The following is a 243,793-nucleotide window of genomic DNA, read 5'->3' as shown; positions in this document are numbered from 1 at the left end:
CTTCTGAGTCAGATGATAGATCATTGGTCCATATAGGTCTGTAGACCTGGTCTGTAGACCACTGGTTGGCAGTGGTTCTCCAGGGTTTCAGACAGAGGCCTTTCTCCATCCTATCCTCTCTCTCCCAACTGCCAATGCAGCTGGTCTGAAACACCCGTGCTAGAAACTTTAATGTACAAAATGCATCAAACATCTTGTCCTTTCTAGAGACAATGTCATCTAAGTTCAAAGGATGAGCAGCCCTGTAACAATAACATCTTATTTCACTACATGTTTGAGTTGATGAAATTACAGTCATTTTTTTCAACTTATCTAACTATCCAAGCTTCAAAAGCCCCTGAAAATTAACTCATTATATATTCAGTAACATATACTGTACACATTTTATAAAGATATGCAATGGAAGGTAAAATCCTCTTTAAGTATGTTTTGCAGGACAGCTTTCTTCTGGTTTGGTTTGTTTCTTTAAGATTCTGGATACAAGTTAAAACAAAAAGTTATACAAATTATTCATGTTAACGAAGGACCATATAATTAATTCTGATTTAGAGATGAATGAACTTCAAACAGATTTAAATTTCATCAAGAATCTAACTGCATTTCCTTTTAACTGAACCCTGTTTAAAAATGCAATTGTAGCCAGCCTTCTTCACTATGTTTTCAAGATCTTGTTCACAGAATGCAACATGTGCTAACACTGAGATGTGATGTGACCTTGTTTTGTGTTCCCCAGGATGAAACTTATTTCCTCTTACTACATGATAGAGTTATTTGCGACCAATTAAGGGGTTCCCAATGAACTGTGGACTCAGTGTAAGGTCTTGGGCAAATCACAGTCACTCATTGCTTTGGGGGCGAGCCACAGCTCAGGTGGTAGAGCAAGTAGTTTTGTCTAGTACTTGTCTTTCCATACCCATTTGCACTATAAGTGTGACCCCAAGTTTGCTGTCTCCAGGCTCATTATCATGAGATGTGATAATATTCATAATGTGATAATATCATGAGATATTTATGAGGCTAGCTAGAGTCCCTGGACAACTCTACCTCCTTTGAGGCCTCTATTGCTCCCTGGGTTGTCAGAGCAATGGGAGTAGCAAGACCACAGTCTGAGCAGGAAGGGGATGGAACCACATATGCTCACAAGGTCCAGGAGGGTTTAAAACCCCAACCATTTCCAGTGATGAGGCAGAAGGAGAAGGCTATAAGGTTGAAAGTTCTGGCTAGGCTTGGGAGAAGCCTGAGGTTCAAGATTGCTGCCTTGCATGAGGAGGCAAGGCAGGAGGCAAGCATGATGAGACAGTAGTGTAGCTAGAGGTGTGGCAAAACAGTAAGTACTGCAGGTGCTGCAACACACCGTGTAAGTGGCCCCTCCCACCAGCCATCAGAGCCATTCCAGGCAGTGACTGCAATGTGCAGGAACTCACCAAACCAAACAGCTTCTCTTATGCATTGCCATCACTGCCCAAAATGGCTCCAAGGGCGAGTAAGAGGGGCTGCTTACATGGCATGTTGCGGCGCTGCAGTACTCATCCTTCCCCCAGCTTGCTACTGTGAGGAGAAATTGGATGCTGCTCAACCGCTTCACTCTTCCTTTGTGCTGAGGCACTAGGGATAGGGTTCTGGGCCGGCAGTGCCCAAGAAGCTGAGGCATTCCTCCTGGGCATCCCCCTTACCTTCTCAATCAAAGGAAAGGACTTTGCTTACCCAGCAGGAGCTCTCTTGGCAAGCGAGGATCCGGTGACCCAGGGATGAGTGGTTGGCGGCTTGAGTAGAGAAACTCCACTCTTTCCCCATCTTGCAAATTAGGCAGTGGGATGAAACCCTATGAATTTATATACAGAAGATTCCAGGTTAATCCCCAGCATCTCCTTGGTGCCATGATTCCTGCCTGGAACAATAGCTCACGGTCTGGCCCTGAGGAGGGGAAAACAGCTGGGTCAGAAGAACCCAGCACTGACCTCAATCCTATACCTTGGCACCAGACTAGAGCCTGGGTCTGCCAGCCAGGAAACCTCAGAGCGGAAGACCTAGTGGCAGAATCCCCAGAAGTAGAGGCCCGTGAGCCAGCTCCCACTCAACCAGAACGCAAGCTGTTCTGGCTACGTCTTATGGAATTATTCAGGAAACCCATTGTCTTTTCTTTTTCAGATAAAGTGGAGTAACTGCCATTGTACACACTTTTGCAGTTTTTAGTGCCTTGGAGTGCTTCAACCTCATCCACTAAGCCAGGGATCAAGCAGCTGCATGCCACAACCAGGACATAGACCTCCCTACTTCTGTCCAGTCATGCTGCAAACATCTGCCTGTAGCATTGTGCACCAAGAGTACCTGTCCCTCAGCTTGGCGGACAGTAATATGGAGTTGTCATGAACAAGGATGCTTAGAACTTGAACCACTGAATCCTGCCACTAGGGACAGTCACTCGTTCTCATCCTCTTCAGTTGGATAGATCGTCTGAGATTTGTATGATGTCTACCGATGCCCCACTAATGAAGTTGATGAGTTGATGAGTTATTTAAGTGTCTCTTATCAATGCAAATGTCAAGAAACTGACAACGGAATGATTTGTCTTTGTCTTTATGTCTGCTTGGCAATATGGTGGCAAGACTGACATGCGCTTCCTCTTTAAAGGGAAGGAATTGTAGCAGCCATAAGCTCTGAGTTGTAAGTGTCATAAGACGGGTTACATTATTCTTCTTTACCTTTGATGTCACTCGTCAGAAGAAGAATGGTTGCAGTACGAATGAATTTGTCGTATATGTAACTCGCACATTTTGTCTTCCCTATATAGGACTAAAATCGAAGCATAATAAAAATGGGCTTGTCCTTGTTTAGTGATTGCTTGCATGTCCTGTATCCCTCAATCATATTGCACTATAAAAACTTCTGTAACGCACTCTCTGAATGCATGATCCATTGCTTGGGGTTTTTCTTTTTTTTTAAAGCTGTTTCATATTATTTGATTAATGGCTCAAAACTGAATACAAAGATAAAGGGGACTTTGAAATTCATACCTTGGAGTATTAAAATGTACTTTGGACTAGATGTAAATGTCAAGGAGAAAAAAGATCTAATGAACTCTTTATTGGCAAAATACAGCACTGCAGCTGCACTGAATTTAAAACATTTTCTCTTTTTTTTCTCCTTTTCCTTCTTTTGCAGAGCATATTATTTCAGCTTAAAAATAACCATTGGGAAGTTTGCTTCCTATATGCACCCTGATTTAGTATTTATAATGACTTGTTTTAAGGCTTTTGCAAGTCATTTTGGCAAGTTAGAAGTTTCAGGAACTGGGCATTTTGTTGACATTTAGAGGATGCTACCAGGCTTAGAAAATTGTCCAGAAGCGATGATGTGTAGCCGCAGAAGTATTTTCCTTTCAGGAAAATTATAGCACATAAGTTTTCATTTTCCCCTGATGTCTTTTCTGCCATATTAATGGTTTTAGGATTTAAATCCTTTACTGTTATTGTGACTTCCAAGCTTTAAAAAAACTGCAATTGAAGGAAGCACTTCATCTGTCATTATTCAAATATGAAGCAATTATGATGAAATAAAGATATAATTCTATGGAGAAATGCCCCAATCAATTTTCACTTATATTTAACAGGAAACATAAAATGATACATAGAAGACTACATTTAGGTAATAAAAACTAGGAGCATAAAAAAGTGGGAATTACTGATCTATATCTTATTCATTTCAGATTTGTAGGAGCCCTATAAATATATTTACTAAATACTGACAAAAGTTTACCTCGTAGGCAAAAATTCTTTAGGCTTAAATTCACTTGCATTACTGAAAAGTAAAAGAAATCCAAGGACTGCACCTATAATTGATAGCTGTTCTATTAGTATTTTCTGTGAAATTTTTTATTTAAATATTTCACCTTTAAATATTTCAAGATCTGACTACTCTTATGATGGCTACTTCTCAGATACTATGATTTTCCTATCTGCAGTTAATTACTGTGTAGGAAAATGCCTGTATACTGTGAAGTGTGCTTCTTGACCCTGCCACTTTTCTCTGGGGCGACCTGATTGATAGACCAATGCAGGAACAACACTTCACACATTATGGCATAGGCTGTATCCAAAGCAGTACATGAGGAAGAAAGATAGCAGTTCATACTTTTCTGTGCCTGATGCCGCAAGCACAAACAAAAGATATTGTGCGAAAATGAATTTAAAATACTACACCCACCTGTGACATTTTGGAAAACATTTTGTACTATGCACTGCACAATAATGGTTGGTAACCTTCAGTCTCGAAAGACTATGGTATAAGCCTACAGCACCTGGTATTCCCAGGCGGTCTCCCATCTAAGTACTAACCAGGCCTGACCCTGCTTAGCTTACAAGATCAGACAAGATCAGGCATGTGCAGGGTAACAGTTGCTGTCACTGCACAATATGCTGTGCATTTTACTGGCCGCAACTGCTGACAAAGTGCCGTAAAGCATTTTCTGGCAGTGCACTGAGTAGCGCACTGCCAGGATGCCAGCAGGAAGGTCAGGGTATATGTTTTTTTTTTACTTTCTTGCTGCCCTCCAGATCAGGAAAGCCTGCGAGAGATGCAGGAGGGGTGGGAGAGGGCGAAATGGGGGGCAAAATTGGGTGGGGAGGAGCGTGACATGGAGAGCTGTACCCAGTGGTGATGGCACACGTTGGATCCTATCCCCTCCAGCAGCAGCTTTCCAACCTCCTTTCCCTCTTCGAACTTGGGCATATGTAGGGTAAGAGGAAAGGATAGGATTGAGCTGTTAGTCATTATTAACTTTTGCTGAATACTGGTTCATTCCATGCCTACATTATTCACATTGTTTTTCTTCTGTAAGCCCTTCAGATACTATCTTTCACTTTTTTCAGAATAGTGGGCACTACTAAATCCAATGCAGTTTTTTTAATGCAGACATTACAGTGTGTTTCATGTGGCCAGAGCTAACTACCATGATGCACCACTTAACAAAAAAAAGCAGTGCTCTTTTTATTCCATTGATGGTAACAAACAGCTCTAAAAGTTAAACTTTAAAGCATTTATTTTCTGTGCTATAGCTCTTCCAGTACTTCTAGACTCACTAAATAATATGTAAAATGCTGACACCTAATGTTAACTCTGAGTATTATCCATGCAATGTATTTTCTACAATTTTCAGGGATGCCGTTTTATACTGTGATTGGCAGAAAATATCGAAGTATTTATATCTTCTTTATATCAAGCTTTACATCAAAGTACCTTATACTCTATAGCAAAGTAACACAGGTATGTATGGGATTCCTGGAATCTCCAGTTCAAGAAACTCAGAGAGTAGAACTGGGAACAATCTTCACCTTAAATGACTGAAAGCTACTGCTAGTCAGAAGAGATAGTACTGGACTATGCAGTCCATTGGCCTGACTCCACAGCAGCATGCTATCAAGATATCACATGGGAAAATGATAAAACAGTCACATGGGAAAATGATAAAGCAGTCCTCTCTCATCCTTCTTCGATCTTAAAAAAAAACAGGCTTCCCACTGATATAGGGTTTGGTAGAGAAGCACCACTCCACTCTGATCAAGGAAGCCATTTTGTACCAACAAGCTAGGCCAGGCCAGTCACTGATTCCTAAAGGTTTCTGGATCCAGCTTTGTTTGCATGTAGAAAACTTGTTGATCTTGCAGTATAGAGGCTGCCTTCATCTCTCCCCCCCCCACCACCACCACCTTTATCTTGCCTTAATCTTAATTGTACAGGAAAACCAGATCTGACAATACCACCTTCTCACCCTTCCAGGGGAAATTATTCATGTTTTGCCATAATGGTTTTGGAACATTTTCAATATATCACTGACTGATAGCCCAATCCTACCCCACAACCACTTCACAGCTTGCAGTTACACCAACGAAGTACACATTGCATCCTATGGAGAGGATGATCGGATGGCCAGCAAGATCTAAGGAAAGCAGTTAGGTCTGCTCCCAATAGGTCACCTAATTACCTGTGGGTCTCCTCAGACCCACCCAGCTATTTTGCTGGTGTCAGTCCAACGATAGGAAGGGAGTTGGAAAAATCAGAGATAAGATCCAGCATGCATTTTTATCACTGAGATCCAACCCCTCCAGTTCGTTCCCCATCCCCCGCCAACCCCCTTCACCACCTGTGACCTGCCCTCTCTGCTGCCATACTTGCAGTCTGAATGGGCTGTACATTTCTCCGGGTGGCACCCTCACACTCAGTAGCAGCAGGCCATTTGCAGTGGTGCTGCACTATTTATGACAACAGAACAAAAATTCTGCCGTTGTAACTCCACAGCAGGGTTGGACCATAAATGCTGTAACAAAAAAATATTGATTTTGAAAATTCCAGTTCTATAGTCACTTTTTGTTTTCTATTTAAACATCATTCTTCAATGCAGTGATTATCTCTTGATTTATCCACAAAAAAGCACAATATAGGCTTCTTTGTATGTCTGGAATATTTTATAGGTTAGACCAGGGGTGTCCAAACTTTTTGGCAGGAGGGCCACATTGTCTCTCTGACACTGTGTTGGAGACTGGGGGGGGGGGAAGAAGTAATTTACATTTAAAATTTGAATAAATTTACATAAGTTTACATGAATATATTAAAGATGAACTTATATGAATGAATGAAGGTCTTGCAATAGCTCAAGGCCTATAAAAGGCCTTGCACAAAGCAAGGCTGGCCTTTCCTTTGCTGCCGCTACTGCATCACAGATGTAAAACAACAAGCAGTGGAGGGAGCCCTCATCCCACAGCTCACACAAGAAGTCAAACAGTTGCCCTCATGCTGAGAGCAGTTGCGTTGGGCCAGAGGGCCAGAGTCTCACTGGAGACTGGGGGCTCCCCGAGGGCCACATTGAGAGGCCTTGAGGGCCACAAGTGGCCCGAGGGCCGGGGTTTGGGCACCCCTGGTTTAGACTACAGAATTGTCACATTTTAGGCATATGCTTTAAAAACTTTATAAAGAATGACATAACAGCTTATTGTAAAAATTGTATCAAGTGAGGGTATTTCAGAATACTACCTACAGAATACTAATAAGAGAGCACATATTTCCTAGGGCTTCTTCAATGATTATCTATTCAACCATTATCTCGCCTGAATATCTAGAGGCAACAGGAAATGGTCTTCACACACAAATCATTTTTCTGCTGTTGACCCATGCTCTTTAAGAAGCCACTAGAGAAAGCAATTTGAGAGGGAAAGGAAATACAATTCAAGAGGAATTGAGTGAATAAGGTAATGATACAGGTAAAGTCTCTCTAGTGTTAAGAGACAGTTAATGCATTCCCCTTAAAACCTCTTATATGGAAAACATAGTTTAAAGGCCCAGTCCTATCCAACTTTCCAGCACTGATGCAGCCATGCCAACAGGATGTGTGCTTCATCCTGCAGGGTGGGGGGATCATGGAGGCCTCCTCAAGGTAAGGGAATGCTTGGACCTGCATTACGGCTGCATCGGTGTTAGAAAGTTTGATGAGATTAAGCCTCAAGCCTGCTTTCTCCTTCCTTCCACTCACATAGGATAATGGCCAAATATCAAATTCCCGCTGTTGAAACTGTGCTCATCAATGACTGTTTTGAGATAGTATAAGTGAGCAGAACAATTCATAACATTTATAAGAAATGATATACAGTAGTTTTAAAACCAATGAAAAATTTGACATGTTTGAAACTTCAAACATTTATTTATTCATTTATAACATTTCTACCCCAGTTTTCCACCCTTACTGGGGCTTACAACAGATACTAACACTTAAAACAGTTTTAGAACAGCTTTTTTGTGAATCCTTACATTAGGTTTATAAATGTAAGAGCTGTCAATTTACAAATTAGGAGTAAGTAAAGGTACACCTTTATAAGTACCGCTTTACAATTTATTACATTGAGATTACAGTGCAGAATAGGGTATACCTATCACATTTCATATGGTGTCTAATAATTCCTCCCTCCCCCTTTTTGGCCTTATTGTTGCAACGATATATGACAAAGAAACCTTGAAGTGTGCAACTGTTCTTCCTTTCTTGCTGATATAAGAAGCTAAACAAAAAAAAAAAGTACCTAAATGAAGTACGTACCTAGAATGCTAAAAACGGACCCAAAATACATGAAGCATGTTAACAACTGAAGTCCAAATGAGTGGAAATATACGGCTTAAGAACAAGCGTATCTATTGTAAATAATCATCCAAGCAAAATTCATCTTTGGGAATAAATTGGAAGAGTATAGCTCAGTCTAGTAGAGGAAAGAAAAAAAAAACATTCTCAAAAGCATTGATGCATCTTAGTCAGAAATAGATTAAAAGATACAGCTGTACTGTCAATAAGATTGGGAAAATGCCGTAGTGTTTGCTCTTCACTGTGCAGATGTAATTGCAGATTCCAGAATCTCAATAAATCTGTGCACGTCACAGAAAGAATTGTAGAGAGGAACGGGGGCAACACGAAGAGCATTGGGTTCTCGCATGTCACACTACAAAACAGCAAACAAACAGCCAGTAAATTAATATAGCATCACATTTATTTGTCAAAGTGAAGGCACAGCAAAGTTTACTTAAAGACAGTGTTCTTATAATAATGCAGGGCAAATGCAATGCCTCCCTCAATTTCTAGTCATTATACTATGAGGGAAGGAGCAATAAAAACAAAATTTAATACAGCTTGAAGTATTTTGGTCTTCTTGCTCAAACTTGTGCATATTATATTTTATAAGAGGCTTTGACAATTTAACATACTGTACATTTGTCCGTATTTTTGGACAGAGTTCTATCCATTGGTACTTTAAAGGGTAACAACATCACCACTGAATCACCAGACTTGTCTTTTTTAAGCTTCTACCCTCTACTTCTTGCCTTTAGAATGTTAACTATCTTCTTGACAGGGGGGTGGGGCAGAGGCAACTGAGTGCTTTTCTGAGCTCTTGAAAGGTCTTGGAAAAGCATGCTATTTCCTCCCAAAAAACTGTGGGTCTGAGGAGATCCAAGGATCTGTGATCAGGTGAGATTCGTTCCTACAGATGGTGTACGGTTTCAGAGAGGAAGGGTCCAGCCAGGGGCTGTTTTTTTCTCCAAGGGAACCCAGCCATCAATGTCGGTGTTGGTGAGGATTCATGCTGAAACTAAGCTGAAGGCCCCAAGCAGGGAAGGACACTGGAAGAACTAAGTGAGTGTTGTTCTGCTGTGTGTGTCTGGCATCGATTGATTAATTGATTGCCTGATTAAACTTTTGTCCGAGGGAAGAAGAAGGAGGGGCAGGTTTTCCCCCATCTTGGAAGATGGGGGAGACTTTCTCTGCTCATTTGCTTGCTTGTGTGAGAACAAGCTTTGGAGGAGACCTGCCGAGCTTGTTATGGAAATATGAGAGCATAACTCTTAACTTTACAAATCTAAAACTCGTTGGATTACAAGTTAAATCGTTTTGGAATATAAACTTTGCTTTGAAATGCTCAGTTTCGTTTTCCTGTGGAGATCTTGGAGTGCCTGTGAAGAGGGCTGGAGATCTGCATTTCTTTGTTTTGCAAAAGTGGTTTCATTGTTTTGAATTCCTCAGACTATCTCCTGGTATGGAATGCTGTTGATATAGCAACAAATGTAAGCAATAGGATCAAGATAACAGAATAAGAAGAATAGCACATCGGGGACATCTGTTCTTAAGTTCTTATTATCTAGTGGATTTAAAAAGACATTGCAAGGATAAGAACAGAACTTGACAAGTGAAGTAAGGAGGACAATACATTGAGGACATCTAGTGGCATTAAAAATATTGCAAGGCAAAGGTTTATTTGACTTAAAATTTCCCTGTGTTGGTTTTTATGGGTGAACAGTTGATTTTAAGATGATGTGATGTGATGTAACCCCTGGGGGCTGGGGGATAAGAATAGGCCCTCAGTTTGGCTGTACTTGTCCTAAGAGGCTACTAAACAGCCACCGGGTAGGTGGGACTCGTTAGACTGGGAAGGCAGCTCATCTGAGAGAAGAAAACTCTGATCCCAAACCTCCACTGCCTTGTGGCTACATCCAGTTATGGAAAAGGCTTCAGGTGTCAATCTCGAGGCAAAATCCAGAGCCGGAGTCCCTGAGGCAGTTCATGGCTGAACACAGTCACGTTCTGGCAACTCTTGCAATGCCGCTGGAACCAACTGTATTGGCTTCTGCCTATCCATTGGACCATTTCAGCAACGTGGAGAGGGGGGATTTGCTGCATAGGTAACAGCCTATCCTCCATATCTACTTTACCCAGGCTTCGCGCACTGGAGAGGACACTCTGTTCCAGAACCACTATTCAGAGCGAGGTACCATAGTCTTCCAAGACTGAAGGATGCCAACAGTCAGAATGATGTGATGTATGGGTAACTGATAGTGATATATGTGATAATAGATATTTTAGTTTTACAGGAAAAAGACATAAGAAGGAAGAAAAAGGATGACAGGAAAAGGAGCGAAAGTTAGGGGCTCTCCCGCCCTGGAGTCAAGGTTGGGAAAACTAACACAAGAGGAATCGAAAGGGAAAGATTGGAAGCAGACAATACAAGACAATATAGAAAAATTAGTGGTGATGGGACAGCAGCACACAAATCAATTTCTGCAGGTTCAAGTTAGTCTGGTTGTTTTAACTACACAACTAAAAGATCTTAGTGTGCAACTGAAAGCCGTTAAAGATCAAGCAGATGAGAATACACAAAAGATTAGAAAATGAGAATAAAAGACAACAAAAGATGAATCTAGAATATTGGAGATAGAACAAAACCAGTATGATGGAGAGGCAACTTTAATGGAAATTCAGATGGAGAGTGCAGCTTGAGTGGTGAGAATACAAAATGTACCAGAACAGAAAGGGGAAGATACATGACGTCTGATTGGTGATTTAATATCAGAGTGGATTGACACGCCAGCAGAGGAGATATTTATGGATCTGGATTCAGCGAGAAGAGTGAGCACTTTTTATCTAAGAACACATGAATTACCAAGAGAAATCCATGTGAAATTCATCAGAACTTTTTACAGAGATAAAATATTGAAGATCTCACAGGAAAAGGAATGGATGGTGGAGGGTAGCAAAGTGAAAATTCTGAGACATATCCCATGGAGAGTGAGAAAGAAGAGAAAAGAATATGAAGAGCTAGCAGAATTTTTTAAGAGGAAAGCAAATACCGTATAAATGGCTTCTTCTGGAAGGTATGTTTTTTCAATTCCAGTCACAGAGATATAATATAAACTCAACAATGAAAGCAGAAAATTTTTTGAGTACAGTGATGAAAGGTGAGACGAGAAATGAAGAAAATGAGGAAGGGGAACTGAGAAGAAAAGAACTAGAAAGTGTAGAAATGGAGCTGGAAGAAAAGAAATCAGATGATTCAGAGACAACTGAGGAATCAGAAAAGGAAGAAACTAGAGGGGCAAGGAGGCATTCACCAATAGCGACAAGAAGACAAAAAGAGAAGGTGAATAGTAAAAAGAAACATGATGGTTAAGGGAGGATGGAGTATTTACTCTGTCAACATAAATGGCTTAAATTCACCTCAAAAATGAAAGAAAGTCTTCCTTCAATTGCAAAAGTTATTTGCTTAATATTACCTTAGACATTATAGATAAAGAAATTGATGTGTATTTAGTTATTATGATACTAACTGCTGCAAGGATTTCATATGCTAGATACTGGAAAGATATTAAAATTCCAACGATGAATTAATAGAGAAAATAATGAATGTGGAGGAAATGGATAGGCTTACAGGATTTTGGATCAACAGCATAAACCGACACAGATAGAGCAATGGAGACCATGTTATGCTTGGTTAAAAATGAAGTTGCAGATGTATGAGATAGGGCATTTAGATGAATATATTGTATACATGATATATTATACAGGATATGATATGATAGATAAATGATATTAAGAGGCTAAACTAGAAGAGGAACACGATTAGAAGATATGTATTGATTGATTAGATATATTGATATATGATTGCCTGCACCCTCCAATGTTGTGTTTTTATGTTTTTGTGTGTGGTATGTGTTGTATTGAGTTTGTGTTTGTTATGTGTTTGTTTATATTTGTTGTTTGTTTTTATTTTGGAAAATAATAATAATAAAAAGAACGTTAACCATCTTCTTCATTTCCTCCATGCACCCAAATTGGCCATTGCATGGTGAGGATTTCCATAGTCATACTATCGGCTCCAGCTCAGGAGAGTCAGACACTGACAGATGCAGGAACAGAGGAGGAGAAGGACAGGAGGCTTGCAATGGCTTCCATAAGCTGACTTTTATAGCCATCTAAACACAGTGGCTAAAGGGACCATCACCTGGACCTCCCAACCGTCCTTGCCCCCTTCAATTTAAGCATGGCTGATTTGCATAGAAGATAGTAGTCACTTTTCAGCATAAGTTTTCCTAATGTTGTTTTTTCATGAATGAGTTCTGAAAAGGGAAAGGAAATAAGGAAAAGGCAGACCTGGCTTTGTTGCGAACACCTATATGTGTAAAGTAAATGGCACTAGTGGCCCCAGAAGGCCTGTTCTAGAATTCTGGGCCTTGGGGATTTTGAGAGTTCTTATGAGGAAAAAGGTGGGTGGGAATATAATGAAAAATGTAAAAATGTGCCAGCTATAAAGTAGGGCAGGTCGCAGTAGTTTTCCCTGTTTCTGTGCATTACAACTACCATGGAAGCTTCTTTCCTGGATTTAAAAGGACGTTCAGGGACAGGATTTTTCACTGGGCTGCAGAGCACTGGGAAAGGCTCAAAAGAGCCCTCCACCTCACACACCATACTCTGTCTCCCTTGCAGCTTTAATGTTTAAAACCAAACAAAAACTAATACATAGGGTCAATGTGTAGGTTGGCCCTCAGAGAGATAATTGTTTTTGAGCATCAAGCTCTACTTTTGGTTATCATAACAAGTAGCCAGTGCAAGAAATAATAGTTTTGATTTCAAGGCAAAAAGGATTCAGTCACAGCGAATAGCTTTTGATGAACCAAAAGCATTACAACTGCCTCATTTCTGTTTTCTCTTCAGTAATAACAACAATTGGCTATTAACATAAACTAGAAACCTGCAGCCAAAGAATTGACTCATTAGTTCAAAGGTTTGAAATTCAGACTCTGTCACTGCTTGCTGTAACTGATTGCTCTCTCAGGGCTACCTGGTCACAATGCTGCAGTGACAGTTAAAACCACCACAGCTCAAGCACAGAGGAGGAAATGGTACACTGCAGGTCTTAGGCATCCAGGTTCACCACCATTAACACAAAAATGGTTGGCAACCTTCAGTCTCAAAAGACTATGGTATAAGCCTACAGCACCCGGTATTCCCAAGCAGTCTCTCATCCAAGTACTAACCAGGCCTGACCCTGCTTAGCCTCTGAGTTCAGACAAGATTGGGCATGTGCAGGGTAACAGTTGCTGCCTCATTAAGACAAAATTGAGGGAAGATCATTGTCAGTTATGCCAGTGGTGCTCCCAGAGGGGGAGCAAAGCACTAGTTTTTGCAGTGAGCCTCAACATGCCCTGTAAGTTGCCCTTCCCCCTAGCCGTGAGAGTCATTCCTAGCAGTGAGAGCAATGCAGAAGCATCTCCTCTATGTTGCCCTCGCCTCCAGGAATGGCTTCAATGGCAAGGGGCAACTTACAGGGCACATATGGGGCAGCTTACAGGGTGCGTTGAGGCACCCTGCAAAACTTAGAAAAAACTTAAGACAAAACATAATTCTAGATTGTTGGGGTGATGGACATCAGAACAGTCAGGGGCCATGTGGGCACTCAGAAGCATGTGGGTCCTCAGGCAGAGCTTGACTGGGCTAAGCCCAGATGCTGCCCATGCCAGAAGGAGAGAGGCACAGCAAGATAATGTATAGGAAATTCTAGAGCCTATAGTGTGAGAGAACAGAAAGACTTGACTCGGTAGATAATGTGGTCTCTCAAATACTATACGTTTTAGAGGTCCGTAATACCTTTACACAGCCAGAGGAGCTAATGGTGTGGTAGCTGACTAGCAACAGGAGAGAGATGCACTATATAATGATCAGGAACAAAAAAAGCAGTTGGAGAGGCTAGGAGGACCATTTTACAATTTTGTACTGAGGCCAAGCAATTATGATTGGACATTGGCAAGCACAACAAGCAGCACTACCTGCCAGGTTTTTTTTTACATTACTCTCACTTTCCCCACTACATAACACAGACCACCATAAATGCTGCTGGCTTCATTGGTGTGCTCTCTACTTAGGCCGTTCTTGCCTAACTTCATTATTTCCTATTGCCTAAAATGTCATCCCACAGAGAAAAATGTCTATGCTGCAACTATCCAGAGACCCCAAGATTATCTTCTTAAGTGTCACTCAAACTAACCGGTGACTTAAAAGTATCAATGTTTTACATCAGAGTCCCAAGCTGGTTATCCCTCTATCTGTTTCCTGATAATTAAAGGGGGAAAATTAAAGAGAGATGTTTGCCCCTTCTAAAAAGGATCAGTTTCTGCTGGAACACGTTTTCTCACTTCTGGTGACCTGCTTGAGGTTGCTGGAGATATTTCCTAGTCAGGACTTTTGTTTTACTGACTGACTTTCCTATCCACACTTTCCTGAGAGTAAGCCCCCTTGACTCTAATGGGACTTACTTCTGAGTAGACATGCATAGGATTGGGCTGTTAAACATGGGCAGGAGGTCTGGTCTAGAGGGTAGAGCCTCTGTTAGCCTGAAGATAACATCAGAAGGTTGCCAGTTTGAGGACACCGGCAGCTCCCTGGACGGCTGAGAATTGCGAGAACTTGAAGCAGCTGACAAGCCAAGCTGAGTGATTCCACCTGCTCTTGGTGTGAGCAAGAAGCGTCTTGGCTGCCCTCCATGTGAGAAATGGAGCTGCTTGTCAGCCTGCGTGGGAGAACTGGAGGCCAGAAGTGAGACCAAACCAGGAAGATCCAGTCTGAAATATTGTTGGTTCCTGAAAGAGAGAACCTCTGTGATTGTAAAAATCCCCTTGAGGGATTTAGAAATGCCTGCCTATGTAAACCGCCTTGAATAAAGTCAGAGGAGTATATACCACCAGAAATATATAATACCTAGTTGTTGTTGTTACAACTACTACTACTACTACTTAGAGCAGACATATTGCAGTGCTTCTGCCATTTGCAGGACTCAGGGCTAAAAAGTAACAGTCATTCTTTGACTGTAGTGAGGCATGGAGGAGGAGAAGAACCTAAAGGAAAGTAAACATGTCCCTTTAAACTCAGGTCAAGACCTTGGAAATGCTTGGCCAGGACCACGGGTACATGTCATATACTCCTCAAACATGGCGGTACTTGCTTATAATGCAAGTTCTTTCTCCAGGTTTTATTTTATGTAGCTAGCACTCTTTATAAATAATTCAGATCCTGCACTTTTTAGGACAGAGAAAAGGGGTGTGTGGTGTGTTTCTGGGAAAGGCACTGGTGTGCTACTGACATTATACTTCAACATTTCTCCCCCCCCATCTTATTGGTCCTGCCTCTCCTTGGGCTAATTTTCTTCGCACCCCCCCTCATTCCTGATTTGAACACACTGTGTTTTCTTCCTCTACCTGCTTCCCCCTCCATAGAATGGTAGGATCTTTACAGCCCAATCCTGAGCTGCCCGGGGCGTGGGGCTGCGGTGGTGCCGAAAATGGCTGCCACTGCATCCTGCATGCTTCAAGCAGCCGCGGGCGGCACTTCGGGAGAAGGGGACTTTCGTCGACTTTTGCAGGAGTAGCCCTGCAATGGGGCTACTTGATTCACTGCCAACAAAAAGGTCAGTAGTGAATGAAGTGCCTCCATGTTGGGTGGTGAGCCCAACACGGAGAGTTAGGATCCAGTGGAGTGTTGCTGCACCGGTCCTGCCTCCCTCCGTCCCTGCTGCCTCCTCCCTGCCTCCCTTCATGTCCCCGCTTACCTCTCTGCTGCTTGGCGGTTTGTGCAACCACCGAGCAGCAGAGGTTGGGTGCCTGCCTGGCGGTTGCCCAGCACTGGACAGCGCTGGGCTACCAATGGCGCCCACCTGGCATTAGGGTCTGCAAATGTGCCCTATGGCATGTTTGTGACAGTGCGCGCCGGTGGTGAGCTGGTGCACCTAGCCCAGGATTGCGCTTTTACTCATTCTGCCTCCAGTCAATTTCACATGCAATATAGGCACTCACTGAACAGTGAAACCCGCAGGTTTTGTTCAATATTGCAATCTTAAAGCTCTGTCTGAATTGTTGCGCATTATTCAGTGAAACTTGCAGGTTGTATTTGATATTTTAATCTTAAAGCTATGTCTGGTTGATTCAATTATTTTATTCCCATTGATTTTATTGTTAAATCAATCCCTCAGTAAATCTTTTATGGTTTGTTACTCTTTTCGGTAACACCATTTAACTTCTTAAGGGCCAACTCTGTGAGTGCATTGCAACCATGGGGAAAAAGAACATAAAACATACATGTTTGGGGGCACATATAATGCAATACATGTGTAGTACAACATGTGTAGTAACAGTATGAAAACTTTGCTTACTTACAGCAACTCCTCTTTTTTCCAGTTCTTTAAACACAGTTTTAATTGGAATGGAGAAAAGCAATGTGAGCTGGCATCCTCTTTCCTCAATGTGAGAAGGTGTGATTATTTTTATAAAGGGTTTCTCAGGGTCATTGCTATCTTCACTGTAGTAATGCCTTATCAGGTATTCCAAGTAACCAGTAAGAAGAATGGATTTCCTTCGGAGAAGCTGCATTGTCGTTTGACTAAAGACCTAAATTTAAAATTAAAAAAAAACACAACTATATTTTGTTGCACTACAACAAAATCTAAAACAACAATTGTTGCACTACAAAACAAAACCTTGAACAAGACAGAACATTTCCTGTCCTGTAAATTATATACTGCATGAATGTATAATGCACATACATATGTATCATATATATAATAATGCAGAAATCCACTTGTGATTATTGTGAAATTAGTGGTACCATGTTGGTACAGAAAATTAGGCCAGGAAATTTAAGGAGTTAAAATATGGACCAAATCACACCTTAGGTTAAATGCAATGTTTTTTGCATTGTCCTGCTCTGCTTTTAGGATAGCAATGGTGATGCTAGGGAGATGCTCTTTACACTCTCACATAATACCAGAACCAGGGGACATCCACTAAAATTGAGTGTTGGGCGGGTTAGGACAGACAAAAGAAAATATTTCTTTACTCAGCGCGTGGTCGGTCTGTGGAACTCCTTGCCACAGGATGTGGTGCTGGCGTCTAGCCTAGACGCCTTTAAAAGGGGATTGGACGAGTTTCTGGAGGAAAAATCCATTATGGGGTACAAGCCATGATGTGTATGCGCAACCTCCTGATTTTAGGAATGGGTTAAGTCAGAATGCCAGATGTAGGGGAGAGCACCAGGATGAGGTCTCTTGTTATCTGGTGTGCTCCCTGGGGCATTTGGTGGGCCGCTGTGAGATACAGGAAGCTGGACTAGATGGGCCTATGGCCTGATCCAGTGGGGCTGTTCTTATGTTCTTATATAATGGTGGGGGGAGGGGCAGAGCAAGACTGTGGTATGGGGAAAGAGGCGTTTAACCCTTTTCCAGGGCAAAAAGCAGCTTTGGAGTAATGATTTTAATTGAGATTACAGTGGAAGAGAGTTGAACCCTCTCTCCTCCACATAGTGGTGCCAATCCTGAACCAGTCTTCCACACCTGCTCTTTAAAAAAGAAAAAAAAAAGGACAGGCAAACTTTGTGTTTATGGTAATAATTAGTTTTTGCCCTATGTGTTCCTTGCAAAGGGCATTGGCTGATCATGGCTAACTGATGGTAAGTCTTAAGACTTACAACCCAATTCTATCCACACTTTCTTGGCAGTAAGCCCCATTGACTTTAATGGGACTAACTTCTGAGTAGACATGCATAGGATTGGGCTGTGAGTCAAGTATTTTGCTTATCTTAATTCTGCGATCAATTTTGCTTCTCTCTTCTAGTGCTCTGGTATACTCAGGTGCACAGACATACTTGCCGTACAATAAACCTGTAAAGTAGGTCTGCATTATTATAGTACTGGTGACATCTGAATCGGGGTCTACCAATATGCTTTATTAAATTCCAATCCTTGCTTGATCACAGGATCACAGACGAGTGTTTCTTCCAAAGTTGTTACGACATTTGACATGGAGCTGGGTAGAGTGAGTGGGAGCCACTCAGAAGTACTCCACTATTTCGGTGGGTCTTATTCCCAGGTAAGCGTGCATAGAATTGCAGCCTTAGGTTCCAAGGGAGACCAGACTCTTCTGAGACTCAGTCACTGGTGTCCCTGGAGGAGGGACAAACCCGTAAGTTTCTTCAGGTGCCAAGATGCCTCTGTAAAGCGCCCCCTCAGCTTCTGATCCTCCACTTTGCTTTTGCAGCTGTGACTGGCTTGGAAACCGAGGGGGAGAGGGCCCCTGACATGGGCATCCCAGCACCTAAAGAAATTTAGCATCCCCCCTCCCCCCGGAATGCCAGTGGTCTCAGTAAAGGACTCATGATAGTACAGGTTTTGCTGCACAGAGTCAAAAGGTCTCATAGTGCCCTCTTTATTGGGGATACTGGTATTGATAATAAGAATCTTACAGATTTAGTGGTATTGGAACTTGGGTATTTGGAGAAAAATATTGTTTGCCTCGGTGCAGAAAGCAACCAGAAGTCAGGTACTGTTGCAGGAACCTACTTTCTATTGCAGAAACTGGAAGATATTTTAAATCCTTCTCTGTTGGAGCAGCTTGAAAGTTTACTTGAAACTTTGCTTGAAAGTTTACAGAATTGCTATATATAGTCAGGAAAATGTCCCCATAGCAAACATTTTTCCCCCCATAAAAGACAAAGGATAGTCCTTGCTGTGTATTAACACTTATATTTGCGTTTTCTTTGGACACAGTACCCTCTATTGAATGTATCCCAGTGCAAGATGGCATACAATTTTCTACCCCATCTCTTGCCAGCTACGAATCCTATTTTACTGTATGACGGCAATTAGCACAAGGGAATCCTGACTGCCAAAAGAGTAATGCAAACACCACAGAATCCACAGAAACTGATGAGCTCTCATTGCCTTTGACCCCCTGCAGTGGGCTAAATGACAGGTCCCCCTCCCTCTTTTGAAGAGCACCATCTGAGTCAGAGCAGAATAGCATTTAGCTCATCTCTAAGGTCACATAAAGTTTACTAAAATATAAGAGATGTTTAAGGACAAACAAAATTAGTTGCCAAACAGAAGGAAAAACATTGCTGTGCCCCTTTGTGGTTGCTCAGTGTAGAACTGAATATGAAGGAAAGTGCAAAAAGTTACTATCAATTCTTTGACATTATTTTCTAGAATGAGGTAAAATTAGACAATGTTTTCATGTTTCCAGAATATTTTCAGAATGTTGCCAGCTGAGGCTTCTGAAAAATCAAGCTGAAAAGATGTTGGACAAGATCCGGAAATGCACATTTTTCATTCAAAAATGCAGGCCTTTTATTAACTTCTCCCAGAAATCAGCATGTAAGTGGCAATGTGAGTCACCATCATTACATAAAGCTGCTCCAAAGGCTGGAAATAGTTTCCTACCAGCAAACCAACTGCAGATTTCAGTAACATATGTTGGATGTTCTGTGCATAGCAATTACAATTTATACAATTGTTGGCATTAACTTCCTTCTGAGAAAAGAGGTGTCTTCTACTCACCTGTGACTTAATAGGCACTGACATATGGGAAAGAAATTGGAGTAAGAATGGTTCCCTGCATGAAGCAAACAGCGTTCTAACAAAAATACAAGTACAGGCAGTCCTCAGGATCTGCGGGTTCAGTACCAGCAGATTTGAACATCTGTGGGTTCCGAACCCGCAGTGTGGACCACCTGTATCCAACCAGAGTTGTGGTCTGTTTAGGTCCAGAAGGCCTTCTGAGGGCCAAAAAGCACGACTTCTGGTTTTAGGCTGAAAACCAGAAGTTGCGCTTTTCAGCCATCAGAAGGCCCTCCAGTACAGCTCCTGTCGGGTTTGGAGGGCTCAGGGCACCCAAAATCTGTGGATTTGAACATCTGTGGATTTTGGTATCTGCGGAGGGGGGGGGGGTTCCCAGGAATGGAACCGGATACCAAGGGCCACCCTGTACTGTTCTCTTTATTTCCCGATATTTTAGTGAAATGTGGGGATTCTACTTAGGATTTAACTTTGTGATCCTTTCTTTGATGTGAAACTTCCAGGATTCACTGTGGTAAGTAACCTGAATTTCTTATCTGGGAATTTCTGTTCTGGGGATACAAAGGGGGCATACCTAACCCTTTGGAATGCCCCTCCTACCACCAGGAGGCAGAGCCAGCAAATTGCGAAGTTTCCTCACATAATGGGCATCCCACCTCCAGACCAATCCTGCCTTTGCTGGAAAACAGTTGCCAGTTTGTTGAGCAGCGTGGCTCACCAGTACTACCTCTATTTTGTCCCTCTGTCTCCTTTAACCCTTGCAACCCCACACATGTATCATGACGGTTACACTGTGAGGTCAACATGTAAAGCTAAAATCACACGTCAAAACTTCCTTAAATCCAAGAAATAAGTATTGCCTCAATAAGAACTGAAATTACAGTACAAGAGACACGCAGGAACTGAGATAACTGAGAGAAAAACAGCTTCAATCTCCCATTTCAGGCTAGTAAGAGAAAGTGGAATGGCAGGCAGAATTGTCTGCGCATTAAACTATTGTTTTTCTCTGTTTTTTTCTCTTTTTTTGCCAAAACACAAAGCAAGTTATTACTTACTTGTGCAAGTCATGTGCATGGATAGATGCAGGCTGACTGTAAATAGGTGCACCTGCTTTTATAACTCCAAACAATTTCAGGTTAAAAACTTACATAATATAAAAAAGGAAGCAAAGGCACTGAAAAGACATATGGATGGATGTCTCTGTACCATCAAGTTGCTTCTGTGCTGTCTTGGCCTTCCTCTCACGAGGGAACCAAGTGCCAAGCTCACGAAGTGAAAGTAGCACACCTCAGGCCTGCAGATGTTGGCCCTTGCTTCCCTACAGAAGGAGGAAGAGGTGGCAGCTGTAGCGACTAGGCAGCTGAGCAAACAGGAAGGGGGTAAGCATGACATATCAGTGATCAGTTCGCTGGTGTGATATTAGGGTTGACTGTGCACTCACAACACTGAGAGCATCTTGTTCATTTTATACCTGTTTCCAACCATAATTTTATATTTACTGCAATACAAAAGGCATACTGATTAACAAGAGTGGCTTGATTTGTTTGCACTCTGTCTGTCATGAGAAAGCAACGACTTACCTCTAAGCTAGCATGAAGAGCACACACCAATAAAATGGAAGGATTTGATAATCGAAAGCCACTGACACCAGGACTCAGCTGCAATTCTGGAAAAGTAGCGCGTCCCATTAGATTCCCAGTTGTTTTTTTTCCTGACAATTTATTTCTCACTGACTTTGTGATGAGCAAAGTACTGCTTTTGATTCTTTGAGACGCCTGGATAGCACTTATCATATAAGTCATGCTTTACTTATTAAAGGCTAGTTTTTCATTCAGTGAACAGATCAGAGTTTGTACTTTGCAGGTTTTTTTGCTATGAGGTTCATGAAATATATGTAAAAGGCATTTCATAGCAGTTATATGAATCAGGTCCACTGCTTATCTAATTTCTTTTGCTCACTATTCTTCTCCCCTTACACACAAACACAATACCCTCCAAATCATGCTAGGTCATCACATACGTAGTAGCTAGAGGGTGGGCAAAACAGTAAGTACTGCAGGCACCACAGCATGCTGTGTAAGCAGCCCCTTCCACTCACCATCAGAACCATTCTGGGCAGCAATAGCAATGCACAGGTGAACCAGATGGCGTCTCCTGAGTGTTGCTATTGCTGCCCGGAATGGCTCAGACTGTGAGTGGGAGCGGCCTGCGCCTGCAGTATTGCTGCGCCTGCAGTATTTACCGTTTTGCCTCCCCCAGCTACGCTACTGTCACATAGTGCCATTATTAGGAAGCTCTAGGAGAAAAAGAGGTCTCTACTGGAAGAAAATGCTACATGGTGACAGGAGCAGCAAGAAACCAAAATTTTCTGGTCTTCCTCCTGTATTTTGATGCATTTATTTCAAAATATGCAGAAAACGTCAAATTTCTTCAGAGTGGGGGTCCAGGAAGAGATAGTTTAAAATCTTCCAGGCAAATTGTAAATTATATATTTATATTTTATATGTTTACGAAGTTCACAGACACAAAGAATTCACATGATAAATTGGATGCTCTTGTGGATTATATTACTGAACCAGCCTTAATGGAAATGATGGCACACTGTGCTGTTGAAAACAGCTCTGAATTGTCTACTACTCAGTACTACATATTTGTGTAGTAATATATGCAGGTTTAATGTTGATTATGCATGATCATATGCCTGATCCATTTATATATGGATATAAAATTTCAAAAGAAAAGACTAATTTGACATTTCCTACAACATGTTAATTCCTGGACTACTCTCTGATTGTAGCACAGCCTGGGGATGGGCAGCCCAATCCTGAGCTGTGCAGTGCGCAGGGCTGCCATGGCACCAAAGTGACTGCGGCAGCATCCTGACCATGATGCTCAGCTGCCGTAAGGTAAGGAAAGTAGCCCTGCAATGGGGCTACTCGACTCTGCACTGGTTATTTAGCTGGAGTAAAGACACCTCGTGTCAGGCCAAAAGGTCAGACACAAGGCTATGAATCTAGCAGAGCTGAGCTCCACTGGTCCCACTCCCTCCTGCTCTGCTCCCTCCCCCGCCACACGTTCTCCTGCCCTCCCTTGTCCCAGAATGCCTCTGCCCATGTCCCTACCCGCCTCTCCGCCATAAGGGCTGAGAGCTCTGGGCAGTGGTTGCCCATCCTTCTGCCTGGTGCTGACTCAGCGTGGGCACGTGCTGAGCCAGCGCCTGCACTGGCCAGGCAGTACGTGTCACAGGCATGCCTTACAGCATGTTTGTGACACTGAGCGCTGGCGCAGAGCCGGCACGCACAGGTCGGGATTGGGCCCTAATTGTTTTCAACTATTACATTTATATTTGCCTTATATCTGAAAGCAGCTCAGATCAAAACAAAAACCAACTCAATATATAATTATAGTTAAAAACCAATGTCAACAACTTCAGTAAAAGACATTCAGAAGACCAGGATCACTCTATGAAGGCCTTCTTCATGACTGGATAGTCTGGGCTGGAGGGAGCAGTGATATGGTAAGCTTTTGGTAATCATTTGTGACTCTTAGTGCTGGGATATAAATTACTGTTTGATGAAGAAACTGTTTTTCAGAAGTGTTATTATCTTCATGCAGTAATCACCCCATGAGTGCAAATAAAACATAAAATATAACCGTAAGTAAAAAAGAATGGGCAAAAAGTACATACTGTTTTCCATGAGAAACCTGGTTTTGAATTCATGACCCCACCATCCGATTAACCTAAACATTGAAAAATTAATTGCACAATTAAAATATTCGAATTCAGTCATTAACACACTTTGATAATATGTACATGAAGCAGCCAAATCAGTGGTGTCAATGGTATTCCTTTCCATATGAACACCTTTCTGTCTGGTACATTCATTTGGGAAACAACATCAACAGCTTCATCTGTATAATTTCTTCATGCAAACATTACCAGAGTGATTGCATGGCAAGACAAACCTAGTGGTTGCTCCTAAGTGTCAAGCTTCCCCTAGAGCAGGCGTTCTCAAATCAGTGATATGCCAGGCAGTGATGGGTGGTTCACGTGGCAACTGCCAGTGAGACTGCAACGGGAGCTTCCAGCAGCAGTAGGAGGCCCAGCTTGGCGGGCAGAGCTCCAAAGCAAGGTTTTCACACTTTAGAAAATGCCCACCCACCCCGAGCCTCTTACCGCCGTCATCGCCATTTACTTCCAGTGGTACTTCTGAGGAGAGCATCAGAGCAAATGGTGCTCTAAACCCAACCCTACAGTGCTCTAAACCCAAAGCATGTGGAGAACATGGATTGGAATACAGCAGGTAAGTCTAGGAAGGGAGGACACATGTGCTAGTGACCCAAGATCCTCAGCAGGAAATGCATGTGTGCTCCCTAACAACAAGGCTGTAGCTGAAAAGGGCTCGAATGGGGAAGGGGAAAAAACCCCAACCACTGAGCACCTTTTGGCCATCTTTTGGATTCTCAGCAGGGGATGAATGTGTTCTTCCCATCTGCATCTTGCCAGGGACTTTGACAGCCAAGGAGCCAGGTCTGCCAGCAATCTCACTCCCTGACTGATCAAGGCTGGTTTGCATTTCCAGGTGGCATCTCTCTGGTTGCATTAAACCTTTGACAGCCACACTGGGCCCCCTACTAAAAATAAAGGGAATAGAAAACAAATGGGAATAATGAAACCATATGAAATTAATCATGAAACATATGTGAGTTGAAAGAATGCAAAACTCTAAACATAGGAAATTTTTAACAAAAATGAAACAGCTACAAGATTTTGTTCTTGTGTACACAGTAGCACTGATATTCCTCCATGTCCTCCCCCATGGATCACTGCAGTGACATGGGCCTTTTCACAATCCCAGTGTTACACATGAACCAATTGTGATGTTGTCCTGCAACAACAGTCACTGTACTTTATATTGAGCATGTAACTTATGTATGAATTTGGGTGCAATCCAGCCCTTCACTTGGGCACATTTGCGTCTCTTCAGGAGGAAGCCAGGCTGGTGCTCAGAGGAGCGCCAGCCTGCAGAGGCTGACACAAGCCTCTGCGCTGGCTTCCTCGGCGAGTCTTGCATTGACCCGGCTGGGCCAACGCAAGGCTCTGGGGTGGGAGGGAGGAATTCCTGGGCAGGGGGGAGTACAGGCAGTGGGTGGGTGGGTGGGGAGCATGAGGCAGGGCTGGGATTTGGCAGTTTGCTGGATCCCAACCCCCCTTTTCTCAGGGAGGACCTCTGTCTCCTCGGACTTGTGCCACCTGAGAAGGTGGCGCAATTCTGAGGAGACCCATTGGGCCAAAGGCACCTTACCCAAGGGTAAAGGAAAACGTTTCCCCTTGCCTCTGGTGGAGCTGCCTTGGGCCCCTATCCTGCACTGTATACAGCGCAAGCCCCTTGGTTTGCCTGTTCCAGCACAGGATAGGATTGCATCCTTTGTCTGTTAGCCAGTCATTAAAAGACTATTAGAACTGCACCAAATAGTTTGATTTTTTTTAAACCAGTAACTATATTTTCTAGGAATAGGTTCTTTGCAGTCTTTTGTAATCTACAATACAGTGCCATTATACAGAATAGAGCTGAAAAACACTGCTTAGTGTTGTTGTTGCTACTAAGATGGCTATTAAAACCAGTTGCAACATTGCTGCATTTGGTTCTGATGTTAACAGTACACTGTCAAAATAAAAATACAGACCACAGTAAAATCAATACCTGAAAGATTTGGATGCTGGTGATTTGAATCATATACAAAAACATATGCAACTAGTTTACAGTTTCAAATTATACTATATTTTAACATTAAAAAAAAATCTTACTACCTATTACTATTATTACAACATTCCAGTGAAGTCAATGTTGCAAGCCTCATACATATTTTAGTAGGCCTGGCACAGAACAATCCCCCCACCCACAAAAAAAGAGAAAGCTACTATCATGCCACACACAACAATGTTCTGAAGTTAGAACCAGAGGAAGAGAACATCTTAAGCAACAACATGTCTCAGAATATTAACATGAATTAGCCAGTCCATACAACAAAAAAGACATTGAGGGCCCAATCATAGAGGCAACTCTTGTGGATGGAACTAGTGGAAACCCCCCTCTGACAGCGCTGCAGAACCAGTGTTGATGTGCACAATGCAAATGACTGGTGACTATGCTCACCTGGTATCAGAGTGTCTAACCACTTCCAGAGAAAGTACCGCAGATACTCACCTATAAGGCAAAAGATTTCTTCCCAGAAAAGCAGCCTGAATCATTGCCCTGCCTTATCTCCGGGGCAGGTAAGCAGTGGGGGGGGGGGAGACGAGTGAGCCAGCCAATCACTATTGTGGGTGGGAGCGAGCGAGCGAGGGAGCAAGTGATCTGCTGAGAGGAAGCTGTGCAGGCTGGGGTGCTGCTGAGCATTCACAGCTGCCAGTTGGTGTGGTGCAGGTGTGCTACGTGTGCTCCTTCAGGCTGTTGCCCAGCTGCAGAAGCTCCAAACACAAGGCAGGGCAGGGCAATTGCCACAGCAGCCCCCCTCGCTCAGCACCAGCACCCACGGAAGCATCTCTGGAGCGGCACCCAAGACAGAGCAAGAGACAATGAACTGTGTGTGGGAGGGGGCATCTGAGCAAGGGAGAAGCAGTCATTTGAAACGGCTGAGTCCATCTCCTCTTTCCTTCTTGTTCCCCCTTCCTACTGTATTTAAACTTCAAGCACTCCATTGGAAAACCCAACTTGCTAACCCCCTTCCCATCTCCTCACAGATGAAATTGGACAGATGGGGAAGGGGGAGAGTGATCTTTTTAAAGAGAGAGAGAGGCAGCCTGCAGAAGGCTGTACCTTTGTTTCTCAAGCCATTGAAAGGGTTAAGTCCATCTCCTCTTTCCTTCTTGTTTTTGCCCCTCCCCCTTATTGAATCCAAACTTAAACTCTCTGTTGCAAAGCTGAGGCTTGCTAGCCCCTCTCCCCATAATCATTCACCACTGACGAAGTTGTACTGGGGAGGGGGGGAGGAAGAGTTAACTTTTATAAAAGGAAAAGTTTGTGTGTGTGAGAGAGAGCACTTAAAACAGTTAAGGCTACAATCCTAGCCTCACTTTCATGGGAGTAAGGCCCATTGACTATTAAGGGACTTGCTTCTGAGTGGGCATGCCTAGGATTTTGCTCCCAGTCTATTCCCTCCTCTTGCTTTCCTCTCCACCTCCCCCCTTACTGTATAGTCACACTTCAGTCTCTCCTTTGCAAAACTTTTTGCAAACCTCCTTGCTAACCTCATTTCCCCCTATCCTCACCAATGAAGTTGGACTGGAGGGGAAAAGTCCCTCCATTTGAGTATGGGGGGGGAGGACACATCTGTGTGTGAGAGAGAAGCAATCTCCCTGTGTGTGTGTCCTTTTCACTGGAAGAGTCCTGGAGACCTTGCAAAGATGCAAAACACAGGAAAAGCAGAGAGTAGAACTTAAAGTAGAATTATTCTGCAGCAACAGGTATTTTAGCCAGAGAACTTAGCTGCATGCTGGCAGGAGCTAGGAAGCATTTGCAACAGCTGCTTATGTAGTGAGCTTTTAGGAGAGCATGCTTGCTTCTGCAGTATCCCCCTGCCAGGACCTCCACACGAGGCCCGGAGGCGCCACTGCCCTTCTTCCACAGAGGGTCTACTTCCAAGTAAATCAGGTGCAACTATGTGCAGCTGCACTTGCTCAGTCACTCCTTGTTGCTTATCTCTCTACTGTGAACTGAATTGCACACTCCCAGTTGTGTGTTCTACGTAGCGCTTTTGGCTTAAGGCACTAGGCACTTTAAAGGAGGATTTCATTAATGGTTCTACTGGTATGCTGTTTCCAGTGTACTTAGAGCCCAATCCTAGGCTTGTCTACTCAGAAGTAAGTCCCATTAAAGTCAATGAGGCTTACTCCCAGGAAAGTGTGGATGGGATTGTGGCCTTACTCTGATAGTGTTTACAAATGGTTGTTGAGAGAAAAATTAAAAAAAATTAGTGAATAAAAATGTATCTTATGATCTATGAGATAGATCATAGTTTTTAATAAATTAGAGACTAGTTATACATAGTCTTTTAGACTAGACTATACATAGTATAGCAAAAACAGTATTAAAAATAGTGTATGTATGTATGTATACATATTATGTATGTATAGATGCATACATACTATGTATATATACTGTGTTTTTAATAAATTAGTGACTGTACAGTTCTTAGGTAACAATTACTGGGAGGTTATTTTTCAGGATCTGGCCTTGGGTAAAATCAGACAAAATTATAGACACCTCCCTAAGTTAAACCCCCGACTTATCCGAGGGTCATAGCAAATTCCATGATTTTGGGCTCAAAACCTGCCCTCGTCTTATCTGTGAGATCGACTTATGGGTGAGTGTCTGCGGTATATTGGTGGCGGGGCTGGGCAATGGGGGGAGAGTAACAAGCCATTTGAGAGGGAGCAATTGGGGGGCATGTTGGGATGGAAGTGTGGATCTGGCAACAATCTTGCTTGCAGGATCCTATCCTCCATTTTTCAGTCTGCCCTGCCCCCTGGCTCTCTTTGGACTTATATCAGGTACATAAATGGGCATAGGTTGAATGAGACCTGTAGGCCATCATGGGCCCTATGTAAGGGAAAATATCCTTACCTCTTGTAGGCCTCCTGATCACACCCCCTATCATAGCACACAATTTATATCTCTGTGTTGTTACTGCATGCTTCAGCATGGTGGGGGATAGGATTGGGCTGTTAGGCTACAATCTGATGCACACTTTCCTGACAGTAAGCCCCATTGCAAACAATGGACTTATTATTAGGCAAGCATAAGTTTGTGCTCTTAGCCTGAACGATAATCATGTGAGGGGGACACTTAAGTTCCAGACTTCCTCAATTTTTCCCCTTCTAGTGGTTCCCCACACAATGGAAAAGCAACTGAATAAATGCCTTTTGTGGACTCCATCGTACCACTCCATGATAAGCTTGGTACTGATGAGCAGCCTCCTGTGAGCTTCAGAATCCTCTCCCAGTCAATCTGAAAAATGCATACACATGATAGCAAGTAACATTTCTCTTTTACTCCAACTGAAAACATGAAAGGGAAATACAAATCACAGACCATAGGAAATACAAATTGGGAGGGTGTGAGTCAGGAAGAGTGTGAAGATGGAAGATGAGAGCAATAGCTGAGAGAAAATTGAAATCTTAGGACCCAATTTTGCAGGGTATGTGCCAATGGGGTATGCACTGCTTCCTGTGTTGGGGAGGCAGTCACAGAGGCCTCCTCAAAGTATGGGAACATTTGTTCCCTTACCTTGGGCCTGCGTTGCGGCTGCACCTGTGCAGGAAAGTTGGATAGGATTGGGCCCTTAGATGACTATCAAAGCCAATACTCTATTCAAATAATGTTGACTGGACAACAAAGATAAGTGTTCAAGAGAAAATTTCCAACAAAAGTGAAAAACAGATGAAGAACCAACTAACTGGCTGACATGCTACCATGTCACCAAGTTAGGCATTTTATGGAGTTTTGACACACCAAGCCCAAAAGGTTCACCGTAACTGATCTAGAATCATTCTTGTGGACACAGGACATGGAAAACAGAAACAAAACATAATTAGTATACACAAAGAGAAATGAAAATTGCTCCAAACAATTCAGAATGTAGGTTCAGATTGTGTTCGTGTTATCCTTCACACACACACACACACACACACACACACACACACAGACCCATATCCACTGTCTTATCACCACAGTATACTGCTTTACGGAGTTCAAGCATAGCTCAGAAAGTTGTGGTTGCACTTAATTTTCAGTTGTTCTTAGTTGTACGTTTGAGTTTATTCTATCTAAAGCCTAATGGTTTCCATAAATATATACGACCTAGGAAGGGGCTACAAAATTATAACTCGCAAAGAGTATTGATTTTGGAAGGGGTGAAGGGAAAGATAAAATTAGACCTGGTACTTTTCTGCCAAATATCAGCCTGTTATGATTCAAAATAGCTGAGGTGTTAAGACCTAACTATAACGGTTTATAAATACATCTTATAAAAATAAGAGGCACTAAAACTGCATAATAAGATTCTGTTGTAAAGTTTATTGGAAAGCAAATATCCTGCATGAGAAATAAGCATTTGTAATGTGTTAGCTATTCTAGAATATTTTTGGTTTTAAGATACCAAGAACATCCTCAATATCTGTGGGTTCATTTTCAAGTTTCACAATTATGGCAAAAATCTAGGGATGAGCAAGGCCAGATAAGTTCCATGGAAAAATAGGTACCCCTGAATTTGGGAATTAGAGTCTTATAAAATTCCCAGCTCACTAGCTGGATGGGGCACTTGACTACATCTCCATTATAAAAGGTGCACTTTGCATTCAGAGACACAGCCCTATGATCTCCAGTTACGAGGAACTCAGATAAGCACAACTGAGAAGATTCCGTGTCCAAGACTTTGAAGATTTTGGAGTAAAGAAAACCAGTGGGGAACCACTGAGTCTCTGTTACATGATGCAAGTCAGGGGCAGAACTGGGACTCAGGAGTGGTTGGTCCCCTGTGGAAGATGAAACTTCTGCGATCGCGTGATCCTGTCTGTGGAAATGAGTACTACAATCCATAGAACACTGGACTGGGAGTGCTGGGAGAACTGCTTAGCATCAGCATAGTTGATGCATCATGTGCTTTCAGATCATGGCCTGACCTGTTTTACCCCATAGTCTGTGTCTACGTCAAATACATATGCATGCACTTGCTTGTAAAATGTATGTACCTAAACTCACCAAACTGTAGAAGACTCCCTCTTTCTGGCAAACTTGTTCAAAAGTCAATATAATTAATATGTACTGGTGCCTACAAATTTCTGCATGCCCTTCATGAGGCCTGTTGATATCAGTTTGCAGGAAAAGTGCCTTCATTTAAAAAAGGGAGTGGGGTGGGGTAGTAGATCAAGAGAACTGATGGGACACTAATGTACATTCCTCCTTCCCAAACTGCCAAGGAACTCCAATATTTTTTAGTAGTTGTATAGAAGAGAGTACCACTACAGTTGTATATGGCACTCTCCTGAAAGTCTGCACTATTTTTGTGTTCTTTCTTTGAAGCTAGCAGACAGATTGCTATCGAGTGAGGAAGTGCTGTAGCCACTGTTCTCCATGAGCTGTGTGGCCTCACAGCTTCAAGCTGACCTCCAGCAAGCATGATGCTTGGCAACCCAAAATTTCAGCTATGATGCATGATGTCATCATAAATTGTCCGGAGATGGTGTTGCACAGTAGTTGAAATGCTGCACAGCAATAGAAGGATCTGAGCACTGGTGCAGACTCCTTACTTAGAACTTATTGTAGATCACATACTTTGCAGGCAGATGGTCCTGCGTTCAATCTATGTCATCTCCAGGTAGGGCTTAAATGGCAGGGACTTTGGGCAAAAGTAACTAGGTCATCTTGGAATTCTCAATATTGAGGGAAAGGGCAGCTAAGAGTAGTCAGATGGGTACCTTGGATTTCAGGAAAGCTGATTTTAATAGGCTCAAGAGAAAATTAACAGCACAATCCTATGCATGGCTACTTGAAATTAAGTCCGAGTGTGTTCAATGGGGATAACTCCCAAGTAAATGTGTTTAGAATGGCAGCCTTATAGCCCAATCCGGTCATCAGGCTATGCTGCAAGAACTCACATTCATAAAGTGTAGCTCAATTTATGGTGTTGCAAAATGTGATGTTCTATTTTGCACTATGCAGCCACTGCTAGAAACAGTGAGTGGTGCCCACCACATAGCAGTGTCTTTCTTGGATCCCTTAGCATTAGTAAGTTAGTGGCAAGTGCGGAGGCATACAAAGGTCATCTGGCATCCAGGGCCCATAAATATTTGGCACCCCTCCATGACAAAATTATTTTCAGTAACAAGCGTGATATGAAATGAATAATAATAACAATGCCCAGAAAAGACGCGCAGACAGTGAATGTTTTCTTTTATCAAAGAATATGAATATTTTTTGAAATGAATATTAATTTTTTGAATATTTTATTTTATTTGTTTCACATTTATAGTGAACATTAGAGATCATAAACCAAAACAAACAGAGAAGGATGCCCATCAAGATAATATGCATTGGGCTTGTGACCTATCATTCATGCAAAAGCAGTTTTGTTGTACTGTAGAAGAAAGACAAAACATACGTACATTTATGGATAATGCATTTGGTTTTCTGGAATGCTTGCAATAAGCTATTTATTCCCAGTGGTAATCTCAGTGTAAATCACTTTTTGTTACAGCATACATCTTTTGTTACAGGATTCCCAGTATAATCCACTTTTTGTTACATAAGGCGGTTGTGTTTTCCTTTTCTGGTTTTTTTTGGCTATAATGTTTGACAGAAAAGAGATATTGCAGCGTCGTTTGTTTCATTGAATTCTGCATGAAATTATGCATCAATTGATATATAACATGATGGTATTATTTGAAAATACCAAGATTTTAAAAATTGGGAGGCAGCTTCTGTCACCTTCCTGCAGCTTGGAACCCAGGGCCCACGGTCCCCCCATCTCCCATTCATATGCCACTGGGAAGAGGCAGGCATGGGGGGAGGATGTTCTGGGAGAGGATGTCGGGAAAGGGATCCAGTGGATCCAGTGACAGTTGCTCACACCAGATCTTATCCTCTTTTTTTTGAAAATTTCATTTCCCCTTTTCCTTCCTCTGACATACACCACAAAAATGGATATCATAAATCTGAAGAGATTCATAGGCAGCCTGAGGTTTTATGCAGAGGTAAGTTAAAATGTGTTTTATTTACCTCCCATTTGCCTTCAGGTTGCCTCCCCAACACAGCATACAGTGTGCACCTTTTTGGCACAGGTGCATGCTATAGTGTGGTGGGGAATAGAATTGGGCCCTTAGCCATATGCCATGCCTAGAATACCTCAAGTGTTCAGGCAGTTCAAGAGGGATGACATGTTTTGAAAAGTGAGACACTGAAGGCACAACCACAAACAGTTCTCATGAGAAGAAAAGTTTGGAAATGTCTAATGAAAACAGTGTGACTGCAGAAAGGGCTGCCAGAAAAGTTGAGAAGCAAGAAGAACACATACAAGTTATAAAATGAGGAATAGTTAACAAAGGAGCAGTAATTAAGTATAGCCCAGACTTGCAGGGATAGTTTCAGGAAGGCTAAAGCACAGAATAACTGAGGCTTGCAGGGGATGCCAAAGACAACAAAAAGGGCTGTTCAGCTATATTCAAAACAAGAGGAAGAGCAAGGAAACAGTAGGCCGCTTCCATGGAGAAGAAAGTGAAGAAGTGATAACGGATAATGGAAAGCAGAGCTGACCTATTTGTATCTGTCATCTGTCTTCGGCTATAAGGAACAGGTGATCCAACCTAACAACAGTTACACTAATGAGGATGGGGGAAGAAGATGGTCATGGCTCAAGCCAGATGATAAAGAAACATATAGTTACTTTCAGTGCTTTTTTTGTAAATAAAAAGGTGCAGGAACTCACAACTTGTTAATCTTTTATTTATTTATTTATTTATAAACCATCTTTTGTTGGAGAAACAAAATATTTTTTATGTGCTTCCCCACTAAAGATGAACTTACTTCTGAGTAGACATGCATAGGATTTGGGCTGTCAATCTCCACATCCCCTTCCCCCTAGCTATTTTTTCTACACATGGGGAAAAATACTGTACAGGTGCACTTGTAGCGTGTAGTATGTAGTGTGGCACTACTTCCAGGAGAGGAAGCAGTGAATGGATTCCAGAAAATAGCTTACATGAGTTCCATGTAGTAAAATTACTCTAAGCAACTGTGGGAGTAAGAACAAAAAAGGAATTCTTACACGAGAGGGGTCCTTAGGTGCACATAGAAACAGCTACAAGCGATTAAATATGGTTTAATTCAGGTATCAGAATACTCTGTGTCTTTGGGAAGGCGCTTGGCATGCAATTGTATGTTCTCTGCTGCCCTGAGCAGCTGCTGTGCATTGCTGGAGAGGAGCTGCAGACGCTGGCTGGCAGAGGGCATGCTTGTGGGGGAAGGATGAGGAGGATCTCTGGCAAGGCTGGACAGCACATTGTACACACGTAGAATCCCTTTTCACCTGCCTTTAGCATATGAAAATGGGTGCAGATATATATATCTCTGCCAGGATTAAGAGCCCAATCCTAGGTATGTCTACTCTGAAGTAAGTCTCATTCTAGTCAATGGAGCTTACTCCCAGGAAAGTGCCTAGGATTGCAGCCTAAGAGCCCAATCCTATGCATGGCTACTCATAACTCCACTTTAGTGAATGGGGCTTACTGTGGATAGGATGGCAGCCTCAGGGCCCAATCCTGTGCCTGTCTACTCAGAAGTCAGTCCCATTAGAGGCAGTGGGGTTTCCTCCCAGGAAAGTGTGGAGAGGACTACAGCCACAGAGCCCTTCCTCTGCCTGTCTACTCAGGCTGCAAGGCTATAACACTTTTCCAGGAGTAAGCCCCATTGAACACAGTGGAACTTACTTCTGAGTAGACATGCTTGGGCTCTCAGGCTGCAAGGCTATGCACCCTTTCCTAGGAGCAAGCCCTATTGAGCACAATGAGACATACTTCTAAGTAGACACACCTAGGCTCATGCTGCAGATTGGCACGGGGCTCCACCAGCCAGTTTCCTTCCCCTCCTCCTCCGCCAAGCCAGTACCTGGGCATTCCGTGGGTGCCGCAGCCTGTCTCCCTGGCTGGCTGGCTGGCCGTCCTCCTCCTTGGCGTTGGCGCGTGTCCCCCACTCCCTCCACGCTTGGAAGCTGCGCTGGGAAGCAGAGCGCGGGGGGAGGGGAGGCAGGCTGGGCTCAGGCGAGAGCTTGGAGATGGGGGCAGGAGGGGGTCGTTGTGTGGTCAGGCAGGGGCCAGGCGCCCACCCACCTGCACCCCCCAGCACCCACCCAGCGAATGCCTCTATTTTGTTCCCCCCTCCTGGAATGCCTCCAAAGGGGAGGGGTCCCTGCAAAAAGGTGCTGGAACTCCGTCCCCCCCGCATTCCATTAGAAAAAAAGCCCTGGCTACTTTCAATGAATGTTATTTTAGATCAGTGGTCTCAAAACTGGAAACCGCTGTGTCCTGAAAAAGCCCTCCCCTTCCCGATTGGCGCTTACCATCCTGCCATGGACTGTGTTTCTTTCAAGCTGATCTGGACACAGGGATGCAGAACTGTAAGTGCCACTCACAAGGGGAAGGGCTTTTTCCAAACCCCGGATCTGACCCACAGGCCAGGGTTTGGAGAGCCCTGCTTTAGATGAACTGATCTTGGAGTATGAACTGGTATGAACTCCGGGAGAACTGTTGCCAAACAAGACAGACAACACTGAATTAGATGAACCAGACTCTGTATGGCAGCTTCATATGTTCAGATAATGTGTGCTGGTTGAGTGAACCCCTCCTCTCCCATGGCTACATCTTCCCATCCACACCTGAGGCCCATCTTCTACAGAAAATTTGTTGTTTATTACTAGGACCATTTTGGGGGTGCTGGGGGGATTCTCATAATTTTTGTTGGAGGTGTCCAAGTTTCAAGTGTACATTAAAACATTAAAAAGGGGCATTTCATCTCAGATTGTTCCAGTGTTAATACCAAAAGTGAGATAGATTTTAGCAATTAACCCAGTAAATCTTATACAACTTGTTGCATTACAATCATTCACTGAACACCCCCGAGTAACCAGCAGGAGTTATTAGCAACTGTGCAAAGAACTACAAACTAGCAACTGCAGTCTCTTGCAGTTAGTAGCTGGAGTATTTATACAGTTGCTTGCCCACTGAAAGGCAGAAGTGTCATATCATTAGGAATGATGAAACATATTTCAAAGGCCTTGTTTTACCTCCCCAGCATGTTCCCATTAAACAAATCAAGAGGTAGCGAGACAGAAGAGTTTTGAGGAAGAGAGACTCATGCCCAAAAGGATCCTCATTTGCCCCCACTGCTTTCAAGCACGCTTACACTTGGGAGCAATCCCTTCAGTAAGTATTTTTATTTAGCTCAGTTTTCCCTTCACATCTGCATGGTTAGAATGAAGCACTGGGCATTCACAACTTGACTTGTTTCGTTTGTAGTTGCATTAATGATGCAAAAGCGTGGGATATAATGATCTCTATGTATGTGCGGTATAGACATCAAAGGAGATCCAGTGAAAGAATATAAGAAGAAAAAAAAATTCCTTTGACCTTTGCTGTTGAATAGTAGATGAGCATGCTATTCATTTATAATTTATAACCTGAAGGATCATGGAGTTCATTTGCGTTCTTCGGAAAAAAAAAATTCCAACCACATTGAGTAGTGATTAAAAAACAAAGAAAGAACATTACAAAAACTAGACTTTGAATTAGTGTGGTTTGAGTTTTCCAATTCAGGACAAAGTTTCCTCACCCAGTTCTGACTAAGCGATTTGTGCATCCATTACACATTGTCAACAAGAACCAAAAACAAAAGATTAGCATAGTGAGTAGTTAAGTATAAAAGCTAGGGAACTCCTCTACGTACTGAGTTTTCAATAATACCCCTTTAGGAATTCATTTACATTTCCTTCCAGAATAATGAAAACTTCTGCTTCTCCATCTTGCCTTTTTCATGCTCAGATGTGAACATTCAAATTTTGATGTTCCTAAATTATGACCACCATTTATAAAGCATCAGGTTCACTCATCACATTTTACAGAGAAGGGCAGTCATCTTATGCACCACAGACATGCAGCCAGTGGAGGCTCTGCCTCCCCTGTCCTGTCAGCTTGGCGTCCCCTGTGGTTATGTATGTGTTCCACCCAGTTTCTGAATGGTTGCACCATCACTGGGGAGGCTGAGCTGCTGCTGTCACAAGCTCTAGTCTCTCCAAGAGACCCTCCAATACTGTCCAAGTCTCTCCGAAATTCTAGAGTTTGAGGCAGTGGCAGTTCAGCCTCCCCAGTGATGGCACAGGCTCTGGGGCTTCCAGGTAGTCCCCCAGAATACCTTGCGGTGTGATGTTACCTGGGAGTTCTGTGCACTGTGCCTCCCCAGCCTTGGATCTCACCACACGACACTGCTAAGCACACTTGCCTGGGAGTTAGCCATATTGAACATAATGAACTTACTTCCTAGGACACATACATGCGATTATGACACACGTGTCTGAAAAACTGACAAATAATGCTAGTTACTGAACAGAATAATAACAATAATAAACTTTATTTATATCCCGCCCTTCTCCCCAAAGGGACCCAGGGCGGCTTACAACATATTAAAAACAGATTAAAAACATAATTTAACCGCAAATAAAAACATATTAAAAACACATTAACAAATACCCATATGGGTTCAGTTGCCCTGTCCCAACATCTTGTCTCACTAGCTATGTCCAGTGAAGCCACAATATATTAATATGATCATGCCTAAAGCACAGATACCAAATTTTTCTTTTTCACAACACATATACACAAAAGCCTAACATGCTCTGGAAAAAATTAAGCACCCTTCATCCCTCACTGGATAAAATGTTGGGTTTGGAGATGGGTAACCGAGATCTCTTGCTCCTTTGCCAAGCAGCTCTTTTCCAGTTTCATCCTAAATTGCAAGGGCTCCTCTGAGGATAAAATGAGCTAGGAATTGTAATATACATTTGTTGAACCTGAAACACCACATATCATGATTGATTATAATGTTAACAGTATGTCCGCCTCTCACTGCTCCACTACTTTGTCAGGTGTTTAATGATAAGGAAGATCTGTACAGTCTGGAAAAATTTACTCTTTGGGTAAATATTCATTTCACCATGCTGTGGTTCAAGTTTTCCACTCACTGTGATTACTTTTCTTGCCCCTTTTCATCTTAGTACAAATGTCTAATTCTGAACTGTGCCTGATTCATGGACATCATGACATTGTGAGCAGATTATCCCCTTTGAATGCAGTAGAAATTTGCACTCCTATGAAAAGTTGTGAGTGTGCATATCTCCAAAGTGAAACTTTGTCAGAAGACCAAGAGAAAGAGGATTACAATAATATAGGCAAATAGTATGACTTTTTTCTTCTTCTGAACATTTTTTTTTTTTTTTTGCATTTTTAGTGGTTGGCAAAATAAGTCTCTTTTTTTCCCCATTTTGCACCTGTCATCTCTAAAAATGGCCAAGCTGCCTTTGAGCCCAGGAGCAAAATTTAAGGAGAAAAAAAAAAACCCCTCTAAAAGCATTGTTATAATCCAATGACTGGCAGAACTACTACGCTGCCTTGGTGGTGGCATAATAAAATGTCACAATTTGGAATAATCATTCTATTCCAGAAGTAACAAGATGTCCTTTCACATGTCAGGTTTTATTTGCATTTTAGGTGGAGATTTTAATTTCACAACTGCAGTAAATGAAGCAGGATACAGTCATTCTGTGTGAAGAGCAACGGCTGTTTGGCCAATCAAGTCCAAGGTGATTTACAGCTGATAGGGGTTGGAAGACAGAGGCTGCACATGTCCTCTTTAAAGATTGACTTTTTTCCTTGTTAGTCTTTAGATTCAGTTTCAACTGGGAATACACCAATCTCTGAACATGTCCCTCTATATTACCCCTCCAGGTCAAAACAAAAAGGAGATTGAGTTCACTTTTTTAACAAGATACAAGTTTTCTGTGGTCCAAGTATGTGAAAGAGAAATGGCCATTACGTTGGCAATCCAATCAGGGCTTGTTGAATTCATACAGAACTCCTTTGGAAGCCTCTAAGGCTTTTAAGATGAGGAAAGGTAATTTCATTCACAGACACCAGGCAGAGAAAAAATATGAGCAAACCGCAAAAAGAACCAGAGTCTAAATTAAATCCTATGAAAAGATCTTACCCAAACCAACCCCTCTAAGGCTAATGAAGTTGAATTAAAACTGTTAAATCAGCTTATGATCAACTATTCTTACAGAGTGCTCATATATCACTTCTATTAGCCAAATACCAGATGCGGGGGGGGGGGGGGCAGAGAAGGAATACAGCCAGAAATACTTCAGAACAACTACAAAGAGGAATTCAATTCCTGCTTTCTTTCAAAAAGTTAAAAATCAAACAGGGAGCCAATTCATTCATTTGGATTATTAGTAAAGTTCATAGTAATTATTCTAAAAGTATTGGAAAATACCCAATACCATAATGGTGAAAAATTATAATGCAATGCCCTCTTGCTTTTGGGTGGGCTGGGGGAACCACGGGAAAATATAATAAAACTTCTGAAGTGCTTCAAATGGATAAGAGTACAACATATGCTCTTAAACATCTTTCTGAGATGCGATGTCTTAACAGCAGACAGAACATTTAGATTGCTATGATCTCTTTTTTCAGTTCCTCAAATACATCCTTGATGAGAATGCATCTAGATAGCCCTGCACGGCGCATATATCAGAGTGAACAATACCAAAAGAGCCTTGCCTTTCTAAATATAGGAATCACAGGATCCTTCTGTTAGACATCTGCTTTAGATAGGCACAAGATCTTCTAGCGTTCACATTACAGAAAGTTTTTTTTTTTTAAAGTCTTGGAAAAAAATTGTCTGGATATCAGAATAGTCTGGATTTCGGATGTCCAGATAAGGGATAATCTACCTATACTTCCTGATGCAATGTGTCATATGTCATTTTAAAGTCTCTCTCTCAATAGTGTCCTGTGGAAAGATTCAAATTTTAATCAAATATTATTTTCTCATATTTTTGTCTAGATGAACTATGTCTGAGGTGAACTTTTCAAATACATCACAAGAGGAAATAAATGTAGAAGACTAGCCCAGAAAGAGATTGTTCTTGACAGTACAAGGTGATCTTGTACTATTTACTTTGAGGTATGGATTCAGGTGCATCTCAGGCTTACTAGCCATTCCATAAAAATCCCATTCCATAAAAATCCCATTCCATACTGCAGGCCTCTATGAATCTAGTGAGTTTCATACACTTTGGCAGCCCAATCGTATCCAGGATTTCCCAAGCTCTGCCACAAGAAGTAATGCTTCAACTCTGCAATGGACGCCATCGCACCCACTGGAGAAGGTAAGGCAGAGGTGGAAGCAGGTGGTGAGAAGGGATGGGAAAAACTGGGCATGGAGGAATAGGGTGGGGAGGCTGTGGGAGAGGGTAGATCTGGCAGTGATGGCGCATACCGCATCTTATCCCCTCTTTTAACAGCCTTCCTGCCCCTTTCATCTCCTCTGACTTATGCCAGCTAAAGTGCTAGAACAGGTCTGAGGATACCCATTGTGGAGCGAGAAGCTTACAGAGGGGTAGGGGAAAATAATTCCCCTTTCCACCCTGGAGCCTCCGGATCTGCCTCCCCCGCTGGATATAGCATGTGCCTTTTTGGTGCAGCTGCATTGTTGGGGGGGGGATGAATAGGATTGGGCTCTGAGCCAATCAGACATCTGCTGTTGATCACACTTGTGACTACATGGCAAACCATTCAGAAAACAGCAGCGCACAAAGGCTTAGGCTGTAGAAAGGGAAATGCTTGGCATTTCATGTGTGAGGTTAAGAATTATGTAGTAATTCCCGTCAGTGCCAGATATGCTACTGAATCTGATTATTCTTATCCAATTATCTTATTTATGAGTACTCTGCTAATTTTTCCTGACCAGACGGGTTGGGAGACTTCTAGGAATTTGGTCACCCTAGAAAAGCAGCATCTAAAGAAGGAGTCTGGGATGGGGGAGAGAAATTATATTATCAACTATTCAACTGTACAGCCACCTACGTTGTCTTGAGGACAAAGTACAGCTGGGCCCTCATATATGCAGATCCGATATCCGCTGTTTCAATTATCCAAAAATCTCCCCCCTCCACGTCCCATTAATGTTATTTATAGACTGAAAATATTCTTGCTTTACAGGTCACTATAAGCATGAAAGATTATAGCCAAGCGAAGGCTGCCTCCTGGCAGCCTGAAAGCTGGAAAAAACTTCTGCTTCCTGCTCACCTTGATCTAGTCTTTTCAAGCATTGCTATAAGCTTGTGTGCTTAAACCTGTAAAGCAACAACACTTTCAGTCCAGTAAGCATTTAAATAATGTTAATGGGTGTGGAGAAGGTGCAAGGGCCTTGAAGATAGGGTTCTTTGTATCTGTCATTTCCGTATCCATGTGGTGTCCCTTGAATGGGTCCCCCACAGATAAAGGGGCATGCCTGTACACATTACATTACGTACAAATGCATGTAAAGAAGCCCACTGGACAAATGCATATGTAGAATCTTGTATGAGGAAAGGTAGTTGTGAAAGGCATGCATACATACATAAGACCTTTACTGGCATAGAGATACACAACAACAAACAGACAAACAGAACAAACAAATAGAAAACAAAATAAAACAATCATAGTCATCCATTACCCCCTCCTCCCGTTCACCATAATGTTGCAGAAGATCCAGAATTCTGTCCCGCCAGTACCCCAGAAACAAAGTTAGCAACCTTGTTGAGAGAGTCAGTTTCCAATACGGAAAGAAGAGATTGTAACTTAATTGAATCCTCCCAACCCTGCATTTTATTCAGCAGTGGAGCCAGATAGTTCTTATGAAGGATGTCATGAAGTGGGCAGTAAAAAAATATGTGTTGTAATGTCTCCACACAGTTCCTGTCACAGGTACATCTTATTTTGAGTAGGCAATGCCACTAAACCTGCCCACTAGCAGAGCTGATGGAAGCATTACATCTCGCAAGGGAGAATGCTCTGCAAGCCTGCGGGCACTGTAGATGATACAAGAAAGAAGCCGGTTTCCCAAAACTGACTGGGATGTGCAGATAGAGAGGGGAGCAAATGGTGTTAGCTGTGCAGAATAGCTCTTGACGCTCAATATCAAGCAATCTTTCCTTGATAATCCTGTAAGCTTCGTTTAAACCAATCATACCCAGGCTTGCTGTGTCTAGTCCTATCGATTTGAGCTTGGTGAGTATATCTGCAACCTCCACAGGCAGTACTGGATCAGTCAGAAGATGGTACATTAGCCCATACAGGGCAGAACTGAAAAAGATTGCAAGCCAAAATTTTACTGATTTCAGACAAGCCAACGTTTTGAGTCGGATGAAACCCACTTCAAACATAACAGAGTATGGAACACATCTGGGGAAAACCCAAGATCCTCCGCAGGAAGGAGGCCTGTATGCTCTCAGTTGATCTATTCAAGGACTTGTGCCAGATTGGACAGCCATAAAGAACTTGTGAAAGTACCTTTACTTTGAATACCTTTAAAGCAGCCGGGACATATCTGTTACCTTGGCTGAAGAGAAACCAGGAGATTGCAAGGGATGAAATTTTTGATGCATTTAGGACTGCATTACGATGAGAAACCCATAAATGCTTGTAGTGGAAATTAATGCCTAAATATCTGAATGACTTTACCTGTTCCATTTTGTTGCCCATAAATGACCATTTAAATGGTTTCCAGTTGTTGGCAAACACTATGATTTTAGATTTAGAGTAGTTGATCTGCAGTTTGTTGGTTGCAAATTATAGATTTATTAAGTAGGTGTTTTAAGCCAATTCTTGTTCGAGAAATAAGAGCCACATCATCTGCATACAATAATAGCGGCATTTGGCAGGACCCACATATTGGGCAATGACCATCCACTGTCTTCAAGGCCGGGGCTAAATCATTCAGGAACAGGTTAAATAGCACGGGAGCCAAAATGTATCCCTGCTTAACCCCTTTGTTTATTGCAATGGGGTGTGTTAGGCTACTAATCCTGGTATAACTAACTTTACATGACGTGTTAGAGTATAAGATCTTAATTAACATCAATAGTCTTTTATCAATTCCCGTACTGGCTAATTTAGACCAAAGAAAATCTCTATCAATGTAATCAAACGCAGCCCTTAGATCAAGAAAAGCCACATAGATTTTGCCTTGGCTTTGTTAATCTGTTTATGAACTAGATGAGATAAAATTAAACAGATATCCATTGTTGATTTGCCCTGATTGCTGATTGCTGACAAAATCCTGATTGCTTAGGACCTAGGATACCCTTAAAGTTGATCCAGGTAGAAAGCTTATTACTTAGTTATTTCGCATAAATTTTGCCTATTACAGAGAGCAAGCTGATAGGCCGGTAATTCGCTGGGAGGTTAGGATCACCCTTTTAAAAAACTGGGATGATTGCTGCTTAGTTTAGGAACTAAGCCAGTTCTATTGATCATTGTGAAAAAGGGGGCAAGCAAGTGAGCCCACCACTCAGGATCACATTTTAAGAATTCAGGTGAAGTTTGATCTGGGCCTGCAGCGTTCCCTGATTTCAATGGATCTATTATCTGTATAATCTCCATGGGCATCACAGGGGGCCAGATAGGTAGATCAGAAAAAATGAAGTCGGGACAGGTAGCTGGGGATTTGCTCTTATCAAATAATAATTCTAGAAGAAGAGATTACGACTGGGTCATACATTTTGGAGCTAAGAGCCTGATACCACGGCCCAAAATTGCTTATTATATTTTTTGCTGCATCGCCTGCAACAACTTGTTCCACTGAGCATGGGTATACTTCTGTTTTTTATCTGACAGTAGGGCATTAAATTGTTTTGTATAGAAAAAAATATTTAACTGCCTCACATGGAGCACTGGACTTTCTGAAGGCCAGATAAGTTGCTCTGATCAGTGCCTTGAGGTCTCTGCATTCTTTATCAAACCAATCCTTTTTATTGGACACCATGTACAATACCCCACTTAGGGTTGGAACCCAGGGTCCTAAGGATGTGACAATCAGGCTTTCAAATGACTGGATTTGGGCAAAGGGATCAGGCTTCTTCAGAATGACTGATAATACATCAGTCAACGCTTCTTCGGTTGTGTTTCCCTCAATGACCACTCGTCTAGGGAGCTCAATAGCTACTGGTGTCATAGTCACATTCATTATAAGGGGAGAAATGGAAGAGAGACATTCTTGGAGGATTTTATCCTGTGGCACTGAAACAATCGGCACCTGACCCAGTAGTTTCTGGGCTCTCCTCACTCCTGATCATCTCAGTCAAATTTGCTGAAGTGTGGGTCTAGTCTATATCTTTAAATGAGGATTTCAAAACATGTGCTGGAGATTCATCCCCTATCACTGGAGCTTGCAATGATTGGAGGGCAATATGGGGTTGTTGCATCTTAGGCAGGACTTCCTGTCCATCATGAGTAAAATTATTCAACGGAAGAGTATTCTCAGAAGTCTCCATGAGTAACGATTATTTGTTTTCTTCCTGCCCCCTCATAGGGGCTTTGAATTCCTGCAGAGTCTCCTGGATTGAGCTTGTCATTTCCTCTAACTCTGTCAGGTGAAACTCCTTCAGGCTTTTATTTTTGTCTGTCTTTTGAATGCATTAAGAGTTATCCTGTTTAATAGGTGCCTTCTGGATAGTTCTTATATCATTCGCAACTTCAGGCTCAGATGTTGGCACCAAGTCTGACAGAGATGACCTTAAAGCCTGAATTGGACAGTGGGGAGGAGACAGTCTTTGAAAACAGGGGTTTAGTATCTAGATCCAGGAAGGCTCTTTTGGCTACAATAGAGAAATGATTCAACAGCCTGCCCATTCTCAGGAGCATTCAAGGGATATTACTGTTGAATTTTAGACATAGCTATTGTTTGTTTGGGGAACTCTCCAACTTTTCCAAAGAGACCAGATCAACAAAATGCAATTCAGTTCTTAAAAGATGACTCAGGGATATTCGGACTTGATATTTACTAGTCCAGCGTGCTCGATTCACCAGAATATTTGAAATAACCATGATTATCTGGTCAGGTTGTAAACACAACCTAGATTTACAGTCTAGCTGAGTTTTCTGGTTATCAGCAGGAGTCTTCCATGCTGTTATAGTTGAGTGAAGACAGCTGTTGGTATTTAGTGAGGTTAACTTTCATTGTTGGTTTACATTGCTGTCCTTGTAACTTCTCCATGTGGGAAACAATACTATGGAGTTCATGAAAAACAGCTGATAATGACTTGCCTATCAGTAGACGATAATCTCCCAAAAGGCCCAATAAATGCCTTGCAGTCAGAGATAAGTCCGAACCATGTGTCTGTATGTTCGGCTCCACTAGATCACCAATAGAAACTTGTGTGGCTCTGCTCTCACAAAAGGGCTCTTCCATCACACCAATGGACTTATCTCTATCCCATGCTACAGAGCTAGTTGATATAGCTTCTAATGGAGCAGGAGCTTTGGAGCTCCAGACAGTAAATCAACCCTTTGTGCCTTAGTCAGTTTTTTTCCTGCAATCCAAAGATTGCGATCCAAAAGGATATTCCTGTTGTGACTCACCATTTATCCAGTCCAGTAAATTGGATAAACAAAGCTGTCTCGACTTGCATTTCGCTGGAGGGCTTGGTCCAGAAAGTCCTGAAGGTATCCTTTGTCTTTTTTTGTCCTTCCTAGCCATCTTTCCACCCAAAGAACAAAAACAATCTTCCTTAATCCTCTTTAATCCAAAGTTTTAAAAATGAAACAAAAAAGCCACAAAGCTGCCAGAGAGACTCCTTGTCAGTAAATAATTGAAATTATGATAAACACAACAAAAGAACTCCCAAAGCTTCCAAAACTGGGAGATACAGAAGGAGACGACGGTGGGGAGCTCTTAACCAACCACCATCTTGGAGCCGAGACATTTGAAAGTCATTTTGAGTGCAAAAGGGCTGCCAAGGAAGGAGCAGAATGAGTTAAAGAGCCACTCCAGCGACCCCTTTATCCCTCAAAATGGCAGCTTCCAGAGGCTGCTTTTCCTCTCAGACCTTCATTGCTCACATTTGTGTGTAACATGTAGTTTGCCCCTCACTCTCTTAATGTTCTTTCTAGTATTAAAAATAAATGCCCTTGGCTGCTTGCCATTCACTTGCAAATCCAAGAACTGATTCCTCCAGGCCTATTGTGGGCCTAGATTGGCCTAATAAATCACATCTCCCAAGACAACGTCCCATTAAACCTAATTAGCCAAAGTCTTTATTCCTAAACTGCCTCTTCTCAGGGGAAGTTTTAACTTTTGGTTTTCAAATGAGCTAGAAGCACTTAACATGCTTTCCCCTCTTCATTTGGCAGGGAAAATAGCTTATTTTTGAGGGTAGTCAAGGGTACTTTAAGAAGTTGGTGTAAAATTTTGATCCAGTTCATGAACATTTTAATGTTATCTTGCTACAGCATATGAAAAATTAGTAGTGCCTCAACTGCAAGTTCACTGTCCTTTCTACAGAATTTTGATATAGCTGCCATGTGAACCAACAACATCTAAACAATATCTACATAGACAAGTAGATATCTGGTTATTTATTATCTGGTTAATTGACAGTTCTTAGAACGTAGATATCTCTTTATTTTTTCACCTGCCAAAATTCTCTCTTATATACAATAGTTAGAGATATAGGCACTGTTTCCTCTATTGTATCTGGTCACCCTGATTTTTCACTATGACCGGTAGTGCCAAATATGCCACCAGGGTACAAATACAGTTCAAGTACAGTCCCATGTGACTTGGTGTAGTTTTGCTTCCAACTCTGCTGAACCAGGAAGCAGGCAACAGCAACACAAGACTGCAGATTGGATCCTACGCTGTAGTCCAGGGGTCTCTAAACTTTTTGGCCAGAGGGCCTCATCAAATATCTGGTGTGGTGTGGAGGGCAGGAAAAAAATTTAAATATAAAATTTAAATAAGAGTTGGAACTTAGATGAGTGAATAAATGAATGAATGGCTCATTCATTCAATCTCTCTGGCCCTCAGAACACTCTTCAGACACAATCAGAGCACAGTTCTGGTCATGTTCAGTTGAGTGGGCCAGAGACTTTCAGGGGACAAGAGGTTGGCTGTGGGCCGGAAAGAGGCTTGGTGGGGGCCGCATCTGGCCCTTGGGCCAGGGTTTGGAGATCCCTGCTGTAGCCTATCGATTCCCAAACTTTTTAGTGCCATGAACCACCTTATCCTCCGCGGTGGGTTGCGGCGTGATGATCCCTGTAGTACCACAATGCCTTACTGGGAGTCCCTGGAGGCCACTTCTGGGTTGTGCTGGGCTGGCAACCCACTCCTTTGGATGCCACAGACCCCAAAAAGCCCTGCAGAAGCGACCAGAAGCAACTTCCACTTTGCAAAAACCGGAAACTGTAAGTTGTGTACGTAAACCGGAAGCTGCTTCAGGTGGCTTCTGCAGGGCATTCTGGAGCCCACGGAAGCCAATAGAGTGGGTCATGGGGCCCGGTGCAATCTAGAAGCAGCCTCCAGGGGCCCCCAATAAGGTACTGCAGTGCTATAGGGAACGTTACATGATGGTCCGGAGTACATGGGGTTGTGACCCACTGTACATTAGGTGGGTTGCAACCCACCAGTAGCTCATGACCCCCAGTCTGGGAAACAGTGCTATAGCCAATCACATAGGACCTCACAGTGTACTACAGGAATGCCACAGTCCTATATTGTGGGTGCTTCGCATGTCTACATGCATTCTAAGAGGACAAACACATGCTGATAAGTTGTTGAAGGAATTAAACAGTAAAAAAAAAAAGAATGCAATTCACCTCTTTGACAACCAAGAAGTCATTTAAAGTTAAAAGAAACCTTTTCCCCCCATAACTGCAGCCTGGCATGTATTCAACAGTCAGTCAGATCCCTTTTTCCTCCTTTTTATTTCTTTCCGTTTTCTATGCTTGATGCATCTCAACAAAAATATCACACAAACTTTATTTTTAAAATTCTACCTGCTGGTAAGCCTGGGCTAAGTTTAAGACTTCATAATAAATCCTTTCATTTTAAATACTAGGCTACATACTGTTTTCCTTTAATCCTCTACTGAAGCTTATCTATTATTCTCTTGGCTGCTTTACATACATTTATAACCCTTTCATCTTTTAAAATTATACTGTGGGGAAGGATTCAGCTTTGAAAAAGTTCCTCCCATCCCAGAGCTAAAAAATAAAAAGGTTCTATTATGTTTCCAAAACAGCAAACATGCTGCTTCTCAAGATATACCTTGCCAGATAAAACTGAAGGTCAACCTGAGAGAGTTTGTGTATCTGCCATATTCTCGATAAATTTATCACAGCATAGCATGCCCAAGGTGCATCCATTCTCAATTTCTAACAATGCAGGATTCAGAGAAGCAGTGATGCAATTGCTAGTCATTTGTTCTCAACAGTTATTCATATTTGTGAATTTCCATACCTCTTGCACTTCGAGCCACAGACTAGTTCATACATTGAAATGTCTTTGTCACTTGCTGTGGACTTTGTTTTGCCACAAGCATGACTCACAATTCAGTATACATGAGGAAAGCATATTCTCACAATCATTTCAACCTATGGTTGCTGCAAGGAAATGCCTTACTTCTGTGGACTCACCCAGCAAAACTGTATTTATTTCTACTCAGAAGTAAGTTCCACTGAGTTCAAAAGAACTTACTTCCAGATAATTATAGCAGTGGTTCTCAAACTGGTGGGTTGTGACCCTTTAAGGGGGGTGGAAGGCAGGGAAGCGATCCCCAGGATCGAGTCTCTAAAGGGGGTGCAAATGGGGGTTGCTTTCACTTACTTGGACTCAGCGAAAGTTGCTAGAGACTGCAGGAGATGCAAGGATCACTTCCTGTTTGCAAGAAGTGTTTGCAAAAGAAAAAAATCAACCACAAGAGTACAAATGTAGAACAAAGCTAGGATGATCCACAGGTTCCCTAATATAAAAAAGATCTAGCGTAGAAAGTGACAGAAGACCCCTTGCTCCCAGTTGTTTATTCCAACAGATCATCAGTTATCTAAAATCCATTCTAAACAATGATATGTCTCTTTCACGGGTTTTGGATGGTAGGCTTGTCCTCACAGACAGCCCTGTACTCTAAAAAGTCACTTTCAGTCTCTTGGAGAAAGAGGAGGGATGTAAATCTTTTAAAATAAAATGAAATAAATATCTGACAGCGGCAACAGACTAACACAGACACATGACCAAGGATTAGTCTCTGAAACAAACATCTCAGTCTAAACTAACACTTACAACAGGAAAACAAAAGTCCATATGCAGGCTCATGGCCATTTTGGAACTGCCACCACAAATGGTGGTGAAATCGGTGGAACGCTGATGCAATTGGCTATCTGTGGGAGAGCTGGTAAGCTGACATGGGGGTCAGATTAAAGAGGGAATGGGGTGGAGAGGAATTTTTGGGTGGGGACGGCGGTGCTAGAATGAGGGAGGGAGTGGATCACAGCAGCAGCAACTTCTGCCAGGGTCTTATCCCTGTTCCCATCCCCTTTCCCTTACTCTCCTTGGACTTAAGCCAGTAACAGCACAATCCTAACCCCCAGGTTGGGCCAGCAAAAGTCATTTGTGTCAACCCGGAGATGTCGCAAACATGCAGTAAGGCATGTTTGTGCCAACTTTAGAGTCGGGGGGGGGGGGGAGGCAGCACAAGGAAAAACATCAGACATGCCACCAGGGCCTCATTCATCCATACATCCTTGAATGTGATATATGCTATAATTTGCCAACAATGCTCCTATGTTGTTAGCCCAGGACAAACAAATGAGTCTCACCACTTGAGAACAAGTGGACAAAATTTGACATTAAAATGGCAATATTGACTCTGGTTGCAATCCTAACCACACTTTCCTGAGAGTAAGCCCCACTGAACAAAATAGGACTTACTTCTGAGTAGACCTGGTTAGGATTGTGCCCTCTGTTGCTTTAATGGTATAAATGTCACTATTTCAACTTTTATAACAGCGTATCAAAGTTGAACTTTGAATGGTATGGTGCATGCAAACAACCAGCTATAGCAGTGATTTTCAGCCTTTTGCATCTCATGGCACACTGACAAAGCACTAAAATTGTCAAGGCACACCAACAGGGTTTTGTTTTTTTTAATTAAACAATTGACAAGGTACATCCCCCACATCCTCCAATAGTCTTATTAATAAATGATCCTCCCCCAAACTCCATGACACACCTACAGACCATTCATGGCACATGGTTGAATACTGCTACACTATAGGCTGATGTGGTTAGAAGACAACAGGATCAATTGCCCATTGCCACTGTGCACTAAAACAGTTGTGCAGTTCAACCCACTTCTCGCAGTTTTCCATCAGTGCAGGAGGTACAAGCTCTATTTGTAGCATGTGGATCAGCACAGAGCAGCAAAAGATGCTCAGCTAAAAATCTGTTCTTTTGCACAGTCTCTGTGTTGGCTCACTTTCAATTTGCCACTCTCTGGTGGCTTCTGTCATTCTTGCTTCTGTATGTTACACTCTTCTGCTGCTGTCTGCTGCCAGGTATTTTGCAAGCCGCAAAATACTTGATCATTGTCCACCCCCTCATACCCTTTCATATTCATTTTTAGAAGCATTTATTCTGCAAAGCCAACTGTGTATTACTATCATAGATATGGCTTTGCAATGCTTCCTGCTACTAGTTAATGCACCCTTGACCCTTCTTTGCCATTCCTTTATCTCCCTTTGGTTTTGTCTCATTCAGCTTCCTTAAAGTGGATGGCACTTGATGCATGCTCATTTTTAGGGACGTTTTAGATATAGCATTATGTGAAAGGATAAAATATTCCCTATTCACTTTTCTCAAACTATGCACATTTATACATTTCCGCTCCATATTAATTTTCATGGTACTGAAATCATGCTCAGTAGTCTGCAGTTTCCAGACAGGTATAGCTTCCAGGTTTAGCCCTAGATCCATTTTAAAAGATTGGTGTTACATTAGCTATCATCCAATCTTTTAATAGAAGGGATGATGTTAGAGGCAGTTTACATTTTAAACTGCATGGTTCAGCAATTTTAAAATTGAGATCTTTCGGAATCAATCTATATCTAGCGACTTATTGCTGCTTAATCTATTTACTCTAAAACCATTTCTGTGAACTTTCAAAGTGTAGTAATTCTTCAAACTTGTTACTTGAAAGTGATATTTAAGGTTGAATATCTCACTGATATCTTCAGTGAAATATTCATACTAAGTATTCATTTAAGTTCTGGCAGGATTCCTGCCTTTAATATATTTTAAATCTTCTTATTGGTGTTTTCTTAAAATTCATATGGACTCATCCTGTGAGCCACTGAAAGGACATCGGTTTATGGGTTTGGTAAGTGCAACTGCTGCCATCTGGGTTACATAATTCTGTTGCACTTCATGGGACAATATCCCACTCTGAGCCTGTTCTGTGACAGTGATGCACAGCCTGGCACACTTTTGACCTAGGAGTGTGCTCTTTAGCACACAGTCAATGCATAATCACTAACAGAGCATATGTCCACATACAAGTTATCGAGGTGCCTGGATACCCACCATACATTATGCATGAGAGCTAGCTGCAGGACTGAAAGTTTGTCCATACCACAGCTGCTTTGTCCTCCATTGGATAGTATGAGGACTGTGTGTGAGTAGGTTAGAGAGTAATGTGTGAACCGAAGTACCCCTGAACCCACTGCATATGTTCTTTGATTCCAGGAGCTTCTTAAACAAACGTCATTTATTATATTTTTTTAATCTTGCTTTTCCGTCAAGGAGTTCAGGAAGCATAACTAGTTCTTCCTCCTTCCCATTCCAACTTTGTGAGTTAGATCAGACTGACATAGTGCAATTGATCCAAGGTCACTGTGAGTTTATTGCTGAGAGGATATCTGAATCCAAGTCTTTGCAGTCTGACACTCTTAGACTATAATCCTATACACACTATTTCTGGGAGTAAGCCTCATTGGATAAAATGGGACTTATTTCTGAGTAGACATGCATTTGAGTGCAAGGCACTCAACCCTCTTTTTTTAGCAGCAATACCTGTTTGCTTGCAGATATTATTGTGATTCTTATGGATCAAAAATAAAGGCAAAGGGAAATATATGTCCCAGAATCACAAAAGAGATTTGACATATAGGTGGTTGTTTTATGACCTGGGTTTCTGCAGAGATACGTGATACTTTCTGAACAAAAGCAAAACAAATTATAGTTGAGATTAAGATTGCATCTTAATAGATCTCAATAAGACTTATTAAGCATTAACTTCTTTTTACCCAGTGACAAGAGTAAGGAATCTTCAGTAGCACATATTCTATTGGCAATTTTTTTTTAAAGGAAAGCTAGAATTTACAGCATATGCTGTAATTTAATGAATTTCAGACAAATTACCCTCATATAAACATCAATAATAGAAAGAGAATTTGAAAGATGAGAATTAAAAAATCTATAATGGGCAGGGGCAAAGATTGCCATAATATTGGGCACAAGGTGAAAACAATTGATCAAATAATTTAAATGACAACAGGGAGATCAAGAGGATAGGAATTTAATTGCTCCTTTAGAGGAGGCTAAAAGGCCAGGAAATGGAATTATATGGCAGTTCATATACTGGAATGAACATGTTTGGCCACTGGGTGTCATCCTTGATTCAAATGACAATTAAAGACCTGGATACAGCATAAAGTCTGCAGCTTCAATAGCAGTTAAATTCTACTCTGTTTGATTGCATGGCATACAGCAAATTGTTCTGCATTTAAAGCAGCTATAAAATGGAATACTTTGACACAGACAAATTTGCTTTTGTCTCACTGCCTTATTTGGAGACCTGAAACAACCCGGTGACGTGGGGAGCAAAAAAGAAGGAAATGTGACCGTGCACACTAGTTGCAAAGAATGCGTGGATTGATCTTACAGTCTCTAATGAATGCTAAATAAGCACACAACTTAACTTTACGGATCTCACATTCTGAAGAGCAACCAATTTAAAATTGCATTTGCCTGGATTCATTTCCTGCTCTCCGAGCCTCTCCCTCTCTTCCCTCCTATTGTCTTCCCTGTGGTTGATTTTCCATTTGTAAGTCTCTGTGTGACAAGGACAGGTATAATAGTCATTGAGGTAACTGTGTAAATGCACCAAATCTGAAATCCTATAAATACTTGCCTGGGAGTAAGCCCCATTGAATGCAATGGGACTTACTTCTGAGTAAGTAAGAAATGCATAGGACTGCATTGTAAGTACACAAACATGAAACTACAACAATTGCTACAAAATGATTTCTAGTAGACATTGGTCAGGTTCCAGAGTGGTACAAGTGACTGTTTAGCTCATGGACAGGCACTTTAAGCTATGCCTTCAAGTATCAACCCCACACACTGCCCAAAAGCTCCCTTCAAAGGCTAGAGGGCCCTTTGCAGGAGGTAGTATCATAACCAAGGTTAGCTGTGCAGCCATGCAACACAGAACTCAGCAATCTGGAAGTATGGAGATGATGCATGATGTCATCGTTGGGTGGCCGGGGATGGCACTGCCATATAGTCACAACCCCATGTGCCAGAAGAAGACATCTGTGCACTGCCATAGTTGTGATTCCAAGCATTTATACTGTCAGTACAACAGAGAAAAAATAAGACTTTAGGGCTACTCTCTTGTCTGTTGTAGGATATAATTCTGCATATATGCTTAGAGACAAAATAACATACTACATATACTTACCTATAAGTCAAAAAATTCATGCCTTAAAATTGGCCCTGAAAACCTGGGCTGGCTTATACATGGGTCAATGCAGTAAATGAAGCAGGGGCTTCCAGGAAGCTTAGCAGCTGTCTGGTGAAGTACATGGTGGAACTGGGCTTAGAAGCAGGACACAGGGGTGGAGGAAAAAGGAGAATTTTTACTAGTAATTACAGTATTTAGAGGCAGCCACTTTAGCTTCTTCTCTAGACTGGAAGAGCAATGAAGGCACTTATGGGAATTGTAGTCTGTATGAGAGTTGCTACTATGGAAGTGCAGCACTTACACCCCACAAAACCTCCTCATAACTCCTGCAAGCACCTTCAACTCCCTTCCAGTTTGGAGAAAAGGGTAAAATGCCTCCTTTTTTCATTTTCGCTACTGCTTCAGAACAGTTCCTGGCAAGTCATTTTCAAAGAATTTCACACATCCCCTCAGTTTAGGGGTCTGTTTTTTAAAACACCAGGATGCAATTCTCATTTCCATCTGAAACAAAGTCCCAGGCTGCAATTCAGTGCGCTATTATTTAAGAATAACAGCCATGGAAAGCAGTGGGCCTACTTCTGAGTAAATTGGGTTGCAACTGTGTGCAGCTGCCCTTGCTCACAGTCATTCCTTGTTGCTTGTCTCTCTGTTGCAAATTGAGTTGCACACTCCCAGTTATGTGTTATAAGTTGTATGTTATATTTTGAGCCTCTGGCTTAACACACCAGGCACTTTAAATAGGGATTTGATCAATGGTTCTACTGATATGTTGTTTATAGGCACTTACTCTGGTAGTGTTTACAAAATGGCTGGGAAGACCAGAATTTAAAAAGTTCAAGAATAAAAATGTATCTTAGGATCTTTTATTAAATTTTTAATAAATTAGACCCTGTACAGTTCTTAGGTGACAATTACTTGTAGGTTATTTTTTCAGGATCTGGCCTCAAGTAAAATCAGACACAACTATAGTCAGACACCTCCATAAGTTTAACCCTTGACTTATCCAAGAGTCAGAAAAATGTCGTGATTTTTGGGCTAAAACCTGCTCTAGACTTATCTGTGAGATCATGTTATACGCAGGTATGTGTGAGTCCATGGAATGCATTCCTGCAGGCCAAAAGACATGAGATCGAAGATGGAAAATAAAGAAAAGCAGTTTTGGAGTTTAAAGAAGCATCAAACCTTGTCATTTATTTCAAGCAAATCAAAATCTGTGGGAATCAGCTTGTAAATTGCTGTTACGTCCTATAATGAGTTCTCAATTGCAAGTGGCCAAGACAATTCAAGCAATTAATCAGAATTATTGTGTCTAGACTGTTGTGAATAATATTATTAACTGTCTAGACAGCTTTGGCATTGCATCTAATGCAATACTGCTTGTGCCGTAATATCTATTTTCTCAGAAGCCTGATATAGTTCTCCTTACTCCAGCTAATATCAAAAGAACTACCAGCAATTTCTTCAAACATTACCACTGGTAAGAATGTTTACATGTGTTAAGCTATTATGAACACACACACACGGCTAGTATTTTTAAAGGATATGAGAACATTACTAGAATTCTTTTGAAAAAGTATCCCTTGTTTTTATGCTGCAAACATCCCATCAAATAGCACGCAATTTTCTTAGATTATAAAGGCTTTGATAGTACACATTTTTGTCTAATGCTTCCTAGCTTTATAAGGGATATAATTTTAATGAAAACATGCCACTATTAAAGAGCTATTAGCCAGAGAGCAGAAATGCTTTTTAATTTTTGTTCACAACCAAAGGCATTTAAAGATGCTGCTTAAAAGTTTAATTAGAAAAAGAAAAAAACCTTATTCTATTTATACTGAATTAACTATTCAGCATGAGTTTAGGTTACAAACATTTCTTTCAACATTACAAACACTACAAACCTTTGCTCATTTATTAGATTCCTTTATAGCAGAAAATCTCCCAAAACTATTCCCACAGAGTAGTTGAGCTACTCTATGTAGAGCTGAAATACCTTGGTCTTTCTGCATAACACTGTGGGTGCAATCCACAGCAGTTCTTGGGCTGGCACAAGTCCCTTGCACCGGGAACTGGGGTGTTCCAGGATGGAAGGAGGGCGGGTGGCAGGCAGGCCTGTGGGCAGTCCAGGGCTGAGTGTGGGGTGGGCCCAGGATCCAGCAGGCCCGATCATTACCCCACTTGTGGGTGACCCAGTGCAGCACCCGGCTGCCTGGATCTGTGCCTCCTCTTTAGCTGGCGCAGATCCAAGTAGCCCCATTGCAGCTGCTGCCACATTATGTGGGCTAAGGGGAATCAATTCCCCTTACCCCAAGATGAGCTGCAGTCGGTCCCAAACCTGAGCTGGATATGGGGCAGGCCAGTTGGCCTGCATGTTCCAGTGCAGGTTAGGATTGGACTGTACGTAACAAAATTTGAACCATTTCATGTTTATCTGACTACTTTGATTTCGTTATTAATTTTTGTGTGAGGTTTTCAAAAATGTCACTATTTTTGGCACAGTAACAATAGTTTAGCCACAATTATGCTATGCAGTTGTGTGATGCTTGTATTATAATGCATTAGGCAACAGGATAGATACAAACACAAAATGTAAGAAAACTAAAAAAGTTTTGATGACCCCAAAAAAAGCTAAGATTACAGTTTGAATTAGCACCTCAGGCAGCCCAGTCCTAAAGCACCTCCCCTGCGCCAGCTCTAAAGTGTTGCAAACGTGCTGTAACTCGAGATCTGACAGTACTGGCACAACGTATGCTGGCCTGCCAACACCAGCTCTGATTCCCATGTTGTCACCCTCTACCACCACCACCTGTGCCACCTGGTGCAACACTTACATTAGACAGCACCGGCTCCGATCCCTGCACAGGTAAGTGTTGCATCGGGCTGCGGGGGGAGGGGGTAGTAGATAGTGGTGGGAGGGTAGTGTGGAGGCAAGAAGGAGTGCATTCCTGGTTGTGGGGAGGGTGGATGGGGGCAGATCGGACCTGGGAGGGAGTGGGAACTGTGGTGGCTGCTCTTGCCATATCTTAACTCCTGCTCCTAGGCCTTGGAGCACTATACAGGCTTCTTGGATGTGCACTAGCTAAATAGGTAGTGCAGATCTGAGTAGCCCCATAGGGCAATCTGGGGCTTGACACAGGGTAAGGGGAAAGATATTCCCTTCTCCAGCTTGCTCCAACCTTGTGTTGGATTCAGTGCAGGCCATACAGCCTGGCTGTACCAAGGGTTAGGATTGTTCTGTGAATTATATACAAACCATTAAAAATTAAACATAAACAATATTTTGTGTTACACAGTGGCTTGTTGTTTTTGTTTTTGTGATAGAAATGCACATTTGCTTCTCATCTCACACAGTCCGCATGTCTTTCCTCAAAGTTGCTCCTCCGAGCAGGGTGTCGTATTTTCCTAGCAGTGACAAAGTCATGTTTTGCATATGTGCTAATAAGATGCTTTCCCCAGATAGTCCACTCAAGGCTATAATCATTTATGTGCAGAACACAACTGCGGAAATGTCATAGACATATATTGGATATTCCTTGTGAAACGATCTGTAAAGTGCAGCAACTCATATCCCTGCCCCTTTGCTTGCTACGAGCTTTTTATTTTGCTTTTACTTTTTCACTCACTAAGAATTCATTGGATAGAATGTGCTTCTCTGCTGAACACAAGCTGCAGCATGATATTGTTTTAAAGCAGCGAGCAGCAACATGGCTATTCCATCACAGCCCAATTTAACTAAATCTAAACTAAATCCCCACTCCATACCAACAGAGCATAAGCTGTATCCTTGGAGGGCCCTCCTGTTAGGTATAAACCTGGGTATGTCCTGTTTGCAGAGCAGGGTGCATACAAAGTAGAGCACAGCACACAGCAGAGTCTTTGAATAGCTGTTGTATTTTGAGTAGAGTTACACACAGAGTAGTCAAAGCAGTCCAGGTCATACGCATAGATCAGGGGTGCCCAAACCCCGGCCCTGGGGCCACTTGCGGCCCTCGAGGCCTCTCAATGCGGCCCTCAGGGAGCCCCCAGTCTCCAGTGAGCCTCTGGCCCTCCGGAAATTTGTTTGAGCCCACACTAGCTCGATGCAACTGCTCTCAGCGTGAGGGCGACTGGTTGACCTCTCGCGTGAGCAGTGAGATGAGGGCTTCCTCCACTGCTTGTTGTTTCACGTCTGTGATGCAGTAGCGGCAGCAAAAGAAAGGCCAGCCTTGCTTTGTGCAAGGCCTTTTATAGGCCTTGAGCTATTGCAAGACCTTCATTCATTCATATAAGTTCTTCTTTAATATATTTATTTATGTAAACTTAAGTAAATTTATTCAAATTTGAAATGTAAATTAATTATTTTTTCCCCCCGGCCCCCAACACAGTGTCAGAGAGACGATGTGGCCCTCCTGCCAAAAACTTTGGACACCCCTGGCTTAGATTATAGCAGTCCAGAGTTACCTTATCCTAGTCACTATCCACAAATCAGTCAGTCAGTCCAAAGTCATATACAACATACACATAAACAGTAATCTGTTGGTCAAAGTCTCCGGCAGCAGTTTTACAGTTTAACACCTACTGCCCTGGTGGAGTTGCAGACTGTGGCTTAAGTGGGCAGAGCAGCCAAGCTGGGCCTCCATATCTAATTAGGGTGTGGCAGGCACAGTGTTGTGTCATTCAGCTGACTCAGCTGCTTTCAACTTTCCTTGAACCAACTTATTTGCTATGCCTCTGGCTATGCCTGAGCAGAGAGCTCACACCTCCTGCATAAAAAAAAAAATGCTGTACTACAAGAGCTACAAGCCACTTCCCCCAAAGGAAAGCATGCCCTGGGGTTAACTCAGGAAGTAGGAGGCGACTGGTGACTCAATGACCTTCTAATTTCCTGGTTAGAAGGGATCCACTCAGAGCTAGCTAGCCTGAAAGGCCTACTAATTACAAAGGGATCTATAGGAATGCACCTGCTCTGGTCAGCCATCCTGGCAGAATAGTGACTAAAAACCTTAGATTTGATACTCTGGATTCCCACTTTAAGCCCTGCAGCACCTAACATGGATCATGCAGCAACTCCTAAAAGCAGAGATACACAGAAGGCCAGCATACACTACTAAATTCCTTGAGCCTCCATATTTTCTTTACATGTGAGTGAAAAGTACTCATCTGGAGGTGCAATATGCTCAGCAAATTATACTTTTACAGCCCAATCCTATGCATATTAGTCATAAGTCTTATTGATGGGGCTTACTTCCAGGTAAGTATGCATAGATCTGCACCTATACTGCCAAGTCCCAACAAAATCTCCTCTGCGGACCGTGCACTATATCTTCTGGGTGAGATGGTCCTGGAGAGCTCCTCTAGGTAAGAGAACTTTTGTTTCCTTACCTCAGGGTAAGCCTGCACTCCCCAATAGGTCTACTCAGATCTGTACTAGCTGTTTTGCTGGCGCAAGTCTGGGTGGACCCATGGAGGTGATTCAAGGCCAGGAAAGAGAATAGGATATCAGCAGAGCTCCCACTGCCAATAACTACCCTTGATACAGTCCCATCCCCACCCCAGTCCTGTCCTATTCTCCCCCCCTACCCTGTTCTGCCCACCAGTGTCGGGCCTATGGGGGGGGGGAAGCTCCAGGCACTGCACCCACCACTGCCACATCTGCCTGCCCGTCGAAGCCGTTCTGCAGATAGGCGAAGAGCTCCGGGCACTAAAGAAGCCTTCTGAGACTTCTGGCGCAAACTTAAAGCGTACTTCCGGTTACATTGGGAAACTGAAAGAACTCTTTAAGATCATGCCAGAAGCATCAGAAGGTTTTTCGAGAGCTTCGGAGCATTGTGCAAGGCTCCATGTGCCTAGGCAAGTATCCCTTGGGGAGGGGGATGGCATGATGCGGGGGTGCATGTTGCAACCTGCGCCCTGGGGTGGCATAGGGGCCAGGTTGGTTACTGCGGTCCACCCTCTGCCTTAACACTAATATTTTCTGGATTAGTTTTTGTTTTTAGGTATTTGCAGGATTGGAGTTTCTACTCTATAGAAAGTTCTGTAGAGTTTCACCCTTCAAAAGTCACACATTTTGCACATCCACACACACAAAAACGAGAAAAAAATGTCTTTCAACAAACTTTCAATTTGGTTTTCAATCTTATATAATAATGTAAAACATACTTACGCTGGCTTTATTTTCTGGGTATGTTTCTCATGAATGTAGGCACCAGCTAGACCTCCTGCTCCAGAATTTAGATACTGTAAGATAGATGCCAGGATTTAAACATCTTGATTTGGTCCCGTGCCTAAGATTACAGCTGTCTTTCTCTTTAGAATACCCAGACAGCCTTTGATTCAAATATGGAGTATGGGCCAGAAAGATGTTCCTTAAAAACAGCTTTATCCCACATTATTTAACTTCTTGTAATATTGGCCAAGAACCCATAAACAGTTTTCTTAAGTGGCTGCTCCAGATTAGTGGAACTGCCTTGCCTTAGAAATCTGCAGACACTTCAGCCTCTTTTGAAATACCTTTTAAATTAACTTTTTTCATTGACATGTTGTACCTAGGTGTACTGAAGTACTTCACTTTAGATAGTTAAGAAGCATACATACAAAAGTATCTATCTTAAAATGTATAGTAAATGTCCACACAGAACCTGTGAGTTTATATAAAATAATATAATAAATAGGTCTCTTCCATATTCTATCAGCTTTAGAAAAAATGGTTCTGTTGACTCTCTTTGGGCAGAATCCATTGCAATGTGGGTATTTTAAATATTTCAGAATGCCAAAGACATGCTCACCTTATAGGAACACCAGCAGGCAAAGTCTACTCCCCACTCATGTAAATCCAGTTCTACATTGCCAACAGCATGAGCAAGGTCAAATCCAACAATGCAACCCTTTTGGAGAAAGAAGTGGTTTTACATTTTTAAGCACAGAAATCAACATACATACAACTAAGGCCCAAATCCTAACCAACTTTCCAGCATTTGCATAGCGGTGACAATGGGACGTGTGCTGCATCCTGCAGTTGGCCTCCTACTCATGGAGGCCTCCTCAAAGTAAGGGAATGTTTGTTCGGAACTGCACTAACCTTATGTCAGTGCTGGAAAGTGGGTTAGGATTGAGTTCTAAATATATCACAGTCTGTCCCAACTTCTGTGCTCAAACACACGTGTCCCTTGTTATCATTAAACTGTTTTTAGTGCTTTTATTACTTATTAGTTTGCTTTTTTCAGCTAAGATAACTTTTATCTTGTCCTGTGTTTTAAATTTTGTATTTTAATATTTGTTGTTAGCTGCCTTGGGTGTCCCATTCTTATGGGGAAAAAGATAAATATTTTAAATAAAATAAATAAGCATTCCTGAAAGTTCTAGCATAATGCTACCTCAGAGGTTTACCTCTGATGTGCCTCGGAGGGAACATTATGTCAGAAATGATGGGAATGTTTATCTATTTATTATATAAAATTATATAAAAATGTTCAAAAAGGACTTACTCCCATGTGTGTATATACTCGAAGCCTGAAACATCAAAATTTAATTTGTACCCGGGCCCAGGGTCAGAAAGGGGGCCCAGGGGCCAAAGAAGCAGTCCAGAAATTACCTGGGATCCTTCATTTTCCAATTTCACCTAGGCTCACTGGCCATGTGGGTTGCTGGAGGTATTACTTTGGGCACATGGCGGTGACTACTGCCACAAGCCATTCACATCGGGCCCAGGAATGCATACATTCCTTATCAGTGTCACACCTGGAAGGAAACTGACCTGCCACAGTCACTGTTTGGCTTGTGGATTCACTTCCCATGAAGGAGTGTAGAGGAGTACAGGAGTGTACAGGAGCTCTGGGACACAGCTACGGGACTGGAGCTGCTGCAGAATTCAGTTTTGGTGTACACAGGACAATTTCTATTCCAGTGTGAGCCTAAATACAATGATACTCATCTCCCGCAATGATTTTCTACATTTGACAGATTTTAGAGAGAATTAGGGCCCAATCCTATCCAATTTTCCAGCACCCGCGCAGCTGCAATGCAGCCCCAAGGGAAGGGAACAAATGTTCCCCTACCTTAAGGAGGCCTCTGTGACTGACTCCCTACCACAAGATGCAGTGCATGCCCCATTGACACAGCTACACTGGCACTGGAAAATTGGATAGGATTGGGCCTTCAGTCAGTTGTAGAGGCATGTAATCTGTGGAGAGGGTGTATGGTGTGTGGAATATTCTTTACTGCAGGGGACTAGTCTTGAAGGGAAGTAGCAAAATTCCCACTGTATTGAAATTCAAAGTGAAGTTAGAACTTCCTGCTCAGGCTTTTTTTTTTTTTAAAGAAAGGTAGAATTCTTACAAAAGAGAAAAGAGTTATTATAAGTCTACTGCCTTTCTTAGGAAGGGCAGTACACTCACACCCCAAGGAGAAGAAATTTTGTTCAGAACTTTTTTGTTCAGAAATTTTTTTTTTAAACTGCTATCAAGAGAGCTCTTATGTTTCAGTGGTATGATGGGGGGGGGGGGTGACACACATTTATACTCCAGATAAGTACTTTCTTTATGAAGATTAACACCTGGAAAGTCACAGAATTAACCTAAAGTGGAGGAAGAGTTAATTCATTCATCACTGTTGAGGTCACAGACACTGCTTATAACTCCTTGCACAACCATGTTCCATATAACACTATTGCAACAGGTACATAAGCTAAAGGGAAAAACTGAATTCACCCCAGCCACAGACTCAGTTTGGTCAGTCAAAAGTTGTTCATGAGGACCAAAAAAATCTGTATTTCTCATTCAAAGAATCATAGAGTGGGAAAGGTCCTTATAGGTCATCTAGCCAACCCCAATTCATTCTGGATGTCTGTGGAAACAAATCCCTTACAGATGGAAGGCAATGACTCAAAACATTCTCACAAATTTCAAAGTATTAGTTCCTCCACAGTGCCTGACATGCATCTTGCTTGTAAAACTGGAAGAAGCTAAAAGTCACAAACTATGTTTTATACATAGCAATTGCCACTGGATGGCAGCATTTTTAAAGTAAAGAATAATACAAGAATTAGTATTATAAAGCTGCAGTATTTATGAAACTGAAGAGAAATGATAGTACATTTTGTGCACTGACTACAAATTGAAGAATATTTTACATATTTTTAAAAGGCTCTTTAAAGTAAGGTGGGAAGATGAACAGCGAGGGCATAAATTCCCAAATCTTTTATCTAACAATAATACAAAGGGTTTGAAACGATCGGCTTCTGTCTTTTGCTCCATCTAAATTATTAAGACAATACTTTGGTAAATTAAATCTCCTCTAAACTATCTCAGTCTCAGAAAGTAATTGCATTATAAGTGTGACATAAGAATTCTAACGAAACCACTAATGAGACTGTCAGCCTATAAAGTCCTTGCAAAGTGAAAGAATGAACTTGCAGGCCTCATCACATGCCAAATAGAACTGGAAATGATGATGAACAACTTTATTGGAGGTGGGCAAAAGCATTAAAGTCATGCATTGATAAACTACTGGACAGTTTCTAAGAAATCATCAAGGGCCTCCTGGTTGCTGGGATTCTTGCAAAGAATGCTGGGCTAAGTGGATCATGTTTTGTCACAGTAAGCACTTCTTATGTTCTTAAGAAACAGTGCACACTCAGGAGGATTACTTAATTGAGCTTATTTATGATCTAACTATCAGATCCTGTTCATGTATCCTTGCTTTGTAAATTTAAGTCATGTCAGTGGAAAAGTGTTGAGGCAGATACAGAAGAGTCCCAATTACCTGACACTGTGCTTTATCCAACATGGTAGCCATGCTCCTAATTCCCTTGCTTTGTTGGCAGGGAGCTGTGTGTAAATAAATGCCCTGTTAATTAGCATCAGCTGCCCACCCCTTAGCTCGCTTGATCCGTCCTGCCTTCCCCCTCCATCTTCACCTCCTTCTTGTGACAGATTAAAATGTTTCTGAGACAAGCCCATAGTGCTCCTGGTAAGAAAGAAGAGAGAACAGGAGAGAGGGGAAAGAGGAGGAGGCCTCCACCTGAAACTTTAGGTCCATTGCAGTTTGCAGGACACCCTCCTGGCTTGGGTTTCCCAGATTAGAGAAACACAGACAGAGAGCTGCTATTTTGCTGGAATCTTCTTCATCCATTTTTGCCTTGCATCCGCCACCCCAGCAAGGTGGTTGAAATTTTGTTCCCCTCCTCAGCCACCTGTTTCTGCATTATCCAACCTATTCAATAATCTGATCACCTATTGGGATGGATCGGTAGCATAGCTACAGGGGGGATGCAGCACCAAGTTTTGCGCCTCAGTGCATCATGCAAGCTGCCCCTCCCACCTCAGAGCCATTCTTGACAGTAAGAGCAAAGCAGAAGAGACGCCTCTACTTTGCTCTCGCCGCCAGCAATGGCTCTGACAGTGAGGGGGAGGGGCAGCTTTCACAGCATGTTGAGATGCGCTGCAAAACTTAGTGCGCTGCAAAACTTAGTAGCTACGCCACTGGGTTGGATAATCAGGACTCTGCCATAATGGCAAATATTGTCCTGTGGTTGAATACACCGAAGCCTCTTTCCAAGTTACAAGAGTGACTGAAAGAGTACAGAAAACATCATCACTTGTATTTCCTGTTTTAACCTTAGGACAAAAGGTTAAGATTTCAGAATCAAGTGTCAACCTACACATGTAAATGCACCATGATGACAAATAAAACTGCAGACAGAATTTCTATACCACCTTAAATTACTGAACAACACAACTGTTTTTACTCTGGCATCAGACTGCAGTGGGCCTTGAAGTCTGGACTGTTAAACTTGAACCGCCTGGGTTTTGAAACGCCAAAAACCAGACGGTTCAAGTTGAAAAGTTTTAGTGAACTTTTAGCTGGGCGGGTATTTGAATTTTAAGTCTTTACCAGTAGATCAATTTTTAGTTTGAAGTGAGGAGTCTATAACAATGTTCCTTAGAACTATAGCATTTCAGGTATTTTTAGTCCTTGGATAATGCCCTACACATGTGAGGGCAAAACATTAGAAGGAGAATCTAAACCTGCTGAATGTGGTCAAAAATCCCCCAAAAACTTTTCACTTCAGAACACAATTCTTGTTGATGGAGTAAGTCATCATATTCAGTTGTTAATCATTCAGCACAGAGTAATCAAGTGGGGAGAAAAACTTCTGAACATTCACATGTGAATCATCTCAGAGACAGATAATCAAAGGACTACTACTAACATTTAGAAAGCTAGAACAAAGCTCTTGAAATCTCAGTTCATTAGTCTTAGAAATAATGTAGAAGCGACTATTTTTGATTGTGTTTTTCTACCCTCTGTAGAATGAGTCTCATAAGATTTCTATAGTTCTTCATAAAGTTCTGGGGAACTTTATGCGGTGTGCTGAAACATGACTCAACATTTAAGTTACAGCTTGTACAAAGACAGACAGAATCTATCCTTAACCTTGGAATGAAATAGAAGTAATTGGAGAATGTCTTGAGAGTTAGTAACAATTGGCTTAATAATAGTTCATGGGTGATAATGTCATTTGAAGAGTGTCAGGTAAGAAAAAGAAATGACAGCATCAGTCATACACATGAAGCTGATATGCCCAGAAAAGAAAAATGTAAGATACTGAAAAGAGGTCCTATTGTGATTGAAGAGGAGATCAGAATCACTTTCAAAATGTTTTTAACAGACAGGAAAAACAGCACCATTCCTGCTCTACAGCTTGTAAAGTGAAAGTCAATTTGGAAAATAAATCCCCTAAAGGTTGGGTTCTTTGTTGTAGTTATAGGTAAAATAAATCCAGTGAGACTTAGCTTAGCTGGCCACATGGAGTGGAACAGGGGTTCTTTAGCTGCTGTTAGGTTAATTCCCCCATCTGGCAGTTAGCTGAAAAGTATTCCCAGGAATTGGAAAGAGAAAACAGCAAGGAGGAATTAGCAAAAATAAATTGTAGCAACAAGTGTTGGGCAGCCCAATGCACTGCTGGGCACTCACAATCTGAGTAGGTCTGAGGGGACACATTGGAGGCCAGGTAGCCTATGGGGAACTAAGCAGAAAAGATTTTTACTTACCTCTCCCAGACCATCTGGTGCCTCCCCACCCCAACAATCCCTTTAAGACAGCGGTTCCTAAACTGTGAGCTGTGGCTCACCAGGGAGCCACAGAATCCTTGGGAAAAAAAACACCACCCTGTACAATGTATAGGATTGTAGCCGTAATGGGAAGCCACAGTCAATGGCCCAGTAGGTCAAGAAAGCCACCAGTCAAAAAGATTGGGAACAACTGCTTTAAGACATTCACGCTGGTGCACAGATTCCTTTGATCGCCACACCAGAGCCCTGCAGCATTTCTAGATGCATGGCAATAACTTTTTACACTGTTGCCAGACTTCCAGGAAAGCTCCAAATTGTGTGGAGCTTAACTTCCCAGAGCTTTGAGCTGTGTGGCCATAGAGCCACACAACTTCAAGGAAACATTGCCCTCCATAAAATGCAGCACACACTCTATTGGGGGTTGCTGCATGCTATGGGCTGGAAGGGGATAGGACTGGGCCTTAAGTCTTGTAATAAGTCAGGGTTAAGTGATTTGTGACCCACCACACAAAAGATGAACTTCAGGTCATGTTCAGTGGCTCACCAAAGCTATGACAAGTCTCCTGTTTTTTTGCTGCCTGCCGGGGGGGGGGGGAATAAGAGGGGTATCAAGTATCTAGCATGTTTTTGGGATATATTTTGTCCTCACAGAAGATACACAGTTGTATATTTGAACATAAAAATCTAGGTCTATAGTGAACTCAGGACACATCTAGCTGACAAGATCTGGCCACATGTGTCATAATTCTGGTTATAAGATGGAAGTCTAAAGATGGAAAAAAAGTTGCTTGAGGTGATTTTTCAAGCTTAATTTAGTTCATTTAATATTTAATAGTGAAGCTGTCTGAAAGCAAAACAGTCTGACAATTTCAGCAGAGGAAAGGAAGATGGGAAATTGACCTCAAAAATGGAAAACAAAACAAGTAATTTAGGCCCTAATTCTATCCCCTTCCATCAACGCCAATGCAGCCATGCCAAAAGGGAACACACTGCATTGAATGGTGGTGGGGGGGGCAACCAGAGGGCAAAAAGGGGGTAAGCAATGGCTGCTGGCGGGGCACAAAACATACCACTGTATGGTCATTTATGATAACATAACTATGATCTGCTGTTGTAAAAGGCAGTACAAGCCTAGTTAAGATTGGGCTTTCATTGACTTTGTTTTTTGACATCTAGCGGCAGGATGTCTTGATGCCATGTGTCATGTCTTATAAATCTAGGGGCTCGCCCTTGGGCCGGCACAAGTCCTTTGCACTGGCCCGGGAGTGTCACAAATGTGCCATCAGGCATATTTGTGAGTTGGCTGGGCCAGCACAAGGACATGTGCTGGCCCACAGAGGCCTCCACACCCAGGAAAATGGGTGAGTTTGCACTGGCCTCCTTAGTCTGGCGTGGGGGCTTCGGGAGGGTGGAATGGGAATGTCCCAGGGTGGGGAAAGGGTGGGTGGCGGCCAGTCCGAAGGGCAGACCAGCTCCAGGAGGGGGACAGTACCAGGATCTAGCATTCGGGTTGGATCCTAACCTCCCTCCGAAGCAGCCCAGCCTTACACCGGATTGCTCGGATCTGCACCACCAATTTTGGTGGCACAGATCCAAGTAGCCCCATTGGGGCAGCTGCTACATGACATGGGGTATCATGGCCAAGTATGGAAGAACTTAGTTATACCCCGCTGCCACCAGCACAGGCTTTCCCAAATCACCCAAAAGGTACCCTGGGCAGAGCCCTTAGGTCTTTCCTAAGATTAACTTTTAATAAAACTTACGAAGATTGGGAGTTATCACCTTCAATAATTCTCAAACAAGAAAAAGATAGGGGGTCGTTAAGGAGGTGTGCACTCCTTAATGACCTTCTGGCCAGCAACAGGTTGCATATGCTACAGCTGCCACTGGTCAGGATGTTGCATGCCCCAAGCCTCCAAAGCTGAGGGGAGCTCCAAAGCTGAGGCTCAGAATGACAGAATCGCATGAGAGATGCAATTTCTGGTTTCCAGAGGAAATCAGAAGTTGTGTCTCTCATGTGATTCCAACATTCTGAGCCTTGCAGAGGCAACATGCGCACATGCTGCAAGGGGAGCAGAGCTTTCCCTTACTTCCCAGTAAACATGCATAGGATTGCCCTGCACGTGTCCTATAATCAACATACAGCCCACTCCTATTCAAGGTCTGTGCCAGCACAACACATGCTCTGAGAGTGGAGACTGCCACAAAAGTACCGTAAAGTGCTCTGTGGTGGTGCAGGGAACCAGCACATGTGTGGGAAGTCCAGAGCCTTCCTTTTGTGCTGGTGGAGTGACTGAGGCCCACTGAAGCAGGAGAACCTGGTGAAGGGGGGCAGAATTGGCATGAAAACTGGAGAGGGGGTTAAATGGGGTGGCGAGTGCACAGAATGGGGAGAAGATGGGGCAGAGGTGGACAGATCAAGTTTAGGAGGGAACAGGATTGATCAGCTTGCACAGATTCACATGGACTTGCCCCCAGCAGTATTGCTGGCGCAAGTCCTAATTGGCCTGTTGCAGCTTCTGAGGATTACCCCAGGGCAAGGGGAAAAATGTCCCCTTAGCCCAAGGAGACCTCCAGCAGCCAAAAATCCCCATATAGGATGCACTATCACCAGCACCGCTGCATCACCACCAGGTATTTAGTTAGGATAAGTCTATTAATTTAAGAGGAAAGCAATGGATCTAAAGGAATAGAATAGCCTAGATTTTCTCCATGTTTTTTCCCCAGTCTACATACCCAAAAGGTACTATAGAAATCTTAGTAACTTGACATTTCCAATTAGTTAATTATAATTTCCATTGGTTTTATGCATTTGTACTAATAGTTGTGTTTTAAACATCATGACTATCATTTAAATATGTTTCATTTGACCTGCAATGCTTATATGAAAATATATCTATCTTACCACTGTGAGGCATTTAATATTTTTGATTAGACAGAATTTGGTAAAAGAAAACCCACAAATGCACTACTTTACAAAAAGAATCAACAAATTAAGTGCTGCCTTTTTAATAAACCATGGCTCCAATCCCATTCTCACTTTCCTAGGAGTAAGTCCCCATTGAACACAATGGAACTTACTTCAGAGTAGACATGCAGGAATTTTGCTGCACATAACTTATGTATTTATTTATTCAATTTATATCCATTCTTCTAGAAGGGTACCCTAGGCAACTTACAAAAACATTAGAATATATTAACCACAAAATGCATAAATATATTAAGTACATATATAATACAATATCAAAATCCAACCAGCAGCAAGCAGCAACTATAAACCCCATTGGTCTTAAAATATTAAGTGACCAAGGGCACAATCCTAACCAGGTATACTTAGAAGTAAGTCCTATTTTGTTCAATGGGGCTTACTCTCAAGAAAGTGTGGTTAGGACTGCAGCCTAAGAAAAAGCCGTCAACACACATCTGTAACCTGCAGACATACCCCTAAAACCACCTGTTTTACATACATAGTAGCTGACTTACTGTTTAGCTTTGGTAAAGTGCCCAGAGTGAATCTCTTCACTCTGCTTATGATTTCTTAAAAAGCTACATTTGGCATATACAATAAAAGATATACCTCCCAAAATTCTGAAAACCCAATTGACAATTGTTCTGTCTAGTTCCGGAGCTTAAAAAGAATTGCTGAGATACTTTCATAGAGTCTTGTCTTTTTAGTAAATTCCCCAAGGCTGAGTAACTGAAAATGAGTTACCCATGGAGGTGATGTACTCCATAATCTGCCTGTCGCCTGTTAAATGGTTCAGCTGAATAGGAATACTGTCAGCACCAGCAGGAGCTCACCTGCCCTCCTGGCAGTAGGCAAAATACCACAATAGCAGATGTTATTGAATGGGGAACAGCCATTCACTGAGCGAATTGCTGATAAAATGCAGAAACGCTTCCTATCTCAACCCAAATGCATTGACTCGCTTGGTCATTTTTAATGTGCAGAAGTCAAAATGCAGAAAATGCCTTTTATCGCAAAACAGACTAAGTGCTGATTCATGTGGCCATTTTTAGTGAGTAAAAGTCAAAAATAAATACACAGTTCGCGTGGTAGATCTGGTTATGTTGAATTGGTCTTGCCTCAGTGCTTGTATGGATCCTTAAAAAGGAAAGTGAGTTAGAACAGTACAGTCTCAACATGTTAGCAAAATCGCAAGTCTAGTTTAGCACATCAAAATGAAAATGACATCATTTTACAAAAATTGGCTCCAATTATATCAGTTTAGAGCAGGGGTGCCCAAACCCCAGCCCTGGGGCCACAGGCGGCCCTCGAGGCCTCTCAATGCGGCCCTCAGGAAGCTCCCAGTCTCCAATGAGCCTCTGGCCCTCCAGAGATTTGTTGGAGCCCGCACTGGCCCGACGCGATGGCTCGCAGCGTGAGAGTGACTGTTAGACCTCTCACATGAGCTGTGGGATGAGGGCTCCCTCCACTTCTTGCTGTTTCACGTCTGTGATGCAGTAGCAGCAGTAAAGGAAAGGCCAGCCTTGCTTTGTGCAAGGCCTTTTATAGACCTTGAGCTATTGCAAGTTCGTCTTTAATATTTTCATTTATGTAAACTTATGTAAATTTATTCAAATTTAAAATGTAAATTAATTCTTTTTTCTCTGGCCCCCGACACAGAGAGCTGATGTGGCCCTCATGCCAAAAGCTTTAGACACCCCTGGTTTAGAGGATGTGGACTAAATTAGCCCTGACTTCTGTTCATTACCACAGTTGTTCTCCTTAGAGCATGTATGCAGTGCTATGACCCATAAAAGCCACCAGTCATCAACCATCTCATGAAAAGAAAGATGCATTTTTAGAATGGCAATTCACTGGTTGTTCCAAGGGATATATGGTGAGAATGCCTCAAGCCTCTGCCTTACTCCTTTGTGAACCTGTGATTTGAAACCCTAAAAATTTAGCATGTCTTCTAAGAGCTAGTTATGAAGAAGATGGCATGTCTCTATCAGAATCATAATGTAGACCCATGGGTTTTGCCACAAGAATGTTTTCAAAGTGCATAACATACAGAGGTGGCACTGGAGGTGATGCAAACCGATCTGTGGCCTGAAGCAAGCTGATCTGCTGACCCTCCTATTCTTCTGATCTGTGTTGCCAGCATGCGCCAGTGCTCATAATGTCTTTTCCCTCTATGTACCCCATGTTTGTTGGCACCCCGTTATAGATTATCACCAGTGCCTGCATTATTCATCTCCTCAACCTGCACTACAACCACCACCACCTCCCCTATGGCTTTTTGTGAAGTGCCTGGCCAGGATCCTGTTCCTCCCCACCCAGCCTTCTTCTTTAAATTGTAAGCAACTTTGGGAGCCTGCCCTGACTAAAAAGCAGGGCATAAATCTAAAACTAAATGAATGAATAAATGTATGAGGTTTTCTATGCATAAACGTGCACAAATCTAACATCTGAATCTTTCAGAAACAAATCTTTGAGACATCAGTGGGAGAACATTTTACAGCCCAGTCCTTAGGTCCTGTGGCACGTAGCTACGGCGGCATCAAAAATGGCAACGGCCGCATCCTGTGCACCAACGGCAGCCATGGGCGGCACCCCAGGAGAATGGGACTGTCATCCCCTTTCACCTGGTAAGGGAAGTAGCCCCGCAATGGGGCTACTCGATTCACCGCCTACCAAAAGGTCGGTGGTGAAGTAAGCATTTGTGTCGGGCGCTAAGCCCCACAAGTGCAGAACCCAGTGCAGCGGAGCTCCACCGGTCCCGCCTCCCTCCCTCCCTGCCTCCCGCCTCCCAATCACACCTCTTGCCCCCTGAGAACACCTCCTCCCTACCTGCCTCCAGCCCCTGCTTTCCTCTTCGTGGCTCGGCAATCCATGCAACCACCAAGCGGGGGAGGCCGGGTGCCCCCCCTGGCAGTAGCCCAGCGCCAGCCAGTGCTGGGCTAGCATGGGAGCTGGCCCGGTGTTAGGCCTAGCAAACATGACTAATAGCATGTTTGTGACTGCGCTGGCGGTACAACAGAGCATCGAGCCCAGGATTGGGCTCTTAATCTTCTAAGGGTACAGTCCTAACTGTTAGGCTGGTGCAAGTCCCATATGCCAGCCCAGGAGAGCTGTGCCTCCTCGGGAGTCAGCTGGACCAGTGCAGAGATGCATGCCAGCCCACAGAGGCTGCATCCAGCCTCCACGCCAACCTGGGGAGGGAAGGTTGTGTCAGCCAAGTTCTGCTGGCACAGAGGCCTGGGGAGGATGGAGAGGAGGCAGAAGGGAGGCGTTCTGGGGCAGTGAAGGGCAGGCAGAGGGCAATTCAGGGGGCAGGCAGGAAGGTGGGAAGCAGGAGGCGGGACTGGGACCTGGCAGTTATGTTGGATTCCAACCCCATTCCTTGAGCGGCGTGGAGCAGCTTGAAGCCACTCCATTCTCCTCTGACTTGTGACACCTCCTGAGGTGGCGCAAATCCAAGGAGACCCATTGGGGCTGTGTTGGCTTACCCGGGGGTAAGGGGAAGAGTTTTCCCTTGCCTTCGGCTGAGTCACTTCTAGTCCCAATCTTGTGCTGGATACAGTACAGGCCTCCTGGTCTGGCTGTTCCAGCGCAAGATAGGATTGCGCTGGACACAATCTGCTGCAGATCTTAAACATGGCAATTCTTGACCAAAAAAAAAAACTTAGGAGGAAGACTAGAGCATGAATCAATTAAATCAGAATTTATAATGAGGCTTGATACCATCACCTCAAGCCTGATTTGAGATGAAATATATATATTTGTTTATTTAATCACACTGCAGATCTAATTAGCTTAGCATTACTAGGAATCTTATCATTTATTATCACTAATTATTGCTATTGTAAGTTGTCACCATCTTAACCATGTATGTTTTTAAATACGTCACAAGATTAGGCCTTTGTGTGTGTGTGCATTTATGTATCTGTCTATTATGGACTTCATGGAGCTATGGCAGCTCATATTCATGAACTCTTATAGCCCATTCCTATCCAACTTTCCAGAGCTGATGCAGCCATGCTAATGGGCATGTGCTACATCTGGGGGGGGGAGGGGGCTGTCAGACAGGCCTCCTTAAGGTAAAGCAATATTTGTTCCCTTACCTTGGGGGTGCATTGGTGCTGGAAAGATGGATAGCATGGGGCTCATTTAATGTGTTAGTTGTTAAAGTGTCACAAGAATCTTTGATGTTAACAATGAGTGCTGCACAGAAAGTAAAGAAAGGCATTATTCTTGAATTTTTTTTTTAAATGTTCTGTTTTGTTGGACCTCCCCAGTAGATGAAAGCTTCTGGCACTTGAAATAGTTGGCCTTGAACTATAAAGCCTCTCCAGAGAATCAGAGGAGTGATTTTAGCAACAACACCTTGAATAGATCTTTGGACACTTGGGTATTTCTTGAAAGGGTCAGGACAAAGCAAGACTTAGGACAGGCATGATACATTCAACAGCACTTAAGAAGTGCAAATGCAGTCAATTTGGAGATCATTTTGTACAGTCTTGCTAGAGTTTAAGGGAGAAAATAGGGTCATATGGTACTGTTGGAGCTCATGTGTCAAATGAGTGAAGTTTCAGAACCTTTACTCTTCCTCAACTAATTAGGTAGTGCTGAATTATAGGGACCACGCTGTGCCATTCTTTGAGACCCCATGGCACTGGGATTTCTGCTCCATTCTTCTTTCTCTTTCAGAGTTCACATAAAGATATATGCAGAGAGTGATGAATATAAATCCCATGATTTATATTTTATTTTTTATGCTAGGCAAACTAACTGAGAATTGAGGACATGGACACTGATCCTCAGTCCTGTGATGTGGGAAAACTCCTCATGTAATAGGAGTCAATCAATAGGAAGCACAGTCGAGGAGGCAGCAGTTACAGGGCCCAATCCTATCCAATTTTCCAGTGCCGGTGCTGCTGCATCTTGTCATGGGGCAGCAGTCACAGAGGTCCCCTTAAGGTGTGGGAACATTTGTTCCCTTATCTTGGGGCTGCACTGTGGCTACATCGATGCTGGAAAATTGGATAGGATTGGGCCCACACTGTCCAGTAACAGTTCATGCCAATTACAGAACTGAATCCCCAATTTGGTTGCAGACCTGCTCTTTAGCATACTTCACATATGCGTTAATCCAATCTGGCTGCAAAGATTAATGGCTAAAGAAGGATGAAGTTCATCCTGTCAACAACTTTGCCATTTCACACTCTCAACAATGTGTGCTGAACTGTTGCTAATTTTCAACTGCTTGGAAAAAATATATATATCAATTTCCTTTGACTCATATTTGTATGCTAAAGTTTAACCAATGCAATGAACTCTTCCTGGTTCCTCCTAGAACCATGCTGGTTCTCTCCTCAGTTCACTTTCACAAAACTGATATTCAAGAAAATGATTTCATAGCCGAGGAAGAGGTTGTGGTGATGGAAAGAAGGTACTGTTTAAAAGACAGATCTAAGAACCACTGCAGCAATTCTACCTTCTCCTGGCCAGCTTTTGTTATTCTGGGGATGTCGAACAGCTGTCCCGTATAGTACTGCACGCCACTGAACAGTATTACAGCAACAGAATCTCCTTCCTTCTCAATTACAGCAAGGATATCTTCCGTTCTCAAGGTCTCCTCCCCCTGAAATAAAGTTAAGCACATATTTTATATCAACTCTAGTAGTAGCAAAGCTGTCATTTCTTGTTCCATGAGCTATTTTTTTTATGATGTGCCCTGCTGTCTGCAGTGAGCGATCTAAAGCAAATCCTTAATAGGGCTGTAATCTACAAAGTAAGAGCCCCGGAGTAACCTTTGAATGGTGAATAATCATTAGTAATACAGCTTCAGGGTGGTAGAATCTTTTTAAAGAGGTTGTTCATTTTGATCCTTTACATATTTTGCTTGCCTGAATACTTTCAAGTCTGCCTCAATTGGTCAGATTTAAAAAAATAATTAATTTCAATGCAAGGACCGTATACTGAGAAGGACTAACCTTGGATTGAGATAAGCTTCCACAGAAAACTATGGGACACTTAGTGCTGCTATTGCATACCAATTGAAAATTCAGATTTTTCATATTAAAATGGCTTTTGGCCCAATCCTATGGGGTCCTTGTGCTGCCGGAACTAGCTTTCCATCAGTGCATAGTCCCTTTGTGGCTGTTGCAAAGTGCAACAAAACACCATCTTATTATATACCGTTGGATGTGGAATTCTGAGCAGAACGCAATGCAAAACACCAGAGTGAAATATCTCCTTTCTATCAAAAGATATGGCCAAAAACTCGGAGAACAAAAAATGCATGGATCCCTATGGAAAGTGAGCCGTATCACATGTTTACCCGCGAGTAGGTGAACTTGACTTAGTCCATCGGAAAGGGCAGGCTGAGAGGAATCCAACAACACCAGAATGGTCCTGATCCAATGAATGCAGCCCCCCAAAACACCTGAGAATGAAGTCCCTCCCTTCAAGCAGATGAATGTATTAAGCCCTATGGAAAGTTAAACTAAGCCTCACGGTGATGTTTACTCGCGAGTAAGCAAACGTGCCTTGGCTGGTGTGGAAGTTCAGGTGAAGGAGAGTGCAAGGCTACCAGAATGGTCCTGATCCTATGCACCTGGAGCTAAACAAGTGTTCCAGAAGGCAGCCTCCCCCTCAAAAAAAGGATCAAAACAGAGGCTTCAGCTGATAATGTGAACCTTTTTGAGAGCCAGCCACCTTTGCAAAGCCAGGTAGATCCTGACAGTGATCTGGTTTAAACAGAAGTTCTTAAATTGAACTGGGCACTGGGTAGGGTTGAAAACCTTACTGGTTTTGGGGGGGGGGTGTTATTGCAGGCAGGCTACAGCTTGGTGCAACAGGGCTGGCTTCTGATTATTTAATTATTTGTTTTACTTTAATTATTTTTACTTATTTATTTTAATTTGCCTGATGATGTCACTTCCACCATGACATCATTTCTGGTGGGTCTTGGACAGACTGTCATTCTAAAGAGTGGGTCCCAGTGCTAAAAGTTTGAGAACTGCTGCAATAAGGTGTTAGTAAGTTGACACCTTTGTGGTGTGTGACCAAAATCACTAAAATCACAGTTTGGAGGAATAACACCAGCACGTTATATATCAATCAATGCATCATTTCATGCAGAATGTGTTCTATCTTTCATCTATCAAAAGGTACAGCCAAAAAACCAGTGGGAGCAGAGTGATGGTACATCACCACGCCCACCACCTGAGGTATTGCCCTGCCCACTGCATGGGGGGGGTGACGTGCTGGCATCCTGCACCGGGTGACACAAACCCTAGTGATGCCACTGGTGCCGTGCCAGTGCCAGTCAGCTCTTGGGCCTCGGCACTGATAGGAGGACAATGAGCAGCCACTGGGGTAAGTAACACCACTGGGTGGCAGTGTGGTTTTTCAGAGCAGGGGGAGGCATTCTGGGTGGGGGGAGGGCTTGGGGTGGTTGGGGGGAGGGTGGAACCAGTCCAGGACATGGTGGGACCGGTGGAGGCCGCTGGGTCCTATCCTCTGTGTCAGGTTTTTCAGCCCAACATGGAGTTTCTCCAGTTGGCAAAATAGTCACCTTCCTCAGAAGACCTCTGGTGGCCTCCATAGGGCTGCTGGATGCAGTGGTAGCCCTTTTGGCACCACTGCACCCAGCAGTGCTGTAGCAGTTAGGATTGGGCTATTAACACACAAAAAAAGGATATCAAAATGCCAAGCATTATAACCACTATTTCTGGAAGAAAAAAAAAAATCATGAACTATTCAGAATACTGGAGTCAAACTGAGAAACTTGCAGAAAAGTTAACAGTTTCAGCTGTTGGAAAACTGGTAGTTGCAGATAGTCTTATAAGACAAGTGGAGTCTATTGTTGCATTTTTTGTGGCTCTCAGCCACATGAAGATGTTCGTATGCAGCACTTACATTTAGAAAGTGTTGGCATCTCTGGCATATATATAACAACATAAAAAATGCCATGCTGGGCCAGTCTCAGCAATATTTTTATATGACATTTTGAATTTGTGACAGCCCAAGACTTGAAAGCTACCTCCCACATCCCTCTTCATACTTTTAAAATGAACTCCATATTCCACAGAAAGTCATTAATTTTTTTTTACTGTATTTGTATTTCAAAAACAATAGGATTCATCTAATCCAAAAGTGCAAAAACCCTGAAGTCATTAAATATAGAGATATTTCAACAAAGAAGAAAAAAATCAGTTTTGATCCTATAAAACCAGTATTCCTCTCCTCTATTCCTCTTAGCAAGGGATAAGGTAAAATACACTACCACCAAGGGATCAATTAAGCAGTGAAAACTCCAAATGAAATTAGACATGCCACTGTAAAGAGCTGGAAGAAGATTTGCTGATTTGAAAGTAACTTCTATTATCGTAACAATCTTTGAACATCAGGGCCTTTAGAGTAGCTTCCTCTTCTCTGAAAAATACTTTTTTTTTTTTTTTGAGAAGGTCAGTTCCACTTCTACTGAGAAGCAACAAAAGTTCTTCATGTCAAGGAAGGAAAGCAATGTAATATTTTATAATGATCTCAATTACATACTCTTGCAAGGAGACACTTGATGATTGCTGTGGTAATAAAGGAAGCAGTATGTTGTTCTTTATGAAACTTCTTTTAGAGAGAATTCTACAAGAAAGATCTATCATGATGCTTACAAATATAAACTCAGCAGAAGTGCACTATAAGGAACGCAGAGGCTGCATAAGAACTATCTTCATACAGTGTCATCTCCACAAGAGTGGTGTCACATGGCTCAATCCTAATGTATTATTTAAAGTTGTGTCCCACTGCCCTAAATCAGCTGCAAAAGATGTATGGAGGGCACTGCTACCACCCATTTTCAAGCTGCCACTGCCATAAAGGGCCAGCAACTTGCTCTGGTGAAGGCAAGCCAGCACAGGAAGCAGTCTGTGGGCAGGAGAGGGAGGAACAGGGCATATTGGCAGAAGAACTGGGGTGGGTAGGGCAAGGAAAGAGTTGCTCTGGTGGCAATTGTGCATACCAGATCTTACCCTTGCTTCCCAAACCACCCTGCACTTTTCCCCTCCATTGACATATGCCATCAAAATGGGTGGTGTATGTCCGAGAAGACCCATAGGCAGCCAAAGAGCTTACATGGAGGTAAGAAAAATGTTTTTTGCCCTCCATTTGCCCTCAGGTTCCCTCAACACATACATGCAGGCCAAACATTTTTGGCATGGGGGAATAGGATTGAACTCACAGAGTCAGTCAGATAGAACCCAGGTTGAGGGCCCTCTTTGCTGGGCCAACTCCATAAAGCCTTACTTTAGTTAGCAGTGGTACCACTAAATGTGCCATCTGGAGGCAGGTGGATAATACCATGGGGATCCAATGAAGAATTTTGCCCAAATGTGGCATCAGGACAGCCTCTGCATGTTTACAGAGTCCCACTCTGTTCAATGAAGCTTACAGCGCAATCCTAACTTGTGCTGGAAGGGGCAGACCAACTGGCCTGTGCTGTATCCAGCATGGGTTTGGGGTTGGCTGTGGCTCAGCCTGAGGCAAGGGGAAGTAATTCCCCTTATCCCGTGTAACGCCACAGCAGCCCCAATGGGACTACTCAGATCTGCGCCATCTATAGAGGTGGCGCAAATCTGAGCAGCCCAGGTCTGCCCCTGGTTGCCTGGGGATGGGGATAGGATACAGTATAACTGCCGGATCCTGACCCCACCCCACACTCCCTACCCGCCAAAACACTCCAAAACACTCCAATGGTCCACTCTCCTTCCCCCTCCCTGAATCGCCTCCTTCACACCTTCCCCACTCTCCCCCAGACCCGTGTGCTGGCCAAACTCAGTCAGTGCAGACCTACCTTTCTCCGTCAGTGCGGAAGCTTGATGCAGCCTCCGCGGACCAGGTCGTGTCCATGTGCTGGCCAGCTGACACTTGAGAAGGCGCAAATGTGCTTTATGGCACATTTGCAACCCTTCCAGGCTATCACAAAGGATTTGCGCCGGCCAAGTGTATCCTTTGGATTACGGTCTTAGGACCCAATCCTATCCAACTTTACTGCACCGGTACAAATGCAATGCAGCTCCAAGGTAAGGGAACAAATGTTCCCACACCTTGAGGAGTCCTCTGTGACTGCCTCCCCAACACAGGAAGCAGTGCCTACTCCATTGGCACAGTAGCACCAGCACTAGAAAATTGGATAGGATTGGGCCCTTAATCTCCAGTAAGTCTGCAGAGGACCGCAGTCTTAAGCTTTTTCAGTTGTTTTAGATATATAGCCATCCTATCCTAGATAACTCTGAAATTACATTTATAAAACATAGCTTCAAAAGTGTATTAAGATTTAAAGTGTATTAAGTGTATTCAGCCAGTTGGACTTCTTTTTTTTACAGCTCATTTGGGTTTTTTCTTTTATCCTAAAAATATTATCTTGCTTCTGATGCTTTTATTGTGTTAATTGCTGGGTTTGTTTTTTTGTTTTGCTAATTGTGGTTTTATTATTGTGTGATTGTTTAACTGATGTTGTGATTGACCTCAAGTCTCCTAGAGAGAAAAAGGCAGAGAATACGTTTTTTTCAAATGAATACATACATTTTAAACAAATAAATATTCGTGGGTAAGAAACATTGCTTATGTGCTCCTCCTGGTAGCATTATCTTGAGAGATGGCACTGATTCTGCCTTCCTCTTGCCTCTCTACCTACCCTTAGGCAGATGTATTTGGCTTATGCCTGTCAAGTTTATTATGAATGGGACACAGCACATGGAAAGCGTGGACTTAGAGCCCAATCCTGAGCTCTGCACCAGCTTACCGCCTGTGCCCACTGTGCAAGCCCTAACGCTGGGCGAGCACCCATGCTAGCCCAGCGCTGGCCAACACTGGGCTAGCGCAGGATGGGTGCCCAGCCTCCACCGCTCAGCGGTTGCATGGATTGCCCAGCAGCGGAGAGGAAAGCGGGGGCGTGGGGGGAGGTGGGGAGGAGGCGTTCCGGGGAGGGGGGAGGCGGGCGGAAGGTGGGGAGAGGGCGGGGAAGTGGGACCAGTGGAGCTTTGCTCCTCTATCTTGAGAGATGAACCTCTATGTTGGGCTAGCCGCCCAACATGAAGGCTTTTACCTTTGTGGCTTTTACCACAAAGGCTTTTATTGTTGTGGAGTTACTCCTTTTGCCCAGGTGAAGGGGGTGAAAGTCCCCTTCTACCAAGGTGCTGCCTAGAGCTGCCTTGGGTGCGCAGGATGCAGCAGCAGTCATTTTTGGTGCCACCACAGCCGTGTGCCCAGGCAGTTCAGGATAGGGCTCTTAAGCAGAGAGCCAGGTAGATTTAAACAGGTTTTCCCAAACCAAGGGATAAGGATACAGAAGGAATGATCTGGTTTTATAATAATATATGTGACTTAAAAGAGTACAGAACATACACCACCGTCTTCATTTAATCTAAACTATTTTCTCCAGCCTGTTGTTTCTTAGATTCAGTTCCAACTGCCATTTCTAAACAGTCAGCCCTTTTTCTAAATTCCAAAGGTTAGAACGGCAAATCAATAGACAAACGAGAGGCCAAATGATCTCTCCCAAGACAAGGCAGACGAACAGCCCAGTCCTGTGCTGGGCTTACAGTGACGGATCTTGCGATCTACCACTTTCAGTCCAGAACCAACACTGGGAAAGCCATGTTGCCGTTTTGCAAGATTCAGGGTTTTGCTAATATTAAAGATTCCAGTCCACAAAAAAAAGTCATTGCTCTACAGAGTTTTCTGTGGGTGATGCAGTCCAGGATTCTAGGCTCTTCTCCCCCGAGGGACGGGTGGAGGAAACGGAAATGAGGACATGCCCTGACTGCGACAGTTTCATGTAATGAAGAATAACTAAGACAGGCAGATTTGGGAGAACAAGAATACATATCTAGTTGCATTTATTTCTTTCCCACTCTTCTTAAAATTTACACTGGGTGATTTATAATAAGCTGCACTGTCGTACAAATGTCCATTCTTGAAAAAAACCAAAACGATATAAACTACTCTTTACAAACCTTTTGCGGTTCTATCATAAGCATGCTTGTCTCCACGTCGAGTTCGTGAAACTGGAGCTGAGACTCAACAGCATACTGTCAATAAAGACATTGAGTGTTTCAAGTGAGCAGATGGAAACAACAAAAGAAACATTTCTCTCAAAGTCTAACACGTAGCTACAATCACCAGGGGGTATGTGAATGATGAGGAAAGGATGGCTGCAGGGCAGGCAAAAGCTTTCCAGATCCTCCCATCTTTTCTCCATATTTACAAAGGCAAAAGTCACTGTTATACCTCACATGGCCCAACACTGTCTTCCTTCCCTTTCAGTGCTTATAGAGATAACCAGAGGTTGGATGCAGTGAGCTAATTCTCATGCCCTTCCCTGCCACTGTTTTGCATCCCAATCCAATCAGGGCTCATTACAACAGCAGAAAAGAGTTCTGCTTTTGTAACAGGGCATATGGCAGTGCACAAAGCACACTGCCAGCAGCCATTTTGAAGCTGCAGCTGGCAGCAACCCACTCCCACAGCCCGCAGCAGCTCACAGGCCCAACCAGTGTCCTGCTCTGGAGCAGGTAAGCTTGTGCAGGGGGACGGTTGTGTGCAGAAAGGGAGTGGAACTAGACATTTCAGGGGAGGAAAAGGGAATGGGGAGAGGTGCAAGACGGGGTGGATCTGGCAGCATATCCTCTCTTTCAAAAACCTTCCAACCTCTACCACAAAAATAGGTAGGTATGTCTGAGGAGATCCATAGGTGACCCCAGAAACAGAAGCAAGTAAAACATATTTTTATCTCTCCTTTGCTTTCAGGTCACCTCCCCACCATAGGATGCATCAAGTGTTCCAGCGACACAGCATGCTCTACAGCAGTCCCAAAACATGACCTGCTATTCAGCACAGCCAGCGGCTGTACTCCAGAAGCTTCTAGAAAAGCCCTGGCACTCGTAGGTTGGCACATGGGGTAGAAAAATTTTCTGGAAAAGTCTGAAAAGTACTCTGAAATTCATACAAACTGTTGAATGGTCTCTTCATACAACTTACACAACCATGGCCTGATCATGGCCTGATCATCTGACTGTTTTCCACCAATCAGAATCCTGCTGAGAGAAAGCCGGGGTGCCAACTGTACAAGAAAAACTCATGGTCTGCCCCACTGAGTAGACTGATTCATTTGTATGTAGCCCCCAGCCATGTGAGGTCGCCTCACAGAAAAAAGAAAAAAAAATACGGCTGTCATGTCGCTGCACATGAAGAGTAATTACTTAGTTTCAGTTCCTGTGCAAGTCCCTTCATTATGGATTGAGCAAGGGTTGAGCATGGATTGACAGAGTAATGGGAGCATGTGGGTGTGATTTGTATCACTCATCATTATCTGTCACACTGCCAGTGCATGCAGTATTTATGGGAGTCAGGATGGTGGAGTGGTTTGGGAGTTAGACCAGGAAGATACAGGTTCAAATCCCTGTTAACCACGAAGCTTCCAGCATGACCTTGGGGCAGTTACTATCTCTCAGACTCACCTTCCTCACAGGGTTGTTGTGAGGACAAAAGGAGGGGAGGAACTATGTGCTCCACCCTGAACTCCTTGGAGGAAGAGTGGTATGAAAAATGTGAAAAATAAATAAAATAAATTGCATTGTACATAACTTTCCATGCTGCCATGTGAGTTGCATCTGAGGTGATTTTAATAGTGCCTCAGTGATCAAATTTCTTATCAATTTCCAAGTGTTTTTGATAAAGCAGCAGTGAGTCACAAATCTGAAGATTAAGTTGCAGAAATCTGTGACGCGTGGACTATTGTCTCGTTTTATAGTGCAAAAATGATGCTTGAATTGTAATCTAAAGCACCATGGACAAGCATTTCCCTATCTGTCTGGGGATATAAAACTGTTAATGTTGTGAGCTTTGTATTGATTTGGTTTCATAACGTAAAACAGCAACAAGAATTAATAAAACATTTACAACCTGTTGTTGATTTAGGCCAACAGCTTGCTCAATGTCTTTAAAAGGACTAATAAATCAACGGGGTCATTCAAGTCTTCGTGCGTGAGGTTTTTATTTGAACAAAAAGAATAAAGACACAATCAGTAAGATGCACCAAGCTCAGAAGTGAGTGACTTTTTTTTAATTGTACTGTTTTTTGGATAGGATCAACATACACAGATCAGATTGCCAGTATACTTTTGAAGCACAAATCGTAAGGAGTCGTGTACAGCAATGCTTTCAGAAGGATAAATGGATATAATGAGTATATCATAGGGGCTAGAGACTATGCTTGGAACCAGGACAATCTTCCTCTGAACCTCACGTCTCCTATGAATTCATTAGGTGGCCTTTGGCAAGCTATTTCTGCTCAGCCTTAGCAGCCAAGCTATAATATGGGGATAAACCAATGTAGGTTTTAAGAACCACTAAACAACAAGAGCAACAAAACTATGCAGTCAGGCAGCCAGCAGCAGGGTGGGGGCTATCCAGTGTTTTGCATCGAGTACCACATGTATGATTATATGCCTCTGGGGCATAAGTCATGGGTGTGTCCTTGGTACAAGGAGCTCCAGGGACTCAGGGAACGCGTCCGCTTCCCTGAAGCCTTAGTGGCCGACCTGGAGTAGCAGAGGCAGGCAGAGAAGGACCATGGGAAGACTTCCGGGGACGATCAGGTTTCGTCCGACCCTCAGGCGTGCAGCTCCTCAGCTGCCCAGGCGGGAAGTCTCAGGGTTGGAGGACGTCATCCTGGAGGTGGGAAACAGTCCTCTGGGGGGACGCCTTCTTCAGGGAATGGGCCTGTAAACAAACGCACTCAGGATTCCTCCTTGGCGGGAGGGGGGGTCGGGGGCTTCTTGTAATGGGGGATTCGAATATCAGAAACACAGAGAGAGGGGTTTGCAACAAATATGAGGACCGCATGGCAACTTGCTTGCCTGGTGCGAAGGTTGCGGACATCACTTTTCGTCTAGACAAACTGGTAGATAGTGCTGGGGAGGAGGTAGCAGTTGTGGTGCATGTCGGCACCAACGACTTGGGGAAGTGTAGCCAGGAGGTCCTGGAGGCCAAATTTAGGCTATTACATAAGAAGCTGAAAGCCAGGACCCCAAAGGCAGCATTCTCGGAAGTGCTACCTGTTTCATTTGCAGGGCCAGCTAGGCAGAAGGAGATAAGGGGTCTCAATGCGTGGATCAGACAGTGGTGTAGGGAGGAGGGGTTTCGATTCGTTAGGCACTGGGGAATGTTTTGGGACAAGTGGGGCCTGTACAAGAGGGACGGGCTTCACTTGAACCAGAATGGAACCAGACTGCTGGCGCATAACATTAAAAAGGTGGCAGAGCAGCTTTTAAACTGATCCCTGGGGGAAAGCCGACAGGAGCCGAGGGGCATCCCGTTTGGGACTCCTCATCCCTATGGGACAAGGATGGGGAGGTTAGAGAACAACAAGGTAAAGAAAGAGTAGGAGAAAAAATTGGGAACGGAAGGAAGCATGATAGGATGTGATAGCCTGCTTGGCACAATGAGAGGATGCAGGGATAAAGGAGCTAATAAGCAGCCCATCCTGGGGCATTCCATATACAAATGTTTTTATGCAAATGCCTGAAGATGGGAGAACTGGAATGTTTGGTGACTAGAGAAAACTTTGATATAGTGGGCATAATGGAAACCTGGTGGAATGCGGATAATCAGTGGGATACCACAATCCCAGGCTATTAACTCTACAGGAGGGACAGGGAAGGGTGTGTTGGAGGTGGGGTGACCATTTATGTTAAAGAAGGGGTAGAATCCAGCAAAGTAGAAATTGAAGGCAGGTCTGACTCCACCATAGAATCTCTGTGGGTTAAATTACCAGGCCTGAGAAGCGATGTAATACTGGGGGCGTACAATCTACTCCAGACCAGGAACCTGAAGGGGACCTTGAAATGAGGAAACAGATCAGGGAGGTGACAAGGAGAGACAGGGTTGTAATCATGGAGGACTTCAATTATCCTCACATCGACTGGATCAATTTGTGTTCTGGTCACAAAAAAGAGACCAGATTTCTTGACATGCTAAATGACTGTGCCTTAGAGCAGCTATTCATGGAGCCCACCAGAGGACAGGTGACTCTGGATTTAATATTGTGCAGTACTCAGGACCTGGTTAGAGATGTCAATGTTACTGAGCCATTGAGGAATAGTGACCATGCTGCAATCTGTTCTGACATGCATGTCGGGGGAAGAATATGAGGCAAATCTGTCATTAAAACTCTTGACTTCCAATGAGCAGACTTCCCTCAAATGAGGAGGCTGGTTAGAAGGAGGTTGAAAGGGAAGGTAAAAAGAGTCCAATCTCTCCAGAATGCCTAACATCTATTCCAGGTAAGATGGTGGAATACCTCATCAAAGATAGAATCTTAAAACACATAGACAAACAAGCCTTGCTGAGGGAGAATCAGCATGGCTTCTGTAAGGGTTAGTCTTGCCTTACAAACCTTTTAGAATTATTTGAAAAGGTCTACAGGCATGTGGATGCAGGAGAACCCGTGGGCATTATATATCTGGACTTCCAGAAGGTGTTCGACATGGTCTCACCAAAGGTTACTGAGAAAACTCCACAGTCAGGGAATTAGAGGGCAGATCCTCTCATGGATTAGGAACTGGTTGAAGAACAGGAGACAGAGAGTGGGTGTGAATGGACAATTTTCACAATGGAGAGAGGTGAAAAGTGGTGTGCTCCAAGGATCTGTCCTGGGACCCGTGCTTTTAAACTCTATGCTTGGGATCATTAGAAAAGGTATTGAGAACAAAACAGCTAATATTATAATGCCGTTGTACAAATCAATGGTGAGGCCACACCTGGAGTATTGCGTCCAGTTCTGGTCACCACATCTCAAAAAGGATATAGTGGAAATGGAAAAGGTGCAAAGAAAAGCAACTAAGATGATTACGGGGCTGGGGTACCTTCCTTATGAGGAAAGGCTACGGCGTTTAGGCCTCTTCAGTCTAGAAAAAAGGCACCTGAGGAAGGACATGATTGAGACATACAAAATCATGCAGGGGATGGACAGACTGGATAGAGAGACACTCTTTTCCCTCTCAAATAACACCAGCACCAGGGGACATCCACTAAAACTGAATGTTGGGAGAGTTAGGACAGACAAAAGAAAACATTTCCTTACTCAGCGTGTGATTGGTCTGCGGAACTCCTTGCCACAGCATGTCTGGCCTAGATGCTTTTAAAAGGGGATTGGACAAATTTATGGAGGAAAAAGTCATCACAGGTTACAAGCCATGATGTGTATGTGCAACCTCCTGATTTTAGAAATGAGCAGAATGCCAGATGCAGGAGAGGGCACCAGGATGCAGGTCTCTTGTTATTTAGTGTGCTCCCTGGGGCATTTGGTGGGCCACTGTGAGATACAGGAAGCTCGACTAGATGGGCCTTTGGCCTGATCCAGTGGGGCTGTTCTTATGTTCTTATAATAATGAGAGGTACCAGCAAACTTCACAAAGCTTGGGCTCAGAGAAGAAATTCAAAGTTTGAAAAGGCCACTTGAAAAGGTGAGGCGAGCTCTTCGACCCTCCAAAACCTTCTTCCCACCACTTCTTGTTACCTATCAGAGTGCGGAGGGACAAACAGAAACAGCAACAGTGTGGGGAAGAGAAAAGGTTCTGTCCTACCTTTATTTCCATGGCAAGCTGAAGAGTAGCTCATCAAAGGAAACTACATTCGGAATTGGTAGACTGGAAGGGCTTTTATTTTCTCCCACCCTTGTTTCAGTGCACTGCTCTTACCACCACAAATACAGGGGATTTTGCAATGTCCCATGGGACTTGTAGTCTTTCTGGAGATGAGCCATTATAATCCATAAAAAGCTGTATATTTATATCTGCATCCGTCTATATATGTCCGTCTCACACTAAGTCAGAAAACTGGTCCACCATGTTCAGTACTGTCAATACTGACAGGCAGCAGTATCTTTGGCAAGGCATCTCCCAACACTACCTGGAGATTCCAGGGATTTAACTTTGAACCTTTTACATGCAAAACATATGCATGCACTAAGCTACAGTCTATTCTCATACTTCAGTTTTTTTGAACTTTTTGAAACACACCATAGATAAATACAAACATGATAAAATATTAATTCCTTACGTGGTCAGAGGGAAAAGCTTTGGCTTCAAGGAGAATTTTATAGCGATCTGAGGTAGGCTTAAAGAAAGATAGCTGCAAAAAAATAAAATAGTTTCAAGTATATATCTTAAATGAAATTTAATTAGTCCTGTGAACATACGTAACCTACACTTAGAAGTTTCAATTATATTTCTATCAACATATTTGATAAGAGGTAATACAAAAGTCCAGAGTCCTTCAAATGACAATCGCAGTAGGTAGTGTAATAAACACTGTTCTTTTTTTTTAGTATTCCAATGGCAAGAATAAAAACAAACTATGAATTTTTGTAGCAAAATAATTATGTACCATGTCACCCACAGGTGGCTGTTTCACTCAACATGTTTACATTCGTATCATTTCATGGTCCTTGTCTAAAGGTAGAAATATGTAAGGCACAGCAGGGAATCAAAATTCATCACTTTATTGAATTCAAATGGACAGTGATTTTGAAACAATACAGCACTCTATAGTTTCCTGTATATTGATGTAGTATACGTGAAACAGTAAGTAAGTAAGTAAGTAAGTAAATAAATAAATAAATAAATAAATAAGAGATTTAGGTCATGCTCCATTTACAGGGACTGAGAGCTTTTGTAATTCAGGCCCCAATCCTACCATCCTTTGTAGGACAGTGGGATAGTATCCCACTGTTGTAAAGAGGCTTCTGACAATGTGTGGAGCATGCTGCCAGCAGCCATTTTCAAGCTTCCACCACAAAGTAGTGGCAGAATTGGCGACCCTACTCTTGATGGCTTATTTATTCTCTGCTTCATATTTCATTAGATATGGGCTGAGGTGGCAAGGACCTATGTAGAAAGTGGCAAGAATGGTCTATTCAAGATGGCTACATAGGGAGAACTTTTCATTCTACATCTTCAAAGGTGGAGCTTATGCACCCTTCCCTTCTGGAAGTTGGAAGGAAATGGTTCCACTCTGTCTTTTAAGTAGGTGAACATGTGACTATTTGCACTATAATGTTTTGTGAGGCACTTCAGGGCAGCGCTCAAAACGTCATTTTGAAGATGCATGTAGCAACCTGAGAAGCGTGTAATAGTTGTACATGTGATTTTTCTAAAAAATGGCCGTTGACTTTACCTTTAGGTGACTGAAATGCAATATGCAGAAAGAAAGACCTACGTTGGTCTTAAAGTGTTGGTGAAAACAGTTGATTCACACCACTTTTCTACCTTATTTTTTCTATGCATAGAATGAGGTTATAGTTCAAGTGAGATGAGATAACCAAGTGCTTGCAGCAGTAACAACAACAAAAGAGAAATAGAATAATTTTCCCTTATTTTCCATACACACTTTTCATAGTATTTCATAAATTTTAAAAAAATAAGGATTCTGATTTGTGGATAATTAAGAGCCCAATGCGCTGGCACGCCACCAGCATGCACTGTCACAAATGTGCCATATGGTACATTTGCGGGCCCTAGCACCAGTGCTCTGCTGGTGCTAGCCCAGTGCTGGCTGGTGCTGAGTTAGCACCAGAGCTCCACTGCTTGGTGGTCGTGCAGACTGCTGAGCAGCGGAGAGGTAGGTGGAGGCTTGGGAGGATGTGGGGAGGAGGCATTCTGGGGAGTCAGAAGGCAGAGGGAGGGCGGGGAGAGGCAGGGAGGAGGCGTTCCAGGGAGTGGGGCAGGAGGGAGGCGGGACCATGGAGCTTTATTCCACCGAATCCAGAGCCTCTGTGTTGGGCTCATCACCCGACGCGGAGGCTCTTGATTCTACACTGACCTTTGGGTTGCTGTAGAATCGAGTAGCCCCATTGTGGGGCTATTTGCTTTACCCAGGGGAAGGGGGACGAAATTCGCCTTCTCCCAAGGAGCCTCCAGTGGCTGCCTGGAGCGCGTGGATATGGTGGCAGCCATTTTTGGCACTGTTGCAGCCCCGCGTGCCGGGCAGCTCAGGATTGGGCTGTAAATTATGAGCAATAAACCAAGACATCATTGCACACAGAGAGCAATAACGGAACTTTTATTATCTCTTATTAGGTTCTGATATTCTCATAGGTTCAGGGCTGACATTCAACACACGTACGTTCTTCATACAACACATAATGAACTTATGAAATTCAACACTGCAAAATGTGGAGATGGCCACTAGCTTAGATGGTTTTAAAAACTGATTAGACTGTCCTTTCATGGGAGGACAGGTCTATCAATCGATATGAGCCATGATGACTAAAACCTCGAAATGCCCAGTTTCATATGCCAGGGAACCATCAACAGGGGAATGCAACCCTTTTATGCCCTGCTTCTGAGCACTGAGAAGCATCAGGTTGCCTAACTAGTGAAAAGCAAATTCTGGATTGGACAATCGTCGGTTTGATTTAGCCAGGCAATTCTTCTTTACACTTACCAGTAGGAGATGTAGATTAACTGTCAAACCGTTCATTAAAGCTACTTCTTCTTTACGCGCCCCTGAAAAGCAATAATGCAGATGTTTATTTTTTTTTTCTTCTATCTTGTGCAAGGTCTGTTCCAGTGATGTGCAAAAGCACATTACTTTGGCTTTCAGTCAATGGCTCCCTAATGACTGGAAGGTAAATATATATTTGATGTGCCTCCAAGGATAATTTTTTTTAAGTTCTCTTGTCTGGCTCAGTGTACCATTCTAACAAGAAAATATTTATTTTTACAGGTCTGTTGTGGCAAATAGAGCAGATAATGAAGTAGCAACATATCCCTTCTAGAAATCTACCTGTTGATTTGTTATTATCATTAACATCTTGGTTAAATTCCAGAACATTGTACTTTTGCTATTAAATACGTACATTGCTCATTTAAAGACCTAAATTGTATTAGGGGCAATCGTCTATTTTTAATGTGGTCATTGTTCTGTCAGGTTAAAATGCATCCTTAATAAAAATAAAGCGACTTTGTCTAACAATTATTCAAACCTTCATTACAGTAGTTTGTAAGATAAAATGGTATGGAGCAGGGAACACTGCTAAACTATTGCATTCTGCCACGGATACTGAGTTTTGTGGTAAGTAATGAAATAAATGAAATTTAATGGGAATCACAAGCACAACTAATGGATTTTTCCAATACGTTTGCAACACCAGGTACTCGCAAACTCTTATTAGTCAATGAAGAGACAGAAAAGGATAACAAATGTAAATTAGGAGTAGAAGAATATAAAAGAAGACAAATAATTGGCATTGGATGAAAATAATCAAACTAACCAAACACCTGGGAGACTTGTGAGGATTTTAAGAAACTTCTAATATTGGTTTCACTTATTAAGTAATCTCTATTAAGAGTGCATTCAAAGAGAGAAAATAGAGAACACTAAAAAGCCAAAGTGAATTGAAAATTAATGCTAAGAGTGGGGGTGGAGAAATAAAGGGAAGAAGTATTTGCTGAAGTGGAGAAAAGGCAATTCATAACTTTAAGAGTCCAATTCAATTCATCCCCCCCCCCCCGTCGTTGCAGCAGCTCCAAAAAAGCTATCCTTGCAACCTGCCCAGGGTCACAGAGGACTTCCCTGGGTTAGGGTACATTCATTCATTCACTTACTTAGCTGGAGGTAAGTTTCTATGGCATGGGATATAATTGGACCCAGACCAGCAAAATTGCTGTCACAAGTCCCTGTTGACCCAGGATGGTAGATCAGGCCAGGGAACGGAGTTAGGATAGAGCAGCTGCTGCTTCCCCAAATCCACTCCCTTCCTGGACCTGATCCATCATCTGGCCATTACTGTCACCAGTCCATTGCACCTTCCCCCTGCTGCTGAATCTCTGATGCATTTGGTGGAAATGTCTGAAGGGGTTTATTGAGATTGGTGGTTCCATATGGAAAAATTTCCATGTGGTTCAGTCTCCCATTTGAATTCAGAATGTCTTTCCAATTGCATTTAAGCCTTAATACAGTGATTCCCAAACCTTTTCAACTGGCAGCTCCCTTGACCTACTGGACCATTATTTACAGCTCCCATTATGGCTACAATTCTATACATTGTGGAGGGCAGCAGGTTTTTCATGAGGATTCCACGGCTCCCCTGGCTGGCTTCAACAGCTCCCTGGGAAGCCATGACTCACAGTTTGGAAATCACTGTCTTAGTAGAGTTGTTTCATACAAGCATTCATTTAAGTGTGATATCACTTAATACCCTGAAAGCTGACAGTCAGTGTGGTATAGCTGTTAAGATTGTTGGTCTCTAATCCACACAGTTTATCTGCAAGTCAGTCCCCACCAGATGACGTATGATGGGCACAGTATCCCTCAGTTTAAGCTACTTCACATAGTTGTTGTAAGCCTGAAATAGGAGTGGGAAGAATCATGTATGCTACCTGAGATCCTTGAAGGAAGTGTAGGATATAAATAAATAATATCTAATATACTTGTCAGAGGTTGGAGTTGGGGGAGTAGCCTTAGTAATTCTGACAGCAATCTGTTGTTTATTTATTTATACAGGTATTTATATACCGCCTTTCTTTGGTCGTCAGATTTCTCCACAGCCTTTAATCCAAGGCGGTTTACATGGGCAGGCTGTTCTAAACCCCCGTAGGGATTTTTACAATTGAATAGTTCTAGTCTTTCATAGAACTCCTCCTTCCAGCTGGATTCCTTCCATGGTCTGGCTTCTCTCTGGCCCTTCGCCTCCCACGCTCCACTTGATGGCAACTCCTCTCTGCCACTGAGGGTCAGCTCATCAGTATATCAGCCTGGCGTCAGTTCTCGGGTACTTCCAGTTGTTTCGAACTGGCAGCCTCAGATCTTCAGGCATACAAGGTGGCAGCTCTACCAACTGAGCCAGACCTCCTGCCCCATTTTTCTTTGCCTCCATTTTTCTTTTAAATCACAGCAGAAGTGCACTACCACCCCACACAATCAGAAGATATAACTATCAAAGAACTGAGTAAAACAAAATTAAAAAAAAAAACACTGCAGAAGATTAATGAGGTAGAAGATTAATGAGTAATGAAGGCATTACTTTGGAGATAACTAGCCTTACTGAAGCTCTTTATTTGGCTAGGAAGATTGTTCCCAAGATAGATTGGTACAGCAGAGGGAACACCCGACCTCCAAAGTAGTAACAGAAGCAAAAAAAAACCCCACAGGTCCTACAATAGAGTGATCAGGGTGGGAGAGGAGTTGGAGTGTTTGTCACTAGTGATGTCACACATTTTAATATAGACCATTCACACTGCCACAGTTCACACTGTGCTCAAAATAGCATTGGACATGCTAACTGAGGAAGAATGTTTTCTCAGGCGCAAAATATTGCAGTATTGAGAAGATCTGTTATCTCTACACTTCGTTGAGGAACGATAGCTGGAACCCATCCAAGAAATGGGTAACACATGAACATTTCTGGTAAAAACATCACTCTAAGCAAAAAAACAAAAAAACAACACAAAGAAAGTCTTTTGTGACAAGCTCCGTTAACAGAAAATGACTTTGTCTGAAGCAAGGGAAGAGCTGATCACTATATATAGGTTTGTTGGAACAGAATTTTTTGGTTCAAGCTTGCGATAAAATGCATAGCTTTGTCATACCCTTATGGGAAAATTTGCAGTGGGAGAAATTAACTCTGCTTTTCATTGTGAGGGTTTGTAGTCTCAGCCTGTTTGCCTAATTACCAAAAGAAACCACAAGGGAGACATTAACTCTGTTCTTTGTTATTTTTAATTTTTAAACTAACAAGCACTGATTCAAATTGATAAAACTAAAAACTGAAGTTAAACTGTCTTTGTTTTGGAATGATGAGAGAGAAAAAGGCAAACCAGAAGTTATCTTTTTGCAATGTTGCTGAAATGGCGATTGACAATAAACTGAGGAATTGTGTATTCTTCCCACCCCCAAGGCATGCAACTTAAGGAACGGCAAGGACCAAGTGCTTGACAAAATTCTAGAAGCTTCTACAATCAGCTTTGTGCATGCACAAATCTTCATGGCATGTAACTGCACAGAGGTCACAAAGAAGAAATGCAATCTCTGTATCTACTTGTATTTATTTGGATTTTGACCATTTGTGGAGCATCAGGGCCCGATTCTATCCTTGGCTGGCCTGCACAATGCAGCACCAATGATGCAGGCTCTGCTGCATCCCATGCACAAGCTGTGGGACCAAACTGGCATGGAGAGGAAAATAAAGCAACTTTCTACTTACCTTCTCCACTGCTCTGATTTCCAATGAACCTACTCAGATTTACACCACCTATTTTGCTGGCATAAATCTGTTCGGCAAAGGGGGTTGTCGAGCCCTGATGGGAGCTTCCAAACTTACGGACACCACAGAGATCTGCCCCAGCCCACCTCTGGCCCAGCTCCATCGCCACCCTGTTTCACTTCTGCCGCTACCTTCTCTTCTCCAAAGGTTGGTCTGCTACTGGTGCAGGGCTTCTCAGCTTCTGCACCATTAACAGTGAGCCACCTACCACAGGAGCAGCTAATGCAATGGCATCCTGCATGATACAATTGCAGATTGTGAGATCTGCATCATATTTAGAGAATAGGATTGGGCCATCAGTATGGAAAGAAATGAACTTCTATGTATCTTGGATTTCCCCTCGATGTAGCAGAACTGTCCTTTTGTTTCTCACCGAACACATTTTCAGTCCAAACTAATCAGCTCAGGACACAGACTGTTATTAGAGGGAATGATGTCCTGCATGCAATACATGAAGGTATACTAGAAGTTCATATAATGCAATGTGTCAGCACGAGTGCTTCATTAGTTGCAAGGCCTTATTTCTAAAAGGCACAATCTCTGTTGTAAATGCTGACTGCGGACAAAATTTATCTGTAATGAAATTAGCGGTCTTGCAAAATACACTTTCGGTTCTGGCTCACTTTCTGGGATATGAAGTCCAGAATACTGAAGTTGGCCATGACTATAAAAACATGCATGTTATTTGTATCTGGACAAAAAACACTGATCCCTTTCTCTTTCCCAAAACCATGAGGCTATCCTTGAGCCTGGATCTCGCTAGCATACAGATTGTTCCTAAGATGGAACTTTCTTGAATGTGAAGTGCTTCTTCCATGGGGGAAAAAAATCCTTGCAGATACTGAGCTTGCAATGGAGGAGAAGTGGGGAGAAGGCTGGCTACCTGAACTCTGTTCCCTGGCATCTGGTTTTCAATGTTAATGGAGGGTTTTGATTTGCTTCTCACTAAAAAGTAGAATTCAGTAACGCAATCCCACCTGCAGTTTGAAATGGCAGAGTGTAGGAACAGTTTTATCACTTCATCTGCTGTTTGTGTCAACTAGGCCTAAACATCCTGCTGCTTCTTCCACTTCAAATCTTCTCCACAATCTGCCTTCTCTCTCTTCACCCACTGTTTGAAAAAAAAAACCTCGTCCCTTCCATCTGGACTACTGGCACTTCCTTCTTGCTGGCCTATGTTCTTGCTGTCAGTTATATCCAGACTAAAATTATCTTTCTTTCCAAGCATTCTGATCATGTTGCTCCAATCTTTATCTCATTACTGGCTCTCCACCACTTTCCACATCAACTGGTACAAACTGGTATTCTTTTCATGTATGGCTTTTTAGCTCCTTTCCCCAACCTCCTCCGTTTCATTCCTGACTTTTCTTATTTTGTCCACTCTTAATAAGCTCACAAGGCATTTGCTCTTTTTGTTGTGTTTTCCCATTCCATCCAAAATCAAGGAAATTATGCAATTCTGCCTGTGAGGGTATGAGAAGATTCTCAGTGCCTGCATGGAATTCATGAACCTAGTAGGTATCCTGTGCTTGAACATATTAGTGGGGTAGCTATGGGGGGAGGGGGCTCGCTAAGTACTACAGGCACTTCAATGTGCCATGTAAGTGGCCCCTCCCACACATTATCAGAGCCATTCCAGGCATCAATGGCATCGAGCAGAAGCATCTGCATGTTGCCGTCACTGTCCAGAATTGCTCCAACGGCAAGTGGGAGGGGCTGCTTACACGGCACATTGTAGTGCCTGCAGTATTTAGCACGCCACCCCACTGTAGCAATGCCACTGGAACATATGTCCAAATACTGCTCCTTGCATAACCTATATCCAGGGTATAATGGAACTAATTTTATTTCACTTACAGTTCAAAGCACTGAACAAAAATAAATGGTTAATCTAGAGTTCACCTTTAGATACATGCCAATATCCCATATTAAATATGACACCACATTTGTCATGTAAGTCTTGGTCCCTTGTAAATTATATATTTAGTAAAAGCTTTTCTTTATTGGATTTCTATGCCCACAAAACAAAACCTTATCTATGCCCCAGGAAAATCGTTATCCTTCATAGCTTGTGCTACATTTCGGAAATGATGCTTCTGTGATCCAATTAATCTATTACAATATTCAAAGACAAGTATCCAGTCGGCAAAATGAAGTTTTCTCTTTCTGTCTCATTACTCAGCACCACATCTCCTAGACAGCATAAAACCCCATACGTCCTTCTTGATAAATATTGTTTGTAATGGAAAAAAGCAGGTCTTGTGATGTTCTCACCACCACTTCCACTCTGATTTTGGGAAGGATTGTGATCCAGCAGGGAGGGGGTATAGCTCAGTGGAAGAGCATTTGCTTGCATGCAGGAAGTTCTAGGTTCAATCTCCAGAAAGGGCAAAGAAAAATTCCAGTCTGGAATACTGGAGAGCCACTGCCACTTACTATCAAACGATATTAAGCTAGATAGACCAACCATCTGCCTTAGTATAAGCTTCCTATGAATGTGTTACAGCCCAATCCTATCGAGGATTGGGCTGCCAGGTAGAGCACTTTATGACAAAAGAAGTGATTTCCACTGTCATAAGATGGGTGCTGATGGTGTACACAGAGCTTGTGACCATTCTGCTAGCCACAAGGGGCAGCAGTGCTGTAGCTCTGCCACCAGACTCCATCACACCTGCTGGACTTAGTAAGTCAGTGGTGGGAGGTGAGGGAGAGAACTTTGGGCAAAACTGGTTTGGGAGGGGGAAGGAACTGGGGCCGGAAGGGGGGGTCCAGTAGCAATGCCGCACAAGGGTTCCTATCCCCTGCTTCCTGCACCTTTGCCCTCCTTGGACACATGCCACCAAAAGTGATGGTGTATATCTGAGGAGATCCACAGGTGGTCCAGGATGTAACGGTATTTAAGTATAAATGGTTCATACCATTTATTTGCCCTCAGTATATTATTTGCCCTAAGTATAAATGGTTCATACCATTTATTTGCCTCTCATTTGCCCTCAGAATGTCCCCCACCGCAGCAGGTGCCTTTTTGCCACAGCTGCACCAGTTCAGTAGGTGGGGGATAGGATAGGGGCCATGGTCTATAATTGTTGACTGTCTGAGTCAGTGCAGCAGGAACCAAGCCCTTACAGTAAATGTGTGTACACAACGGTAAGAAATTACTACAGAAGCGGAATATTTTTCTCTCGCCTTTTTGTAAACACAGGTTTGAGTGTTTCAAATTACCTTTATAATTCAAAGGTACAATCCTATGCAGATTTTCCTGAGCATAAGCCCCTCCGACAACATTGGGTCTTATTTCTGAGTAGACAAGCATAGGATTGTGCTCAGAGTCATTGGAAATTGGTTCAGTATTCATTCTCTCTTCTGATGAGTTCTGCCAAATCACAATTGTATCAGAGGAGCAACACAGTTAATTTCATCCCATTAGAAGGTGATCTAAGGTTGTAAGGTATTAAAAAAATGCAGTACAGAAAAAAATGTTAAGCAAATAAAACAAACAACATTTCACCATTATGTTGCTTAACTCCGAAGTAAGATAAACAACAATGAGAGGTTTTGGGTCTCTGGTGACCTTGACTCTGCATTTCCCAATGTATTTACTGGTGGAACATTCATTTAACAAGAAAATGTGTGCTCATTTAATAAACAAGGTGTTATAGAGCCATAAATCTTTAAATGGCCAAAAGAAAAGCCATTTACTGCCTTTATTCTATTCCCAAATAAATTCCACGAGACGACACCGACTTTTTTGTTTTGCAGCACTGGCTCCAATGGTACCTCCCCCTGCTCCATAAAGTGTTCAGCATTACAAACAAAACCACGTAAAAATTTATTTTATTTTCTCACATCAAGCCTACTAAAGAAACGGAATGCCTCTCCTCCCTGTAAACTGTTCCACATGTTACTGGGGAGAAATTGCATATTCATTTTAAATACTACACTGAACAGAGAATATTTTAACAGTATTTTATCTTGCATTTGTCCTCTTTGCCTTTTCTCTTTTTACCTAAAGGCAAAAGTGGTAGTCATTACCCAATTGAGATTGTTGCCATAACGAGACCACAATCTGGAATTCTTAAAAATGTAATTTGTTCCCATTATGGAAAAAAAAAGCTCATTAACATGCTGCAAATCAACAAAGCAAAATTAACTACAATAAAATCCTGCAAAGGTTTGGGTGAAGAATGCCAAGATAAACTTCACAACATGGTTACACAGTCACTGAGGGGGAGAAATTACATGTGGGGAGGACAAAGGGTCACGATAGCACTAACATAACAGCAAATTTAATAGCCTCTAGTGTACAACACAACTATGAAATACTGCCCAAAGCACAGGGAACAATGTAAGGATCTTTATTCATAGTTTAACAGAGAGATGAAAACATGGCACCCCAATAAGGAGGATATAAAGTGCATGCAAAATGTGCCAGGTTCAAACCCAGTGAAAAAGTAACAGAAATGGGAAAAAATATCTCTCTGAATTTTTAGAGTGTCACTGCCAGTCAAAGCAGGTAACACCTGGCTAGGTGATCAAAGTGTGTTTCATAGCTTCTACTGTGCTGAGTATCTAAAACCTTTCTAAACTGGATATTAGGAGAGAAAGGAAGAATCTACAGACATTACTGTGTTCACCCCTCCTATGCAAGACCATTCCCATACACAATCTAAAACCCCACTCAGAAACGGCCCTATGAAGCAAGCTGTCGGGTGATGGATTGAGGTAGGAACAACTTTTGAAATGTGGCGTTCCCCCGGCTGCTCACTCATTAACCAACAAGCTCACTCACTTCTGCTACTACTGCTGGCAGCACCACAGAGAAAAGGTACCACTAAGCCCAACTCAGAGCTGCAGTGGCACTCTCTCCTGCACTCTCCGCCTCAATTTCCTTGTCCTCTTTACAAATTTGAATCCATTTGCCACTTGCTGGGCAAAACATGACTGTCCACTGACCCCACCACAGGTGAGCAGTCAGATAACGGAAAGAGGAAGTCATATGCAGAGGGTGGCATTTGTTGCTTGCTTCAGGCACTTACTTGTTTATTGACACCGCTTGCATTTACAGAATAAGGGCATGAAAAAAGCATTTGAATGCTGAATGGAAAATAGAAAGAGAGGAAAAAGTTTCCACTTTTTAAAAACAAAAAGTTTCTTTTGCTTGAGAAACAATGGTGCATTTGGTTGCGTATATGGGTCCCAGATCTAAAAATAACTAGATTTTTTTTTTCTGGCCAAAGGAAACAAGAAAAGTGTAAAACTGATTTATTGGCTGTCTAGCAGATTTTACATTAAATTTTCTCATGTTACATTCACAGCCAGTAATTGCTTTGTTTGTTGCTATGCTTCTATCTCTACTTTGCCTTCTTCTTGGTTAGCATTTCCATTTTCTGGGCACTGATTCTATATGAAGTGGCCAGTGGGACCAATATTCTTACTGAAGACTGTGCTAAAGACCAAGACTGTAGCAAGAGACTATGGCAGCTCTGACACTCTCGAATCAAGGATGGGCAAACCCTGGCCCACATGCCATTTGTAGCCCTCAGTTACCCCCAATTTGGTCTGCAGGAAGCCCCCAGTCTCCCATGAGATTCTGACTGTTGGAGCCCATACTGGCCCCCGATTGTGCTTGATGTTGGAGATGTGTGCTCAGGAGGTTTATGCTCAGGCTGGATGTGTGTACTCAGGAGTTATTTATATCCCCCCTTTACTTTTCTGGCTTGGTCTGTATATCTGGCAAAACCACATCCATAATTGTCCCAAGTGCATCAGTTCATGCTTCCATGTGTTTTCTGCTATTCCCTGGGCATTATTTTAACCCCCCACCCCAATTGCCTCTGAACAGCTTATGCCTCCATGTGTTTCTGGCTTGATCTGTTTGCTTTCATTGTGCAAGAGGTGTGTGGCAAACAGTTCATAGTTCTCATGTGGTTCTACATGCCTGCATTATAGTTCTCATTGTAAATAAGCTCAGTAAAATTCATTCATTCATATATGTACTGTCTCTAATATATTCATTTATGTAAATTTTTCAAATTTAAAATGTAAATTTATTCTTTTTTTCCCCTGGTCCCCAACACAGTGTCAGAGAGATGATGTGGCCCTCCTGCCAAAATGTTTGCCCACTCCTGATCTAGATGAATCATGGAGCAAATAATCCAGGAGAAGTGGAAAAGCCAAAGAAACTGCTTTGTGGAATTGCTTATGTAAGTGTTACAGTCATGTACTGAATACTACTTATGTCATGATCTTATCTGTGGAAGAGTAACACAACTGTTCACAACACCACTACCTACTTGATTCCTGTTCTATTCTTTAGAATTCATTGAATTATATCATCCCTAATTTTAATAAAATTTAGCACTATTAATTCTCCGAAATCAGAGGACTTTCCTGATACCAATTAAAAATCAGAATCCAACTGCAATTCTTTGAAAACATAAGGAATGATCACTGATTTATTAGTAGTAGTAGTAAACCTTTAATGGCATAAACACTGATTTATTATAACTTGAAAAGTCATTTGTAGGCATGCCAAGTTTCCTTTGGTTTCATGCATTCAGACCAAGTAGTTTATGGTGATCCCAGAACCCCACATTGCAATTAGTTTCGTGATATACATTTGGTCATACATTACTGTCTGTATTAAATCTTCTAACTTCAAAGCTTTAAAATCTTAAGTTACCTTATATACTTACCAAGAAAGCAGCCAGAGCACAAAAATAGCTGGCAGTTAAAATTTTGGAAGCTATGTGACATGATGTAAAAAGGCTACAACTGACCCCAAAAAAGTGTTTCCAACTTTTCTTACCTACAAGATCAGCCATAAGTTCCACAATGCACTCATCTCCTAAAGCCCAAGGACGTTTACCATAGAAATGACCATGAACACCTCTGAAAGACAGAATAAATGAAAATTCACAGATTTCCTTTGGTTTGGTTCTAACAATGAGAACACAGTCCTTATTGTAGAGCTGGCAGAACATGAGCAAAATAAAAGGAAATCATTACATCACATGAGTTCAAAACTAGCAAGCAATATATTCATCATTATCCAGTGCAAGCTGTACTGTAGAGGGACAAAACCCAGACCAAAGGCCTAGGATAGATTATAATGTTACTGTCATGCCTTATTCTGGAAACCAAAATAGCCTCAGTGTTCTAGAAACAAAAAACTGAACTCTATAGGGCAGAATGGGAAGCACGCATCCTGACACCATCGCAGATATGATTTCTTCCCGTTTTCCACTAATCTAACCATGCTGGTGAGGATGTGAGTGAAAGAGAAGACAACCAAGATTCCGACAACAAGCACTTTGGCTGTCCATTTTCTCTATAGGGTGTAATGGGAAATATTTATGTCAGAAAGTTTGTTTTCAATCACCCAATATTTCACTGAACTTTGGCTGCCTTCTGTCACACCTGTTAGAATGAAGTCATAGAATCCTGAACTAGCAGATTGATGGGACTGTCAGGATGCAGGTGAGAGATGTTTAAATGTTCCCCCCAACTTTAAAAAAATGAACTCTGCAAGGGAAAAAAAAAAAACCAAGTGTATCAGTAAGAAAAGAAAGAGTTTACTGATCTAGAACCTGTGTTAGTTTTTCTTGTCGTCGTCCCCTTTTTTTTTATTAAGGAGTATTCAAAAATGTGATCCTTCACCTGCAGTACAAATTGGTCAATTCAACTACTTCAGAATCTAATTCCCACAAGTGCAGGCCAGGATCAAGAAACAGAACCAAGGATGCAGATGAAAGAACTGACTTGATTCACTGATAGTCTCTATATTTCTTATAGGTACCAGAAATGTGTGTATAACTGCTTTTCTCTGTGTTCACACTGAAAAATTGCAATTCATCAATTCCAGATATGAGCCATTAGATGGTGACTATCTTTAGTTACTCCCAATTGACTAAAACTTTATTCTGCTAGAAGTGAAAGGTCCCCAGTACCTTTCCCATAGGTCTTAGCCTTCAACTTCTTAAAAATGGGCTAGATTTTGTGTGCTGACTTTTCTAAATATAAACTGCTCTTCTCTGACTGTACTATTTTGGTCTGATCTTATTTTGACATTTTCTGTTTCTTTAGATATCTCTGAAATAACAGTGATATTCACTGTGAGCTTCTGATGTTTTCTTAGCAAGTTGATCTAGTCTATGTTTACAATTTTGGCAAGGGTCTTTTTGAAACTATTTGTTCTGAATCTATGATATAAGCTAACATTGACCTATATGTGTGTTTATTCATGCACATGTGCTGAATATATTTAGGAATATTATATGTAGGTATTTAACTCAGGAAGCACTTAGGAAACATAATCATCACTGGTCATTAATGTACAGTCCAATCCTAACTAAAGGTTACCCACAAGGCACAGAGGCAATGGCACAGGCTCCACTGCATCCTGTGGGTGGCAAAAGACCATACAGGGGCACAGAAATAAGTAAACATTTATTTCATTCACTTGACTATGCTCCCACATGGGCCCCTATGGGTCTACTCGGAGGTGCACCAGCTTTGTCAGGGCCAAAATGGAGTAGAGGATATTGGCCAAGCCATCACCAATGGTACCTTCCTTCCATCTGCCCCACCTCAACTCCTGAGACTCCATTCCAAACCACACACACTCTCAGCCGGGTTCCACCCACCATAGTCCTCCTGCTAACTTACTGGCTTCGGTGGATGGGGTCCTCACCATTGGTAAATGCATGAGGCTGCCAGTGACTGCACTGGTGGTCTCCCTGCACTCACCTATGGAAGTGCCAGTTCATTGGTGGAACATCAGTTCTGCCAGCAAGCTGGCACTTAGACTGGAAGAATTTGCATTCTGCAGGTGGGCAGCCCAGTTAGGATTGGGCTACCTGTTCATTAACTATAACCATCACTGTCCATTTAACTTAGGAAACAATGTAACCATCACTGTTCATTTTGAATGTTTACACTGATTCTGTGGATGAAAATACGGGCGAAGACAGACATTCCAAGTGAGGTGTCTGCCCTGAACATACATTTGTCTAAACACACATTCTCTGCCCTAAAAACAAATGCCTTAGCATGCCATGAATGTTCTTCAAACCATTTTCACCACACTTTAGAAGGAACATGTGATCTCTTCCCCTAAAATTCCTTTATTGTCACCAAGACAAACACTTGCACAGAAAAATGAACCAATGAAAAAGCAAGGTGGGGGGAGATGAAATATTACTTCTCCTGGCCTCATTTGAATGGAGAACAGAGCTATTTAACTTTAACCTCCTCAATGAAGTCAGCCATTTCCTTGATCTAGTACGATAATCATACAAAAATGGACAGGATTGCAATTTTTTAAATGGCTGGCAAAACTGCAGAGCTGTGCTAAATGAACAACAGCAAGAGGAGTGCTAACCAAAGTTCAAATTTCCCCCTTCGCTCCCTCCTTCCATCACAGCAATCTAGAAAGCAGCTTGCCACTTTTATTAACTGCAACTCTCTTGTTTTAAAGAAAGAACAGGTAAGGGCAACTCTTTCACATTTAATGTCATTTGCGTTATGGGGCTGTGCCATCAGTTAACTAGCTTATGGATAATGAAACATGTCTAGAAAGTCAGCAGAAAACCTGCCTCTATTCATCTTTTTTAACCTTTACCTCTTGCAAATCAGTATGAAATTTGTCATTAAGAGCCATACTAAACAGCATTTTATTAGACTGAAGTTTGATATCACTCAATTTCATGCAATGCATAAATCACTTATTTATCCCAAACCATTCCTCCTCATTCAAGTAGCTGCATCCTCATTCAAGTAGCTGCATCATAACAGCTGCTATTGGTTGAAACACTACCAAATGCTTGCATTTGCATCACTTACTTGCTTTTCTATCACCCATGAAGTCTTGTTGGCAGTAATTGGGAGCCCATTGTAAAGTGAATAACTTATTGTATAGTGAACCCTGTTTTACTATGGGGAGTCCACTGTAAAGTGATTTGATTGTAAAGTGAACCCATTAACTGAGAGCCAAGTAAGATTCTCACTCATCTGAGCAAAGGTTCCTGCAGCTGTCCCTCTTACCCTACCTTACAGTTCATGTCTTTTAAAGAAGATTTTACTTTACTGGGAAAGCACTGAATATGCATTACTCTTGCCCGTGAACGGGATTTTACCAAAATGTGCTCCTACTCAGGCTTATCACAGTTAAATCTCCGGTTCAAACGCTGTTTCTTTTTTGCCAATTTTTTTTTTCCACATATAAATCAAGAGGCTGAGTCAGCGAGGATCTTAAGCCAAATTTCTTGACCCAGGTAACTCCTGCTGCGATTTTAGTGAAGCCTTCACTGGGGGGGAGTTCAAAGCAGATAGAGAAACCCCTATTCAGAGCTCCTCTATCGCCAAACTCACACCCCCCTCGGGTCTCAGGCGTCACCAGCCCTTCCCCTACCTGGGGGAGGGTGTCGGTGGGCTTTTAAATGCCCTCCAACCAAAGAAAGCAGAAGTTCCCGTTAGCCCCGTTCTCACCAGGGCTTGTTCAGAGCTCCGTGACTCAACCGGAAGTCCCCTACTCAGGCTTATCATCAAGATAAATTGTTCTTTTACAATCAAAGAAGTATAGTTAGTGATTTATGTCAATGAAAGCTACTCACGTTTTAGCCCACTTGTCAAGTTCTTCATTCAAGTAAGTTTTGATTTTTTTGGGCTGAAGACCAAGAGAATGACCAACAAAATAGATGCAGTTTTCATTCTCATTCACTAAACCTGGATTGGCTGAAAGAGAGAGAAACCCACAAAGGGTATTGAGAACAGGACTATGGTTTTCATCCTTATGTGCACAGATATTATTCATGGAAAATTACTAAATACAGGTAACATAAAATGTACCATGATACAGTTCTTTATTGAATATAGGCATCCTTCAGTCTTGGAAGACTATGGTGTCACGCTCTGAATGGTGGTTCTGGAACAGAGTGTCCTCCAGTGCGCGAAGCCTGGGTAAAGCAGGTATGGAGGATAGGCTGTTACCCATGCAGCAAATCCCCCCTCTCCACGTCGCTGAAATGGTCCAATGGAAAGGCAGAGGCCAATATGGTTGGTTCCAGCGGCATCGCAGGAGTTGCCAGAACGTGACTGTGTTCAGCCATGAACTGCCTCAGGGACTCCGGCTCCAGATTTTGCCTCGAGGTTGACTCCTGAAACCTTTTCCATAACTGGATGTAGCCACAAGGCAGTGGAGGTTTGGGATCAGAGTTTTCCTTCTCTCAGATGAGCTGCCTTCCCAGGCTGACGAGTCCCATCTACCCGGTGGCTGTTTAGTCTCCTCTTACGACAAGTACAGCCAAACTGAGGGCCTATTCTTATCCCCAGCCCCCAGGGGAACAAATCTTTATTGAACAAATCTGAAAATACACTAGTGCAGTGGTTCTCACCCTTTTTAGCCCGGGACCCACTTCTGAGAATGACAATCTGTCTGGGGCCCACTGGAAGTGATGTCAGCAACCTGGAAGTGATGTCATAGTCAGAAATGACATCATCAAACAGGAAGTGACATCACTGTGATGTCAGAGCCAGAAGTGATGTCATCAAGCAGTAAGTTCCTGCCTAGAAACTCAAACTGTAAATGACAAGAGACAGTATTCCAGCTCAGAAGCTTCTTCCAATTCTCCCTGCCCTCGCTACCATTGCTATCAAGCAAAAAATAAAACATCTGGAACAAAATATTTGTGTATTTATTTACTATTGTTTTTATTTCTGTCTTTATTTACAAAATCTCAAGCTACTTCTTGTATTGCGCTTGAAACTAACAAACATTGATGTGGCTATTGATACTGTGCACAGCATTAGCCAGAAACAAGTGTACCCTACTCATGCACCTCAATACAAGAAGTAGCTTGAGTTTTTGTAAATAAAGGCAATAAAAACAGTAGTATCCCCCTCATAAGGAAGATAAGCAGGGACGCTTCCCTTCATCTCCCTCAAGCCCAAGCACATCTACTCAGAATTGACCCCCCTTATTGGCAATGGGGGGTCTCCCATGTAAGAGTAGACAGAATTGCAGCCTAAGAGAGAAGTAAGAAGACAGGAAGGGTGCACATCAGAGAAGCAGCTGGGGGAGCAGCACTCTCCCTGGGTGCTCCCTCCCACATGCCAGGCTTGATCTCCCCCCTCCCCCCTGGCTGCTCTCTTGGCAGCCAGGCAACCAGGGATCCCCCCTCACCCCAGCAAAGATATAAAGAGAGGACGTGCTAGTCAGGGCAGGAAAGGATCGTGGCTTCCAGGCAATTTCAGAGAGGGAGAAAGTCGTGATGCAGAGGACGAGAACAGCAGTGGGGTGGTGGAGGCAGTGATGCTGCTTTCAAGGCAGGCTCACAAGAGGGGAGTTCACGCGGCTCTGCCTCTACTCATCCAAGCCCACCGCCTACACTCTCCAGCCCAGCCCAGCTGCAGGGGGAGGGAGCTGCTCTGTCCTGCAACCCCAAGGCAGCCCATCCCATCAAGGCAGCCAAGCTGACAAGCGTTGGTGAGCCTGGCTGGCTCATCCACGTCTCTCCCAGTGCTTCTTTGCCTGCAATCCAAGCCTCCACTCCATGATTGGCTCCCCTTAGGGAAGCCTCCAAGTACAGAGGGAGGTCCAGCTGGAAGGCAGCAGCATGCTTTTGGGGGAAAGCAGCACGCTGCTTTCTTTGCACATGTGCAAGCCACTCTTAGTTATGTCACAATGCTGGGAAGCTTAAAATGGCGACGCCCAGGCTTTGCTCACTTCCAAAATGGCGCTGCCTAGGTCTTTTGCCCTCTTTCAAGATGGCTGCCACCGGCTTCTCGCAACCCACCAGAAATTGGATCACGACCCACCAAGTGGGTCCCGACCCACAGTTTGAGAACCACTGCACTAGTGTTTGAAAGTACAGTAAAAGGACGTAGCTCGCTTTGTTATTTTTTAAGAGACAGAAGGAAGGAAGAAATGCAAATACATATGGCATCCAGTATATGTAAACTTGTGTGGAATTACAGTACAGGTGGGTCCTCAGTATCTGCACAGATTCCGTTTTTAGACCCTCCCACAGAGGCTGAATTTTGCGAATTTCCGCAATTGGTCCCTTAAGCCCTCTGAAGGTACTAGAGCTGCACTCTGGTCCCCTCCAGGGGGATTTGTGAAGCCTGCAGAGGCAGCATGCAGCCACCTGCTGCCTCTGTGAGCTTCAGAATGGCTGTTTCTGGCTGAAAAACACGACTTCCAGTTTCCCTCGGAAGTAGGGAAGAGGCAGCAGATGGACATGCACTGCCTCTGCAGGCTTCACAAAGCACTCCAGAGGTGACCAGAGGGCAGCTCCAGAGAGCTCAGGTAGGGCCAAGTCTGGCTCCACATGGGTCTGGGGAGGCCCATGTTGAGCCAGCTCAGTGGAGGCAAAATCCACCCCACCTGTAGTTTTCTTCTATTACTAATATTATTACCACTGCCACACTATTCACAAAAAGCTCACTAGATACTATACCTAACACAAAAGTCACAGAGTCCTAATAAAACCGTACATGCCCACAACATTTTCCAGGGACCTGATGCTTTCATTCATTACACCCAATCTCCCAAGCCACACAGTATTCTAAATTCTGTCAGCGGTGCCCTACTCATCTGCATAGCAGCACAATGGAGATCAGGCTTGGCACCATGTTGTGGGGGGAGTAGGGGTGTCTCACCAAAACCCCATCTTGCCCATGGTGAATGTGCATACCCTTTCCAATGATCAGACCTCTTCAAAAGCCACCCAAACAACCCCCTTTTTACTTTCTCCAGGTGACAGGGAAGGCAAAAAGAGCACAGTTGCTGGTTGACTCTCTGCCCAGAGCCACCAGATGAAGCCAGCCAAGCATTGGTGAGGAAGGCAGAAGGGGGCAGTTGTTGGGCACTACTGTCTCCATGCCTGGTGATACTGACACACTCATCATGGATCCCAAAGAAACAGAGGGAGAAGCATCCAGGGATAGCAGTTGCTTCTCCTGCCTTCCAGCAACTGGCTCTCTAGAGATCCCTGCAGAGATGAAGAGGTTTCCTAAGAAGTCCATTTGCAGATAGGAAGAAAGGGAGAAAAGAGCACTGCTGAAAGGTGCTGGTGCTCATCAGCAGCAACTCGTGCCACTGCTGGCTTGTACAATACCATGGAGCTTCAGAGGTGAGCTCCTAAGCTCTAGACTGGCCATGGGCACTCAGCCACTGCCAATATCCAATGCTACCCATGACAGGAATCTAATGCAGAAAGAAGGCTTGTTACACTAATGATAAATGACAGCCAAAGGTTCTCTCATGCAACATCTTTTTTTTTTTTTTAAGAGCTCTTTTATTACTGAGTGTAGTATTAAGGGGCAATTATATGAGATCATGAGGATCATCAGGAGATCTGTGATTGGATCACCCATGATTTCTTACAAAAAGAAATACAGCTGTGGGCATTCGATGATTTGATACCACAGTGCTGGATGATTGCCCCACTGGCAAACAGCACATTTGAAGGAAGTATAATTTCAAATAGCAAAACTGCAAAGAGAAAAGAATTAAAAAAAAAAAAACTTTTCCCAGTGCTATGGTTCTGATGTGAATTTGACCTACCTTGGTTACATTTGCTACTTTAAAAAACCATGGAAAAATCATCAATCTCCTGTAATCTCATTTAGTTGGGCCTTAAAAGTATCAAATTGGAGACATGGGCATGAAACTCCCATATAATCCCATGCACGTACAGTCAAAAATACACAAGACAAAAAGGGATGTTAAGGTCACAAGTTGCGAGGAAGCTCTGAGAGGGCAAGCGGCAGGCTGCATTGAACCCAGAGACCATCATGGTCCAGTGCACCAAGAATATATTTACAAAGAGGAATGAAGGTGGCACAACTCCACCCCCCCCCCCGGCCCCTAACTGAGGCCTCCTTGCCCCTGCTTGAGCACTTCTGCCATCCTCTCATTGCAAGTTCACTTTAGCATGTCTGCCAGGCAAAGAAAGGACAGAAGAACAGGTGCAACAATGTGCACCTGTAGCTGATGTGTCCCAGACCCTGTTGGGCCTCACTGGGTGTCAGGTAGACACCGTATTTAATAGATTTTCTAAACTATTACCTATGGATAATACCTATTCTCTTGTTCTTGAAAGAGAAGTAGGTGGCTATCAGTTTTAATGTCAATGGTTAACAGCACCAACTAAGCTATGAAAAAGAAGTGTGGTGCGGTGTACTACTGCAATCTAGTTCCGTCATCCAGGAATTTAATTAATACATTTTATATTATCTTTTTTTCTGGATAGAGTAAAAGATTAGCACTTAGACATACTGATAATTGGAAGGACCGGTAAGTTGATTAAAATTAAAGTTGTTCTTGAAAACGCTTCTGTTGCTATTATGAATGTTCAGCCACAGATACTTTACTTCTTGCAGATTATCTGTTGAAAGTACCTTCCTCTCAATGGAACAAAAAGCATGATATGATGGCCATCAACAAAGGACAGAAGTATTAGCCTTTTTCATTACCTGTCATTTTATATACTGCTATCTCCTACCTCAGGTCGTAAGGGATAAGAGATGGTGTTCCATTTATGGGCAAAGCACTTTTTTGCATGCATCAGCCATTGATAGCTTGTGGCACAATGTATACGGCTAGACGGCTTCAACAAATGTATTAAAATTTACATAAAACACTTATAACATTATATAAATAAGACATAATAATGAGTTTACATTTGGTTGAGGCAATTTCATTTGAGCGCTATAGGAAAACAGAGTAAGCAACTGCAAAGCTCTTCAGCCTTGATTGTTGCCATGCTACTTTGAACACAACCGCTAATGCATTTGCTGGAGTAAGAGACAACTAAAAGATAACTTCTTAATTAAAGCTTTAAAGGCTTTTTGAAAGTCTAAATCACAGCAGCTGTTTCAATCTAATCTATATGACCAGGGTTAGGCTTGCTTTTCATCAACAACCCTTTTTAAAATGAGCAATAACAGAGGTGTAAATATTATCAGCACTTCCAAATTGGTTCTGTTCACAGGCCTTTGTTATTCCAAAGGACAACAATCATTCAGATTAGAGGAAACAAGTCTTTTATTTAAGACTCAGAACAGTATATTTGGCTAGGACTCCTTAAATCCCCACCAAACATTAGAACAGGTAATGAGTTAAAAGCTAAAGCTTTCTCATCTGCCTAGGTTCTGGGCATAAAATGCAAGTGAGTACTGGGGCATAAACAAAATCTACTTAACATACATTGTTCCTTTGCTACCTTCTGGATTGCACTGCTGACAGCCCCACATTGGAAGAGACTCTTATTTCTTCACAAACTGCCATTTGTTGCCCTTTTCCTGTTCCGTTTCATTCTGAGTCAACTTGTATTTCTCCTGGTTGGTAGATTACATGACCACCACCAGTCACAGGTATTTCATTTTCATTAACCAACTTTTTGGTAGCAACTTTCAAAACTTCATGTATTGTGTGAATACATGTATTTATTTTACACGTTTATTGGTCACCTTTCTACTCAAAAGAGTCAAAAAGGCAGTTTGCAATTTCAGTGTACACAATTTAACAACTTCTATTTGCTTCTGCTTCTGCCCCATCTTATATTTCTGCTACAGAGGTAACTGAAGAGTGGTGCATGGGCTTTAATCATATGAACAGGAAATAGGATTGATAATTCATTTTTGTCTGACAGCGGAATAACATTTCAAATATATGTTAACTGAGGAAGCTCTAAAGCAAAATTAGTTAGATGACACCGAGAACCCAATTTTATCCTACCTCCCCCCCGCCATCACAGCAATGCCAAATTGGCAACACTGCATCCATGATGGAGGTAGGTGGGCCAAGAAGCTTCAGCAGAGATTGTAAAATCCCCTTACCCTGCATAAGCCTCCTGACCCGCAATAGATCTCCTCGGACTTGTGCTGGCAAGTTTGCCAGTGCAAGTCCAAGGACTGTGATAGATCTTCTCCCTCCTGTGGCCTCCCTTCCCTCCCCACCCAGTTCCTCCTCCTCCTCCATTTAGTCCTCCTGCCTCCCCCTCCTGCCTCCGCCGTCATCCTACCTCCTATTTCCTCCAGAGAATGGTGATTCCCTCGCTGGTGGGGGCAGGAAGGCAGAGGCCTCCCCGGCGGCACTCTCAACAGTGTGCTAACTCGCGCACCATCAGAGCATCTTTTGCGACAGGCACTGATTGCTTTACAGCAGTCAGCACTGTCGGAGGAAGCTTACTACCACTGGACAACAAGGAAGAGATTGGGCCATTAGACATATTACCAAGCATTTGGTAATCAAAGTATTTGGTAATCAAAAAAGTATTTGATTACCAGTGTTTCTATTTCTTTTTTGAATATTCTACATGTCAGTCTAAGAAGATCATATTTAGTTCCGACCCCAGTTTTATTCTCACAATAAATCTCTGTTACAGGTTAATGTGAAAGACTACTTTGGGGAAGTCACACCCTGTGCTTCATGGCCGACTGAGGGGAAGGGGTTTGATCTACCAGGTCCTTGTCCAACACTCTAACCACATCTTTCAATGAAATTCCAGCAAGCAATTGCCATTATTCATACCACAAAGGATAGTTGACTCATGTTCACACGGCTGAATCCCAGTTTACCATCACTGAAAAATTATCAGGTAATATCTACATGAAAAACTATCTCCACCCCACTAAGCAAATGGGTTTTTTTTGACAGGGATTACCCCTGATTAGCGAAAATGAAAAAAGGTGTTGCTGGAATTTGTACACTGGAATATTTGGATGGAAGAGCAGGATACTGGGAGAGGGATTTACTGGAGAAACATGTTCATAAATGAGAATTTGCTTCTCCTAGATCTGGGTGATTGAGATCATCCATATTTATTTATACAGAGAGAAGTCAGCCCCACTATTTAGACAATCAAATGTGTGAACAAGGAGGCATAAAGATGCTGGGCTTATTGAGCTTTTGGAAAATAGGAGATCTATTGTATAAGATATCTAAATGAATCTGACAAACCTTCAGGAAAAAAGGGGGTATAGAGTAAATCCCTTGGCAGTTTCTCTTGTTTATGTCATTTGTCTTGCAAGTTGTTACTGAAATGAATGTTCTGACAATGAAGTTATCATTATAAGCTTCTTTTCCCCACCCCACTTCTTTTAAATAGTACACCTGGTTTTGGGGATGTGTTCTCCCCTCTATGCCAAGACAATGCTATAAAGTGTTTATGTAAATATAAAAAGAATTTGGATTATCTCTTTCAGCTTCAGGAGTGAGACATCTAGGATCCAGTTGGTGCACAGATAAGTGTCAAGCAAGATCGCTCATGCTTGCATACACACCACGCAAATTATATTTACCCCTGCTGTTCTCTAGACCTGTAGCTGGCATTGGTGACAGCTTAGAAAAAAACCCAACAATAATCAGACTCTGATAGTTGGTAGCTCTTTTCTGAATCATTTCTTCCAACTTGTCAATAATTTTTCTCAACTGTGGCACCCAGAACACAGCAAAGAATTCCAGCAGAGTTGAGCTGATTGATGCTATTACTTCTGGAGTTTTGGAAATGGATGTTCCTGTTGATATTAGACCAGAAGACATTTGGCATTTTTCACCCATGAACTCATTGTTGGCTCATGCTGAGACTATGGAATGCTGGTTTATCTCTAGTTAGACTTCTCAGGTAGCACAGTGGGAAAAGACATGGTGGATATTAATGAGTTTCCAGTCGAAAGTAAGTTCAGAATTTAATAGGATTATACAGTTTTTAATAAACAATATGCCTCATATATTTACTTTAATTGCGATCAAAAGGAATTCATTGAAAAGGCTATTGTATGAGTGTACAAAGAAGCAATTAACTACCCAACTTGTTCCTCTGTCTGAGCCAAAATTTACCAAGGTGATTTTTAGTGCCAGATGCAAAGTAAATGTACTGAATTTTCAGGAAGATTTATTTTATTGCCTTTTCACATGAATTTTTACTTAAGGTATATCTGCTGTTCTGCAGAGCATCCGATTCCTGTAGTTCCCAAAGAAATTCAGCCCAAGCCACTCTTGTTCTCATCTACACAGTACATAAAGACAAGAGAATGCCATTTTTGCAGGCTCATACAATTCACATGTGATGTTGTCATGGTGTTATCGTATCCCACATTGTACGTCCTCTTTCAGAGTACCTTTCCTGAACATAGTTTAGGCGTGTAGCACTAAACTGAGCTCAGAGATGCTGCTTGGGCAGGAATGCCCTGTGATCCCTGTCTTAATACAATCTGTCAATTCATTCCTGCTGTGTATTTGTAGTTTTCAGTAAAACTCCTAGGAAGACTTTCTCCCCCCCCCCCCCCCAAGAAATCTGTAAGGAGCTGAATACTATAAAAAAAAATTAAAATTTTGTCAAAAGAATTTCTCATAGACATTTATCAAGTTTTGGATTCTGACTTATTTGAATTATTGGCTAAACAACCCCTTGTGGGCAAGAACAGCAGGCAGGAACATGTTTGAGTCAGACTATTCCATGTAAGCAAACAGCATGATGCCAACAGCACCAGAATAAAATCAATTTTGACTGGGCTGTACTGTAAGTTCAGACATGCTAATCTGAGACCTGTAACAGATTTGGACTGTAACCTTATACACATTTTCCATGGAGAAACATCCCAATAGCAAATATATATTAAAAAAATCCACTCCAGAGCAGAATGTTTCTTAAATGAAACATGTATCTGAATTGACACAAATCAGTATATCTAAGAAAAAAAAATTACTTTACACAGTACCACAGGTGATTCATTCACAGATTGCACTACTAGCCTATGTGGTCTACACTGGGTTTCAATCAATACTATGATATCTGGGTCAAACCTGCACTGTACTGGTGCTAGATTGTCTTATACCACTCTCTCTTTCCACAAGTGCAGCAAGTGCTCACTTACAGTTGTTGATACCTTTTTGGAAACAACAACTTTAAGCGAAACTACTTATGACAAAACCAATTTTACCATAAGGGGGCTCAATAATACCCTCTCAAATGGCAGGCTCGCTGAGCAGGCTTCTATTATGCCACACAGCACTGTCATGCTCCACAGCGCCTTGCAGAACATTCTGGGTTGCCACAAGACCCAAGGAAGTGGGTCGCGAGCCTGCTGCAACCCAGAAGTGGCTTCCAGTAACCCTAGAGTGTACAGCTGCGGAGGACACTGAGGTTAGAAGATTGGGAACTGCTGATCAACTTTAAAATGGAACAGTGTTGAATGAAACAACTGTTAAGTGAGGACTTGCTATATATTATTTTACCGTACAGTTCATCTGCATAAGATGCAGTCATAGCTGCCAGGAGGAGATGAAGAGCAATGCCAACAGGCCACACGCTATCACTTCATCAAAAACTAGATTTCCTGGATTCACAGAAGATAGCCATGTCAGAAGCCAATGATAGCAAACAGGATCATATAACTCCATAAAATCATGCTGTTATGATTGAATCAAAGGTACAGGGTGGCCCATATCCACTGATCATATATCCTCAGTTTCATTTATTCACAGATTGAGTCTCCAAGCCCCCCCACACATGCCTGCTCCAGAGGTGAGGGGAGCTCTGCTCCAGAATGGGGAGTTCCAGAATAGAATCCTCGTTAATACGGGGGCACACCTGTATGTTTGTGTAGTGCATGTAGTGCATTGTGTGTATGTAGTGCAAAGCAGGGCCTCCAAGAGGAATTCTATCAGGGGGTACAAAGTTTCTTTGGGACCCCTTCCCAAAGAGGGAGGGAGATGAAACAGAGTGGGGGAATGGGGGTGGGCACCACTTCTGCAGCAGCTGTAGCCTGCAGCTGTGTCCCTGAGCTCCCATCCACTACTTCATTGTAAGCAGATCTGCAAGCCACAGAACTCCTGGAACAGGCCAGCTTCCTCCCGGATGCAACACTGTTAAGGAATGCATGCATTCCTGGGCCTGGTGCATGTGGCTTCCAGCAGTAGTTGCTGCCATGTGCCACGTGTATCCCATGTGGACAGTGAGTCTGAGTGAGATTGGAAAATGTCAGATCCCAGGAAATTTTTGGGCCCCCTTCTTTGGCTCCTGGGCCCCCTTTCTGACCCTGGGCCCACATACAAATTACCCCCTTTACCCTCCTCTTCTAGGCCCTGCTGCAAAGAATGTTGTTATAATCTTCTTGCCAAAGACCTTCCAATACCTCTATAATCCATGTTAACAGATCAACAAATTAAAGACAGGGAATCATTAACTCATTTGCAAGAGCAATTGTATAATGAGGATGATTTTAAGAAAAGCACCTCTTGACTATATATAGAACTACACTTACCTATAAGAGCTGGTAAGATGGATACATAACAAGAATGTAACTAAGCTTTATATGTGGCCAACGATTCTCTTCCCTGAAATCATTCTCTCCCTGACACAAAACATATTTACCATTCTCAGTTTTTAACATATTGATTAGTTACAGGGCTTAAAAGTGTATTGCAAGGTCTTGGAGGTCTTCCATTATTACATATTCTGGTTTTTTGTTGTTTTTTTGTTTTTTGATTTGGGCTTCACTTAGCTGATAAATGACTGGTGACTTAGAGTGGTGTTTTGTTAAGTGCCACCAGTAAGCTAACAAAAAGCCATTAAAGATGTCCAATCAATCAAACTGCTTAATTAGATAATTTCTGGTAGACTAACTAAAAAAAATAAATCTTGCAGAAAGGATTAGTTTCTGTAAATGATGGTTCTATTTTAACCACATTAAAGATATTAGAATGATGCATGGAATTTTCAAAAACTCATGCTTCAAAATGAAGTTCGGATTGTGACATCTTTAAACACAGAGGCAATACCTTTGTATTTGGTAACATCAGCTTTGATAGAACTATTTGCTGTTGAGGCTACTTACAGCCTAATCCTATGTCCTGCCAGCCTAAAGCATGCAGCTTCCTGAACAGAGCACATGCTGCATACTAAGTTTGGGGGAGTTGGACCAGATGGCCCAGGAGAGGTATTTTACTTCCCTCCCAGTAGTCCACCTGGCCTCCAGTGGGTCTCTCTGGGCCTATGCCAGCTCTTTAGCTCTTTAGCTGGCATAGGTCTTAGGAGATTTATGACTCTTTATTTAGACTCTTTAGCTGGCATAGGTCGAAGGAGATTCCTGGGAGTGGGTCCAGGAAGGGAAGCTTAGGATCTCTGTGTGCGAGACTGCTGCTGAGACCACTTCCTTCCCCTGTAGACTGCATGTGAGACTGCTGCTGAGACCCTCCACTTCTTGCCCCTGGCCTGGCTGATCCCCACCCTAAATTGCCCACAATCCTCCCCAGAACTTCCCCTGCCACCAACCTATCTGCTCAAGCAAAGGCAGAGATGATTCTGTGGGCTGGTGGCACTGTATGCCCTGGCATACTTGGCCCACAAAACAATGGAGTGATTTTGGTGACATTATTCTGGGACCTACAGTGGCAGATTGCAAGATCTGCCAACGTAACACCAGGATAGAATTCAGCCATTATTGTATGATCCAAATCACTAGTAGCTTGGTGAATTTCTTTTTAACTGGAAAGGCTTCTACCTCTTACTGGAATCCTGACAAGTCACCAAAAAGTGGCCAACAAAAGAGTAGAGAGAATACAGAACAACAGTACAGAAAGGAAGGGAGGGTGAAGGCCAAATTTTCGTTAACCACCCTAGAAATATATGCGGTGAACAATGTGGTATAAATGTTTAAATATTCAATAAATAAATGAATGAAGGCAGTTCCACATATGGCACTGCCTCAGATTTATTTATTTACTTAATTTTTATCCTACCTTTCTCCCTGCAATGGGTCACCCAAGCAGATTACAAAAACATAATACATACAACAACATCACATTATTAAACTTACAAAAATATGTACAATTAGCAGCACAAATAAGCAGAGCAGGCGCAAGCCAAAACCATCCCCAGATCATCTCATCACAAGAACAGTTCATCGGTCTAACTAATTCTGTTCTATCTATATTGACTGGTAGGAGTTTTTGCTGTTCTCATTTGCTACTGGGGTTGCCAACTCTCCAGGACTGCCCTGGAGTCTCCACGAATCAGCACTGATTCCCAGGTGACTACTAAAAGCAATCCAAGAGATTTTAACAGGGTCTTCTTGACTTAATGGCATCATGCCACACTGGGGGAAAAAAATCTCCATAAATCCCTTGTGTCAGAGTCGGCAACCTTGCTTGCTACCTGACACTTTAAATGGAGATTGAACTTAGAATCGTCTATATGGAAAGCATGTGCTCTACCACTGTGCTATGGCCTTTACACATTACTAACACACAAGCTTGTAAACTAGGAGGCAAGTGACTCACAGCCCAATCCTGTGCTAACTGGCATGCGAGGCTGCCACAGCACCAACATGGTTACCGTGGCATCCAATGCACACTGGGCAGCCCACAGCGGCTCCTCATGGGAAGGGAACTTTAGTTCCCTTACCCAGGTAAGGGAAGTAGCCCCACCAGCCCCACTACTTGATTCTGCAGCAGCTCTGAGCTCCGCTGGTCTCGCAGCCCTCCTACCCTACTCTCTCCCCTGCCACACCCTTCTCCACCTCCCCCTGCCCTGCAACGCCTCCCCCCACACTCCCACCCCCCATTCCACTGCCTGGCAGTTTGGGTGAGCCACCAGACGGCAGAACACGGGCCCAGCACTGGAGCTGGCCCACTGCAGGCTCACGCTAGGCTAGCTCCAGCACTGGGCCAGCAGTAAGCAAGCAATGTTTGCAACAATCCATGCTGGTGGTAAGCCAGCGCGCACACTGCTAGATCGGGCCCCCATTGTAGCCTGTGTTTCATAAGAATCTGATTCAGAAACTAGGAAGAAAGATTTCTCACCTCCACTCCAGGCCATCAATGTGATACAAATAATTACAGGCTAATACATTTTCATAGCCTTATATGCAAGGCTACTAACAGATATATAAGTACCAATACTGAAAATATCAATAAGGTATTTATTTACATAAAATACTTTCAGGCTGTGTTTCAGTACCATTGAAGGGCTCACCAAGGCAGTTTACAAAATGGGCAGCGCAAGCTTGACTTGTGCTGGAATGGGGAGGCAAGCAGGCCTTCTCTGTATCCAGTGAGAGGTTGGGTCCCAAAGCGGTGCAGCCCAGAGCAAGGGAAATCACTTCCTCTTACTCCATTAAAGCCACAGCAGCCCCAATGGAGCAACTCAGATCTGTGCCACCTCAAGAGGTGGCACAGATTCAAACAGCCCAGAGCTGCACTGGGCTGCCTGAGAATGGGGTCAGCATACAGCATAAGTGTCGGATCCTGGCACCACCTCCTGCTCTCCCACCACCTGACCATCCTCACCCCAAAACACATCCTCCCCACGCCACCCTAGACCCCCGCACCTACTGAGCTCGGCCAGTGTGAACTTACCTTCCTCCATCAACGTGGAGGCTGGATGCAGCTTCCGTGGGCCAGCACACATCCTTGCATTGACCTGGCTGACACCCAAGCAGGTGCAAACGTGCTTTATGGCACATTTGCAACGCTCCTGGCCCAGCACAAGGGACTTGCACCAGCCCATCTCCCATTTAGGATTGCACTCTTAGTGCCCAATTCTAACTAAATCACCCATCACCAATACAGCCATGCCAAAGGAATGCAGACTGTATCTCGCAGGAGAGCAGTCAGGGAGATCTCCTTTTGATAAGGGAACTCTTACCCAGAGGAAAGCTTCCACTGCCCCAATGGGTCTACCTGAATCTTTACGAGCTATATTGTAGGTACAAGTTTGAGGAGAAAAGGGGAGAAGGAGGGGGGTCAGGATCTAGCACACGCAGGTGTCTCTGAGATCTGCTCCCCCCCTTCTGTTCCGCCTCCCTGCCCCAAAACTCCCCCATTCCAAAATACAATAATAATTATCTTTTTGTAATGGGTGTTTTGGGTGGTATTGATGGGGACCACCAGGAAGATAGCATATTACTCTTTTTCTTGAGACCAAAATTATCATCATGCAGTTAAGGTTATTTAACTACCATAAACACAGTGAAAAGAGCATGAATTTCTTCCCAGGATACTTGACTATCAATTATAAAGAATGCAGAACAATAATAGATTTGTGAGCTTTCACCAGAAAACAAAAAAAAAAAAACTGTATATGAACTTAATTTTTATCAAGTTAGGAGAAATGACATGTTTTGTATACTATAAATTTATTTACATTTAAAACAACGCTCCATTTCCAGATTTAGACAGACTGTCAAAATCATTAATAAGAATTATTTAAGATGTTTCAAAGGCAGAGCGGAAGTTAGATCTTCACTATTTATATATCAGTTAGTGAAAAATTCTGAAATATGCTGAGAAAAGGTTGATCTGAAAATAATTTATAAACAGAGAGCAGGAAGAATACTTTTACAAAGAAAAGAAGAGAGTATGAATTATAAATTCCTTGGCTAGCTTGATCCTTCCCCCTAAAAGGCAGACACCTCTTGAGCTTTTACCACCATAGAGTTCAGTACTTTTTAAAATTCCCTACTTAGCCTAAGCAATATGCTTTATATAACAGTAGGGCTGTCATCTGATTAAAGAAGTCTTAGCCACATTAGTTAAGTCACATTAGTCACATAAGTGTTAATCAATTAAATCTGCATACGTCTGCATATGTATAAAACAATCATCCTGAGTTAGAAAAAACTCCATTTTTTTAGTTGATGCATGCAAGGGTTGCAGCACTTAGCTGAAAAAAGGAACTCATGCCTGTGTGAGAGAAAGAGGTCTCTCTTTTCAAAGATGGTACTTTTTTTCTTTTTTAAAAAAGGCATGAACCATTTTAGGTGGCTGCCTCATTCTTTTACATAGTGTTCCTTTTTTCTAAAACGATGTATTCTACAACAATAGTTTAAAAACCTGCAGCCTGATTAATCAAGAACAGGTTTTAATTTATCACATTTTTAAAAAATCAGTCAGTATAATCAATTCATCAACTAAGGCTGCAGTCTTTGCACACTTTTGACAGTCATTCCCACTGACTACAGCGGGTCTTATTTCCAAGTATGCATGTACTGCATGGGCATGCTTGGGTACAAACAGCAAGAGAGGAGATTTCGATTAGACATCAGGAAAAAATTCCTGACGGTAAGGGAGGTTCGGCAGTGGAACAGATTGCCGAGAGAGGTGGTGGACTCTCCCTCACTGGAGATATTCAAGCAAAAGCTCGACAAGTACCTGTTGGGATATGCTCTAAGAGGATTTCCTGCCTAAGGCAGGGGATTGGACCAGATGACCTATTAGGCCCCTTTCAACTCTCTGATATTTGGTATATTTATTTAGCTTGTGTCTAATCAGACTTAGCACCAGAGTGTGCCAGGCCTTGGGGCACTGCTAAGTCTGGAAGTCCTATAAGCATGTGCCACCTTCACCTTGCCCCACCACATCTCCTTACTTTCATTTCTACTGCTTCCCCACCCAACACATCAGCTTCCACACCTACCAAGTCATCCCTGTGTCCCCTCCCACCCCACACATCCCACTCCCAAGCTTAACACATGCCACACAGGCAATCCTCAGGGTGGCAGCTCCAGCTGAGTGGAAGTTCCTTCCCCTCCCATCTTTCCAGTCCTGGCTTGCTCCCAAGCAGTGGAGGTCCCACTTCTGGGAGCACTGCTGGCTGCTTTGGCCTCTTTCTCCCTCCCGCTTCCTAAGGCCAACAGGAATGCTCCCAAATGGCAGTGATTCTGACTTCTGAGAGCTTTGTGTCATATTGATTTCTGGGAGAAAGAAGGCACTTTTTCCTCCCTCTCCACCATAGGGACCAATATCCTATTGGTAATAGGCCTTCTTCTGGAGAGCTCCTGGGAGGATCCCATTGGGTGTCACAAGATTTGCAGCACCCTTGAACTTACCAGTAACTCTGTTTGCAAATTGCACATACAGAAGAAAATGTAGAGTCACCACATGACTCTAGATTTTCATAAGTGAACTTCAAGGTTGCTGGTGATGGGACTGGGCAGGTTAGGCCTTGAGTAGGTCTCTGTGGATCTTTAAATAGGTCCCCCCTCTTAACCCCCCCCCCCACTTCATAGATAGTCAGAAAACAAAGGGCACAATCTACCCAGTCATACTCATTTTACATAGGGTTTGATGAGAGACCTCCCTGGTAGGTAGCACCCAATAGAAACAAAATGGATAATGCAAAATTGTCCGGTACCGAAGCAGCTACTGTTTGGGGCAATAGGTACCTGAAGTGCAAGACAGTTTGAATCTGTTAGGGAGAAATGCTTCTGCATATAATTTTCAAGCAGTCACCATACTGTTCCAAGAGACAGTATGACAGTGTAAGCACCACCTAACTGCTGTGTTCTATTCGTTCATTTAATTCAGGATAGGAATGAGAGCACAAAGCATTCAACTTGAGGAACTGATTTAGCAATGCAAAGAACATGCTGTGTTCAGAGCTGTGTCTGCAATTGCTCCATTTATCCTTTAAGTGGCAATGATTCCCGCAGATTTATGATAAGCATATGCAAGAAGATGTAAGCCAACCCCGGCATAATTGGCTCTTACTTGGAGGCAGATCCTTCATTTTGGGAATATGGAAACATCCACGGAGGTGTTTTAGTTCATCTTTCTCATCTAAGTACAAAGCAACTTTCTTATCCACTGGACTGCATGCTAGCTGCGAGGCAATATTTTCTATAACGGTTACTGGTGGTGAGCCATGAGGAGATGGATCCATTTTCAAGTTATTCATTTCTCATTCTAAAAATGAAAGAAAAAGCAGGGAGATCTCCATTTAGACTCTAAACCATGCACATTAAGTATCGCCTAATAGAAAGACTATAGTTACATCTGCTGAGTTACAGGCTTGGAGCTTTTAAAAGCGAAATGCTTGGAAATGCAAAGGAAAAATAAGAAGTTCTCAAGTCTAGCATTTTTCAAGGCAGCATACTGCTGTAGCCCTAAAGCCATTAGTTCTAAATACAATACTTTCCCTATAAAGCTATATCAGCAACTTCTATGTTCTACCACTGCTCCAATAGCAGTAACAAATTCTATGGTGTCATTCACACTTGCAGAATCAGAAAGCCCCAGGCAGCATGATTGTTTCTACAATCTGTGCCTCTGAAAACAGCAGTTGCATCGCCACATTTAAACTTGCATTTTCAAGCCTGAGCAATCTTCAGACTTTTTCACTTCTTTGATTCCAGAAGCTAACTGAGGGACATGGAAGTTTTGAGACTGGGAGGCACGACTGGAAATGGGCAGTCCAGGCATTTTAAAAAACAGTGCAAGGGGAAGCTCAGTTACAGTGTTTGGACTAATATAGAGCTCTGCAAAACAAACTCCTCACAAAACAGAAGGGGCATAAAATATAAACAGTTGCTTCCAATATTCCCTATTTTCTTTCTCAGAGAAATGAAGAAAAACAGCACACTAGTCAATCAAAGTGTACTTTCTAAAAATGCAGATTAATCTGTTAAATTAGATGTAGACCTGTTTCTGAAGCTGAGTCTCCAAGGGGATAATCCTACCCTGTAAGACCCTAAGGTCTACTTAGAAGTAACTCCTATTTTGTTCAATGGGGCTTACTCTCAGGAAAGTGTGGTTAGGACTGCAGCCCAAGAGCACAATTGAAAAGTGGTCTTCGGCTGGCGCAAATCCCATGCACTGGCCTGGGGTGTTGCAAACGTGCCGTAAGGCATATTTGCGTCTCCTCAGGAGTTGGCTGGGCTGGTGTGAGGATATTTGCCAGCCTGGAGAGGGTGCACCCAGCCTCTGCACCTCCTGCAAAAGGTAAGGTTGCGCTGGCCAAGGGCAGCTGGCACATTGGCACTTGGGGAGGGTGGAATGGGGGTGTTTTGGGGCAGGCAGGCCAATGGGTGGATTGGGCCCGGAGGAGCTTGGGACTGACCTCCAGCACTTAGGCGGAATCCTAACCCCCCTCCCTAGCAGCCCAGCAATTTAGCTGGCACAGATCCAAGTAATGTCATTGTGGTAACTGGGGCATCACTCAGGGTAAGGGGACATAACCCCCTTACTTTGAGTCATGCTCCTTCCACCTTCTCACCTGCACTGGATATCACACAGGTGAGTTAGCCTGCCTATTCCAGCACAGGTTAGGACTGGGCTGTAAGAAATCATTGTCTTTCTTCATTTCACTGAAAAAATACTGAGAGTAACTGCTTAAGTTTTTCAAGCTCCTCATTTGTGAGAGCAGCCAAACCCTGGAGCCGAAGCCCTGCACATGACCGCTTTTGTTTACACTTAAGTTTTTCACATTCAGCTCTTTTACAACTCCTTAGGTCTGAAAAGCCTGACCTTATCCCTTTCCCCTTCCCTTCTCTAATCTTACTCTTATTTCATTTGACCTGACTCAGAGCCTGAACAAACATTCAGTAATTCTGTGGCCATTTAGTCACACTGGATTTGTTCTGTGGTTATTGTCCGCAGGGAAGGCAGTCAAGCACTCAGAAAATGGAGTTCTTAACTCACGGGGGGGGGGGGGGAGAGAATCTCAGTTCAGTTCCACCTCTGTCTGTGCCAATGAAAGGGCTCAGATCTACTTCCTGTTCTCCACAACATTCCATCAGACCTTAAGCAAAGCTAGGGTTGTCCTTCTGATTGAATGAAGATTGTCCCACTTCCTTTCAACATCTATTTATTTTAAACATTTCTGTCCCACCCTTCCACCTGCACAGAGGTCATTGGGGTAGCTTACAACAGTTAAAACAATTAAAAACAAAACCAAATTAATTATTCTGTGGAGAGGGGGAGCAATACAGTTTCAGTATCTGGGTGACCTGAGGTGGCCTTTATAAGAAGTCTTTTCCCTCTCAGTTGAACCCAAACCCTGTCATTAAAGAGGCTTCCAGAACTATTATTGCATTTTTGCAGAACTAAAGTTTGCATTTCCGGGCTTCCAGAACTATTATTGCTTCTAGCACCCGCTTTAGAGCAATTGACCTTCAATTACCAGCTCAATGATTATACATACTACTCTGAGGAACATTACGTGTAACATACACATTACCTTTCTCTCTCTCTCTCTCTCTCTCTCTCTCTCTCTCACACACAGAGAGAGAGATCTGCTGCAATTTTGTTTATTTGAATCAGTAGGGGAAATCAGCCTTATTATTTGACAAAAAACAATAGCTATGGATCAGATTGCTTTTATATTATATGGAGTAGCTTGGAGCCATCACTGTTGTAAAAGTAGTGAGAGTGAATTACAGCACACTGGTGTTTAATACATTCACAAATGATGTTGTCATGTCAATTTCTCCAGAGGCATCCAACTTGACAAAGGCAGGCATTGTTGGAAATGAGTGCTGCCTCTGTAATGGTAACACAAAATGTACAGCAGGCAAATATTATGTTGTCATACCCACAGAGTATTTAGGTACTGCGGTGCACAACAAGGTGGTGGAAGACAGATATTATGGAAGACTTGGATGATGACAGCTGGAAGGGTTTCTTCCAAATGTCAAGATCAACGTGTATGGTAATAGTAGATGAGGTGAACCCATATTTGCAACAAATGTCAACAAGCCTGAGGGAACCTGTTTCATGAGAAAAAGGGTTGCCATTGTGATACATCCGTTGTCATAAGATGCCAATTGCAAAGCTGTGCCTGAACTCTTAGCTGTTGGAGCATCAACAGTAATCACCAGGTTTGAAGAGTTATAAGGAGCAAGAACAGAAACTTTTTTTTAAATTCTGTAATCAAAATGGGTGATGCACAATCTGTGATTAATGGTTTCAAAAGATTCCTGAATTTTGCTGGTGCAGTGGATGGAAGTCATGTGCCTATTTTACACCCATCCTTTCAATCCCACACCTTTTTATAACAGAAAGAAACAATATTCAGTAGTACTCCAGGCTATGGTCAACTCAAAGGGAATGTTCACAAATGTGTTTACTGGGCCACCGGGCAAATACCATGATTCAGGAATACTGAGAATGGCCACATTTTTCAGAATATGGAGGCTAGCATGTGAGTACCCAACATTGTTAAGGACAAAGAAGGAGTTAATATACCAACAGTTATTTCTGGAGTTGTAACTTTCCCATTGAGACCATGGTTAATGAAGTAATATCTATCATTTTCACCCAGCATTCCCATTTCAAACACTTATTGAACTGAATGACTCATACAAAGACATATTGCTCTTCCAATTACAGCAGTTGGATGCAGAGAACAACAGCTGACAGGAATTAAGAGCTCAAGGAACCTGGAGCAGGGAAAGCCAAAATGATAAGGGAAGCAAAGAGAAGTAGTGCCTGGAGACAGTAGTGAGCCTGGAGACAGACTCACCATTTTGGAGGACCAACCAAACATGCACACACTCAACACATGCCCACATGAATTCCCTGTCAAAGGTTACTTAAGCCATATGGAGATGACTACAATCACAGTTAAGATGTGGTCAAAGAAGATGCCTGCCAACTTCATCGAAAATCCAAAGTGAATAAAATATCCACATGGAATAGCACTTGAATAATAGAAAAGCTCACATGATAACATCAAAATATCAAAACCATATACAAGTTTGTTCTGGTTCTAAAGTTGAATAAGTACAAATTCAGTCTTCTGGCTATTCAAATGGGTCACTGTATCCCTTCTCAAATAACTCATGGCTTCTTCACCTCTAAGAAATGTGTTGTGCAAATTCCTGACTGAGGTTCATTTGAAAAATAATATATGAATGCCTAAGAATATATATACACATTAAAAATGATTTTTATATATTTCTGAATCTACAGACTTTGTTCATAGCCAGGGTTAGATTTGAGGTCCTTAAAAATAAAATAAAATAAAAAAGACAATGCCTTATGTGTGTAAAGTGGCCAGATGGTGCTTCTCTAAAAATTATTTCAGGAATTGACCACTAAATAATTAGTAACCAATCAGCCATTAATTCAATTAGTGGTAGCTGAGTGAGCAGACTACATTCACCATAAACCATGTAAGGCAACAAGCTGCTCTTTCTCCATGTGGAACCTACTGATTACTAATTAAATAGTCTGGCTTATAATGTCAGCAATTAATTACCTCAATTATTTAATTTAGAAGCACAACGTGGCCAACTTCTAAGCAGGGCCGGCACCAGTATATGCTGAGACTTGGGCAAGACAAAGTTCTGAGCCTCTTTGCATGCATATGCTCTGCCCTGGCTTGTCCTACTCAGGACTCCTCTCAACAGCTTACCAGGCACAAGGGTTCAGTGACAGCAAGTAGTAGCGAAGGGTAATGGGCCTATGGCCTGATCCAGTGGGACTGTTCTTATGGTGGGGGCAGTTCCTACCTCTCATAAGAACATAAGAATAGCCCTGCTGAATCAGGCCAAGGGCCCATCTAGTCCAGCTTCCTAAGAACATAAGAACAGCCCCACTGGATCAGGCCATAGGTCCATCTAGTCCAGCTTCCTGTATCTCACAGTGGCCCACCAAATGCCTGAGGGAGCTCACAAGACAACAGACACAACCTGTGGCCTGGTGCCCTCCCCTGCATCTGGTAATCAGAGGCAGCCTGCTTCTAAAACCAAGAGCTTGCACATACCTACTATGACTTGTAACCCATAATGAATTTTTCCTCCAGAAATTTGTCCAATCCCCTCTTAAAGACATCCACGCAAGGTGCCATAACTACTTCTTGTGGCAAAGAGTTCCACAAACTAACTACACGCTGGATAAAGAAACATCTTCTTCTGTCTGTTCCAACACTCAACTTTCGTGGATGTCCCCTGGATCTGGTGTTTTGTGAGAGGGAAAAGAGCTTCTCTCTATCCACTCTATCCATCCCCTGCATGATTTTGTATGTCTCAATCATGTCCCCCTCAGGCACCTCTTTTCTAGAATGAACAGGCCCAAACGCTGTAGCCTTTCCTCATAGGGAAGGTGCCCCAGCCCAGTAATCATTTTGGTTGCTCTCTTTTGCACCTTTTCCATCTCCATCCTTTTTGAGATGTGGCGACCAGAACTGGACACAACACTCCAGGTGTGGCCTTACCATTAATTTGTACAATGGCATTACAGCATTAGCTGTCTTATTCTCAATGCCTTTCCTAATGATCCCAAGCATGGAATGCTCTCTTATACCTGCTTCCCTGACCTGTTCCAGACAAGAATCCCACTGCCTAGAACAGTGATTTTCAACCTTTTTCATCTCATGGCACACGGACAAGGCACTAAAATGGTCAAGGCACACCACCAGGTTTTTGACAATTGACAAGGCACACCATGCTGCCAGTGGGGGGTTCACATCTCCCATTGGCCCTATTAATAAATGACCTTCCCCCAAATTCCTGTGGCACACCTGTGGACCACTCGCGGCACACCAGTGTGCCATGGCACAATGGTTGAAAATGGCTGGCATAGAAGCATGCCAGGCTAGCACTAAGAGTCACACAACGAGACATAGGGCAGCTTCTAAAATTCTGTTTGAAAACACTGCACGTGTTACACTGCATCACCCAAAAAATCAATGTAATGATTTGAAAAAGCTTAATCTGGCTGTTCTATGCAACCAATGGGGCCTGAGCACAGAGCCGACATGTGCAGGAGTTTAAAACAGGTATCATGTACTCAAAGATTACAACTGGACCAAATTTAGTGTAGAAACTGCCACCACAATGGCAAAGATTGCATAAAGATATGATGTTCTCTTGTAAAATAAGTCACTGGATCAGGCTAGTACTAGCAACAGGATACTAAACTAGAATTCTGCTGGCTTCTGCAGGGCTGTTCTTATTTTATAGGATCCACTACTACTGGATGTTCTTTTCCCCCCAACTATAACTACGTAGAATTATAAGTGTTATTTAGTTCTCCTGCACAGATCAGTAACTTCCATTAAATTTGGATTCTCAATTTTATTAAATTTTGACTTTAATACAGCGTTAAATGCACAGGTCTAGTGACTATGAGGAAAAACACTGAAAATATCCAATTTAACACCAGCATTATGAAATAAGATAAAACATTTAAAATGAAAATCAATCAGAATCTTATTGAGGAATGGATTTCCAGAGGCCAAACTCTGAGCAAGAAAAAAAGAAAGCATTTTAACTCTGGAATAAAAATTGGTCGGGGATAAAAACTAAGTGCTTTTAAGTCCTTCAGGGCGCAATCTTAACCAACTTTCCAGCACTGGCATAGCTGTGCCAGTGCTACATCCTGCATGTGCTGCATCCTGCAGTTGGGGGGCAGTCACAGAGGCCTCCTCAAGGTAAGGCAATATTTGTTCCCTTACCTCGGGGCTGGAAAGTTGGTTAGGATTGTGCCCTCTGTCATTTAAATGGGTGATTTAAGCATGCACTTGTTGCTATCTTATTAAAATCAATGGAACTTAAAAGCATTTAACTTTGGCTGAAATACACTGTGTTTGATAACCATGACCCCCCCCCCCCAATAAATATTCTAACCATTACTGAGCAGGGCATTTCGTTTTTGACAACATACACCAAGAACAGAACTTTTTTCCCCTTAATACCATTTCTTTCAATAATTTTTGCTTCATTGATATGAAAACACATTTTGCCTCTCTGATACAAGAGATCCAAATGCATTAGAGTTGTGAGCAAGTCTCAGAAAAGTCCTACACGGCTCATTTAAGAAACTTGTCAAAATAGTGCTATGGAAGAAAGAATTTACCTTTGGAAGACAAGGTAAATGCTTTCCCTTATTTGTGGCTGTTCCTGCATCAGCATTAGCACCTATGGTTTCTGGATACCATAGTCTTTCGAGACTGAAGGTTGCCAATACAATACAATACTTCCTTTCTAATTCTAAAGGCGGACTTTCTTACCTCCAGTTAACAAGTAGGATTTCAGGCAGGATTTATTTTCTTTCTCCCTTTTCAAAGCAATACTATCCCGCCGCCACCCCCCTCGTTTTCTTTATAGCCTCCTCTATTTGCCTTTTGCTCCTGCTCTCTGGACTCTGGCCTCCTCTCCTCCCCCATTTCTCATCAGGCCAGGCACCCAACAGACCTTCATCTCCTTCTTTTCTTCTACATCTCCTTCACAACTAGATAAGAGTTTAGCAAAAAGGAACTCGGCATTGGCAATCTCTGTTTTTTTAACACCACAGATGCAGTCTAAATTAAACAAGCCAGGAAAAATCTATATTCTATCAGCAGAAAAATCTGTCATACTACAAATAAATGCTACTTCTGAAAACACATGAAACAATACCACAATGGGTGTTTTTTATTCCTGGCTTTTTATCCTCACAAAAATACACCACCAACACATTGTCCTATCAAAATTGGAAGGAAAGACCAAACTAATTAAGTATTCATCATCACAAGTGCAATTTGGATTCTTTTATAATACATGTGCTGCACATCTTTTTAAAAAAGACTCGTTCAGTACAATGATGATATAATTGCATGATCACATACATTATTTCATACTAAGCTACCCAACTGCAGCAATGTTGAGAAGCATTCAGAGAAAACTCTCAGCACTGCTTTCCTAAAAGTGCTACCCAAGGCAAAACAGGAATCTTTACTTCAAACTGAACCTGATAAGGAAAGGTCAGCACAGGAAAAACATTTGCTCTTCCTCCTGCCTCCCCAGTAGCTGTTTATCAGGTTGCCCAGCTGACAAATTCTGAAGTTAAGAAATGTTACTTTACCAACTTTTAGCTCTTATTTGCATGTCTACTCAGAAGTAAGTCCTATTATAGTCAATAGTGCTTATTCCCAGGCAAGTGTGGATAGGATTGCAAAGAGAAGAGTGAGTAGCATTCAGCTTGAGGAATAAGTCTTTTTATTCCCTCATCTGTGCTGTAACCCACAGCTCCTGTCCCAAGCTGATCATGAGGATTGGGGGACTCTCGTGAATACTTTAGAATATGACATGGGGCAGAGACAGTGCCAGCTTTTTTTGGAGGGGACCTTTGGGTGCAAGCCCCACTATCCTCTCTATAAATGCAGACACAGAGGTCCTTTCTCACCACCTTTCCAGAAACAGAACAGGAGAAAAACAACCATCCTCTGTGACACCACAGTACAACACACAGCACCATGCTGCTTTTTGGATTTGTGTCCATATTTTTTTGCACAGAGGCTGTCCCATGTAGGCAGCAGAAACATGTCATTGGCAGCTGATGGCACATATTATATTGGAGCACAAACATGATCTATGATATATAAAGGCTTACTGAATGTATTAAAAGGTCTAGGGTAGCAGTTCTCAAACCCTTCTTTCACAGCAGCCTCTTCTTCCCAGTTCTCCTGGGCATCACCATCTTTGAATACAGATCTCACACAATCCAAGATGATGATGCCCAGGACAGCTGGGAAGACGTGGCCACTGGAGACATCTGTGGCACAACAACTCTGTGGGTTTGCTGTGGTGCCATCAGGCATTGCAGTGCACACCACTGGTCTAGGGCAAAGATAATGAAGACCCACACAATTTCTCAAGCAAATGAAAAAAATTATACTGACACCCAAAAAACTCAGAACAAAGTATCCCACTCTACTGCTTCATAAACCAAAAACTACAGCAAATATCCTAGCCAAAAGCTCAACAGGCACCCTAAGCCTGGATAACTTTGCCCACCACCAGCAGAGCTTTATCCCCTCTAAATGGAACAACAAAAACAGACTTTATATAGTCAGGCTTCTTCAATCAACTAACTGCTGGGCTTCTCCCAGCATGTTATCTCCTCACCACATTCATCACCTGGTTGTTCCTTCCCAACTTTCTTAAAGGCACCTATTCCTTCAATCTGTTCCTTACTGAATCTTAAGATCTTTGTTTTGCTGAGCACAGGAGTTTTTTCATTCCCTTGAGAAAGCCCCACATATTTCGGGTGAAAAGTCAGGAAACTCTTTAGACTTCTTGAACATGGCCTGAGAACCCACAAATGAATTTATCTTTTGGTGACATTTCTGGCCACCAAAGCCTAACAGCCCAATCCTATCCACACTTTCCTGGGAGTAAGCCCCTTTGACTCTAATGGGAGACATGCTGAGTAGTCAATTCTGGAGTCAATTCTGAGTAGACATGCATAGGATTGGGCTGTTTGTAAATAAGCACTTTGTTCTCACATAGACACTCATTAGCTACAAATGATAGATGAGAAAATGTGCAAATCTTGTTCATAATCTCAAGATATAAGAAAGCCCAATTATCATTCTAGGAGAGCACAAATGGGGGGGGGGCTGGAAAAATTGTTTCAGGGGACCACATCTAACCCACAGGCCTTATGTTTGGCATACCTTAGGTACACCCATGTACAGAAGCACAACGATCAACATTTTGGATAACAATCTGCACAATGAAGTACACTCACAGCCCTGTCTTCTGCATGTGTTCTTAAAAGTAAGTTCCACTGAGTAAGTATGCATAGGACTTTCTCAATTGCACCTTTCATCAAATTCTATGAGATGTTCTTCTAAATAAATATGCTTATGGTTAGAAGTGTATGCAACCCAAAAGCAATCAATACATTGAAGTGTTAACAATGAGCCTTCTTAACTGTAATGCTGAGGTCAAGGTTAATGGATTGGAAAGTCAAACCTTCAGCAAAGATATAATTGTGTGATTAAGTAAGTTGTGCAATATGGTGCTTGCATCTGGAATAGCAGACTGTGACATGCTGGAATGAGAAAAAGCTGAGTTATGGAGAACAATTTATGCACCTATTGACCTTATCAAAAACGGCAACAACGTAAAAAAATGGAAAATTCCATACCCAGACAAATCCATACCCAGACAAATTTCTACCTAAAGTCACGTTATCCTGATGCTTCTGTCGTCCAGTTCAGCAAGTAATGAACATACTTAAGCCAATACACAAAGTGTGATTTGTGATGGACAACCATCTCTCCCTTTCCAGGCTGGTTTGGTTAAATGAATTATTTGCAAAATAATTTGAAAAAAATAATGATGAGTTTTTAACCTGATAGTATATTGATGGTCATAAGGACTTTATTCTGAAATCCCCTTACTCCAAGTTGTGAACTGGGCCGCACCAAACCTGCACTGGATACAGCACAGGCCAGTCTTAATATGACTTTAAAACATCTTAATGTTGCCTTAATAAGGACTGTGCATTAAAATAAAATAGCTTTTTGTTTTGTTTTGTTTTTAAACAGAGTTCAGTAGGCTTAGGAGTTTTATCAGACTGGGTTTTTCATTTTCTCAAACAAAATACATGATGCATACTATCAGCAGAGAAAAAGGCTGAGCTCAAACAACTGCAAAGAAACTTGTTTCTTGCTAACTTCTTTTTTTCTACTTATTGGTTTCAAAAATTCATCAAAGAGCTTGTTTGTCTAAAAAAAATATAGAATTTGCCCAGTTCTTGCTGTATATGCTTATATGACCAACATATACAATGAGGTTGTATCCATGCAGCCACAACGGTAAATAAACTTGCAAGTCCTTCCAAAACCTGTCTCTACCTTGTATTTTGTCCTTGTCATTGTGGTTTCTGGCCAGTCATGCACAAGATGAGGATGCTGCTGGTTATGGCAAGCCCACTGGCTTGATTCAAACCCATTTTATCTGAGTCCTAGGCTGGGTGTGTGTGCAGTGGGATCCTGAGCACTATTGATGCTCCTTTGAGCTTCACTTCAATCCCTCATGAGACAAAAAGTTTCCCTCATGCTAATGGACTCCTCCTCAGGGGTTCAAATCCTTGCCACAGAGAGACTTGTGAGTTTACTTCACATGGCTCCTCTCTTCCAAGGGAGCTATCTTCCTGCCTTTGCTTAACATAATCAAAAAGGTATTTCTTAGAAGTGTGTATTTGTGTAAGTGGCATAAGGGGACTTGAACTCTGAATACTAGGATTCCCATCAGTTCTCTGCTTTTGCTACCTTATGGTCAGTGCTAGAGTAGCTCCTGCAAGAGTGGGAATGCTGTGGCATATGTGCAGTGTGTGTGGGAGAGTGTCATTGGAGCATCCCGCTGTGCTTGATGGCAATGGCTGTTGCTGGGTTACTCATTCCTGGTGACTGCCACCATCAATGCAGTAGCCACCTGCATTGGACCTGCACCCCCTGACTGGTTTCTCCTGACAGAACTTCCCTGGCCACCAAAGTTGGGTAGGTGTATGGGAACCACGGAAGATCTGGCGAGGAGGTAGAATGTGGTGTCTGCAGTGGCCCCTTTCAGTGTTAAGGGTTTCTGCAAAGGGTTTCTGGCCTTTCTGCAAAGGGTGTGCTGCACAGCTGCAGCCTCTAAGAGGCAATGAGATCCCTCAGGATATAAGCAACACCTGAGACAGGAAGTGGTGTGGGTTGCAGGAGGAGTGAATGTTTGAAGGAGATGAGACTAACTTATCTGGACTCTGATTTGGCACCTTGCATTGACTAACTGGCTTACCTGGACTCTGATCTTGGACTGTGACCTGGCATATCATTTCTGGACTCTGATTTGGCAACCTTCCTTCATTTATTGAACTGGGACCTGACTCTTATGTGTGCTGGCTGCCCTGGTGAGTTAAACAAGGGAAACTAACCAGTCTAAAGTGGACATGATACCCAGTGGGGAGGAGCTGTGGCAAAACAGTAGGTCACAGTGATGGACTCCTTTCATGTTGAACTGACATCAAACCACCACTTCACGACTGGTAGACTTTGTCAAGGTTTCAATGGATGGTGGCAGAGTTCCCTCTCCACCAATGTGCTAGACAGGATACTGCTAATGTAGCAGTGACATTGGCACAACTTCAGCACAGGAATGCACTCTTATTATTTTAATTGTCTGTATTGTTAAAACAGCATTTTGGAAAACTTCAAAAATCTGACCATTTCAGCTTTGGATTTTGAAATAGAAACTTGACTTAGGGCGCAACCCTAACCCACTTTCCAGCAACGACATAAGGGCAATGCAATTCTGAGGTAAGGGAACAAGTATTCCTTTACTTTGAGGAGGCCTCTGTGAGTGCCACCCAACAGCAGGATGCAGCACACATCCCATTGGCATTGCTATGCCAGTGCTGGAAAGTTGGTTATGATTTGGGCCTTAAAGTTCAAATATTGACTTCTGAACACTTTTTTTTAATTCTATAGTTCTGTCCAGGTGTCAAATACCAAAATGCTATAAGCTATCAACTCTAAAAATACCTGTTAGAGTTCAAATACTAAATGCCACTTCAGTTCAATTTGTCAAACTCCAAATAAAACAATTTCAAGTTAGAACTTGTCAAGACAAAAGGTCTAAGATGAGGAAGAAGCAGGATGGAGAAATCAAGCTTCTTGACAATATAGAAAATCATTTACAATTTCAACCTTGCAATTAGTCAGCATGGAAGATCCCATCGCACAAGCGACCCTGGAACATGCAAGCAAATACGTGCAGACCGGTGCTTTTTAAGATTCTTACTTGCAAGACTGACATACAATATTAAACAAGTGATTGAGACAAAGTTGTGGCTGGAAGGGTCAAGAGTTTGATCATAGACTTGCCTCAGCAACTCGACTCATGTTGCCTGTCATTTATTTACCAGAGTGTCCCAAGTTAAAATAGCATTTCAAAGTAAACAGTACAGTTTCAGCAATCAGGGCAAACAGGAGTCACAGAATATAGCAAAACAATTAGCAGCAGCATTTACGTACCAATACCAGGTGTGTGTTCCAAGTCCAACCTTATGCCTGAAAAAATTCAGCCCCTGATGCATAGGATTAAAAAATCTATTTCTCTACTCAGCCTTTCAAAACATTAAGAGAGATTTGAATGAAAAAGAACTGCAGTAAGACTTCTGAATTGAGGGACTACCTTTCCGAACAACCCACGTCCTGCACTATGACTTGAAAAAAATGTTGCTTTTCCTAGTGGAAAAGCAGAGAAGAGTGGGATGGGAGTAGTCGGTCTGTGAATGGTGGTGAAACCAACCCCCAGTCCTATTGGGAACTGTGAGAGCTGGAGTGGAGGATCTCCGGGGCAACGAAAGGTAGCTGTGAGGCTGTTACACAACAAACTAAGCGAGGGAAGGCCTGAAATCAAAGGGTCTAACTGAACCCTTGCAATTCTACTGTTAAACTGGCAACAATAGAAACCTCATCACATTTTACGTTATTTCCTGAGTGTCTTGCAAACCTCCCTTGCTTATACTACCATAAACCATCCTCTGCTTAAGAGCCACATGTCAGCATGATACTATAACCCAGGGATGCCCAAATCCCGGCCCAGGGGCTACTTGCGGCCCTTGGGGACTCCCAATCCAGCCCGCAGGGCGCCCCAGTCTCCAATGAGCCTCTGGCCCTCCTGAGACTTGCTGGAGCCCGTGCTGGCCCAATGCAACTGCTCTCAGCATGATGACAACTGTTCGACCTCTCGCATGAGCTGGGGGACTAGGGCTCCCTCCACTACTTGCTGTTTCATGTCTGTGATGCAGCAGGCAGAGAAGAAAAGGCTGGCCTTGCTTTGTGCAAGGCCTTTTATAGGCCTTGAGCTACTGCAAGACTTTCATTCATTCATATAAGTTCCATCTCTAATATATTTATGTAAATCTATTCAAATTTGAATGTAAATTAATTTTTTTTCCCCAACCCCCAACACAGTGTCAGAGAGATGATGTCGCCCTCCTGCCAAAATGTTTGGACACCCCTGCTATAACCTATCAAGATTAGTCAAGGTTTTTAACACGCGGTATCTCCAATGCTTGGCTCCAGCTCTGGTTGCACAGGCACACGTATAGTCTATAACAGTGATTTTCAACCTTTTTCACACTGATGGCACACTGACAAGGCACTAAAATGGTCAAAGTACACCACCAGGTTTTTGTCAATTGACAAGGCACACCATGCTGCCAGTGGGGGCTCACATTTCCCATTGGCCCTATTAATAAATTACCTTACCCCAAATTCCTGTGGCACACAAGTGTGCCATGGCATAGTGGTTGAAAATGGCTGGTTTATAATCTCATTGAAAGAAAGGGCGGGAGGAAAATGGCCTTCTCATCATGCAATCTTTTATCAAGCTCAAATGACAGCAACCTAGGGAAATTGCATGGTTGCAGAAGCAACGCCTATCTACTTTTCTCCTTTGAATCTGCTTCATGTCAGTGTGGCTGGTTGGTTTTTCAGTGCATTAAGCCAGGGATCTCCAAACTTTTTGGCCAGAGGGCCGCATCAAATATCTGGCATGGTGTTGAGGGCTGGGAAAAAAATTTAAACATAAAATTTAACTAAATTAGAGATGGAACTTAGATGAGTGAATAAATGAATGAATGGCTCAGTCATTCAATCTCTCTGGCCCTTGAACACCCTCCACACGCAACCAGAGCATAGTTCCAGTCATGTTTGGCCAAGTGGGCTTCATTGTGGGCCCAAGTGGGCCAAGAGGCTTTCGGGCGTCAAGAGGCTGGCCGAGGGGTGGATAGAGGTTCGCCACGGGCCACATCTGGCCCCCAGGCCGGGGTTTGAAAACCCCTGCATTAAGCTATCAAATTCTAGACAATTGAAACCTCTTTTGAAAAAAATATGAATGCAGCACTATTTTCAAATCTCACTTTGGAAGTCTCAAACCAGATGAGTTTGATTCCTGACCTTGGTGTGGTGATGGAGACTGTATATCTGAATGCAGTAAAGCAAGGATTAAATTCAGATCCAGTGGGATGGTGGCATGTATAGCTATACTTTTTCATGGAACAATGTTTGTTGTATGTATGTTGTGTGTTGTGTGTTGGTTGTATGTATGTTGTATGACCAAAAACAGGCCAGGTCAGTTATGGTCAATCCTATCCTGGACCAGCCGGCAGGTTACAGCGCTGCTATTGCAGCCTCTGCTACAACCCATGGGCCAACTAGGGACCAGGCTGGCCAGGAGATAATGACCATTTTTGAATGGTCATTTTTGAATGAATAATGACCATTTTTACTTATCTCCTCCACCAATCCGTGGTCCCCTAGGGGACTACTCAGATCTATGCCAGCTCTGGCAAGCATGGATTTATTAGGCCAAAGGGGGTGTGTCGGGGGTATCTCAGGCCAGGGGGTATGTCAGGGGTTCCGTATCCATCCTCGTACTACCTGATTCACTGTCACCATGACAACAAGTGGTCTACATGGCACCACCATCAGTGCGCAGCCTCCCATCCTTTGCATTGTTGGCCATGCCCTACAGACTCTTAGAGAGGCAGCCGTGATGGCAGACTGTGTGTGATATGCTGACAGATCTTGGGATCCTCCAGCATACTGAGTGTTTGGAATTGGGCCCTTAGTCTCATCTTCCTTCCCAATCCTGATTAGCTCCTTGCTCAGTAACAGTTGCACACTATGGCAGCCATCTTCTGTTTTCCATCCCATATGTGCAGGTACCTTGTCTGATGCAAGTTTTACTTAAAATTTTTACATTTCTGATCATGTGTACTAAGATATTCTTTTAAGTCAAAGTTAAAAATGTTGGCACCATTTATACCAGATTTCCGCTTTGCAGACCACCTAGCTTGTTTCTTGTCTGCCCTACGGATTCTAGTCTCTTTTTTTCTGAGCAAGGATCCTTCCTTCTAAATTTATAGCACAATGTGCAGCAGCTCCTCTGAAATCACAAACTGCCTCTTTCGCAACCATGCTGAGTTCTGGAATCTTCTTGCCTCCTTGACTTACCTTTTCTTTCCTGCTCTTATTTCATCTGAGATTTGAGGCACACCCCCTTTGCTACATGGGGTTGTTCGCTATTCGTATGACCTGCTGCTGACCTGTTCTCTCCGTCTTTATGTTTCGGTAACATCTAGTGCAGTTCAGTCCCTTTGCAGCCTTTTAAACCACATTCCCTTGGTATGCTAGACCAGAATGGCAGAAATAAGTACATCTTAACTTGTAATCTTATTTCTGGAAATAGATGAATAAAATCTGAGCTATGACATTTCCACACATGGGAACCCCACCAATCAGTGGCAAATCCAGCTTGTAAGGGGCCCTAATCAAAAACCCTGCGAAGGCTCCCCACAAGGGTCTGCTCCTCACGTGCATTAGAACATACGTGCTTATGCAAGTTACTCATTCTCTCCATGGTGCCTGAGAACCGGGCTGCAGACTGACAGAAGTGTTCTTCATGCTTCTTCACCCATGTTCTTCATCCACGGCTACAGCGGTGGTAGTAAAGGAGGACTCTTGTCTGTCTGGTTCCCAGTATGCTTATCTAGCTAGGCCCTATTAATGGTAGGCAGCGGGGAAAGCGAACTCAGCAGTGTTACAGTAGGAGTTCTTCACTGGTGCTGCTGTAGCTACAGATGGCAGTGCAAAGGTAGACTGGCAGTGCAAAGGTAGACTGGCAGTGCAAAGGTACAGAAAATCAGATGTTTAAAAATTTACCTGCATTGATTTATAGAACTTTTATCACATCTTCCTGTGCATTAATACTATTGAGTCGGCTTACAACTTTTTAAACAAAACAAAAAACAGTGACAAGAGCCTGACTTGCAAACAGCAGCAAATTCAAATTCATGCTCATTAAAACTGGGAAGTGCATGACTTATCAATGGTGGTAATGTACACTTACTGAAGATGTGGGAGATCCCTGAACCAAGGGTGCTCAATAGGTGGATCACGATCTACCGGTAGATCGTGAGGCAAAATGAGTAGATCGCGGAGTGCCGACCCCCCCCTTCAGGTGCCTCTGGGAGGAAATGCCAGGAGTAAGGCCCATTGTACTCAATGGGGCTTACTCCCAGGTAAGTGTGGCTAGGATTGCAGCCTCACAGCCTAATCCTAGGCATGTCTACTCAGGAGTAAGTCCTGTTATACTCAGTGGGGCTCAAGGTACACCAACATACATTGTACACATAAATGTTATATGTTATGATGGCGCGAACATTGTAAAAAAAAACTCTGGTAGATCTCTGGGCCTTGCTGGATTTCAAAGTAGCTCTCGAGCCAAAAAAGTGTGAGCACCCCTGCCCTGAACAATCATGGAAATGCATGTTTGCTTTAGATTTGAGGCCAAAATTAAAAACAAACAGACCCAACCAGTTTGGATTCATCAGTGTTTAACATAGTGACAGTTCACTAAAGATGCTCTAATATCTTCTCCATTTGAAAAACAGTTGATTTTACAGGTGTGCGCCCCCTAACGACCTTCCAGCCAGCGACAGGTCGCATATGCGATAAGTATCACTGGTCAGGAGGTTTTACCCACCAAGCCTCCAAAGTCTCACCTCCTGAGGTCTTTCTGAGCCTCTCAGAGACTCGGAATGCCCCCATTACATGAGAAAAGTGATTTCCATTTTCCTGGAGGAAACCAGAAGTCTCATCTCTTGCGCGATTTTGGCATTCTAAGCCCCTGGGATTCTGAACCTCACAAGCAGAGCTTCCCCTCACCTTTGGAGGCTTCACACAGCATCAAGCCCCGCTTGACGACAGGGATGCTGGTCCGCATCCCCGTCATTAAGCGGCGCACGACTGTATTTGACTTTAATAAGGGCTTTTTATGAGTATTCCCTGAGGTGCTGCTAGAATATTTTTAAGCCAGTTGCAATTGTGGAAGGCACAAACCCATCCTTTCTGGTGAGTTGCTTTAAGGAAGGTTACAGGTCTCCATAGGGACTGCCTGTGATCTTTAGAAAGTGCATTTCCTTCCAGCAAATTGTAAACACTCTTGAGGAATGGCTAAATGTCACTCAAAACCTATTACTGAACAGTCTGATGTGGCACTTCTCATTTTACTTACATTACATTACAGTATCCTTTAAGTATCTTAAAATCTTTCCTAAATGCAAAAAAATAGGATGGAGTTGGATATGTGAAATAGCCTACTTTTTTATCCAGTCTGGAGAAAATAACTTTTTCTATAATCTATATAAAATGCATTATTTTTGATGCCATCGGGTTGATCACAAAATATGACCATCTTTTCACTGCTTTATGGAAAGCCCTGTTATATCCTTTGTATTAATTACCTCTAAATAATGCCTTGCCTTCTGACATTTTAGCAATACATCATTTTAAAAGAATCTTCCGGACCCGCTTAAGTTTATGTTGTCTTTTGTTCCTACAATTTAGTTCTTTTTCTTTCTTTTTTTAAAGAGAACATGTTTTATCTTCAACCAGAGAGTCAATGATAAACAATCATTAAACAAATTCTGGATCACATATCAGTTTTTTTTTTAAAGGAATCTTCTTATACGGAACATAAATATGAGTTAAAACCAAGCACACCCTTCCTTTAATCATCATCAGCATATGTATATTACTTTCTGAGTGTACAAATTACCTTGTTGTGATCCTGACAACAACTCTATCAGGTACAGAATATTATTATACCCCTTTTGCAGCTGACAAACTGAGAAAGAGTGACCCTCATAAGACAACTCTAGGGAGTTTATGGCGGATGTAAGATAACCCACCTTCCATAACCCAGGAAGTTTTAATCCACAGCTCACAGCCCAATCCTAACCAAACTGCCTGTTCCATGATGCAGAAGAGCTGCTGCTGTGTCCACTATGGTAACAAGGCTGCTGGAGGTCTTCCCAAGGTAAGGGGTCTTTTTCCCCCTTGCCCCAGGGAAAGTCCCAGCAGCCACTATGGGGCTACTCTGTCCTGCACCAGTGAAATTGCTGGCATAGGTTTGTGCACCCGTGTGTTGGCAGATTGGTCCTGGGGATAAGATTCAGCCCATGCAGTGTGACATGGTACACTCTTGTCATAGTCAGGCCATATGATTAAACTGAATATTTAAAGCAGGGGTGGCCAACCTTTCAACTTTAGGGCTCCTGGACCTTTAAGAATTGTGTAGAAGAGGGAATTTCAGCAGGTGCAGCTTGTCAAACTGTCCCTGCTAAAATTCCCTCTTCTACACAATTGATAAAGGTCCAGGAGCCCTAAAGTTGAAAGGTTGGCCATCCTTGGTTTAGAGCAGGGGTGTCCAAAGTTTTTGGCAGGAGGGCCACATCATCTCTCTGACACTGTGTCGGGGGCTGGGGAAAAAAGAATTAATTTGCATTTAAAATTTGAATAAATTTACATAAGTTTACATAAATGAATATATTAAAGATGAACTTGTATGAATGAATGAAGGTCTTGCAATAACTCAAGGTCTATAAAAAGGCTTTGCACAAAGTAAGGCTGGCCTTTCCTTTGCTGTTGCTACTGCATCACAGATGTGAAACAGCAAGCAGTGGAGGGAGCCCTCATCCCACAGCTCACGCAAGAGGTCAAACAGTCACCCTCACACTGAGAGCAGTTGCCTCAGACCAGTGTGGGCCCCAACAAATATCTGGAGGGCCAGAAGCTCATTGGAGACTGGGGGCTTCCTGAGGGCCGCATTGAGAGGCCTCGAGTGCCGCAAGTGGCCCCAGGGCTGGGCTTGGGCACCCCTGGTTTAGAGTATGCCTGAGGAATAATAGTGTGTAATAGAATTTAGAATAGACCTATAAGTCATGGCCTGATAGAAGACACCTATACATTTCATGGTAAATATGGAAGGACAGTATACCTGAAAGTAGATGGCATCTCATATTGAATATGTAAACTGTGCTTCTTATGTTGACTGTACAGTTCTGTAGTTTTAGAGGTGTTTTTTGTGAGGTACTATCTTTTACGTCTCGTGGCACACTGACAAGTTACTAAAATTGTCAATGCACATCATGGATTTTTTTGACAATTGACAAGGCATATCATGCTGTTGGTGGGGGGGGGCCGCTCATATCCCCTAATGGCCCTACTAATAAATTACCCTACTGCAAACTCCCATAGCACACCTGTAGACCATTCGTGCCACACCAGTGTGCCATGTCACAGGGGTTGAAAATGACTGAATTAGGGTATTAGGCCGTGAAAGAAAAGGGGGGGGGGACCTATAATGTTTATGGGACCAGGCTGCACATTAAGGGTCCCTGCAAAGGGGCTTCTTGAAAGAGTCTCCACATAGCAACTTCTCTGTATGGTGGTTATAGTATACAAAGATCTCCATCTATAATAGCGATCTGTGTGGTGAGCTGTTGCATATGGGAGTTCCCAGTAAATGGTTGGCAACCTTTAGTCTCGAAAGACTATGGTATAAGCCTACAGCACCCAGTATTCCCAGGCGGTCTCCCATCCAAGTACTAACCAGGCCTAACCCTGCTTAGCTTCAAAGGACCCAGGAGAAGAACTCACTGTAACAGTTCCCAATAACCTGCATTAATTACTGTACTGCATTTGTTTGGTACAGTGTACTAGCTTCAAGAGAAAGGAGGGGGTGGCTACCACAGAGTTACTCACATAGATGGTCTTCCTGCCATTCCACAACTCGTATACAAATCAGTGGGTTATTTTGCTCTACTGCTCCACTTGTTTGTCTTCCCAGCTACCACTGTCATGTCTTAAGAACGGGGCTGGTTGCGACAGCGGAATAGACTTTCCTCTAAGTAAGTGTGGCTAGGCTTGCCACCTTAGTTAAGAACAAGTTGCATGAACCTGCTTCTTGCAAAATGGTTAGCTGTCTTTTTTGTAACCTCGCTAGCCTTGTAACTATTTCTTTTCCCTTTATGGCATTTCTGAACACTATTACTGCTTTCTGATGTGGCATTCTGCCAGGCATGGAGCAAAATGATGGATAGCTAGTCATGCTGTGAGCAGTTTATTGTAGTTAAGGTCAATTCTTGAATCATCTCAGCCCATTTTTTTCCATTACGCTTGAGGGGAAAAGCCCTTTTCATATTTTCCATAGTTTGCTTAAACCTTTCAATTCATCCCCAATGGGAGGGAGAAAGCTGCTGCTTAGAATTATTTAAATGTTCCACTTGATAGCATCATATGAAAAGGTTGCTCTTAAATTCTCGTTCTTCATCAAATTATATCATGGGGAGGCAGAAAAAAGTAGCCTTAGTAAGATCACTGTAATGATAGTAAAACTTTTGGTACCGCTAATATATTGGCCATAGCTTCCCTCCAAACCCAGTGCATGCCTAGGATATGTAGTCTGATGTCCCTCTAGTTCACTGCATCTAGTACTACTCTTTGTGTTTATTACTAACCAGAAAATACTTGGGAACTCTAGGAATTACATTAAACAGCGGGACATGTTGAATATAGCTATGCATTGGAGTTGCCAGGTATGGCCCAGAAAGATGCAAGAGAAGCTCAAACAATTACTGATCTGATCTTTCAAGACTCTTGTGTCTATCCGAAACCTGTAGCAGCCTCCCGGAGGTGCAGGGAGCCCCGCACCAGCCTCTGCAGGGCTCCCCAACATGCAGAGACAGTGCCAATAACCATCGTGACCCACTTCTGGTTTGTGATCACAAAACTGATCACAAAACCAGAAGTGGGTCACGATAGTTCTTTTCACTGTTTCCGCATGTTGGGTAGCCGTGGGGCTTCCTGCACCTCCGAGAGGCTGCAGTAGTCATACGAACAACCCCATGTAGCAAAGGGAGGTGTGCCGCAAATCTCAGATGAAATAAAAGCAGGCAAGAAAAGGTAAGTGAAAGAGGCAAGAAGATTCCAGAACTCAGTATGGTTGCGAAAGAGGCAGTTTATGATTTCAGAGAAACTACAAATTTAGAAGGAAGGATCCTCATTCAGAAAAAAAGAGAATAATAGAATACATAGGGCTTTGGTAAGTCCAGCCAAGCTCCTGTGCCCCTCGACAGTGATGCAATTCTGGCAATTGCATCGCTGCCTCCCCCCTCCCTGCCCCTTAAGGGGACAGATGCCACTTTGAGAACCACTGGCTTATACAGTACCATAGTAAAAAAAATTATCCAGATCTGAGCTATATACATGATACCGTAATATCTATGACACATGAATAAATTACTACAGCCGAACTATAAAATAAACTTTGCATAAAGATTATGGTCACTATAAATTATCTTGAGGCACACTAAAAGAGTAATAAGTAAGTACAATAACTTTAGTTTGGCATACAATCTGATCAAACCATTGTGCTAATTGATAATAGCTATGCATTCAGTTAACAACTTCTTCTTTTTAGAAAGCCCATCCAAGTATCTGCACATAGGACAGAAATGAAATGCAGAGATCTAGAACTTTTGTGTAATACTAATATCTTTCTATGTTCACAGACAGGTCCAGGCTGAGGCCCTGACAAGCCAAACAATGATACTTCTAAAACTTGAAGGAATAAGATAGTATAGTTATCAAATTGTCAACATTTCTCCTTAACATTGCATTTCGGATTTCTGAATTGCCTGCTCTTGTTTCTAAATTACAACTGATGCATTAAGAATTCTCTGTTCTGTTTTATTTCCAAAAGTCACAGGATCTTGTGCAAAGCACACGCATACAGAACATCCCACCCAAATTTCTGCTTTCTTTCCCTCCCTCCTTATCCCCTCCAAGCATGCATTCCCCTCTCTTCTCCCTGCCTGCTTGCTAGTTGAATTACCAGTCGTGCTCACTTCAACAGCACATATACTAAAAATTGGAACTTACCAGTCTGTACAGGCAGTGGACAGGGAAGTATGCCCCCATTGACCACCAAAGAGAAAATAGAGGAGCAAGTACCTGTGCAAGGATTTTCTCTTCCCTTCTGAATGTCCCCAGCATTCAGTGGGCTAAGGACCTTTTTCCTGTTGTGTGGTAAGACAACAGGAGCAGGAAGCACCCATACAACTGCCTTCTCTCACTCCCTTCTGATCAAAGGGGTGGTGACATTATTCCCAAGAATCAGTGGAGCTGCCAAATGGGAGCAAAATCCCTACTGGATTGTGGGAGTCTGTCACAGCACTTCCTCCTGCCTCACCTTCTCACCAGACAACGGGCTGGAGATGGCCAGCTGTGGGACTTTCTGGGTCTGTGGCCTCTCAGCACATGCCCCAGTAGGTCTGGTCGCTCATCCCCAGTAGGTCTGGTGGTGCCCCTGCTGTGCAGGCAGTTTACTGAAGCAGTCACAGTGCAATCCTACACATGTCTACTCAGATGTAAGGCCCATTGAATTCAGTAGTGCTTACACCTAAGTGTGTATAGGATTTCAGCCTCACTTTCATAAACTGATTTGTGCCCTTGTATCCCTAATGATGCACAGTGATAAAACACTTCAGAACATCAGTCTTGTTGTGATTCCTTGGGGCAGAATGAAAGAATCCATGACAAAATTCCAATTCCATGCATTTTTTTCATGCCCGGTCATAGCCATTGATTCCATGATCTGCTGCTGCTAAGACATCGTTTGTTTTTTACTTGAAAAGTCTTTTTCACTTTACTTGAAATGATTTGTTAACATCCCAGACAACCGGGAATTAGGACAATCAGATTTGACTACATTATATTGTCACTGAGGGCGGTGGGAGGGCTCCCCATTGCCCTCTGTCTGAGTAGGAGTACAAGAGAAATGCACCCTCCTTGCTGAGGGGACTGAGCTGATGCTCCATCTTGCTGTGCTATGCAGGCATTTTCATTACAGAGTTGGGCTTCACAGCAAGTCTTTTGCCTGAATCTGAACTTTGTTTCACATACTTACATACATAGCTAGTAGGGACAATATATGGCTATGCATTTGGATCAATATCCAAATGTACATTCCCATTAACTTTCTGCTCTCACTAGTCAGCTGCACACACTTGGGGGCAAGGGAACATCATCCAGGCATCACTCGTCAAGGATACAAATTCCCCAACACCTGCTGTTCCCCAGAAGGATCACACTCTTGTATCCTTTGAGCTGTAGCCCCTTTGCAGCACTTTTTCTCAGACATATATCCTTAGAGGGCCAGCATACACGCACACATACAAAATCCTAATGTGACACTGCAATCCCGTCAAGTTGCCTTTTTGCTCTGTGGTTTAATCAATGGGCATGTTACTGGTGTGCACTAGTGACCTGACAGAAAAATAAGGGGTAAACTGAAAACTGCAGCACAGCGTGTCACTTCTGAAATTAATTTTAGAGAAATCCTGTTAAACTGGATAGCAGGTGAAGTGGAACATAGGGCAAAGTGAACTCAAGGAACAGAAATGGTGTGAGAGAAATCCTCCTGTCCAGAGTTGTCAAACTTGTTTTGTACAGAGAGCTGAAGTTAGCATTCATAGAGCTTGCTGAAGGCTCGAAGTGGTGCCATTAATCAGGAAGTGATGTCATTAAGCAGGTCATGACCAGATATAAGCACTGTGCAAAGCTTGTTCATATTTTCAAGATATGAGAGAGCCCAATTATCAAGCTGGGAGAGCCCAATTATAATGAGGGGTGGATAAATTGCTTCTGGAGGTGCATTATGTTTGACACAGCTCTTCTCTCTAGTAAGTTCCATTGATGGGGGCACTGCTCCATGAGTACAACCTTCCCTTTATAGGCATAGGGGTTCCACTCATGGCCAGTGTTTTCTTGAAGATGAAAGATGACATTTGGTGGCACCGAGTTCAACCTATAGGCTATAGGTATAAAAATGACAATTTGTTTGGAAAAGCCTATCATTTACTTTCAGGCTGAAGCGATAGGCTCTGCTTTAACATCTGCTATACATTTTATGGCTTCCTCTTAAATACTGGGAAATTTTGGATTTTTAATGGAAATGGGAAACAGTTTTAAATATAGCCCTTCTAGGTGGCTCATGCCATAGTACAAAATTCAGCATCTCTCTACAGCACACATATGGAATGGAAAATGCAGCATGAGTTTTCTGTTAGAATTTAGCTACTGCATCCAAGGTCAATCTTGCCTCCAACTGAGAGTTAATGCCATTATACCAAGTGTTTATTATTGAAGCCTATCAATATGATTTATAGCACATGGTGTGGCCATTAAGATATAATGTTGTTATTAAGACATATGCTTTCTCTTATTACACGGGTGTTCCATGTTGCTAGCTGCACTAATTTCCTCTGGCTTGACATATTCTGGAGCTGGGAACTTTGATCTCTGTTGTTGCTTCAGTAATTTATAAAGTGCAATGCTGGAAGGGACTCAGGACCAGCTCTCAACATGCTGTGTTTTCTCTCCATGCAGTCCCTCCTAGCTGTGCATTGCAGAAATATTGTAGGGGAAATATAATGTCTGAAGTCGCAATGAATCTTCAAAGAAGAGAGATACTTCCCTTGAAGTTCTGTGGTTGTGGATGCTTCTAAATGTGCCACTCTAGTTGTGGAAATTGCAGAAAAATATATTCAGCGTTGTAATTCCCATTTCAATCCCATACTTGGGAACAGATGAGAGGGGCTGTGTGGAAAGAAAAAAAATCCAATCCCATTTTCATGTGTGAAACTGTGTCTGAAAATAACCTGCTCCATACTCTGATAGGTTCCATCACCAGTCAGACTCTCTATGGGATTAAACCACATCATGCAAATTGCTTTCCATCACAGACAGACAGCATGAAAGAGCAATGTGAATTAAGATGCACATGTATCATAAGGTGGATAGAGCACATGCATGTAGCTGTAGCATGCAGCATTATTTAGCTCCTGATGAAGACTGAGGCTGCAATCCTAAACACACTTTCCTGGGAGTAAGCTCCACTGACTATAATGAGACTTACTTCTGAGTAGACATGCATAGGATTGGGCTCTAAGGCCCCAATCCTATCACCCGACACTTGCACTGATGCAGCAGCACTATGGAGGTGTGCACTGCATCCTCTGGTCAGGGGGTGAGATCATTCTGCTTCAAATTGTAGCATTTCCAGCATCTTCAATTCTGTCAATTAACACTGATTCAGATCAGGACTTCTCCAGTTTGAATCTTACCTCTGTTATAAACTCACTGGTGGCCCAATCTGATGCCTGGGCAGTGCCACTCTTGCGTGTGCTGTCCAGGCAACCACCAATGTGAAAGTGCTATAAAAACACTTCATGACAACCCAGCGTTAAGTGTGGCACCCACTGACAGGAAGGTGGGAGGAGGGTGGAACGGGGGCAAGGAGCAGGTTGTTTCTTGGCAGGGAGAAGGCATCCTGGAAGGCGGTTCAGGCTACACAGAGGCTACACAGGCAACTGAAATCTGCACCAGCTATGGAGCTGGTGCAGGTCCGAGTAGTCAGATAGGGGCTGCCTGATCCCAACATGGGGTAATGGAACCAATGTGCCCTTTCCACAAGGAGACTCCTCCTGGGCCCTGCAGGATACAGTGGCAGTCATTTTGGTGCCACTGTACTACAGCACCAGCAACCACGATAGGATTGGACTGCCCTGACCTTACGCAAGGCTTTTTTTTCTCAGTCACAGCAGCATTAAAGCAAAAATGATTCCTACCTTACCGGATTGTTGTAGTATGTATGCAAAGTGCTTTGCACGCTCAAAAAGTATAACTGCTTATTATTGTTGTTATTAAGACCTCCAGTAAGGTCTATAAGCACTCTGGGGTTGGTGGCACTGAGATGGGAATTTCCAGTATAATGTGCTCCTCCAATGTTGCAGTTTTATTGCAATGGGACTCAAGTGGAAATCACAGCCATCTCGCACTTATGGTTATGGCTCTTCTGGTTAGCCAGTACAACACTTTCTTGGCAAAGATAATGGAAATAAAACAGCCACGGATATACACTGGATGCAATTTTCTTGTATGTAATATATGTTTTTTTTAATGAGGTCATTGCATTTATCTTGAAATCTAAAGTCAGAAGACTCAAGTCAGCAAGAACATTAAAAACGTTTAATTTTTTTTTCCCCCTGAATCTTTAAAACTCCTTGCAAGGACATTACTGGAAATGGTACTTAACCTTTGTATGCCATGATCTTGGAATGTCTAGGCCCACTCTTTCTATAGGCAGACCAATTAAGCAGTAAATATATGAAGTTGTAATAAAGCTACTAACAGCATCTAAGCATTAAGCTATATGCCAGAGAAATTTAAGAGATAAATCTGCATCATCTTCCAGTAACATTTTAACAAAATTCCACCTTTTTCATAAATTTGGTCTTAAAATATAGTTTTATAAAACACACACACACAAGTGTAAAACCTGTTTTAATCCCTGATTCTGCTATTGGTTAATACCTCAAAAGGTTGTCTTAACACTGCATATTGCTCCTGGATAGCAATCATATAAAAGATTAATGTGGTGAATGTGCTGGTTATAAAAAATGGAATTTATTGGAGCAGTTCATTTTTTAAAAATTTACTATAAAAGATTACCATCACCTACGCTGCAGGAACAAGGGTAATATATTTAACATATGGGTTCCTCTGTCCATGGCCACACTGCTCTTCTGTAACTTGGAGATAAAAGAAGAGCTAAATAAATAAAATGGTATATTGCATGCAGTGTTATCTGGTATGAAAAAAGCAACGAAAGCTTCTCGGTGTACTCTTCCCTGGGTGCTTATCATACCAGTACAAAATACACATCTAAAGAATCTTGTTGGAATCAAAGAACTGAACCTTCTATATCAAGATAATTTTTGCCCATACTAAGATTAATATGGATGATGATCTTACAAAGTAGAACAGGTGGTGCCTTGGTATCTGCAGGACTTCAGTCGCCTCTGAAGGCTCTTCTGAGGCCTCTGGGAGACCTTAGAAGATCACTTCCAGTTTTGCATGAAGTTACATTTTAAGGCCTTGTAGAGGGATGGGGAAGCCCTCCAAAGGCCTTATAAGGTCTTAAAACGTCACTTCCAGTTTTCGTGCAAAACTGGAAATGACCTTCCAAGGCAGCTATTTTCAATCACTGTGCCGTGAGTGGTCCACAGGTGTGCCACAGGAATTTGGGGTAAGATCATTTATTAGTAGGGTCAACGGGGATGTGAGCCCCCACTGGCAGCATGGTGTGCCTTGTCAATTATCAAAAACCTGATGGTGTGCCGTGTCAATTTTAGTGCCTTGTCAGTGTGCCACGAGATGAAAAAAAAATTGAAAATTGCTGTTCTAAGGCCTCTGGGAGGCTCCAGAGGAGACCGGATCCCCCACAGATACCAAGGAACCAGCTGTACTACTTTATAAGATCATCATCCATATTAACCATAGCATGGGCAAAAATTAACTTGATATGTTCAGTTCTTTGATTCCAACCAGATTCTTTAGATGTGTATTTTGCAATCTTGCAAACTCCGGGAGCTAATGGCCCTGCAAAGAGCTCGGCTTCTGTAGTTTGAAAGGAGCTGAGCTCCTCAGTTTGCAAGGATGTGTAAATATAGAGAAATAAATGTCTTAGTTGATGCTCCCTAATAAAGAATTTAAAAATACAAAAAGAGATTTTATGTTTTTTTTATTTTTCTGGGGAGAAATGGGAAAGGAAGGAGCAGATTCATTAAAGTTCATTATGGCTGCCTTATTAAGAGAAGTAGATCTAATTTTTTAGATCTAATAGATCTAATTTAGATTGCAAGCAAGCAAATAAATATTATTACTTGTAAATAAATAAATTTCTTTCTAGATCTTTTTTTTTAAAGTCTCATAAACCCAGATGCGTCCAGATAATGTGTCATTTAATAAAGTGTGTTCCAGTGCTAAAAAGTTTGAGAACAACTGCTGTAGCAGCCGAGAAGGCTCCAAAGAGGAGGGGGAGGAATTGCTTGCACACCCAAGTGAGGCACCCTGCAAAACACAGTGTTTTGTACCCCTTCTAACTATGCTACTGCCTGGACCAGTTCAGATGATCCTCTGACTGCTCCCTTTTTCCTACTTTCCTAGTTGCCTGCCCTTGCCAAAAATTATGGATCAGTCAGAATACGCCAGATGCAATTTGTTTTAATTGCCAGACTTAAAATACTGTCAAAGGAAACTACAATCAGAGAATTAAGAGGGGAAAAAACCCTGAAAAAAAATACAGGTTGAGAGTAATTATTCCTGTGGTTTCTGTTCCAAGCACTCACAGTGGATTTAAAAAAAGCACTATAGCAAATCAATTTAAAAAACAAAGTTTCTTTGCTCCAGTGATTGAAAAACAGCCTTGCTGACCTTTTGACTCTAAGATAAGAGTCATTAAGACAATCCATCAGCACTTCACTCAGCCCCTCCCTTCACCAATGCAAAGCGATCAACTTTCTTTCACGTGCAGGGGGAAGGGAGGGGTCCGAAGGAGAGAGAAGGATTGATGGATTGTTAGCCTGCTGCCCCCCCTCTCATTAAGGAGGCTGTTGTTAAAGGACTGTTCAGTTTTTTTAAAACTGATTTTAAAGGGATGCATTTTCCCCTTCTCCAGGGACCAGCACATTCCTTCTCATTTGCAGGGGCCATTCGTGTTGAGTCAAATCCGTGTATAAAAAATCCGTGTATAAATAGGCTGGACCATTTGGATTACCAGACCGGGAATTATATTATCAAGCAGCAGCCTTAAACTGGATAAAAGATTGGGGACTTGTATTGAACGAAAAAATCTTAACATTAGAAGCACACAATTTACAAATAGGCTGGCATGCGTTCCTCTTTTATGATAAAGTTAAACAGCATGGATATTTTAAACAACATATTTTAAGAAGATCTCTAATTTGGATATGGGATCAGATAAAATATAAGATATATTTTAAATTACCTAGATGGATAAAACCGCTCGAAATAGCAACCAATCTGAACTGGATTAAAAAAGATCAAAATAAACCATACAGTGACTTGCTGAATAATAAAGGAGAGATTTTAAGTAAGTCTGAGTTAGAAGAGAAAGGAATAAAGCTGGACTGGCGGAATGAAATGCAAATAAGATTATGAGAAAACCAAAAAATAGGTCTATATGAAGAAGATATAAGTTTTGATAAAATATTTTTGATTGATGAGGGGAAGTATATAAGAAAAATGTACAGTTTTCTCCTGGAGATGAGAATGGAAAGATGCAATGGTGCGTTGGGCAAAATTTTTTGGATATAATATATTAATGGATGATTGGAATCAAATTTGGAATACAGATATTAAGATAACTAAAGCAGTGACTTTTAAAGAGAACTTATATAAAATGTTTTATAGATGGTATTTAACACCAGAGAAGTTAGCAAAAATGTACTCTGGGTTATCAAATAAGTGTTGGAAATGTAATGAGCTAGAAGGAACTTTTTATCATATGTGGTGGACATGCGAAAAAGCAAAGAAATATTGGAAAATGATACATAAAGTGTTGCAAGAGATATTGCATTGTGTATTACCATTCACACCAGAAATATTCCTCCTAAATGTGACATCAGACATTAAAGATCAACCTAAGAAACACCTTATTGTACATATTGTTACAGCGGCAAGAATATTGTTTGCGCAAAAATGGAAATCTATAGATGTACCAACTAAAGAAGACTTAATAGATAAAATCTATGAAGTAGCAGAAATGGAAGTTTTAACAGAAAGAATGAAAGAGAGAGATTTAGATAGAGTAAGAAAATATTGGAAGTTTTTTTATGATTGGGTAGATAAATCTAGTTAGATAAAATGGAGTGTTTCGTAAAAATTAATTTTTTATATTGATAAATATGCGAACCTTTGTATTGATGATTATTGTGTTGTTTTGGGTTAATTGAATGATGTATGTTGGAATTTGGGGCCAAACCTTATGTGTAACCTGTATTGTACCCTACCCAAAGTTAAGCCTATTTCCTTTCCTGTATCTGTAATGAATGAATAAAATATATTAAATATATATATATAAATAGGCTGGACCTGTAGCTAGCTTTCTTTTTCTTGAGTGCTTTCACCTCCTTAGAGAGAGAGAGAGTATCTTCATTGCTCAGTACTCACAAATAGGAGATGAGGTGGTCTACCTACATCTGGACTGTTCCACATTAGACTGTAAGTGGACCCTGTGATTGTTTCTCCATACAAAAGTCTTCCTCCACATGGAAAACGAGAGGAGAGAAGGGTTCAAGTCTGGCCTTGCCACCAACAACCTACATTTCTAAGTGGACACATCATTTGATGTGGGGGAATATTCCATCATATGAACCTGCACCTGCAGCCTGAAATCGTACAATCAAGAAACAGTCTTACCAGCTTTTTGTGAGAACTGGGTCACTTTTTGAAAGGAAAAGAACATATCATTTGCTAACAGGTTGTACCAAACCGTTGATCTCTCAGCTAATTCAGAGCTGTGGAAGTGTTTGAGCACAACAGTTAAATGTAGCAAGAGCAACCTGCCTGAAAGAATTAAAAGTGGGAGCTAAATGTTGGAAGGCAGCTTTTTTATTTTATTTAAGCAAGCTTAAGTGAATTGTACAATTGACCTGGAAAACCAGCTACCCAGAAGGCAGCCCTTGCATGAATCCCAAGATAAAATGCGCTGTGTTCTGTTGTGATGAATGGAATGGGCAGACACTACTGCTCGTTTTGGCGTCTTATACCCTCTTCCTCTGTTTTATCAAAGAAAGGTAATAAGAAGCCTTTGGCTACTACTGTAATGGAAACAATAAAAGTGATGCAAGAAAGATCTAAAGTTACAAAAGCTTTGTCAAACTCCCAAAGTCAAGAAGAAAAGAACTCTTCAATTTTCCCCAAGGTTATCAAAATAAGAAAAATAATTCAGCTCATCATGCTTGCTTGCCCAGTCTCTCTTGCTTCAAGGAAGGACATTCACAGGTACTTTAAAAGATTGCATGAGACCTCTGTAGGAGACCTCTGATTGCATGAGACTGCATGAGACTGTGAATAGCTCAATCCTAATGCTGGCACTGGTGCATTGACCACTAAACCTGCCTAGCAAGGGAGGGAGTAGCCGACACCATGCCAGTGCAGACTTCTTAGCCATGCTGCCAGCATCCTTTGCAACCTACATCCTTGATGTAGTCAAGCTACCCACTGCTGAGTAATGGCAGCTATGCAATGATAGCCCCTCAACTGAGGGTGCATGTGTGGTAGTTTCCCAGTGACCCACCAAAACTTTGCCAATGTCCCCATAACCAAGGGCTGCATGCGCAGCAGTTGCCCAGCAACCTGCCAGTGCTGGGCGAATACCCCTGCGGTCCACCTATCAGAATGCATGATGTTCATACCCAGACAGCAGCTCTACATGATGTCCATGGATGTGACCCCTCCATGGGAGCTAGTGCATGCAGCCTGACGATTCCAGCCAAGCCATGCTGCCCTGTGAAGAAGCCCTATGGGACACAGTGGAACCCAAGGCTGAAGAGATGATGATGATGATGATGATAATGACCCTCTCAGGAGATCAGTGCCCTCTCATCACCTTGCCTTCTTTGCCTGTCATTCCTTCCTTGCAGGCACCACAATTGACCCTATGTGCTGGCTGACCTGAAGCACGTGGAGGCCTCTGTGCACGGAGCCATGGGCTGATGGACTGACGTCCAGCAGCAGCTGGTAGCCATGGAAGGGCACCTAGCTAGTCAGAATAGGACACTGCAGTGGTACTTCAGGACATTCCAGTGGTGGTCCAGGTATCTGGATCTGGCTAGTGTGGAACAGCTGCTGCCGGAATCTATGCAGGGTGCTACTGTCTTCCTGGCTGCCTTTTCAGGTATTCTGGCCACCTTTGGCCAATCTGGCCCAGCTTGGTGATGAATTCTCTTCACCCTTGCTCTCCCTTGTGGATTTTCCCTGCCAACCCATGTCCCATGCCCCTACCCTTTGTTGCTTCTGATGTTTTTGGCTTCCCCATTGTTCCCTATGAGTTTCTCCTTCCTATACCAGTTCTGTTGTTGGTGCAGTGTTTTTCCAGTGTGTGGGACATGCTTGTCATCTGAAAGGGAATTAGGCTATGGTATACGCCAACTCTCCCTCATCCTGCTGATGTAAAACCCCAATCTCCCTATTTTGGCCTCTCCATTTATGGAGTTGCAGATGGTGTGCAATTTATGATGCAGTTTTGAGCCACTGTTGTGCATCCTGCAATGGGTATCCTTCTGTACCCGCAGGCCATTGCTATGCCATTGTATGCGGACATATGCTTGTGTATCTGGGGAATAGGATTGGGCCGTCAGTTGTTAATAAATGTTGCTATGCTTTTATTTCACATTTAATCCTCCAAGTAGGTCTTTGCCCACCATTTTGTCCTCACAACAACCTTGTGATGTAGGTTGAGAGTTGCTGGCCCAAGACTACCCAAATAACTTTCTGGTTGAAACTGGATTTAAACTAGGATAGAAAATAAAGAAGGTACAAAGTGTTAAATGGAACTATGAGACTATTAAGGCATTCATTTGATTTCCACCCCCCAACTGCAATTCTTGTCGGAAGATCACAGAAGCTGGCTTCAGTAGGGTTGCCATGGCATTGTGTGTGTGTGTGTGTGTGTGTGTGTGTGTGTGTGTGTGTGTGTGTGTGTTTAAAACCCTGTGTATATTGAGCCTGTACAAATTACAAAATCAATTTTCCTTCTTTGTTCATCTTGTCTTTGTTCGGTCAATCAGCATTAGTTATTTGTTGATATTTCTGCTTTGATGAATGACTTGCCTTCAGTCCTTCCTGTTAAAAAAATTGATTTGTAACTTAGTTTGCATGTTATATCTTTCAACTGTCTTGAAGCTGATGATAAAAATGTTAGTTAATTCAAGCTCCAATTGCCCCTATTTACGATGAACAACCCCTATTTTCCAGTACTGAGCCTCATAAATCACCACAAATCCCCATTTGGCATTTATGGGGGAGACTTTTTAAAAGTTTTGTTAGCATATATTATTGTTCCCATTGTACAAGTTGAACCATTTTGTTTCTTTACTTGTAAGCTTACATGCATGCAATTTTACATTAAAATGCACTTAGATTCATTTGGTCCATTAACTCACATGCACTTTTTAAGCACACATTTTGATTGCTTTCCATTCTATCACAAAGTCTAGATGCATTTTTTTCTTTCTAAGATTCTACAGATCTTGGCTGTGAACCTGGGGCCCCACAGAAACTGTTTCCAGTTGGGTCCTGCAACTCCTAAGGCTAGTCCTGCCTTAGAAGTCAAATTTTGATTTAGAGGGGTCTGTGCTCAGGTCATAACCGGGCAAGGCTTTACAGAGTAGGAAAATTCATATTGTATTCACTCCCATCACTAGCAAACCTACCAAGCCTTCAGGCTCTAGGCACTGGTGGAACTGGCCCCATTGATAACTGCCTCATGGCACTTGTGCTGACACTTCCTACAGGCAGGGATGGGAGGGAGGGTGCAACGAGTTGGGGCGAGAAAGGATGGATCAGATCTATGAAGGGAGCAGGTTTGGCAGCAGCAGTGGCTGCCAAATCCTAGCCCCCTTCCTAGACCCAATCCCACAGTGTGGGTCTGCTTGGAGCTGCACCAATGAATTTGCTAATGCAGGTCTGAGTAAAGCCTTCCATGCTGTGCAGGCTTAGTCCTGGGTAAGGGAACAAGTGTTCTGTTACCTGGAGAAGACTTCCGCATAGCCTTTTTGGTGCTGCTGTATTGGTGGGGGGGATGGATAGGATTGGGCTCTAAATGTCTATCCACAAAGTTCATAAAGGGATAACAATCTCTAGAAAAAAACTTTCATTGAAATCTACACCTTTCAGATGTCTGTTGTCTATGAGATCTGCATGTAACCATGCATTATATTGTAGCAATTAAATTTATTAGCAGAAAGAACAAGCTCATTTAAGTCCATTGTATAATTATATATCTCTTTAATAAAAATCTACTAACTATCCCAAAGCACAGGAGACCTGTCTGCTCCAATCCTTGTCTCGGGAACAATTCAAGCAAATAAAATCCAAAGCGCTTCAGTAATTGGCTAAAAATTACCTCATTTAATGGTACAAATTATTCCAGAGTGATGTTTAATGAAAGCTGCAGTTTACAGCACCTAAGAACAAAATTCAACACACTCCTTTAAACCGTGTCGTTGATCTGCCTTGTTTAATACCTTGTTAATCTTTGAAAATTGGAAACAAATGCTTCAATTAAGACACAATTAATTGACAATTAATTTAGCAATAAACAGATGGCCAGAGAATCCTCCTATAATTAAATCATGGTTGATGTGGAAGAACATGACTTTTATTTTTAACCCAAAATGAAATAAAACGTGCACTAAGTATTATCGTGTAAAACCTTCTTTCATTAAAAAATAATGTCTTGTGACCCAAACTTGTTGGCCATTTATGACAGCAGAGATATTGATCCACTTTTGTAAGTAGCCCACAAATGTCAATCCACCATTGCATGTGATAGAGCCACTGGGGGAAATGGAGTAGCCCGGATGCCCTGCCAGCCCAGATGAGGTGGCAGCAGGGGCAGTTTGTGGATGATTAGGAGTAAAATTCGGGGAAGGAAGGCTAAGGGAACAGGGAGTGGGCTGGAAGTGGGTGGCTCTTGGCAGTAAAGTTGCATTCCAGATCTTATTCCTGATTTCCCAATCACCCTGCCCCCTTTCTCTCTTCTGACTTACACCACCAAAATAGCTGGCATGGGTCCAAGGAGACCCATAGGCGATCAGGCAGCCCCACCAGGAAGTAAGTAAAAACATTTTTATTTACCTCTTGCTGGCCATCTGATCACTCCCCCCACCATAACAGGGTGCTCTGTTGGCACGCTGCCTGCTCTGGACTGGGATGTTGGTCAAAACAAGGAATATTAGAAAAAAAGAGAGAGATTGAAAATAGTTAGGTCTGTTCTAGGGATGATTCCGAAAAGCAGACTTCCTATGGGCATTCACCAAGATCTCATTTTATAGCAAGAGACATACGGTTAATTTCATTACAGTGTTAATGAAGAGGAGTCAACAACATTTATGAATCTAGCACTTATTTATGTTTATGAATCATAATCATCATTTATGAATCTGACATGCCGTTTGTAATTGCTCAGGACAGCACTGAAACATAACCCAACGAAATGTTAGCTAGAGGGGGCCAGAGCTCACTGTTAGAGCACATCTCTGTATGCAGGCACAATCATAGTCTATACCTGGGTATACGTATTCTCACGTTCAGTTCGGTGCAGGCGCAAACTATGTGCATGAATTGCTGATTGATAGAAATGAATCCAGGTACAGTAGTTTACATGGAAGCGTGTACCGGTTTTCTCCATGGGCACAGCATAATCTACGAGCGGCCCTTGGCAGACACAGCATGACAAAGCAATGGATTGGTACAGTGGATGCCTAAAGTCCGATTCAAACCAAGTTAGGAATAGTGATAGCAGCCCTATCAGAACAGAACAATTTATAGAGCAGTCTTGGAGAGATCCAGTGTATTCCTTGGTAGAATGTGGAAAATTTGGATTCGAATCTCTGCTGTCCTACTTAGGATACTGCAACTAGGGAGTCATACTATGGATCCATCTAGCTTAGCACTGACTGGTGGTGACTTTCCAGGGCGTCAGAAAGCCCCACCTGGAAATGCCAGGGATTGCTAGAGATTTTCATATGCCCTGAGCTTTTTCAAGGAAGAGAAGCTGGTGAATTAAAAAGTAAGAAAATAGGGGACCAGCCACGTAATGAACATATTTTGGGGGCAATTGCAGTATTTACAAAAGATGGTCCCATAGTTGTGTTGCCAGATGAATAGAGAATCATGAGAGCTCTGATGATAAAGGCAAGTTGTATTTGCCTGTATCAAGTCAGCAAAAGCCAAAGTGAATTCAGTATCACTATTGAAATTAGCCATGTAAATTCACCCAGTCATTATTACCAAAAGTGGTAGAAAGTAGTGATAATTATCAACTGGCTATTGTCACTATATATGATAATCCCATTAAAATGTATCGCCATCCATGCAGTGGCATCTGTTCCTGATCTTTATTGTTGATTGTATCTATTTGATGCAATAGGCTTTTGCCTTTGAAAGTTCATGACATATTTAGCCATTTAGTTATTTGATTTTTCTCTGTAAACCGCTCTGTGAACTTTTAGTTGAAAAGCGGTATATAAATACTGTTAATAATAATAATAATAATAATTTGTTAGTCTTTAATGTGCTACACACGCCTGTTTTGTTTGTTTGTTTCTGTTGTATCAAACTAATAGCAAAATGCTATGCATTTTTATTCTAAAAAAGAATCCCACTGAGTTCAAGTGGACTTTCTCCCAAGTAAGTGTGGTGGTTGGACCATAGCCCAGTGGTAGAGCTTGTACTTCACAGGCAGAAGGTCTGAGGTTCAATCTCTGGTGTTTCCAAATTGGACTGGGAAAGGCCCTGTTGGAAACCCTGGCAAGCCACTGCCAGTTTGCATTGACAGTAACTGAGTTACACAGATCAATTATCTGATTCAGGCAGCTTCCTATTTACCTATAAGTGTGGGTTAGAGCTGAATACTGCTATATTTTTAGAATTATTAATCAGCAAAGGGATTGTAGCATGAGCTCTTCTAGCCTAGAATCTCCAAGTATCTCCTGTATCACATACCTGATGAGAGGTAGGATCTTGATTATGAAAATGGGTGTATCCATCATTTGTCATTCTACTCTTATAGAATTTGTGAAATTTGCTACTAATCAGTCTGTGTGGATATCTGAGGTGCTTACACATCCAACACTCAGGGCTTGTCTGATGTGATTGTTGGAGAAATTGTGTTTGCTTAGCAAACCAGCTGGTATCATTCTTCAAAGGACATCCCTTAATTTATTCCAGAGAAACTCTACATACGGAAATCCCTGGAACCAACCAGGTTAACTCCAGTGGGAAGCAAAGATTCTTGTGCTCCTTTAAGATATGGAAGAAAAACTTGCAAGGAATCTTGATTGCTTCCTCCCAGTGAGAGTTTCAAGGGCAGTAGCAGGGATTTTCCAACTCCATTCAAAAGATGCTTTTCACCATGGGTGGCAAATAGGCAGTAGACAAACTGCACAGAAGTAGGTAAAAACACAGGGCTATGCATGTTAGTAAAACAGAAGGAAATGAACAGAGAGAAGTCAAGAATTAGTTACAGTGGCACTGCAGCAGTAAAAAACCAGTAGAGGGAAAAAAAGAAAAGGTTTTAGAAGAGTCAAAGATCTAATGGTGCACAATAATTAAAGTAAAATGAGAGTATTTCAGTGGGATGAGCACAGTAGACCATTCATTTTGTTCACTAAACGGCAACCTTTTAAGCTAATTGGACATTTTTAGTATCATTAGTTTCCAGTAAATAGAGTCAGAGGATTGGCATTCACTGTGGAAGAAAAAAAACACACACTCAGGATCTACAGGAGATCAGTAGACCATTTCACTGTCCAAAGGAAAATACAGGGCTGGACAGAGGCCATCTTCTTGTTGGATCTCTTCCTTGTTCCTATGACTGCAGGCCATGTTAAGGGTTATATATTATTGACATGACAATAAGACATTCATCATGGAAAAATTAAAATATTTAATTTGGGGGAAAGTGCACATGGAGATTTTTGTCTGTGCACATAGGCCTTCTATCATCTCCTTACATCTGAACAGTAATGTTTTATCACCCTTGTCATTGTTTTAGTTGTCTTGATTTTCATGGCTACAAATATTATTACTTGAACATTAAAGTATCTTGGCCTTTGTAAAATCCAGCTGGTAATGTAAAGCCTGACGTTCCACACTGGTGAATACTGCACGTTAATTCTATGCTACATTAACATAGTACTGCTTGTAATTTCATCCCTCAGTACCAACCCCATCTAATTTCATCCTTTAATTTCCTTGACTGTGCCCTCGAGGGACTATAATTTTTACTCTGCTCCTTTGGCTTCTGTGCCCTAATATACTTTGGCATGGGTACAGAAAGTCAATGGGGTGTGCTTATGTGTGTAGGAGTGTAGGGGCACTAAAATCCCAATTGATTGCGAAGAGCATACATGAGCTAGACTGAAAACTATTGTGAAATGCGGCTTTTCCTTTGCATAAAGCCCGCTCAAAAGACCATCATCAACAAGGAGAAAGATGAAGCTAATCATTAAAAATGAATTTATTCCTCTACAACTATTGGACCAAAAATCAGTGAATCCTCCAACTTTGTCAGCTGGGCAGCAAGGGCTGATTAGGCATATGACCAGCCACTAATTTTGTGTTTCGATATTGTCAACCTGGATACAAGTGCATCCTTAGGGTGAAACTAGGAATCAGGGGAGAATCAGATAACAGTTTGCATTTATGGCAATTCTCATGCAACAATTTCAGGACTGCCTTTAATACAAATAGATTCAAAAATGTCAAACAGAAGCAAGACTGAGACCTGATCTACATGTTGCATTTAACCATGGTAGTGAGTGGCACTTTAAGGGTTAAGTATCATTAATTAGCTGCTTTGGAGTGTGATTTTCAGCAGGAAAGTGGCATCAGAAATAAAAAAGGTTAAATATCCTCTACCCCATGTCATGACCCTGATCCAAGCTGTGGCCTTTTGCGGCTCTTACATGACAATAAAAGACCTGAATGACACAAGAACATAACATGTAATTCAGGCGCTTGTTATGAGCTTGTTATAGAGCCAGTTCGGATGATACTTTACTGCCTGATCCAATCCTAAGTGAGTATGTGCATCTTTACTTCTTCTCTCTACCTCCTATTAGTTTTTTTTTCCTAGACCAGAAAGTTTAAATGAGTCTGATCCTGCCCATGATCATAAAAATGAATCATAAGATGAAGAGGAAGGATGTGCATGTCGGATGTGTCAGTCAGTAAAGTATCATTCAAACTGGCCCATCATATACAGTTGTGTATCTCTTTGAAACATTCTGATCATTGACCACATATTTGATGGTGGTTGCCTCCCCCTCTTTAACGCCCATGCACCCTGTAAAGATCCTGCAGTGGTTGCCTTTTCCTCCTCCTGATTGCTGAAGTGGAACCGCTGACCTCTCTCTTGCCTGGAGCATCCTGTTGAGCACGATCTTTTGATCTCTGAGATATGCAGAAGTGTGTTCCACTTCTTGCTGCTGTTTCAGCAGATGCCTGACTTCCACATATCTCAGGGAAGGATCCTGCTGCAGCTTCCTGGAAAGCTGCAGGAGGAAATTGAGAAGCCCATGGTGCTGCTCCCTTCGCTTAACGATGGATTCGTTTAACAACGGGGGTAAGATAATGCAGCCCAAATCTGAAAGTGATGGACACCTGTACTCATAATAGTGTTGGGTTTTTTTGGCCATACTTACAGCACAAGCCTATGCAGATCTACTCAGAAATAAGTGCCATTGCATTCAGTGGGGTTTACTCACAGGAAAATGTGTCTAGGATCGCAGCCTGAGATTACCATTGGTTTTAAGAAACATCTTCTGGGAGAATAAGCATATTACTCAGTCCTCTTAACCGGCGTCACACATTTGGACTAATCACAAACATTTAAGATATGATGCCAGATGTGAGTGAATTAATTTTCTATGGTCACAGCTTGTGCTTCTTCTGCCTAAATTCACTGTAATAAGTTTGAGATATAACTGCCAAATTCATAACACTAACAATCCGAGCGCTTACAAATGGAGGCGACAAGCAGGTATAACAGCCCAGTGCTTTGATCAGTCCTCAGACTTTCCAGGGATGCAGGGGTGTTTGTTCATGATCCAGTGCTATCCCTCCGCTAATCTTCTGTCAGACCAATTCTCCCCACTCTTATCCATTCGTGGCTCCCTGCTGTTTTAGAACATGTTAAATTAAACTCCTGAAAGCTTGGCATCCAATCAGGAGTTAGCACTTCAGAGAACAATTACTGAAGTTTTCCCCCCACACCCCTCTGAAATGATGAACACTAGAAATGTAGAGTGTTTACTGGCAAGGTGTTTGAAATGCAAATGCATCAGTCTACCAGACTCTATCTTTAGTCAGGATTACCAGAAGAACAGAGGCATTACAAATGTAATGCCCTATTTAACAAACCTTTTGAAAAGGACAGCTATGGAATGTATGAGGTTTGATCCACTAGGAAATTCACCAGGGAATGGTCTCTCTGATCATAGAGAACAGAACTCTGCAGTTAGATTTTATGTAACCATGTGTGTATTGTGCCAAAGTGCACCATTAGCACCTAATACTATGACTAGTTGATGGCCAGTGGGTTCAATCTGATCCCTATTTTACTTGCTTGCTGTGGGCCTTGAAAGAGGTAAATTAAGACACCGCAAAACATTCACCCACAGAAATACTTTCTCAGAATACTTTCAGTGTTTTCAAGTAGCACTAACTACATATTCCCCTGGGGATAAGAAGAGGCCCTCAGTTTGGCTGTACTTGTCGTAAGAGGCGACTAAACAGCCACCGGGTAGATGGGACTCGTCAGCCTGGGAAGGCAGCTCATCTGAGAGAAGGAAAACTCTGATCCCAAACCTCCACTGCCTTGTGGCCACATCCAGTTATGGAAAAGCCTTCAGGAGTCAACCTCGAGGCAAAATCCGGAGCCGGAGTCCCTGAGGCAGTTCATGGCTGAACACAGTCACGTTCTGGCAACTCCTGCGATGCCGCTGGAACCAACCGTATTGGCCTCTGCCTTTCCATTGGACCATTTCAGCGACGTGGAGAGGGGGGATTTGCTGCATGGGTAACAGCCTATCCTCCATACCTACTTTACCCAGGCTTCGCGCACTGGAGAGGACACTCTGTTCCAGAACCACTATTCAGAGCGCGATACCATAGTCTTCCGAGACTGAAGGATGCCAACAAGAATAACTACATATTTCTGTGTTTCTGTATCTCCCCTTTGGGATTTGTTTCTAGGCCTCTTCTATTTGCTACCACTGGGTGAGATAATCAAGTCTTGGTGCTTTGAGGAGCACCTACAGACAACCAGCTCTTGTGCACTACCCCACTATCCATTCCCACATCCCCAACTGCCTGTGTTCATTTTGCAAGAGACAGAGATAAGCCATTTCTGTCTCAAAGCCAGTATGAACAAGGCTGAAGTCATATTTCCTTCCTTGTCCTGCTATCACATATTGTTCTCTCTCTTATCTCTCAGTTTTTGTAATCCAACATATCCCTACCCGTTACCATTGCATCCTCAGCTCCACTAGACTCAGGGCCCAATCCTATCCAATTTTCCAGTGCTGGTGCAGCCATGCCAGTGAGGCGTGCATGGCATCCTGTGGTGGACAGGCATTTACAGACGCCTCCTCAAACCCTCCTTTGGGTTGCATTGCAGTTGCACCAGTGCTGAAAACTGGGATGCGATTGGGCCCTCAGTTGTCAGAATTTAGATCTCCTGTTGCTTTACCTTGACTCCATTTTTTTCTTCACTGCCTTTTAAGCTGGAAAGTCCTTCCAGAACACTTACACCCCTTTCTTTCTTTCTTTCTTTCTTTCTTTCTTTCTTTCTTTCTTTCTTTCTTTCTTTCTTTCTTTCTTTCTTTCTTTCTTTCTTTCTTTCTTTCTTTCTTTCTTTCTTTCTTTCTTTCTTTCTTTCTTCAAATTCCTCTCAAAATCTTTTCATTCTGTGAAACCTTTGGCTTAAGCTCTTGATCCTCATTCCCTACTGATACACAAACAATGCATATTCTTCTCTTGATGCCTTCTCTCTCATCTCTCACTCCCTTGTTGCCTCCACCAGTGTTACATTTTAGATTGTAAACTTATCTAAGAACCCATTTTTATTTGTACTCTACAATGCTCTATGAGGGATGCACAGTTCACTAAAGAGGGAGCAGACTGCCATGTCTACCAGATAACGCATTTCTACTATTGGTTGGTTTTAAGGAGACATCCCCCTTGGCTTTGGGACTGTCCTTTTGGGACCTCCCCTGGGTTTTGGGACCATCTGAAAGAATGGTTTTCCTAAGGCTGTCTCCTTCTGTCTGCTCTTTCTATCTCTGAGTGGTGGCAGCAAAAACACCTTTCTCCAGTCTCAACCCACAACAAAAAGGGGGAAGTGGGGAGAAGTCAATGCCATTGCTAACTGCTCGGTGCCATACTCATTGCACTCTCCATCTTCCCTTTCACCACATTTTCCCTTAATGCCATTACTGATCAATGGACCAGCATATGGAACTGAGGCAATTCCAGTGTTGGTATAAGCAGATACCTTGAGCCAGTGCTATAACTCATATAACCTACAAAGCACTCAGTGTAATGGCTCATGGGATCTGGTTTTTGCCCTTGCTGTAGCATGATTGAGGCATCCTATTAATAAGTAACAATAGTGCAGAATTTGCTGTCTATGGCACAATGCTGGAAAAAATAACCCATCAAATTAGCAAAGCATGAAAACAATAATATGTCAGACAGTCATAGGGCGCCCAAAAAAAATTGCTTCCGCTTTAATTAACAAACAGAACAACATGCAAATAAAAGAGCAGCAAGAACTGGATTTTTTCAGTCTGTCATCTCTATTTTTAAATCGGTGCTTGTGAACCTGTACAGCACTGACAGGCAACAGTCTGAAAGTGTAGCATTTCATAACATCTTTGTGAAAAGCAAAACAGATGCCCTCATTCATCTGCCCAGCCTGCACCTTTTAAACATATGGTGTCTGCTACTAAATAGACACCTGAGGACAAGAGATATCAGTCAGTGATCATTCTTGCCCAGAACTGTCTAAGTAACCAGTAGAAAGCCGTCAGGTTTTTTGTTTTTGTTTTTTAATTTTCCTGGGTGTATAAAGGTGGCGGGGGATGTGGGAAATGTGACATATCTGTACAGGAATTGCTACAGTCACGGAACCTGTAAAATTTCATAGTTCATGTTGTTACGCTAGATATGGCTCAGAGCTGCATTGTCAAGCGCCGGCATGTGCCAAAGTTGTATGGACACACAGGAGGGCTGCAAGTAAGACAAGAAGAGAGAAAGAAAATAATTGCTCAGCTCCTCCCGTGAAGCAAGCAGCTGAGACTTTCATGTTTTACAGTTTCTCCTTACCTCAAGGGCTGACTTTGTGGTCCAGGCATCATGCCTGAAACAATTAGACTCTCTGGAAACAACACATCCTGACAGGGTCAGCTTGGCTTTCCTCCTTCTAAGGTAGCAATGATGAAACAAGGGGTCATGCTGTTTTATTGAATGTGGGAGCTTTTAGGCGAACCCACTGAACGCTCAAAAAGGTCTGTTTGGACATTAAAGCACCCGTGGCATTTTTGATATGGCTCCAAGCGTTTCTGACTATTTTCCATTTCAGAAGCTCTTACTCTGTGTGTCTTATAAGACGGTGAAGTGGAACTTTTGCAACAGGTGATCTTGGTTACATGACATGCACGTTAAGCACTGACTATTAAAAATGTATAGCCTCCGGGAAATAACCGAAGCTCTGATCAAAGCTCAAGAGGGCAGTAAGATGGAGCAGGTGCTGCAGCCCCTAAGTCGGCAGGAAGGCCAACTTAAAAGGTCAGTAGAAGCTGATCTCACCCTTCCCACAGAGGTGCTGCCAGATCTTTCCTTTTGCCTTGGTCTTGAGCTGGCAGTACAGTAATAACAATTGTGCCAACGTTCATTTTCACAGGCTTTAAGTAAGGCTTTGGTCAGCTTGTGATACAGTACTCACTTTTAACAAAAGGAAAACATTGCAGGCCCAAAAGTTTTTTGCCAGTTTGGGTTTTAATCTGAGCCAGAGGAGACTTTTGTCCTTCCAGTCTTCCCCTCACGCTTCCACCTCCAAATGGGAGCCCTTCTCGCTCCCCAATTACTTTGCTTCTTTGGCAGTGACAGAAAAATGGAGAAGGACTACAAATGCAACAAAGTAATTGGACAAGTGAGAGGTGGGCAAAAAAGCTTTAAGGAGAGAAGGATTTTGAGGTTCATTATGACTAAAGGAGGGCTTGAATTCCTTTGTGCTTCCTTTTCGTCAATAGTGTTGCTCTTGAATCCCCCCCAAGGGCAGCGTGAGGTTTGTTGCCTGGCGTGCCCAGTCCCCCAACTGACCACACCAAGGGAAACTATAGCAGAAAACAGCTTGTTTATTGTTGGTACCAAAACAAGACAGCAAGGAGGCCAAGTGCCTCAGATAATGTGCAAAGTTCAGCTGGACACAGCCAGTCTTTTATACTCAGTTCAAAGCAATATGTCCAACAGGCAAAAAATTCAGTAAATTTCCATCTTTGCTTCACTCAAGCTCCCCTTCCTGTTGGTAGTTGCTCTTGCAAGATAATGCAGATCGGTTCTGTCTGGTCTTCAAGGACCAAGGTCCTGGGAAACTGGGCACTGGGTGAGAGCATGAAGCCACTATTTTGCTTAAAAACTTTTTGCACACACAGCTTGACTCTTGCCTCCAGACATAGAGCACTGTTAAAGCATACAGCTCCCTGCTCTCGGGACGTTCCATGTCCTGACCTAGACTGACAGGTGAGCCTATGGCATCAATAGTGATGAGAACTCCACCAAGGCATAGAGATGAGCTCTGAAACCAAGCTATTTTACCAATGTCCTAACAGCACATAACATTTATATGGCGCTTTCTGAGCATACAAAGTGCTTTACATGTTGTCCTTGAGTTCCTTTGGAAGGTCAGTGTTATTATTCTGTGAATGCAGCAAAGGCTGAGAGGGAGTGCTTACCTAAGGCCACCTCATGAGGATTCATGGGAGAGGCGAGGTGTGAACTGGGGAAATTTTGATTACTACTCCGTATCTTAGGTCATTACATTACACCAGCTCTCATGTAAGGAACATCGTTTTCCAAGTCTTCCCCATTGCTAGTAACGAAAGGAGAGCATTAAATGGAAGCTCTTTAGATATACCACTGAGAGTTGGAAGGTAACATTTTTCAAAAAATTGTTTTCCTAAGTTATCATAGCAGAGGACTCTTAGATGTGCTCTCCACTGACACCCTTTATTTGTTAATGGGGCCACTGATAGTATTTTCCTTAGGGGTTCCAATGATCCTGAAGGTAATTGTGATCGCTAAGCAATGATATCTGAGCTGTATTACTTTCTCTGTAGGCATTTCATGTCCCCTACAGTTTCAGACTCTGACTGTTCAGTTTTAGGGTTGATGTATAGGACACCACTGCTGAAGCAACATTTGTGAGTATGTGGGTTGGCTTATGTATGAAGATGCTTGTCACTATTTATTGTGCTGCTTTGTCTTTGACTTTCCGTAAAAAAAACTGCTTGGAGAGTTGTTGATTGTGAGTTGTCATTATTGATAAGATTACATTTTTACTTTCCAGTCGTGATGCATTCAATATGTTTAGAGTGGCAGATTCACTTTACAGACAGTAGAAGCTTAGGCAGAAATTGAGAGAGGTTTGTGGTCAATGGTGAATTTGATTATCTGTGTAACTTTATTGCTTTCTTATTCTGTGCTTGTGTTATTTTTTATTTCTTATTTTTTATTTTAGTTTAAAATATTTTTATCCTGACTTTTGTACCATTGAGCAACCCATGGAGGCTTATAAAGCAGAGAATAAAACAAGAAATTAAATGAAAACAGTATGAAGCATGTTAGTATTAGGATAATACTAGTGCAGTACTAGTCTTCTAGTATTGCAGCTAAAAATCCAAACTGAAGGTCATCCTAGTAACACTACCATCATTTTAGTCCTTGCATCCTCCCCACCAGGAGCTGAACAAAAAAGCCAGGTTTTAACCAATCTCTTGAAGAAGTGCAGGGTAGGGACTAACCAGACCTCATTGGGGTGGTCATTCCACAAAGTTGATGCCACCACTGAAAAGTTCCTGCTCCTAGTAGATGACCATCATGCCTCTGAGGACAATGGCACTCATAGCATGTCCTGAATTGATGATCACAGCATATGGAAAGGCACATGTGGGAAGAGGCAGTCCTTAGCCATTTTGTGAACCATTAAGGGCACAATCCTAACCAACTTTCCAGCACTGGCATAGCTGTGCTAGTGGGGCATGTGCTGCATCCTGCAGCTGGGGAACAGTCACGGAGGCCTCCTCAAGGTATGGCAATATTTGTTCCCTTACCATGAAGTTGCATTACCCTTATGTCGGGGCTGGAAAGTGGGTTAAGATTGTGCCCTAAAGGTCATAATCAGTACCTTGAACATAGGAACAATTTGGCAGTTCACAAAGAATTATTATTATTATTATTATTATTATTATTATTATTATTATTATTATTATTATTATTATTATTAACAGTATTTATATACCGCTTTTCAACTAAAAGTTCACAAAGTGGTTTACAGAGAAAAATCAAATAACTAAATGGCTCCCTGTCCCAAAAGGGCTCACAATCTAAAAAGATGCAAATGAATACCAGCAGAAAGCCACTAGAACAGACACTGCTGGGGTGAGGTGGGCCAGTTACTCTCCCCCTGCTAAAAAAAGGAGCACTCACTTGAAAAAGTGCCTCTTACCCAATTAGCAGGGGTTGCTAATTAGTACGACGTGATTCCACTGAGCAGGCCCAGTTAACAACCTGGCTGTTCTTTTGTACCAGTTGAAGTCTATAAGGCAGCAGTTCTCAAACTTTTAGCACCAGGACCCATGTTTTAGAATGAGAATCTATCAGGACCCACTGGAAGTGATGTCATGACCAGAAGTGACATCATCAAGCAGGAAATTTTTTAACAATCCTAGGCTGCAATCCTATTCGCATTTACCCAGGAATAAGCCCCACTGACTATCATTATTAAAAGCATATACATACTAGTCTGTTAAAAGTACAGATCTGTCACATTTCCCCAAATGCAGTCGCATACCATGGTAGCATCAAGTCTAATATATTAAAAATAAAATATTGAAATGGATGGGGACCTGCCTGAAATTGGCTCGTAACCCACCTAGTGGGTCCCAACCCACAGTTTGAGAAACACTGCTCTAAGGGCTCAATCTTATCCAATTTTCCAGCGCTGGTGCTGCTGCAATGCACCTGTAAGGTAAGGGAACAAACAGCCGCATCCAATTGTGATTCTGCCACTATGCCACCTGGGGCCAGGACCACAAATGCCACCCCCATGCCGTCCACCCTCAACATCTGCATCTGGAGGCCTAAGAATGTCATTTCCAGTTTTAGCCGAAAACTGGAAGTGGCTTTTTTTTAGGCCTTCCAGAAGGCCTTCCAGAGCCCTCAAAAGGCCTTCTGGGGGGGGTCAGGGGGGTTGCGGGCTGCCCCCCTGGCTGTCAAAAACCCTTGGAAAAGCCTGAAAAAGCCTGTTATAAAAAAGTGGCATAGAAGGGGGTTGCGGTGGCGCCCCCCTGGATGATGCCCTGGGGCCTTTGCCCACTTAATCCCCCCATACCTCTCTCCCAGGTATCCCAGTGGCTGCAGCTGATGAATATACCAAAGCTGATAAAAGGTGCTCCTTGTAACTGAGGCCACCTTGGCCTCCAGAAGAAGCACTGGATTAGGGAGCATCCCTTTACAGATTGCAAACCTGCTCTTTACTATTTCTGTGCTCTGTTGATGTAAATGATTGCCTTTTTAGTTAAGTGATAAACTGAACTGAGCTGAGAATTTCACAGACCATTTTCTCCTTTTAGACATGGTGTGGTTGATGCAACCCTTCACTGAAGCAAAGTGGGTACATCCCTGATTCCTAACTTCTACTTTCTTTTGCAGCTAGGCGAAGTGACAGTCGTAATCATCATTATCATTATTTAAGTCCTCACATTATTTAATATTAGGATAATATATTTAACATAAATTGTGTGTTTGAAAATTAATTCAGAGGTAGATGAGCTTGTATTCTTAAAGGCTAAGCACACCTGCATATAAATACACAAACGGTGATGTGGCCTGTTCCAATATGTCCCCTGGAAAAAAACGCCTATTATCCCTGATTACATTAATCCCAGACAGGCACATTTATCTTGATTACAGTGTCTTGAAAGATAGTCCCATGGATTGTGGCATAAGACTGAAAGCAATGAGATTTAGCGGCAGCTTAAATGCATTTAGGATTGGAATAAAAGACCTGAAACCGCAAAGTTTGGGTAAGGTACCCCAACACCGGAAACATTATATTTCTTCTTTATGTGACTACTTTATGTGATACTAGTGAGATACCTGTGTTCCACTATGGTATTTAACTACTTTAAATCCATTTTTGACTCCAATAAACTTTGATTGCAATGAACAATTGAAATTTAGCACAAATAACACATCAGAATCGCTGTGCTCATATCAAAACTCTGCCACTCTGTCGACCTTGGGGTAATTTTGTTGGTACTTAGCCACTGCAGCATGGTGCACTAAAAGATTAGCATCCTTAAGTTGCTTCCTCCTTTTATCATCTGTATATCTGGCATGACGTTTGCCAGGAGCCTTCTTGGGTACAGGAAGAGGCGATGGCTGTGAGAGGTTTGCAGCGCAGTCAGGCTGAGGGAGGGGTGGTATGGTGGACTCTTCTACAGGTTCACGTGGCAGGTACACATCAAAATGGCCCCTAGAAATGTCCTGCATAAAGTGTAGTATCCTCAGGAGGTGATCTTCAGTACCAAGATGCTCATAGAGCTCCCCATTGTGGTAAACCTCGAAGAGGAACCCGAACAGTTGCCCAGCTGCCACCAGCTTGCATAAACCACCATAAGTAAAGAGTTGGGACATGTGAGCGAGATACTCAGCAAAGCTGGTGTAGTTGTCCCTCTCACCGTCATGGGACATCTTGGAGAACCCCTCCCAGTTGTCTATCACGTGCCTCATGATGAGCTCATGAATCGCCCTCAGCATTAGCTGGGTGTCATACATGAGATGGGAGAGGGACTGGAACAGGCAGGCTCCATCTCCTGTGATGGGGACAATAGTGTGAGGCACCATCTCCCCATTGACATTTAAATAGTTGCCATACCGACTTAAAGTGAGGGACCCTCAGCTGTTATTTACAGCAACAACAGTCAAGAGAAAATGCTGTGAGGGAAGCTAGACCACGCCACACAACTCTTGAGCCAGTACCTCTCCCTAAATCTCCTCTCACTGAAACACAGGGATAAGTAGGGCAAGAGCTGTCAATCGCACAAGTTCTCAGGAGACAGGCTTGGCAGAATCTTGGGATAGCAGAACTTCATACTGAGCCAGAAACACAAATCATTTTACTGGTCAGAGTAAACACTAAAATGACTTATTTTTCTGTTATTTTACCGTTACTACCCCTTGCTGTACCAACTCAGAAAGGGTTAAGCCTGCGGTTTTCAAACTCTCCTGGAGTTTGAAACCGGTAGTACGTCCTTGCGAGGGCGGGGAGGAGGCAACGGGGGGAAGGCAGCGACACAATCCCCAGGATCACACGCTGCTGAGGGGGGCTGCAGGGACTGGGGTGCACTCACCAGTCCCTGAAGCAGCCTTCCCTGGGTGTGGGGAGCCCTGCAAGAGCCTCTGCAGGGCTCCCCAGGGCAACAGAAGTGAAAGTGGAGCAATTGCGCTCCACTTCCGGTTTTGTGGAGGCGGAGCATGATCACCCCACTTTCACTTCAAAAGTTTCGGGGATCCCTGCAGACAGTTGTGCAGGGCTCCCTGCACCTGTGGGAGGCTTCAGGAGGCTCTGGTAAGTACAGCCAAGCCCCTGCAGCCCCCTGAGCTTCTTCCCTGCTTCCTGGCTGCCCCCGCCCCTTAAGGACAAAGGGGCCAGGGCCCTCAGGCTGGGATATCACGACGCCCCAGTCTGAAAACCTCTGGGTTAAGTTAACAGGGCTGACTCTCTCTGGCAGTAGCACAGTGGAAAAAGCCAGTGAGGCCTAAGTAATTGGAAAGGTTCTATACTTTACCCCCAAGTTTAGATTTACCCCTTTAATGGTTGATTAGGGTAAAATCCTGAATTATGTTTTTAAGAATTTGTATGGGAAACCTTATAAGCAAGAACCAAGTCAATTATCTCTTTAGAGATATTGAGGAATCTGTGAAAATACATTTTACCCCTTTTTATCCCATTAGAGGTCAAATTTCTAAAAATCCCTTCTTAGTGTGTCCTTATGTCATGGAAAGAATATACTCATCAAATGTCATGTTTCTAGGTCCAGAAGTTTGGGTTGGGCATTGATGAGTCAGTCAGGACATTCATTTATAGATAGATAGATAGATTGATTGATTTGGTGGCTACCACCATTCTGTCCAGGAGTCACAAAACATGAAGTGTGAGTGTTCTGATTATGTGGGTTAGCATCCATATCAGGAATTAGTATTTGTAGCCAACGTTTTGAGTAGAGGTTGATGTGCTCATTCTTGGAATCTACTACTTTAGATTCTGAGAAGCTGCCAGGGTAGTTCTTTATTCTCCTGATGTTTTAGCATATCGGTATAGGACTGTGTTGATTACAGCTATAAAATACAAATGGGCTCACAGCTCTCTTTCCAAGCCTGTGCGAGGATTAAATCCATAATACCTAGCCCGATACTTTTGATAAATCTTAACTGAAGATTCCAAAACCATACTGCATACTAATGTCTATGTTGCTGTGTGATATTCTCTGGAATATATATGTGTAATCATAAAGGAACAGAATCACTCCTTCTGAAAAATCAACCATTTCCTGGATGCAGTCACTTGTTCTAGAGGTGAACACGGCCTTAAGAATTTAGTATCTTCCATAGATTTAGGATAACAAACTTCTGTTTTTATACTTAGTTTATATCACATCGTAAGAATGTTCGAAGAGTCCTGCTGGATCAGATCAAAGGTCTATCTAGACCAGCATTCTCTTTCTCACAGAGGCCAACCAGTTGCTTATGTAGCTGGCCGTGTAGAAAACAAGCCCTCTCTCAGGGCTTGTGCCTGGACAGTCACTGCTTCCCACTGCTGTGATGCTGATCCTGTCACTGCTTCTGGCACACTAATGAGTTCAGAACCACCAGCCTCTTTGGGTGACCTAACACCATCATTTGATATCCAGGAGTTCAGGGTTTATACCACAGTTGGCAAGCTGATTTGAAAAGCAAGGAAGACTCACTTGCAGCAGAGTTTATACCCCAAGGGATATGTTGTATTAGGATGTGAATATTCTTAAGTATGTCTCCCAGTTATGTCAGTTAATCAAAGGAAGACTTTTTTATTCAGTATATTTTGAACTGGTTTCCTATTTCATTTTGGCTAATTGGTTTACCAGTTAGCAAACATGCGCGTAACCATCCAACAGTTCCCTCCCTCCTTCCTTCCTTCCTCAGGCCACATTTTCAGTTCATTCTTCCTGCTGAAATTCCCTGTTTCCACCCTGCTCACCCTTCACATTCTCCTAAAATGATTGTTATTGAAATAATTAATTTGATATTTTTAGTGCTTTAAAATCATGCAAAATTTGTTTATCAAATACACTAGTGGAAAGACTGTGAATCCTGAAGGTGGACCTTGGATGAGAGAGAGGGTGCTTTCTGTGAATATTTGCTTCCCCAATGAAAAACACCCTCTATTTTACAAAGGGTTTCAAAGACCATGAAATTTTTTTTCCCCCTTTTGGAGTGGAGGCAGTGTGATGCAGGGAGATTGCCCTTTCTATGAATTGGCTTTGTTTGCCCTCACTGACTTTATCACATTGATCTATGTGATCGCTGTGTGATTACACTACTATTTCTAGGAAGAAAGCTGATTTTTACAAAATGGTATTAGAGTAGCAGCTGATTATAGCTGTGGATAGGTATGGACAAGGGAGCTTTGGAAAACAATTCCTCTCCCCCTCCCCCTCCCCAATTCCCCCTAATGCCAAAAATGTTCACATTCCTTACTGGTCTGTGTACACCACCACACTTATTTCACTGGCATCTCAGCTTTTCCTCTCTTAAAACCCATCATTTTTCTCCAACTTTTGCTTCCTACTAGGATTTACAACTTTCAGTTATAGTTCCAGAGTACCAGCATTTATTTCACCAGGTATAGCTTTCAAATTATGGAGAAATACTTTTGCTTCTACTGGGAGACTACATTTTTCTTGGCAAAATATTTCACATTAAGAAGACTTTGCTACAATCACCTTTGCAAAAATGAAATCTCAAGTTCATCAAAGTCTCAAACTGTAGTGCAGTGAAGTACTCTTTCTTATAAACAAAAGCAAAATAAATCCAGGCTCCTACGTGCACAACTAATTATTCACATTATGCTTTGGACAGACTTTGAATTTCTAGGTTCACCTTATAGGGTTTTCTTTAAGTGTAAAACTTAATGGCAATCCCGCGGTATGTGATATAGGTAAATGGTTGCTTTGTATTTAGCATTAAGCTGCAAGGCCAAGCACAAGTAAAAATAAAACATGAAATTTGGGGAGTATATTCCTTCCATGATGTAAGCACCTACTAAGAAGGGATTTTTAGAAATTTGACCCCTAAGTGGGTGAAAAGGGGTAAAATGTGTTTTCACGGATTCTTCAATATCTCTTAGGCCCAATAAGACATTGATTTGATTTCTGCTTACAAAAGTTACCCATACAAATGCTTAAAACATAATTCAGGATTTCAACAAATATTTATATTTATATATATATTCAACAAATATATATATATGTTTGTTGGCTACCACTACTACCTGGTTCTGTCCAGGAGCCACAAAACATGAAGTGTGTGTGTTCCAATTGAGGAAGAAGCAATTACTGCATGGCATTGAGTATCACGCATCTTGTAGCCATCACAATGCTGATTCTGCAAGTACTGGCTGCTACCCTTGTAAAGTGGCTCTCCTTTGATTTCTTCCCTTTATTGTGCAAAAAATAAAAATAATAATAATAAAAAGAACTTTGAAAGGCACAGGATCATCTTAGCATTTGAATAATGAAGATAATAGTCCATGTTCTGAGCATGCAGTTCAAAAACTGTTTATGATGCATGTGGTGCAGGCAAACAGTGGTACCGAGAAGTAGCCATACCCTTTGTCGAGCACCATGAAGTTTCACTCTGAGAATTTTTTTTCAGCTTAGCTGAACAGGCATAACAATAGTCGGTCAAGGACAGTGCGTACAGTGCCTTTTCACATGGCAGCAAATGCAATCCAGAGATTTCACACATATTTTTGCCGCCTGAGAAACATCCTTAATGTGTAGGGACACAGTCAAGGGGAAGAGCATGAAAGATAAATTATCTGGCTCCCAGCTACAGCCCGCCTGTGGATAGGAGCAGATTGACTCAGCTGAAGTACAAGAATCAGGAGCTAGAGATTGCAAGTGCCTGCTAGTACAGTGCAAGAAACAGAACTCCTTGTCTTTTTCAGTTCCCAAACCTTTTGTGGTTTCTCCCTCTGTATTGATCTTGGTTAATCCCATCCTCACTGGAGTATTTTGAAAGGGGAAAGCCCAGTGCAGTGGTATTCTGATGAACGTGGTGTTAACCTACAGCAGCTAACCAGTTAGTTGTGCCAAGAATAATTGATGGCCAAATGGTTGAAAGAATGGTTTGCTATCATTTCTGGGGTTTATTAACAACAACTGGAGAACTGGAGCAATGTGGTAGAGATTAGTTCACCTCTTCTGGCAAAAGTTATCACTTGCAGCAGCGTCTACTGAATAAAGAACAGTCTGTTCAAAAGCACATAGGCTGAATCGACGGAACTTCCAGGTAAGGCTGGAGAAAAAGACCCTTCTCTGAAACGGTGAAGAGCCTCTACCATTCAGGGTGCAATCCTAACTCCGAGGGGAAATGCAGCTCCAAGGTAAGGGAACAAACGTTTCCTTACTTTGAGGAGGCCTCTGTGGGTGATACCCAATTGCAAGATGCAACGCATGTCCCATTGGCACTGCTATACCAGTGCTGGAAAGCACTGACAGAAGGGGTTAGGATTGCGCCCTCAGTGTAGTATAAATGGACAATGGAAGGTTTATGGTGCTCAATGAAAGGTTGTGTTTGAAGCTCCACATTCAGTATAAACTGAATTCAGTTTTGTGACTCCAAGAAAGTTTGGGAAAACATTTTGGCATGTGGTAATTTTTTTTGTCCTGACTGTATTACTTCAGACTGCAGACAAAAGTTTTTTTGTTTTTGTTTCCAGGGTGCTTTTTAAAACATGAATTACATGCACCCACGGGGAGGGGGACAGCAAATGTGTGTGCAGGCCAGTGGCACAGCTATGTGATTGAGTGGGGAAAGGAAAAGGAGGTGAAGTTAGAAAATGTAGCAAAACAATCTTTATTTTGGGGGTTAATGGGGAAGGGGAAATCAGAGCACTGCAATATTGCTGTGGAAAGCAGAAGAGCAAAGAGGAGGAGGGAGGCAGGGCAAAAGAGAGACCCAGGGCTGCTTTCCTAGGGAGAAGAGGTGCTCTGCGAGGTGGTCCACAAAGGTTGGTTGCCTAGCCCACCCTGGAGCCAGCAGCGGACCTAGCAGATTTTGTGAATGGGGCAAATGCCCTGGGCACTGAATCCGCGTGCCTTTAGGACAACGTGGGAAGCCTCATTGAAGCTCCCAGCACGGTTGGAAACTGTGCTTCTAGTTTGCCAGAAGCACAGTTTAAGACCATGGGGAAGCCTTAGGAGGCTTCTCCAGTTGGTCCTGGAGCCATGCAAGGCTCTGTATTACTCCAGTTGAGTGGGGGAGGGGCACCTTTGCATGGGGAGGCAGCATCGCGAACCTTTATCCCAGGAACTGAGCTGGATAGGTTCACCACTACCTACAGTAGCCATTTCAGTTATGCTCAGGGAAGGGGATAGGGCAAAATGCTGGAAAGAGGAGGGGGGGAGTGACTTACTAGTCCTGGCTGGCACTTTGGAAATCAGATTGCAGCTGGAATGAGGGTAACTTAAAACAGCACCAATAAGTTCCCAATATGCATGACAGCAAGGCAGGGGATCAAACAAAGAAGGAAGAATACAAGGGTCTTATGACACAGGTGTATACCTACCCCTTCCTCTAGAGTCTTATGAGAATCTTGCTGAGGTGACCTAATAAGGGACTTTTCTTCATCAGGTGATGGCCCTTGATAAGGGTTGTCTGTCTTTGGACATAGCTGTGGGTGTGGCAGCTAGCTCAGGAGGTCCCTTGGCTCATTAACTTGCCTCCTTGATTGAGGTTAGACAGGGGGTTGGTGAAGACAGCTGGAGTTCTTTTGTTATGTGAACAACTTGTTTTCCTGGATCAGGCAATTTTAAAGGCATCTAGGCCAGGTGCCATCACAACATCCTGTGGCATGGAGTTCCACAGATTAATTGCATGCTGGTTAGAGCAAGAATAAGGAAATAGAAAAAGTTTTTCAAGTTGTGAGAGCTGAAATTTAATAACTTGAATAAAACATGTCTTTTTTTTGGGAGAAAGGGGGTTAAAATAATGCCCCAGCTATACCCAAGTGCATGTGCGGCCCCTCCTGTATTATACATAAATATGTATTATGTGAGGAAGAACTGCAGCAAAATACTTTTGTAGAGTTATACCTTTCTGGCCCCATGATGGCTGTTTAAGTAATGTTTTTAAAAGTGAACTTCGTGATTGCTAGAATTCATTTGAAATTCATTGGTATTAATTTTGTCGCCATCAGAGACTCACCATAAAAATTACAACTGACTGTGGCAGAATAGTTGCCATTAGAAGTATTTCAACTGAGCTATAACAGTTTGACTGAACATATGTATTTCAAATTCAAAATGTCAACATTTCTGGAGAGTTTACATCCACTTTGATGTAAAATTTCATCCAGTTTGTGCTAAGCTGGCCTGAAAACTGACCCAGAAAGACCAGAGCTAAACCATGCTGAAAATAATTCTCTTTGGGTAGCAACTGACTCAACTCAAGTGTTCAGATTGGACAGCCTAGCTTTAAACCTACAGCATTGGACAGAATGGATATCGCCTGGAAAATTCACCATTGTTTTATATAACAATAACAATAACAACAACAACTTTATTTTTACCCCGCCTTTCTCCCCAAAGGGACTCAAGGCGGCTTACAACAGGTTAAAACAGATTAAAAACATACGAGTAATTTAAAAACAGATAAAAGCATATTAACACATATCATAAAAACAGTAGTCAGATAAAAAGTAGTAAAATGGTAAAAAGAGCATAGAGCAACAAGTCATAAAAGAATCAGGCCTGTAAAAAATTAAAAGATGTTGAAAAGATGTTAAAAAGGCCGAGAACTCAGAAGGCTTGTTTAAACAGAAGGGTCTTCAGGCTGCGCCAAAAGGTCTCAAGAGAGGGAGCCATTCTTAAGTCAAGGGGAAGGGAATTCCATAGCGTTGGTGCCACTACTAAGAAGGTCCTATTTCTCGCCACCGCCCCATGTACCTCCCTAGGCGGTGGCACTTGTAAAAAGGCCTTCTCTGATGACCTAAGAGGTCGAGCCAGATTGTATGGAAGTAGGTGATCTCTTACGATACCCTGGCCCAGAGCAGGGCAGAGCATATTATGAATGTATCCAAACAGACATTCTTCAAGACAGCTATCCTTATTCCGATTCACAGCTCCATGTACATGTGGAGTTCCTCTGTTAACAGGCTTCCCCGTTCATGTCAATGACTGTGCACTCCTTCCTCATTTTGCACATGATGTGAATGGGGAAGTCTTGGCTGGTGAGAGCTTGTCAGAATGCCAGATGCAAGAGAGGGCACCAGGATGAGGTCTCTTGTTATCTGGTGTGCTCCCTGGGGCATTTGGTGGGCCGCTGTGAGATACAGGAAGCTGGACTAGATGGGCCTATGGCCTGATCCAGTGGGGCTGTTCTTATGTTCTTAAGTTCTTATGTTCTTGTGGTATATTAAGCAAAGCTTCTACACCCACAAGGAATTATGCAGTCAGACCAAATCTAGTCTCATTTCTAGGTTCTCAAATTGGGGGAGGGGGTTTGGGACTCTGGGCAGATGTACTGCTGCTGGCAAACAAGAAGCGATTGACACTTCTGATCCAAAACGGGGGAAACAGTTCACGAATACTTTGTATGAAAATCACCAATTCAGCGCTTCCTCTTGGAAGCACACCTCGTGTATTGCTCCTCTCTGCAGTTTTCCTTAAGTCAGCTCCTGCTTCTTATGGTCTTTTCCAAACTGAGGACAAAAGAAGCTTATGGGGCAATACCTTCTTTCTGAATAGCTTCGTTGGCTCTTAGCAAGATCATCTAGCCAATTCTGATTGGCTGCGTGATGATTTCATAGTTTCTAGGAAGGAGAAGGCTGATTTCAAAAAGGATGCTGAGGCAGCAGCCAGTTGTGAATCTATGTAAAAAAGATATGATCTGAGGAGACTTTTGGAAAACTTTTTGGCCAATCCAAATTCTCTTTCTGTACCAAAATCTAAACCGAGAGAAAGGAGCTATCTCTCTTTCTCTGAGAGACTTGACATGCATATGGTATTGTGGCAAACTGATGAAGGCAGTGTCAGTTTAAAACAGGGGCGTCCAAAGTTTTTGGCAGGAGGGCCACATCGTCTCTCTGACACTGTGTCAGGGGCCGGGGAAAAAAGAATTTATTTACATTTAAAATTTGAATAAATTTACGTAAGTTTACATAAATGAATATATTAAAGATGAAATTATATGAATGAATGAAGGTCTTGCAATAGCTCAAGAGGCCTATAAAAGGCCGTGCACAAAGCAAGGCCAGCCTTTCCTTTGCTGCCGCTACTGCATCACAGATGTGAAACAACAAGCGGTGGAGGGAGCCCTCATCCCACAGCTCACTCGAGAGGTCAAACAGTCACCCTCACGCTGAAAGCAGTTGTGTTGGGCCAGTGTGAGCTCCAACAAATTTCCAGAGGGCCAGAGGCTCATTGGAGACTGGGGGCTCCCTGAGGGCCACACTGAGAGTCCTCGAGGGCCCCAAGTGGCCACAGGGCGAGGGTTTGGGCACCCCTGGTTTAAAACAAAGGAAGCCTGTGTTGTAAACATTTGAGAAATGCTGTTGTTACTGCTACATATTGGGGTAGCCAATCTTGCTTGACATAAAAACCACATACGATAAACTTCAGATGTTTCAGAGCTACAATACTGTTGGATCTCGGTATTTGTGAGAGATCCAATCCTGGACCCCCTGCGGATACTGAAACCCATGGATAAGCAAATCTATGTGTCGGGTCCAATAGGACCTTCGGATGCATTGGGGGTGTTCTGAGGTCCGGAGAGGCCGTGCATGAGTTAAATCTGAGGGTTCCAAACCTGCAGATAAATACAGCGGATCTGTATTTAAGAAGCATTTAAAATCTTAAATATATTTACTCACCATGAACATTAAACTTAGGTTTTAATCCAGTGGGCTCTCATTTTATACCCTGAAAAGCTTTTATTTTATATTAATTGTGACGCAAAAGGGAGCTCAGCCAACATGTTTCTGCAAGGCGCACATTAAATGTCAAAGAGCCACAGGTGGTTCATGAGTTGTGGTTTGGCCACCCCTGCCGTTTGGTCGCCTTCTGTACCTTAAATATCTTATTCTCCAGGGCCCCTATCCTAGCCAAGAGTAAGCACTCCTATCTGCATCTGGATTGCATTTCCTCAGGACATTCTCTTATGAGCAAGAACTGCTGTCCTACTCCATCGTGATGAATAGTACCAGAAAGGCAATAAATTCGGTGCCTCACATAAATGGCTACGACTGATGAACAAGAAGCCTGAGAATCATCTCATTCTTTTAATACATATTCATTAAACATAATAACTGCTGAAGGATCATTGACTTCCCTACTAGATAGTAGGAGGGTCATGACTGGCTGAAAAATGACAATAGCAGGATAAAATCAATAAGTACATTATTAAATTGAATTGCTGGATTACCAGACTAACATGAGAATTATGAATGTGTTAATTGTAAGGGTGGGGGAGATAAGATACTGCCTGTTCTGTTGCCGTGGTTTACATTTACAAAAAAAAAAAAAAATACTTTGCCCTTGAGCCAAGCCTTAGAAAATGAGATAAAAAGAAATTTTCAATGCTATCTGAAAAATAATTGCTCCCTTTCCAGCTCTTGTTTCCATCTTTTACAAAAAAAAAGGATCAAATCAAAGAGTACACTGATATTTAGCAATTGAGCAATAAACTCCCTCTTGCGTCACTGTAACAATAAGATTCTATGATGATGTAGTGTCCCACAGACTGCCACAGGTTCCAGTGGGAGCAGCTGGCCCAAAGCTCATCTGGAACTTCCACAGAGGCACTCAGCAATGACACTATCAACATACATCTCTGCAGTATAACTGACTGGTGGCAAACTGACTGCTCATCATCCCCAGCAATAACAGCTAGGTGCTGGTGTCATCTCAGAAAAGGGGCTTCTAAGCAGGGAACAGGGAGAAGGTAGTTGGACTTTCAGAAGGCGTTTGACACGGTCCCTCACCAAAGGCTACTGAAAAAACTCCACAGTCAGGGAATTAGAGGACAGGTCCTCTCCTGGATTGAGAACTGGTTGGAGGCCAGGAAGCAGAGAGTGGGTGTCAATGGGCAATTTTCACAATGGAGAGAGGTGAAAAGCGGTGTGCCCCAAGGATCTATCCTGGGACCGGTGCTTTTCAACCTCTTCATAAATGACCTGGAGACAGGGTTGAGCAGTGAAGTGGCTAAGTTTGCAGATGACACCAAACTTTTCCGAGTGGTAAAGACCAGAAGTGATTGTGAGGAGCTCCAGAAGGATCTCTCCAGACTGGCAGAATGGGCAGCAAAATGGCAGATGCGCTTCAATGTCAGTAAGTGTAAGGTCATGCACATTGGGGCAAAAAATCAAAACTTTAGATATAGGCTGATGGGTTCTGAGCTGTCTGTGACAGATCAGGAGAGAGATCTTGGGGTGGTGGTAGACAGGTCGATGAAAGTGTCGACCCAATGTGCGGCAGCAGTGAAGAAGGCCAATTCTATGCTTGGGATCATTAGGAAGGGTATTGAGAACAAAACGGTTAGTATTATAATGCCGTTGTACAAATCTATGGTAAGGCCACACCTGGAGTATTGTGTCCAGTTCTGGTCGCTGCATCTCAAAAAAGACATAGTGGAAATGGAAAAGGTGCAAAAGAGAGCAACTAAGATGATTACGGGGCTGGGGCACCTTCCTTATGAGGAAAGGCTACGGCGTTTGGGCCTCTTCAGCCTAGAAAAGAGACGCTTGAGGGGGGACATGATTGAGACATACAAAATTATGCAGGGGATGGACAGAGTGGATAGGGAGATGCTCTTTACACTCTCACATAATACCAGAACCAGGGGACATCCACTAAAATTGAGTGTTGGGCGGGTTAGGACAGACAAAAGAAAATATTTCTTTACTCAGCGCGTGGTCGGTCTGTGGAACTCCTTGCCACAGGATGTGGTGCTGGCGTCTAGCCTAGACGCCTTTAAAAGGGGATTGGACGAGTTTCTGGAGGAAAAATCCATTATGGGGTACAAGCCATGATGTGTATGCGCAAGCTCCTGATTTTAGGAATGGGTTAAGTCAGAATGCCAGATGTAGGGGAGAGCACCAGGATGAGGTCTCTTGTTATCTGGTGTGCTCCCTGGGGCATTTGGTGGGCCGCTGTGAGATACAGGAAGCTGGACTAGATGGGCCTATGGCCTGATCCAGTGGGGCTGTTCTTATGTTCTTATGTTCTTATGTAGACAGAGGGAAACAACAGGGATGACAAGAGTCTGGAAAAGGGATGAAGCATGAAGAGGGAGAAGGTAGAGAGCACAGGGAGAAGTTGGAGCATAGTGGGGAGAGAAGGCAACTGGGGCAAATTGAAGCCTATGACAAAGGCGTTGGAAGGGATAGTGGGACAGAGGATGATATGATTTTGTGCATACCTGAAAAGGAAGGGTTTGTTTCCCTTACATCATAAATTGTGCATCATTATCTCCAAGCACAATTTAGATCATGCATGGCACAGAGACAAATTGTTTTAATTATGATCCTTTAAGTGAATTTTTAAATAGCCAAGTAAAGTAGGCACATGATTCTTGTTTGTGTAGTGGAGCTGGTCTACCTTATGCCACAATTTTGACATCCCACAATTATTTTGACCTTGACTAGTGGGAATATGGAGGCAACATGGATGCAAAGTCACTTCAAGATCGTGATCTGGTCCATGGATGTTCATAGTGTAACGTTCATAGTGTAAAAATGACAGAACCAACTCAGATTTAAATATCTACCACATCCCCACAGTGTATGGAGCATTGGAGTGTTCCATGGAGATCATCTAATCCAACCCCAGTTTTGTGTAGGCAACTACCAAACCTCCAAGGGAGAGTCCTTTACTGTATGAGGCAGATGATCCAGTGCTGGACAGCTCATAAAGTTAAGAAACTCTTCCTCATAACTAGCTTAAGATAGCAATCCTATACACACTTATTTAGGAGTAGATCCCACTGAATTCCATTAGACTTACTTCTGAGCAGACATGCACAGGGTTATGCTGTAAATCTGTTTTCTGAAGTTACAACCCATAGTTCCTAGCCTTGCCCTCAGGAGCCTCAGAGTAAGACCTCCTCTTCTTGAGTGTGACAGCCCTTCAAATATTGAAAATCGCTATCATATCTCCCCAGAGACTTCTCTTTTCCAGACTAAACACAACAAATATTTTTCTGCTCAGCTACTGTTCTTCATAGGATTCGGTTTCCAGACCCTTCACCATCTTTGTTGCCGTCCTCTGAACCCACTTTAGTTTGTCAGTGTCTTCTCAGAATGTGACGCCCGGAACTGGACGCAGTCTGACTGGTGCAGAGCTAGGCTAATGGAACTATTATTTAGTGGTGTAGTGAAAGGGGTGCAAAACACAAAAATCTTTCATGGTGCCCGACAGAGCCGTGCAAGTGGCCTCTCTCTCTCTTGCCATTGGAGCCAGTTGGGGCGGTGAAAACAAAGCAGAGGCACCTCTTCCATGTTGTTTTCGCTACTCTGTCTGGCTCCAGCGGCAAGGGGGAGGGGCCGTGTACATGGCACGGTTGGGCGCTGTGAGAGACGTAGCATTTTGCACCCCTCTCACTATGCCTCTGCTATCATTTCTTGTGATCTGGACCCTGGTATTGCATTAGGAATTTTGCAGCTGCTTCACTCACTGGTTCCTGTTCAGCTTGTAGATCTAGGACACCTGGAGCCCATTCCTATGCATATCTACTCAGAAGTCACATTGAGGTCACTGGGATTTATTCCTGGGTGTGCATAGGAATGCAGCCCTACATCCTTTTTTGCACATTCAGCTGCCAAGATAGGCCTCTCCTGTTCTGTATTTTGCCTCTGATTTTTTATACCTATGTGAAGGAGTTTATATTTGTCTCTATTGAACATCATCACATTGGTAGGGCCCCAGTCATTGAGCCTGTCATTATAATTTTGAATCCTATTTCTAGCTTCCAGGATGTTAAGCTTTATATCACTAGCTTATCACCTGAACATTTGATGGATATCTCCTTGAACTCTCACATCCAGTCTTTCATGTTTTGTAAACTTATTGTACGAGAAGTGTCTGGTATCATGTAGGCGTATGGTTTCATAACATGAGTCAGCTCTAAAACATTAAAAAGAAAGACAGTGGCGTCACGAAGGCTTGTGTCACCAGTGTGAGAGGCCACGTGGTGCTGAAGGCCAGCAGGAGGACCTCATGTTATGGACCCCCATTATCGACTTCCTCCCATGCAGTGGGCAGGACAGTGACCTGGCTGGTGGGCGTGGCAATGTACCCTTGCTCCACGTCACTGGTTTTTTGGCTATACTTTTTGATAGAACACAAATATTTCAACATGATTTTTTTCATTACATTCTGCTGTAAATTACACTTTGAATTGTATATAACATGATGGTATTATTCCTACAAATCACTATTTTAGCTATTTTGGTCACTAGTGGTGTCATGCCCCCACCCCCACTGGGTGTCACCTTACTGGTTCCTTGGTGCCTTATTGGTTCCATGCTGTGTAATAATAACATCTCATTGGCTTTTCGAACAATCAGCCTCATTGGTCCATTTTGAATTAAGGAAATGTACTTTTTTGTTACATAAGACAGCTGCATTTTTGTTTTCTGTTTTTCTGACCATAATTATTGATAGAACAAAGATATTTCACTCTGTTTTTTTTATTGCATTCTGCTGTAAGTTATGTATCTAACATGATGGTATTATTCCCACAAACTATGATTTTAGCAATTTTAGTCACTAGTGCACGTCACTATGTGCGCACGTCAGGTATGTGCGTGCCTGGTACGGATTACACCCCGCGCATCCTCCTAGCGATGCCATTGAAGAAAGATGCTTCCCTTCCGAGGACCTGAACACTTCTGAGGTCCCCACTGGGTCCTTCCATAAGGCTCTGAGATTTTCTTCATATGCAGGTTGAATCTACTGTACACATGAATGCCTGTGAACAATTCCATCTGCTGATATTTAGAGCGAGACTTGCCTTATCTGAGGCATTTCTTCTCAAAGCAAAATATACATGCTTCTATTAGCACTTGCATGCTCCAACCTTGTCCTCCTCCTTGGCATTACCCTCTGATGACTCATTCATTTTATAGTGCAAACCTATGCATGTTTACTTAGTAATAAATCCCACTGTGTTCAGTAGGATTTACACCCAGGTAAGTGTGCATTTTTAGCCAGATTTCTACCGGCCTCCCTCAATTTTCCTTCTCCCACCTCTCAGGTAGAATGTCCAGAAAATAAAAATTATTCCATTAATTGCTCCCCTGAGGGCTTTCTTGGAGTTTTGATTTGCAGCTACTGTTGTCCTATTATTGTTGTGTTATAGCCTTCAATTAAAAAAAAAAGATTATTTTATTCTGCCATGTTCTTGTTCTTACAAACAACAAATGAAATGGTAAACCTGTGAATTGCCTATTTCACTTCATACAGGACAGGGGTTGGTAACTTCTTCCACATAGGGGCCAGAGGCCATGTCTGTAAATGGATGGTAGGCCACATTCCTCTGTATGAATCCCAGTCCCACCAGTGACAGTGAAGGCTGAAAGATCGAAATCAGATAGAACCAGCAGCTCTTACATTTATCGCGGTTACACTCTTCTTCTCCCTTTCTAACCCTCAGATTCCTAGAGTTGACATGCAGATCTGTAATGAACTGCACAGGCCGGATCTTGGACCTACATTCCATGCAGAGATGATCTTCCAGGGCTCCATCTACCTGCTCTACACAAACATGTGAGTGTGGGACCCCAGTGTCTCCAGGGTGAGTGGCTTGCATAATTGACTTTCATGCCACAAGAATGTTCCATAGATGAGACCAACCATGGAAGTCAGGCACCTGGGCAGGTCTCCACAGAACAGAGCAGTTTTGTTGACCTAATGATTCCAACATTATGCCAGCCATGCTTCCCCCCACCCAGTTACGCTGGTTGGCAGGATCTGTATTACGATGGTCCCACTGCCCACTGGAATGCCTTGTTGCAGCCTGCCAGTCACACAGTACTCACCTCAATATCAAGGTGGCTGCTGATTGGCTAAAGGTTATTGCCTCCCACCATGTACTCCACCCCATCCAGTCCATCCTCCCTGGCATCTGCTTGGGTGCAGACCCTCCTTTTAGAATAACTGTGGGCTGGGTAGATATGATATTTCTTTTTGGAACTACAGCTGGATGATTTCAGGTGGCAGGCCAGATCCAGCCTGTGGGTTATAGGTTGCTGACCTCTGATATTGGAGGTAGGGCTCCAGGACAAAAAACGCCCAACATTTTGGATTGAGAAGCATTCAATAATGAAAACTCCCATCTTCAGCCTGAAGGGTACAGTCTAACACAAACATTACCACTTTATCTGCAGTCTATGAGAAGCAGACCTTAGAATCAAAGGAAATGAGTTTTATTCATCTGTAGGTTGCTAAGAATCAAAGCAAAAGCGTTTTATTCATGTGTGGGATGCTAAGCATGCTCACCATCTTTCTGTCAGAGCATTAGGACTGATGCTTAAGCACATGACAAAAAGCCTTTGATAAAGGTGATACTTTGCAATCAGGGTCAAGGTGCTCACTGGGAAGCAGGATTGAACTACACAGGTAAGGAGCAATCCACATCCCATTGAAGTCAAGGTCAAAGGCTCCCATTGATTTTAATGAACCCAGCAGAAGTTCCTCTGGGACATGCAACAGGAGGGCAAGATTTAGTCAGCAGTACATTACTTTCTGACTGACAATACAGGCTTTCAAGGTTTCAGATTAAAATATGATTCTTTAACAAGAAAAGGAAAGCTTATTTTGTTGAGCAGAGGCTAGAAGTAGAAGTTACAAACTCTTTCATTCCAGTGTAGCAAATTCTGATTTTGTTCCATTCTCATAAAAATCTTCATTCAGTCTCTTCTTACTGTTCTCTGCCTCGTCTTTTCCATCACCCTTGGTAATAATGCCCCTAAAGAGATGCATGAGGGCTCATTAGTCACTAAAGCATTCTGAAGATGTATAAAGACCTAAATTATATATAAGAATTATATTCCTTCTATGTATCAGTACAGCGTGACATTTTATTCAAATCCACACACTACACAGTGGGTTATGCTTCTCTCATCACAACCTAGATTGTAAAGAAATAATCAACAGTATAAAGAAGTTGACTACTTTAGGTGATCAGTTTTGTAAAGCTTTTATTCATATATCCATATTTTATTAAATGCCAGAAAGCACCAAATGTCTTTAAATGCGCACACACACACAACAATTTTAAGCTGACTTATTGATGGCTGTGCTTAATTTTTAAGATGTTTTCTCCTTGAGAAAGTAGTCGTCTGTCAGCATTCCTAATGTACACTCAGTCTGGAGTCACGGTGTTCCGCATAAGAAGCTTAGAATGAATGTTTAATTCTCCAGGGTTTTTTCCCCCCTACCTTAGCCAGTCTGCAGAATCTGTTTGATAGTTGACTAGGCAAAGTAAAATCCTTCACTCAGCTCCATGGTATTTCTCTGTCTGGTTGCAGTATGATAACTTTTGAAAACAGCATGCCTTCGTTGCCGCACTCTCACGGAAACTCCATGTGTCCAATATATAGAACCCTGTTGATACAGATGTTGCTAAATTAGAATTGATTTTTTTTCGTTCTTAGCAACTAGCAGAAAGGAAGGAGTTAATGGGAAAATAATCTCTGCTGTGACTGGGCAGTTAATCAGTCCATTTTAAATTAAAAGTTACTTGTTGGCACCTACCTAAGCCATTTCTGCCCAACATTGCATATATGCAACTGGGATAAAATGTGTACACTTGTGGGCTGGGCAGTCACTGAAGCTAGAGAGGCTAGAATGCATTGCTTTCCTATGTTTCAAATCATGCTATTGGGTGGCAGAAATAGTTAACATCTCCATAGTAGTCATCAGAGGAAGTACTAGGGAGAAATAACAACAAACCCCCCCTGACCACCACCAATACCTTCTTTTGATTTGTCAGGTGCTTGTCATCATTGCAAACAGCAGTAAATTAACCAGTCACCAGCTGAGATGAATGTATGGCCAATGTAAGATACTCTGATACTGCCTACGCTTTAAGATTGGGTAGGGACAGCTTTGGAGGACTCAACTTGTTCTTAATTTACAGTGCAATCTGTATGTCTACTCAGAAGTACGTCTCACTGAGTTCAGTGGGTCTTAATCTCAATCCAATGCTGGGACAGCACCAGCGGCCTGTGCGTTGCCCTGGCAATGGCCAACGCAAATGTAACATAAGGCATATTGTGGTGGCCAGGAGGGGAGAGGTGCCGAGGGAGAGGACAGCACTAGCTGGTGCCGGGCCTCCACACTGGTGAAATGAGTAGCAGGAGCCCATGGCGGGAGGGGTTCTGGGGAGGGGATGAAACTGAATGGGGGAGGGCAGCCCAGTGGGGTGGTTTAGGCCAGGGAGGGGGTTGGGGATAACAGGCTTGGCTGCCACTGAATCCCATTGCCCCTCCCAAGCCTCGGAGCACAAGATGGGTCACAGTTCTGTGCCAGTTAAATAGCTGGTGTAGCTCCAAGTAGACTCATTGGGGCAGCTGGAGCTCTACATGGGGTAAAGGAACCAAACTTTCCTTACCCTGAAGAGACCTCCAGCTGCTTCCCCAGCCTTGCAGGATACAGCAGCAGCAGCAGCAGTTTCAGCACCGCCATACTGTTGCACAGTGGCTGGGAATAGGATTGGGCCCTTAGTCAGATGTGTTTTTGAGATAAGGGGCTGCTTCACCCAAGATTAATTTACTGTATTAAAAAGGCTTATTGTGCTTTTGTGTATTTTGTGCAATCTTGTGTGTTGGACTCTGCCTCCAGTTGGAGCTTTGGATCATGTTTAGGCATTGCAAAATAGACACCTGCAAGTTCTACACATACAGTAGTTTAATGTTTCCTACATGGAAGTGATATCCATGGAAGAGCTTCATGAAATGATCCAGGTTAGCCGCCTTGCATCATCTTAGGGGGAGAAGTGGGATGAAAATATGGTACATACATAAATAAAAGATCATGTCTGCAGGTATATATTGATGAATACTGGTGTGACAACACAAGAAAAACAGACCCAAAAGTGAGAATTCTGTACAGTCCCTAGCAACCTGCTGACTCTAAATAGCAGTTTAATAGCAGCAAATAAAAAGAGAAGAGAAAAAGAAACAAAATAAGACAATCAAGAAAGAACAAAACAAAATTTTAGAAAGTCAGTACAGCAATTGCAGGTGAGTGTGTTTATACCAAGACTTTAACATTAAGAATAAATTTTGAAGAACCAAACATACTGTAACAGAAAGTGGGAGTATTTACATCATGTGTTTCCAAGAGCAGCCATGGAAAGGGAGCTCTCTTTCTGAAAAGGTTGTTCTGAAGCCAGAAGGAAAGCAGACAATACACTTGCTTCTGGTATTCTTCTCCATTCTTTGGTGTTATTCTGTTTGCACAACCCAAACAGTGTCATCTCTCAAGAAATAACTTGCCTTGTTGAACCTCTGGAGAAGGCTACAAGGTTATACCATAAGATTATGAATTGGTCTGATACATAAAAGATACCGAAGAACAGGGCAGCGTTTCTGTGGAATGTGCTGTGTTTTCTTCAGCTAGACACCAAAAGAAAGATGGGCAAAACTTAGAGCTCGATCCTATCTTCAAGATGCACCACACATGCCAGCACAGTGCCAGCCTTGCCAGCTTAGAAGTCTGCCTGCTAACGGCTAGGGACACCAGAAAAGTGCTGTGTTGATGGAGCTTGGATGTCATTTGGATGCAGGTGCAGCTCCACTGGGGCATGATGTGGGAGAGACATGGGAAGGATGAGGAGGACTAGATGTAAAACATATCCTAATTCCCTTTCAGATGACAGACATGCCCCTGACACTGGAAAGCCACTAAGCCAATGACAAAGTTTGTGTAGGTAAGAGTAACCTATAGGGAACAATGGGGAAGGGGGAAAATTGCAATTTTTTTCACCTCCTGCTACACCCACGTCACCCACATTTTTACAGTGGAGCATAAGAGACAGACTACATTTGGCAGTCAATCACAGCACACCAACCCCAGTACTAAAGCCCCTACCAGGAACACCACAGCTCAGGTGGTCAGAGGTGTGTCATGGAGTGATGCCTCTCTAGTATCTCAAAGGGGAACTTGGTTGATTGGAACCATGGTGAAAAGGCACTTGACACACACAGGGGCACTCTGCATAAACAAGATTGCGTCCCTCACAACGAGCATAGCAAACTATTGGTTAAAGTTTGTCTTCTCAGAATTCTTATTGCCAAATACTCCACACACAAACACCAGGGATGGGAAAACCCAACGTGGCTTGACTCAAGTCGAGTCGCCAAGTCACTGCCCGCCCCCCGCAACTCAACTTGAGTCATAAGGGGGGCACTTTCTGAGTCGCCAAGTCACCCTCAAGTTGAGTCACCCCCCCTTTAAAAAGCCCAGCGTGGAAAAAACGGGGTTGCTGCCAGGCTGTGTGTGTGTGGAGGGGGGCAGTTCACTTTAAAGACTCCCCTGCTGCCCCATCCCATCTTTAAAGAGGGTGGAAGGGGGTGCAAGGGACAGAAGTGGCAAGAGGATCACACACAGCAGCTGCAAGACTTACCAGGACGATCTGATCCTTGGCAGCCCTATTCAGATGTAGTCTCACTGTAGCCAGTCATTTAATGAGGCTCCCTCCTCCCAATCAGCCATGCCATGCAAAGCGTGATTGCTATGAACTCCCTACCCCTTTCCTGCCTCCCCCCTCCCTGGGCTTTTCAAGTCAATTGTAAGGCAAGAACCCCCTTGGCTCCCTCAGTCAATGAAAATATCAGAATGCCCAACCTTTATCTAATGATCATCCATTCCTTCTTTCCTAGCAGAGATGGAAAAAGAGAGTTCCTCGTCCCCCCTCCTACTTACATTAACCCTTTCCTGCCCAGTGGCATTACTGGGGGATGCAGGCCACACTGGGTGACGCGCAAGAGCGGGTGATGCGTGCTGGGGGGATGACACGCTAAAATTGAAGTTTGGGGAGAAACCCCATCATGCCATACACCGTTGGATGCAGACTTTCCAGTGGAATGCAATGCAAAAAACCAGAGTGAGATAGCTCCTTTCCTTCAAAAGTTATGGCCAAAAAACCAGAAAGAAAAAATGCATGGAGCCCTATGGAAAGTGAAAGTGAGCTGTATAGCGCGTGAGTAGGCATATTTGCCTTAATGCTCAGCAAGGGCAGGCTGAGAGGACTCCAACAACATCAGAATGGTCCTGATCCAATGACTGCAGCCCCCAAAAAACACCCAAGAAGGAGGTCCCTCCCTCCCTCCCAGCTGCAAATGTATTGAGTCCTATGGAAAGCGAAACAGCCTCATGGTCGTGTTTACTCGCGAGTAGGCAGACATGCCTTGGCTGGTGGTCAGGCCAGGCAAAGGGGAATGTGAGGACACCAGAATGGTCCCGATCCAATGGAGCTGGAGCACAACAAATGCTCCAGAATGCAGGCCCCCCCCCCCACTAAAAAGGACAAAAAAGAGGCTTGAACCGGTAAGGAAATGTTTTCTATTTTGCACTTGTAAAGCCAGGTGGGTCTTTATCTTGACATGCTTGAAATAGAAGAACTTTAAACTGGGCACTGGGAAGGGCTGGAAATCTCACTGATTCTTGGGGGGGGGGGCTGTTATTGCAGGAAGGCTACAGAGAAAATTCACTTGGTGGAACAGGGCTGGCTTCTGCTTATTTAATTATTTGTTTTACTTTAATTATTTATACTTATTTATTTTAATTTTCCTGATGGTGTCACTTCCACCATGACATCACTTCTGGTGGGTCTTAGACAGATTGTCATTCTAAAAAGTGGGTCCTGGTGCTAAAAGATTGAGAACTGCTGCAATAAGGTGTTAGTAAGTTGACACGGGGTATGTGTGTGACTCTACAAGTTTTCAAAATAACTAAAATCAGAGTATGGAGGAATAATACCATCATGTTATATATCAATCAATGTGTAGTTTCATGCAGAATGCAATGAAACAAACCACTTTGAAATACCTGTGTTCTATCAAAAGGTACAGCCAAAAAACCAGTGGGGGTGGGGTGGTGGTACATCACCGCACCCACCACCTGGGGTGTTTCCCCGCCCACTGCATGGGGTGACGAGAATCCTAGTGACACCACTGTTCCTGCCTCCTGGCTGGAACTTCTCTGGTGCTTGTCCAGTTGGAATGCTGGCCCCACAAAGTTTTTCACGCGACAAAAACAGTAAGCAAGCACATCCAGACACAGGCAGACTCGAGTCAGCATGCGTGTGGATGAGTACCGAGCCATTACACTACACTATACTAGTTCTATTTGTCAACTAAAGTGGTCTGCTGAGCAGAGATAACAATTCCATGAACAATCAACCCAAATCAGATACCAGCCTAAACAGACTTGCCTTCAAAAGTTGGCAAAAATCTCCCAGAGCAGAGAGTTTCACAGCCTGGGCCCTGTCACAGAGAAATTTCTCTCCTGTGTGCTTGCCAAGCGCCTCTGATAATGATGCAGGAGACATTTTCCAGATGACCTCAAACAGTTGATTACCCCACATCAGTTTTCCAAACCCTTTCTGTGTTAGGTCTCCTGGAATCTATATCAATCCTTATTTAATAAGTCGTGTTTTGCCTAATCCTCTGTTGAGTCAGGTGCACCAAAGAAACCAATGGGCTGTGCCCTGTAATACACAGTAACAATCTTACATTCCATTAAGTTTAATGAAATCAATGAGGTTTAAGGAACTGTGTTTGCCTGTTTATTAAATAAGTCTAGATTTGTGTAGCAAGCAAGTCCTTGTTAGTGCAATGGTTGCCTTTGCCCGTCATGCACTAGAATGCCGGGTGTTCAGGTGTGTTGAATTAAAAAAAAAAAAAACCTTTCCACTGATTTCATCCATTATGAATATGCAGCCACAGGAACACAAGTGCTATTTCTGTTCTTTCTTTTTCAACACCTTGTTCACAGTTTTAGAAGGAAGGAAAAAAAAAAAACTATATCGGGAGGGGGAAATAGACTAGCTAGCCAACCCTGCGTACATTTTATAGTGCAAGTCACTGAATACATTAAAAATGAAATGTTTTTTATGCCACAGTAAACAAGACGAACTCTTGCAACCTTGCTAGAACCTGTCAAGCTAAAACCAGGAGAATAAGTACTTTGGGGGAAAAGGAAGCCGAGCAACCTTCAAGGCAGTCACAAAAAACCCATAGCTGCTACCATAAAACAACAAATTCCATTGAAGGAGCCATTGCCCACAGCAAGACAAACAAGCCTAGAGACTGGCATGACTACAACATTTTAGCTTCTGACCTTGTGAGGTAAAATGACTGTCAGCTGGATGCAAAGTTAATGATGGCACTTCCAGGGCAATATATTAAGAGCATAATGATTATTGCTGTTCTTAAATCATATGTTCCTTAAATACCATATGTGTATAGCACTTTATCTTGGAAAGGAAAATGAAGTCAAGAAAGATTATTTTGAGGTAGTCAATGGAGGTGAGCTTGGACCCAGCGACATTTCTCTACCTTATTCTAATGATTTTCTAGAGGCTGATCGTGAGTGTCTTATTTCCACAACTGAGCAGTCCTTAAGAGAATGGTCCTTGGCTGCTAGGAAAATAAGTTAATATAAGTCCTTGATATAGCTGCTCAACAATTAGATGTGGACACCATTGCTTATTTAAACACAACTGCTTTCTTTCATCATAGCATTAATAGTCCTTAGTGTATAAACAAATGTCTTCTCAGCTCTGCCACAGCTTTGACATAATTTGTGGATGCATTTGCAAAAGATCTTTTTTTCAGTCCTGTCAGGTAATTATGGAGAACAGGGAAACAAGAGACTTGCCAAAATCAGTCTCTTATCTGCCATTCTGAGGGAATTAAGAGCACAATATATCATTGAAACATTCTGGGTGTGGGGGCCTAGTTGTGTCTAACTTTCCCGACCAGTGCAGCTGCAATGCAGCCCTAATGCAAGGGAACAAATGTTTGCTTAACTTGTGGAGGCCTCCATAACTACCCTCCCACCACAGGATGCAATGCACACCCCATTGGCTTGGCCACACCAGGGTTGGAAATTTGGCTAGGATTTGGCCCTGGATCAGTAACTTTTTAGTAGCTCTATACCAGGGCACAAAGTCGCTGTGAAACTACTGGTAAGTCCAATGATAATCTAAAGTCACCCCTGAATCCTCTGCCTGCCCCCTTCTTTGGCAGTTTGTGTGTGTGTGTGTGTGTGTGTGTGTGTGTGTGTGTGTGTGTGAGAGAGAGAGAGACTTCCCTCATTGCTGAAAACTCAGTCAACTGCCAACTTAGCTTGTTTTGAGCATCAGTGGAAAATGGAGCAGAAGCAAATACTTTGCTACATGCTTCAACTTCATAAACGGCAATTCTATGCTGGTAGTTCCCAACACACACACACACACACACACACACAGAGAGAGAGAGAGCTTGCAGAAGACTAACATTTGCTCAACCTCTGCATCATACTGCTCTCTAGATTAAAATAATACCTGAACAGTGAATGATATGTTCAGTGACAAATGAGACCCAAACAGTAAAAGATATGCATGCTCATAGAACACATGCAGCCTAACCATTCCCCTCAACAGGGAGAGTTTTCTCTATTGTGTAGAACAGGAGTCTCCAAACCCCAGCCCGTGGGCCAGATGTGACCCGCAGCGAGCCTCTTTCCAACCTGTGGCCAGCCTCTGATCCCCTGAGAGCCTCTGGCCCAGTTGACCAAACATAACCAGAGTTGTGTTTGTGGGGTGGGGGAATGGGGATCCATTTAAGTGTGTGCTTTATTTCTTGGGCTGTGTTCGCTCTTGGAGAAGTCCTGGACATTTCAGCCCATTCATTTATTCATTCATCTAAGTTCCATCTCTAATGTGTTTATTTAAATTTTATATTTAATTTTTTTTTCCGGCCCTCAACACTGTTCCAGATATTTGAAGCTGCCCTTCTGCCAAAAAGTTTAGAAACCCCTGGTGTAGAAGGATAGTTCATTTAGCATCCCCTCCCCACAATTGATAAATCCAACCCAGTGGTAAGGACAGGGGCCAGAATGGGTGCTGTAAACAAAAATCCTCCCTTCTGCACATGTATTCAAAAGGTTTCTACAGGCATCAGTGAGCACAGTTCAGCTCTGCTTGGCCAGAGCATGGTCAAGCCAGAAAGCTGGGAGTGTCTAGAGCAGGGCACTCAAGGAGGACAGAGAAATATTCACCTCTAAAGCAAAAGTCTTGTTTTTCCTATGAAAGCGCTTCTCTACCTATAATCCAATTAACTACAGGAGACCCCTCCCCTGCATGCTTGGCTCCCTGAATTCAAGGGTTGGTGTTTTGGACCAACCCTTGTCCAGCCTTAGGACAACTTTCAGCTGTTAGAAAGCCTCTAAATAGAAACCACACCTTTTGGTAATTGGGAACCAAATCTATGGACTTTTGTTTAAATCCAAAAATTGCTTAAAACCAAGAAAAAAGGGGGTTCAAACTGGGCTGGACTAAAATAGCTGACTCACACTTTACTCTATATGGGGATTTCTATAGCTAACAATCACACCAGTACTGGTGCCTGTGGTTCTTCAGATTCTGGCCATTAATCCTGTAAGTAACCACATTACTGGTCTGGTGCTTTACTCTCCAAGCTGGCACCAAATACTCTTCTGCAAATGTGTGGTTCCTACTTGCCTTGAATTGATCTGAAATAAAATTTTGTAACAATTATCTTTTTCTCACCCTCTCACTTCTTCTGGAACTGGTGCTTGCTAGGGTAAGCATCATTTTATAAACATGTTACCAGGGATGGGTGAGTCCAGCAGGGCTTGACTCAGGTTGAGTCATGAGTCCTCCCGTCCTTCGACTCTATTCAAAGTCCTAGTGGATTTTTTCAAGTCATAAGTTTTTCCCTTTAAAAAGCCAGCTGCAGCTCCATGGGAAAAAATGGAGCTGCTGCCAGGGTGTGTGTGTGTGTTGGGGTTATCTACAAGACTCCCCTGTTGTCCCCATCCTATCTGTAAACAAGGCAGGAGGTGGAGGGATGGACTGCGTGAAAGCAGGAACAGACACGGTAAGAGGGAGGTGGATCATGTGCAGCAGCTTGGAGGCTTACCAGTATGACCCAATCCTTTGCAGCACCACTCAGAAGTAGTCCCATTTGAGCCGATCATTCATAGAGGCTGCCTCCTCCCATGTAACAACAGAGCCAACAGAAGCCATGAAGTTGGGAAGCATGATTGCTATGAACCACCTCCCCCTCTGCAGCTTCCCCACATCCTTTTCCCCTCCAACCAATCCTAAGGCAAGAACCTCCTTGGGTTCCTCCTTCTGCCCTACTTCATACAAAGAAAAAAATCAGGCAGCCCATCCTTTATCCAACAATCATCTGTTCCTTCAGAAATGGACAAGAGAACCCACTCTTACCTTGCCCTCCCCACTCAATGCAAAGAAAACATTAATCCCTGCCTCCTGGCTGGAACTTCTCAGCTACATCCTTTGTCCAGTGTTCATCGGTTTGTTCAGAGATGGACTGTCTCCCTCCCCCCCCTCAATGTTTTAAAAAAGTGAGCACTGGACTATAAAAGGAAAATCTAGACCATGTTGCAGATGAAATTCAAGAGTTAAGTAGAAATACTGGAGATATGTATTGTTTGACAGGTAATAGCAATTAAAGCTATCAATCATCTGGAGTGGAGAATCAGTGGGCCATCTAATTCAAAGAAAAAGACTACAATGCCTCATGTGGATCTATGGGTTAATTTAAATAATGAGTCACTAGGTAGGCAATCAAATTTAGGTCAGGACATTTAGCAGACTGAAAATAATGAGTCTAACAGCAATGGAGCTAACAAAACAATTGAGGCTGTAATGACAGTCCTAACATAATCAGACAGCTTGTACAACCTGTAAATAGACAGGATAAAGGGAACAAAGTTGCACATGGAGATGGAACATGTTGTCCAATGAAACCATTACAGAAAAATCATGTTTGTTTAAAAGCAAAGATGCTGACAATTGGAGTTCTGAACATACAGTATTTATGTGGTTGTGCTGAACCGTCGAAGCATAAAAGGGGCCAGGAGAAACATACCCATAATGTATCCTACCGTTAAAGCAAGTGCAGAGGAAGGAAAAGGATATTATTTTGACATTGCCAAAATGGAAACAAAAGTTCTACTGAACTGGGGAACCTTCCTGCTGGCATTTGTTTTGGTTTCCAGAGAAAAATTTTGCAGAGTCCTTAAAGGGAAGATAGTAGGTTTGGGGGGGTGGGGTGGGGGTGGGGGAAGAACTTGGGAAACATTTGGAATCATTGCCATTTAGTAGATCTCTAGTGAAGCATGGTATGTTCAACATGATGTGTACAGATGTCCTTTACACATATGCATAGGTTCACATTTTTATATGTGCATCTTTTTTAGCAGCAAATTAAGGGCCTAACCCTATTTATCCCCAGCGCCGGTGCTGGGTGTTGCAAAACTTGCCATGAGGCAAATTCACAATACCCTGCGAAGAGTCACTGCTGCTGCTGGCCCAGTGCCAGTCAGCACTAAGCTCAGCGCTGGATGGACTCTGCTGGAGCATGGTAGGCGTTCCCGGACAGTGATGAGGGCCTTAGGGGTTGGGGGAGGTGTTCAGGGGTGGAGGGAGGGCAGGGGAGGGAGGTGGAGGAACCAGGGCAGGAGGAGGGGTGGGACTGGTGTAGACCTGCTGTGCCATATCCTATCCTACATGTCAGGCTACAAAGTCCAGTCTATACCAGCAAAATAGCCAGCACAGAATGGAGGAGACCCATTGCGACCCCTGCGCCCATACTCAAAGGAAGGGGACAAAAGTGACAGTACCACTGGATGCAGTAGTAGTCATTTGGGTGCCACTACACCTGGTGGAACCACCAGGCATAGAATTGGGCTTAAAGCTGCTAGTTGCACAAGATATGTTGGCTATTTAATGCAGAATGAAGAATTCAAGTTCATAACAGCATGTTACATTTAATCCTTTTTAAAAATTATTTCAGATGTCAAAATGAATAGATGACCGAGGCAAGGAAATGCAATTGCACCACACAGTGAAAAATGGCAGAATTCAAACTTATCCCCATGAGTATATAACATAATAATATAGAAAGGATCATGTGGCATGTTATTGCTGTTCCCATTATAAGGCAGGGCACAGTCACCAAATTATTTAAGATGCTACTAGGTATAACATTTGTGTATCATACAAACGGCGTGAACATTTGTGTATCATCCGAAGCGGCATGAAGCAGGGCTGTGTTCTTGCACCAACCTTGTTTGGGATCTTCTTCGCTGTCCTGCTGAAGCAGGCCTTTGGAACTACAACAGAAGGCATCTATCTCCGGACCAGATCAGATGGAAAGCTCTTCAACCTCTCCAGACTGAGAGCAAAGTCCAAAGTCCAGCTGAAATGTCTGCGTGACTTCCTCTTTGCCGACGATGCAGCTATCACTACCCACTCTGCCAAAGATCTCCAGCAGCTCATGGATCGTTTTAGCAAGGCCTGCCAAGATTTTGGACTGACAATCAGCCTGAAGAAAACACAGGTCATGGTTCAGGATGTGGACTCACCTCCCTGCATTACAATCTCTGCGCATGAACTGGAGGTTGTCCATGACTTTGTGTACCTTGGTTCAACGATCTCCGACACTCTTTCTCTCGATACCGAGCTAAACAAACGCATCGGTAAAGCAGCTACCACGTTTTCCAGACTCACAAAGAGAGTCTGGTCCAACAAGATGCTGACGGAACATACCAAGATCCAGGTCTACAGAGCTTGCGTCCTGAGTACACTTCTGTACTGCAGCGAGTCATGGACTCTTCACTCACAACAGGAGAGGAAACTGAATGCTTTCCACATGCGCTGCCTCCGACGTATTCTCGGCATCACCTGGCAGGACAAAGTTCCAAACAACACAGTCCTGGAACGTGCTGGAATCCCTAGCATGTATGCACTACTGAAACAGAGACGCCTGCGTTGGCTTGGTCATGTTGTGAGAATGGATGATGGCCGGATCCCAAAGGATCTCCTCTATGGAGAACTCGTGCAAGGAAAGCGCCCTACAGGTAGACCACAGCTGTGATACAAGGACATCTGCAAGAGGGATCTGAAGGCCTTAGGAGTGGACCTCAACAAGTGGGAAACCCTGGCCTCTGAGCGGCCCGCTTGGAGGCAGGCTGTGCAACATGGCCTTTCCCAGTTTGAAGAGACACTTGGCCAACAGTCTGAGGCTAAGAGGCAAAGAAGGAAGGCCCGTAGCCAGGGAGACAGGCCAGGGACAGACTGCACTTGCTCCCAGTGTGGAAGGGATTGTCACTCCCGAATCGGCCTTTTCAGCCACACTAGACGCTGTTCCAGAACCACCTTTCAGAGCGCGATACCATAGTCTTTCGAGACTGAAGGTTGCCAACTACTATCATCATACAAACATGTTTACTATAATGCTGCTACTATAATGCTTATTTAAGATGCTACTAAGTATAACATTTGTGTGTCATATAAACATGTTTACTATAATGCTACTGCAGTTATAATGCAATGATTTTTTTGTAAGGCATACACCTTGAAGACAACACTTGAAAGGGCAGCTTGACCAGACAGATGATCGAGGACAGCCCCCATTAACAAGAAAGACCTATGGCTATTTGTTCAAACTCATTCAGAAATACTATTACAGGGTTATCAAACTCATTTCATACAGAGGGCCGAATAGCATTCATGATGCCTGCTGAGGGCCAGAAGTGATGTCATTAAACAGGTCATAACCAACAATGAGCACCTTTTCTCACTTAGGAACTCATTAGCTTTAAATGACAGAAGAGGAATCATGCAAATCTTGATCATATTTCAAGATATAGGTTAGCACAATTTTCATGTGGGCTGCCCTTTCAACATTAACACCTCAGCACTGCTCAGCAGCTGAGAGCCTAAGGGCCAGATAAAAAGCTTCTATAGGGCCGCATCTGGCCTCTAGGCCTTATGTTTGACACCTCTGTACTATTCTATGAGAAGGCTAGTAAGTTAGTGCTACTAGCTCAACTTGCATCTCTGCAACTGGTAGAGCATGTTCTGATGGTTTTTCTGTACATAACTGAATAATCTCTGGCAGAAGCCACCAAACCTCATGGTTTGCTGAATGGGAGGATGCAGGACTATGTGAGTTGACACAGCCATGCCCCCTGCAGCTGTACATTCAGTGTTCATGAGAAAGCTGCCCTATAAGAGCAGGAGCGCTGGTGACCCTGTCAGTGTTGCATACACTTGGTAGAGAGGGATTATCCCAGCTTTTTCCTCATAAAGTATCTTGCCACATTATTGTGGTTCTGCAAAACTTCATCAGAGCTAAAATACTACCCTTGATGATTCCAGAAGACTATCACTGTCTAATTCAAGGGTCTTCAAACCCTGGCCCGGGGGCCAGATGCGGCCCACAGAGTGCCTCTATCTGGCCCACAGCCAGCCTTTGCTCTCCTGAGAGCCTCTGGCCCAGTTGACCATACACAACCAGAGTTGTGCTTGTGGGTGGGGGAATGGGGGTCCATTTAAGTGTGTGTGCTTTATTTCTTGGGCTGTGTTGGTGCTTAGAGAAATCCTGGACATTTGAGCCCATTCATTCATTCATTCATTCATTTCAGTCATTTCAGTCATTCATCTAAGTTCCATCTCTAATGTATTTAAATTTTATATTTAATTTTTTTCCCGGCCCTCAACACCATACCAGATATTTGATGCGGCTCTTTGACTGAAAAGTTTAGAGACCCCTGGTCCAACTCTTGCAGGTCACATGGATAGTCTGAGCATTCATTACGTGGAGTGGTGTATGTCTCTTCCCACTGTATAAGAAGATAGTAGATCACTTGAGAGAGTGAAATGGTCTTAAGAAAATGATTTCTTTCAGACAAATGTTAAGGTTTTAACAGCTGCTCATCAAGCTCACAATCAGTCTAATCACTTAGATTGCCAACTTCAGTTTCATCTTTTCTGTGAAATGCGCTGGAGATAAATCAAACAACTCCCAAGAAATCCAAAACATCATCTGGAATGGCCATCCCTTGCCATGCTGATTATAAAAAAGAACCAGTCTTCCAATTCAAAGCCAGTGCTTGCTGTTGCTGACTTCAGCGGTTGTGTGCTGATGCAGGGACTGTTGGCTGATCTGGCATAGTCCACTCTTGACTGCATGAACTGATACCGGGGTGGGGAGGTGAGGGGACCAGTTCTGGCTTGTTTGCTTTCCTGGCACTGGGAGTTTTATCTTTTCTCCAAACTGCCCTGTGAAGATAAAGATGAACTTGAATTTGTCTAGAGCAGTAGTTCCCAAACTGAGGGCCGGGACCCACTGGTGGGTCATGACCTGATTTTTGGCAGGTTGCCAAAGGGTGATGGAATGATCTGACAACTAATCACCTCAAGCCGTGAGGCTATTGAAAAATCAGATACTTTAGCTGCTAACTGCTCTGCAAAGAGCTTAACTCCTGCAGTTTGCAAGCATGCGTAAATACAGAGAGATAAAGTTTGAGGGTCTTTTTCTGGTTATTACTTATAAATAAATAAATAAAATATTATTTCTTTTTAAGACCTCCTTTTTAAAAGTCTGGTAAACTTAGGTGGGTCCTACTAGAGCAGCGGTTTCCAACCGCTGTGACGTGGCACACTGGTGTGCCGTGAGGCTGCCTCAGGTGTGCCGCAGGTCCAAGGAGTCAGGCAGCGGGGGCAGCAGCAGCTGCACACGGGGAACAAGCGGTGGCTTGGAGCCTTGCAGGGCAGCCGCACAGGGGCTTGAACGTTCCTGCTGTTGCTGGCGCTGATTGGGCAGCCAGCCAGGCAGTTAAAGAAGCCTGGAAGAGCTCCCTGTAGGCGGAACGTGGAGGGAGTGAGAGCGAGCCTGAAGGTGGAAGCAGGTAGGAGCCAGAAGCAGCTGGCTGGAAGAGGATCCTGGAGAAACACTTTTCCTTGCCAGCAATGCCCCAAAGTGACCCTGCCTTCATTGCCGATTGTGGCAAGGCTTTGGCAGGAAGGGCACTGGGCCACAATCCTATCCACACTTACCTAGGAGTAAGCCCCATTGACTATAATGGGGCTTACTTCTGAGTAGACATATAGAGGCTTGGTTGCATTCTTTCTTGAATAAATGAGCAGGCAAGCGATGCTTTTCTCCCCCCCACCTCCTCTCCTCCTGCACACACATACCTGATCATAATTGCAGTTAACCCCTCTCTTTCTGCCCCTCCACTCCCTCTTCACCACCTTCCAAAGTTCAGAAGGTGCCTCCCATTCCCTTTCTCTCTCTCTCCTTTCTCCCCCCACCCCAGTGAATCCTGCACTTGTTTCAGCCACATCTCCTCACTGTCCCTCACAGCACATTTCTATTTCTCCAGTGTGCTCAGTCTCATCTCTCTTTGCCACTCCCTGGCATATCAGAGCACATCAGTTGATAACAGTTTGAACAGACCTTCTTCAAAACCTTTCCAGAAACCACATACACCTCCCTCTCCAAGCTTCTGGGGAATTTCTTTCATTGTCATGTAATGATCTAAGGCTGCCACCCTAACCACACTTTCCTGAGAGTAAGCCCCATTGAACAAAATAGGACTTACTTCTGAGTAGACCTGGTTAGCCTTGTGCCCTTAGTTATATTAATTAAATTAATTGTAACATAATAATGTAATTAAAAGTAGTAGTGTGCCTTGACAACTTTACTGCCTTGTCAGTGTGCTGTGAGCTGAAAAAAGTTGAAAATGGCTGCACTAGAGCATTGTTTTAAAAAGGGGATTCTATTGCTATAAGCTTTGGGAACCACTGGTCTAGAGAAAGGAGAAATTATTGTGAGCAAGATGGCACTTGCTTCACTTTTGTCCATTCTCTTTTTCATTCATTCATTTTTATCCTGCCTTTTCCCCAATAGGAAACTCAAGGTGGCTTACATCAGCTGAAAATTTAAGCATAAAACTTCACAAAGCAAGAGAAGAGGATAAACATCTCACAACCACAGTCAACAACAGTGAAACAAAAGCAAGTAACAGGAAGCATATTAAAAGCAGAGGTGGAGTCATCTGAAGGAAAGTTCTGACAGACTTGTGGAACACAAGCACAGAGGTCTGATGGTCCTGAGTCCTTATGAGAGGGAGGGGCTGCCCATGTGGGGAGGAATGCATGGTAAGCATGTGCAGAACTCACCTAATGTGTCATTGCAGTCACTGCCTGATGAAAATGTCTTCACTGTGTACGGTGCGGTATTAACTTAGGGTGGCTGTACATGTAAGGAAGTTATAAAAAAATGTGGGAATAAGCCACATTCTATTGTTCTGTATTTCCAAGGTAACATGGGGGCGGGGGAGACATAGAGCTGTGAGCTTCAAATGAGGGTATAGCTTACAAGTCTCACCTCAGACCATCCAAGGACATGTACTCCCTGTTTGCACATGATCTCAGAAGTGGCCTCACACATCCACATCTCTAGAGAAAAGCAGAAGGGCATTCAATATTTTTCAGCACATCCCCTCCCCCTTATCAAAAGGTAGAGCCAGTTGCTGATTGGCTCCTCCTTGGGAGGGTTCCTCCATCTTCCCCAGATTGGCTGTACCTAGTGGTCAGGAAGCAGGTCATCAGGCAAGGCTTATGGAGCCTGCTAATTGCAGTCTTTCCCCCTATTCTTTGAGGATGCTTTGGCTTCTCCCAAGTCTTTTCTTTGTGTACCTCTTCTCTTTTTCCTTTCCCCTGGCAAAAGGACCTGGTGGGTCCTTCACAGGAAAAGCTTACCCTATGGGCCTACTGCCTGGCCACCTGCATCTACCTACCTACTGCTCAAAACAGCTTCTTCTCTTCACCTCATTGGTGGGCTGGCCCTGAAGGTGACTCCTGAACACTCAGTGGCAGTGGTAGTGCCCACTGAGCTAGCAGGGATCTGGTCCAGGCAGAGGTTTGCTCCAGGAGACACAGTGGAGGCCCAGTACATTATGGGTTCCCAGCAACCTGGCAGTAGCAGTGTTCTGAGTAGACCAGTCAGATGAAGAGACAGAGGTTGGGTGCCCTAGTGTGTGCATGCATGTGCGTGAATACACATGCAGAGGGCCTTTAACTGCTTTGGCCAGGTGCACAGTTGTCGAACCAGCAACTTAAGAAGCAAATTTTGTTCTAGCAGCAAAGAGATTACAACAGTTGAACATGTTCATGGATTTATTGCTCACAGAGGTGATGCCAAGCACTTTTGAAAGACATTGTCATTTATCATGGTTATGCAGAAGACAATCACGAAGACAAAGTCTGAGGTGTATTTGTGTCTATTACCAGCATTCAAACTTCATTAAAGAGCAAATGTTTTAATCTATCCCAGATGCTCCAGATTGGGAATAAAGATGCCCGTCTTCAGAGGTGCTTATAAATGAGCTCCAGACAAGCACAGCTCCTCCCTTGTCAGGCTAATGGGACTCTTTCCCTTCTGTGCCTTTCTTCCAATTTGGCCCACAGGACCAGCATCAGTCACCAGCATTTGGCGGGCACCTGTTTCCAAAGAACTGTCTCATTAAAGATAAAAAGCCAGACTGTTGCCTGATTTTTTGTGTGAACATGTATAGCTTCATCATGCCATGTTGATTTGCACCTCCTGACAACCTGGGCCCAAAGTGCTCCAGACAGTGCCCAGAATAGGCCAGGCACACCTGTTTTTTTCTAGCAACAAGATTACTAATTCATTTAGACAAAATGTGCAACAGCAGCTAGGAGTTATCTGTTGTCTGTCATTGTGCAATCCATCAGCCTTATGATGCCTCAGGCAACTGGCATTCTGCTCACTAGGTACTCATTTAAGTTGAGTCCTTTGAGCTTCCTTTATTTCCATAGTTGCTTCGTTCATTTATGACCAATAAATAAATAAACGTAGCTAGTGGCGGCTTTGCGTGGCCCAAACGGAGAGGTGTCACAGGGCTGTGGTTGAGGACTGAAGTTGAAACTTCACTTTTTGTCTTTCAAGGACATTGCTTGCTTGTGTGTTTGCATGATCCTGAGTGTCACCGCTAACACTGCTGAATGCCGAGCTGTGCCCTTGAGACAGAAGAACAGCAAATTTTGCTGCATGCTTCTGCCAGTTTGTGAATGACCTCTTTGCTCTTGCAAGGACTCCTTTGGACAAAACCCCTTGAAACACTGGGAACAATCTAAGGCAGACCCCTATAGGCACCAATCAAATGTCAGCAGTAGGAAGATGATAGCACCAGTGATATCTTTTTCCCTGCATTGGCTGTGTATATGTGCTGCCAGAGGAATGTATCATGAAAACAAGCAATCTGAGAATTCCCATGCTTGGACCCTTAGGTCGCTTATATCAGCCTTGTTTTGCTAGCTCTTACTGCTGTGGCTCTAGCAATATCTTGCCTCTGTATATGTACTGTTCCAATTAATGTTCCCTAATTGTCAACACCTGGAGGAATTTGTACATTATGCGCAGACGTTCAATCCCTGACATGCCCACTGAAGAGATTGTTGATAGCAGGAGGAAGGGTAAGACTTCTGCCTGAAAACGGTCAGTTTCTTCTGGGCAGAATAGACAATCCTGGGCAAGTTCAACCAATGGTTTGACCCAGAATGAGAAGTGTGTGTGTGTGTGATGTAAGTAAGCAGTAGTTTCCTGGGATAGTATAAGTTATGCCTCATTATCCAGTGATTTTGCTTCTAGTGATTTGACTTACCACTAATACCAGGGTCTACCTTTAAATGCCTTGTAACAAGGAAAAAGAGAACCCAAATCCCATTTCATACCTTGGTGCTGTTAAACAGAGATGGGGGGGGGGGGAAGTAGGAGCCATTCAGGCATGGGATGAAGTATAAAAGCATGTACCACTTTCCCCCCCAATGATCAGCAGACAAATGCACTAAATATTGCATATCTGGACAGACCAGATTTGTATGATTCTATACACACTAACATTAGGGTTCTCTCCAGTTAAATAGTTCAGGCTAATGTTGTTAACACCTTGGTGTTTGTGGCTTTAAAAACATTTGACTTGCCAGTCCCCTAACAGCAACAAGTCTGGAAAAGGGATGATTTTCTACATTTTAGGTGGCTCTTGCACTTTATGGATGATTGAAATTGCAGTGTGAAAGTAATTCTCTTCCCAGCCAGATCAAGCTGGAGCATTCATTCAAAAGCAATAAGCACAATATTTTACCTAATCAGGTCCCCTTGGAATAAAATGTGGGAAAAAGTGTTCTTGGCGGCTCGTTCTGATTACTTGTGTGTCCCATTATTCTAAAGCCCAGCTGACAGCCGCACAGCGAAAACTGCCTTTCGGTGAGTGGTACCACTGAGTTGCTTTAAACATTTTTTTTCCTCAACTCCCAGCCAGTTTGAGCTTAAACAGCACATATAATTGCCTAATAAGCAGTTCAGAAGAAGAGCATAATTTCAAAGTGAAATGTTGGATCCATCAACTTCGTTATGTATAATAGCAATTATGGAAGCTTTTTTATGTCCTGCATTACAAGTTACTTTGCAGAAGGTAAGGGGGGGGAATGGTTACCTGGAAACTTTAAAAAGAGCATTAATTACACTTTTATAAGGAACCCATTTTTAAATGTACATATTTATATAGCAATTAACAAGCTTAAAGCATAAAATGAATTTACTTAAGAGGTGGATGCAGGCTATAGAAATAAGAGGATAAACTGTGGTATATCTTTCCAGTTTCTGATATAATTTTAGTATATCAAGTAGCCTTGACAACTGAGAACAACTCAATTAAAACTACTTCTCAAAACTAAGTTTCCTGGGAGACAATAGATTTGTGGAAGGTCCACAGGCCAGTTCATACACAGGGAAGGATGCATAATGATCTCTCTCCCCACCTCAAAAGCACTTGAGGATTTGCAATCAATTGATATAATCACTCATAAAATTCCCAGTTGCCTCTGACACTGCTGCCCCTTCTCCTAAAGGAAGTTTCTTTAAGTTATGTGTATGAGGAGGAAAGGATAGTCACTGCAGGCTTCCTTTTCACCACAACATTCCTTTGCAATCTATAGAAATCTACCTCTGATCAGAAGGGAAGGTTGTGGAATCAGGCAAAGGAATCTGGGAGGAGTTTACTGGGACTAAATTAGAAGGTTGGGGGATGGAAGGAGAGGCTTCTGGGTGGTGATGTGCAATGCATGCGTGCTAGATTTGTTTTTGTGTCTGCAGGTATTAAGGACTACACGTGTCACAAGTACAGTCTAATTGTCCTACTGGAAGAGAAGGTCAGAGGGCTGGAGGAGCAAGTTTCCACCCTGAGGAAGGAAGCTGAGGAGTTCCTCAACATGATGCAGGCAAAGCTTCTTCAAAGGCTATTACAGGACATCTAAGGAATAAGAGACCTGCTTGCAGGAGGAATCTATATGGAAGTGAATAAACAGGCTTGCTCCTATCCAATTTTTCAGCACCAATGCAGCCATAATGTAGCCCCAATGTAAGGGAACAAACATCTCTGTTACCTGAGGAGGCCTCTGTGACTGCCCCCCAACAGCAGGATGCAGCACATGCCCCATTGGCACAGCTTCATTGACACTGGAAAATTGGATAAGATTGGGCCCTGACTGTCCGAAACAGGAAAATCAGACAACATCCCCATTGGATCTACCCAGCCACTTCCAGTGTCTTTCAGATACCAGAATGTACCTTTGAAATTACTGAGGGGAAACACTGATAAACTATTGCATCAGGCAGCAGGAAAGAGTTTCAACCCTACAGGAAGTGGAGGAGATAGTGGCACAATAGGAGGAGGTGATAGTGGTTGGGGATTTCCTGCAGAGAAGTGTGAAAACTCCTGCATTCAATGGTGGTCCCAGTGCTTTTCACACTAGGGGCCGCCTCCTCATCTGCTGCCCTGACCCAGAAGTAATCGCAGTGATGTTATCACATCACCACAATTACTTCCGTGCCGCCACCTCCTGGAAGGTGGTGGCCCAGGCTGAGATAGACACTTTTGTGTTACTGCTGGTGGAATAAAAAGCTCCATCGGAACTTTTTCGCTTTTCTAGATGCGGCATCCAGGAGGCGGGCATTGCTGCTAGCCTCCTGGAAGCAGTTGCTTGGAGAAGTGCTCATGTCCTGGGTGCCAGTTCTAGCAAAGTGAAAATGCTCCAGTGGAGTCTTTTGCGCTGCTGCTAAGTGGGGCAAAAGGCTCCATCAGAGCTAGAAGCAGTGCCCGCCTCCTTTGAAATTGGAGGAGGGAAGCGCTGCTTCCGGCCAGCTAGTGGCCATTCTGAGGGCTGCCCTCTTCTCCCCCCTTTCTTTAAATGGGGGGAGAAAAGGGTGGCCCTCACACACAGTTGGGAATTCTGCTGACAGTAGCTTCAGGAGCGCAGGCACTGTTGATGCTTTCCTCACTGATCTGAGGGCTGCCCTCCTCCTCTCCCCTATAAAGAAAGAGGAGTAGAAGAGGGTGGCCCTCAAATCGATGCAGACAGTGGCTGCGCTCCTGCAGGCATTGTCGGCCCAATTCCCAACCATGCAAAAAAATGATAGCAGGGGGGAGTGGGTCATGGTGTCATCCCCCCAAGTCTGGCACCTGGGGCATTTGCCCCATTGGCCCCCTGCGTACACCACTGGCTACATACCAATCCAATCTGCCTGCTCCCAAGGTCTGTTTTTTTTCCCAGTGCAAGGATCTGGGATATGACAGAGATTGGCAAACTGGGCATGCTCACAGCTCACCATCCTTTCCTGCTCATTCACATGAGAATGAATGATGCTGCCAAGTGCATTTATGAGCAGGTTGTTTCTGGCTTCAAGGCACTGGGCAGAAAGGTGAATGAGCTTGGGGCTCAGGTGATGTTCCCATCTGTTCTCCTGGCTGAAGACTTCAGTGAGAGAGATGAATACACAGTGTGTCAGTGTGGCTATGTCAGAACAACCATACCTTGTATCATCACTGCTGTACATCAACCAAAAAAAAAAAAAAAAAAAAGCTTTTTGCTGATTAAACACCCATTTATCTGATTAATCTACAGTAAAATTTCATATCACCAATCCCTCAATATATTTGTTTTCTGAGGATATTGGTTGGCAACCTTCAGTCTCGAAAGACTATGGTATAAGCCTACAGCGCCCGGTATTCCCAAGCAGTTTCCCATTCAAGTACTAACCAGGCCTGGCCCTGCTTAGCTTCTGAGATCAGACAAGATCTGGCATCTGCAAGGTAAGATAACAATTTAGGGCCCAATCCTCTCCAATTTTTCAGTGCCAGTGCAGCTGTGCCAATGGGGCATGCACTGTATCTTGTGGTGGGGCAGCAGTCACAGAGGCCCCATTAAGGTATGGGAACATTTGTTCCCTTCCTTGGGGCTGCATTGTGGTTGCACCGGGGCTGGAAAATTGGATAGGATCGGGCCCTCAATGAATAAAAGTTGTCTTTGTTTTGTGTGTATGCGTCAACAGAGGAAAAAAATATGCTTCTTTAAATGAGATTTTTCTGTAAAAGATTCCACTCTCACAAAAAATTTGAAGAATGGCTTAATTTGTTATCAGTTAAAACATTAATCAGTGGTTAATTGTAATTACTTAGCCTGTGGAAAATGTGTGAATGGAATTAGATTGTAACTACAAGTCAAATAAACTTTGCTTTTGCTATTGATTTAAACATTTTTGAGACAGATGTTCAATGTGGTTTGCTTAGCAATTTTTCCCCTCTAATGCTTGATCAATGTGCTGAATAACAATTGAACTGCTTAACACAAATTTCTGTTTCACACGTAAGTTACCTTGTAATTAACAACGTTCTGAATAATAGAGGACAGCACTTTTCAATATTCTTGTACATAATTATAATCCAAGACATTCGCAACATGTGTAATCTTTTGTTGCCACTTTGATGTCCTATTTTATAATGAGAAAGTAAGTAAAATTTCAGTCTGTTAAAATTCAATAAGAATCCAGATCATTTTAACTGAGTAACGTGAAGTCTGCAATCCAGTGCATTTTTATGCATGCTTGAAAGCCACAGGATTTAAAATATTGCAACCAGGTGTGGGCTTATGTGTGGGACTGAAGCTTTAGGAAACACAGAGAAGACATGGTGAGATCCTTAGCCAGTAAAATATCACTAATTTTTTTTCTTGTTCTTCACCAGTAGACACTCAAAGTAGTTTACAATGAAGGAGCATTGTTTAGTTTCAAGCAACATATATGCCATCCCATTATTTAATTTGGTACTGTTTTTATCATTGTTACAACACTTGTATATTTTTACAATTTTTATTTCATTTATTTTCGTAACACTTAGTGAGGGAGGTTAAGCATTTGTTCCCTTAACTTGGGGCAAGTTTCATCTGCCCCAGTGGGTCTATTTGGATCTGTACAGCTATTTTGCTGGCAGAAGTCGGAGGAGAATAATGCAGAAGGAAGGAGAGAGGGAATAGGGTTAGGATTCTGGTCACACTGGTGCCACTGGGATCCATGTCTTCCCTTCCCATTCCACTTCCTGCCTCCTCCCTGCCCTTTCCTCTTCCTCCCTGGCCTGGTTCACCCACCCCCACTGCCTGCTATCAGAGGTAGCCAGCTGCATCAGCGGGTCTCTGGCACTGCCACAGTTTGTGGTGGCCCCCAAATGGTTACCGGCAGCATGCAGCACAGGCCACTACTTGCCATTTACAACAGCAGAATTGTGTTCTACTGCCATGAAGGCTGCATAGTCCTAGTTAGGATTGGGCAGTAAGTCAAGACAGTAGCAGTTAGGCATCAATTTAGATGGTAATCCTTTTAGGGTATGAGAACATATGCTCCTATCTTAGATGAGACAAAGACAAAGATGAGATGCACAAACTTTGGGCAATATAGCTGGCAGTTTGCAAGCTGCAAAAGCCACTTGCCTTCATTCACTTTTTGGTTGTTTCCCTAAATTTTCAATTTTCAACAGGGAACTGTCATGGTGGAAGAACTTCTGAGCTGAGTCCAGAGAGCAGTCCCCCTCCCCCCACCAAACAGGTAGGTGGACTGTAGCTTCTCCTGAAAAGCTGCATGTGCTTCACATGCATTTAATGATACAAACATGAAACAGCCTGTCTGTAGTTTTAAATGGTACATTCCGGGAAGAATTATTCCATGTTCTGTTGTATCAGCCTTAATTGCAAAGGGCCTTTCAACCACTGAGCACTGAGCCCACCTACATAGCGCATTACTGCACTGACTCACAAGCAAAGATTCATGGGATGAAAAGTAGGCAGATAATGTGGCCTCCTTATTAGTACCTACGTCAGTTTGGAAATCATTGCACAATGATTAGATGTTGGGATAACAATTAATAAAGGAGAACAGAAGTGAACTGGCGAGAGCTCACTTTTTAATATTATACTTCTCACAAAAAGATAAAAAGCAATCTATTATCAAAAGTTTGAGAGCAGACAAACTTAATGAAGCTGCTGTCAAGAGAGAGAATACAAATGAAAAGTATGATATCAGCAAAGTATCCCATCAGCCTTTTTTTGCACTTGTTCATGTTCCTTCAATTAATTCAGATTGGCCATTTCCTTGAAGGACAATGCAGTACAATACATTTAATCAGTGTAAATTCTACACACACACACAAGACAATTCCTACACAGCTCACACACACACGTGTGAGACAATTCCTACACAGCAGTTTTCTACATTATATGAGCAGTTTTGATATATAAGATGTAGCTTATTGGCACGAATGAAACTGGAGACGATTCATCATTAGAAGTGCATTATGATTTTTTTGTCTTCATTTCAAAGAGTTCTCTCTCTTTCTCTCTCCAGCACCATTTATTCATCACATTTAGCCCACTTAAAAGGAGCGACTTCAGCAGGATGTCTTATTTATTGGAGTTCCTCTATATGCTAATGGCTGGTTGGGCTTCCAGTTGAGCCCTTGAGGGCAAACCAAGGAGGCAAATTCTACCAAAAATAAAAAAGTTGGTGCTTAACGATGGCCCAGTTCTCTGCTATACATCAGAAAACACTGTTTGAAAAATGTCCTTCAAGGATTCAAAAGGAGAGGTGTTAAACGTTCCCATGGGGAGTTCTCTCTCTGACCCTGAAAAACAGGTTAGTTTTTACATGCTCTCTATGGTCCCCCCTTCCCACAAGTTTAATTCACAGCAATATAATCATTATGTCTATGATTCTCATCTTAGCCATACTATAAGTAGCCTTATTTCAGGCAGGCCCTATTATAAGGAGCTCAAAAGCAGCTGGGGAAAAAATCATTATTTTTAAATCATCCTTTACAGGACATAATCTATCTGTCAGGGCAGCGTCTCTTTTCCATCGTAACATCGCCTTGTTTAATTCATCTCTGGGATATCATTTCTGAATACTGTGCCCATTGCACACCCTGATGAGGCCTTCATAACCAGGAAATAGAAGATAAAATACGTCCACTTAGGAAGGAAGGGAATTACATGCATCAAAGGGTAAATACTTTCTATCTAGGACAAATGAGGTCACTTTGTTAATGTTCTCGTTTCCACTTTGGCTGTTCTTTACCCCATCATTTCCTCTGGAAAGAAAATAAGTTCAAAACTGTCTTCCCAGCATTTACTTTACTGGCAGAAAGTTGCAGAAACAATTATTCCTCAGCCGGCAATGATATCAGTTCAATAATGATGTTATAGGACATACTATGCTGTCATCCAAAGTGAAGGGATGACCTTCTCTATAGGCTTTTTTTTTTTTTATACTGCCTGCTAGCTGCAGGTGCTCATAAAGCACTGGCCTTGAATGGTAGGTGAGCTTATCCAATACACTGGAATGTGTTTGGTCCAACGCCTGCCTAAGCAGAGGCTGAAGGAAACAGTCTAGCTGTCTGAATCTGTTTTGTTCTCATTTGACTTGGAGAAAAGAGCCTTGGGTGTCTGAAAGGGCCTGCGGTTGCTTTTGCTTAGATTAAGTATTACTTGTCTGAATACCTGTTTTTTCCTTTATTCACCTTGATTTTTTTCTTTTTTTTAAATGAGGGCTTCATTTTTGCCAGGGCTTGCCCAGCCTTAAATCTCATTTCACTGCCAGGATTTAACCTGAAGCATCTGAAGTAAGAACAGAAGTGCCCTTGAACCAGTGTGTCTATGCATGAAGGACTGGGGAGAAGACTTCTAGAGACCTGAGATCTCTTTTCTGCAAACGGCATATTTTTGAAAAGTGCTCTTAATGTCCAGTACTCTCCACAAAGAAACTACCCTGTAGGAGATTGCATCTTGAACTTCCTTCCATCCAAGCAAATGAGGAGCAAGTAACCCTTCCGCTGCCAGTTCCTTGCCTATGACAAAATGTTCACTGTGTCCCTCCATCTCCAAAATTTATATTGAACCTGTTGATTGTGAACTCTTTATATAACAGATGAAGTCAAGTCTTGATGTAACCAATACAGCACTGCAGCAGCTGTACAGACCACTGCCTGAGAAACAACCACTGCCTGAGGCCACTTTAATGTGAAAAGGAAAGCTTTCTACTTGGCCCCACTGGTGATCAGCTGATCCTGTACTTTGGAGGGTGGTTGGGTGCTATCTAAGGACAGGAGCTTCAGCCTGTAGATCAGGGGTTGGCAACCTTCTTCTGCATATGGGCAGGACATCAGATCCTTCAGTAATAAAAACACATGCACAAACCTCCTGATTGGATCATAATACTAAGAAAAAAGAGTTGGGCATGGCTCAGAGAGACGCATGACCAGATAGAGAATGATGTTCAAAGGAAGTTTCTACCCTTGATCTGCTTACACTGTAATCCTTTCAAAGATAAAATTACAAACTTCAATTCTTTTTTAGGACTTCTGTGGGCCAGGTGTATATAAATATTTTTGGAACTGGATGATTTCAGGTGGTGGGCTGGATGTGACCTGTGGGCTGTAGGTTGCTGACCCCTGTGGTAGATGATGTAGTCACCTTGAACAAGTCAGCAGATTTCTTGTTCTTATGCTCTATCTCTTCTATGGGTGGAGGCAAAATGGCCACTGTTGCAGAATGTGGCTGGGGAATGCCGTTCTAGCTTTACTTATTAGACGTATTAACTGTGCTTTCATGCTCAAACATGTCCTCATTCAGTTACACATTTGACTTAGAGACATCTCCCTTTTGCTGACAATTGTGATTGTTCTTGTTTAAGAAGACACTCTCACATGAAGTTAGCAGGGATGTGCACCAGAGAGGAGAGGAGGGGAGGGTAAGTAGAAGTTAAATTAGGAAAGCCTGTTTGAGAAGCTGACTGACAACCTAGCAAGTTGCGTGCTGAATCCCAGCTGTAATTAACACATCGTAAAGCAGGCAGCATCTAAAAGCGGCTAAGTAACTTGTAGAGATGGAAAAGGATACACCTTAAAAGCACCTAATTAACCCACATATAGGGGAAACAGGAAGCTTTGAAGCATATACCTCAGAGCGTGAAAAAGTAAGCAATTAACAGTCTTTAAATGTAGTGTGTTCCCTCAGAACTTGCTGCCATCTAAGCAGCAGGCTTGAAAAGAAAAAAAAGTGTTGTGAAGTTTGTTTCACTAATACACAGCAGAGCACTCAAAGTCTATAAAAAGAAACTTTGAAAGACCAAAAGATTTACATAGGTGGTCTTGGATTTGCATAGGTGGTTTCAACAGAAACTTTGAAAGACCAAAAAATTTACATAGGTGGTCTTTTCAAAATGAAGGTAATGAAGCAGTAGCTTTTGGTAATCTTCAAATTCAGTGGTTCTCACATATTTAGCACCAGGAACCACTTTTTAGAATGAGAATCTGTCAGGACCCACCAGAAGTAATGTCATGACCAGAAGTGATATCATGAAGCAGGGAAATTTTTAGCAATCCTAGGCTGCAATTCTACCCACACTTACCCAGGAGTAAGTCCCATTGACTATCTTTGTTAAAAGTATGTACACAGTAGCCTGTTAAAAGGATAGAACTGTAACATTTCCCCAAATGCAGTCATATACCATGGTAGCATCAAGTCTAATATATTAAAAATAAAATATTGAAATGAATGGGGACCCACCTGAAATTGGCTCGCAACCCACCTAGTGGGTCCCAACCCACAGTTTGAGAAACCCTGATTTCCTGTACTTGACATGAACAGCTTTCTCTGCCTTTGGGTGAACACAAGTCCACTGAGTCAGACTATTGGCTCCTCTAGTTCTATATTGTCCACTGACTGGCAAGTGTTCTGCAGAGTTCAGGGGAGTCTTTCCCAGCCCCACCTGTCACGGGGTGGGGCAAGTGCCTTTCCCTTTAAGAGGTTTTAAGCTGGTTGCTGGACAGAAGACCCGAGATTGTCCAGCTGTAGTTCATTGACAATTCAGAGCAGGGGTCTCCAAATTTTTTGGCCAGAGGACCGCATTAAATAGCTGGCGCAGTGCTGAGGGCCGGAAGAAAATTTAAATATAAAATTTAAATACATAAGAGATGGAACTTAGACAAATGAATAAATGAATGAGTGGGCTCATTCACTCAGCTTCTCTGGCCCTCAGAACACCTTCCAGATGCAATCAGAGCACAGCTCTGGTCATGTTCAGTCAAGTGGGCCAGAGGCTTTCAGGGGACAAGAGGCTGGCCGCGGGCCAGATAGAAGCTTGCTGTGGGCCACATCTGTCCCTCAGGCTGGGGTTTGAAGAGCCCTGATTTAGAGGATAAAACATGGGTGTGGGTCCTCAGAGAACACAGGAACAGCAGGAGGAAGGAAGCTGGGGCTAGCAGTCTTTGTGCTGAAAGGAATGTTATATGGCTGACCTGTTTGTAATATTGGTAATTCTTAGTTTGTTAGTTAACTACCTTTTCTTGTTTTATTCTGCTACTGAAATGCATGTATTAATGTCTCTGGAGAAATTGGAGCTCCCTTAAAGTTTCATAATAAAATCCTTCTATATGAAGATTAAGTGCAATATTTATTGACCAAGGGAATGTATTTTAAAAGAACCTGGGTGGTTATGGTAGTATAAGCAAATCACATTATCCTTGGGGGTTTGGTGGATTAGGTTGGTGGAAGAGGGTGAGGGCTACATCCTACCTGGCTTTGGGAATCCCCTCTAATCTTTCACTAACCCCAAGGGTGATGGTTGTGACACCACCTGGAAGGAGATGCCAAGGACTGACCTGAGAGACTTGCCTTCTGTAGGCAAGCTGATGCAGCTCAGCTACTGAGCTAACAGACCCATTTACCTGTTAGTCTTTAGGTGTTCAGTTCTTTGACATTCCAGCAAAAGGCACTTGCAGCCCGAAGAGCTGTATTGAAAGAAGGGGTGCTTCTTAAATACTTGTCTGAATTTCTTCTCAGTTTTGACGTTCTGAATTACCTGGTCTTCTTTTCATTAGGAATCCTCAATTTTTCCATGTATTCATTTCACTCTGCAGAACAGTTGTGAGACAGTGGACAATATAGAACTAGAGGGGCCAATAGTCAGTAGACTTGCATTCATCCAAAGGCAGAGAAAGCTATCCATGTCAAATACACGTGCTGTTTGTGACCGTTCCTTCAATTCATTTTCTTTACCCCATCTGCAGTACTGATCCACATTTGTGCAATGATAAAACACTGTAAAAAAAAGCAATCTCAATCTGATTGCCTGATCAATGGTATTGAGATTTTGTTTGGGGGGGGGGGTGTTTTGATTTCCCAATATGCAGGCGTAAGTGTGCCTATCAGTAAAACACCACACAAAAATCTCTGTACAGTAGACTATACCATAAGAACGTTCTTTAAGCCCTAATTAAACATTTGACGTGTATTGCTCAGATTTGCTGGGTTTTCCATATTTATATTGACAGAAATGAAAGAAGGCCATAAATAACTGCAGACAGCGAACACTATGCCAAACAAGCATTGGTACAACAATGTACATATTTGCAATCTCGTTGATCTTGCAAGCCTTGCCAGTCCTTTCCATAAATAACACCATTGATCTCAGGGGAAATACCTTACCAATTCAAAATGACTGCTTTGGTGGGAATAATTATTCCCATTAGCAAAGCCAGAACAATCAATGGCAGCATTGAGAGTTGGCAACCTCTCTCTCTCTCTCTCTTGCAGAATTTATCATCAGTCTTTGTCTATTACAGCCCAATCCTATCTTCGGTGGGGCCGCTGGGTGCAGTGGCAAAATGGTGAACATTGTATCCAGCAGCCCTGCAGAGGCCACCAGAGGTCTCCTTGACCCAAGTGAGGGCACAGGCACCACAATGAAGGAACTCGAACCTGTGCTGGCTTTTTGGTAGCGCAGACTGGAGAACCTCCATGTTGGGCTTTGCAGCCTGACACAGAGGATACGATCTGGTGGAGCAGAGTTCCGCTGGTTCCACTCCCCCTCTTGAGCCAGTTCCTTTCCCCCACCTTGCCTTCCCCTGTCCTACAATGCCTCCCCCTACCCCAAAAGCCCACACTGCTGCCCAGCGCACTTACCTGTTGCTGGCAACCACGCAGAATCTTCCACCCAGTGTTGGGCCCAGCGCTGACTGGCGCTAGCACAGTGCTAGCACTACCTCCTCCCCAGGTGCCATGGGCATGTCTTATGGCATGCTTTATGTACCCAGCGCTGGTGCTGGAGCTCAGTGCCAGTGCTAGGACCATTTAGGACTGGGCCCTAAGACTGCTGATTAAATGATCCAACTTTCCAGTATCGATGCAACTGCTATGCAACCTCAAGGTAAGAGAACAAACGTTCCCTTACCTTGAGGCAGTCTCTGTGACTGCCTCCCCACTGCAGGATGTAGCACATGCTCCGTTGGCACAGCTGCATGAGCACTGGCAAGTTGGATAGGACTTGGCCCTTGGGTGGGATGTTGGTGATGACAAAATGTTTCATATTGTATCACACACACACACACACACACACACACACACACACACACACCCCAGACTGTTGTAGGATGAAGAAAACTGCCTACTGAGCACCTGGGTTGTATGCATAGCTTGGGGCCTGATCCAGGGATCTGTAAGTATAGCAGTGAATTGCTTGCTGACCACTATATTTGTTTGTCAGAGGATGGGATTCAGTGGAGACATCTTTTCCACTGCCAGAGACTTTGGTGTTAGCCCTAAGTCTTGGTCCTAGAGAAAGCACCTGGAACACATTTGCCATTCCACTAAAGTAATTACCGCAAATCGCTGTATTGAATATATGAATCCATTCAGATCTTTCCTTGAATCTCTTAAGTACCCATATGGATTGTTTGGCTGTCTAATAGAAATGGTAATGCCTAATAGCATATTAGTCTCTATTTGCTTTGAATATTCCTCACAGAAATATCTGTTCTGCCCACATATTCATCAGTGTGCTTTTGTGTATTTTTTAACATTTTCATTATTCTTGTGCTCCATTAATCAAACTATTTGCATGAATGAAAGTACAAATTGCCTTCTTACAGGGTCCCTTACAAGGAACATTAATAAATATGGGGGAATTATGTGGATTATTAGTACTTTTTTACTTTACCCTCTTATTTCTGCCTTGTCTATCATGCTATTCTTTGACTGACAATCTGAACACTACATCTACCTACCAATTTATTGGAAGTGAAATGGCAAGCTAAGTTCTTTAAATATATTCAAAAATGAGGAAAGGCTTTCAACAAGCTATAGAACCTAACTGTAACTGAAATGCACCTTAACATGCCAAACTGGTTTCATGCAAATGGGATTTTTTTAAATCTAACAATCTATAGCATACACTACAAAGCAAAGCATTTTCAGCTAACCCAGATCGTGCTTATAAGTCAAAACATACTAAAGACCCAGAGGACGTGTTAAAAGACAGTTATCTTTTAGAGTTATCCAAATCTAACATAAAACAAAGAAAGGTGCAGGGATATTGGATTGTTTTAGCAAAACCTAAAGAGAGATGTAACACTTGAATGGGTTATTTGATAGCACACCACCACTTGCTATACAAAAGTAAATGTTTTTCTACTTTGATCAAACTGTCTTTGCAGGTTTTTGATACGTATTAAGATGCACCTGGGGCAGGGTGACCAGATACAATAGAGGACAGAGTGCCTATACCTTTAACCGTTGTACAGAAGAGGGAATTTGGCAGGTGCAGCTTTTTAGACCCTTCCATGTTGAGCTGCAGCTGCCCAAATTCCCTCTTCTATACAATGGTTAAAGGTATAGGCACTCTGTCCTCCACTGTATCTGGTCACCCTACACCTGGGAAATGGTAGCTTTTCATCTCAAAAGGTAGATGGGCAGCCCAATCCAATGGTGCCTCAGTGCCAGCACTGTGGCCCCAGTACCAGGCCGAGTGTTGCAAATGTGCTGGGCTGGCGCCAACGCTGGCTCAGCACTGTGTATCGCAGGTATGCCTTACGCCCCATTTGTGACACCCAGTGCCAGCACTGGAGGGCAGCGTTGGTGCTGTCTCAACTCAGCATTTGGCCCTAATTCAGTTATGAATGGCTTCTGCAGGTACCTATTGGCTAGTACTGGTGACATGAGCAAGGTTGTGGGAGTGCCTAAAGAAGCTCTTTGTGTCATGGCCAGCCATATTATACCAAGTTCCTCTGTGCCTAATTTTGCTCTGTGGAAGCATGACTTTTAGTGCAGATGGCATACTCCTCCCATTGTTTCTAGTGTTCCCATAAAATGGAGAAAGGTGGTAGACAAAGGGAAATGGAAGATTGCTTTAAAAAGTCTCCGATTTCATATGACCTGCTAGTGACAGGGATAAGACTGTAATAAATATTTACAGAGGTGCACATTATGAATAACTTTGAGATGAGCCAGTTGTGCTGCATATTCATAACCTGTAAATTCATAATCATTCATCAACTTGCCAAACCCTTTTTTCAAAAAGTGTTGTTTGTCAAAGTGTTTGAAGAAAAGAGTAATATGGTAAAAGGGTTTAAACATCCCTGAAGAATGAAAATGAGGCTAAAGTTATCATTAATGTTTATATGCATGGAAATCATTATTGTCTGAGCAATTTCGGCAGCACTTTTCTTTCTGAAAAGTTGATAACGCAGCCTGACGCACTACAATGCATTTTTATGAGGTTTTGGACTATTCAGTTTGATTTCCTGAAGGCTCCATTGTTGCATGTACCGAGGAGAGATCAAACTGAAACCTTCCCTGGAATCTGGGAGTTAACGTCTTTCTTCCCCAGCCTGAAGTTGGTGGTATAATGTGGCACGTTTACGGTATCTGCTTTACCTTTTATATGGTTCTAATGACATTCTTTGACTGCTGTGACGATAATGTCACATCATCTGCAGAGAGCAGGATAGAGATCTTTTTCGGGGGCAAAGAAAAAGGAATGTAATAATCTCCGCACAACTCTGCAACAACATCATTTATCGGAAAATTAAAGACGAAGGCTACCAAAAGCCAAACTTGCCTGCCTTCTTTTATTTTATCGGTGGCATACAGCTCATGCTGAGAGCTTACCAGTTACAAGAGACTGCCAAAGAAGATGATTTAAAGTCATTGATCGATGTCAGGCACATGAAGTTTGTGTTCTATCCTTATTTTGGAGAGATTTTGAAGTTTGTTCACTTATTTTGTGAACTTATTTTTGAAGTTTGGGGTCCTTATTTTGCTACCTAATTGCTACTTGACTCTAAAATTAGAACATAAGAAGATCCTCACTGGATCAGACCAAAGGCCCATCTAGTCCAGCTTCCTGTATCTGACATTGGCTCACTAGATGCTTCTAGGAGCACACAAGACAACAGGATTGCTGCACCCTGGTACCTTGTACCTGTCATTCAGACGTAGCTTACTACCAGAAGATTACACATACCCATTATGGTTTGTAAGCCGGTGATTGACATTTCCTCCAGAAATCTGTCCAATCCGAAAGACATGTAGGCAAGATGCCATCGCCACATCCTGTGGCAAGGTGTTCCACAGACTAACTACATGCTAGGTAAAGAAGTATTTACTTTGGCTGTTCTGACTCTTCCAACACTCAATTTTAGTGGATGCTCCCTAGTTCTGGTGTAGTGTGAGACGGAAAAGAACATCCCTCTATCCACTCTATCCATCCCCTGCATAATTTTGTACGTCTCAATCATGTCCCCCCTAATTGCCTTTTTTCTAAAGAGCCCCAAACACTGTTGCCTTTCCTCATAGTGGAGGTGCCCCAACCCAGTAACAGATCAATCTGTATGAAACATTAATGAAATACTGCAATGAACCACTGTGATTGGTATGAAACACTACTTTCATACATCCCAGAATATGGCATAAGCCAAGCCAGTTTTAGGTTTAAATGGGCCACCATTTTATTGAAATATATACACACAAGACTTGCAGCAGTCCTAACTATACTGCCTCTCCACTCCTTTTTGATGTCGGTACTCTTCATTGGGGGAGAAAGCAGCTGCTATCTATTCCCTCTATGAGCGTCTTATCCTGGCTCTAAACTACTGTAATGATTGATGTGGATGAGAGGAATTTATCAACAGCAACTCCACCAGGGGATTGGCAAAATCTGGATTGTACCAGCTACCCCCAGCTGAGAAGCCTTTGAGGTTGACTTTACAACCCATGGACAATTGGTTCCCAGCCATCATCCCTGAGCCCAAATACTTGTGGGGCTGCTTCTGCTCCCCCATTGCCCACTCTACTTTCCCAGGATGCACACCAATCGCCAAGCCTAATCCATACCTGCCAGTTGTGACCACCTGACTGTAAATAAACCTTTAAACTCACTTGGCCAGTTCAAAGTAGTTTAAAAAACAAAACAAACAAACAAAAACCTCCAATGCCCAGGCGAATAGGTCAGGAGAGTAAAACATTTCTACTTGGTCTCTGATGGACAACTAGCGAATCCCAGATTGACCTCCTGGGTGAATGGGTCATTTACTGAGGAAAAGCCACCAAGGCAGTAACAGAAGGCCACCCCTATTGTCCAGGCAAGACCAATAGACTCACCTTACCGATTACCTTGGGCTAAGGGAAGTGAGACAAAATGCTGAGCCCCTATGATGCCTTGCGATTGGCCCCAAATTGCATTTTCCATGGCCAGTGGCAGTGGAAGAACCTAAAGGATTCCTCACTTGTGGAAAGATTCTCTCAAAGTCCTTGTTCTGTAATGATGGCAGTGATTCAGATAGTATACAATCCAACATTCCAAAGCATCTAGCAAAGGAGCTTGAGAAGACAGAATGGCTGAAAGCACCCAAATGGAAAATGCCCAGCAGACGTCCCTCAATGAGACAAAATATACCTGTTCCTGATGATGCAGCAACAATGTCAGGCTGCATTTATGAGGTGCTAGATGGGGGCTGTCACTTCAAAACTCTAAATGTGATGTCTGGAAGACTATGAATCAAAACTATTGGTGTTGTTGGGATGGTGACAGTATATTGTACATCACGGCTAACATGGCACTTGTTAGCTCTTTAACTGATAGCAGCTAGGCTTCAAATTACTACACAGCAGACAAATAAGTGTCCCCAATTCCTTGAAGAATTATTCAATAAAAAGTTGGGTGATCTTAATCTAACAGCACAAGCCTATACATGATTGCTCAGAAGCAAACCCCATGGTATTCAATGGGACTTACTCCCAGGTAAGTGTGCATAGGATTGCAGCCTATTTCAATGCAAACGAAAGCTTCTATGAACTAGGTATTCAGGCACTTCGTTAGAAAAGTGACAACCTTTCTGATAAATTCTAATAACTTTGTAAACAACCATCCAGCCTGAATTGTATCTGTGTTCTGTACTGTCAAAGGGTAAATGAAAACCCATTTGTCTTGTAGAAGTGGAAAATGATATAACTGCTTGCACTCTTTTGGCGATAATGAAACTTGCCTTGGTGAAAGTGAATAGTGTGAAACTGGGTGTTGGATTTCTGTGTTGTCTTCAAGTTTGGGGCTGTATCAAATATGATATTGTTTTGGTCATCTTATTTTTGTGTGCCGTATTTTTGTTTCTTAATAAAAATGGAATGAAATTTTTTTTTTTAAAGAGAGAGATTTAAAAAGAGAGATATGCCCAAACATAAGTAATTTTGAAAACCATCCACACTAGAGGCATGAATCCCAGAGTTAAGGATGAATAATGAATGTTCACAGAAAACTGAAGGTAGCATCAGTTTGCTAATTCTAACAATTGGCTTGAACACTTCAGTGAAATCCATTGAAACTGTTAACTCGCATCCTTTTCAGTAAGTCTTTTCAGGAATTCAGTCATGGAGAAATGGCAACTTGCTTAATGTAATCTCCCAGATTTTCTTGAGAACTTTTACTCTGAGATGCAGCTTTGCCCACACAGCTTTCCTAACATCATAGCCCTGAGGTATTCAATCTGGGCTCCCTCGGGAGGCAGGGCTAGCCTCCAGGGACATCTGGGTGAGAGAGATGCTCAGCTGAGCTGCACCTGCTGCCTCCCTACTTGCTGCTTTTCTGCAGCTGTGAAGGAGGTGGGTGGGGCAGTGTGAGGTGGGAAGGGCTGTGAAACATGGTGGGGAGAGGTGGTGGAGCCTCCCCATCAAATAGAGAGAAGGCTGGCTGGGAGAAGCTGGGAGGTATGCAGTGCTTTCCTCCGCTTGGGAAGGAGGGAGCCCAGCCTGCTCTTAGGGGGGGGTGTCCAAATGGCACAGCCTCCATTCCTCCATCTTGCCTGGGGGGAATAGGGGTGGCATCTGCATGTTGGGGTGTATGTGTGTGAGCAACCCCCATCTACTTTGGGGTGAGTTGTAATCTTGCTCGGTGTGGCTGCAATCCTATCTACACTTTCTTGGGAGTAAACTCCATTGACTCAAATGGGACTTACTGCTAAGTAGACCTACATAGGTGTGGGGTCTGTGTCAGCTTAACCAAGGATCTTCACCTTTCCTCCCCTTCAAAAAAGAAAAAAAAGCCACTCTTGATCAGTCAAGCTTTGTCTTCAAAAATTGATTAAAAAATACCCATTCCTTTTCAGCCATCCCCCTTTTTCCTCCTGCCTCCTTTTGGAGGGGGGGGGGTACTCTGTTGGCTGCTATTGTAAGATAAAAGGCACAATCCTAGCTAGGTCTACTCAGAAGTAAGTCCTATTGTGTTCAATTGGACTTACTCCCAGGAAAGTGAAGTTAGGATTTCAGCCGAACAGTCTCTAGGTCTCAGTTTGCATCAGTTTGCAATTAGCAGATACACACAAAATAAAGTCTTCCCCTCCCCCAGCAAATTCATCACTTCCCCCCTCCCTTTCCAAAACCCTCCAGGTATGCTGCTAACAAATTCAGGGCACAATCCTAACCAGGTCTACTCAGAATTAAGTCCTATTTTGTTCAATGGAGCTTACTCTCAGGTAAGTGTGGTTAGGGTTGCAGCCTCAGAGTGCTGGTGGCTTTTTTTTGTTTCTAGTGTATAATTATAACACCTTCATTCCCATTTTGGGGGTAACTAAGGTGAGGTGTTGTAATGGGGAGCTGTGGCCAATGGCCACAAGGATCAGGGGAGCCGTGGGTCGGAAAAGTTCGAGAACCACTGTCATAACCTCATATGAAGATACCCAACCCTCTCAGCAGTTTCCTGAAGTTCCATCTGAGATTGTTTTCAGGGTAATTTTGAATCAAATATGGCAGAAGGCATGACCACTGAATCCCTGGAAATGCTGATCTCACCCAACAATCTTCATGTTCCTCCTCAACCATGTGCCACGTGTTGCCCAGGGTGAGGAAGCCACCAATCAAACATGAACAGCCTGATTGTTATGTATGCAAGTTATACAGGATCAAAATCCTGCATAACCGATTGGCCCAGTCTTATGGCTGGCCAATCAGATGGTGGACAGAAATCCTACTGTTCGATTGACCCTCTAGTTAGTGTTTCAATAGCACCAATCAAGGGGAATCTGGGTGGAGCAAAAGGGTATAAAAGCTAGGGGTGTTTGCTTTGTGATTCATTGCCAGATTCTGTTCTGAAGATGGAATAAATGTATTGAGCTGTTATCTCTATGCCTTCCTTTATTCGCATGGATCTACTATATAACACTCATGTTGTCAACTTTTCCAGTACATACACATGGAACAAGCATGCTTAAAAAGAGATCATACTTAAAAAGAAATCATAGTGCCTTAGCATGCAAAAGTGATCAGGAAAAACTCAAGTATCTCTACAGAAGCAGAAGCTTCCAGAACCCCATCCTGCATTGCCATTGAGAGGACAATTGTGAGGGCTCTCAGTTCACTTCAAATGTCTTTGAGGGCTACTATTTTGTCAGGTTTTGAGGCCACCATCAGAGAACATGAAGATAAGAACATGCCCTGAGGAAAAATAGGTTTCCTCTTAAGTCCTCCTTGCTGAGCTTTTATTCAATCCGCCTTTTGTGCTTCCTGCCACTGGTAGTGGTAGTGGTAGCTTCTCACCAGCACCAGGGTGTTTCTACATTGGCATAGGTATTTTCTGTGCAGGGCTTTGGTTGGGCCTCTGCTAGCCCACATGGCATCTTTGTGTACTTTAGAAAAATGCTCCCCTTCCTCCCCACCAGAAGTGATGTTCCATCAACAATCCTCCTCCTGGTGTGAATGATCCCCTTTAGATGTGGAGCCCTTGTGCGGTGCAAAACCTGCATAGCCAAATGCAGCAGCCCTGGCTTTAGTGGTGCAAGTGGAGTTTGTGACAGCCCTAGCCTGCTTAGCTGGGTTCAGTGCAAATCTTGTCAATTGTATAATATTGAGTGGAAAGAGGTGGAAATTATTGTATGTACCACTTTTCTCTGGGAGGAATGTGAAAAACAAATACTTCACATCTAAAAAGCTACCTTACTGTTCATGATCCATATCCAGACAACCAAATTTGAAAACTGGACTTATTCCTGTCAGCACAAATTACTATAATAACCTTCCTTAACTTGTTCAGTTAAATAAGTAGTTTTGAGAAGAAGAATATGTGAAAGCCTAGCTGGCATTTCTAAGTAGCTGCATTTCCTTTAACATAACTACTCATTTAATTGGCCTAGAAGATAAATGAACAGTTACCTGTAATGATACTAAAGAAGTTCTACACAACTGTTCTCTTAAAATCCTACCTTAAAATCCTACTACCTAGCGTGTGTTCTGCCAGCACAGGCTGTCGCAATGCAACTGTAAAGCACTTTGTGGCAGCACAAGCTGCCAATGTGGCAATAGGAAGGCCTGAGCATTTCCCCATGTGCCAACAGACATTGGAATGCCTGTTGGAGCAGGTGAGCCAGGTGCAAGGGGTAGAACAGGGTGGGAGTGGCAAGGAGCGGGTATAACGGGGCAGAATGTGGGCAGAATGGGGAGAAGATGGGCAGGGGATGGACGCAGTGGGGGATATGGGGCAGGGGATATGGGCAGGTTCTGTGGCAGTGGTGCCCACTGAATCCAAACCCCCTTTCCAGGCCTGATCCACCATCCTGGGTCAAGGTGAACTTGTGCCAGTTATATTGCATAACAAATGTCTAATGGGAACAGCAGGGGCAGCTTTTCACTTCATACCCGGTTTCAGAGGTGTTTGAAAGCTGCAAGACTCCTTGCTGGCTGTTTTGGAGGGTCTGCAAACACCTGCATAAAGTGAGAGGAGATGGGGACTCCTCATCACTGAGTCTTTTCAAAAGAAATGTTGCGTTTGATTAGGCCAAAGGCCCATATGGTTCACTTGCCTCTGGGTGCCCATAAACAGAAAATGAAGGCACACTCCTCTTTAACTGTTGCTCCCTGCAATTTTTATTCAAAGGCATACTGCCTCTGATCCTGGAAGTAGCACATAGCCATCATGACTAGTAGCCAGTGATAATAGGGGTGAGGTCAGTCACTCACTTTCCACCCTGTTTTTCCAGGAATTCAGTCTGCAAAGGAAAGTATGAAACAAGAGGCTGGTTCTGCTGCTTTTTTGAATCTATTGGATTATGCAAGCCATTCTTAATCCTTTGCATATGCCAGAGATCTTGAGGCAGGTCGAAGACATGATTAACCACAAAATAATGGTTATCTACCAAGGCCAAAAATTTGTGGACTCTTGCAACACAGCCAAATGTCCTTTTCGTCTGTAGTGGCTATAATTTTTAGCTTGAATTTTAGGCACAACCAGTCTGGTGAATGAGACAAAGGCTGAATTTTTAATTCGTTTAATTATTTGATGCGTTTCAAAATTGAAAAAGTAACAGCCTTGAAAATCTTAACATACATTTTTGGCACTGAGTGCCATTAAGCTTTACTCGAGTGGTTTTTACTGCAATTGAAAGGTTATAAAGTCAAGTCCAGTCATCCCTAATAGAATGAGAATTACACATTAGTTCAAGAATAGTTTTTAGGAGGTTAAGGTATCAGTCCAGAGAAGCCAAGATACACTTGCAAAAACTATGTAGAATGGCAATTAGGCAGTATTGGAATGGGAGAGACTATGTGAATAATAAGAGGATCCCATCATGCCAACCTGAATTTGAAAAGAAACACAAGAAATGCATATTATATTATAAAACACACCTGTCATTTTCTGGGGTTAGGAGATACACCCTGATGGCGCTGTCACAGGGAACAATGAGCTAAAGCAGCAGACTGCTCCCAGATTAGTGGGCAATCAGGCAGAGTCCCAAATCATCCTCTTTAGCTGGATGAGGCTAAGCTAATGCTTGGCATGGAGTGTCAATGTCAAATACTGTGAAGAACTGAAGGGCACAGATTTGGAGGATAGACAGGGAGGAATCCAGGCAAGAATCTTATGGGTGCAAAAGGCTGGACCAGTGATTTTCAATCTTTTTCATTGCATGGCACCCTGGAAAGGCCCTAAAATTGTCAAGGCACACTATTGGTTTTTTGACAATTGACAAGGCGCAGTGCACTGCAGGTGGAGGGGTTCACAACCCCCAATGGCCCTATTAATAAATGACTCTCCCCCAAATTTCTGTGGCACACCTGCAGACCATTCACAGTGCACCAATGTGCTACGGCACACTGGTTGTGAATTGCTAGGATAGACACTTGCACAACCTACAATCTAGTTCAGTGGTTCTCAGACTTTTTAGAGGCCCTAGATTCAAGGGTAGTGGTTTTCAACTGCTGTGGGTGGCACACTAGTGTGCTATGAATGGGCTTCAGGTGTCTGTGGGGCCAGAGGAGAAAAGGGAGCAGCAGCATGGGAGAAGCCCTGCCTGAAGCCTTGTGCAGCAGCATGAGGAAAACAAGAAGCTAGCAAAGAGGCCAGATGCACCTGTTCTGCCAGTCCAAGCTCCACCTGGAAAATTATGCCCACTTTTAGCTAATTAGCTCCACTTCTTTCCTCAAAAAATGACCCAGCAGTACTGCTGGACTCCACCACCAGGGTAGCTCACCTGCTTAACCTACAGAGGTCCTGCTTCCTGCCAGCAGCCTCCCACCATTACAGCAGCCCCTTGGCTGTCAGCACAGCAGCCAAACACCAGTCTTAGTGTCTCCAGTAGTTTCTGCTCCAGTAGCTTTCAAAGTCTATTCACGCATCAGTAGTTCCAGAAGTCCATTAGCCATCAGTTCCTCAAGCTTTCCTCCTTCTGCTGCCCACACCAAACTCTCCCTTCATCAGGTGCTTTTATGCCTGAGGGCCCTATTGCTTTCAAGTGGCTGCAACTGTGCAGCACACTCTGCTGGATGCCCAGGCCTTACCCTTAAAGGGGCCACTGCTGACACCACATCTACCTCCTCGCCAGATCTTCCAATACAGTACCTGTGCTTGCATTTTGCAAAGCAGAATCTTCCACTTTGTATTGTAAGGAGGAGGTGGCTGCTGCCTTCCCTGCATGCTCATTGGGCAGCTGGAGAAGCCTGAAGGTGCTCCGGCAGGAGCCGTGCTGTGGGTGAGAGTGAGCCGGAAGGAAGGCAGAGGTAAGAAGCAAGCTAGGAGTCTGCCCAGAGCCACTGGCTGGCTGAAAGTCCCTTTTCAGACTAGTCCTTGAGAGTTCTTCAGCCCAGTTTGTCTGCCTGCAGCACCCCAAAGCAACACTCCCTGTGTTGCCTTCACTGACAGGCCACTTTTTAGCCCTTATGGCAAAGGTGTTAGTTGTGCTTTCTTTCTCTCATACGCAATCAGGCAATTGGTATATCTTTTCCATTTCCCCTTTCTCCTCTTGTAATGTAATAATTTAATGCAATTTAAAGACCGGTGGTGTGCCTCAACTATTTTTGTGCCTTACCAGTGTGTCATGAGCTGGAAAAGGTTGAAAATAGCTGCTGTCAGGGCTGCTGCCTCAAGCTTCTAGAAGATGCTGCCTGACTTATAAATGCCAAGGCATGTGGCTATAATGGTGATTGGGCAGCAGTGCTCCTACCAAGTAGCAGCTTGTTTAACCCTTGATGCATATGGCCTAATCTGCCCTTTCACAAACTGCCAAAAATTGGATCATGAGCCATGAATGTGCCCTGGATGCACATTTGAGAATTGACATTCTAGGCTGTCCTAGCATTGATACCAGGTAAGTCTGATTGTGGCACAATTATCTTCAGGTTTCATACATTCTGAAGCAGCCAGAAAAACGACCTGGCTTCTATAGACTGCTTCAGTCGATGCTACTGCTATTTGTCTGGGTCAGGGGGTGAGTGATGCGAGTGGGAAAGGAAGTCCTATGGAGATGCATTCCTCAGATGCACTTGCATTGTTTATATGTGAAGATTCAAACCATCAGCATGAGGAAGAAAAGCATTTAAGGGATCATATGGGGCTTTTTGTCATTGAGCTACAGAGGGTGATTCTCCTTACCTTTAGGGAGTTTGTTTCCTCCTCTGAGATTAAGGTCTTAGCTGGATAAAGTCCTGACACCAGCATCATGTTGTATTACACCTGTAATAAAACTGATCATCACCCTTTTCTATGTGTTACACATACAAGTGCTGAAGCAGTAAGTTTGAGAACAGGCAACAACAACACAGAAATGATTTGCATAGAAGATCTGCTACCAGCTCCGAGATGATAAAACCCTTCAGGTCGTTTTTCACTACAGTTCTTCTTCAGGGGGATGTCAAGGGTGTTAACTCTGTAAAAGTTGACAAATGTAAGGCAGAAGGCCAGCAGAAGGATTTTATGATCTGCGTGATACAGAGGTAAGAGTGGTGTAAGAGAAGAATGAAGTACTAGAGTACTGGGGATTGCAACATATGGATCACAGCTGAGGAAAGCAGCAACAGTGTCTTAACTTAAACCTGAAATACAAGCAGAGAAGTCTGGAACCTGTTATAAACGTACGCATGTAGTACAAACTTGGTGCTTCATTCCTACACATACTTAAGATGCCAAACTGAGATGCTGTTTTTTTTTCTTCACTGGCTCTCTATATGGTGTCCTATGCATGCTTTGAGGCACATAATGGAGTGTCCCACAGGCAGGCATGCCCAGTCACTTGTGCAAGTTTTCCATCAATTTTAATGGAGATAAGTCACTTTTTTATTAAAATAGTTCTACCCCGCCTTCTTAACCTCTTAAATCAGATAGGACCTGAGCTATTTTCGGAAACATCAAAAATAACTTGGCTCTTCATCTAAGCCAATCTGAATGCAAAGTTCCTGGGAAAGCGAGGGAGAAAAACACTTAACAAAGGGGTTTCAGTGCTTCTCCCTGGAAGAGGGGTGAAGCATGAGAAAGGTACTCAGGGAGTTCAGAGTGAGGGGCTATCTTTCTCATCACTGATTTCCAGAAGACACTGTCTCACAGCCTCACAGCAAACCAGTGTAGAAATTCTCTGCAGTTTGGCTGAAGGCTCTTTTTGAAATGATGTTCTATATTTAATGTAATGGAAACATGGAGGGAATCGGCAAAGCTCTCCTACTTGGTGAGCGAAGACAGGATGGATTCGTGATGGGTTAAATACAAGCAACAAGAGATATAAGACCGAATGAAACAAGGGTTCTAAAACACAAAATGATACAAAATAATTTTGGAGAGCACACTCATAATGCCTAAATAGACTTTGCTTTGAAATTGGTATAGACTTCTCCAAGGAACAGGAACACCAGGTTGTTTATTTATAACTGATGTCCTTCAAAGGTTTGTAGTTCTGGGCAGTCATACTAATGGAGTCTGTGCCTTCCCCAATGCTTGCTCTCCCAGGACAGTGGTAACCTTTGCAGCTGTCAAGAGGCCTGTCACTGAAAGAACAATGCAAAATTGCTCCATGGGTAATTCCCACTATGTTCATAACTTGCTGCACCTGGTGTCAACTTCTGTTGTCTGTTGGATGGTCTGCTTATGCAGGAACAATACTGGATTGTTATATGGGCAATCTCCACCATGTTCACAAGGCACAGCATCAAGTGGCCACCTCTGCTGCCATGATGAGAGGTCTGTTCCTGGAAGCACAATGGGTCATTCCCCCTGTAGTCACAGAACACCATTCCTTAGACGAACACTCAAAAATAAGATTATGCTGCAGGAACTCTTTCCTTGACAATTCTGCCCTCTGGCAGCCTTGGCAATTTGCTAATCTTTCTTTAGGGTGACTGCATAGAGAGAAGAAAAAGGGGCTGCTTACCTGTAACTGATGTTCTTTGATCAGTCATCTGTGCAGACATATTGCCCACCCATCCTTCCCCTCTGCTGGTATTCTCACTTCTGTTTGAAAACTCAGGGCGTAGTTAGGAGGAAGGAGTCGGCCATATTCGAAATATGCACACTGAGGGAGGGCATGACTACTGCCAGAACTCTTGGTTAGAGCTTCAGAATTTCCAAAGGTGCTCTGCAGAAGGACAGGCTCCATTTGTGTGTCCATGAAGAAAAAGTTTAATTACTAATACATAGTAGTAGTTGCATAGAGCTTTCAGTGAGCATGGAGCACTTCACAGGTATTATCCAGAATATGTTTTCTTTACAACAAAGCTGTGCGGTAAATAAAATCATCTTCCTATTGTAGCTGATAAACTAGCCCAAGGCCATCTACTGAGTTTATGTGAGAGGCATAATTCAAACCATGGAAACCCTTGTCTACAGCTCAGGGCACAATCCTACGCTGCGCTGGAACAGGCAAGCCAAGAGGCTTGTACTGTATCCAGTGTAGGATAGGGGCCCAAGGCGGCTCAGCCAGAGGTAAGGGGAAACTTTTCCCCTTACCCCTGGGTAAGGCACCCTGGCCCCTATGAGTCTTTTCAGACTTGCGCCACCTCTGAGTTGGCACAAGTCTGAAGAGAGTGAGTGGTTTCAAGCTGTTCCGATCTCCCTGTGAATGGGGGTTGGGATCTGGCATAACTGCTAGATCCCAGCCTTGCCTCCTGCTCCCTGCTCACCCGCCCCCGGGGAGCAGGGAGTGCTGGCACTGGGCAGGAAGAGGACACACTGCCGCAGGCGATAAGTGCAACTGCTAGTGCAAAATAGCCAACACAGACTTGAGAAGTCCCATTGTGGAACTTGGAGCTTTCCTTGAAGGAAGGAGACGTCCGGCTGCTTCCCAGCACCTGCTGGATACAGTGGTAGCCACTTTGGCACTGCTGCTCCAGTGGGCGCAGGGCAGCTCAGGATTGGGCTGCTGGTTCTCATCGGGCAATTTCTAGAGCATCCACAGGAGACTATGTTAGACTTCCATTTCTATTCTTTGGGCCTCTAGAGTGCTGTGAAACTCAAAATGCTGTCACCCACCAATCAAATGAGATTTAGCATGATCCCTTGCACTGCAATCCTATGGACACCTTCCTGGGAGTAAGTACCACTGAACAAACTGAGACTTACTTCTGAGTAGACATGCATATGATTGTGCTGTAAGACTCTCTCGTTCAGGGGTGTCAAACCTAAGGCCTGTGGGCCTAATGTGGCCCACAGATTTATCCAGCCCTCAGTCTCTCCTAACACCACTATTGGATGCTCTCAGCAGCTGAGCTGTGCTATGTCGCTGCTGAAAGCGCAGCTGGCATGATGATTGGGCTCTCCCATATCTTGTAAATGTGATCAAAATGTGCATGTTTTCTGTCATTTGCAGCTAATGAGTCCCTAAGTGAGGGGGAAAAAATGCTTATTTCTGGTCATGACCTGCTTAATAACATCACTTACAGCCTTCAGCCGGCACCATGGATACTAAGCCAGAACCACCATTCAGAGCGTGACACCATAGTCTTCCGAGACTGAAGGATGCCAACAACTAATGCAACGTATTTGACACCCCTGCTCTACTTATTGCCTCTCCTGCTATGAGGCCCCCAACAAGTCCTAACAGCCCAACACTCTGCAGGTCTAGGGCTTCGTTGTCTGTTCTGAAGGCTTCAAATGGTTGACAATATGGTATGATAGAGTCCTGGGAACATTCAAGGGAATATTTAGGCTCCAATGATGCCCCCCCCAACGTCCGCACTAGTGCAGTTGAACCAAAAAGTGTGTGCTGTATCCTATGGATGACAAGAAAGAAAACAGGAGGTAAGTAAAAATGTTTTTTACTTACCTCTGCATAAGCCCTTGGGTCACCTATGGGTCTCCTCAGAGATATGCCACCTATATAAGTCTGAGGCGGGAAAAGGGGCTGGAGGTTTTTGAAAGGGGATAAGATCCAGTGTACACCATTTCCACTAGATTCAAACAAAACTTGTAACAAAACTTAATGCTAGTTCTGTTTCATTGTAACAAATAGATCAGGAGCCAGATTAGGTTTCATGCCTGCCTGGGATTAACAAAACACTCATAATCATATCTACTCAGAAATAAGTCTTATTCAGTTGAATGGAGTTGACTTCAAACAAGTATGTGAAGACTGTGGTCTCTTATTAATGTGGTTTTGGTAATGCAGTGAGGCAGGGGATGAAAAGCAAAGATCCAAGGAAAGATAACACAGCTTCCCTGTTACTGCTCAACAACAAATGTCTTGGAAATTGTCTGCCATTAAATTATGCATCAGTAATTTTATTTTTAAAAATTACAGCAGTGGCTTTTATAACTATTAAAGTAAAAATAATAAAATCAGTGACTTTTTGAGTCCCTTTGGGGAGAAAGGCGGGGTAAAAATAAAGTTGTTGTTGTTGTTGTTGTTAAAGGAGAGGAATCTGTAGCAAGTATCAGAGATCTCTGATGTAAAAAAAAACCATATAAGGTGATAAAATGCAAAAATAAGCAACTATAACTATTGAGATTGCAATGATAGCTATGGATGTATGCAACAGCATTGCATTGACACTTCTGTATAACGCAACCCCCTAGCTCATTTAAGCCTTCATTATGTAAATAGTGCTGAATAATGTCAACTATAAACAGCACTGATTAATAACATATGAAATTAGTAAAGTGGAAGAAGTTTTGAAAACACCATTTTGAGTGGTGTGGCTGTAACAATGGCACTCTCAGCCTCTTCTTGCTTGATTTCCCAACATCTTAGCAAACAAGATCAAGCTATTAATAAATATTATGCTACAAGTGTTTTGTTGAGAAAACAGAAAGTGATTTCTTCAGAAGTTAGCACAGTTAAGCACTTGAAGGGTCTCTTAAGGCATTTTGGGAACTGAAATGAGCCTTCTACATACACACACCCTTTACAGTACATTTGTGACACTCTCAACTGGGTTAGGACTGTGTTCTTCTTCTGTAAAGTTACTATTTCTTCATTACAACCACATCTTTCATTTGTTAAATAAAGGCAGATTCATTCTTTTGGCCACCAGAGACCAAAAGAATGTAATGTAAAGAAAACCTTGGATTCCTCTCAGTAGGATGAGTTGATCAAACCTGAGATAACTTAGGAACAGATATGTTTTCCTCCATATTTCTCTGAATATGTTGGAGCAGACATCTGAGTGTCATATATTGGGAAGCATAGATGTTATACAAATAGCACCAACCATTTTTTATCCACAGATGAGTGGGTTTTCAGCTTTTTAAAAAACAACATAGATGTTATATAGCATAGTGCAGTGATTTTCAGACTTTCTCATCTTATGGCACACTGACAAGGCCTAAAATTGTCAAGGTACACCATCAATTTGTTGGCAATTGACAAGGCACATAACACTGCCAGCTGGGAGCTCACATCCCCAATGGCCCTGCTAATAAATGACTCTCCCCAAACTCACACAGCACACCTGTGGAACATCCACGGCACACCATGTCACACAGTGGTTGAAAACCACTGGCATAGTGGCTAAGAGACTGGGGGTACAATCCTGAAGCACCCATGGGCTGATGCACCTCCTCGGGAGGAAACATACTTTATGTCATGCTTACAGCACCCAGCACCAGTGCCAGGACTCAGTGGGGGTGCTGGTTTAGTTTAGGATTGGGCCCTAGAACATTCAGGTAGGGCCATTTCTTCATCACTTCACTTCACATGCAGAATTTATGCAGCTCCAGAATGCCTCAGAAATGGCAGAAGACAGTGTCCCATGAATCAAAATAGTTCTGCTTCAACCAGAAAGTATGATTCTAGCTTGGATTCTGATTTGGGCAGAATTCTGCCCCATCCACACCAATGAATGGTTCAAGAATGATGTACTTTGTCATAAGATCAATACAGACTTAGAAAAAGAGGTAATGGGCAAACTACTGTAACAGCTGTGTTGTTTTAAGTTCTGTTATATCTTGAATAAATCTTGAAAAATCTGATTTTTAAAAAGCAGGATATTATTACTCCGGATAAGAAATTGCTTCTGTTGCTGAGAGGGAATACTATGTTATTGTTTTGCAAAGGGAGCCAAATTACTGATAATAATACTTTGGTAACCTGGTCAGTGAAAAGAAATTTCAAATCACTTTATATTTCTTATTTGTACTAGTTAAGGAAATTGTCGTACGTCTTTGAAGTCACTCACTGCCCTGCCAGCCCTTTTCACTAAAAATATGTCAGGTTGCTTCAAGGATCTTTCCACCCATTGTACTCTCCAGCATTTGTTCTTATAAGAATGTTCTTCTATCTCCACATTTGCTCTTGACATACACTCTTGACTGTGTCTTACATTTTTGGCAGCACTGATCTGCCTGGGTGACAGTAAATCATGCCGGAAATACTAGTCGACAATTCTCTTTTAGAAGAGCTTCATACTTGAACAAAGCCATAACCTTGGAACTCATCTGCAGAGGATAATTTAAAGTTGTCATGTTCTTGGAACTTGAAAATTTTTTGAAAAGTTTCACCTCTTTCCTATTTCATTTGGTTTTAATTTGTTGTAAGCATTTACTCTTTGGGATGGATTCAGATATGTGGAAAAGGCAACAGATCGTTTTTTGAAATACAGGAGTGCACCCCTTAATGATCTTCTGGTCAGCGACAGATTGCATATGTGACGGCCGCCGCTGGTCAGTAGGTTGCACCCCCCCAAGCATCTGAAGCTAAGGGGGGCTCTGTTCCCCTCGCCTCTGGAATCTTTTCTGAGCCTCCCAGAGGCTCAGAATGCCCCAATCATGCAAGAGACGCGATTTCCGGTTTCCCAGAGGAAACCAGAAGTCGTGTCTCTCTCGCGACTCCGGCATTCAGAGTCTCACAGGCAGCTCACAGATACATGCTGACTCTGGGAGGCTTAGAAAAGCTCTGGAGGTGAGAAGAGCGGAACTTTGCCTTGCCTTTGGAGGCATCACATAGCATCAAGCTCCGTTTGACAACAAGTATGCCAATCTGCATCCCTGTCGTTAAGCGGTGCATGACTGTATACAGATTTGGGGTGCAATCCTAACCCCTTATGTCAGTGCTTTCCAGCACTGGCACAGAGGTGCCAATGGGACGTGTACTGCATCCTGCAGTTGACTGAAACTGCCGATATTGGTGAACACACCCCTCCTCTGAAGGGTCCTTTGAGCCCAGCAAAAAACTGGAAGTGGTGTTTTAAATGCATTATGAGGCTGGTTTTATGAAAAAAACCAGAAGTCATTTTTAAAAAAAAAAATTCTTGTGCTCAGTCTGAGCCCTGCGGAGGCTGTGGACAGATATTTGCAGCCTCTTCTGGTCTCAGAGCTTCCCTCGCCTCCAGAGGGGGTCATGCTGGGTGTGAGTGCAGGGTGTTCCCATGGACCCAATCCACGAATGAGTGAATCCGCAGATACAAGGTCCGTGGATACTGGCCCCTCTGTATCTTCAGCATGGACTGTTTCACAACTGTAGCCCTCCCATGCACAATTACAATAGAGTGATTTTACCTTGGTTTACCCAGGATGTGCAACTCATGATGGCTTACCTGACAACTCTGATCAACCACATGATGACCTATGGAAAATCGAAGATACATTTTGTAAATGTCATTAGTCTGAACTCAGCTTCAGGTCTAGTTCATCTGACAAAGAAACAAGTTTGGATCAATGAGATCTCCTGACTGAGTCATACACTGCCTCTAGGTCAGCCAAGCAAGTTACCAGAAAATAGGTAGGGCTGGCAGCTTTCCATGATGGGATAAAATAATATGGTTATTGTATGCTCTCTGACATGGTTTTCATTTGGCATTATGATCCTCATCTAGAATACAACTTAGAATACAAGTTAGAATGCAAGTAACGGACACACATTCCCCTGAGGGCTGGGGATAAGAACAGGTCCTCAGTTTGGCTGTACTGAGGCGACTAAACAGCCACCGGGTAGATGGGACTCCTTAGCCTGGGAAGGCAGCTCATCTGAGAGAAGGAAAACTCTGATCCCAAACCTCCACTGCCTTGTGGCTACATCCAGTTATGGAAAAGGCTTCAGGAGTCAACCTCGAGGCAAAATCTGGAGCCGGAATCCCTGAGACAGTTCATGGCTGAACACAGTCACGTTCTGGCAACTCCTGCGACGCCGCTGGAACCAACCGTATTGGCTTCTGCCTTTCCATTGGACCATTTCAGCGATGTGGAGAGGGGGGATTTGCTGCATGGGTAACAGTCTATTCTCCATATCTACTTTACCCAGGCTTTGCACACTGGAGAGGACACTCTGTTCCAGAACCACTATTCAGAGCGCGATACCATAGTCTTCCAAGACTGAAGGATGCCAACAAGAACAAGAATGGACACACAGCCCAATCCTATCCACACTTTCCTGGGAGTAAGCCCCATTAACTATAATGGGAGTTACTTCTGCGTAGACATGCATAGGATTGGGCTCACAATCTGGCCAAAGTTTAGCTTTACATCTCTTTGAGACTAAAAGCACAATCCTATTATACATTAGGCCTGACGCAGCAGATGCTATGCTGGCACTTTACACCAGCTCAAAAGCAATCAGGCAAGAAGGCCTGAACCAGCCTGCCAGTGCTATAACAAGGCCCCTGAGATGAAGGGGACGGGCGCTGGGGCAGAAGTGAGTTTTCACCAACTGGGACGGGTGCTAGAAAGGTGGTGGAAGGCAGAAGGGCATTTTGGGACAGCGGAGGGTGGAATAGAGGTGGGACAAGCCCGGGGCAGGAATGGCAGAAAAGGCCTTCATTGTATCCTATCTTTCCTCCCAGATCTTGTGGCATTACATTGGGCTTCCTGGATTTGCCCCAGTTTAATAGCTGGTGCAGGTCTGAAGAGACCCATAGGGCAGGCTGGGGCTTTAGCTGGCATAAGGGGGAAAATGCCCCTATTCTGAATAGACCACTCTCCTCCTCCTAACCTGTGCTGATATAGCAGGCCATACAGCTTGGCTGCACTAGCGCAAGTTAGGATTGGGCTGTCCATTGTAACTGTACTTTTCCCAAATTGTAAATTTCTAAAAGCTACATTTCCTCTATACTAGTACTCAGGAAAGTGCAAGGTATCTGCAGTACATAGTCTCCCATATACTGATACATCCAGTTTCATAAATGTTTGAGACAGGCATTTTGTTTTTCTCTCTGATTAAAATGTTTTATTTTCTGATTCTCGCAGGTAACTTCATCAGCTAATCTGTTAGTTGCCACTTTAAAAATGTTAGCCACTCTTTTCACAAAATGTTTAAAACGTTGAAAAGCCAGGGGATGATTATTGTTTCCATTCATGCATGTGTGAATTGCAAACATGGGAGCTAGGAAATGGTGATCAGGTGAGATTAATTGATGGGCTGGTGCATACTGGGAAATACAACAGGTTTTTAAAAAATGCCAATAGAGTCCCAATGACACATTTAATAAATTGAATCCGTTTGTTAAAGATTGGCAGCATGTAAGACCTTTATTGCCCTTTAAGCGGAATGTCATTCTGGTGTCATGGGTAAATGCACAAGGAAGATCTGAAGTCTTGTCCTTCACACACAGCACTGTTTATAAATACTTAAAAGTTGCAGAGACAGATAACTGTCAATCAGGCTTTTTTGTAAAAGCAGCCATTTTAAATAAGTTGTTCTTCTATGTGATACTAGTGCTTTGCTATGGTGTTTAACTAAATCCATTTTGACTCCAATAAACTTTCCTTTAATTGCAGTGAACAACTGAATTTGGGCACAACTACCCCTGGTCAGGCAGAACCCTGTAATTATTGAAAGTCATGGTTCCACTGATTTTTTTTTTTGTTTAACAAATTGTTATTTTTGTATTTTGAATTGGTTTTGTGCTATAATAGCATAGTACCCATGCTTTGCAAAGGTATTAAAAGTTAAGGAAAACAAATTAAGAAAAAGTATATGTAGTTTGAATAAAGCAAAGTGTGTTAATGCAGAAAAATGATGAAGTGAAATTCGAAATATAACATTTGATGAAATAACAAAGAGAAGATTGTAGTGAAAAAATATCGTGGAAAAATACCAATGACTTTTGGTTCTCTGCTTAAGGACCTCTTTGTAGACCACATTGGTGGTGCTCCTCTCAATTGCTAAGATCACCAGGCCGCTGAGTGAGCTCACTCTGGAGTGGACCATGTAGAACTGCCCATGTGAGAAGCAATCCTACCTCAAGTCAATCCCTGTCGCCTTCAGCAACTGCCCCAGGACTTGTTGATGGTCATAGCAAAGCAGACCTTGAGGGGGAACTGCAGCCCCTTGAACTCGAAGGGGTACTCTGATGGTCTGAGTGGCATGCGTGGTATGAATACTGATTCCCCCTGAGCACAGTCAGTGAACACTGTGACCTCAATGATGTTCCTGAGCTGGGCCTTCATTTGCAGCTTGGTGCCATTGCAGAGTTTGGGTTGAGGTTCAGAATCAACATTATGGGAGCCCCCACTTTCAGGAGAAGCTTATGGGCTGGGAAGCCAGGAAGGTTGAGGATGTTGAGGAACTCCACAGGGTACTGTTCGGCATGATCGGTTTGCACTGCTGAGTCCACAGATCTGTATTCCATTTTTGCCCCTTTGAATGACTTAAGTAGAATGTCAATAATGACAGCTGCCTTGTCGTTTCTGGGGGTCAGAATGGAATGGTTGCACAGTCACTCATGAACCTCTCTTTGATATCGGCAATATCAGGGTATATCCTGCTTGTGAGGTCTGCTAGGGTTGTCAGTAGTAAGCCCAGGCCTGCAGGGATGGTAGCCTTTCCCTCGAACTTGGGATACTCTCTGTTTCCTATTTTGAGTAGGAGTTCAGAGAATTGCCTAGCGGAGACCTCATCTCTCAAGTGGACCCTCGTGTTCTTTCTGAGAGTTTCCAGATGAGGGCCATAGATATGCTGCCTTGATGCATGCCTTAACCTTGTCAGCTCCCCTTGACGCTACTGGCAGAGTCTACCGGAAGTCTCCAGCCTGTAGCATGGCGATTTCCCCCATCACTCCATCGTTGCTGCACAGGGGTGTTTCTGCATGGATGAGGTTGAGGGGCAGCTAACTCTCTTCTCACTGGAATAAAGGAATAAGCAGAGCAATGCCTCCTGAGTGGGAAGTGAGACTGTGCCACACAACTCTCGAGCCAGTGCCCCTCCCTAACTCTGCCCTCACTGGAATGCAGGGATATGCAGAGCAAGGGCTGGGGGTAGCACAAGTTCTCAGGAGAAAGGCTTGTCAAAACTCTTGGGGTAGCAGAACTTCACACTGAGCCAGAAATGCACTGCAATTTACTGTTCCAAGTAAACACTAAAATGACTGCTATGTTTTCTGTTATTTTACTGTTACTACTCTTGCCATACTGTCATAGAAAGGGTTAAGTTAAACGGGCTGGCCTGGCCTCAGTTGCCATATAGGCCACGGGCATCTCTTGGGCAGTAGCACAGAGGAAACGCCAGAGAGACCTAAGTAATAGGAAGGGTTCAAGAATTCCTCCCCCCTCCCCCCCCCCCCAAAAAAAAATTAGATTTGCCCCTTTAGGGGTTTAGGGCGAAATTTTGAATTACGTTTTTAAGCGTTTGTATGGGAAACCTTTATAAGCAAAAACCAAGCCAACAGCTCATCAGGCCTAAGAGATATTGAGGAATCCATGAAAGCACATTTTACCCCTTTTTACCTCCTTAGGAGTCGAATATCTAAAAACCCCTTCTAAGTGGGTCCTTACATTATGGAAAGAATATATTCCCCAAAGTTCATCTTTCTAGGTGGTCTGAGTGTAGATAGATAGATAGATAGATAGATAGATAGATAGATAGATAGATAGATAGATAGATAGATAGATAGATAGATACATACATACATACATACATACATACATACATACATACATACATACATACATGAACCCTCCCCTGCTGGGCCCAATCCACCCACATCTCCTCCCCGTTCTGCCCTCTCCTGCCCTGTTCCTTGTGCCAGGATTACCTGCTCCAGAGGGCTTCCATCACTCTGCCAGCACATGCAGGAAGGCTCTGGCCTTCCAGCTGCTACATGGTCTTCCTGCACGTTTGCATCAGCCTGTGCCAGGGACACACATGTTCCATTGGTGCAGGCCTTGGTTAGGACTGGCTACTAGTCTTGTAGTATCAAAATCAATACATAAAAATGGTTTATCAATTAGCCCAATGAGAAAAATGGTGAGCCTCATGAGGAGTAGGCTGAATAGTAAATATATACTTATCCGGTATTGGATGGATTCATTGTGGCTCCAACCCCCCTAATTCTTTCCCTTAGCTCAAATACTCTTTTGTTCACTTGCAGCCTTGATGTGCTGCCAACACCTTAACAAGAGATTTCTGAAAGGCGTCTGATAAACACTGATCTCTGTGGAATCAAAGGGGCATTTGCTCTCAAGACAGGAGACTGGGAATCTATTCAATCGCTTTTTCTTGAAGCAAAAAATCAGGCTTCCTCACAGTCATAACCAAAGCAGAAAGCAATTAATTTGTATATGAGCTGAACTTGATGGAAAAATTCATGGCAGTCTCTTGACAAGTATATACGTTGGATTAATTGAATTAAAAATATGTCACTATTTATATTGAGGTAACAATTTGTGCTCTAAGGTCTGAGTGTTAAAAGCCTGATAAACCTGCTTTGGGAGAACCTAGCAATATCTAATAGCATCTTGGAAATACTAGAAAGCAGTAATTTGCTCTTAAATGCCCTTCTGTGTTCTCCAGTCCCCTGCCTCAGCCACCACTTCAGGCACAGCTGAACTGACGGAGATGGGACTGATATGCGCTTGAAGCGTTGGCCATGGGAGTAGATAATGCTCAGCATCCCTTCAGTAAAAGCCATCTTAAGTTTTGCTTTGACAAAACTGTTCCATTCTCGATTATTCATGCATTCCTCTTCCAAGCAGCAATACTTTTAAAAGCAGCATTATCTGCACTTAGCTGGAAGGCTGTCACATGGCCAGAGGAATGGAGTAACACGCCTCAGAGAAAATGGAGCAAGTCAGATCCATCACGACAAACTTGCTATTCCTTTCTATTAGCAATTAAAGTGTTGCACTTGTGTACACTGCTACATTAAGGGCAAGACCTGAATCTTTGCGATCCAACAAGGCTGAACCTCACTGGGACTGGTAAAGTGAAATACGTTTGTCTGTGCAGGGGATGCAGAGACACATCTATGAAACCTGCAAAGTACAGGTCATTGCTCCACCTTACCAACATCCCATAACAGATATGTCACTCATTATTAATATAATCTAACACATCAATACACTCAGCACTGAGATGGCATTATACACTTTATCCTGTTTAGCTGAAAAGAAAAAAAGCTGCTTCTTTTCACCCTCCTTGTATAAAACAGGCCACATCTGTGGCCACCTATACTTTCCTAATACAGGTGGAGCCTGTTTATCCAAAGATTTTACATCCATGGATCTGGACCAATGCAGGTCCCTTGTTGGGCCAGGCATTTTTGTTTTTGTTTTTTGTCTCCATGGGCCGTTCTGAATTCCACAGTGGCTTCAGAAAGCCCTCCGGAGGGAACTGGAGCACAGCTCCTATTCCCTTTGGAGGGCATAAAGGGCTGAAGATTGCAGATTCACTTATCTGTGATTTTCGGTATCTGTGTGGGGTGCGAGAATGGATCCCCTGTAGATACAAAGCCTCACCTGTATAAACAATTTCTGGTTATAATGAATTAATATATTCTTTGGCCATTTGGTTCATAAGAACATAAGAACACAATCATTTCAATTAAAGAAAACGCATTCCATTCTGAATATGGTGGCTTCTGTTAATCAGACTGTTAGTCATTCTCTACTTTGCTTCAAGGTCATAGATACGAACCAGGAGTTCCTTTGTCTGCCACACTATACAGTCCTGATCACTTCATGTCCCTGTAATGTGTGGCCTGTCGTAATTCAATGATTTGAAACAGTGCATCATCCAATATCCCCTTAAATTGCACTCTCCATTCCATCAAATGTGCAACTCCCAAGGAGCCTAAAATTCACCTCTCCAGACTGATCTGTATAAGCATGCCAGTTTATTGTAGCCCTATTACCACTGTATTGGATCCTGAAAGAGGATTTTTCTTTTCTTCCAGAGCTAGTGTCCTTCGTAACCTGCAGTTCTTTCTTCACAGTTCTCACGTATTTGCCCTTAGAAGTCTCTCTGGGCACAACCTTCCACTCTGACCTATCATGGATTAGAATAGAAATTCTGAATGACAAAAGCACACTGCTTGTGCTGAACAAATGGGTAATAGTAGCAACAGTAGCAGAAAAGACACATACTATGGGGCTAAGGTATTGTTTAGAAGTAACAGGAGCTGTAGTGGGATCTCTTCTACAACTACACTTAAATATTCCCTTTAGTTAAAAATGCCTGTATTAGGATCTTAATAAATCTGTAGCAGCAGCAGCAGCAGCAGCAGCAGCAGCAATAGTAATAATAGTAGGAGTAACAGAAGAAGAATATGAGTGGTGGTATACATGTTAGTCATAGTAGTTGTTGTAGTAATAAGTAGGAGAAGAACAAAAGACCTGCATTATATGCAGTAGTAGTAATAGCAGCAGCAGTGGCGACCCATCACTACTGCTTTACTAGTTTTCAGGAGGTTCCTCTGTGACTTTCATACACTTTGTAAGCTTCTCAGAGCCATCATCCTGACCTCTGGAGGAACAGAATGCTGGACTAGCTGAAGACTGATCGAATCCTGCAATTTTCACATAGAAGCCATCAAAATAAGGATTTTGCTTGATGTGCTCACCAACTCTGAGCAGTGATGTGCCATGAAAGTGGGTGGGAACTGTTTACAGAAAAGTAATAAACTTTTCTGCTAGTTTCATAGTCTGCGAGTTTCATAGATTGTATAAGCTATGCTTTATATAACCATTAAAAAGATCTAATTGAAGATAACTATCAGTAGTAACAGAAGACATTTTATCTGTCATGAGTACCCATTCTAGGACTAATGCAGTGTAATTGTAGGTTTCAACAGCACACTTTTGATCCTATTAAACTGCACACATAAATATCTTCAAACAGTGTATTGGATAAAATGATCTGAACACAAAAGTTGATGGGTCTACTTTTTTCAATTGAATTCCTTAAATACTTATAATTTTAACTTTTTCCCAAAGTTAAACTTCCTAACTGGAATTTAGATATTTGCCACATGGAGGCACTCTTATCCTGTGCTAGATGGCAATTTATGCTCCAAGTATTTTGTGCAATGAAACAACCATTCTTTTACTTCTTGTTTTGCTTCAAATAATCACTTGGGGATGGGTAATTAACAGTGGTTTGCATAGTTAA

At 42.9% G+C, this 243,793-nt stretch overlaps 1 protein-coding gene across 1 annotated transcript; it reads right to left on the bottom strand.

Moving 5' to 3' along the window:
* Window positions 1–8,357: 8,357 nt before the first annotated feature.
* KYNU (kynureninase) lies at window positions 8,358–120,092 on the bottom strand. The gene is made up of 13 exons (XM_066639563.1): window positions 119,906–120,092; window positions 103,023–103,143; window positions 99,218–99,300; window positions 88,590–88,651; window positions 86,205–86,276; window positions 80,099–80,173; window positions 73,576–73,722; window positions 59,846–59,944; window positions 59,224–59,297; window positions 23,383–23,435; window positions 21,275–21,360; window positions 16,504–16,734; window positions 8,358–8,474 (listed from the first exon to the last, which is right to left on the bottom strand). The coding sequence occupies exons 1-13, from the start codon at window positions 120,090–120,092 to the stop codon at window positions 8,358–8,360; spliced, it is 1,407 nt and encodes a 468-aa protein (XP_066495660.1).
* Window positions 120,093–243,793: the final 123,701 nt, after the last annotated feature.

The sequence above is a fragment of the Tiliqua scincoides genome, chromosome 1 (genome assembly GCF_035046505.1).
Source record: "Tiliqua scincoides isolate rTilSci1 chromosome 1, rTilSci1.hap2, whole genome shotgun sequence".
Classification (NCBI taxonomy): domain Eukaryota; kingdom Metazoa; phylum Chordata; class Lepidosauria; order Squamata; family Scincidae; genus Tiliqua; species Tiliqua scincoides.
This window is presented reverse-complemented; position numbering and strand designations above follow the sequence as displayed.

Excerpts from the sequence above, each read along its gene's own strand:
- KYNU (XM_066639563.1), bottom strand. The coding sequence starts at position 120,092 with ATGAATAACTTGAAAATGGATCCATCTCCTCATGGCTCACCACCAGTA. Across the intron at positions 88,652-99,217 it reads ACTTATGGCTGATCTTGTAG|GGGCGCGTAAAGAAGAAGTA; the intron begins GTAAGAAAAGTT and ends ATTGCTTTTCAG. Across the intron at positions 59,298-59,845 it reads CCTGCTGGTGTTCCTATAAG|TATCTAAATTCTGGAGCAGG; the intron begins GTGAGCATGTCT and ends TCTATCTTACAG.